Raw genomic sequence first — 288,358 nt, forward strand, 5'->3', positions numbered from 1 at the left:
GGTGCCAAGCACAGATTTCGTCGGCAATGTATCGTGAAATTAGTTTAGTGGCACTATATAATTACGCGCCCTCACTTTTTATAGTCCCTCGGTCGTTGCTCGAGGGTGCCGGCCCCACGGACCGGCCTGTTATGACGAAAATGTCAACCCGGTATGCGACTTGATGAATCGACACTATTTTAAAACATTTTCTCCTCGCTGTTTCTATGATGGCTCTATAACAACAAACAATAGCGTCTACGGGGTTCAGTAACAAAATGAAACACCAACAAACTGAAAGATACATTTCATAGATTTATTATATAAAATCTTAACGCTACATTTTGAATTTTTAACTTAATATAGTAACATGTGAAATTTACAGAGCTATTACATAAGTATAGATAATAGTAATTAGTTTATAATTATTGCGCAAGATATTCCCAAGAAGAGGGAAATCTTTAGTTTATTCACTAGAATACTTAAGTACTGAGTCTTAACTAATACAATAAACGACGAAGCTCAGATAATTCTTACGAATTTATAATCTATTTCGATTTATGTATGTACATTATGATATGAGAGAAGTCTGAAAAATACTTTCATATAATATTTGCAAAACGAAAGCTTATTTAAGCACCTATTAGGCTATATTTATTACTACTTTAGCAGTTATAGCGAAGGGCTCATTGTAAATAATGGTCACATTAGTTTTTATCACTTTTTCTACAATACATACAACAAAATGCAATTTAGCTTTAGTAACTAGGTAGGTACCTTAATGAGCAATCGAATAAATTAATACCCTTAAGTACAATTTATGTTAAGTGAGGATGAACACATATCTTGAAATTATTAAACGCTATACGATTACATGTCATTTTACTTGAATTTGATATCAAAGGACAATAATATTTTTCTATTGACGGAATAGAATACGTAAAATAAATAGCATTAATATAATTTGATGAATATGTATGTATTACTTTTGGAATAAAATGAGTACACTACGAAATTCTGGCAGCGGATGTTTATGGCATTATTCGAAAAAATGTTTAGAAAAAATATATAGAATACTCATATAATTTAGATACTTTTTTTTATATTTGACCGCTGCGAATGTAAATATATTGGTGACAATGAATATTATGTACAAGCTCTTAGGTACAATTGTATGATATGGAATCGAATAACTTGAGTAGGTACTAGTTGATACTTGAGTAATGAGCTAAAACGAGTACAGGATTTTTGTACAAAAATATTCAGAGATACTTTTCTAAAAATGTCTTAAGTTTTCTACTTTGTTTACAATCTATATTTATTTGTAAGTTGAAATAATATCCTATGTTAACTCTCATAAAACTGATTGATTTAGTGATTGGCAGTGTGTTTTGGACTTACCCATTTTTAGATATACTTTTATTACACATTTTTCGAAGTGAATGAACAAAAGAAATTATTTTTCGTATATTAAATTCAAGGATATATCAGTGGGCTATCAGTTTTATGAGAGCGTTTGAAGTCGATGTAATAGTTTCTATGATATTGCTGTGATCATAAATAAAACATTAGCTTGTGCAGTTTTATGTGTATCAGAATACATTGTCTCACAACTTTGTAAATAGTCAGTACTGCCTAGTTTAAACAAAACATCAGTATTAATTTCTATAGCACTATTCGTGATTTAAAAAAAAATAAATGTTGCAGCTATATTAATGAGTGATAATTTTAGTCTTAATAAGTCCACGATCAATACTTAAAAATATATTTCCTAAACGAGTTTCTTATATATCACAGGCTTAAATTATACTCATTACCGTTAGGGACGTGCATACTATACGTGTACACTTATAATAGATACAGTCAAACGAAATTAGGTAACTATTTACACAAATAGGGGAAAAATAATGAGGCGAACCCTCCCACAACCCTCGGAGATTTCAAATTACGACCGCGGTGTACCAACACACGGCAATACGTATCTTTGTATTTGAATCGTTAGTTTACAACAAATAATGTGTCTTGATCCATGAACATTAAATAAAGTCTTTGAGATCAAGAAACATTATCCGACCACACTAAACTTAACTAAACATACTTTGACAGGATTAAAGTTTAGAAAAACATGATAAAATTAAATTTAAATAAAATCTTCGACAAACATTCAAAGTAATACCATCCCATAATCTAACAATTTGTTCTATCACTTAGCCAACGAACAAAGCGTACTTATAATTTCAATTACTAAATATTTTACATTCCATTTACCAACAAAGCAACGCACAACGCTCTTTATATCCTTCCATTTATTTTTCAATAATAAAAGTGTTCGTAAAAATTTCGAGTGTCCAATAATCACCTATTCATGTTCCGCCGAGAGTTTGGAACGCACTGTTATTACTACGAGTCAGATTCACTACACTTTCAATACGTCTTTACAAAAGCTAGAGGGAGTCACATTCGGTCGAATGCACTAAGTCTTGAGCTCAAGATACACAACTATGGAGTCACTATGAGATCGTAATGGAGCGGATGATATTGACGGATTTCCTCACGAGAATATATTGAAGTACTTCAGGCCGGCCGACACGTAAGGTATCGGTATTGCTCCAGCATAATAATTAACGGACTGAAACATGAGATAGGCGATGTTCAGAAGCTATCACACTATTTCGTTTGGATGTGTGTTCTGATTTGAGTCATTTTGTCTTGAGCATTGCTGAAACAAACAAACCAGATTATTATTACCTCAAATAAATAAATATACTATTATATGTGTGTGATAATTTTATTTATTATCAAAGTATGTAAATAGCATAAGTGAAATAATTACCTCTTGCTTTCTTTCCCAAGTTTTCATTGCAGTTTTGTATTTTTCGAATTCATGACACCAATTCGAATATATTTTCTGGTACTCATTACTCTTCTCAGGAGGAGAGCACCTGCAAACAAGATACAATACATTTTAAATCCTGAACCCTCGAACTGCTTAAAAAATATTACCATTTACTATTTAATTCATAATGAAAGTTTACCTGTGCGTATCAACAGTGATGTTGTAGGAGCATAGCAGGGATCCTCCTAGCCAACAATCATATCTCCCAGCATCGGCCTCATTTACTGAAATAATCAGCAAACCATGTTCCGACGTCTCAATGTATTTCTCTGGTTTACTGCAAAAAATAAAAGTCAATATTTAATTTTTACTGTCAAAGATCAAGACGGTTCGAGCGCACTGCAAAGTAATAATTACAGCGGTTTGCAGATTTGATGTTTTTGTTTAAAATTTTAATGAGACGTCCAGCGTTGGGGAATGCTTTCAATATTTTGTGATTAATCTATATCTGAAATGAATCTCTGTTCATTATGAGTCGATTCTAAATAAGGGGTTGCATTACGAAGAGACAGTCTGCGAATAAATTAATGACTGCCTGCAATAAACAGTGATAAATATTCATGTTTTCGCAAACCCTTCGGCGTTTTTATTTGAAGTTAAGATGTTTATGAACGATGGAATATAATAAAAGAATTGACTGTAATGCATAATCGCGGGTCTCACATAAACTAAATAAAATCCGGCAACAAAAGACAAACCGAATTTTCTATGTGAAAAAAAATACTCAATTGAATGGCGCACAAAAGGATTACTTTTTACTTCGTCTATTCCTGTGGGTGGCTTAACAAGTCCGTGGGTGAATAAAACAACGTAAATAAACGCTAATACCGAAGTTTCCCCTTGCATTTTAATTGTTACAGCGGAAGTGCGATAACCGAAGATTTGGGAGCCCTTTAATTAATGTTGTTGCATGCGTGTTCACTTACAGTATTTTCTGTATAACTTTAAAAGCTATCCAAATTGTATTTATCTTCGCGACTGTACGAGTGGAAATTACTTTGCAGGTGTAGGCAATTAAGTTGTGGGGCTTAAAGTGGAGCGTTTAAAGTTTTTGGGCTCAGGGGATGCATTAAACAAGAAATGGTGGTTTATCAGGCAAATATATTAGATTTAGTCGGAGTTTCGGTTCACGGTTTACGCGTTAATTGAAGAGAGCTCGTGAATTTGAACAGAAGTTCGTGGTGGGAAAGTTCGGGGTTACTTAACTTTCGATCGGTTTAAAGTTTAACTCTTATTCGTAGTTAATATAGCGGTATGTCTTAGGTTTGTACGTTATCGAATTATATTCTTTTAAATTTTAATTTATATATGTAATTTTTAGTCTTAAAATAAACCAATCAATTCAAAAGAACGTAATCGAACTGATATATCCTCTTATGTATTTACAAATTCTACTCACTTGAACGTGATCGGATGTCGTCCCTTCTCTCTGGAGTAGTGGTACCACGTGACTGCTCTCGGCTGCAGCACTTCGGGCATCTTGACGAAGCTGCCGAGGTGAAGGCTTTGACCCCACGTCGCTGACACGCTTTTACGAGCGATGGACGAATCGCAAATGTCAGCAGTTTCATTGGCTACGTCTTGTATTAATCTGTATGGGGAAAAGGAGATTTAGAATATATTGCAATGATGATTTCTATGTTATTTTGTGTTTATTTAATTCTTAAAACATATTTTTTAAGTTTGTAAATAAGGAGTGTCTGTATGGTATTACTACACTAAACTTGAGACTTCGTTAGTCGACTACGGCGTAGGCAGCCCCTAGCTTGCGACGTCGTAGGTTGTTGAATTCATTTGACTACTGTATTTTTTACACTACATATTTAATTTATTTTACAAGATGACATGACATAAAATACTCAGCCCTATTTTTTAATCAGGAATTTAACTAGTCATCAAAAATTCAAACTTCAATTTACTACCATAATAAATCTTTGACGATTGCAATTACTTACCCCGGCATATACTCCCTACAGACGCCGGCGTCCCTGTCCCAGCCGCAGTAGGGATCGCGTGCGCATCTCACGCATGCGTCGTAGCGACGAGCGCATAACGCCAGTCGAAGTTGTAGTACTCGCCTATCGGAGGCCGCGTAGAGAGAACCGTGCATGCGGGATATGGCCATCGCCTGGAGGAGATAATTGATATTAATTAAAAAAGTAAGCATTAAATTTTACCTTTAATTTACAGAAACAAAATTCATTTTCAATACTAACTGTTTTAAGAGAGTAATATTTTCATGAAAGAAATACATGCATTATTACTTTCATGAATTATTATTTTTTTACGACTCAAAAAACATAATAAGAAAACTTATACTGTAGGCAAAACTTATTTATATTTAAGTTCATTAAATTGTTTCATATGCATATATGTTACAGCCTTTTTATCGTCCCACTGCTGGGCACAGGCCTCCTCTCACACGGAGAAGGATTGAGCATTAATCACCACGCTTGCTCAATGCGGGTTGGTGGCTCTCTCATATGCATATAATTGCAAAAAAAAACCCAATACCAAACTTGAAAAATGATACATACACAATTAAATGTACACTCGAACACAGATAAAATTATAAAAATTAGTAAGAAATAGACACCCAAACAATTAAAATATATACGATTAAAATACACAAATCATTTGGTTATAAGAAACCAAAAATCATACCTGTATCGGTTCACCGGGAGTGACATCAAAGATATCGAGCAGCGCCGACTGGCTGTCACCGTTGCGATTCCACTGCACTATCTTGTGAATCTTGCCCTCATCTGCAATTAAATTAAATATGTTTTAATTTTCGTACCGAAACTGATATTAAAATCTCGTTTATGAATGAGTGTATTTTGAATTTTAAAAACTGTTAGTGTGTATTGCAGACGTTTGATACCTATGATATATGATCATATGGGCACCGAAGCTTTTTTGCTGTTGACAGCTGTCAATTTTCCATTTAATTTTCTTGTACCCAAAGAGAAAGAAGAGAAAAGAAATTTTGAATTCGATATTTTTTTACACCACAATATTTATTGAAAGTGGCATAATAAAGAAGTTTAGCTAGATATAAGTTATAAATATATTGATGGAGTAAAAATCCTTCGTTCTGTTTAGATGCGATAGGGTCTTATTGTTTAATAAGACCCTATCGCTAAGTTATCCTAAACATGTCAATAAAACTACATACATATTAACACAGCTGACATCTATCAGTTTCGCAACAGTGCTTGTCGAAAACGCTTAATTACCTGAATGTCATTCACGGTACATATACACACATACATAGCTATTTACTTAATTAGCATTATCGCGTACATAAGTGACACGTATCAGGAATTCCGGCTCAAACCGGTTTGGAGATCTATTAGCAACATCTTAGAGGTTGTTTGCGTTAATAGAGATTAATAATATAAGTGTGTGTTAAGTGTAAGTTAATGTATGGGCACGCTTGATTTATGGGGAACGTTGATTATGTCAAGACTTGGGTGAATTATCGCTTAAGCGTTTACACTTTCTTGCTAATAAAATTTTTCTCTCTCTATCATTCTAAAATTATGCGATAACATAATTTAAATACTTACGACTATTAATATACTATTCAATACTCGTCTAATCGCCTCTAAGATGTACTTTAGATAAATTATTGCAATTTAAGCTCGAAGCTTTACGAAGCTTAGTTAGCCATTTTACTTCTCAAACACAGCAGTTTAATAAGTCAAATAAACTGAAAATTCACTGCATGAAAATGAGAGAGCACGTACTTAAAATATGTCAGTCAGTATATATATTAGATAGCGATTTACTCGTGTAGACTCGTAGAAACAATCTATGCTTCAACTATGTTTCAACTAGGCCAATAATACGAACATGAAACGTTCAAACTACTATATTACTTAACTTTATTGCCTCGAAGTTTCTATTACAATTCTTAATAAAGAAGTGCCAACTATCAATTGTACGGAAATCCAGCGGTTTCGTGATCGTCTGCAAAGGTGTGACTCCACAAATGTCAGGAGAACAGAACGTTTCTAACAGCTTGTTCAAACTGTCTGATAAATGGTGGGGACAACTCAAAGTGATGGCCCCAATTAATTCCCCTCCCTACAATAGTCACGAAACGTCCAACCCATTGTTTGTTTATCTAGATTTCAGCTATTCCAAATTGTAAAACTAACTTCAGAACTACGTCTTCTTTTGTCTTGTAGTGGCATTAATATTCTTTTGTTACAAATGATTATAGCGAAATCCTTTACAATGATATTCAATATTTTTATCTAAAATAAATCCAAGTCTGTGTTTACCAGCGACCTCTCTAACCTCTTTGACATTAAACACTATAGGTTCAATAAAACTAGAAAAGGTGTAGCAAATCTTGTGTACATATTCAGCAAAAATCCAGTCGCATTTTCCGAAGGTCAGAAAATAGAGAACAATCTCTGTAAACACAATCGATAGGCACAATCGCAATCGGCACGTGACCACGGCCTGTAAAAGCCTCCATTGTACATAAGGTCACAGTCCCAGCTTCCTTACAAAGCGGCCGAATCAGGAGCGAATTAATATTCGGGCCACGAATCTTAATAGCTAATTGGATTAGAGGCATATAGCGAAATTACCTAACCGTGTTACGTACAATGCTAAGGCTACGTGTCTCAGTGTGTCGCTGTAAGACGGAATGGCTGGGGCCCGTATTATTGTGTTCGTTAAGTTATAGCTGGTGAGCTATAAATCAGTAATTATATCGGGCCCTTGTCGCTAATGAATGTGCTACATTGATTGTGCGAATGTGCTTGCGTGTTGTGTTCCAACTTGATGTTTAGTGTGCCATATTTTGTGTAGTTGATTAGAGCGAAAATAGCGTAGAAACACTAAATGAAATTAATCATCATCAGCTTGAAATAATAGTAGTCAACTGTTGTAATAAATATGCATACCTAGAACATAAAATACTCTACGTAGTTTTATTAAATGCTGCTAGCTAGCTAGTCTTATAACGGAATTAATCATTTTAATTTATGGGGCACATATCATTAGGGGATATTTACGGATAAAACGTTGTGTCCACCACGTTACTCACAACCCTCGACGCCTGAATTTGAAATGTTCTCATCAGCAAGTATAAACTCTTAAAACCCATAGGTAAGCTCATTTGTGTCCGAATATTTATGGGGTTGCAGGACCATCCCTTGAGTTGCGTTATCTGTGATACGTGTATATAAACTTTATTCATTTTAAAATCAAGCGTAAATGTGATGGAAAGTTTGAAAAAGCTTTCCTGAGTAACAGAATAAAATTGTGAAATTACTTTTTTTTCATTATTTGTCATCCATATTGGCATTATTTTGCTAACGAAAGAACTGTACAATTTTAGCTTTTAAATCCATTTGTTTCACACACACAAATGTACCTCAAAAATGTAGGTTGAATAAACTATTATTATTTACCCCAGCTGAATTTTTACTTTATATAGACCTGTAAATAATCTCACTAAAAACTAACCTAACTACATACTGCGCTAGTCCAGCTACACAGACAGAGTCGACACGACAAACGATATTATAATAACGTGCCCTCAGTCGACTCTTACAAGTGGTTTGACACGGCAAACAACCGCTCTCTATGTCACACTCCATTCTCATTTCAATTCTATTCAAAGCTCATATTTTATTTGAATATTTCAGTTCCCATTGTCTATTTGATACGGGTTAATCTGTGATATCGGAATGTTGAATCGAATAGTTTTTTCTTTTTTGGGGATTTGTGGTGTGAAAATCCGAAGTGGCAGTTTTTGAAGTTAATTAAAATATTTGATTTGGCATTTTTTTTTTCTGAATAGAACCATAAGACTATGAATCGTATTTCCATTTTCAAATTAGGTAGATAATAAGGAATACACCGAAAAAGCATTGGAAAAGTGAACCACATATAAAAAGCCAAATTGAACACTCAGCTTTTAAAACTGCTAAATCGACAAGGACCCCTATTTTTGTTCGGATTTGGAATTTCCAGTGGGAATTGAAGAACTAACAATATACTACCCGGCACCCCATTCAGCCAAAGAAAGGATAATAAAGTCGGGCAAGTGTAGCATACGCATTAGTTTTATATTAATGGTAATGCTACATTCAAAGGGAAGGGAATTTGATGGTAAAACAAATCTGGAATTTAAAGTTCAAAAGGATTTTATGCGCTTTTGAGTAGGTAATCTTTATGATATCATTCTTGACTAAAAAATATTGAAGCTGGTGACTTAAAATGGTTTTTAATCTTCTGCACCAGAAATGGATATTATGAAAATATGTATTATTTGAATATTTGATTTCAGATTTTGTCTCAAATTATAATTGGAACACAAACTATTTCGGATAGCATCTCAATAGTAAATCCGCCTAATCCTTTGATCTGAACATTACGTAGTTGACATTTTCGCATAGAATTAGTAGGATTACAGCAATAAGTAACGAGGTGAGACATCGACTGACACCGGGCCATTAACGTCTTGTGCGCAGCGCTCAACAGTGACGGAACCCGCGGTAATTATGTTCCCTGAATATCGTATAAGGAACTCTGTAATTGGGACGTGGTGTCTGAGGAATTCGTGGCACCGATTATTTCTAATCGTAGCTTGTTGTGTGTAAAATCGAGTTTGTGAAGGAGAGGAGCCTTTACAGACAACAAAAAAATATTAGTCTATGTAATAGTAATTGAGAACTTCCTTCCTTTAGATTTTTATTGTCACGTTAATAAAACAAAAATTCATTGAAAAATGTTACCAAAACCTAACTCTTTTAATGTTTTGTTATTTTTTTCGTATAAAGTACTATACGAAGCATGAAATACACTTTTATCTACAGAATACAAAAGACACATCAACTTATTCACTGATAAAACTTACAATGACAATAATCCCGTACTAGAGCGTCTCCACGTTTTGACGCACAAGTATCTTGATGCGATAATAGCTGGTACACGAGAAAGCATTCAACAAACTTGTCTCCAAGCAAATGTGGGGAGGCGGTACAAGGTACCCAACTCAAATCTGTTTACGAGAAACACTGTTACATGTTTTAAGCCCTACCCGTCACACTATCTGGTGTGAAACAGCAATGAGCGGTATATTGGAGAACTAAGTGAGTAAAGACGTAGCGCTTTCAGTTTTCGTGTGGGATTACGGGTAATTAGAAAGGTGGGGCGTGTTTGATGTCATTGAGGCTGTATTATTCTAGTGTTTTATTATGTGGTTGTCGGTATTAGGGCTAATTGATAGGAATTAATGGTTTGTGAAAATATTGAAACTGAAACAAATATATTAATACGACACAATTGTACACCTAATAAATTCTAAAGCAGAACGCTTAATTTATTTCCCAAGTTAATTAACTTGATTGAAGTAATTCATAATATATAACATACGAGTATGTATGGACGATCGCCAATCCGCCGTGCTGGTCTATAAATAAATTTACTTCTAGTGATTAATTCCGATCACGGTCGGGCCGAGCAAAATAATTAAACAATCCCACATTGGACGTGGACGGACGGGTCTGTTCCCCGAAGACCACCCTCGCCTAAACAATAACGAATTTCATAAGGAAACGCCCAGTGAAAATGCCAAACAAGACATCTTGTCCGGAATGTCAAAGAAAACTAGCGAAGCGTGGTTACCGCAACAGTCGCTGCATATAAAACATATTAACCAGACTATGTATATGGTAGGATAACCTCTTTTTCCGTTCATATATTTTTAGCTATTATTTATGTTGAAAAATAATCTATTTTCAAATTAAGATATCAATCTGAACAAGGAAAAAGTAATCCAAGGTAAGACAACTCTTTAATTATCTTTTCATAATATTTTCCTTACGAGCGATCACGGCGTCTCCCGACAGCGGTCTCAAAAGAAATAATCCCGCAATCTAATAAAGATTTCGCTTCGACAGGCCTAAGTGAAAACTTTTTTGCGATCCCCGAACAATATAAGTTTTATTCCTCCAAGTGGTATAAATTCCCAAACACAAAGTAGCTCTAACATCTTTATTGCTTTTCATAAAAAAAGTCCGCGTTTAACGTATAGATTTGCCAGTTAGAGATCGGTCGGGTTCCCCTCATCTCGGCGTTTACACCGTGACGTTTTTTACCTTTTGTATTTTATACATTACACCACCTGCAACTAAATTTACTGCATAATATTTCAGGGTGGCAGTGTATTGTAAATTCCAAGGGGGAGTGTCGCCAAGAGTTTGTTATTGTGTAATTCTTTTCCTGTTTACCTCCAAAACATTTAAAGTATCAAATGATATTCTACTAATCTTTGCTTTACATCCTGTAACTATTAATAAATATTGCAAGAGCATTTCCAAACGTTAAAATATTGATATGAACTGTACCTATTCAGCGTTGGGCCCATTGGTAGCGGCCGAGACCATCGAAACATAGATAGGTATTTCATAGACAGGACAGATAAATTCAGCGATTAGCGGTATGAACGAATTCGGCAAAGACTTTTATCACGAATCGCAATATGTATTTTATAGGTGCCGTAAATCGAGGGACGTGGGTTTTTAACGTTTGCCCGCGACCGCTCTGCTGACTTTTACGAGAATCGTCGCAAGAAATTTTATGTTCATGAATCTTTTAACCCGATTCATTTTTACAATCGGAATCATAATTGGGTCTTATAACTAGGGTGCCAACTTTCAATAATACCCATTCTGAAGTTGTAGTTCCTCCGTAATTTATAAACCTTTCAACAAACAACACATAACCAAAGCACGTTCAATCGATATTTGTTTGATTTCATTTACGAAAACATCAAACAAATAAAAGGTTTAAAAAAGTTATAAGCCACAAAATGTAAATTAAACAAAATAATCCTGTAGTAGATAATCAAAAAAGTTTCAAACTTCAAATACATTTTTTATTTACTCAATAAATACACTTAGTTGAACGAACGATTATTCCAAACACGTTCCAAAGGTGTATTTTTAAAGAAGGCTTTCACGATGGCCGATATTAGGGATGCCACGACCGCTCCACCTCCCAAAACTTTCTCGTTCGTGCACCTTTTGATATTCAATATACTGCGGGACCTTAGCAATCCTTTGATGAGATGTTTTATGCAAAAAACGTTGGGCGTTAGCGGGGCGCGAATAACCGTTCAAAAGTGAACACATTAGTATTCCCAATCTCGTCCGGAACCACGGCCTCCCTCCAGTTTTGGGGGAATAAAAAATCAATGTTTATTCCCGTTCAACGCGATTCGAATGCTAATTATAGGTATAACTAATTGCTTTGTGTTTGTGTGAAGGCATCGTTTTATAAATGGTTCACAAATGTTCAGCGACGGATCCAGATTGATTTTTTCCCTTGTCTGGAATACACGTAATTGAATAATTAATTTATTTTCGATTCGATTGAATTCGATCTCGCCAAAGGACATGAAGATTTCAAAACTTTTTTGTGTTCTGGAAATACCAAACCGTTCCATTCTATCAAGTGATTTAAAACAATTTAAAGAATTTTTCTGTATGCTCGACGTGAAATCAAAATTGAACCATGGCACGAGTTGGGAACCGAGCTACGAAGGCAAGGTGTTGCGAACTATAAATTACTTCGGAAATTCCGTTCCGGCATATCGTACCGCAACTCGGCAATAAATATTGTTCATTTTCGTCCTGTGGGCAATGCACGTCGATGAAGCACGGAGCTATGCCACGTCGGGGATACTTCGCTCGTCGCTGGTGCACTAACTCCTCACGATTGCCGGCACTACGGCAACTTGCTCTACATAAACCCCGCCCGCTTGTCCGCCATACCTCACCTACACCTTAACATATCATTTTGCATGGACCGCATTTCATGTTTATGGCAAAACTTGGACTTCATGCACTTAGGCAAATGGGTTTCCGATACTTATAAGAGCGATATACGCTTTGTATCGCTACATTTTATGCAAGGTAACTTATTTTAGAATTATTACCAACGTTATTCAAGAGGGGTAAATAAGGCTGTTTTGAGGAAATTTATTAGTTTGACTGGGAAATCAAGTCATTCATATTACAAAATTGCCCATAAATAATGTATATTGTTAATGGGATTGGTGAATTTTCGGTTAAGATGTAAATCAATATTTTAACAGCTACCTACTAGCTCATTGTATACGATATCCAGACATGACGTGTTCGTAGTAAAGTTGAATTCTAAAGTGGTTTAATAATCAAATCTAGGTGGTCTGCGAACTAGACAGCATACCCACATATCTGTCGGAATATCAAAGGTTTAGCATTTTGTGAGTCTGAGCTTACATAATTACGTCATCAAATTGCTCTGACGGTACCAGCGGTGGTTCGGCAGTTAAGCCTTCTGTGAATTTTAAATCGTTTTTAATAGCAGCCTCGTACCACAGCACGCGCTGTCAAAGCTGACCCTTACTTTACAATTTGATTTCCCATATTCTGTTTTTTGGGTGCATAGCACTCGCAATAATTTTCGTGAAAACAAACAAACTAACTAACTAAACACAGAAACTTTCCCGTTTTGTATTTTTCAAATACGCAAAATAATTAAGTTTCGAGTTGGTTGTTAATTCCGTCTGTATTCATGCGATACGTTAACATTAATATGTTCGTTTGTTTACAAAGGCGCCCTTGATACTAAAGAGTGTCGGCGTCGACGTCTAACTCGGTGAATTTAATTAACTTCGTTAACTTCTAAATACTCTTAACGTCTTTGATACCTCCGTTCCCTTTCATTGACAAACACGATCCCTGGGTGTGTACACGACAGTCGCTGTCAAACTTTTATCAACCTCGGCGGGGCGTTCAAAAGTTGTCTGGCAACAGTGATTTAGGCGTGATAAAACAAATGGAATGAGGCGAGACGTGGGGCCCGCATTGCGGGAGCATCATACGCTCATTTCTCATTGTCTGCTAGCACCTCGAGCGCCGTTACAACTTTCTGCCAGTGCAGTTTAATGCATATTATAACGCGGTAAGTACTCAAAATGGAGTAAGCGACGAGGCAATATCGCCGTGGTAGACGCGAGCGCACGAGCGCTCTCTTTATTGAAAGAGTAAACTGTCCTTTTTCACGGGACGCCTCGGGCTCTTTGTGACGGAATTTCGTGCAACTTATTTTGCGCTCGAGTGTAAATAATAGTGAACTAAGAGCGCTTCGGATTTCGGACGCTACCCTTTCCTCTGCGGTTTTGAATATACTTACTCTAACGTATATTATGCACTGTGCGACACACTGTTGCATAAAACTATTGCATTGCTGTCTCTTTGTTACCCAAAATGCTGTTCAAAATAATGCTAGCTTTATTAATAGTGCTCGGGAAAACAGTCTTAGTTAGTCTTAGAGCACTGGAACAAAGTTATATTGTGTAGATTAAGTTAGAGTAATTATAATGCTACGTGGCTATGCTACGGTGGGGTGCGTCAAAGGTAACGTTTAAACAATTTAATATTCTACACACAAGCATTTCAAACGCCAACTCAAACGTAGCTTCTTCTTTCTTAAAAGTTGTTCCGTAAACGAACCCCCCCTTCGTTAGATATCTACGTGAGTTTAATCCACTCGGCAGGGTGGTTCGGTCGGGAACGATTTTCGAGAAAATTGGTGAAAATTGCAACAACATAGGCGAAAATTACCACTTGGAGGCGTTGTTTAGAGAACGGCGGTGGTGGGCCGAATTTATGCGGCAATGGAAATGTGACGTTGACTCTCTGCGGTCTACGCCGCACCGCGCGCACATACCCTCGGCTACGACGTAGCACTTGCTACGAAAATGTGGATGGAATAAACGTCGAGATACATTTTTGTGAGTCCGTAGTACCAATTACGATCTTAATTGTTGAGTGTTTTGATAGAAACGAAGTTATAAAAATTTGTCTCGCTTCAAAAACACGTTACAATGTTATTTTAGAGCCTCATTATTCGTTTTAAAATCTACCAACTGAGCTGCGCTATAGATATTTTGATTGTAGCGCAGGGATTTACAAGGTTTAGCGCAAGCTTTTTAGGAGTCAATAAAATTGAAGTACCAAACGCGCTTAAACTATAGAGTTTCGCACGCCATTTTGGTACAAACAATGAACGTATAATCGGTTTTTCATGTTTTGAACTAAATCCCCTGTTTCATGGTATGGAGGGCAACACCGATGGCAGACAGACGTCCAGCCGTCACGGACGAGACGAATTATGGCCTTTGTGCCACTTTCACTCGCCACCACTTTTTAATTTCCCAGTGGAAGGCATTTTTTAATTCGTGAGCTTTTATGAAATTTTATGTCCTGGCGTATCCGTGCACTGATTGTTCGCATTGCTTTGCGTTTCGGAATTCGCTAATTGTTTCAACCATTGGACGTCTACTGTGTCTAACGTTTTATTTTTCAGATCCATAAAAGTGCCATTACTCTTTGTTAACAGGAAGGGAATATGGAATGGTATAAGAACTCTTGTATTTTTAGCTATCAGGTTTTTACATTAGGACGAGTATTTGCATACATGGGATGTTTTATGAGTTCAAACATGTACAGAATTTACGTGTGGTTCGTGGTTATGAATTGGGTCCCCCTTTTTATATCAGTCTAAAAGATTATAATATTTGCTAAGTAGATGTGGTCCCCACTATAGGTAAGGGTGGAGGAGAAACGACGACTTTTCGTGTTAGTATGTATTATTACGAGTAATGGAATTTTCTTTTTATATTTCATAATAATCGTTATTACACTACCAAAGTACATCAAATGCTCTTAACACATATTTACATTGTACCTTCCAAACTATTCTCAACCATGTCCCCTACGCAATAACGTTAATATTCCCTTACTAATAAATAAACAAACAAAAGTACTCACTGGTTCCAGCATAATAGACAGTGTACTCCAGCTGATGCCCCATCATATCGACCTTGACTTTGTCCACCACGAGTCTCGTGAAGAACAGGTCTCGTTTGTAGTATATCGGCTTTTCATTCTCGTGGGACACCGCGCTGTCCATTAGTGGGTGAGATCTGTTGAAGGAACCATTATGCAGTAAGTTATTAAGACTTAGGGCTAAGTTAAATCTTAAAATAATAAACTGGTATTTATATAATAATAAAGGAGTGTCTTGATTTTCTTATAAGGAGTTGTGATTGGGGAGGCGTCACTTTAAATCCCCCAGGTGCGACTGATTTCTCTAAATATTTTTGACTAAAAGCCGATAGTAATAAAATAGTTTTGGGCAGCTGATAAATAAAAGGTACCCTAAGGACCTATAAAAATAGAGTTTGTAATTTGGGATAGTGTTCTTATATAACAAATATGTAATGAATAGCTATTGTTCTTAAGTAAATTGATTCTAAAAACAAGAGACATAACGGCATGTTTTCTGAGCACAATAAGTGTCACAATTGAAACGAATTCTATATTCAGAAATGTGTTTATTCAGAAACAATGCAGCGTGTAAAGGTGTCTAATAAAGGAAAAGTCAACGGAGCGTAACGGCGGAAACATTACAAGCATGTCGATAACAGTAAGGTTGCGACGGCGACAATCGCACGCGACGATAATGTCGCCGTCGCGACTGTCGCACAATACAGCATTTGCTGCGACGCCAACAACAAAATACCATTCATTTAATTAAAACCTCCTCTCGTTATGAATAAAAAATGTTATACTATTTTCAGCAGACTGGTTCAGGTGAAGTGTTAAAATCTCAACGTTTCCACATGAGGATCATGGAAAAGCGGGAAAAAAAATAATTGAACGCTCTCGGGGTGAGAGCGTCGGATAATTAACAGGACGTGTCGCCAGATAAAAGTGCCTGTGGATTTCAATGAGCGTGGAATTCTGGAATCGCTAGAGACCTCGTCCCCGACAGGATCGTGTTTCGCGTTTTTAAGTGACGATTTTCTACTTTGTTTACGTCCGGCGCGCCTGTTACAATAACGACAGTCTCGCCTTTTGTTCTTTTTCCGTATCCGGCTGCTCGGCCGTTTTTTTAAATAAATTAATTCTCTGCTCCGTGCTGGCTCTTTGGAATGAATAAATTCAACAATGCATTGCAAATTCCAATAATGATGTAAGTGTGAGAATGGCTTTGTTTCATTTTATTGACCAATTTATTTCACATTCATCATACTAATAATAAGAAAGGTTAATTAATTAATTAATTTATTTTAATTTAATACTTTATGTACACAGTTACACGCAGAACACAGATACGAAGAAACATGATGTTGTTGTGATAATGTATGTTTCTTCACGCGCAAACGATATTTATTTTTCAACAAGCTTACAAAACGACAACAAACTACTCCTTTCATAAAACAAAAGACACTCACCTTATAAAATTGAGCACCGTATCAGGTAAAGACGAGGTATCATTGACACACGTCCCAGGCCTCGGTTCTGGCACCTTACTGCTGATCACCGGTAACCACGCAGAGCTTGAAGACGCTTGCTCCTTGAATTTCCCTTCGAAAGCCTTCTGTATGTCGCCTATGGTGAACGTGCAGATGGCAGAGCCCATGAGACCGGTGGATGCCGTCGTGAACACGCCGTAGAAACGACTGTCGTCTCCAGGCACTTTATAGATGCTCTCTGGTGGATGGAAAAATATGTTTTATGGATTCATTTGTTTATCTGAATGCATTCTTGTAATATTATTGCTGTAATTAAAAAGTGTCATTTTAAGCCAATGTTATATGTTGAAGTTCTAGATTTTCTTTTACGTGAAAAACGTCGGGTTGGGAAAATTCTCCAAATCAAAATAAAAAAATGTACAGGTATATATATTTCTGTAACCTAACGTAACATTAATATTAGGTTAGGTTATTAATGAGATTTATAACGAAGAATTATAACAATTTTAATATAGATTTACTTAAATAAGGATTATTTCTGTAATTAATACATTAAATTCTTAATGAATTTCGTCCAAAATTAAATTTCTAAATGTAGATTTAGATAGCAGACAAGATAAACTTTGCAATTATTTATTTTATCTTTATGCAAGATTAAACTAGATTTACAAGAAGAGCTTTAATTTCGAAGTTTTATTTTTATAGAATTTATAATCCACTCAGGTGTAAAATATCAAAGAGGGCTATAAAAGTAATTTAAATTTAAATTGAATCTCAAACTATTGGACAAGTAAAGCTAAAATTTATCAAGCGCGCCGTCATGATGTCTAATCCGTTCTTAGTTGTTCAAACTTTAGTGTACTATCAAATTGTTATAATTGTGGGCTCTCAACCTAATATCTATGGTGAAGTTGCAACAGTTTGGCTAACAGTTTGGCCAGTTTATGGTATTATACAAGTTGTTTTTGAACTGCAAATTGTACAAACTATAGTTATTGCAAGGTGCTTTGAGTATTTGTTGTCGGCAAACTAAACACACGTTCGCTCAAGCACACATCCCGATTCTATCTTCGCTCATAGTATTTGAACGTAAATAAGTATTCTATTCGGCTTTGTATAAGGAAAAATCATTGTGTAGATAAGCAATTTTGGGACACAACATTTTACGGCTGACGAAGAATGAACACGAAAGGAATCTTTATAGCCAGAATTCTTTCTATTGTACCTTTGCGGGACCGTATTCGGATCGCACCGATCGCAAACTTTGGCGCGAATCTAATTGCTCGAACAACATGTAAATAACACAGCTAGAGCAAATAGTGAGCACTTGAGTACCTATTACATTCTCATGAGTTATTCAGTGACAGTAGTGGGTCCGCGTGAAAAACCGTGGCACGGCGCGAACCTCCGACGTTAATATTTTATGAACACAGTCTGGGAGGTCCCGTGCCCAAGAGCAGAACGGAATCGGCTAGACTCTTGTAAAATCGTACTATGCACTTTGAATTTGGAACTCAAAATGTTTGCTCGGGACTGACAGTCATTATTAGTGTGCTTTGAATGTAAGGAACGGTAAGTCTCAATTCGACAACGTTCTCAAGTCAAAATGGTTAAGAGATATTTTAACTGCACAAAGTTCGATAGCTCCATTTAATATGTTTTCTTTAGATAGTATTATTTCGGGTTAATCATGACGCGTATCACTTATTGAAGCTCCTTGACAAAACACTGGTTGAAAGACTTGAACGCAAGTCTAAATTAGTAACAAACTTATAATAATAGCTTAAAGTACTCACGTATTTCATTGAAGTAGAAGGGAAACTCTCCAGGTATGCTGCAGTTCAGTCTTGCTTTCAAGTATGTGGCCCAGTTTTGACTGAGTATGTTCTTGCCGCCAGTATCCCTCTTGCAAACTCGCGCTACTCTCGAGTACACCGCTTTCCCGCAGTTGATGTACTCCACAGCAGTTTCACGGAAGAAGAAAAGCACGTAGTCTCCAACGTCGAACGACCCCACAAAGTTTGGCTCTAAAAAAATAACACCAGGTTGATAAACACGAACATAGTCCGAAGAAAATGATTTACAAAGTTCTCATCACTTAAAACTTGAACGTAATTGATATTCGAAAGTAAAGCACTTTGAATTACTCTAGTTTTAAACTTAGGAAGGCACTTTGATATCAGTTTTCATAAATAATAAACATTATGATTCCCATTTAATAGCGAGTTGTCAAGTTAAATTATAATAGGCATGTCGCAGTGTAATAATTTCGTAAAATTATGAATATATTTAGTGTATTCTGGCAAGCGTGCGTTCCCACAATCACTGTTAATACCGCAGTATCAAATTGCTGTTATTCCGTGTGATATGCAATAAATATTAGATGAAGCCGTGGGTGACAATTATGTCACACGGGACGTTTATAGGCAGCATTAATAAGTGCTTATTTGTTGGTCGTATAATGAAAAGGCCACGTGGCGCGGATTACAGAATACGGACGCGCGCCTTACACCCGATATCTCTATTCACATTGTTGAATAATATCATCGGCAGCATACGCTACAATGGCAGTTAACATTAAGCTTAAGATATAGACTTTAATAAGCAGTAAGGTTTCACAACTTTAAAAGTTATTACGCTCATAAATTTGGCTTCATTTAATTAATAGTGGCGATAAACCCTCTTTTGATGCAGTTGATGTACGTGATATTACTAAGAATTATGAATGTCACATAAAATGTAAAAATATTCTAGGTATAATAAAATAGGCGATCAATAGAAGAATTCTATTAAAGTTGAAGTATCCATTTGATGTAATATTCACATAAATGGGAATCGATTTGTAACATATTGTATTATAAAAGAAAGTTCGTCTTTATATTTATTGATTTATCAAAAGTTTTTATGACCCTCTAATAAAGAGTAAATGTTTGCTATTACGCATTTATTTGGTACAAAAACACTTTTTGCCGATAGGGGCAAGAAACGAATTAATTCAGAACGCAACTTAGAAGTAGAATGAATACTAAAAAGGGTTTCATACAAATGAAAATTAAATGAATATAATTATATAACTGTTAGTGGCATACTAGACGAAAACGTTAGTAATAAAGGGTCGAGTGTAATGAACAGAGCAATATTAACGGAAATTACGCAAATTTGTACACAAGCGTAATTTCTATTTCGCTAGTACCGTGCCACACAAATTAACGGCTAAAAGGGTCTGTCCCAATTGTTCCAATAATAATTCCGTATTTAAATCTGAACAATTAAAGTCTTTATTCTAAAAAGGTGTCTGTGTAAATATTTGTTTAGGAATTATTGTTTAAGTTTTCATTGAATTAACGTTATAAGGTAATAATATAATTTATCTCCTAGGCTCAACGTTGTGATTTTTAATTATTCTTTTGCCTTACATTGGGCTGGCTCAGGTTTATAAAGATAGTTAGCTTAATTAGTTTTATAAAACTCATAATTTGCTTTTTCCAATGTCAGCGATAATTTTTATAGAATAAGCAGATTTACGAAAATGTACCGACTTAGTAATTGCACTTTTAATTTTATTTAAACTAGTTAAATCACTAGGTAAGCAAAATGAAAACTGAATTTACTTTATGATTTGATAAGTGGAAAATAAAACATACCTAGTTAAATATTTATATAAAAGATTTTGTAATTTATGTGTTTACACGTATACTCTTGAAACAATAATAATTCAGACACATAAACTTTTAACGTCTCAATCGTTAGGTACATTCACAAAGCCACAAAAAATGAGCAATCAACAAAACTATATTCCAATTAGGAATAGACCACACATGGAACCGCGAGACATCGACGCTCGTTAGAGGCAAAACAGTTTAATTTCGGCTGTTTAATCACAAGCAGGCCAATTCCCGTGTAAATCGCGTAAGCGTCGATAATTGTAACATTTGTCCTTATTATTACCGGCTCGCTTTCAACCTAATGGATACCCGACCATTGTTGGCCAGCAATGATCACGCTCATTTCGATATTGATTTAATTTCGATATCGCTTTTGATTCGGTTGACTGGGTCAGTGTGAATCACTCGACCAGAAAACGTCGATCTGATACTTAGAAGGCACGTTTATATTCGATATAACTCATTAGTTATTAGTCCAGAAATATTAGCCAGCTAGACTACTTAATACCATTTTTATGGTGGTAAAACATTGGCCCAAAAACGTTAAATAGGCACATTGTTATAGAGAAAAACATTTCGTTTACGTTTTATTACGGTGCTTGCCTACAGTCTAGCTTGAAATAAATGTAGAAATAATTAGCCGAATACAACCGAACAACACTAAATTGTAGGTAAACTAGCCCTGAAATTTCATAAAATAGAATGTTATGGTGAAATTGACGTTCTATTAGAAAAACACTTACTGTCAAGCCACTTGGAGTCATATTTCAGGGTCCTCTTGAAGGCAAACTCGCGTCGCCCCGTCGTCAAGTTATGTAGATCCGTCCTGAAGATGACGGTGTCCGCTTTGGTGAACTCCGCATTAGTGCCGGAGTAGAGGGCAGGTAAGCTTCCAGGGTTGCCTCTCTCCACCCACAGAGCCGTGGAGTTGTCAGCAGGGTCGTAGGGACACTTGGCGACGCCCATGCCGATGCCTGGCACGTACTCGTGACGCGGCAGGTGCGTCAAGTTGGACTGTAACAAAGCGACATTATAGTCTTCAACGGCCACTTCCAGCATAATATTTTCTTCAAAATTGCGTACACGTGTTGTTATATGATTGTGAATGCAATCAAAGTAATAACACAGTTTATTGTATTATACGGACTATTTCTGCTTTGCTACTTAATATTGTAAGTTACACTGAAACAGGTGCTTTTATATCATATAGCGCAATAAACTGGAGTTTCACAGTCGGCACAACATTGTTATTAAATCATAACTCTACTTAACCTTACCTATGTAATTTCATTTTGAAAGTGTAATTATTTCGCTACTAATATCCCCTCTGATTTAAACTGCGTATAAAGTACCTATCTCCACAATTGTTTGTGCATAAGGGTGTGCGTTTTGGTAAACACGTTAATTAAAGCTTCAAAACACCCCAATTTCCGAAACACCAAAGTAGGGATGTTTGTAGAGGGTGAATAAAAAGTTTCCAAAAATATTAAAATTTCCACGCGTGAACGTTTCGATTTTATGCGCTGTAGTGTATGCAGGTACATGTGCATCATTGTATAGGTTATGTCATTATTATGACGCCTCGTGCGCATACGTCACTCGGTTATAAATACCGGATCGAGCGGTGGGGAGGCAGTCGTTGTCAGACTGTCGACCTGTGTGGTGGTGCGTTGGCGAGTCGATTAACATAATAAAATGAGCGTACAATACATTGGCGACGAGGATAAAACCGTGAGTGTTTGGACCAACAGTTACCTATTATCTAATTTTTATAATTTTGAACTACCTATTAGTTCTGTGATCCAGAAAAATATTTGATATACAAGGTTATACTAAATAATTTGTCCTATTCATGCCTATACCAAATTAATGTATGCTAAATAAGCTTTGATAACAAGTAACCTCTGACCGATGTTAATAAAGTGCAAAAGGAAAGAAGGAAGGGAAGAGAGTAGAATGACAAAGTATACATAACTTTTATGTTCATGTATGTATCACCCGAATTGCAAACAAATTTTAACCTTTTTACGTAATTCTTTGTTTAAGTTTACCTTGCTACAATTCTAATGGAAGTAGCAATATTTATTGCAGGTGTTAATATTTATCAAATGAGTAATTTATAATACAAAATCATATTAAAAAGTGCAAAAGGAAAGAAGGAAGGGAAGAGAGTAGAATGACAAAGTATACATAACTTTTATGTTCATGTATGTATCACCCGAATTGCAAACAAATTTTAACCTTTTTACGTAATTCTTTGTTTAAGTTTACCTTGCTACAATTCTAATGGAAGTAGCAATATTTATTGCAGGTGTTAATATTTATCAAATGAGTAATTTATAATACAAAATCATTACTTGGTGATCAGTTTACTCATTCTTAAACCTGCATCAAAGTTTATTCAATAATAGGCATTTATTGGAAGCAATATAAAGTTGCTGGTTGTTGAATTGTCGTCAAGACGACTTTAGCAGTGGTGGGATTTCCTAGAGGATATAATACAATAACCTATTTGCCTTATAATCAATTGTGTTTAATAATTGTTGTGCTTGCATGCCAACAAGGCGGAATGTACACGGATCTTATTATGTTGTTTACAATCCTATTTTGTAAGTGCCTGCATTCTAAGCAAATAAAGACCTATTCTATTCCAAAAATCTGCTGGTCATTAAATTGACAGCTTGACGGTTAGCAGTAGTGTATATCTACTGGTCATTAGATTGACAGCTTGGCAGTTGGCAGTAGCGTGTATCTACTGGTCATTAGATTGACAGCTTGACAGTTGGCAGTAGTGTGTATCTACTGGTCATTAAATTGACAGCCTGATTGTTGGCAGTAGTCTATATCTACTGGTCATTGAATTAACAGCTTGATGGTTGGCAGTAGTGTGTATCTACTGGTCATTAAATTGACAGCCTGATTGTTGGCAGTAGTCTATATCTACTGGTCATTGAATTGACAGCTTGATGGTTGGCAGTAGTGTATATCTACTGGTCATTAAATTGACAGCTTGGCAGTTGGCAGTAGTCTATATCTACTGGTCATTAGATTGACAGCTTGACAGTTGGCAGTAGTGTGTATCTACTGGTCATTAAATTGACAGCCTGATTGTTGGCAGTAGTCTATATCTACTGGTCATTGAATTGACAGCTTGATGGTTGGCAGTAGTGTGTATCTACTGGTCATTAAATTGACAGCCTGATTGTTGGCAGTAGTCTATATCTACTGGTCATTGAATTGACAGCTTGATGGTTGGCAGTAGTGTATATCTACTGGTCATTAAATTGACAGCTTGGCAGTTGGCAGTAGTCTATATCTACTGGTCATTAAATTGACAGCTTGACAGTTGGCAGTAGTCTATATCTACTGGTCATTAAATTGACAGCTTGACAGTTAACGGTAGTGAACGTCTACTGGTCATTCAATTGACTGTACACGCATAAATTATCTGGCGATAGTTGTCAACTACTGCAACAACTAAATAGTAAATCTTGATAATTTTTATATTTTCTGTGCCCGGTGATTTGGATCATAAAAAGCTTCCAAACTTAACTTCTCAGAGTCTAGTCAACAACTTATACCTGCTATATTGTTCTGGTACTTAACTAACTTAATTCAAGTGCTTGCAATATAGAGGATATTACAAGAACAAACTGGTGGGTTATATACTCAACGGTTCTACAAATGACAAACATGTGCTAGGTATCTAGTTTAACAAACAGCACATTGAGGGACCGTAGTAGGTTGGCCATGTATGTTGAAGAACTCGCCCAGCTATACTGGTATGTATTCACCTATGCACAACATCCAAGTCCACCAACACCTCTAGTGGGTTGCCTACCCATAATAGTGTTAATTATAACAGTTGCTCAGTCACCCTAGGTATAATTTCAATACTTTTACTTTATTTTGCTGTATTAAAGAGGTTGTTATACAACAGAGATATTCCAGAAGATACAGAACAGTAGAACAGCATACAAGCAGCAATACTAGCTGGAAAATGTGGATCAAAATTTTGGTATCCAATAGATAGAATCTTTGGTAAACATGCTAGCTCACAATTGTAATTTCAGTACTTTAGGTTGATATAAAACTCTTAGATCAAAAGAATATGGAACTAAGCATTGGAGCAATCTGTGATTTATTTGACAATGCTACTTTATCTACCCAACTGCCTCGTTGGTCTAGCTGTCGCAAGCGCGGCTGCTGAGCACGAGGTCTCGGGTTCGATTCCCGGGTCGGGCCTGGAAGTTGGTGATTGATACACCCGTGCATCGGAAAGCACGTAAATGTCGGTCCTGCGCCTGATCTCTTTCCGGTCGTGTCGGATTGCCGTCCCATCGGGTTATGAGAGTGAAGGAACAGTGAGTGCACTTGTGTCTGCGCAAATGCTTGTGCACTATAATATGTCCTGCGCAGTTGGCTAATCCCCTTACGTGAGTACAGCCGCCGTAGCCGATAATCGGCTAGGAGGACATCATCATCATTTACCCAACTGGGCCTTCTCATCTGTGACAAAAAATCTTTTAAGGATGATACCTGGAAGGAGTTCCAATGTAGATATTTACTCTGGGAACTATCTAATGATGATTAGCTCATGGATGATTGTTGCAATCAAGTTCTCAAAAGTTGATGATTGCGTGTGCTTTTAAAACCTTCAAGATTCAGGCTTGAATGAATTTTAATTGGTATCTTAGCCTCTTTTTTATTGATTTACATTGGTGTTTACAAATAGTTTAACAAAGTGGCCCTCATTATAATATTGTTATTTGCAAATTATGTTTTACAGTATTGCAGTACCAATAAGCAGTATAAGTACATTGAGAGTTGTGGAAGAATATGCTTCCATAGGGGCGAATAACATAACCATATATGAACATATATGAAATAGAATCCATTTATTGATCTCAAGTTAATAAATCATCACATTAATATATTCTTGAAGTGCACACCTACTTGTAATATAAAGTTGTGTAATTTCCTCAACCCATCCCATAAGATAAGATCCATATGGGTGGTGGGATGGATATCTATTAACAAAATAATGTCTTGTGTCCATAGCGTTAGGGTTAATAATAATTGATCTTAGAACACCAATCTTAGGTTACCGTAAGACAATTGGACTCGCACGAGAGGTAAAGAACTTTATCACTATTTACATTTATCGACATTTATTACTCTTTTGTGCTAATTAAACTACACAGTTGCGTCGACATTTGGTTAATAATAACTAAAATATTAGAAGGCAGTACTCCTTGATACGGCACGTATTGTGAGGAGGTTTCTGTCTCTGGGACCCTAACCACCGGTACCTTGGACCCTGTGCCCGATATCGGTGGTAACCTATTTTTTTATATTTTTAAATGTTTTTATTTTTATATTTAATATTTAAAAATGTAAATTATATGTTCTAAATAAATAAATGACCACTAAAATATTATTAAGTTCCTAAGTCCTACTGCAAAATATAATCTGAGTAAGTGTTCCTTAAAGTATAGGAAGTAAAATTGCCCTTAGTCACCAAATCGTTTAAAAATTTACTGGGGTGCTGTCCCTATAAAAGATAATAATATTTTTATATTCTGGTTGTCTAACTGAAACAACGTAGATAAAGTCAGCTGCAATAAAGGGTAAGCGCTTTTGAACGAAACTATAAACATACTTATGCAGCCAACTATACTTACATAAAAAAAAAAAAAAATATTACGTTACCTATACGCGGTCATGAAATTGGAAAAGCGTAAAATATTAAAAATGGAAGCAGCACAAAGCTGATCATCAAATTGATGAGGTCAAGTATGACATGAGAGCAGCATAGCTGCTCATGAAATTGAGATATAGAATTAGAATCCCACATTTATCTATGTGTAGACAGATGTTTTAGAAAGGTTAGCGGTTGTTTTGCAAAAGGAAAATTGCATCGACTAGAAAACTGTTTGTGAGCTGCTGTCACCTTGTTGAAAGGAAGAAGAGCATGAGTTGAGGGTCAGGGACTCTTCTATTTTATGGTGATGCAGAATGTCACAGCTTCAAAATATATAGTGCAAAGTTAGTGACACCTGTTAAAGTGCGTTCGTTGCATAATATGGTTCTAATTAGTTAAAATCTGATTCGTAATGTTACTTTACACCTTCGTTATAATCAATATGTAACCATGATACTAAAAAGCTTACCATCAAAGCATAATAATTCTTTGACTACTTAAATTTTTGAAAACCACATTAGGAAAAGCAAACAAACATTACAGAACGCAATGTCCGGTGATAATAGTGTTCTTGGATGCCTAACCGAAATATAAGTATTCCTATCGCACTATTATATGCAGTAAGGTATTCATATGTTGGGTGTTGAATGCTAAGAAGCTTACAGTTTCTTGACTAGATATTGGACATACATTGATGTAGGGTATTTAAAGCCTATATCAGAATTTCAGCGAGTGTACTAGCAGAAACGTGCAAAGTACCAGCGCTGATCAATAGGGTTGAAGACCAGATTGTTTGTTACATTGCTGAGATAATGATAGGCTTTGATATTCCACTCTCAAATTAAAAACTACATATTACCAAAATTAGTTGAGTTAGCATTCTCTTGCTTACAAGGCACACAAAGTACTTAACTCGTACATAGAACTACAATTTAAACCATTAAATTGGTGACAAAATATGTGATCGCCATTAAATTGGAGACAAAGTATGTGGTCACCATTAAATGGGTGACAAAGTATGGAGTCACCATTAAATTGGAGACAAAGTATGTGGTCACCATTAAATGGGTGACAAAGTATGGAGTCACCATTAAATTGGAGACAAAGTATGTGGTCACCATTAAATGGGTGACAAAGTATATGGTCATCATCAAATTGGAAACAGTCCATCTAGGTCACCATTCAATTGGGACGATCTTATGTGATTACTTTCCTCGTACGGCTCGTACGGTTTTGAATGAGTGAAAAGCATTGATGAGGTACCCTAATGCCGATCTTTTACCTTGGAACAATGCATTCTGTATCAGTTTTAAGTGAAGTCGAACCAAGCAAGATGAGTGCTCATTATCTGAAGGTACAGCAATATTTGAGACTTGCTTGATTTCACATGGACTGATTGGCGGGATGTCTGCCAAATGGACGGATCATCTCTAGTGTAGATATAATACAGGGCCGGAACAGCGGCTACAAAACCTGAAGTTAAACTTGCCGGCCTGATATCACTGCTACGAATTTGTCTTGTTGAGCCTGAAGCAGATGCTGGTATGTTACCGTCTGCAAAGGGACGGATTTTTATTTTTGTTTATTTCACAAGGGAAGGGATGTAGTGTCCTGCAGTATCACCGATATCTGTCGTCTCCTTAAATGGAAAGGGAAATGAAATGGAAACGGAACAAAGTAAATCAGTTTGATGGCAGTGTGATCGGGATCTGATAGCGTGGTTTTGTTGTGCTGCAGGTGTTTGATAGATTTTTAAGAAATTACCAAAATATTTATGAGTTTGATTGTTGGACTTTTTGAAACAAGGTTAAAATCAAAACAACAAGGGAGAGATGTAGTGTATGCAGGTACATGTGCATCATTGTATAGGTTATGTCATTATTATGACGCCTCGTGCGCATACGTCACTCGGTTATAAATACCGGATCGAGCGGTGGGGAGGCAGTCGTTGTCAGACTGTCGACCTGTGTGGTGGTGCGTTGGCGAGTCGATTAACATAATAAAATGAGCGTACAATACATGCGCCATTAATCAAAAATATATTTATATCTAAAAAACAAAACGTAACGACCGAATTTATGCGTTTCAAAGTCAGTAACAGCGCAGTGGCCAGTCGGACGCCCCCGGCTCGTCCCCCGTGCAACTCAACAACACATCTGCTATTAATTTTTCCAAAAATTTATGTGCGTTTCGCGCTGAGCGCGATTTATTAACCGAAACTTATTATTTTGAAGGCGGTCGAATTTTTTCGGCGTTGCACGGTGCTCGGGAGAATTCCTCTATTAGTATAATGCGATGGGTGGCGGTACGGTTTTCGAAATTATCATAAAATTACTAAATGTAGCATAAACGTGGGGTGGGCAGCGGCGCCCGTCGTCGTGGATTGAGACTTTATGTAAATTTTAACGACGCTGCGACCATCGGGGCCACCTGTGACCCTCCCCTCCCGCGCTCGCGTCGCCCGCGGCACCTGTCGAAAACCTATGTCGTTTTTATTTCAATAAGCTGAGGATTAAATTAGGCATGCGAAGACGTGCCGGCCCGACCGCCCGGGGGCAAGATTTTCCTCCTTCCTTACTTGTATTCTGACTTTTATCGGAAAACCATTTGTAGCTTAACACGTTATTTAAACCGGACATGCGTAAATCGTGTTTGATAATGTATATAAATTGCCTTTGGCTGGCCTAAGGCTACGTTTAACCCATTTGCTAGTGTCTTGTAGTAATGGTTATGTATGTCGTAAATTATAATATGACACCTTCGCATTCCAAGAATTGCTACAAAATGTCACAAATAACGTCGTGATTAAGTATTGATACTTATCACACGTTCAAAATAGTATCGACTATTGAGGGAAATTCTATTCATTAATTCTATTAGGAGAGGGAAAATATTGTAGAAAACAGTCTGCTACTTTATACTAGTGGTAAGTATATACATTTTTTCAATTACCTCCTTATGTGTTGTTCTTATGTGTGTTCAATTCGTTCACATCGTTCGTTACGAGCACATACGCACTGAGGTCAACGCGCTTTTAAAATTGAAATATAGTATATTTTATGAGTATTCGTGATTAGTTTGGTGTTAAATCGATAGTGTACAATAAAAGCAACAACATAAACTATAAACCAGTTAATAAACCTCAGCACTGTGGTAATTAATACAAATTACAAATAAACAATACAAAACTTTTGTGAATTGTGAGAACATAGAACGATTGGGTGTTAAAACGCGTAAGTGACGGCTAATGCACGGCGCTTAAGACCTTTTGGCCGCGACGTTTACTACGGAGACGAATAATTATTGGCGGTGGTGTGGGTACGTAATACAATTACCATTTACCCAAATACCTACATAGTGTTACATACAATAATATAATGCCGAAGTGCGATATTTGCAACAAAACAATAACAACTAAAAGCCCGGGATTAGAATGCAGCAAATGTGGCAAAATTGTGCATGCAAATATAACATGCAGCGGTCTCACGCAAAAGCAATTAATAGCTATTCGTAACTCTGAAAGTTTGGAATGGAAGTGCAGCGAATGTCACCGTCATTCTCCTGCTAGGAAATCATTTATCGTCCCAGAGGAAGACGACGATGAGGATATACTAACTTCAAAGCCGTCCACCTCAACTAACTTTCCGATAAATATGAACACATTATTGTCTAATATCTCAAACGAGGTTCAAAAAATTGTTCAAAAAGAACTGGAGCCATTACAAGCTTCTATTGAATTTTGCACGGGAAAAATTGATGATTTTGTGGAAGCAATTAAAATGATGAAACAGAAGCTAAAAGAAATGGAAAATAAAAATAACTATCTTTGCAACAAAATCACACACTACGAAACTAAAATCACATCTTTAGAACAACGTTTGAATGAGATAGACCAGGACAAATTGAACAACTGTATTGAAATTACCGGAATACCGTACGTAAAAAATGAAGAACCGCTGCAAATCACAAGTATTATTGCTGAAAAAATGGGAATTGACAAACAAAAGATAAAAAGCGTGAAACGGACTAATACGAACCAGAACATAGGCATTCTACAGGTTGAACTAGGACACCACAGGGACGTGGAATGTTGGACACGCGCCGCCAAGCAAATTAACTTGACATCAGCTGATATATTGTCTGATTCCTATAATGAAGCGCCTACAAAATTATACGTACGGTTCGCGTTATCACAAGTAAATAGAAAACTTATGTGGATGGCTAAACAACAGCTACGACAGGAATATAAATACATTTGGTTCCAAAATGGGAAAGTATTAGTGAAGAAAGGCGAAGTCGACAGTACTGGAAAAGACAAAATCTTTGTGATTAGATGTGAAGAAGACATACGAAATCTTCACAACAAGAAGACGATTAGCTCATAAGATAAACAAGCATAAAAATATTTTTCTTGTATTTAAATTATTATAATGGCTGCCTTTAGTAATATCAGGGAAATCTTTGATTGCATTGATTTACCTACATATATTAGCAAACTACCGAAAAACACAACAAATATAAATGTAGTACATACTAACATACGATCATTAATAAAAAAATTTGATACTCTAGTAGATTGCATAATCTCAGTAAATTCACAAATTGACATGTTAGTTCTCACGGGGGTGGGGATATCTGAACAAATTGTATCAATGTATCAATTAGCAGGATTTGCATTATATAGCATTTTACGTAAAAGTAGGAAAGGTGGTGGGATTATTTTATATGTTAATAATAAGCATAAATTTCAGCTGATAAAGAATAAATCTAGGCACAGTGAATGTATATTAGGTAAATTAACAACGCAGCAAAATCATAATATTCACATCTGTGCAGTGTATAGACCACCAAAAGAAAGCAAACACCTGTTTATTGACGAACTTTACAGTGCAATTAATACTGATGATGTAAAGAAAACTGATCTTATATTGATAGGAGACATTAATATAGATATAAAAACTATAAATAACATAAGCAACCACTATCTAAGTAAACTAGCTGAGAGTGGACTTGAATGTGCGATCTCAGATTTTACACGAATTGAAACAAAAGGCAATATTGTCACAAAAACTTGTATTGACCACATTTTCGTGAGATCATGCATTCATGACCTTTATTCGGCTGCTCTGGGGACTGTCTTAGCAGATCATCGTATGACGATTGTCACTATTGCATCTATACCTAAAGTTAAAGATCCAAAGTTCATTGAGTCTATTAACAACAAGAAATTAACATCACTATTAGAGTGTACTGATTGGGAAATGACAGGTGAGATAAACTGTGCAAATGACATATATAATTACATAAAAAATAATTTTATAAAATGCTACGATGAATGCAAATACTATAAAAAGATAAATAATTCGAGCAAAAGAGATTGTGAAAAATGGGTTAATAATAAAATAAGGATAAGTTGCGCTAAAAGAGACAAAACGTTTATTAAATGGAAAAGTGACCCCGGTAATAAAACACTTAGGTTAGAATACAATAAAATTAGAAACAAGGTTAATAAAACTATATTCAACACAAGAAATAATTATTACAGAAAAGAAATAACTAATAACAAAAATAACCTCAAAAAATTATGGGAAATATTAAATAAACTTACGGGCAAAATAGTAAAGTCTGTAGACGAGGTGATTACGAACGCCTTTTTAAATGGATCCAATAATGAATTGAGTGTCGCTAATGACTTTGCAACGGAATTTGAAAATAGTGTATCTGGTATTGTGCAAGGGTGTGACAGACCCTTGTTGAATAATTTTGAATTTATGAAATCTCAAGATAGATCAATGTTATTTAAAAAAGCTACACCTAATAGAATCATTAAAATCATCAAAAACCTAAATATTAACAAATCAGCTGGTTATGACTCCATAAGAGTACTGGATATCAAAAGAATAGGAGATAAAATTGTAAATGCAATAGTAAAGTTAATTAATGCGAGTGTTCAACAAGGAAAATATCCATCAGATCTAAAAACAGGAATAGTAAGGCCCATTCATAAAAAAGGTAAAATCAATGACTTGTCAAATTATAGACCCATAACGATATTGCCTGTAATAAACAAAATAATAGAGAAATACATATGCGACCAAATACACACCTACTATCGAGAGAACGACATAATTTCCAAGGCACAGTATGGTTTCCAAAGTAAAAAATCTACGGCTCAGCTACTTTCTAATTTTACTGATGAAGTAAACAAGTACTTAAACGACAAACAGCATGTGATACTTGTGTTCATTGATTTCAGCAAGGCCTTTGATACTCTCAGACACAATATCTTACTAAAAACACTCGAAAATTCAGGTATAAGAGGTACATTGCTAGATTGGTGCAAAGAATATCTGCGCAACCGAAGTTATTGCGTGAAAGTTGGTCATAACCTTAGTAGACATGTAAACGTGACAAAAGGAACAGCTCAGGGATCGGTGTCTGGACCGCTTCACTACTTGGCATATGTCAATGACCTTGAAAATGTAATAACACACTGTTCCCTTTATCAATATGCTGATGACACCTGCTTACTTTCCGCTAGCAAAAACCTTAATTTGGCCGTAGATAACTTGCAAAAAGACTTTACCATCATGGCGATGTGGGCCCATGATATGGGACTTGTTCTGAATCCTCAAAAAACCAAAGTTATACATGTACACTCAAGCCATATAAGCAACTGTCGTCCTTTTCGAATAATAGCACATAGTCACGATTGTCTGCATAATAACTTACCGGAATGCCAATGCTCTTCGATAGATCAAGTCCCTTATCATACCTATCTGGGTTTAATTATTGATAACCGATTTAACTGGGGTTACCATGTGGATTCTGTCTGTAACAGGCTACGTGCAATACTCGCAAAGTTTTCAATTATAAAGCGCAAAATACCGTACAGAATCCTACTACAAATGTACACAGCTCTCGCAGAATCAATAATATCATATGGCCTCACAAGTTATGGACGCACATTTAAAACATATCTTGATAAAATATATAATTTGCAAATACGACTGTTGAAACTTGTGGTACCAAGCAGTATAAAAAATAAATACCGAGACAATTATGCAGGGTTGTTTAAGTACTGCAGGGTATTACCTGTACAGGTGCGAGCTGAGTATCTATTCCTCATGGATCACTTTGACAACAAGGACATACAAAATCCAGTGAAATACAACGTAAACACACGTCAAGCCAAATCAAAATTGCTACAAGTGCCACGTAAAAATAATTTTTATGGTAGACGCACCGCTTCGTTCATGATACCTACTATACTCAACCAGATTCCAGTTGACTTTAGAGACTCACTGAACAATAAAAGTATTAAACGTAAACTAAAAGATTATTTAATTGACCTTATCAATACATAATTGTAATGAGCGCGTTGATCCAATCACTGGCCATGGCATGCTAAGACAGACCTTAGAGGTCTAATTGCATGCCTAGTTTAAGGTAAATGTGTAGTTTTATGTGAAAGAAACAAATAAATAAATAAAAAAAAAAAAAAGTGTACAATCGTGAACAAAGTCTAAGGTGTCCCCTTGTATCTTGGCACACAAAACCTTAACGAGTAGAACACACCGCGAACTCTACACCAAACTCTGAAGCTCTTTGCGACATTATTCTCCCTTTCAGCATCGAAGCGCGATCCTAAGTCCAGGATAAACAAGCAAATGGTCCGGGCGGAAGGGCCCGCGGCCTCCCTTCGGTTGAATAAGAAAGTTTGTCTACGAACCCGCAAGCGTCCCTCATTAGGCCTTAGCTTTTGTTTGCCCACCAAATTAGCATCTAGAAGGCTTTTCATTCACAGAATGAAACGTTGACGGTCTAATGATGCGAATTGAAACTTCGGAGGCGAGATTTTGTCTTTGAATTTATGATGGCAATCTATTTTTGTTAAAGATATTACATTTAATGTTCGTCCTAAAGATATTAATGTTTTATTCAACGTAGATAGTGATGTTTACTTCGTGTCTAGACTGTATATTATGTTTATAAGGGTTGTGCATTCGTAGAAATGTTAATATTGCGCTCATTGTATCCTATGACAAACTACTACAATAAACTTTACTGATCCAATCAGAAGATTGTCTGACTCAGTATTACTTGTTGTTGTTTCAATATTGCTCGTTAAGATATCAAAATTGTTTGATTTCTTTGATCTGTAATTGGACAATACTGTGGGTCTGAAAGCTAAACAAATGTAATCTTCCATGTTTTGCGAACTTTATCATTAACCTTTTTTTTAATCTCTTCCTTCAATAATATCGATACTTCAAGTAACTTAATTCAAATAAAACATCGGCAACGACCCATTAAAACTTTTCAGTAGATTGTCAGTTCGTCAATTTTAATGAGGGTTTTCTAAAATGGCGTCCACCAGGTGGCAGCACCGAGTCGTCAGGTCCAGGTAACTGTCAAAGTGCTTATCTTTACTATGAATAGTGAACGATTTTAGTGTTTTTTTTATTTTATAATTAAAGCACTGCATTATTGTTTTACTATTGAGGTTGAGTAAATAAAAAAAAACTAAATCATATTGTGTTAACAAATTTTTCAACAAGCTTTTCCTTAGTACCAGTGACTTTTGCACCCTCTCTCTTAGCTCAATTTTTAGTTCGGAAACCTTATTCTGACCGTAGTCCATAATAAAATCAATAACACTTCCAATATAACAGAATTTCAATAAACAATAAGTTCGGACCCTACAATTCCATACTATTTGACAGCTGTTTGGACCTGACGCATACGAAGCGCCGCCTGGCAGCAGAAAAAGTATCGAAAACCCTCATTGACGTACAACCAAAAACTTAACCGAATTTGATTGTTTTATCCTATAAATATTGCAGAGCTGGCTAACGAGATTCGGTCTTTAATATTGAAATGCTTAATTTTAAAGTCCAACCCTAAAATACCGCTACAAGTACGTCAAACTTTATAGAGATACGATACAGGCGTTTAAAAGTTTACAACGTTTCAAAGTAAAACACGGTATCTAGACAAGAGAATAGTTGGCACCTTCAGGTACACGGTCGCATGATATACGACAATGGCTTCCCGATACAATGTGAATACATACGTTACCTACGCAATATCCTACGGGAAACTTTCGAGACATTCACGAGTTTGTACAGGATAGGTAATGTCTGAATATTTATACAAGAAAGTGGATGTTACTGTGTTTCGGGTTTTTAAATTGCGTGAATAAAATACCGTACTCAAAAGTTGTGGTACTAACGTTCTCACAATAAATATACGTATAATCAACTGATACTTCAGTGTGACCTGATTTTGAAGTGATGTATGCCCCAATCAAGGAAATCTAATAGCACAAATTTAGTTGATTGGGCGATTAACTACGCATATCGAGCCTTACGTAATCATGTAATAAGGGAGGACAAAAGTAATTTCGTTGGTGTAATTACAGAAAAGGGATATTTACGTGATTAAATTGTACTATAGTAAAGTTCCAATTGTCAAACTTACAGCACTATTAATCTAGAAATGTATAGCTACGATAGAAAATGAATATAGAGGAATGAGAACCCCGCAACTCCAGATAATAACTAGTTACGTGTTTAGACAATAATTATACAAGTTTTGAATATGTTACGAGTTGCGACATACATTAGTAAAGTTGTCTTTGTCAGTGCGTGTATTGGAAGGAGTAACTTTCAAACGCATAAGGGATCCCGGGATTGTACGAGATTGTGGGGAGGCAAAGTTTTGACAACCACGTCACTATCAGTTAATAACCTGTGGGGATGATCTGAATTTATAACGACATATTGCTCTTGATATAACAAATGTAAAGCACTTGTACAAATATTAATTTAAACTGACTTGAATCTAAATTGCTTGGAGTAATCTGAATTCGTCTTTTAGGAGCGAGTAGATGAAGTGGGTGTGTTGCTGTAATCTGAACGTTAATGCTTGATTTTGATTTCGTATGTTGAAAATCACATAGGGTAGGTAGTATTATATTACAATAAGCTTACAAAATAGGCACTTGAACAATTTTAGTTCACAATCATTAATTGAAAATGCAATAAAAAGTACCTGTAATTTGAAAAAAAAAACTTTTCGTTAATGTTTTTAAAAATAATAAATTCAAAGACAAAACATAGGCAATGTGCCCAGTCAAAATATCCAAGTGGAACTTGAAGTTTCCTAGCCGCATATTACTCACAGAGACTGAACACATTTCGCAAGCTTGAAATAGAAATAAGCGTAGTTTACGTGAATGGAGGAAAACTTCGGCCTGCCGCATAAGGATGATAGCGGCATGTGCAGATTATTTATTTATTTTAAAGGAAATGTAAGTTACGGGAAATCTGATAAAGAAGAATTCTCTGAAAATGTTTCATCAGTTTTCAAGGTGATGTTGGATGATTGTTTTCTTTACAAATCATTCTTTTGATTTTAAGTTCAACAGTTGTCCATGGATATCTACCATCCCATGTGAAAATCTTGTTCATAATCATCAGTTATTTTAGCTACAATGAACTCATTAGACCGTATAGGTAAGTCATCCTCCGAGCCTTTTTCCCAATCATGTTGGGGTCGGCTTCCAGTCTAACCGGATTCAGCTGAGTACCAGTGCTTTACAAGAAGCGACTGCCTATCTGACCTCCTCAACCCAGTTACCCGGGCAACCCGATACCCCTTGGTTAGACTGGTGTCAGACTTACTGGCTTCTGACTACCCGTAACGACTGCCAAGGATGTTCAATGACAGCCGGGACCTACAGTTTAACGTGCCATCCGAAACACAGCCAATGGTGTCTAAGATATATTTAGAAAGTACATACAGACTTAGAAAAGTTGCATTGGTACTTGCCTGACCTGGGATCGAACCCGCGCCCTCATACTTGAGAGATTGGTCCTTTGGATTTGGTTCGTATAGGTAAGTATAATATAAAAATACAAATTATAACACGCGATAACAAAATAGCAAAACTAACGCAAAGGAACAAAATAGCATTAAAACGTGGAACTTAACAAAGCGACAGACGTAGGCAATCGTAAAGTACACGCGGTATTGGATACTAATTCCGAATGAGATAGCTATTGCACCTGTGCTCTAGTGCGCCGTGTGAAATACGACTATGCCTTTTAGATCAATAAAAAACCTATTCATTTCACGTCATACGAGACAAATATTTGTGAATAATTTATTTTATTATTTCCATATGCAATTTCGGTTAGTCTGAATAAATCCTAAAACACTTTGTCTTGATAACTTACTGCTTTACGAGAAAATATTCCATTAACTTTTATTATAATAGAAAATCCAAGAAAATACGCAGTCAAAGAAACATAAAATTCTAGTAGGACATTATTGTTATTTATAATCACACAGAATGTACTCAGCATTTATGAACCTTGCTTCATTACCGAGTCACAAGTGAATTGCTTTTGATTACAGACATAAAGAAAAATCCTCCTTCTAAGGAACTTGAATTAAATATTCAGACTTAATTCACCGAGGAGTAGTACAGTTAAAGACAGGAACTAAAATTGTACCTGGTAACAGTCCTGAGTAAATAATAAGCAATTTCGTAGAATATCGGCAAGATACAAACATGCCAGTCAAGCGAGACAGTGTGACAGGTTTCAAATAAATTTGCCCCTCGCGTTACGTGGAAGGAAAGACAATAGTTACGAACATTTAATTGACTGAACATACAGTCGAAGGCTTGACGTCACAAATTACAGACTCGGGTAACTCGGTACGTATTAAAAATTTAGGCTCAAAGGACCAGTTCCGTGAAAATCAATTTATCAAACTATGTACGTTGGATTACCAGTGGTAGACTTTACAATTGATTTTGAAATGTATAAAGGTCAGGCATGAAATAAAATGTTGCAATATCTTTTGGCTTTCCTATGTTCAGATTACACATTTTTGCTAAAAATAAATAGGCACAGTAGTGACTGAAGCTTTAACTTTAAGCAGTTCAGCTCACAACACGAAACTTGAAAGTTACTGAGAAATTCCAAAACAGCAGCACACAAGCCGTAACCGTTCATCGTACGCTAATACAAATACACACTTCGAAACTAAGTCAATTTCCACATACAAAATAAGTACACTTAGTTTCAAAGTTGTTTGTATAAAATTTTACGGCCAGCTGCATTCATGTAATGCACAAAAATGGTTATGCGGCGTCGGTGTTCAGCTGAATGCAGCGTTGCATAGATTATAAAGTGATTTTCCGAAGTGCACTCAGCGGTGCGGCGCGGGAGTTGAATTTGCACCATTATTATGCCATAAACATTATTGTATGATGACGCAAAAGCTTGTTGATCTATCGACATGAATAATTATATTACAAAGAGGGAAATGACACTGAACATTTTGATTGCGCTTTATGCGGCGAGGAAGAATAAATAGTTCGTACTTTAATAGTGAATCATGGCATTGTTGGGGTACAGTAATGCAATTCGTGGTAATGGAATGTTGAATACGTACCTTTGTCTTTGTAATTCTTGTGTAGTATAAATATAGGTAGTGTAATTTGAGTATAATAGCAGGTTTGTTCGCGTCGGCAGTGTATGCCTAACACGGGCCCGCCACTTATCAAGCGTCCTAGGCTATTTATTACACACTTTTAGAATCTATTATTCAGTGTGTGGGTTGTTTCGCGATAGTTTCCATCGAGTTTTAAGCTAGCGATATTACACTGTGTTTATGCTTTTATTTTACGGCACACATCGCTGTTATTTAGAGCAATAGAATTTTCTTTGAAGTGAATTTATTTTCACTCTATAAACCCTATTTTAAAGTTTCTTAGTTAATGCGTTTGCTGTAGGTACTAAAGAGTTACTGAATTTTGTAGTTTCACCTCCTTTTAGTTAGATACATACGTGCATGTAACGTAAGGATAGTATTGTTAAACAGTTCTTATTGATAAATCGGTGACACATTATCACACACCATTTAACCAGCCACTCATAATTCCACAACCTGAAAGATTGCCACTGAAAAAAAAAGTGAAAGAAAAAAAAAAGCCTAATCGAGTGGAATCGGAGGCAAAACTTTTTAGATCAACACGAAACCCTTATGATAACTACAGGGATGTGTACAAAAGTTGTAAAGGTCCGTATGAAAACCTCCCCTAGTTTGTGTTCGCGGTAAAGTTTCGAGTAAACAACACTGGAAACTTGGCCCAACTTATTTTAGGACACAAGTTTTGCTAGTTCAGCTTTTATAGGGTATTGCCGTTTTTTATACGGGGACAACTGGGTCTCTCTATTTGTGTTTTAAATTTTGACCTTATTGTACGAAGATGCTTTAATAGTAGGTAATGTTACTTGTATTTTGATACTTTAATGGTTTTTGGTATTAAAATATATGACAAAAAATAAAGTGGTAGCGCTTGATATTTAACTTATTGTACGTAGTAAATACCTGCTTATATAATTTTAGCTAAGCATCCAATAAAGTCCAAATTACATTGACTGTTATCGAGTATTTTAGAGGTTCTTTCAGACCCCTAAATCACAGATACCAAGGTATAGTTGTATACAAAATGTTTATCCCCTTGCGGAAATCGAATTCGTAACCCTTAGCACAAAATATGGTCACTCCTCTGTCGAACCAATTTAACCCGTAACTGCATTCTAATATTTCAGTTATGGGAATTCAACAACAAATAAAGAGTAAGTAAAGATCGCAGACAATTTGCATGAAATAACAGTTTTCAGGAAAACCAATTTTAAATACTCTCTTTTAGAACAGTTTGATAGCACGGAATAAAAGAACAGTGTCTACAAAGCAAGAGTGGAGCAAGTAATTATAAAACCCAATAAATCTAACAACAATAACGTTGGGACCTTATGAGCACAAAGAAAGAGACACAAAGACAATTTAGAACGCCCGGCCCGTTGGCAACACCGGCGTTAAAAGAACAAGTGTGATCAGACGAAAAATAAAAGTACCCGCCGTTTGTTACCTGTTCCGACAATACACCCATTTGTACGTACCTAATAGCAGATTTAAAACACATCGAATTTATCTCGTAAAAAATGCGATAAGCCCAGCTTATTGATTGTGCCCATTTAAAATGAAAACGTGATTCTGTTTTTCGTCACAGTTACCAAATGAGGTGGAAAAATGTAATGTAATCACAATAAAGCTTCTCGTAAAGAGTATTGGATAAATAAACATTAAATTGTGATAAATTTGGACATTTTTCATGGTTTACCAGAATGAGTTTGGGTAACATTATTTGACGTTATTTTTAACATAGAAAATAAGTGACTAGTTCATAATTTATATTAAAAACGTAGACTTTGTACGTTGGTGTAAGAATCGATTTTCAGTGAGCATTTAAAATTATAAATAAAAAATGTGTTTACTAAGCAAGCAACATTCTATTTATTATTACTTATATTTTAAGGATAAAAATACTGATACATAAAACGAAACGTTATCCAAATGCCATAATCCCAATCCCAATTTTCCCCCATAGCCACAATATTGAAAAAAAAAGGCAGCAATACCACTACAAACAAACTACCGCGTCATTTGTTTCCAATACCCGTCCAATCGGCTACAGCTATTTGTAACAGAATAGATATAAATTGGTGGTTGCAGCAAATATGAATCGTTCGGTCGATTTCGCTCATGCGTCTCCGTAAGTCGCATTCGCCCTATCAATCGCGTACATGTGATTTCACTCAATTTTTGAAACTGACGCGCCCTAAGAGGAGGGAAACATTACTCATAGTGCAGATAACGCGCGACTTTGCACTTTGTATTTATTTTATTTATTGCTCTGTGGTAGCGTTGTGTTGTAGTGTAGCTTTCAATTGTTTTTGTTCCCGTATTTTTTTATGTTGGCTGTTATAAGTAAAATATATCTTTAAAATAAAACTGTCAGCCATTTTCTGTCTGAAGGTCCTTGTGAATACAAAATACTAAAAAAAAATAGACCGGAAAAAGTAATCCAATAAATAAACTTCAATGAGCTTCTAACCAATCTAGCAGTTAATTAAATCAATTTCCAAAGGGAATTAATATCCAGTGATATTTAAATGCGCAACTATCTCTGTTTTGACAGTGCTCTGTACAAAAGAGTCCCGACGACTGGGATCAACGCGGTCTCGTGTCCCCTCCCTACGAACGTATAGATGATATATTTTCAATTTTTGGCTTCCTATTAGTGCGAATTTTCGACTTGTATGATTTATTTTCATGGCGGGACGGGGAACAGATAAATGTTCGATAAGTGTTTTTGGTGTTTTGTTTTTAAGTTATGTTATGAAAATTATTGTAAGTTTTAGTTAAGGTCATGGATGTGTAAATATTAATTATTTTAATTAATTCAATTCAAAAGTGTTTATTTTCAATCATTTTATTTATTTTTTATTTAAAATACTTTTTGCACATTGTACAACGGCGGACTTAACGCCTTAGGCGTTCTCTGCCAGTCTACCTTAGGGTGGTGGTGAAATAGAAGTGGTAGGTGCAACACAATTTGAGCATCAGTGGAAGATAATAAAAATATATATTTATGCATATATAAATATAATAAATATAATAAATATATATATATATATATATATATAACTATATATATGTACAACTGTATCCAGGAGAATGTAGGAGAAGATGGTAAGAAAAATGAACTACTGTAATGATTCGGCCAACTTGCCATGGATGTGATTTCGCAGTTTCATTTTAAAAGTGTGTCGACTATTTACCATCCTGACCTCCAGAGGTAGCTCATTCCAAAGAAGAATAGATTTCACAAAGAAGGAAGAGTGAATAATGTCTGAACGGTGAGCAGGGCAGTGAAGAAGACGATTATTAGAGGAGCGGAGATTTTTGTTATGCTGAGAACACACATACTGAAAGTGAGAAGTTAAATAGGAAGGTGAAGACGGGGTATAAAGTATAGAAAAAAGAGTAGTTAATGCCCTCATCACACGTCGTTGTCTTATCGGTAGCCATTTAAGTTGCGCTCGATACGCTGACACATGATCGTACTTGCGAAGATTAAAAACGAATCGAATGCAATTGTTGAGAAGCCGGTCGAGTTTATTGAGCAGATCTGCATTCAGGTCATAGTAGCAAACATCACCATAGTCGATTATAGGAAAGATTAAGGTTTGCATAAGCATTGCTTTTACATGGAACGGGAGCAAGTTTTTGAAGCGATAAAGAAACCGCAGTGTACTAGTGATTTTTTGGCTGACAGCTGCAACTTGTGCTTGCCAATTGAGTGAAGAGTCAAGATGAAGGCCCAAATTCTTCACTGAGCAGCTAAACGGTATATTTATCCCGTCAAATACCAAAGTTGGTAACCCAAGTGCGTCTACTTTACCTAAATTTCTTGAGCTACCAATGATAATAGCTTGGCATTTAACAGGATTGACTGCCACTCCGAACCTGTCAGACCAACTTTTGACTACCAAGTCTTTGTTAATTTTAACAAGCGCAGCTGCCAACTCATTCACTTTTGTGTGACGATACAACTGCAAGTCATCGGCATAGAGATGATACGAACACTGAAGCTCAGGAGTAAGGAAATTTATAAATATGGAGAATAACAGAGGTGAGAGTATGCCGCCTTGAGGAACGCCAGCATTCAAAGAACACCACGCAGATGAATCCTCATCCACCCGAACCGACTGCTGGCGATCATGAAGATAAGAGGAAAACCAGTCTGACGCCTTAGAAGAGACCATAAGATGTGATAGAATAGATAAAAGGATGTCGTGACTGACGGTATTGAACGCATTTGAAAAATCCACGAGTACCAACACTGTGAGATTAGCGTCTTCCATAGCAAATCTAATATCGCCAGTCACTTTGAGGAGGGCAGAAGAAGTGCTGTGGCCCGGCCTAAATCCGGATTGGAAAGGGCTCAGTAGCTCATTGCCGTAGATAAAACGAGCAAATTGCTTATGAGCACAAGCCTCAAGCACTTTGGATAAGAAAGGTAGGATAGAAATTGGACGAAAGTGACTGGGGAGGGTAGGGCTGGAAATTTTGGGAAGAGGACGCACGTAAGCTTTCCGCCAGAGTGAAGGGAAAACTCCAGAGTAGAACGAAAAGTTTACGATATGAGTGATAACAGGAAGGATCGGGACTAGGATATGGACGATCATCTGACGGCTGATGTTATCACACCCCACCGCCTTAGATTTTATGGACAGGATAATCTTTTTGACCTCTTCCTCGTCGACTGGCATAAAATCAAAAGATTTGATATCGGGACGCGTTAGACCATTTATATAATTGAGAGTATCTTGCTTCATTAAATAGTCCAAACGAGAGGAAGAAGAAGTGCAGAAATAACTATTTAAAGCATCAAAACTAATTGTGTTCGGCAGGTCCAAATGTCGCGACTTGCCAATACCCAGAGTTCCAAGAAACTTCCAGATGTCAGCAGAAGACGAAGATGATATATTATTCAATATATGGCGGCGTTTAGCATTACGTATCATCATATTACACCGATTCCTCGCAGTCTTAAACAGAGCCCAGTTTTCATCACTACGGTCTTTTTTAAATTTACGGTACGCACGGTCCCGCCTACGCATTGCTATACGTATGAGTTCAGTCATCCATGGTGCTGGCGGCCGTTTCACTCTGACTCTTTTGACTGGTGCATGGCGATCATATAAAATGTTCACCATGTTATTAAAAATCAAAATTTTATGATCCACATCATCAGAAGTCATTAATGGAGTCCAATCAATGTCTAGCGCATCCTTGAACAACCGCTCAGCATCCATCCTTGCAAAGCAACGCCTATGCAAAATCTTAGGCTTGGGCTTAGGTGGTTTAAGGATATAGGAGAGGAAAATGAGGTCGTGGTGAGAAAAACCAGGTGCAGTATATTGACCGTGACAGGAAATAAGGGAGAGGTTAGACGTCAGAATTAAGTCCAGCCAGGAATCATCACCAATCGTAGACCGGTGAGTAGCCTGAAGAGGTAAAATATGCAAGCTGGATGACTCCAAAACGTGCAAGAGTTTACGGGTACGAGGAGAGTTGGGAGCAAGGAGATTTGTATTAAAATCACCCATGATGATGTAATGAGCATACTCAGAACCTAACGATTCTAAAACCGATTCCAAATCAGTGAAGTAGTCGACAGAGGGGGGGCAATAAACAACACCAACGACGGCTTTCGCTCCTTTAACTGAAACCTCCAAAAAGAGAAATTCAGCACTAGGCAGAGAACTAGAAGAAGTAGCCAAGATCTTATAAGGAAAGTCCGATCGAAGGTATATTGCCACGCCTCCCCCTCTTCTCCCAAGTCGATCATTCCGAATAAGAACGAAGCCAGGAAGAGGGTAAGATGTGGATAAGAGATTTGGTTTGAGCCAGGTCTCGGAAATCAGGACGGCATGCACATTGCTGTTGGAAAAAGTCTCCCATAGTTCACTATAGTGACTAGGAACACTTTGAGCGTTAATATGACACACATTTAACACTTTATCTGTTTGTTTGAATTGATTTCTCAATGTATCCCCAAGTGTATCAGTCAGAGAACAGAAACTACCATCACTATTACTCACATCCAAAGACTCATTAGCAGAATGAAAACAGTCGTCATCAGAAGACATAAATCCTAAATATATAGATAAAAAAATAAATAAAAAAATATAACTATAAAAATAATTAGCAATTTTAAAAACAAAGACAACAACAGAATTTACCTCCACCCGCCAGCTAACACCAATAAATAATTAGAATCAGCAACATAAAACAAAAATAAAACGTAGTTGACATCCATAAGAAATGAAAAACGATACAAAAATAAATAAAAGAAGAATGAAACTATTTCTGGACGAATGGTATTCGATCCGTGCATTGACTGACATTTTTGTAATGTGACAGCTGACAATGACATTTCGACAATTACTACCTGCGATTGTGAAAAGTAAAGTAACCAAGAATAGAAGTTAAGTTATCCAAACGTTAATTAATTCTTAATCTATTTGCGGGTAATTAACAAATTGAAATAGAAATAACAAAGTTACTATAAATTTAACAAAATTTGGTAAGGAAAAAAAAGGATAAAACATTACAAAGAGAAAAATAAATAAAATAAAAACATTAGATTACGAAAATATCAAAATAAACAATGAGTAAGTATAGTAATAATATGATTCATTTCTAATTCTAAAATGTCAGTCACATACCAATAATAGATATGTTTCCAGGTCCTCTCAAGAAGTTATGCAGCATTTGTTTTTGAAGGATACTTCTCCAGGAGAGGCTTTAGCTCATCCATCGACACAATCCTGTGGCGGCTGCCATCCGATGCCTTAATGACTATCACGCCATCCTGTGTCCAACAAGCACGCATACCGAAATGCAGCCGTGCCTTCGCGAAGATGGACTGCCTGGCTTTCGTCAGGAACTCCTTGACTGAGACTTTGGTGCCTCTCAACCTAGTCTTAGCCTTCCAAACAGTTGACTTGACATCCCAAGAAGCAAACCTCACAAGAATGGGCCGTGCATGATCCTTACTAGGACTGCCAAGTCGGTGGGCAACTTTTATGCTGGCTGCTGCTATGTCCTTTAGACCCAATTTGCTGCTGAGGACACCAAGGACCATGGAAGGGCAGTCCTCATTCTCTTCTTCAGGAAGCCCTTGAAAGATCAATGCCTTTCGACGGTGCCTCATCTCCAACCCATCAATGTGCAGCGCACACTCGGCTATCTGCTTCCTGAGTAAACCCAACACGTTGAAGATGAGCTCCCTGAAGGCCCGGAACTCCTCAGCAATTTTAGCGACGGTTTCCTTGGCAGGGCCTGCAGCCTGAATTTGAGCTCCGAGTTGGTCCATCTTCTGACTGAAACTCTCCTCAAGACTTCTCTGTATCGACAGTATTTCTGATAACTGTGACATCTTCCTTATATTGTTTATAGTGACTTTGTAAATATGTTAATATTATTCTATGTGCAAGTGTTGATGGTGATGTGGCAGGTGGTGTTAAGTACTTAATCAGGTTACATTTAAGGCTCCTAATGTAAGTACCCAATAATTAAGTAGTATAATTAAACTTTTACTAAAAATAATTTAAAAAACTGAATTAAATATATTTTTAAAAGGCTCAGAGAATCTGAGATACGTGTCGACTTTTTCTACACCTACCCCAAAAAAAAATCATAATGTAGATCCCACATTCCAAACCTGAATAATAAACTTAAATGGACCCTTATTCAGCCTGATACCATACTACACTAGTACTGGTCTCGGAGCCATTTACAAAAATGATTTTCAATGTGAATCCTATTATAATTCTATCCTCACATTTTTGTATGCACCCATTAGACCCAAACTCTACAGTAACAGAACTGCTATAAAATGTGTGAAGGGTCAAAACGACCGCCAATACATCATAAAATTATATGAAAGTCAAGAGCAGGGAAAGTGAGAGGTGAACAGGCCACACTGAAATTTATTGCGGTCTGCTTTCGATACCTATTGTGGAAAGTTGGCTTTATGAGTTTTAAAAATTATTTTCATGAAAATAACACCACTTATCATACCATCGCGGGGTCTCAAATGGCATCCATTTGGACGGCTCGACGCTGGTCACACTATAAGTGCCTAATAAATAATAAATCTTGAGTGGTCGCAACTCGTTGCGAATTTTATTTTGAATTTCGACTGCGGAAAATTCTTTGAAGTTAAAACTCGTCAGTGGATGGGATCTGAAGGCGTTCGGTTAGAAATTTCTGACGTCGTGAAAATCTTCGTTCACGTTACGGCGTCATTTGGACTCGCTCCCCGTGAAATTTGTCGCGGTTCCTGCTACCGAGGAAGTGCGTTATGTACTGGATGCATCCAGCTGCATGTAGAATGGACGCTTAATACCGTCTCGTTGAGTTTGTCGTCGGTATAAACGAGCGAAATAGAAATTTAAAGAGCATCACTGTACAATGTTAGGAAAATTGCGAGTCTTGGAGAATGCAAAGGATTTGGCTTCATCTAGGTACAGAGAAAGCATAGTCTGAACTCCTCGAGAATACCTTTTAATTTAAATTAAATTCGTTTAGAAATTCAATGTAAAACAATTGCTGGTGACAAGTGAATAATTTATCATTGAATAGTGTCGCTTTTATCTGTAACATAAATAAGTTGGGGACCTGTTGGAGATCTGTTGCGTCGCTGGCTGTTGTCCAAGGCTCATGTCGGGATCAGCTCGAGTGGGGTGGGTCTTTAGATAATAGCTCGCATTTCGTTGCATCGCATGTGGAGAGTGCGCTCCGAGATACCCGTGTTGCCCATGTAATGGAAATCGTCGCATAAAATAGTCGCGTCTCGTTGTTTATTTTACACTTGTCTGCGTTAGAATAGAGATTTTGTTCTCTAGATGTTTGCTGATAGCGTCGCAAAATGTAAGAGCTTGAGCGCTGTTTAAATGTTTATATTAATTAAAACTGTATTTTGATTCAAAATTAATTGTTATTATCTTATAATTTACAACGATTAAAACGGGCCTATACGATATTTCTTTTACTTTTGTTTTTGTGAGACTACACTAAGATACACGTGGAACTAAGTGAACTTTCACGAATATGTATTAAGTATATAATATTATGCTCATGCATAAAAGAGTAAATAAATAAGTAAAACCACATATATTTCCGGGCAGGATAAACCTACTTTCCTTCACCACGGAGGCCGAGAAAAGGTTTATTCTTACCCACGTTAATTCCCAGGTCAGGTAAAGGTTCACTTTTGTTCATATAACATTTTGTTCCCAGAAGGATTAAGATAACGTATATTTTTATACACGTAAACTTGACCATCGATAGTAATAGGTTAAAAGGGTGTAAACGGTAAGTAGGAGAATATTTGACGCTTTTTCCACCCACTGATTCCCAGTAGCAATTAAGTGTGGGATGTAGTAGGAAGTTGTCATAGATTGTCTCCATTATGGACAGTTAAATGAGTGGGAAGGTGGGTTAAGTTTCAAGTTCCAGTTATGGAGGTAACATCGGTACATTATTTTTTTCTCTTCTAAACTCAACAATATTGTGTTTTAAATTCCAACTGTGAAACTCTCCTCTAAGATAAAGTAGAACATTCACAATAAATACGATTTTTTAAGCTTATTAAAATATGAATTACTCACATATAAGACCCAATCCTTCGGGCTGTGTGCGTTGGTCCCGCAGACATAGAGGCGAGACCCATCGCCCATTGGTTGGATTACTCGAACATGGTTCCGACAGTCGAAGTGCTGAAAAAGATAATATAATTTAATACATTATTTTTTTTATATCTGCGGCGAACACAATGTTATTAGTTATGAAATTAGACTTTGTTTGACTTACTAGATTTTTACACAATTAGTGAAAAATGCATTTAAATTGAAAATTAATTAACGATGTATTGATTTTTTTTACTGAGCTATGGGACACAATCAATCAATCACCAATAATTTCGTCCATAATTTAGCTTACAACTGAAATGAACCGATTTAACGCGACGCCGACAAAACATAAAACCTCCATTGTCAGCACGTTGCAAAAATAAACTGTAATGCAAACAATCGGAACCCATCAATGGTGTGCGATGCGCATACCCTACCTCGGGCAAAATTCATTGGAATAATAGTAATTCGAAAGTACGTGGGTGTGTATGAGTATTCACAGCCTGTGATTATGCAAATTTGCCTTCGACATAAATATTAAACGGGGCATTAATATTCCGGACGACAGAAATGCATTGCTCGCTTTACCGGTTAAAACACTGCTATATTGGTCCATTTCAGTTCATTACAGTTCATTAAAGTTCCATTTTTCAATGATTATTTTTTATTTTTAAAAGTGCTATCCTACTTCTCATAATCTAAAGCTAAATAACAAATGTGAAACTGTAAAAAATCCGTAGACTTATGTAAGCACGTAAAACCGTGGATTAAACTGGCACAAAAGTAATTTGATCTACACGGTACTTTGATATACCTACTCATTGCATCTCCTCACGAGTGTAGGCACCAAATGATATCAAAAAATATGAAACACAATATCATGAAATACTGCATGAAATAACAACAAAGAGCCAAAGTTTTGTATCCTGAAACCAGAATCAAAGTGTTTATTTAACAGCAGATTGGTATGTGGTATCCGCGGTCAGTCGTCAAGCTCGAAACTAATTTTCTCTCCGTCAGAACGAAGGCTCACTGGCGCACGGTTATTCTGATAAATTCCCCAATCGAAACACGGTCGCTGAAGTTCTTTAAAATAAAGTCTTTTGTGTCTTTTAAACTGTTTATTTAATTTATTTTTGTTTCATATTTTAGGCTGTGTAGGATTGTTTTAATAACGTTTGATTTAAAAGTTAAACTTTCATGTTGATCGTATCTATTTGATAAAGCGGTAAATAAATAATTGATGAACGTTTTCGACATTTAAAATTATCGAATACTGATAACATTAAAATATTTACTTAACAAAACAATGGTTTTGTTGAATCAAATAACTCATTTGCGAAATTATGAAATTAATGGTTTATTTTATTATCCACATTTTGTTACAATGTAAATTTGAATATTTACCCTGTCTATCAATGGCTGAATTATTCGATAGACGGAATTATTTCAATACATGTCAGTTGAGATATATTCAATGTCGCTAAACAAAGCCTTACTTAACAGAACACTGGAATAAAAGGTTGTACATAAAGACAGCCACCTAACACAATATATCGCGGCTCTTTGTTCGATTGAGCAGAGTTGATAACGAACCATAATTATATTACTTTCTACACACACAATCAGAAAACGTAGTAAAACTCGATTTGGAATAGGCACGTGTAAGTAGTGCTTTGTTTGTTAATAAAAAGTTTTGCCCGGTTTCTTTGGTTCGGCCCGGCGAGGTAACTTTCCAAGAGATTGTTCTAAAGTAATTATCGGATTAATATACTGTGAGCGCTCAGCCGTCGTACTGACGTGAACACAGAACTGTTTTGCACTCAGAAACAATCAGAATTAAGCACGAGAACAATCAAGCTCGCGTCTAAGTTTCTTTTAACGGCACTTAGCCGGTAGCGCTCGCATAACTCCACTCGGAACTAATGCCTTCGATTGGACCATTTCGTTAATTATTCGCCACTTTGTACGTAAGTAGATTTACGGCGGGCTTTCCTCGCGTTTTTCTACCCAAAAGGTTCTCTTCTTGTTTTTCTATAATGGTTTTTATTAGGAATTTAAGAACGCTGATTTGCATTACCAATGCGGAACATTTTATTGCTTTTGCCACGATACTCGTATACAAAGGTCGTAATAAGTTCTTGGAAATTAAAAGAAATGTATTGTAAGTGGGTTTTGTGAACGTACGCCTGAAAGCTGGTTTGGCATAATTCATTTCTCTTTTCTTTTAAGGATTTTCGTTCTTGGTCAACGTGTTTTTATTGCATTACAAGGCGTACTTTTCGTTTGAAAATGAAAGGAAAAGAGAATTTACACAGCAGCAGACAAAGCACTTTACATTTTTTATTTACTAGAGATATTATATCCGTCATTTTCTAAAATCCCGAGTCTCTGATTTACCTAAACCAGTGAATTTTCCTTAATAGCGTCACAAAGAGCGGTGAAGTTAAAACAACAAGGCGAGCGCCGGCCCGGTGGCCGCCTTGAGGAATTTGCCGACGGCATTTTTCCAGCCTTTTTCGTGTTACGACATCGTATTTAGAGAAAAGAAAACTCGCCGACAGCGAGAAACTTTGATTATAGCCTTCACGAGTGGCCGTTCCATTCGCGATCGAGGTGATAGACTCGGGGATATTTCTTTTTTATAGCCCTCTTTGATACTAATAAAACAAATTTACTTTTTTTACATCGGAAGAGTTGGGAGTGGGTACCATGTGGTCTATTGCTTTTCTTCTCACGCTATTGCAGAAGTTTGACCTTTTATTTACGTGCTTTATGTTGCCGCGATATTTTGTTGTAGTATAGTTGCGAATTTGGTTTTGGCAGGTTTTGCCTCTCCCGCCATTACGGTACACCTTTTAGAGTCACAAAGAGGGTTTACTGTTCGCGGTAAGACTTTATACATTTCGCATGAGACAGCCCATTTCTGGTTGCGGGCTTTATGACTCTCTTATTAGATATAAACGTGTCTGAGTGAACCAACAAAGAGTGATAAATATATACGGCACCAAACGCTACATCGTCGCTACTTTTATTACGAAAACGTATAAATAAAAGTGTGGCTGTCGCGAAAACCGAAAAATTGTAATACAGCTAGAGGGCAAATATAAGAGAAACCACTCAAGCGTAACGGTTCGTGTAGAGTGGGTATTATCGAATTAGTGGATGACGCACCGAGGCAAGTCGCAATAATCGCCGTTCCGATCTTCGAGACAGCCTCCGAGCGCCGAGAAATAAAACAAATATTGCTTTTACGTTGCGATTGTAAATCAAAATTAACGGCCTTAATATAGCGAAGCAGAGCATGGCTGTAAGCCCCCCGCTATGAAATATGCTCGCCGCCCGCCGCTCACAGTTAAAAATGGGATTAACCCTTGATGGAAATAGTGCTAGTTGTAAGTAATTTTGCGAGAAATGTGGAAGTTTGAATCTCATTTGTGTCGGATACTTAGCAGTTAATTTACTTAGCACATAATTAACTTACCTCCGATTTCCCTTTAGATACGCATTGTGCTACGTTGCTGGGCTCCAAATTTATTGAATCTCTCTGAAAACAAAAAGGTACGATTAAACTTTCTGAATTTCTAATGTTCCAGCTTACGTAGGATATAATACATATTTACGATGCCTTATAATTTGGAATTATGTTCTTGAACTGCACTCTAAAAGACAATAACTTTGTACTTAATATTTTATGTTAGAACTTACTTCGCAGTGTGATGCGCTGATGTTATTCATATTCAGCCGATACAACCGATCCCTGAAAAAAACATACCATAAGAAAAGCATAAAAGGAATGTTGTAAAACTCTTTTAACTTGGGCTATTTGAATGGAAAAGTTTAGTCAATTTACTGCGGACTAGAGGGGATACATTACAAAGTTGCGTAAAAGTTACCATAACGTTTATATAGAAGAATCGTTTTATAGCTCAAAATGCTGCTGTATTATTCCCCGAACAAAATTAGTTGTCTTCGTGACACACACGATTGACCTATATCACCTCTTTTTATTGGATCACCAGTATGGTTTGACCCTTCTGTTTCCACTGAAAGTTTATGTGGTGGGCTTCGTTTAGTTAAAACTATGAAGTACCAAGGGTCAAGCCTGACTGGTTGATGGTTAACCGTAGTCAAACAAAGGTACAGTTGATACGGTGGCACACTCGTAAAAATAGCTATTTGATTGTATTGGACCGATTGGTTTTTGTTTTGTGCCGAGAAAATGATAGATACGTGTAGATTTGAATTGAGGGATCAAAATAAATCTAATTTGATTTTTTTTATGGAATAATGTATTTTTTATATTAGATTTAACGCCTTAGGTTTGTATCATAGCGTAGCAGGGCTTATTTCTCTCTATTCTATCCGAGATTCAATTCCCGTGAATTTCTAAAGAATAGCTTGTATTTGTAGAAAAGTAGGTAATTGCACCTTTCGCACCTTTTTTATAAAGTTAAAAAGGGTCCGGATGCTCATTGTAGCTAATTTGCGTGACCTATGCCCAGAGGGACTAAATTGTACCTGTGTTTTTTTACTTTAAAGGTCAAACCTGTTACGTTTACGCATGGTGTACATTTTAGTGCTTTTTTTGTATGTGATTTGTTTGTTTAAAGATAATTTACTACTGAGGCTTTTAATCATAAGATCTTAACACACAAAATGACAAACGCACTTATACATAATATTACTTGGGATTAGAAAAAAACTAAAATGTATACTTACATAGCGCCCACATAGAGGGCATCCCTTTTAGAGTCCACGAAGAAGGTTCGGTAGTACAACGTGCCACACGAGAATTCGCGAACATGATCTGAAAAGATAGAAAATTAACGTAAGTATATGAAGTGGCAGGATATTTTAGTAGTTTGTTTGTAAGAAAATAAATATGAATTTTATTATTTTAAAATAAATCGTAGACTTTAAGATTTTAAGTTATAATGAATACCTACATTCATTATAACTTAAAACTTATAGAAAACAGTTTACAATTATAGATTTTTTGGAAATGACTTTTCTTTAACGAAACTTATATTTCAATCATTTTATTCGAAGAAAACCTTAGCTATTCACCTATACGTAACAATATATTTCTTCGTAAATTAATAAAAATGTGCTGAACAATTTCGGTATTCACTCGTCACAATGTACCTGTAATTTGAATGAAACCAGTGAGCAAGAAAAATCAAGCGCAAATACCTTTTCATATTAGTTACATTTAATAAAAAGTCTTATAAGAACACGCTTAAGTAATATTTTTAAACACAAAGAACATCAAAGGGCTATTGAAAAGAGGTCGCGTGTTTACAGATACATCTCGACTATTTGAGATACCTAACATCAAAGGTATATATTGTTGACGGGATTTTTTCCACGTAACTTAAAATATATTTTGAATAATGTGATTTATGACACGTTTCTAATCATGTTTAATTTATTTGTAGTTTTTTTGTGTCCTTACTATAAAACACGCAATTTGAAAAAAAATGGACGCGTTAAAGTTGGCGTCACTTATTTTCGAAAAACACACTTTTGAATGTACTAGCATAGTTTATACTGCCGCGACGCTCTGCCATCTTACTAACTGACATAATATTTTCAGCCGTGCTTTTCACGAGCTGTTTTAAACGAAACTCTTGTCAATACGTAGAACGTTTCTAAAAACTGACATGTCAGTGAAAATCGTTTGGTAGAAAACTTCCGTGTGTTCAAGTATTTTCACCGGGAGGTGTACGTTATACGTCCATGACTTCCTAGAATATATTTTTCACGAAGTCAGCTGTCCTGTCTACTCGGCTATGCAAGTTTTGATCCCCGAACGAACATCGTCGATGGAGCTCGTGTTGTGTTTATTTCGAAATTTTTCACTACACTACCAGTAGCGAATATGAAAACGTAATATACATTGTGGCGTGCGTAGGTAATTATATTATAGAATATTAGATAAAAGAAAGAGTGACAGAATTATTATTAAGGACAAGCACGAGATACTAATACAAAATTCTATTATCCAGACACTCGCAAATACAATACTGAACAAAAAAATATCAAGACAGCCTAGCATACCTTTTAACAAAACCCGATACGCAATTTGAGCATATAGAAACACAAACTGATGTCTACAGAATAATGTAAGTGAAGCTATAAAGACTTGACATTACGTAGATCCGTCGAAATGTAGTTTGAATTGGAAAGGCGACATCGTAGGGAATCGGCAGGTGCGAGAGAATTCAGGAATCAGTATTGCTTGCAGACGAGACGCCGCTGGGACACCATTTGGGTCCTGTTGTTACAGAAATTTGCATATGCTGTGAGATGTAAGTCACCCGTCTGACATTTATTGTTATTTAGTTGACTGCGGATACTGGAATGGTTGACTGAATATTTTTAATTAAAATTGCGTACGATTGGTAAACCATGACAATGACAAACAAGAGAAAATCAAAAGCCATGACTTAAATCAACGTTACTTGTTATCGATTGAATACCGTCTTAAACAGCCAATCTTACAATATTCCCACAAATTAAAAAAAAATCTTCAATCTAAAACAAAGAATATCTTAACATAGTGCTTCCAAGTAATCTTGCACTAGAAACATGACCAATAAAGACGGAGTCAGCTGACTGAACTGGATGCACGTACAGAAATGGTTATAATGGCAGTCTGAACATCTTATAAATGTATTCGTTTTTATAGCCACGTAATACCAGACGTTTCAAGAATATCATCGCCCATTAAATGTAGTTACACTTGCTGTTGGTTTTAAGTTTATGGTGTCGTAATTTTTTATAATATTGAGTGCTAATATTTAAGTTCGATTCTTGAGTTGTCAACGCTGTTTATCCACATTCTATTTGAGTATTTTCTCATATAATCTAGACACACGGTATAGTGTGTCCGCCAAGTTCGAGCAAAAAAAGCGACACACCGGCCGTGGGTTATATTACACGAACCATTTCGGGCCAAATTCGAACACCCTATAACTCAAAATCTATTTTATTTACGCATATCAAATTTCAAGTATCTGTTGAGACCCCCTCACTTATCTAAAATACAAAATTTCATTAATATACCTATTGTAGGTCTTGAGATATTGACGTCAGAAAATCGCTATTTTTACTATACACTCACTGACTGACTGACTGACTGACTGACTCACTCATCAAAAACCTAGACCACTTCCAATGGTCGTATTGACTTGAAATTTGGCATGGAGGTAGGTCTTTATGTCAAGGTAAAGGGAAAAATCTGAAAATGGTCAAGTGTGAGTCGGTTTTAAAATAATGAAGGTGTTTTATACCCCTAAGGAACTAAAACGAACTAAATTTATCTATATTTATATAATATATCTTCGAATAGTCGTACCGATCTGAAATTCGTTACAAAGGTTTGTATTTAGTCAAAGTAAAGTAAAAATCTGAAAACGGCCAAGTGTGAGTCACTTTCGAAAATAACGAATGTGTAACTTTGATCCACAAACATAATATATGATAACATGTCATGTCAGTCAGTTGGTAAATCTAGTTCATTTCTTTGTAAGATGCGTGCATATTAAAAAATCTGAAAGATAGTATAAATGAGTCATTTCCTTAACTAACTTAGTCATATGAAAAAAATAAACTAAACAACCTTACAGAAATAAATGAAATCCCACCCAAAACAAAAATGTGAAAGACTGCCAAGTTCGATAATATGGGAACGCTTCGCCTATAAAAGAAGTGAGATCTGAATAAGTACCAAGTTCCATACACATACCTCAGTTAAAAATAGTTACTTTTTAATGATGTTACTTGGCAAGTTTTAATAGAAAATTAAATACTTGATTCATTGCATTTAGTAGGTTTATAACAAGGTGTGTGAAAACTTGCCAAGTAGCATCATTAAAAAGTAACTATTTTTAACTGAGGTATGTGTATGGAACTTGGTACTTATTCAGATCTCACTTCTTTTATAGGCGAAGCGTTCCCATATTATCGAACTTGGCAGTCTTTCACATTTTTGTTTTGGGTGTCCTGATCTCACATGTCTTGATTCTCACCCTTGGTGTAAAAGAAAAAGAATATCCAGATACATTTCATCACAAAGACTGCGAGCATAAACTACGGGGACCTAAAACGTTACCCTGAGGAACTCCACTAAAAGTTTATTGTCATCCTACGTAGGATCGACTGATGAAAAATGCACTGGCTTTGAATATGTGATTCTTATAGGAGACGCAATGAAAGATAGGACGACAACCGCTGTAGAGGTATGAAATATGTAGAGTTTAGTGTCGAACCGAGAATATTCACGTACAGCCGGAGTTTCAGCGAAGAGATGATCTACACGTTAGCTCACGAAGTCTGTGCTAGTTTGTACAATGTATTATGTTTGTTCAAGATTTTATGTTTTTATTTTAGATCGTTGTAAGGGTTTAAAGATTTTGATACTTGAAAAATGTATCAAAGTTTAAACATGGCTTGCGTCTAGTAACTTTTTAAAGTCTAGAAGAGTTATTGGTATTTAATTGCCCATTTAACTTAACCATCAATATTGAGGTCACTGAAAATCAACGATTTATTAGAGCAATTACAATAACTAGTCGAGGTCGCGGGTAATAAGCAAAACTATAATTAGTGCGGGCCTCACCGTATCAAGATCTTGGTGAGCTAAAACCGACACGCGACTTGTTTGAACGGCAACACGACAACAAACCCAGATCTGATAATAAGAACCAGCCTTTTGTTACTACTAGATTATTTTTTTCTTTAATTAGAGGTTTATTTAATAATACGATATGCTAAATAGTTACTACATTCCTTAATCTTTAGTTATGAGTTTATGAGCTTATCGAAGTGGAATTAAAATAAGCACGCTTTAGAATTTTATGGTCGGTCTTTCTTGAAGCTTATTGTTTGGTTTTCCTTAATTTTTTATTACAATGATTAGGTTTACGAATTTTACGACTGTCGAAATGGTTAGGAAATAATTAAAATGAAATCGCTCATACCTAAGCTTAATAATGGTTAGTTTTTATTGCACATAAAAATCTTTTAAAAATCACTTTAATTATATTGTGCTAACGTTCCTATTTAATATAACAAACCACTATTTGAAAAGCAGTAAAATTTTAATAATTTCCTATTTAGGATTTCTGCGGTTTCGTAGTCTGAACGCGACTTCATAGTGGTAATTGTTTTATCGCATGAGCACCGTTACATTGGTCAGGTGAGGGCGACCGCGGGGGTGAGGCGCGGCGCGGGGAGGGCTGCGACATGCTCCCTCACAGCTGGAACTCTTAGGAAGAAAGTTATAATAAACCCGCGCACGTTTCAAAGATCCTATCACACGACGTTATTTTGGTCAAGGGTAGTTTGAGCAAACAACATGCTTTGTATTTTATGGATACTGTAATTTGTATGGGAAAACACCCCCGTTTTCATTGTATTTAGGCTACTGATACAGTTTAATGTCCTTTATGAACAGGTTTGAAACAATAGAGATAACATTTAGTTCAACATCATAACATACCCGATTTCAATGTTTCGTTATTTGCTTGTTTTCCATAACAATATTCCGTACATTTACAATCAATCAAAACAAATAGCTTGTAAATAACTCATACATCAGTGGTATTAAATCGTGACAATACGTAATAGGGCAGACTTTCGTACGGTAAGCAAAGCGTTCGCCATCGTTTCATTTGATGGATTACATGGCGATTACGGTCGACAGGAAATCCGCGTATTTTTCATTTGGCAATTGTACGGTCTGATATCAAAATATCGTTATACACGGCACCGATTAGATTAACGGCACACAATTGGCTTACATGGAAACTTTGGCCCATTAGCTTTCTGTTATACCTATTCCGTGGATTGGATTAATTCAGAACGCGCCCCGCGGGTGTTTGTTTCGTGTCGTTATCGCTCCTGTCTTTAACAATAACGTGAGCACTTTGTTTGTTTAATATTTTGACATGTTGAATTAAACGATTATTAATGTATGTTTGTTGATACCCGATACGATTACTTGGAAAAATAATATCATATTATGAAAAGGAGTAAACAAAACACTTGTTATATTTTCCAGACAAAACACCTTAATATGATTTGCGAGAATTTTTCGTGCTAACTAAATGGTACTAAGCCCCATGTACAGGGGGAACTAAATGAACTTGCTTAAGATATGATATTTCAGTCACGATCATAGTGGAATACTCCGTTACTGGCGTCGGCAAGTCGAAGTAAGTTAATAGAGTTAATCGCGACACGTGTATAGATAATGTGCCGAATGAATTTTGGATACACGATGTATATAGCAAAGAGAGGGAGAGACAGAAATTAATATGAATGTATAGGTAAGTATATTAGAGTAAACCGCGTGCGTTTATCAGCTTGATTATTGTTTAGGCAGGTTTATTCTCAAAGAGGTTAAGGTAAGAGGTAAGCTTTGATTAGATTTAGTAAAAAAAATCTAGGATTCTAATTCTATTTCATTTTGGTAACATTGGGACAAAAGGTCGTTTAAAAATACAAATTAAAATGTGGCTTGTGTCTGAACAAAATTGTTCAAAGGCATAATTTCAAAAATAACTAGCACAACAACCCTTATCTTTTTAATTAGTTTGATAAAAGTATTATGAAATTAGTTTTACAAATTAAAAAGGCTGTTTATATTACAATCAGTTGTTATAAACTAAAACAATAATGTGTACATACAAAAAAAAATGCTTGGTTTTTTTGACACGTGCGTTTTGAATAACAAAATGATACAGACTACATTAATGATTCTGAAACATTCACAACTATGGAAACCTGTTTTTTCAGTCTTCTATTTTATATATGAGTTAACGAAGACGCTGCAAAAATATAAAACCGAGCCATAACCAACTTTTAATATCGACTACATAAAGCAGGCCATCTTGCCACGCCACTAGCTAGTTTATCCCTTAAAATTTTTAATACGTTATTAAAGTTGAAAATGTATTTAAAATATTAATAACAGTAAACCAACGATGGAGGTCGACAGGGCTGGACTCAGTGGCTATTAAAAGAGTGTCATAAAGTTCGTCCAGTTATCTAGCAGGAGTCGTAATAAAGTATTAACGGGACTTCATTTCGTCTCATCTCTACTTACGAACTTATTTTTGTGAAACAGTCTCAATTTTTTCTTTTGTTTATTTTGCCTGTAGGTACCTTTGTATTACAAGTCGTTGTATTGTAAGTCGTTTAATATTTAAATTTGTTGTTAGCTCGCGATTAAATCAAAGATTAAAAGTAATGAGTTGAGTTATCAAGTTTTTATGACAGCGATTGCCTTTTTTGTTGCGTTTACAAGATAAGCGACATGAATGACAATGAGGTCACGTACTTATAACCCATTTAGCTTTAGACAGAATATTGTACAGTTAATGTAACACTGAGAAGCTTTTAGAATTAGGTAAAGTATATAAACCATTTTTGTGGTTATGGGAAATAATTGTAATGTAAGTTACATAAAATAAACTATCTTGAAAATAAAGCTAAATATTCATAGTAGAAAATATTTATCTTTCAGTAAAATTCGAGCAACAGACCTCATCACATTCTGTTTTATAGCCCCATCCGTTGATTAACAGAAAACACGTAGCATCTAAAAGAGATGCCATCTACAAAATCCTTTACTACAGAAATCTTTTTGTTGAAAAAGGTTCGGAACTTTCGAAACAGGAAAACGACGCAAAATTGTTTTCTAAAAAAGCTAACAATATCGTAAACATTCACCGACTATGTTAGGGAAAACTTTAGTAGTTTAAAAGCGAGCATTATACGCTTTTCGCTTCAAGTATCAAAGTTGTGTGCTGTCGTCACATCGAATTTATACAAAAAGAAGTTGAAAATGATGAAAAACCTACGAGCTCACATTGTTCAATAAAATAAAGGCTTTAAAATTTTTAGAAGGAGGAAAAATTCTGTCATTGTAATCCTTTTACCTTTCGTCGTAGACACGAAAAGGCTCTCCCGATGGTGCGGACTAATTCCGAATGCACCTCCAATCGTAAAAGAAGTCGTAAAGAAGCGAGTCTCCCCTCGAACCGATGCACGGGAATCAGGGAAAAATAGTTGATTTCTTATTGGCTTCCACCCAGACTCAGATTGAAAATTCGCCATAAAGACATTGGGACACGCCTGGCCGGATTAAAGGGGGAAACTAATAAAGAAAACTTTTGCGACACCGTATTTTTACCAAACGCGCACCTAAAACTTCTCAGCCTTTATTAGGTTCGCGTTGGTAATTTAGAAAACGCTCTGCGGTGTTACTGGCGCTTTTTCCTAAAACTGCGATAAAACGGATATCTAGTTTCTATTATAGCTTTGTGGAGTTGATTAAGATTTTTTTTCAATCTACACGAATTTAATATAAGCTTTTATTTCAAAAGAAAACTTATTCACTCTCAGGAACGGACATTTAAAAATGCATTTTAACGTTAGCCGAGTTTTAGCGCATGTATGCATATATCAGATAGCTTTCAGAGTCTGATAAAAATGAATTCGCAGTTGAGAGCAGCAAAAATTATGAAATGCGGCGGCGCGACGACACATAGGATGAAAGTAGTGACACCAGAGACGAGATAATAAAGACAAAACACGGCAATAAACATGTTCTGAAAACATGTCAGCACTTCGAATAGGAAACAAGATAATGTGTTTTTCATTTACATAAATTATCACACGGCGAAACAGCGTCTATTCGAAGCGGGAGACGCTAACCACCTTCCAGGGATGCTTATTTACGCAACGCGTCGGGATCACCCATTGGGATTAATTTACTTGAGGCTTTTAAGGATAAATGAAACCAGCTTCAACTGGAGTAAATTTAATTGTCTTTAATAAAAACTGCCGAGGAGCAAGTCATACTAAAATATACGAAGCATTTAGCTCATTGTGCAATGAAAAAATACGTCAGCTTCAGGGGGAAAGTAGTAAATTTGGCCATGGCGCTGTAGGTACATAATTTCACACACGCCTCGACTCATCGTTTGGCGAAATATTAAGGTGTATAAAATTTTATTACTAACATTACCCCCTTACCCTGTTCTCCGTATAAACATTTTGTGTCGCGTCTCCCCCTCGAGCCGAGCGCGGTGCAACTTTCGCCTTTGCCTTACTTCCCTCTAATGCCACATTTGTGTCTTAATAACGAATGGTATTATGTTACGAACGTTCGTATTGTTTGATTTTCAATCTCTTGAGATTGCAGATTTCCTTTGCTCCGCTAATGGCCCGTGTCGGAGAAATGGAACATTTGAAACACTATATCCGAGGCTGGAGTTTTATTGCGTATTATTTAAACTGCTTATTGATTATTGAGCTCGTGAAACGTTGAATCCGATTCATTTTTAATATCGCCCTGCTTTGTACGCTGAACTGAAAAAAAGTTATTGCATTATGAAGTCAAATGAGATGTTTATTTTCATTGCACTCGATGAAAGCGGCAGTTTAAACAAATTGGCACGAAAGTATTTGCTTTCCCGCGAGCTATTTTCATATTGTCTACAATCCGTGTTCAATTTGCAAGTTATGTGGAAATGCAGTTTAATTTGGCAAGATTAATGATGTATTAAGTAAAGTCAGAATATTGTAACGCGTGTGCAGAGAGCGAGCGCGGTTGGTAGAATCGAGTTGGGTAATCGTCGGCAATCTCGGTGAAGCACGCGCACCGCCCCTACTTTATCTCGGCAGTTCGTCGCGGCATCACGCTGCTTATTGATATCACCGGTGTACTCTATGGATGTCCCAATATTGCTACCTGTTTGTCTTACATCTGCTATATTGACTATCACGGCAGCTTTGTTGGGAATACTTTTTTCTTATTGCTCCTTTCGTAAGAATTCATTGGAACGGGACGCGCTCGGGTACAACTATTGGTTTTATTGTCGTTTGAACGAATAGGGGTTCCTTTCCAATATGTCAACTTGAATCGGTTTGTTTCATACGCCACTGATTTATATCACAGGAATGTACGTATACCTACCGAGTGAATTAAGTGAGAGAAAATATGCTATTTCGTATCCTTTAATAGCAAAACGGTAATGTATTTCCCTTAGTAACATTTTATTTATTCCTAAAGTTGTTTGCTTGTAATTTGTTAGGCACTCGTTTTATATACAGAGAAAATGTTTTCTGAGAATTCAGCGCTGTCGAAAAATAATTTACATAAAATCTTAAGCAAACGCAGTAAATTGGGTAAACTTCAATCATAGGATTCCGAAATCTTCGACTCAGACCTATTTCCCTGGCAGCACTTCAGTAAAAATTAAAACTCCAGAAATAGGTTCCAAATCTGGATATTTATTCAGGGATTTATCGGACCTTCACGCGCAAGAGCAGACAAAACATTGGTGACGTGCTCACACTAAAGGGATTTATAAAAAATAAATATTTTAATGTTAACCGATGATAGCCCCTAGCTTCAGGTAAATCTTTGCACCTTTTCTACGCGCGGTTCACAAGAAATATTCGGGGCTATCCACCGCGTGGAATCCTATTGCAATTTATGCTCATTGAACTGGAAAAAGTATATGGGGAGGCTAAGGTCGGCGCCGATTCTTTTATTGCCACACGAAATCAATAAGAAGCGTGACGCGGCAACTGTTTTCGAGGACCGTTTCGTGTAATAAAACTCATAAAATCATACTCACGTCTGGTCACGTGATCAGTTCGTACTGGGACACGATATAAATCATTGACTTATTGTCTCTTGCGAGCAAGTTCAATCGAATCAGGTCCCGTCGTTCCTAGTATAAACAATTATTCTGAATACATTATTGAAGCATCACTTGGATGCTGTGCAATAAGTCACGAGGTTCCCTAGGGAGGTCGTGGCTACCACTCCTACATGGGAGTAATTGAAAATTGAAATTTGTTTAGGACTGTACCGGACCCGTAATTTGATTTAGGCGACGGTTCTCGCGCAATCGGGAAGCAATAACAATAAATATAACCACTAGAGGTGAATCTCTGCGTTCAATCCCACGTTCAGTGCCTTGTTGCGATTTTGTTACTACATTCAATTGCTACGCGGGTGTCACGTAGGGGAATTAATTTTGTAAAGAGCACTGCTCGAGTGTGAAGAAACCGCCGCATGTATTATTTCTGGTTCACTTGTTTCTTGCACACACCTGATGAAGTTCACAAATTCACATCTATTTCACAAGTAATACCTACATACGTTTCAAAATAATTATGAAATGGACGAACATTTCTGCCTGACAAGTTTTGCTGCTAATCCATAATTTTGGTAATATTTTCATTACCTACAAAAATGTTGCATACATAGGTACACGTCAAGCAAAGTAAACAAAAGTTACGTCCACCTATAAATTGAAGGCTCTATTCCACCCTTACAATCTGCCCTATGCTTTGGGAGTAATTCTTCGCCGAAGACAGCCCAAAGCGCACATAACTCTACCGAATATAATGCATCCCGAACCGAGCTATAAAGTGCATGCTTCAGTGTACCACGTTGTAAATTTATATGCTGGTACTAATATAAGAGGCATTAGGTGCCATAAGCCAGCCCTCCTCAGGAGTATTAAACATTCGAGGCTAGTGTGAAGTTAAAATTGCCAACAGTGTCCCGACCAAAGTTGGGCTAATAGATGGAATTTTATATTGGTTTGAAGTAAGCATGTTTTTATAGGTAAAAGTAAAAGGTCGTAAAAGATATATACACTTACACTAAATATAATCCCATTGTTATAACGTCTGCGAGACCTAGGTGATTTAATAAAATAATTTATAGCGACACATTGACGAATGAATACAATATCGGATTCTATTTTTATCCCACACATAATATGAATGTTAGCCTTTGAATACGGATTCCCTCGTCGAACGTTACCCAGCCGTGAGGCGCACTTTGACAGAAACAAAAGTGTGCGCACGTGAACACCCCATATTGGCAATATCCAAGAAATTTCGCCAATACTACAGAGAGATACTAGCATTATTAGCTAGGGGTTGCTTAGTTCTAAGGCCCCCTCGCTATCACTCACCTATCCGTATCAGTGGCTAGGGGGGCTCGGAGCCTCCACACGACTAATCACAGAGGATGTGGCATAGACGCGCTATGCATATTTATTATTGCCTCCGACGAATTCTCACTGTTTCGTTCGATACGAGCGGAGCGTGGATGTTTTTCATTTGCTCCAGTTATTTATTTAGCGAGGGCCCCAGGTACACGTAAGGGCTTAATGTTTGATGAGCTCAGATTCGACCTCCTTAATTTCTATGCTCATCCACTTCGTATTAGATCGGAGTTCGATCACGTCTTGCGGTTGTTTGTTTTCCACACGAGATAAGTGAATCAAATTCGGTTCGATTAATCGATATAATGAATGATATGTATAGCTACGCGAATTACTCGATGTTTGGAAAATCATCGAGGTATTAGGGAACATGTTCGCAATAGCAATGCTCGCTAATGAATTATGTAGCCGAAATCGGAAAATTTACAGGGCTGCGAGCGAATATGAGCGATATTACGACCGCAACAAACAATTAGCGTCCGAGCGAGGCGAGCGAACACCGGCTTATAAAACACGGTTACACGACCTGCAGTAATTAAAACTTCTCTAGCGAAAAGAAAATCCAATAAAAAATAATTATCTCCGCTATCGTTAACATTGTGATGTGTGAGATGAATACAATTAAGACCAAAAAAGTGTAAGGTGTATTATTTAGAGTGTTGCCCTCGAATTAAATTCCTGACGAATGTTAATGTTTAACCAGGGAATTCTTGTACAGTTTAATAGAGGGAGGTCGGGTTAATTAAATGGGCTGGGGGTTCATTTTCATAAAATTATTTGATCTTAGCCCAACACGCCAAGCCAATTGGTCGCGATTCATTCGCTGGTATGGCAGACTTTAATTTCATTTTTGCGTTGTGAGGATTTTAGTGGAATTGAGGTCTGGAGCCATCATTCGGCTTTATTTGTTGGAAAACTACATAAACACAAGTTTATCGTTGTCTGTCTGCCTTTACTTTTGACTCAGAGGGCGGTTCAGCAAATTGACTAAAGTGCGGTTTCGTGTTAAAGTAATAAACATCTTTTATTATGCAGCGCTTACATCGCAATGCGTCTCGTTATAATTGAATGTGAATGTTCTGCATACTTGTGTCATACGTACCTACTTCATATAGCTTAAATACAATTTTCAAATAATATTCTTTAATACTCTCTTTTATACCCTTATTCAAAGAAAAGATATATAACTTATAATTTGACTATTTAACTACATAATATATTCGTTGCAAGTCTACACACATTGTTATTAAATTTTATCTGCTTGGAAATGTAAATCGTCTAAAACGCTGCCAGATGTTGACATTGAGGGGCAACTGTAATATAACCACGATAAATATGACTCTAAGCATAACCTAAGTAAACATCGAAGATTTATAATCGTGGAGTGCATACGACAGCCTGCATAATTTAATTACTCGCTCACACCCTTGATTAAAATTTTGCAATAACGCATTAGCGCAGTAAGACGCCGAAGGGCGTAGGGCAAGGAAATTAAACGGTCCATAATAATTTTGTTACGCCAGTACCATGATTAAAATCTTACAATTAATTAGGAAAAGTTCGGCGTTCGTATGGGGGATGCTGAAGACATTAATCGCAGGATTTGCCGCGCCTGTGGGTAAAAAACAACGTGATAACGACATGTTGCCGATTCGACTTCGTTGCGGGTCTCGGGACATTATAACAACAACTTTCGGCTGAACATACAACATAAACCAATTGTACATACATTGTGAACGCAAGCACATAAAGATGTCCGACAACCTCCATTCGTGGACCATGTTTGAATATAAATTGGTTTCAGTACCTTTAACTGCTCTCACTATCGACTGAACTAAAGCATCAATTAGCATACAAACGACTGATGCAGTGTTAACACAACAAAACACTTTAGACGATCGTCTACGATGCCCTTCAAGAAATATTGTGAGTTTTGAAGCAACCATATTTAACATAAGTGAATTTGATGGTATACATCCTTACCCTTATCACGACGTGAAAGGAATCATGCAATATTTATATGTTGGGAAAGTTGTTAAGGAAATAGGGTAACCGCGTAACAGACGTTAATCAGGAAGAAGTGTTCGATAACGTTAACGATACGTGGGTAAACAAAGCCAAGATAATATGACCGCCGAGCATTAGACGCGAACGTTCGGGAGTGATCTAATAAAACATTCAACGGCCAAAACGGGGAAAACACAAAATCAGATTGTCTCAAAATCACACGAGTGACAGCGTTACGTGGCGGGCCTCGCATCTATAATTCAAACAGTTCCCGGGGATCGCAGCCGACGTACGGGAATACTTTCCCCCGCACTCAACTAACTTATGGCAATCTATTCTTGTTGACTCGAAACTGCCTACTATTGTTTAGACCTCGCTACGCTGAAGTCAGAAATATCTTGCTGTGAATAAAATAGCGAGACCTGAATCTTTCATTTGATGTTTTCGCGTCTTTCAATGTTCCTCTTTAGACAGTTTAACTTCAACTTTACTTTCGGACAGAAATGCGAGCTCAAACACACGAGCTTTTATTTTAATTTCCTAGAGTTATGTCATTGTCACCGTAATAATGGTAACAGGAAATAGGACTGTGATCCGCTAATGTTTTGAAAGGTCAAACCACAATTGTGACCGAGTTTTTCCTTTAGCTTTTTTGTTATTGTTCAAGATAAGGATCGTATTCGGTAAATGGTGATAAGCCCGTCGTATCAGATTGGAGCGTAATGCCGTAATCAGCGAACAGGGTGTGGGCACAACAACATCACTTTTTATTCCAAAAAATATGAAAAAAGGTTCTGAAATTATTTCCATTACTTACTTACCTATATTTCAGTTTACCATATTTAGAGGGGTTCACGCGTAGAACTATATAAGTACCTACTTATCATCGTGATTACCGGCTATGAGCTTGACACCCTACTTATGTCTATTATAGGGAACTATTGTACCAATCAACAGGCCTTTATAACTAAACGGGGACACTTATGTAGCCGTACAATACCTATAAATTACTATTGTCTTTGAATCTAATTGGTATTAGTCCACTGGAGTATAATTCTCGCAATTACTGTCAAGAATGGATTCACGGCAGAGGTGCTTGTCTGGTGTCGTCAGCCGTCTGTATTTACGCGAACACCACGTTTTTAACTTTATTCTTTATGCAAACGGTGGAAATTAAGGTAATCGCTGGTGATTTACCGAATATAATGACGGTAACGACGAATGTTATTTATAAGTATGAAATTGCTGACTGCTTGAAGGATCTTTTTTTTAAGTTTTTCAGAAGACTAGGCTTACCTGTATTTTGTAATCACTGAAAGACAATTTAAACAAACTCATAATAAATAAGGTTATTTAAAAAAATACACCTATCACTAAAGAAATCTACCAAAGAATTGTCCCATCTTTTATTATATTACTCAGAGCCACATTACATACGTGGTAAGCCTCTTAATTACTAAATTGAGCTCTCCCGTCTGCAGATTACGAGATTGGCAACCGTTCACACTTGAGCAATTATCGGCATCAAACTTTTGCTCCGAAAGGTTTCCTTACCCGCCGCGTTACGGCGAACCGAATGAAAAGTCTGATGCGCAAGCCCTAACTTCAAGAGTTAGTGTTCAAATACTTTTAACGTTTAAATAGTTTAACAACTTTCAATGGAATTAAAATAAGGTAGCAGGTATTTATATATTTTTTTGTGAATTTGAAATTAATGTGGGATGAAAAGATTTTGCTTCTAATTTGATTTTCCTAAAATTTGGAGAGAATTTCAGGACTAAACATAAGTAGGTATTGTTTTGATAAATAAAAGTTGAATGATTCTTCGAAAATAAATTATTTTAATACGGGTACAAACGTAAATTAATTCTATAAATAGTATACTTTGTTACATCTAAAATTAAAAATAAACCATTTTAGATTAAAATAAAGCTAATTTAAAATCAACAAATCTGAAAATTAAATTCAACTACAATCTTAACATTTAAACGACCTTTTGAACAACCCAAATAATGTAATCCTCGGTCAAATTAGGCAAAATGGAGTGCAGCAAATTTCTAATAAAAGGTGCCTTTAATTACGGTGTGGTGAAATCGAAATTGTACTGCGCCATAACATTTCCCATGAGTCGAGGACATTTATCGGCGAATGGTCGAGGATAAAACAATAAAGAATGGTTAACTGCGTTTTAATGTGAACAAGAACACGGCTGGACAATGGCTGGCGATTGGGGCCCGGCCAGTGGTCACTGCAAAATCGTCGCATGCGGCCTATAGAGATGGGCCGATGTCGATTTTTTTCTTTTTTTTTCAATCGCAGCATCGACACAATCATCGGACAAAATATTTGTTGGATTTTAAATATTATTATAATGTCATGTATTTTAATTGGAGTTCAATGTACCTAACGGTAAAATGTTTGCATGAAAGTCAATTTGAATTTCTAGTACTTAACATGAAAAAGCTCTTGCAATAAAATATTGAGTTACATGTAGATAGTTGAAAAAGCTTATTAGTAGCTTGTGTTCCATGAAGTTGCAGAACAGGGAAACCTAATAATAAAATTGAAAAATATCGATAGGTACAGCCCAAAAAAATAATGTAACCACGCACCACTAGTCCGGTTGTAGGTAAGTAATAAACGTACCCGCATAAACCTTTGAATTGCTGACCACGGCATCGAACCTACGCGCCCTTTGTCTGTGTCCGGCCGCAAATTGTTTAAGAAATAAAATAAAATCTAATTTACCGCCTTGCTACGTTTATACGAACCGTTTTACGAGTGCCGCTGACTAGAGTGTATTGTTTATTTTCAATACTTTCGAGTTTTTATTTGTTTCACCCTAATACGCTTAAAGCTATAAAGTTCTGAGAAATAAAACTTATCCTCGTTTTGGTTTTTGACTTTCGAACTCACGAATGATGTTAAAATAAATGCAATTTCAAAAAGTTCGTGACGAAAAAAGTCCCTGAAAATTTATGAATACCCTCTGTCAAGTAGCAGAATAAAGTAAGATGTATAGAGACAGGCCAAACACACTCACCATACTGAACGTATATCTCTTATTTATGTTCATTGCATTCGCACCACTCAGATGGACAATAGAAATTGTGAACATATTTGCAGATAATACAGTTACCGTGACTAGAGGGACGGGGAGTCACAGTGTTCATACAAACAGAAAAGTGTCCCCAGGCAAGCTGCAAAATGTCCCGAAAATACATTAGTCGCATTAGAAACACCATTAAGGGTCGGGCAGGCCGATAACAATTAGGGTGGATCTGAGATCTTAAGGGGAATTAACAGCCCATAGCGCGTTAGCACTGCTTTAAAGAATACTCCACCGCATTTGCGGTATTGTACTTACATTAGGAGTATGCGAAGAGAATTACTAAGATACAAATTCCAGGGAGCTTCCAATTAAATTATGCATACCACCACATGACATTTTCTCTTCATTATAAAAGGAAGACAGCAGAAACACGAAAAACAAATCATAATCATCATAAAAGGTAGATTCATTCATACTAAAGCGAAAAACATAAAAAGTATGAAAAACGAGACATCAACAGCGGCAAGACGTAAAGGAGACGCCAAAAATTCTTCTAACCGCGACGCCGACTTTTACAATATGCATAACTTGTTGAGAGAGTAATCAAAAGACGATATAAAGTGAAGAGGAAGACACGGCGAAAGGCTAAAAATGTAAACCCTCTCTTAGATTTCCTTGAGGCGAGAGCCACGACCCCTCTAGAGAAACTTCCCGTAAGATGGGAAAAATTACCCGGCACGGGAAAACTTTTTTCGATTTGAATTATGATTCCTTATTTTATGCTTCGTCCTCTCACTAAGTTTGTTTTACATTGGACCAGGTCCATTCATTGTCGTATAACGAGTACTAATAATGGCAACGGCAATATAATTATACGCCGGACAAAGCAAGAAAATAATTAGCTTTTTCATTTCACTACAAAGAAAGAGTGAGGTTCAGAAAGTTCTATGAAGATTTGTAATGTTTTCAGTGTTGTATAAAAAAAAAACTTGTGTTAATAAATTAAACCTCAGCTTTGTAGTTCATAAAAGGTTCGTCTCAGAACGAATGACAGTCGAATGACAATTTTGTTAGAATAAAACTTAACGCAGAGTCACCGAAGGATTATTACTTTGAAAAAGTCTTTGACTTTCAACTTTCTGAAGAGTTTGTTGAATAAGTTTTCTATATCACTCTGGGTAATATAATTTGTCAGGCGAGAGGACGGCTTGAGAGATTTTTATTTTGTTGATATAATTATATATTTGGGGCATTATAAGAACAAACAATATTTATAATGTACTTAAAACTACACCGTTATGCTAAAGAAACGTGTTATTTTTCAAAGTTCATAAAGAAAATTAAGGATAATTTTGTGCCTTATTCAGTACATTCTTGCACTATAAAATGCAGAATTTTCAAGTAGCAATAAAAGTATGCACACTATTTGTTTAGTTCACATAAGTAGTGTATAATGCGGGCCGGGCCGTAGGCGCGAGTTCTCTGTCTCACTGAGAAAATATGTAAACTTTTAAATTGTATTTGCATTTCATACAAGCCGGGAAATATTGGCTTCGTGCTTGTGGACCTCCACAAAGACTCATGCTAGATCCACTGGGGATACGGCGCCGCAGGGCTGCATACGCCTCTTAACTAGATACCTGGTACCTATCAAACTTGGATATGTAAATTGGAATTATCTGTTACAACTTTCCAACTGTTCTAAGTGATCGTGTAGGGTCTTCAATGTCTTTTAGAAATAAATGTAGTCTTCCTCACTATCCAAAGATTTAGTCACAAATGATTGATGACTCATTTTCGAGTTGAATAAAATAACCGCGGCTTGAACAATAAATCTAAAGTAAATTCACAGAATGTCTATGTTTTAACAATAAAATATCCCAAACTCTCAATATAAGCCGACACAAATAAATTTTGAACTATAAACAAGCTTTGTTCCGAAATTTTCAAATAAATCTTGCCCGACTAATTTCCTACCTTTTAGGTAAGCATTAAATTCTGTACTTCGAAAGGCTTTTATTCAATATTAATTGTTGAGAAATTACCTGGGGGTCCAAGCCCGAGTTTTGACCTTTCGTTTTGCCCTTTCGCTGACCATAAACGTCGAGGAACAATAAACGACTAAGGAGTGACCCTATCCGAGTACCCTTACTAAGTTCTTGGCCCCGGTCACCCTCGGTGTCCACGACCACCACCCCTGTCAAAGGCCAGTCTGCAGCCCCCAGGGAAATTATTGTCGGGATTTAAAGGGCATTGCTTACGCGAAAGTACAAAAAAACGGTGTACTTATAATAGAAAGTTTTTGTTGCAATAAGTTTTATCTGTTTCGGTCACGTGACCGATATTCATATCGACGTGACATATTGACAGCTCTATTAGCGAGAATGCAATACAAGTGATGAATAAAGATAAACAGTACCTTTTTAATCATGTTTATGTCCATTTATTTGTTATGTTTGTATGTCTTTCTTGAAAACTATTGCATCATATGGAATAATATGTGTAAAATTTTCTTCACTGCAACGGGAAGAAACTTAATATTTCTTTAAAAATACTTACTTCGACGTCACGTCTTACGTACAAAAATATACATGTTTACATTTTTAGTACCCCTTGTTTAAACGTTACTCCCTGCGCTACATGCATTCAGTTTACCAATAATTCGATTCACCCCAAGATGTCAAAATTTGTTTTGGCAGCTTAAGACATTCGCGAAAAACTTTGCATCAAATTTTATTTACATGGACAGGATAAATTCGTCAATCAGGATCAAACGAGCACCCTTACATACGTATGTACCGTACCGTGTCTTCAAAAAGTCCGCTTCCCCATCGGTAAAAGTTTTCCTAAATCATTGTCAGTCCCAATAAAATAAATAGTCCCAATAATATAGTGTCTAACATGCAAGAGTGCAGCGACACACATGAACTGGCTTTAAGAAGGATCTCTGAGCTTGAACATGAGCTAAGCAGAGCCCACAACACTATCACACAGTTGGAGTCTGCAAAGTCCAGTGAGCGGTCTGCGAACACCTGCAGCCTGTTCGATGAGCTTGTTGGTAGTGCATCCGGTTCTTATAGTAATCAGCCTATGATAACAATTGACTTGACCAACGATACTCTAATTAAGAATAAAATCACATGTAATACACACAACAAAATTAAAAAATATTTAAAAATGAGTAAGGTTGTTAAAAAACTTAAGAAAACTTTGAGAAAGTACACAGTTTTTAAATCAAATAATATATTAAGAAGAAAGAACATTAATTTAGTTAAAGACTTAAATAGTTATGAACATCAATTGGACATTTGTAGGACCTTGTATGACAGTGACATCCAACGTTTGCAGGAAGAACTTTGTATTAAAGAAAATTCCATTAAGGACATTTTCCATAAGTATGAAGCTTCACAGCAGGACTTGACAAAGCGTTTGCAGGAGGCCTGTGAGCTGGTTGATTTAGTCATACATAATGCAGAGAAATATGACTTGCTTACAAATATCTCTTGTAACTGTTCTTGCCTCCCAACATCTGAGGCCCACCGTGTGACACCCACAAAAGTGTCACAGTGTGTGCCACCCTCACAAGAGCCCCAGTCTGTCACAACCCTGGCCACTCAATGTGAAGAATCTTCTGACAAGGTTACAAGTGTGAGTGATAGCAGTAATAGCAATATAACATATATTTTTTCAGATAAGTTTGGTCAAGGCATTGGTAGTATTTTCAATCAGTGTTCGCAGCAATATGTTTTAAATCACTGTGTACCTGGTGCCAGTTTTAGTCACTTAGTTCAAAACATTAAGTTGTCTAAGCTTATCCCAGGTTCAACTGTTATATTAATTTATGGTGATAGCTTAGCAGTAACTAAAAAAGACATATTAGACTATGTAAATTTGATAGTAAATTTAAATGAAATTAATTTCATATTATGTGCACTACCTTATTCTTATAGGTTATCGACTGAACAAAGTAGGCACACATTTGATTTGAATATGCTCCTTTATAATAGGACTTTACAACTAGTTAACGCCATTTTATATTTTGACATAAACGAGTATATCTTTGATTTTAAATTGACAGAGTACTCAATGTATTTACCAGCTAGGTGTAGGAGACTCATTGCTAATCTTTTAGCATATATTATACAATCTGACACAGGTATGTCTAATGTATCTAAGGATATTGTTAGTAGTAATACTAACATAATTATTGATTCGCCCAGTAGTTTAAACTATTAGGCGCGACAAAGGATGGGCCTCATTTATTGAATGTTGTACATCAAAATATGCAGGGCTTGTCTGGCAAAGAATTAGAGTTAAGTTTATTCTTGGAGAACCATAATGTTCATGTTCTATGCTTAACTGAACACTGGCTAAAAGAACATGAAGTTTCATTTATTAATAATAATAATTACACTGTGCAAAGTGCGTTTGTAAGAAGGAATGCTATTCGAGGCGGGTCTTTAGTTTTAGTTTCAAACTTGTTAAAATGTAAACAACGCCCTGATTTAGATAATCTTTCTATCGAGCGCACTATTGAGCTGTCTTGCGTGGAACTTGAGCGCTATATTATTGTTTGCGTTTACCGGCCCCCCTTAGGTGACTATAATAAATTCGAATCAGTTTTTGATGATTTACTTAATAAATTAAAATCAAGCACCAAGGGTAAAATTATATGTGGAGATTTTAATGTTAACATTTTGGAAGATTCTCCTTTAACTATAAGACTTTTAAACTTATTCAAGTCGTTTAACCTGGTTAACTTATTTTTTGAACCAACTCGCATTACCGCAACTTCTTCTACATGTTTGGATAACATATTTAGCGACACTGAGGCCTCCAATGATTTAGTCATCAACCATCTCTCGTCTGACCACTGTGGACAAAAAGCTAGTTTTCCCATGTTAGTTCACACTAAGCCACTTAAAATAGAATGCAGACCCTATTCAGCTAGTCGTTGTGTTAGATTTAAAAGTAACGTAACAAAAAATCTGGAACCTTCTGTTCTTGATAACGATGACCCTAACGCCATTTACGGATCTCTATTTGGTGTTATACAGAAAGAGTTCAATTCTACGTTCAAGACCAAAACCTTAAATATTAAAGGTACCTCGGCCAAATTCAACCAATGGGCCACTCCAGGTATTTATAAAAGTAGAGCGAGACTATATGAGTTATACGGTATGAAAACTTGTCAATTTGATGATAATTTTGTAGACTATGTTAGACAATATTCAAAAATATTTAAAAAGGTCTGTAACTTTGCAAAATCAAAGTTTTTAAGTGAATCAATTAAAAACTCCTCAAATAAAATTAAAACAACCTGGAGAATCATAAATAATGAAACTGGCAAGTCAGTGAACAATAGAAATAAGTTGGAAATTAAATTAGATGACAAACTTGTTAGTAATGCGGCTGATGTAGCTAAAGCTTTTAATGAGTTCTTTGCGGATATACCTGTAACCACGACTCGCTCCTTAAACTCATCCTCGACAGACGCTGAACAGCTTATGCGTGCTAGTGTGCCTCAATGTAATTCTTTGTTTAGTTTTGAACACGTTACTCCAATTGATGTACTAAATGTTTTTAAAACTCTTAAATTAAAAAATACGGGTGATTTTTGGGATATTTCGATCAAGCTGTTAGGTAATATAATTGACGTTATTGCTCCCTACCTTGCGATTACATTCAACAAGTGCATTGACACTGGTGTTTTTCCTGACCTCATGAAACACAGTAAAGTCATACCTCTATTTAAATCAGGAAACAAGACGGACATTACTAATTTCAGACCTATTTCCATCTTACCTGCGTTTAGTAAAATTTTTGAAAAGTTGATACTCAAGCAGCTGCTACGATATTTCAATGTAAATAGCCTCCTTCATACAGAACAATATGGCTTTACAAAAGGTCGTTCAACCTCAGATGCTGGTGTTGCCCTTTTAAAACACATTTATAATGCATGGGAAAATTCTCAAAATGCTATTGGGGTCTTCTGTGACCTTTCCAAAGCTTTTGATTGCGTCCATCACGATACACTTTTACGCAAATTACGCTGTTACGGAGTCCAAAACGGAGCTCTAAACGTAATAGAATCTTATCTCCAACATAGATTGCAATGTGTAGATGTAAATGGTGCTAAATCATCGGGCCTTCCAGTTCAGCTAGGTGTGCCACAAGGCTCAATATTAGGTCCATTCTTATTCTTAGTGTACATTAATGATTTACCTTACCACCTCAAAAATATCTGCGATGTTGTATTATTTGCAGATGACACATCTCTTATCTTCAAAGTTGACAGAAATAGAGAGCAATTTGACGACGTAAACAGTGCACTCTCAACAGTTACGCACTGGTTTACAACAAACAATTTAGTACTAAATGCTAAAAAAACAAAATGCATTAAGTTCACTTTGCCTAATGTAAAAAACCTAGGTCCTAATGTTATCCTAAACAACGAGGTTCTTCAAACCGTTGCATCTACCGTGTTTTTGGGTATAACAGTTGATACAAAACTTCAGTGGGGTTCACATATTTCTAGCCTCGCGGGAAGGCTTAGTTCTGCTGCCTATGCCGTCAGAAAAGTTAGACAGTTCACTGACGTCGACACTGCGCGATTAGTGTATTTCAGCTATTTTCACTGCGTCATGTCCTACGGTATTTTGTTGTGGGGCAAAGCCGCTGATATAGAGAATATATTTATTATACAAAAACGTGCTATTCGTGCTATATACAAATTAGGTACCAGAACTTCCCTCAGAGAGTTGTTTAAAGAAATTGGTATTCTCACTGTAGCATCACAGTTCATCTTTGCCAACATTATGTATATCAGACAGAACCTACATTTATATACCAAAAAAAGTGAAGTCCATAGCATTAATACTAGAAATAAGCATAAACTGTGTGTACCCTATCACCGGCTTCATAAAGTGCATGACACATTTCTGGGTTTAGGTATTCGTTTTTATAATAAGCTTCCTTTGACCTTACAAGAACTGCCGTTTAATAAATTCAAAGAACAAATTAAGGCTGTTCTTATAAAAAAGGCATATTACACCATCAATGATTATTTGAATGATAAAAATAGTTGGTCGCCATGATGAACGCAAGACAGCTATATTAGCTATATTATTTAGATAATTTAAATTTCTCCCATTCAATCTCTTGACTCAATGACATTTATTTTATTTTGATTTATTATTTAATTATTATTTTTTAATGTTTTTACATTATTGACAAGATACATTCTTTGTATTAATTTTCTGTTTTGGATTTTAGTAAATAATACTACTTAGCGGGAACTGATAATTTAATCTTGATATTGAGTTGTGTAGCAGTGAGTACGTCATGCTCCCTTAGACGGCACTGCTTGCGGTAGCGTCGGCGGTCGGGTTGCCTCCCTCCCTCAAAAATGTGCGAGGGGGGCGATGGCTGATCCTCGCGTTATGCTCGTGAACGGGTGCTGCTTGTGGTGCCAGGTCGTCTTACTGACTATCTATTAGTTTTTTTGTTTTTATTTGTAAACTCTTTTTATTTTACATATGTTCTGGCTGAGCGGTCTAATTTACTAGTTTACAAAAGAATAGCACATGTAGGTGGGCACTCCCTGATATTCTATTAAGTGTAAATATTTGGAGGCTATAATTTTCTGTTCATCAAACATATTCAATGCTTGAGTTAGTTAAGGTATGTAGGGTGAGTGCTAGCTAGCATGTGGTGTATACATTATTTTTACTGTATTGTCCTCTTTTGTAATATACAAATTAAATTGTATACAAATGTACATATCAAACAATGTTTAAGGTTCTTCTAACCGAACAGACAGACATGTGTTGCTGGGGAGTTTGTTGCGCCACTTCTTCTTCCCAGCAAAAACACATAGGAAGTGGTGAAGGGTGGGCGTTTTGGGGGCTGTCTTTTGTAATTTTTTTTTTGACGTTCGAAAAGTGCTGTTTTGCAGCCAAGTTTGAATAAATGACTTTTGATTTTGATTTTGATTTTGATAAGCAAAATTAAATAAACAGCCCTCGGCGAGATAAAAGGTCTAGACGTCAACTTAGACCGCACTTTTGATGGTGTCGTATTTTAAAAAGTTAGGGGAAAGTTGACACTTGGACGAATTTAAACCTACCATTGTATTAATTATTCAGGGCGGTGCTTTCGTGTTTTAAGGTGCGCTTGCAAGGAGGGTAAGGTAATTTGTTTTTAGAAAAAAGTATACAGAAAAGAATTTTAGGGAAGTTGCACCGAGGCCCGCCGCGCCAACAATAGCCGAGGCGGGAGAAAAGTTTAATAAAATTGTTTTGGAATGCAGCGCGGAACAAGATAAACTCCACCTAGTAGATGTTCTATCGATTGTAGGGTTTATAAAGTTAGTTCAACGAGGAAAATAAAACGCACTACGACTTGCTGCTTTATATTCAGTTTAGTCTGAAGAGTCCTACATCACGTCTTCTGTCACGCTGCATATCCGAGAACTAAGCAAACACAAACAAGACTTTAATAAACTAGGAAGGTCAAATAAAACTCATTCTAAATAGTTCACTTGCAGAATATTAAAATGAAAATTGCTTTCTTATTTCAAACGGAATACTAAAAATATCAAACATAATTAAGCGTACAACTGTGACTGCACGGCGCGTGGTGTGTACACAAAAGAATATTCCTACACCAAACTCATTTGTAGATAGACGGGGGAGGCTTACCGTCCCACCCGGAATACTTTAACTTTTCAATTGTAACTTTTGATGGGTTTTCGAACGTAATAATAATCGCTGTATCGTCGTGATGGGGCGCGCGAATCAACTAACTGTACATACAAAAGAATGCCAATTTTTATGCGGAAAATTGAGTTACATCTCGACTGTATTATTCACCTCCATCCCTAAGTTTGTTGCATTATTTATTGACACTATCTTCAATTTGAGATACTGAATACAAAGTAGTAGCGGGTGCATTTGTTTTTATGTAGGGAATAATAGCGTAGATTTGATTAAATATTGTGCTTCGAAACCATTTGTATGTAAAAGACGTTCTGTAGTGGAGCCCCACTATTATCCGGATCATTTTATTATTGTTGCAGTTTCTATCCCATGAAATCTTTGCTATTTTCTGCGATTTAATTTATCAGAAGAAACCTGGTTATTGCTGCTTGCAAGTTAATCGTCCTTGTTTAGGTTTCAATTTATCTTATACAACTATACCGCCAAAATAAGTCGGTTCAATTATTATAATGTATTAACCAATATATAATTCGTTGGTAACAAGTGCGATTTATTTTGCACCACTGTACACGTTCATTTTACAACCCTACGAAATAGAATCGATGCTCGTTACCATTAATTCTGGCGCGGAGACAAGCCGGTAATATTCAATTCTTAGGCACGCATTTCATGGTAGATAAAACTCATGAATCAGGAGTCCATATGTGAAAGCGAAAGGTGGTTCCAAAAAATCGACTGCTCGAAGGCGAGACGCGATTCGAATTTCCTGCTTGATATGAATCTTCCCTACTCGCTTTAAGGTGATGTATTTTCCTATTTCTTCCCCTCCTTTGATAGGTTATGTCCCACGTGACAACAAGGTAAGACTCCAACAAATGAAGAGCGAAGCGATACAATACAACAGGATATTTAAAGAATTAAATGTACTTTGTGATAAATTCTATAGTTCCTACACATACATATCTGTTTATAGGAACATTTAATTGGCTTCGTAATTCATATCAAGACGATAAAATACAGCAATATCATCGCTCTCGCTTTATCAACGTAGTATATTTCCGATCTGTTCCTCTTTGAGACGTCGCCCGCCTATTTCATAGGGACCCTTCGTTAAATTGATTTTCAATTTGTTTGAAATGTGGTCCGCGGTGCACTGGGCAATAAGGAGGCGGAATAGCGGAAAATTATTTCACTGAACTTACCCTTGATGAGATTTCAACTGAATTAGGAGATATAGATGGGATAGGAAAACATACATTTGATATTCTATATTTTGTTGCAGGGGTAACTGAATATTTGATATCGGGTATTGACTAGATAAATTATAAACTTGATAATCAATTAGCTTTTGAAGATCGACTACGAAGTCATGATTATATTGCTCCCAAAATCTTTTAATTGAATGAACGAAATTTGGAAATGATCCACAGCATGTAACAGTGAGTGAAAACGGTGCTCAGAATCTCAACAAAAGGCATTTAATTGAGCAAACAAACAGCAAAACTAAATCATGAAGGGTCCACAATATGACGTCACCGAAGCTGTTCAAATATTAATCCCAAAATCTCCTGGAGACAATAATAAATTTTCTATTAACTTCTTGTGATGTTACTTTCATTTTATTGTCAAGTGATAGGGATTAATTCGTCTGACTTATAACTGCAATACATTTGCTGTCTTTTGTCGACGGGGGGGAGTATAAAATAAAGCTTTCTTGAGATTATATTAATACGAGAAGGGGCCGGATCAAAATGATCTGGGTCTGGGATGTAAGCCATCTAAGTGGAGATACGTAAGGATGATACTTGCTCTGAAATTTGATACTAAGTCTGTAGGTACAACTGAAAGGTACGTTTGGAAGGTTAACTGGTACATGAAACAAATTATTCTAAGTAAACGGTTGATTTAACATCATCAAGAGCCTAGAATGCGCTAATAATTAAAGGATGCCCAACGAATACTGAGTTATAACAAAGACCAATAACTAACCTTTTGATAATGTATTTTCTATTGCACCAAGTCACCCCTTTAGTAAATTCTTTAATGAACACAAAAAGAAAGTCAATAAAGACGAACTAATAATAGACGCACATCAAAGAGCCGAAAATAGAATTCTGAGATAAGAATAAAATCAATGTCCCTTTGTTTACAACAATGTCATACATAGAATGACAAGCAAAACAGTTATAAGGCGCCCCATGACGTCTGAGGTCTAAGGGATGGCAAGGTGGCCTGATTAATTTCAAATGATATTCGATATGTTTATCTGACGGGCAAAGGTAGGGGGACCCTGACAAATGAGTAGATTTTTATGTCTTGGGGTCGAAGAGTCGCGATTAAACGTCTTCGGTATTAAATTGCTCCGGATTCATTTTGGATCAACAACTGTCATGTTTGGGGTTGGCTTTCATAATTATTAAATATGTTAATTTGTACCTACCTTATTTAAAGGCCTGGGAGAACGTTGTAAAGAATTAATATTTTAAAAATATTTATTGGGTATGTTAAATATATTAATTAGTAGAAAGGCAGTTGGAATAAGCTACCTTCAAATCCAACCTCGCACATCAATTTTGATTTACGATTATTGAACAATTCTGAAATTGATTCCAAGTTATAAATTTCAACAAACATGCTGCTAGACTATTTACCTACAGCAACGAACTAGAAAATAAAAAAAATAAAATGGTATCTTATCATAGACAGCTGCATTGAATTAGCGAATAGGTGCTTAAAGAATAAATATGTGAGATATCTAAACTACTTTAACTTTCACTCATTCAACAGTATTAAAATGTTAAAGTTAACTTAATACCTTGAAGAGCCTCTTTGAAAGTAGATTCAAAATTAATTACACTTGCTTCAATTTGGTTAAGATTATTTAATTTTATGATACTTATTTATTCGCATAGAACAGTTGCAACGAAGTGGGTTCCATTGTTCCCGTCGCGGATAAGTCTCTTGGCTTCTTGTAATTTAACATTTTAGTTGGAAAGCGAGCTTGTCTCCTCACCATCTTTTGTCGTTACGCCGGAACATCTTTATGAATATCTTATTATGAACCTAAATTGAGAAGAAGCTTACCTAGTCCTTATTTGCGTAGCAGCAATTTTTGCTCGGATTTACTCAGCCATTCGCAAACAATTTTAATTGGGTTTTTGTGCCTCTGCAAACTTGTTTTGTCCGTGAAAATTAAAATTTCACAAAATGTATTTTAATATTGTATTCCATTTCAGCACCCACGACCAATTTTCCTTCAAAATTGGCGCCTGTTATATTGTGAAAATTTAATCAGCCTGAGATTTCTTTACATGTCTTAACGTCTTTTATCTGCAACATTGTGTGAATGGCTCATTATCAAGTTCCATGAAAAAGTAAACGTATCACGACCATAATATCCTATTCCACATAAGCACCGTGTAGTCATGGTGACTTTTGTAATGATGGTATGAGGAGGCACCATCAAAAGGCGTCATTACATCGTCTCGCGTATATTACATCATTATTCGCGCAACACGCACTCGCTCACAACTCCGACAATCTAAGATGTTGCTAATGGAAAGAACACGGGACTTTTGATAAATTCGCGCTCGTTTCTCCCCTCGCGTCAAGAGTTTAAAAAGCTTCAATCCCCGGTGTCGTGTATGATGGCACGTGAAACAGGATTGAGTGGAAATGAGCCGTTCTGATAAGAATGCTTTGTGGACCATGTTGCAGACTTCGCGTGATTTTTGACTAGGATATGCAATTCTTGTAGAAACGACATGAGTAACTTTTGGTATAGGTATCTGAGCTCGAGTCTTTAAAAGTCACTACATTTTAAGCAGCGCTAACCCACTTTAAAGCATATCAACTGACTGGTGAAAAGTAGTACAAAGTTTATTTTAAAATTAAAACTTTGGATTTAGCTTAAAAGGTAAGTTCTTTGGCAAATAAAAATAAAAAAAAGATTTCACCATACAACAATTATTCAATTGTAGTTCCGTGAAATCAAAATAAAAGGAGGTATGACCAAAAACGTCACGAGCACGTATTTTATATTGAAACAGCGGAAAAACCGCCGGCAAAGGTTTGTTTACCTTGCGGCAGTGCGATGGCGCTCGCTGCAACATTTGGTGCACCCCATGTATTCCTCAGGGCATTCCGCCCCACTCATTATCCCCGATAGTTATTACTGTCATTTTTCAACTCGTTATTTACTCTGAGGAGAGCTGATAGCACGACATTTGCTCACAAAGACCGAACTTTAAGATTAGGGGTGAAGGATTTTCGGGCTACGAAGGGATTTTCGCGGGCTTATACGAAAATTGAAAATAGCCCTTTAAAGTAAGCATTCGCGTGGTTCCCCAATGTTTAGGCTTTATCTTGATAGCACCAACACAGATTGTTAAAAAGCTATAATCTTGGTGGATAGCATAAAAATATAGTCAGGTCTAAGGGAAAATAATAATTGTTTTTGGGTAATTGAGCTAGCTAGATTCATATATTTTTTCTTATGTTATATTAATATATATAGAATTTTGCCTGTGACTACAGCATAATAATAAAAACATTCTTTGATTATTTTGTATATTTTCTTTATACTTTAGTTACTATTTAAATATCGACATTTGTTTGCTTCCTTAAAACATTGATAAAAAAAGAAAAGTCATATTATAAGTAAACCGCATTTACGTAAAAAATATGATTATAATCGGCGACCAATTTTCTTCCAAAGTTCAAAATTCAGTGCACATTAATTATCCTTAAAAGCTTCCCCGGCTTAACTTTAACGGTGACTTCACTTTGTCAAACATCAATTTACTTTTTGACAATGATCAACGATGAAATGGCCGAACACACAAAAATCTGTCCCATCACTTAATATTTTAGCAGAAAACATTACTTTGCTGTTCAATTTGAAAACTTTAGTACAATTTCACTTGTTTGAATGGTTCGTGTCCATCAACAGGGAACTAATAACTATCATTAAAACAATCTCCGACATTGATGCACGTACATACGTGAAATTGCAGTAACGACGAATAATTCATGGGTTCGTGACAGCAAATACTGGAAAACTAGGAGGAAAACCGAACGCGTCTAGACATAGGAACATCAATAAGTAACGATTACGAGGTAAAAGCGCCTTATTAAACGCCACCCCAGGGCAATATGATAGGGCGAACTTTTATAAAAGGCCATTTATAATGGATTCGCGGCCACACAGGATTAGGTTTGTAAATATTTTATTGGATCAGCTATTGTGGAGTGACTGCCGACTGATTGACAGGACAGGCCCCTTAGGGACCAGACACACTCTATGAGAATTACTACATATTTTAGTTTCGTCCAAATGGCAAATCATAACGATAGGCTGGGTGCGCTAGTTGCGTACAGCGCAGTACGAAATTTTGCAGCGACGCAGAAATACATTCATTTCATTTTTTCATAAAAAAGGCATATTTTATTGCGAGCTTGCGTGACTTATTGCTAACGTACTCCGGCCAATAAAATTCAATATGACTAGTTTTTGTTTTGCTCCAGTTAAATACTTAACTGTTTTTGTATTTTGTTCGAGTCTGGTAAAACGAGATTAATCGTTATTGTACGATTTGGTGAAAATTATTATGAAGAAAATTACTTCAGAATTCAATAAACAATAGATTGTTTTGTGTTTTAATTTGGATTTCTAATATTTAAACGACTGTAGATCAAAATGATATACGAAATTGTCGCATAACCCCGTCATATCGAAGGACTCTCAGGTAACTTGCAAGCCAGCTGTTATCCACTAGACGGGCAACTATTAACTACTTCTTAGTTGCAAAGTGCCTCTAAATTGAACACCTGAATGGCTTTCCCGGCCTTAGCGCAGCGCGGCCCTAAAATGCACGATATTAATCAACATTTAATTCCATATCGTGGGCTAGTGAGTAAAACCGGTGCACGTACGACCACCAAGGGACTCCTAGGAAATGAACTGGCAGCATTAGCTCGCCTGAAACTCACAAGCGTTGCTAAATATGCAAATGAAGACGCGACTCATTTGACGAATTTTAATAGACATTTAAGTGTTAATTATGAAATTAGTACAGTCTTTCATTTGACAGGATTATTGTAGGAATTGTCTGTTGAATTTTACAGAAAAGGGAAGAATTTGCTAGCTAGAATGGTCTAGGTTTGACTGGTTGTAGACACTTTGAGATTGATGAACTCGTTAAAGAGCATAAATAAATTTTATATTTGAATTCAAAATAATAAAGATGTGATTAGGTAGACGATAAACTTATAAAGACGAAGTATAAATACCTACCCAATTTGAAGCGTTACGTGTTAATTTGAAGTCGCAAGATTAGACTGCGTGAGTCCGTCGTAATTCTAGAGGTTTATTTTAATTAAGATCCTCTACTTTAATAAACAAGATTCATTAAAATGTTGGCCTGTCTTAGTTATTATTTCATTACATTACCTTGTGTGGTTGCTTTCGTATTTTTATTTGTAATTGATGTCTTACCTGAAAAGAGAAAAAATGTTAATTAAAAAAATATATCAATCTGGTACCTATAATAAAATTGTTACAACTTTATTGAGACCCAGATTTTATGGGCTCTTAATTAAGAAGCATGTCATTATTTTTTATATCGTCGACGCTGTTTATAAATTATTTTTAATAAATTAATATTTTTTCAAATTCCCAGTTTAATAAGGAGCTCAACATTTTGTAATCAAATTGGCTGGAAAATATTTTTCTATAAAGAAGAGCTTTAAAATCGCGTAACGAAGACAGGCCGCCAGGGCTCGACAGATTTAAATTTACCAGATATGTAAATAGACCATGCTGTGTTGAAAAATTGTTCTAACACAATTTGGGTTAATTGAATTTTTGTTCGTTAAACTCGATGTGAAGCACACCTCCGCTTAATTACCGGCGAGGGTTTGTTAATTTATAACGTCCGACAGACTTAGCGCACTCAAGTCCACGGAGCAGGATAACATCGAAACTCCCTTAAGATTAATTTGCCAAGTAGGTACTCGTGAACTTTAACTCGTTTGCTTCTGACCGAATTCCCAGGCGGCCCTTGAGAGTTTAGAATTAAATTTAATGAAATAAATTTGCGGAATCAGCAGCGGGAAGTTGTGTCTGGGGTAGGTCCGGACGGACATTCGGTGCGGATAGTTGTGGCCGACCGCCCGCCGGACTCCCGGCCCTTTACGTCGCCGTTACGTTTAACTGTTATCGGCACAAACCGAAACTAACAACTAAGATCCTATTAGTAACACCGTTTTATTTGCAAAGTTTTCTAACAAGATTTCTTCTATTGTCGTACAGTAACTATTGTTGAAATGTGAGCATTCGAAGAATGGGCGCCATTTTGAGACAGGTAGCTTGGGAAGCCGTAGTTTGTACAAAACTTTTGGGTTCGTATTTAGGGGGTACAGAGAAGCCGTATCGGATACAAGCGACAAAACATTAACCACCTATGTGCTTACGTATTTAGAATTAACACGTGTCAAAGAAATCGTATGTGGATAAAATGGACTTATCGGTTTACAGTGTTCGGAAACAAAATACAAACGTGGTAAAAAGATTATCGCTGGAAAGTTTTTCTCATTGCTTACATCAACATTTAGGTAAATAGGACCATAGTGCTGTAAGTATATGATTTAAAAATAAGAAGCCGTTTTGCATTTTATCAAAAGTTTCATACTATTTGTATAGTGTCGTAGATTTGACGTATGTTAAAACTGCTGCGGCTGAGACGAACTAGAATATGAGTTCTATTGGTGAAAGTATTCTTAGCATTTCAAACTACATCAAACAATCTGAAAACAGCTTATGAAAAAGCAATTTCTTTCCGTTGTAGACACTCATTAAGTCGTCAGTAGGCAACTGTCGGCGCAATGAGTTACAACTTAAGTGTCAATCCGGGAAGCGGCTGTCGAGTGTCGCCATCGCGGTAAGAGGGAAATTAAAAATTGAAAAACTCGCCGCCATGATGGCAGTGGCGTTAATGGCTGTACATAATAAATAAAGCGGGCCGCTCGTAGGCTTATGTGCGAGTCGAGTGGAGGGTGTGGCCGAGCCGCGCGAATGGGCTCTCTGAGCGACATCTGAGACGGCCGCACGGGCCCTTTGGAGTGCGGATCACTCGCCACGACCTGTTTCATATTGCCCAGCCCGCTGCCTGAGAGCTGCTTCACTTTGATTTAAGAGAAAAAGCCGTTTTGACACTACAGTCCGAGAAACTCTCGTGTGATAAAAAGGTTCTAGGTCAAATGAAAAGCGCGAATGGAAAATGTAGGCTTTGTTTCTTGTGTCAAAATGGCAAAGGTTGCGGCGAATGTGCTGGAGGCTACAACTCGACTTTTAATGAGTTCTTTTATGGGTTCTTTTTTAAGAGATGAAGTCCAGATTCAACTTGCCCTTTTCGCCTTTGAAGTGTTTTTATCTTACATAGGTAAATGAAGTTCGCATCTGACATTCGCATACAACTTTCACATAAAATAGTAACCAAACCATTTTTCAAATATTCCAATTTCACATCGGGACTGTTCCTTTCTAAATATAACAAAGGAATACTTGCCTACCTATAAAGGGATAACTATTGTTCAATCAATCGTAACGACTAACCTAACGATCTTAATGTTCGGGTTTCGATGACGAGAGCCCGCAGCCCGCCAAAACAACTTGCAAACCCCTTTTACGCCGCCATATTGAATTTCTTGTTTCGCGCGTCAGAATGACGTCTGACAGACGGCCATTTTGAAAAAAACTCGAGTGCGGCTTCCTTCCGCATCGGTGGGCCGTCATGAGAACTATCGTGGCGGCGACACCCCTTTCGTTTTACATACATCGGATTCATTGTTTTAGTAGTACATACTATAAACTTTTGTTGTTTGACGTGGCAGCACTAAATCCGACCGGAGCAGAACGCTAGGAAGCCGAGAGTTAGCTGCACCTCCCCTACGCTTTGAAGTCGTTTTTGTTTGTAAGCTTTAGTTGTACCTAAGAAAATGTATGTGGATGGGAACTAGATAGAAGTCTGAATTTATCGAATAAGTTTTAACATGTAGCATTTTTGTTCGTAAGGATTTTGTTCACACAATCATGGCGAAATATTTATTTTCTGCCTTTATGGCTCAAAAAGGTTGAATTCATCAAATTGTAAGATGAACCTAATACATGCATAGGTACTCCCTTCATACCAAGCACAACACACACATTATAAACAAAACAGAAGTCAAAAACTATTATTATAAAACATCATCAAAGATCAAGTGGTAAGTGTAAATTAAAAATTCACCCTCACATTCGTATTTTATTTCAAAACGCATGGAAAACCCTTTAGAAATATTAACTGCGAACTTTTTCAATTTGAAACGCGAACGTGACGAGACATAATTTAGCCAAGTATGTATTTTTGTGTTGTGTAACAAGCCGTCGGAAGCGCGAGAACCGTCATCGTTTCCACTCAGTAGTTACTCCCTCACCCCCAGCCCTTATGTTTTAATTGTTGCCCCTGAGAGGTGGGAGGATCTAAGCTCTCAACTCTTTTATATTTCAAGCGCCATACGATGTTTAGTTTTACATAGTTCTCGAGTGGAGTCTATGTGCAATGCTAGTGGCAGCCATTTTGTTCTCAGTATTACCTAACACTTGTATCTAGGTAATCATTATGTTACGATATAACATGCAACGACATAAAATATAAATCAATAATTAAATTGTCCGTAATATTACCTGTAAGAGCCTGTCACGATTTATGTACGCACATAAAATTTAAAAGCCATCAGTTTTACGTTGCTTAGTAACTTCAAGGGGTAGAAAATGCGTCACCACCTGAGAATTTCGGGGTGAGACCGCAATTTTCAATTTTATGGGGCTTTTTAGAATTTTGGTGTGTCAAAAAATGTACCTTAACATATTTTAAGTAGATTAACACCCAAGGACTTAAGAAAGAGAAAACATCAGCACTAAATAAATCTAGTCACTTAAATGGAATTAAATCCAAGAACAGCAAATGTAACAGTTTACCAAATAAACAAGGGACTTTGTAATCAATTGTAATTACGAATACTGAATACAGATGCTATGGTGTGTAACAAAACAAGCCTGCGAGTATAAAAACATAGGGATGCAACTGCGAAAACACAATCCGGTCAAGATTTGGCGACATTCCGACAAAAAGGGGTCTTATTGTACAACAATGTTTATCGGAGATAATTGATGGGGTAAGTTCCCTTAAAAGAAACGTCTTATTTCTTAGCATTACCAGTATTTAGTTAAAAACTGCCAACTTAACCATTGAATTATATTCTAAACGCTCACCCAGATTAACATATTTCAATTTAGCGACAAAAAAAATGAACCGCCTCTCGTTTCAAAGCAAGTAACTTTGTATTCATACAAGAATAAACTAGATTATCTTGGGCTAAACTAGTTGACCCTAATGCACTCAAGGCACAGCCTAGGATAAGTCAATTTATATTGCAATAGAGTTTAGCTTGCAGCATTTATAAGGTACCACCACTAACTTTGTCACGATTTGAGTCATTATACTTTGAATAAGATTAATGACAGCCAGATAGCTGAGAAAAATCTTTAAAATCTTTCTTACATTTTGATAGGTTCTACTCCTCTTCATAAACCCCATTCATTATTAATAGAAGACTGGTGTGTGTAGCAGTAAAAAGCGGTTTTATCATGAATCTCAGGGCCGTACAGAACCATGAATGACGACTGAAAAACTAACCGACACACTTACAAACCATCAATAAAATGGTCAAATAGGTAATTCAAGACCTATTCCGTAGAAAGGGCTTTAAAAACGACATTAGAAATAGAAAATTATAATAAATTCAACTTCAATCACAAACTATTGACTAGATACGAATTTGGAAGTTGACAGTTGAACAGTTCGGTTATCGACCAGCTAATCCACCCTTCATAGTGGCCCCTGACTACCGTGAGTTTCATTTTCTAGACTGTCATCCTGTTTTTCTATTTATTCAAAATTTATTTTACACGTAGCAATTACATTAAAAATTGCTAAAATTAGGCTGGTTTAAAACTTTACTGCAAAAAAATCGTCATACTTCAAAGTTCAAACTTTGAAATTAAATGGTAAAAAGTATATAAATCTTTTATACTATAACTATTTTCCTCCATTCAAAGCAATAAATAACTAGATCAGATTACTAGAATTTACATTCATTGATATCGATATGAAATATTTACATTAACAACGGCAATTTAGTACTACAGCCAATCTGATGATGGAGAGGGGTATAAATCAAAGATTGGAACGAATACGATGACTCGAGCGAATGAAGATCGAGTGTTACGACCTCGTCTCGTATCTAGCCAAGATTTAGAGACAAAAAAGAGTTTTCCATTTATATCAATTGAAACGAAACTTGCAGAGAAGTGGTCTTGTTTGACTGACTAACTGAAACTTTACTTTCGCAAACTTAATTCTTAAAAATCGATCTTGAAATCCTGAACTGTGAATTAGAATTTCAAAACTTAGGTTTTCGTCTTATTTTATTTTTACTTGAAGTTAAAATTAAAGACTGAAAATCAATGAAAATGTTGTTTGTATTCCGTATGTAATATGTTGTCTTAAACACAAAATTATTCATTAAAGTTTTGGCAACGATTAACCAACAATCTTGACACAAGTACCTAAGTACCAAAATTGTAATTTATTTTAGATACTATAACAGATATAAAGATATATTTTCGTGGTTAGGTGCAACCTTTCAAGTTCCACAAAATAGAATAAATCTTTCAAACATAAAATAATTTATTATTTACTCAACAAAATACTCCGTAAATAAAACCAACATGAAAGGTTTTGATAAATAGGTACATAAGAACTGGGTCAAACAAATTAAATAAACAGAATAAACCCAACTTTCCTCGGTCCTTTTACACCGATGAAACTAGAAGTAGCTAATCAAAGGCAAGGGATTATACAAACAAAGTGTAGGAGCTTCCTTGGCGCAATCACGTCGTCGCCCTCACTCCAATACTGTTTACTTGAACCTCTTTTAGAGAAAACATTGCTTGTCAATACACAGAGCAAACAGTTGCACAAAACAAGGGGCACTCTTGTCTACGGATTGTCGCAGTTTATTTTCGCGGCTATTTTTGTTACTTTGTCACCTTCGGATTCGTTAGTGTATGGTGCTTTTGTTTGTAAGAACAGTTTTCGCTTTTTTATGAAGTGCAAGAAGTGTGCGATTTTAATGATGTTCTTTTTACAAACTATAAATGTTTGTTCACGCACGAAAAAAGTGCAATACCCGAGCACAATTCCCCTCTTAAACTTAGCTATAAGTTGTTATTGAAAATTCTGACGCAGACTACTGAACCAAATAACTTTATACGAGGAACATAAACAAAATAAGGCGATAGTAAAAAGTATTGGACTTAAAATATATGTGAACACAGAACACTATATTCCTCGGAGTCAGTAACAACTGCAAACAAAAAAAGGTCTGGCGACCGCTGCACCCGCAGAACTTTCAGTTCAAAAGTTAACTCTCCATGCCATAAATAAACCTTCGGTTTTGCTGGGATCTACGCCGATTGCAAATTTCGACGCTGTGGTGGAACTGCAAAGTCGCATAAATTACAGTTTCCGACGCTTGCAAAGAGAAAAACAATCGGGAAGGAGCACTTAGCAGCTTGACTAATCGTCGGTCGGTGATGACAGTTTCGGTGAGAGGAATTCGGACGAGGCTTCGACCGCAAGCCAAGTCGCCGGCCCGCCACACTCGCTAATGTGTTTGCCTGTGACAAACTGCTCCGGATAACGAATTAGTGTACTGCCACTATTTGTCTCTGTACAACGCGAATATAGACAAATTGTCACTGAAATCCTAGCCACAAGTACCTGACTGGGTACTTTAAGTACAGAATTTATTTATATAAAGTTTCTCTATATTTATTACTTACTCGGCAACATCGTTTGAACTACCATTAGTTTTACAAACGTCGATAAAATAATTCCACTAACGCCTGACACGTACTACAGACCGACATTAGCTGCTCACGTTCAAATATTAACTACAGCATTTCACGTTCACCTCACGGCGTACTGCGAAAATTGTTACACATGTTTTAAGATATTCCGTACATAGCTTTCCCATGTGATCTAAGGCGCCGCCTCCGCGTAGTTACGGCGCGGTCCCGCCGTACATCTCGCTACACGGGCAGTTCATTTGCTTCACGCCTCATACCCGCAAATAAATCAGCACCCTCGCGCGAACAACACCGATACGGGGAAAATTCTAAGAGTTGCTTAACAGAGAAAGTTTACAAGATATAGGTATCGAAGAATTTGTAGGTTTGTGAATTAGGGTTAGGGTTATGGCTTTTCTAAATATCATTTTTTTTTTCGATTTTTTGCTTATTTTAGTTGCACACCGTAATTGCAATGTTTGGTAAAGTTCACGTTTGTCAATTACTACAACATGTAAAGCCGTTTGCACCTTTGATATTTATTGAATAACTTATTTTCCAAAGCTTACCGCAAAAATTATTGCAAAACAAGACGAATAAGCAAAATTTTTCATACAAGACAATTTTCGGAACACCTGCTCAGAATGTTTTATGCAGTAAAACGTTGGAACTGGTATTCAAAGCGTAAGGATTTTCATCTCGAAACGTGCCTCGCTACACAAACACCAGTCCTTTTAGTTTCAAAAGTGTCTCTGAAACAAATAAGTGCAAAAGAAATGGTCTAGACAAATATTAGCATGAAAATAGTTGTTAGTTGAGAAGAGATAACATTGTAAGCGGGTCTGTTTGTGCTGATTACTGAGCACTCGGGCGCACACGTACAGGGACCGTAAGTCGGTTCTCACACACCATTCGGCCGCAGCACGCCACTCCGCAACTTTCTTTGTTGCTTAACTATTGTTTGGAGTTAAACTTGCTCCTCCGGATACCAAATGGACAGAGCAGACTCTGTGAGAAATTGTTTTGTGTGAGTTTCGAAAAGGAAAACATTTAGCCAGTAGCTTAGGCAAATTGCTTAAACAGAAGGACCAGTTGCGACTGCGAAGTAAGTTGTGGTACTTTCATATTTTAGTTAATGCGACTTTAATTGCTGCTCTCGAGATTTTTCTAAATGGTAAGAGTATTTTCCACTTGTTAAACTTCACCCTTTTCTTTTAGTCTTTCGCATCAAATTACAGTAAGAGACGCTTCTGAAATCATTTCAGTTTTCAAAATGATTGTCAGTTGAGCTTCAAACTTGAAAACAGCTCTAGTCCTCATTGATGGAAGACAAATACTTTCAACATAATTAAGCAGTACTTATAGTCACTTTTCAGATTCCGAGAACAATATACAGTGCAATATTCATGAGTAAGAACACATGATGTCCAAATCCCGAAAAGAAACAACTTGAGCAGACACAAATTGAAAATCTTATAAACACGAGAACGTACCTCTCAATTTTCGCATAATTTATACAAAGTATACAAACAAAAACAAAATTTACAATACAACACGGGGATTACTTGCAATTAAAAGTTTGTTTGCCTAATAACGTCCATATATCACGACAGATTCCGCGGAACATCTGAGTCCCGTCGTACGGTTGTAATGCAAATAGATTTTGGATACTTAGCTTCACCTATATAAATTATACGCTGTCCTAACAATGTAAGCTAGCTCGACATTGTTTGTGTATTAGTTTAGTGGTTTCGACTTAAAAACATAAGTTGTACTGAACAGCAGTTTGTTTTCAGTTGATAAACTTTCAGCTTTTATCTGTTTTTGTAGTTTCTATTTAGAATTCGACTCTTCAGAGATAGTTATACATGTAATTAACCAGTTTCTCAAACATATTATTTAAAAATAATAGGATAATTATGTATCTAAATCAATCATACATTTGCAAAGGTACTACTTACGAAGCCACTTCAAAAAGAAACAAAGTGGAATATTAAAGTTGCCATGTCGAAGAATTTTAAACGGCAAATGACGTAGCATGGGGTGAATTCATTGAAACTACTTATGCAAACGAGGTATAATGGTGATACTGCAATATATGTTTATAGATGCATCATACGTTCATACGTTCAGCCGTATTTTCGACTGTAAACCAAATTATGCTAATTAGCCCGGTCAAAATAGACATAAAAGTAGTGGTCAAATAACAAAAATTCCCACGGAGCTGATTTTTGGTGGAGAGCTAGATTTGATCATTATAAATAAAATACTAAAAGTCCCCATCGATCCCATGTGTGCGTCAAAAGTTATTCGAGATCAAATGTTAAAATTTTTGGTTTTTTGTGTTTTTTTCGAAAACGGTAAGTTTTATCAAAAAAATACATCAGACCAAAATTGTAGATTATAAAATTTTATACAAAAATAGCATTAACAGTTTTCTCCTAAATGTTACCATTCCTGAGATATCGCGCTTCAAAGTATATTCCACACATGACATGCACACATTTCCACGCCACCTGTGAGGTAGTATACTCGGCGCGTTTTTTTTATCGTGGTTTCCCCTGTAGACCTACTCCACTAACTGTCATGACAATTTTAGGATAGTTTAAGGGAATAATTGCCGTCAAGTTCTAATATGATGTCATTATGGATATTAACTATTGGGTTAACTATTATTGTGATTGTTTTAGATTTATCAGATTCATACAAAAACTCGTGGTGGCCTAGTGGGTAAAGAACCAACCTCTCAAGTATGAGTGGGTTCGATTCCAGGTCAGACAAGTACCAATGCAACTTTTCTAAGTTTGTATGTACTTTCTAATCATATCTTGGACACTAATGACTGTGTTTCTGATGGCATGTTAAACTGTAGGTTCTGGCTGTCATTGAACATTCTTGGCAGTCGTTATGGGTAGTCAGAAGCCAGTAAGTCTGACACCAGTCTAACCAAGGGGTATTGTTACCCGGGTTGCCCGGGTAACTGGGTTAAGGGGGTCAGATAGGGCAGTCGCTCCTTGTAAAGGACTGGTACTTAGCTACATCCGGTTAAACTGGAAGCCGACCTCAACATAGTTGGGAAAAGGGCTCGGAGGATGATTTGATACTACAATCATTTTTGCAATTGCAAAAAATAATGTCAGGAGTTTTTCTGGAGCAAGTGGGAGTAAAGTTTTAATAGGGTCCAGATATTATGTATCAATTTCCAACCCCAGTCTTCTGGATAAAAATGGAAATGTCGAAGGAAAATTAGCATGCGATAATTTTCTACACTTTAAAAGCGGATTGTGCGCCACTTCAGCGGTTGAAAAAATTTTGTTCTGTGTTTAGTAATGCAGAACCATGCCTTAGGACTGCAGTACGCTGATATTTAGGATTTGAAAGTGGGCAATCTAGCCTTAAAGACAAGCCACGTGAAGGTAATTCAAAACCCCATATGACCCAAGATAATATCGAGGCTATGCGGCAGTTAATTGTCGCAGACCAACATGTAACATACCGTAACATGGATCCGTGGGCATTACGATTGTTTTACATTCCCCAAAATTAAGTAAAGTCTTCGTGGTAAACGTTTCAGCACACCTGAAAAAGCTGTTGACTCATACAAATCGGCCAATTTGACTACCCCCACTTCAGAATGGAATAAATATTTCAAGAACTGGGTTTAATGCATGCAAAAGTGCATTAAATATTGCGGAGAATTCTCTGAAAAACAATAAATGGAATTACCCTATTAGATTGTCTATACTTATTTCAAACGACAAAACTTAAAGGCAGCCGTCGTACATACGTGACTTGTATGTGCATATCATGTGTAGTGTGACTCTTTGAATCGCGATATCTCAGGAATGGTAAGATTTATGAGAAAACTGTTAATGCCATTCTTGTAGAAAATTTTATAATCTACAATTTTGGTCTGATGTATTTTTTTGATAAAACTTACCGTTTTCGAAAAAAACACAAAAAACCAAACATTTTGACATTTGACCTCGAATAACTTTTGACGCACACATGGGATCGATGGGGACTTTTAGTATTTTATTTATAATGATCAAATCTAGCTCTCCACCAAAAATCAGCTTTGTGGGAATTTTTGTTATTTCAAATGTCTATTTTGACCGGGCTATAATGAACAGTTCGGATGTGGGCGAAAAATCGAGAAGAGATTTTTGTAAAGTGTAAATAAATGCAAATAAGCAAAAAAGTGGTAGTGTGTTCGTTTGTTTCTAGTTTTTGCGGTTGTGTTGTGGTGTGTGGTTTCGTTTATATTACTCTTTAGAAAATAGTGTTTTGAGTATTTTTTAAAGAGTTTCTTTCTTATTTTCTACAAAACATTTGAGAGCGAACAACTAGAGAGCGGACTCAATACGGTATTATACTTGATTGTATTATGATTGACTGCCTCGTTGGTCTAGCTGTCGCTAGTGCGGCTGCTGAGCACGAGGTCTCGGGTTCGATTCCCGAGTCGGGCCGAAATCGCTTTGTGGGTTTTAGAAGACTTTCACAAAGCAGCCCGGAGCCTGGAAGCTGGTGATTGATACACCCGTGCATCGGAGAGCACGTAAATGTCGGTCCTGCGCCTGATCTCTCTCCGGTCGTGTCGGATTACCGTCCCATCGGGCTATGAGAGTTAAGGAATAGTGAGTGCACCTGTGTCTGCGCAAATGCTCGTGCACTATAATATGTCCTGCGTAGTTGGCTAATCTCCTTACATGAGAACAGCCGCCGTAGCCGATAATCGGCTAGGAGGACATCATCATCATCATACTTGATCATCAATGATTTTTATTCCATATTTTTGGCAGTCTACACAAGAACATCAAGACATCTTTTAACAAGCTATAAGATAATGACATCAATGAGTCGTGGTGGCCTAGTGGGTAAAGGACCAACCTCTCAAGTATGAGGGCGCGGGTTCGATCCCAGGTCAGGCAAGTACCAATGCAACTTTTCTAAGTTTGTATGTACTTTCTAAGTATATCTTAGACACCATGGACTGTGTTTCGGATGGCACGTTAAACTGTAGGTCCCGGCTGTCATTGAACATCCTTGGCAGTCGTTACGGGTAGTCAGAAGCCAGTAAGTCTGACACCAGTCTAACCAAGGGGTATCGGGTTGCCCGGGTAACTGGGTTGAGGAGGTCAGATAGGCAGTCGCTTCTTGTAAAACACTGGTACTCAGCTGAATCCGGTTAGACTGGAAGCCGACCCCAACATGATTGGGAAAAGGCTCGGAGGATGATGATGATAATGACATCAATGATTCCTGAACAAAATATCCCAATCTTTTAATTCGAAAACAAGCATTCCGATGACCTTAAATCTGCACAATTAACACCCGCCAACCGGCGAACAAGTTACTCCGCTTACAAGGAAAACCGAAGTCAACCCGAACGAGCTTCGCATAAAAATGTTTTGTTTGTCCTAATTGCTCAAAGTGGCTGCTTAGAGTACTTTCTTGCCAGTCATTGTTTTCGACATCGCTGCGATGTAATACGAATATTTTCGGTTACCACCCCTCTAGGGAATTCGTGACTCTCAAAACTGGTGGCAACGAGCGGATAAGGGATGCCTGTTCTATAGTACGTGCTCTATGTATTTGTTTTGTGTTTACCCATTTTTGTGTGAAACAGAAAATTCATAATTTTATTAAAAATGCCTGGTATAATTTGGCACTTAAGAGTAAGAAACTCAGTCCTGCCATCAGCCCGGAGGTATTTCCCTGATACAAAAATAAATGTAAACAGTAGACTGTATCAGTTGCTTGCGATCTTGGTGCAGTCTACTGAAGGAAATGGAATAAGTAAGAAAGTACTTCAAGACGAGGGGCAAGGTAACTCGAGTACACTACCAGAAGTTTTGAATACTACCTACTTACATTCTGTTACTTTTCATCGGCAAATACTTCGCGAAGTAACATCATTACAACTTACTTCTACGAAAACTTTTTGTATAAGTTTCCTCACTGTATAACCTTAAAGTTCCGACTGTTTCGCCCATTAATCGTATTGAAAATTACGTGACCATAATATAAATTCTAAATACACGAATTACATTGTAATATTAAAGCATTGTAATCTACGACGCAGTTCCTCCGAAAGATATTGTTTCCAAATTGCGAGGATCGATCGTATTTTACTTAGCTGAGCGACATTAATATTTATGCAAGATAAAGTTAGATATAATATTTTACGCGAAATCAAACATTTGTTTTTCGAATTTCGAAAGGCGCGTACAATTTCTTCCAATTAATAATATTTTCATTGTTCAAAGCTGATTTCAATCTGTATAGCGACCTACAGAAACAATCACTCAAACAGGCTGTTCATATTGAATATTAATCGCCATTTTCACTGACGAATTGGAATAACCTGAAAGGCGAGTCGGGAGGCCGCGGCTGGAGGAAATAAATTTGTAATGCAAAGTTAGAAATTTCATCCCTATGTTACCGATAAGTAAACGCTCTTACGTCGAGCCGCTCACAAAGGCAAGAATACGTTTAGCATTTTACTTTACAATTGCTACAGTTACACAAAGAAGCGAGGAACTTGGCTAAAAATAATCCAGTGCGGCCCGAACGATTAAACGTTGAGCCAATAAGGCCTAGGTATTCCGCAATTTATTAGCCTTGCAAATTCGAAGCCGCTTCCCCCTCTATGAAATATAGCTGTGGCCGCAGCAACTTTCCCGCGGCCGACATCGGCGCCCGCTACCAACCGGTATTACACCCCTATTTTAGCTCTAATTAAAAAGCCATCAAAGAGTTTTCAGTCATTAATCATGAAACTGTTAACGCTGAATGCCGACTTCCCTCCAAGTCCAAGCCGAAGAAAAAAGGAGGATTAGGATATTAACAAAATGCCTAAAATATTCAGGGTTAGTGGAGTGGTAAGCCGCTTGTAAAAAAATACTTATCTGTGGTACAGATTTCGCAGGTTTAACGCGAATGAATCTTAAGTTGTTGCCAGCGGTTTAAAGGATTGAGAACCCTTTTTTGGGTATTAGAACAAAAAATACCAGAGATATTTTAAAGCTTCGTAATTGACTGCAGTGGTTGTTTTTTTCTCGTTTTCCTTTCCTTCTTCCGTGGTTTGTCGGATAAATTTTATTTACGTTTAAATATTTGAGCCGTGAGATAAAAGGAAAGTTATTAATAAAAGTGGATTAAAAGGATCAGTTGAATTGAAGATTTTTTTTATTTACCGTTTCTCGATACCTTCACAAAATGAAGGAAATAAAATTTTCTGCTTAGGAACTCGTGTCCTTTCCTGTTAAATAACATCAATATGAAAAAAATTCTTTCATTATTACGAACCTTTGTCAATCGCAATCGATGGGATGGTTACTTTAAATATCTTTGAAATGGAAATCACTTCTATAAAACTGATATATTTTAGATAAACAAGTACTCAATCAGTCATTCAAAAAATTCCTCTCGGTCTCATGTTATTTATAGTCTGAACTGACCAAATTGAGTTCTTAAGAAACTTTAACACAGAATACCAACATTTTAAGATTTTAAATAAGTAAGATTATGTATATTATTTTAAATGCTGCTGGGTGATTTGCAGATCACTTTGTATTTTATTGTTACGTAATTAAAAAAAAAACTGATTTCATGGAATACTAAATAATAAGATCAGTTTTCTTTTGGAGAAGCTTGGTTTACACACCAACTAAAAAACTACTGCTGACTTCAAGATTAGATAGTCATACTTATGTGTTATCCATTAAGAACATATTCCCAGACCATGCAACTCAAAATTAACTCCATATTCAACAATAACACAAAGTTAAACAAGATTAAACGTAAACCAATCATCACAATCTGCAAGTCGGTCGGTTCGTTGAAGTTCCCCGTTCGGCTAGGTTCGGCTGCAATCGCGTTAATTCGGCGCCCGGTCTAACTCGATGACACGCGATTATCTAAACAATCAGCCGGCGGAAACGCGTTGATTTCGACCACCACTGATGAACCGCTCTGTTTGTATAACACGTATATTTGGCTTTAGAAGTGTGTTCGTAATAAATTAATGGTTTTAATCTACGTGGATGCGGATGTTTCGGTTGCGTTTGAAGAGCAATAATGATAAATAACAAGGGTACTTTGGTTCTATTTAAATTATCAGATTGGTATTCAGATTTGAGAAAACTCTAACGCTAAAGCTTATTTAATAATCAAACCTACAGCTCACTCGATAAGAAGAATAAGATTCTTAGACAAAAATTAGTTGATACCCGAACAAAAATAGATTCAGAAATGTCAGTGCGATAACAGAAACCACCATGACACACACTGCAGCGTTTTGGAGATCAATCCCTTTCACTGCGTAGCTTCCCATACAATTTGCAAGAGTCAAATGAGGAATTTGAGACGAGGTAGTTTCCTATGCTCTCTGTACTCTTAATCACTTCGCTTCCAGAACTGAACTCTCTGATGTGCCTATTTTGGAGGTAGGAAATAACAGCAACAAAGAATTTATAAAGTATAACTACGTTCAACCTAAATAACATACTGAAGTAATTAATAGATCATGCATTATGTACAACCTCATACTTAGGAGCGCCCTGCCTGACGATGTACTTTTTTTCAATCGGTTGTACGCTCAATCATATTTCGTTTAACGTGGGTGGACATACGCAGTGTAGCTATAAACGAAAGCTCGTTCCCACAAGATGGATTTGCATCAGCGGTTCTTAACTCGCTCAAGTGACAGATTGAAAACTTCAAATTTCAAACTGATCGAGTTGAAAGGTTTTCAATTAGCCAATCCGTTGAAACAGGAGTCCGACTAGACGTGTGTTCCGGACGCTCCACATGACAAGTATGTACTAGACGATCGTGCGAACACGAGCATATGGACCGATTCGAGAGCCCTTCACCGCCCACTCGATAACTGATTCCGAATCACCGATTGATATCGATTATTTCCGACAAACCGCGAAACAATGACCCTTTTATCACTTTGTGTCACCGAAATCCGTGAGAATTGTTTGTGCTCTCCAGAAACAAAGGTGGTTATTACCCGTATACTCCGAGGAAGATACGTTAACGTTGCGTTTACGACTGACTCATGTTGTGCGATTTCTATCTCGTAGTAAATTATCTCACAAAGTGTGCCGCCTTCTGTTACAGACGGGGAAAAAATGTATGACTCATGCAAAGGCGGAAAATCTTTTATATTCATATGAATTCCCGACATCACTTGAAGAGCTATCTGTAAATAATGTAATCAAGGGTATAGCTGGCCCTGGACAGGTTTCACACAGATCACAAAAATATTGAAATAAAAAACTTTTACCGTTCCTTTTTCATTGCAATATTCACAACAATTCTCAATAAAATTATTTACAAGCTTAACCAAAAAGTCAGCGATCGCAAAATCGTTTCTGAGTAATATTCCGTACATAAAAACTAGTACAAAGCCACAACAAACCAATCCAATAGCGCAGTTTATCGCTACAGTAGCGTGATCCCAAGCCAATTTACGTTAGTTTGGGGGAACAAACTAAAAAAGAATAACAATAAAGTAATATAATTTGGGAAAGTCGGCATTACCTATTGTGGGGTTGGCACTAATTTAATGAAGCCATGGGATATACAGATCTTTGATAAAGACGCCTGTTTTTAATTAAGTTAAAAGTTTCATATTATTATTGTGGTTACCTAAGTGTCGTGATTAATAGCTCCAGTGTGTAGCTCTTAACACTCGGTCTAGGAGACACGAAACGTTCATTCCATTCAACATTTTCATTAAGTCTGTTCCTAATTAAAACTATTTATCGAAGTGAACTCAACTATAATTTACTAGCTCTTGGCTGTTTACCCGCACATACTAGAGGTTTATTAGAAGTTTTATTTCTATTTAAATTAAAAAAGGAGCTACTAATAATTTTTATGTATTCCTATTTTCATAACATTCGTTTGTGTGTTTATGTAGAAAAAGAAGTATTAGATACAACTAACGAACCTTTGAGAGCTCTGGGAATTTTGCGTGTATCCAAAATCAATATAATGCCAGGCTTTACATTATTAGCTTAAAAGAAAATACCTATATTTGCTTATGCAGCAGATATAATTAATTTATATTGGAAATGTCTGCTAAGGGCTGAGGCCTCGTATTTGAATGCTTACAATGCTGTTTTGTGAAATCGAGGCATCGGCAAATGGTTTGCGTAATCGACAATCGCAGTAATGGATATCTGTCGAAAATTATTAGCATTTTTTATACTACAATATCATATAGCTGACTCAAACAATTTTAGTCCAATAAGCAGTTATTGAATAACAAAAGCGTGTTAAAAAAATATATATATTTCGATAACTATTTAGAGATAATTGAATTGTGAGGTAAAATATTGGTTGTATTCAGATTTCTCAGGATCATTGAAATTACTGACCGATCACAATATTGCCTTAAGGTTTTCCTTACGAAACAAATATATCAGGAAACCATTTTTTTTTGTATAAGATTTATGAACATAAAGTTATATAGGTGTAAAAATTTTTTCTTTCTTGCAGTATTAATTCTGATTGAAAACTCATGTTTTTACAGTATACAATTTAAAACTGCAGCAATCCCAAATTAGCCAATAAAACAATCACACAGCAACAATCTGCAAGCAACAACAATAAAAATCACCCTTAATCCAACGGACATAAAACTTAAAATCATAAACGTCATCGAAACATAACTCAACGCTCATGAATGACAATGCTCATGAAGTATGAGAAAAAAACCCAGGCCCGGCGCAAAAGAAATGTAACTCAAAATATAGGTAAAAATAAGTAATTAAATATTACATAGGGGGCATTATCGAAATCAGTGGCTATATGTGTGAAATTGCTATTCGAATTTTAACATCTGCGGTACATTGCTACTCAAGATTTTAGAGGTAACATAATGTATTAGTAAAAGGAACAGCAAACAGATACAGTTGTGGTTTAAGAGTGTACATAATGACATGTTTATAGCAACTTCTCCACTATTCTACCTACTTTTACAAGATAATAGAATAATAGAACTAAAACAGGATATGAATGTACTTTTCATTTTAATAATAACGCTTAAAAGTCATCGATTCTTTATTTCTACCACGGCGAGATCCAAAAATGTTGCGGGATGCGCGAACTGTTCCTCATGTCTAGCCCACCCTAAGTAATGTAAAACGCTCATGACTCGATGACGTGGCGCTGCAGCCTGTACTTCAGTATTGATTTATCTTTTTGGAGAAGCTTATTACTTGCCATATTACTTGTTTGTTGTTTCAGATAGCACTTTAATTAAACTATAAGCCCCAGCTGCTCATGTTACCCCTTTAAAAAATCAAATAGCAATTTCATACATTTAGCCATTGATTTCGATGATGCCTCCTATGCTGTATTTCATTACTTATTACTACCTATAATTTGAGTTACTTTTCGTTTGCGCCGGGCTTGGGTTTTTTTTGAGCATTGTCCTTAGCCAATAAAACAATCACACAGCAACAATCTGCATAAAACAACAATAAAAATCACCCTTAATCCAACGGATATAAAACTTAAAATCATAAACGTCATCGAAACATAACTCAACGCGATTTGATCCTCAGAAGTTTAATTACACGAAACAATCTCGGGACATTTGTTTTTGATTGCACGAATCAAATCTATGTAAACACCGTAAGATCTCGATTGAAACACGGTGCCTCAGGCCAATCACCTGATAAAGGCACTTGATAATTAATTTTCGAACAAACCTTACCTTAGCTGAGTTTCCAAGATTGAAACGTCATGTATTTGACGTGATGGCTCATAAAAATTATAACTTTAGCCCTGTTAAATTAATTAGTTAATTAGCTGGTTTTTCTCATCTTCTTTTTATGAGTTTTTTTTATTTCTTTAAGAACTTTATCTTTTTGGGCCATGCGAAAAATTCATGTCAAGATTTTGTTACGACTTTTTGTTCATTTGTTTTGCCTTTTTGGTATTTTTATATTTCTTAGAAACCTTGAATTACAATAATTTTTTTTTTTTACTACATACCTACATGAGTTGCATTTTCTTAATAATACATTTTATTCTTGTTCAAGCATAGACTTTCAAAATCTATGAACGATTATTTGTCTTTGTTCTTTAGGTAATATTTTTATGCTGAACGTCGGTAAACGTTATTGGATTTTTCTGATAGCTATGGCATTCTCAATAAAATTCCTATATATGACTGTAATTTATTATTCTGAAAGCAATAGGTTTGGCATGTTATATCATTATGTCTATAACTCACAACTGGCATTCTAAACACAATTTGAAAAAAAATTAGGAAATGCAAAAATCGATATGGGAACTTGTATTGTTCGTCCTGGTTCGTCCGAACTGAACATGAATTATTTCGATTATAACAATACAAGTCGACATAACGATACAATCGTGAAAACCAAAATCGTTAATCGTAAACTTTCCTTTTACAATGTCATTAGGGAAATTGGCGTCGTTAATTTATAAATGCCCCCTTTAACTGTTCTGATATCGACAAATTTAAATCGGTAATCCTGCGGTTTGTTTTATAGCATCGATATCGACGATTTATATCGATGATCGTAAACGTACGGTTAATACGGTGAGATCGATGTTTAATTCACGAATCGGATGAATACCGCGCTTTCAAACGATTTCCCCTGTTTTTTACAAATCATGGAATCATTGTGTTTCGTTACTACATTACTGTGTTGCTGGTTTATTGAGTGTTTTTGTTCAGTGAGTTGAATTGGTTTTCCTGTTCATTTCTGTTTCTGTATTTAAAATATATAGTTTATTACTTGCATAATTTTAACTTCTACTATATGCTTAATAACGAACAAAGCTAAATAAAATCTACCTCTCAAATCCTTTGCAAGGGGAAAGCAAACCACCTATATTATTATTAAAACAATATATTTCTTTAACTCAATATTAATCCCTTAACAACACAACCCTGTTTATCGATCTTCGAATCGACAAAAAACGACAAAGAAACCGTCCATTGATTCCTTTCACATGTTTTGATTGGAAGTGTCAATAGGGGCGCGAAGTTCGCGAGTATAAAGTTACAGCTAAAACAAACTAAAGGCGCAATGCTTAAGTGCGAACAGAAAACGAACAAGATCCACGTATCGAATTACCTTTGACGAAAGCGGATTGCATTCGAATAAAAGGAGACTCGATAAAGGAGACGTCGTCCTTTGTATTTATTGTTTGTGACACCGAAACAGTTACTAGGAAACGGTTTTGTTTAACGCAAAGTTTATTGCGTTGACAATTTACAGGAATTTATGAGTAAACATATTTATGAATTTACAAGCATAGTTTTATGCCAATAGCATAACTGAACTCTGCAAAGGAACAATTCAAATGACCGAGGAATTAACGTTGGTGATGAATACATAAGAAAAAAAACAAAAACAAAAAAACTGCAACGGTTATTAAGACAAAAAAACTATGTATTCATTCTAGGCCATATCAATTCTTAAAGTATACGTTACATGACATGATGATATCATATCTAATTGCTAAATGTAGGCCTCTCCTAATAAGCGCCAACCATCCCAGTCTTGGGCAACTCATAATCGACTATCACCTCCTACTTCAAATATCTTCCCACCGTGCAGCAGGATGTCCTATACTCTCAAGCGCAAACAAAGGTAATAAAACGCATAACAATTAAACAAAACAAAACAGAGGAAACAACAAGCCCTTTGTCTATTTAATGTTTTCCAAAGTACATATTTAGAATTGGCACGTGAAATAGGATTTGTAGGCGTCGAAAACAAACAGTGACTTCTAACATTATGGCTGAAACCAAAGCTTAATTAAGACTAGGCACCTCTGCAGAGGAAACTAATTAAACTTATTCCATTATTCGTGCAAACGAAATTTTAAGAGAACGTCCGGGGACAAGCTGCTGCAAGAAAGATTTATTATTATTGCGTTAAAAACGTTTTGTCAGGATCGCTTCTATTACTGCTCTATTAAAATTTAATAATTTCTGTAATTTTATCATCTAGCACGTATAGCAGACGAAAAGGTACGAAGAAAAAATAACAATTTAAAAAGGTACAAGAGTTAATTTGAGTAAGATTAAAAAAAGACGATCTAAATATGCCACTTCAATGAATGATTGCCAAAATCTCTGCTTGCATTTGATAATAAAACCCAAAGGACAGAATTGCAAGTCGCGCGGTTAAATTCCTCCCAATAAGCACCCGAACAAGCCAGTCGCAGAACTTGCTCGAGGTGCAATTTCCAAAAGTATTGATGACTGGAACACAAAGGGGGCGGAGCAGAGATTAAGTAAGTAACTTGCGAGGCTTCAATGTTCGACCATTTGCCGCACAAAGGCTAAAATTTTCCAGACGCGAAGAATTTTGATGCTTTTCGACAACAATGGCGGCATCGGAAGTCAGCAGAGTTTCTGATGAGTGTTTTACGAGTGGAATTTGTGGATTCTCTTCTAGTTGCCACAATTGTTTTAACGTGAACAAAGCGGCCTTAATACTGTTAATGTGGTCTGACTCAAGGTTCCGTCGGGGAACGAGATAAAGTACTGAATGAAATTAAACTTACATTTTCCTGCACTGCATGGTTGGGTATACGATATTAAAAGTATTTTGAGTTTGTTATTGAATTACTGGGTCAAAACATGTTAGGAAACTTTGTTGGATTTTTCTTCATTTATGTCTTTTACTGAAGTTTGCAACGTCCAGAGTTTATTTGCCTTTTAATGTTTCTAAAAGAGTTGTGAATACTGATGTCTATCATTTTAATTTAACTCATAATTACAGATTGCGTATTTTTCAGTTTCTTTAAGATAAAAGTATAAACAAAGGAAGACTGTAATTAATTTAGGTCTATCATGTAATAAATGTTTGTGCATTATATTCCACTTGTTAACAAGATTTGTTAAATGCATGATGGTTTACGTGACAACTGACAACCGTGTAGCTTTTAATAAACTGATTACGTCACAATTGTGACAGATTGTTGTTATTCCAACGTATATGACATTTTTGTATGCACACGAAAATTAAAATAATTTTATTAATTAGTTCGCAATAACGTTTCGCGTAAATTGAACTTATCGATGAAATTACGCTCCGGGCGTAATACAATTATTATTGTTGGACTGCATACCGGAACAAATGTACTGTTACTAATTAGTACGTTTGTTTACTCTTTATCGTTAATTATTAAATATCCTTAAACATAAACATGTTATGCTGCAATAATACATTATTAACCTGTACCTAATAAAAAACACTAAAGATCGAATATAAAATAGAACTTCCCGAAGTATAAGTAGAAGTTTATTTTGAAGTAGAACCTAAGCAAACTATTGCAAATTCTTGTTAGAGGTAATAACGTCAATGGCTTGCCTAAAATGATCTCAATGATATGCGGGGGATTTCGACCCGACATGAATGATAAATGCACCAAACATTCAACCGAATTGACTGCCACACGCTACCCCGTCTATCAGTTCACCTCACAGAATATGCAAGCATAAAACCATTTTATAAAACCCCGACTTTTTCCCATTACTTCACGCAATATTCACTAACAATGGACGCTTTATTTTCATATGAGGTCGCATCGCTATCAGGGCAGTTTCATCGACCAAATGTATCTGAAAATAACCCGTTATATTGTAAAACACCAAATATATTATATGCTAGTGCAATGAATTACTTAACTATGCTTGAAGTGTTAATAGGGGTGTTTAAAATATTTCTGGGAATACATGAAATGTTAAATATATTTTTTTTGTGAAGGCATTAAGGTTCCGATGGCGCCGGAAACATAAATAAAATTAAATATCTTTTGCCATTGACACTCCATTAACCGAAATTCTCTCCTTTAATGCTTGTAATAAATACTGATGTGCGTCACATAAAATATTACATTGAAGCGCTTTTCATAACAGCTCTGAGTTATATTTAACTTGTGCAGTGTCCACAGACAGTCATTTTGCGGGGCAAATGTGAGGGCGAGAAAGAATGCGGTCCGAAGTAACTGTTTGTTTAGCTACAGTTTCTGTTTTATCATATTTAATTGCTATTTTTATACTTTAGTAAATAAACACGTAAACTTCATAAAATCTTTCTGAATAAATAAATATTACAGCAACATTTAAATTGTGCTGAGACAAGATGGTACACAAACACATATTAGCAACAAACCTTGCTCCACAAGGTTGGACATACATAAAGGAGTAAGGTACTCCTTGAACCAACAACACGAGATAAAATGTTCCAATCTATTCCAAATACCTGAACGTTTGATTCCAAAAAGCGGTTTGACGAAGGTAAGCTTCCTTGGAGGGTGCTCAACCCTTTTGTCTCCTGAGAATACAATGGACCATCGCAATGGTTTGAAGATGCGACATGGGACACCCTCATGACTACGTGACTAAATTTTAAGCAAAATGTTTTGTGGCAAACCTATACACGAAATAAGTAATGTCATCTTGTACGTTGTTTGGTGTCGTATGTCAGCGGTATCTCTGGATAGGACAACGAAGAAAATAGAACAAGAAAATGTATCGTTTTACTATCTTATTGTGTTTTGTGTAGTCCTTGGGGTCTTTAAAATGGCCTTCATGTATAACGATGTCAGCTTTGTTATGACATGTTCAGTTCGTATACTTACCCTATTAGACACCCACAGTTATATTGAAAACTCAAATACCAATAACATTTTCATAGCAAAATTCTGTCGTGAATTCGACCACAGACCATCAGAGAAAAACACAATTTGCCAGATTAATTTGCCACGTAATCAAAAAATCTTTATCTTTTCTTATTGCGGTATTACACACTTTTAAACAGTTACAATGATAATTAAGACACGTACGACTTGTTTGTGTAAAGAAAAAGTAAAAAATCAATCTCTTTTTTACTAAACGCTATTATTAAACGCCTCGGTAGCATTGTCAATAGAAGTTGTGATCGAATTAAAAGATAAAAACGCCAGAATGAGTTCCAAGTTAGGAGCTATCAAATGAGTGGTCAGTGAGTCAAAGCGGTCAGGTTGTTCGCCCAAGTTTCGTCTAGTCCGGACGTGGCACCGTCTGCCTCCTTCACTTATTGTGAGATTCTTTTTTACCTTTTTTCGCTTTGCCTGGTTGAGTGCGCTCTTTCTTTCAACTCGGCCTGTGCGTATTTTTTTTTGTTTGTTCGCCACTAGCATGGACATTTGCCTCTCAGACTCATCCAGCTTACTCTTGGATCGTTTTGAGTGTTTCAGTTCATGGTCACTTAAGTTTGAAGCGAGCGAGCTACTTTAGTTAAATATTGTGTGCTTTTGTATTTGCAGTTCGTTCTTATGTTGTTAGTGTTGTTACGACTTTTCTTATGCTTCGTTGATAGAGTAAATAAGGCCTATTCTAAATTCAATATTTCAAAACTAGTAAGTATCAAAGAATCTATTAGAAACTTACTCCCCACTGAAATACATAATATTTCAGAAAGTGAACGCCAACGCGTTTTAATTATTTTTGGACTTATAAAAGGTTCACTTTAATACTAAAATATTATTCGTAGCCAACATCAAAGAAAGTTGTCTAACCTTCCACAAAGTTTCTCCTTATTAATTATTTCGTCCGAAATCTTAGTAGTTTCAGAATTTTCTTTACCCAACTAAAGTGGCTTCGAGTTTCTGTGCAATTAATCATAATAGAGACCGACACAAAATCAAAACATTATTACGAATATAAAGTACTACGATTAATCAAACACAATTTTGCTATTTGCCAAAACCACTTGCACAAATCATTTGGCTGTATATTTTATTTGCAAATGCAAACTCCCCTCGCGGCGTAATGGAAAACGATTGGTGAACTCTGGGGCGTTTGCTACGACTCAAACGTCATCAAAAGTGTCAATCACGGATGTTTTGGAATAGCGAAAACCGATTATCGGGCGTATTAAGTCGGTTATTGTTATCGAGAGAGCCGTCCCGTCCAACCGACCGTGAACCAGATTAGGGACATCATAATATGCCCATATTTTGGCGTCAGCTGCATACGTCGCATGCATGTCTACATTCAATATTTTTTTTGGAATTCTTATTAAATTCTCTACGGTGAAATTGGATCATTATAATATTTCAATAGCTTTACAATTCAGGGGTGCAGATGATATGTTATTACTACATTTCAACATTCAGAGAAAATGTACCAGTAGAATATGTACCTACTAATTTATATATATTATTTTAACTGTACCCGTAGACTATTCAGGTCTGGTGAAAATGCAAAATAAAATTCGGACATTTTTATGTAGGCAGTTTAAATTAAATTCAGTACACGACTTCTTTGCATGTATTTTACAGCAACTAAATATTCACTACACAATTTCGATGAAGTTTTATCAGTTTTTACTCTACCGCTGCATTGCAAAATAATGTAGCATACAATTTTACAGCATAAACGCCCGAACCTATTTAAAAAATGTAGCAAAGCACCACGAGAATGTTTAAAAATATTCTATTTCCAATGTGAAACTGATATCGAATTCTTATTTAAAAGTATTGGAACATGTATGCCGATATTTTTTTGTATTATTGAAATGATTTATGATTTGGGTACATGTAGCAGTTTGAACGAATTTGTGCATCCCTTCATTCCGGTTTGGTATTTTCTTTGGTATTCAAAAACGGGCTCGCTATTGAAGCCACAAACTACATATAATAATAATAAAACAGCCGGAATTAGTAGCGTGCTGGTAATTACAAGGGTTGAAACCTTCAAATGTCCAACGCGGATAAAGGGATGAATAAGTTTGTGATCATTCTTTGGTGGACCATTCAGGCGGCCTGTCATTAGTGGAACCAATGTTTTAGGAAAGTTGTCCGAGCGTGTGCCCGTACATAATGTATAGACAACGCTAAATAATGTCATATAAAAGGGTCACGTTTTGCTAAGTACTTTTTAAACGGTCCAGTTTAATATTTTTGAGTGGACATGTTTCGTTCCGAGGTTTTATTTAAATGGCTGTTTGTATTTATTTTGTTATTTCATTTGAACTGCAATTTCGTTGTGGACATTTTGAATAGTTGAAAGCGTTCTGTTGTTGCGGAAGAATGAGAGAATGGACCATGTTATTCGGACATTACACTCGGGAGGAATAAATAAATGCGGTTCAGTTTAAAGTCTACGTTTCATTAAGTTGTATATAATGATTGTTCATCAGAATTAGTACTCAAAGAGACTTCAGTGTATAGTTGTGCCCAATTAAGAATTTTAGCTCCTATGTGTTTTATATCTACAATCGGTCAAATATCTTGCCCGTACCTTGGATATACGGTTGACAAGGCAAATGCTTCAAACCATACAGGTTCCAAGCAAATTCACTTGTAAATAATTCACATAACATTAGCATTAGCATTAATCTGTATGTCCGACAGTTACACATAAAGTGTTATTCATTAAGTGCAGCAATGGTTAATGATACAAGTTTGGAATTCATTAAGCCCCCAACAAACTGTTTAAGCCCATAATGTTTAATGGAGGCGGTAAATTTAACATTAATATTGCGGTTTAGGATGACCACGTTTCTAACCCGAGCAAAGCCGCAACAGTAATAACAATAATTTCAAATTGTCACCTGTAAACTTACTGATCTAATTTAGTATTTCAGCCAATTATTGGCAATTGGAAATTAATATTGGCAAGTAAAATTCATTTTCTGGACTAACTTTATGAAGACTACATCCCATTTTAAATAATATACTCTATTCTTAAAACGAAAGAAGCATTTAAGCATTTATAAACCTTCTGATGTCCAATTGTTTGCTTAAAGTCTTAATAGGATTAGTTCTGAGTATTTATAATATTTTTAAATACTGCAGTATTAGGTACCCAAAACAAATAAAGAAAAAAACAACCAAGAATTTATGGACTGAAAATGCATAAGTACATCTATAAATATAAAAAGGATTTAAGCAGGTATTTAGCCTGCATAATCTCTTAGTAATTTAATGGTACCCATAAGGTCTTAAACAATGAACATTATGTATCCTCATTGGTTATGGGAATCTCTATGGGTACTTATTAAATTAATATATTGCACCCGTAATAAATTCTATAATAATGCCTGTTTAAGCGGTAACGTACAATTAAATTATTTCGCAATGGTAAGAAAATTGTAAAATATCACACTCAATATAAAGCCTTTAAACTTTTTTGAGTTTTTTATAAGTGTATTTCGTTCCCAATTTGCCATGTTTTTTTTATTATTTAATGTTTGAGATTTACTACTTTCCTCAATCTACCAATACGAAACTTCTAAATAGGACAATATCGAATCCTAACTCACGAGGGAAAATATTAACTACAACTGTATTAAAATCTTCACTCGCGCCGTCACGGGGAGGGCAATGAAACAAAAGGCGACTTTTATCTCTTTCACTCCCTTGTATTTACATGTATTTCCCTCTCACCTGACATCATGTACCCTTGAAAGCTTCTCAAAGTTGTATGTGTTAGTGATAGGAGTACTTGGGACACGTCTGTGTATGTGTGTGTGTGAATTTGAGGATTTTGAGTCATAAATCTCATGATTCACGGTTTTTGACTTAGTCATTACACCTACCTGCCTAATTCTCTCCGGTACAGTCAGAGACACAATTTATAAATGTTGAATTTTAAATACATAGCGTCTTCATTTATACTATCCATTTGATACACATCATTTTTAATGCAGATACTTATTATTTTTTTAACATTAACATAATTTTTTGTCACTAATAGAACATGAAGAATAATGATCGAATCTGTCTGTTGACGGTAACTCAATTGGTGTGATGTAAAAAATCAAACTATTATTTTCTAATAATACATTGATCATACCATCTATCTTTTATAATGATCATTTGAAACACAAAACGTCGTTAAGTTAGAACTTTTTTTACACAAAAAGTTTTTATGTAAATTCTTTATCATTTCCACAAACGGTTCAACGTGGTACTTAAAATATTTGTACTGTAATAAAAAAAACACTTACCTCGCCTGTGTCGCATGTGGTATTTACTCTTGGAAACGGTCCCAGAACAACATGGCTGTTCATAGTAAAAGTTATACGAATTGTCCACTTCTGTAGTCTGTTGCACTGTTTGCGAGTTGACGTGCCAACTCACACCGATGAGGAGTAGGATCGCCCATCTAACGACCACGGCTAAGGCACCCATAGTCCGACTATTCACCTCATACATAGTTCTTTAACCACAACACTAAAACCACCAAAAGTACGTAAAAGTCAACTCCTTAATTCGATGACATTTCGGTCTCTGTAAATAAGATACCTTCCGTAAATCTTTGACCATCAATAAATTTATAACCAACTCCGGCTTATTTCGTCAGGCATTAAAGTTGAAAGGAAACCTTAGATGTATTTTCAAGGCTTTATTACTCATACAGTCAAAGTTTATACCTTTGTAAGCTGATTACGCCTAGCTTTTAGGCCTAAATTCGGCCTGTCTAAGCGACGCGACGGGTGTTGTTAATAAAAGAATAGACGTAAGTACAACTTTAATATCAGTTTTGGTGTAAGTAAAATTAAAATAATTAGTTTCGTGGAAAACAAATTGATCACTTACACTGTAGGTACCCCTACGATGTTATGAATTTCCAATTAATATAGATTAGGCCGAAGTAATTAACTAAACTGCCTATCCCAAATGGTTCGTACCTGGTATTTTTATGATGTTTACCTGTCTCTATCAGCAGGTTGGCATTCTCAAACTAGTTTACACTTTGGTATTGAACAATTTTATTTCAATTTAGAAGAATGGAACCCCAAAAAGCGGAAACATCGCACAGTACGACCATTGCCCTCGTTGTATGCTTTTATAATGATCTTTCTAAGAAACGTTAGTCTATCCACAAATTAATATAAATAAATAATTAAATAATCAGAACATTTTCCATTTTAAAATCCACAAATGTCAATAGAAATCAAATACCAAAAGTACTAACATCACATAGCATCAAATTGCATAAAACCACCATTTGGCCAATTATTGCATCTCATTGTTATACAAACTGCTATAAAAACCCACGATTTATTATTAGATCCCAGAAATAACAAACCAAACCCAATACAGCAACAAATGTCACCCACCGATTGTGCTGAATAAAAAATATAATAAAGCCGATAAAACAAAATTATAGGGAACGAGAAAAATACATAGCGTACGCCTATTTGACAATAAAAATGACAATTTTACTTGTTGAGTTTGCATTAAAAAAGAACCATGTTATGGGGTAGCTTAATGGCGGCAAAGACCATTACACGAGTCGATGGCATTAAGCACACCTATGTAATGGAAACCGCATGGCGATATGCAACAGGGGTATCCACTACCCTTTATTATGGCAACATAGAAAATATTGTGTGTGTTTTGTTTTTAATTGCCACCACGCTAGATATTCGGCCGGCGTTATAGGCCTTTAATTACAAATATATGTTTGCTTGCCAGGGACTCTAAATGGGCTTAGGGACGGAAGATATTAACAATTTATATTTATGTACCATAATCTACTTCAATTTCTTACCATTCTTACCACGAGTCAGATTAGATTCATCGTAAAAATCAAAGTTGCCCAAAAGGTATGTTTAAAAATAGAAATAGGACGACAATACTCAATCAATCCAATCAGTAACCATTAACCCTTTCACTAAATCGAATTCGGAAATATTTCCATCGGTCACACAGAAAGTTAATCCATTACATTATTATCAACGATGATCCGCTATCGCCACAGTTACCCTTGGAGATGATTACCCGAGGACACCACTGAATAAGTAAATAAATGTCTTCTACTAAATTTAACTCGAATCTTTCGCAGCGGTCGTCATGTGACCGATATCTTTCGCTGAATGCGGTCAGGGATCGCTCGTTGAAAGAGTCCAGAGATGAATTAAATAGATAGGGCCCTTCAAAAAAGGGACTATGAAAGGGATAGAGACGTGCCTAGTAAGTTCGGTTTATCCGAACTGGGACATGATACTTAGTTCATCATTTATTCTATAGTTAATATTTAAACGTACTCTAAACGTCTTTGTCGTCGAATAAAAACGCTCGGCCGTTAACACGTTCTCGATATATATTTAGCAGTACGGTTCCTACATATTTGATCGAAATAGATGTAATATCGATACAATTGTGTGGGTATATAAGTCTTGAAATAACAGTGGTTGACAAAATTATATATTTAATCGTACGATAGTAATATAATGGTGATTAGTTCCGCTCTTTGATTACAACAATTTAATTTGAAAATGTAATTTGATCTAAAATTATGGTATAATGATGACATGTACTGTAGTATTCTTGTCCTTCATTATATAGTTTACTTTAAATTCAATAGCATAACGATCAAAAGAATATATTTTATTTATAGAAAATGATATATTATTATCCTTCGTCCTAAATGTACATGATAATGTACCCTCGGTTAGAGCTTGTCATACAGGAGGTTCCAAATTTTGTATTTCGAATGATTAATGATATCGGTTATACTTATCACATCTCTACGGGTTAAACGCCTGAGCGATTTTTGTTCAATTGACAGTAGATCCTTTGCAGTGAATATTTCAAATCTCCCCCATTTTTAAATAACACTTAAAGGGTATCAACGTTAAAACTCATTTCTTATTTTGTTTGTATCCTAGGGGATCAGAACATGCTGTAAGATTCATTTTAAAATGATAGATGGCCTTTAAATCTACTGTGACTGCTTGGTAACAGATCTATGCCCTTTTATTAACATTCGAACATACCACAGAATATCAGGTTTATCTTACTAGAAAATATGACATTCAAAAGGATAATTTTAATTTATGTACCACAACGCGTACAGAAGTAAGCAACGAAGAGGCTTTCGATGACAATCTACACAAACATGTCTCCGGAGATAAAAATTTAAATACAAATATTTAAGTTAACGATCAAGTCGTGCGTTAAATAATTCTACGGAAAAAAAATGGAAGCTTTTGTCGTAATTCGTAGCCCCTCGGCCATCGGAACCGGTTCTATAATGATGTCTTCATTACCAGGTGATTCACTACGACTTCGCTCATGCACGTTGATAGGCGACTTTTTATCTTGTAAATTATTATTCTCTCATTCTCCATCCACATCCTGTATCTGAATTCCATCTTTTTTGTATCAGGACGGTGTTACGCGTTTGTTATTTGTCATCATTATTTTCATTCAACTTTCTTCAGATGTCAGTTTCAAGTATCTTTGATGTTATCTTTTACACAGTTTTAAAAGAATTTCCATAAAACCATTTCACAAATCTAATTAAAACATCTCGACCTTTACGATATTATCTAAAAAATTTAAATTTAATCAAAACTAAACACCGAAATTCCCTAGAAATTTCGGGAAAATATTAAAACGTTGTAATTTTATTACTTGGGTTCATTAAGCGGATTTAATCTCCTTTAATATCTGTCGATCTCGTTTCGCTGTACGATTACACCGTTACTGGCCATTGCACGACAGACTCTGCTCATTATGAGCGAAGAATGTTAAGAAATTTCATCCGACAACCCATTGAGGCAACCCTCCCAATTGTATGAAGGTGTTCCAATTGAATGGTGGGTAGGTGGAATGGGGCACGATTATAATGAAATTTCGCTTCGATAAAGACCAGTGAGCTCCGAAACACAATACTTGATGTTTCCTCCTGAACCCGTATCCATGTCACGTCATTAAGCCTGGTAAAAATATCTGCCGACACATCTTAGTTAAGTAAATTAACATTTGCTCGCTCCACAATTAAAATGGTGTTAATGATTTTGATTTGATGTTGAATTTCGTTAAAAATTTGTTTTATTAAATATAATTTGAACATGGTGATAGTAATTTATTATAGGAATCTGTATGTGTGATTCTTATATGTATTTTATGTGAAAAAGTGTTAGTATCGTGCGTAATTTAAAATAAGTATGTGACAAATGAATGAGTGTAGTTAGGCAAATTATTATCTAACGTGATATGACTCAAGCTTGAGACTTGACCAATAACGGATCATAAAAAAATTTCGTATAACTGGCGTTCATTCATTTGAAGAATTGTTTAACTCGATATTATGAATTAATACTATTACCAAAAAACAATATGACATGCATTTCGAAATAAACGTGTGAAATATTGAATTGTAAATCGAGGGAATCTCATTAACTTCATTACGTTAATAAACAAAACTGTGTCACTATTCATTTTAATGACTTTACTAAAATATTGTATTTAACATACCTCATTACTTAATTTATATTTATTTATTCATTTGTTTATATGCTCTACTATAATTACACACCTAAATATAGGTACTTAATCAAAAATAAATGATTAAGTTATCAAAAAATACATACTATTGCTGTTTTTAAAGTAATTCAGGATAATAAATTGACTATACCCTATCCACGGAAGCAAGAGCTAAAAGGTAAACAAAGAATGACACTTTTTCAAGATGGCGGTATAACCCGACCGATGACAAAATCACAGATACTGCGAACATTTTACACAAAAATGTGACGTTTTGTCATCGGTCGGGTTATACCGCCATCTTGAAAAACTGTCATTCTTTGTTTACCTTTTAGCTCTTGCTTCCGTGGATAGAGTATAGTTAGAAGAGATAGGGTGGCGGACACAGGAAATTTTGCCCTGAATTATTAATATACTTCTGAAACAGCAAATTGTAAGCTTCTTATGAAGGAAGCTTGTATAAATATCGGTTAGCCGATATGAAGCTAAACACAAATAAGCTTTGAGCACGCTGACCAATAGGGTTGTTTCCTAGTATTCAGTCAATTAAAAATTTGTATATGTACCGAATGTTTACAAAACTAGAACCACGATAAGCTATATTATATTAATAATAACTGACCACGTCATTTTTAAATAATTTATGAAATTTAAATTTATCGTCTATTACGTCATGCCCTTGAAAACGGCGAATCGGGTCCGATGTCGTCACTTTACATTGACAATGACAAGTAGTTGACAGTGACAGTCTATGACAGGTATAAACTGAGAATTGATGTGATGTTTTCTTTAGTTTTTATTTGTATTTGAGCGAAAGAAAGTTAGAAAAGAATTATGGAGAAAGGATTTATGAAAGATGATAGTTTTTTTGTGGCTCAATTCTTTGCTAATAACCAAGATGACACAAATATAACCTCAATAACAAACACAAACTTTACATTCCTTTGCACAGTTTTATTTTACCGCGTACACAACTCAAAACATTACAGGTATTTTCTTTTGTGCCCAATGTTTAAAAATAATGTAAATGTTTAAAATGTTTGTTTTTGTATCTATATTATAAGAATGCATTATTAGAATTTAAAAATCAATGACTTCTTTCTAATTAGTTTCTTCTCTTTAGATGTGCAAAGTGTAAAGGAACACATAGTATACTCTGACGTCACAGTCACGTGATCGAGCGTTTTCTGGGCAATGTTTTAAGAAAAATAGAAAAAAATCGAATACATAAAAAGTAAAGAGATTTAAGACGCAAAATCGTAGGAGGGGTGATGTTTAAATTATTTGGAAGCTATTTAAATAGATTTTCGAAAATTGGAAACAACCCTATTAATACGAAGAAAAGTGAGAGATGAGACATTACTTTGGATTCAATCTTTGAAAGGCCTTTTAGATGACTAAAAATCTTAAATTAGGTTCTAGGTTTCATTAGCGGTGTCATTCGTGTCTCGTAGAAACTACTCTATGCACCCAGATAAAAAGTACACCTTTAACTACTACACCTCGTAGTACTAGTAACCTTTCTCGTGAATAGAGCTATTTAAGGTAGAAACATTCTTTCAAATCAAACCAGTCTTTCTTGAGATATGCATGCAAACAATCAAACTAGTTACTCAGATTTATGATATTATTAGGATAAACAAAAGGCTTTTTACAATACTATTTAAAATATGTAACAGGAATTTTAAAAGTCTGTATTGATATTGTTAATTGAAAAAAAAAAACAAAATAAAATGTTTAAATTCGTATTGAGCTTCGTTTTAATTGAACGAATATAATATTCTTCGCAACAATTTATAATAATGGGATAAAAATAATCCATATAAACAGACATACTTTATTATTATTTTCTGCTATTAATATCTAAGTAAGATCAAACCAAAAGAATAATAATACAGTTACCTACCTAATGCTGACGTGAAATCTTAGGTACGTGGCAAATATTAATTTATTCAATTATCCAAAAGGGATCAATAAGACGAGATTATGTTAGGGTCAACACGATAACTTATTAATACAGTTCGGTTACATAAACCTCAATTCTAATTAGTTTCTGTTGTATAAAATCAATTAAATGGTACTAACAGAGCTATCGGATCAGACCGCAACCTCAAGAAATGTTCGTAGACTCAAAGGGATGGACAAACATATCTATAGACCTATACGAACACAAATTAATATCAAATTCCACCATAAGTTGGCTAACTTTGTGCCAAGAAAGCCCTTTCTATTGTATCAGCTGAAGTAGAATTTAACTTGGAAATAGCACATCTGATGTCAAACATTTTTCAACGTCAGCACTATTTTGTATTTGACTGAGATGAATCAATTCTCATCTAAACTTTATACGGCTTTGTATGATACTCAAATATGAAAATGTAAATATGTGTAGTTAAAAAAGCTTTACTCGTTTTAGGATTCAGTCTTAAAAATAATGAAAGGTTAATATTATGTTGGAGTAGTGAATATGAGTAGGTAATTTAAAAAAAAAATGTTGACCAGTGTTTTCTACAAATACATTCTTCAGTAATATAATTTACTCCTCTCACAAAGACTATATAAATAGTATGAATAAAAACAGTTACCGAAATAATATAATAAAACATATAAATATGGTTCCAGTTATATAGTTTCCCAAAAGCGATCCATAAACCTGGTAAAAATGTCAATAGTTTCAATAAATGCTGCGTCCGTCCGACACTCGACTCCACCACTGTATTCTGGACACGTACGAAATTCACGTAAACGTCTGCTTCCCATCTTATTGATACAAATAGAGATATCAATTGTTTAGGACAAGGAGAAACAACAGCGTGGCAATGATAGTAATTCTTTTGACGGTATGTGAGGGGCCTTTACGACCACTTTGATATCTGCGGGCTAAAGTTTACTGTGTTATGGAATGAGATTTTTACGGACTTCGGGACCGTCGTAATGCTATTGACCTCTTTGATGGTGTCGACCCGCCTCTGAACCGTATTTAAGAGGCGATTGGAATGAGCTCTGCTTTCATATTCATTATTGAATCTGTGTTTAGTTCTTTGTTTATGAACCATGATAGTTTTTTTTATCAGTGTCTGATGTGGGTTTCATTGATTGTATGAATCAGGAATAACCAAAACTTTATTTGTATTTTATTCCTATCAAATATTTTGATAGATTAAAGAATATAGAAGAAGTGGTTGGAATTTCATAATGATTATTATAAAAAAAATTATTCTCTATTTAACCGTAGTGACTTTACCCTGACTTTTCCGACCAAATAGATTAGGAAGGAATAAGGCAAAATAGAAATTGAACAGGGTTTTTTTTTTCTACTTATAGTTATAGTTCTAGGTACCTATTATTTTTTCTATTCTGATTGAACTTTACAAAATCACTGGCATTCCAGATCGGAGAATGAAAATTAAACGCCTCATTAATCCTATTTTCAAAAGGTTAAAGTATAAAAAGAGGGCGAAATCTAATTTTAGTGTCTCTTTTTAGGAAGAATGCTTGACCCTTTTAAGTTAGACCCTATCCTAAATACTTAGGTACATGGATAGAGCTGCTATTTTTCTTTCAGTTTTTTTTTTTTTACTGGGCGTATTTTTTATAGTCTGCTTGATATTGTTTATGAAAACTTGTCAATACGACTACGAATAAAAGAGGTAGGTTACTAAGTAATCATTTTTTTAATTCTTGTAGCCAGTTTATCCTCTTTCAAAATTACTCTTCAGCTAGTAGAATATTTGTTAGGGATTATTTATTAAATTGAAAGAGAAAATAAGGATCTAGGAGTAGTGAAATAGGTAGGACCTCAGTGGTTAGGCCACCTTTGGCGGTCTGAAATATAACCTACTGGTTATGGAAGGTTCAATGGGTGTTTAATATTATAGTTGGTGCACTTGCAATTACCTAATTGATTGGTCATTAAGAAGTTTGGAATTTATTTGAAGTTGTAATTAATGGGACAAAAAATAAAAATATTTAAGATGTTTATTTACTTAAAGCAAAGCTTTATTTTCGGTTGAATTAATAATCGGATTTGATGAAAGGTTTTTGACAAAGTTTAGACCCTGACATTGAATTTGGTCCAAAGAAGCATATGCGATTTTGAATGCGTTACTTCTATTTCTCAAATTACATAAAAATGAATTAAGATTAGATGAAATATTTTCAATAACATAAATGCGATATCGGTAGTTGAAAACGGACACTACCGTTATTAGTAGATAATTTCAGACATACCTAAGTAAGTCTACATTTAACTGAACTGAAACCTAGTTATGATTTAACCAGGTTAAAGGCCTGACGATGATTTTGTAAAGGGGATAACCGTTTGTCGGCGTTTACCGGCCGTTTGTGTACACTCAGTTTCTGTGTCTATTTACGTCCTAAGGTTGTTCAACTCGACAGACGCTGGCCAACTAAAATTTTGGTGATGATTACTATAGGTACCTACAGTTAAATGAATAAAATATATTATTCTCTCGTATGCTAAAAATGAAGTTGATGATTCATTTCATTTCAGATCGATCTTTGTGTAAGGTTGTCAATCTCAGCCTTGAATCGAATTTATTTTTTGTCTAACAACCTGTTTGAGATTTGAACAAGTTAAGAAAAAGTTTAAGTTTTTGACTGCATGAATGAATATAGCCCAAACACTTTATATTAATCGTTCTATCAAGGTGATAGTATGTGTTATCTTACTAAAGAAAAAAAATCTAGTGTTTCTCTTTTTTTTTGCACGTAATAGTTCCCAGGTGACAGTTGTCAAAAGAAACTTTTGAATGCCATACAAAATATGCCAGAGTTATTTGGTTGATGCACAATAGCCTATACACGAGAATACGACGACCAACCTCCTCCGTAGTCCGTTGAACCAAACACGTTGCAGTTTCACAGAAAAAATAAACAACACACAATTCAATGACAGTATAATCACTTTAATTAGTCGCAAAATGTTTAACGTCACTAACTAAAATACAGTTCAATAACTTTCAGTCATAATGTATTTAAAAACAAGTTTTTATACTCGTAGATTCACGAAGAAGTTGGACGCGAACGTCCCACACGCGTGCATCAAGCGTGCCGGCCGGCGCAGAACTAGCTCGCTGGTCTCATTCCGTACAAAACTTTTAAGTCATGGAGACGGCAAAGCTATGTCGCGCCTCTACAACTCACGCACACAATCATAGCCGACACCCTATGCACAAACACGAAAGCGAGCTTCCAAGTTCACTAAATAAACGAACACCAACACAAACGTGCACCAACACCGTCTACCCCCTGTTCATGAGACGCCCGAGCGGGACGCGTATATCAACAATGCATTTGGGAACATAAGCGCGAGCGAGAGGTTGATACCGCAACAGATGTATATCATTTTACGCAGGTAAGTATTGAAAATGTTGGTGTGTATGAATGAGACGGCGTACAAATTTAGCTTAGGCAAAGCCGGTTGCGAGCGAATGGGACAGGAACTGTTCAAGTCACCCACTGTACATTCCTTCCTGATACCGGCGCGCCGTCGTACCTTTCGATCGTTCAAGTGGCAGATGAAACTTTTAGGGCTGTCACCTGATCAATTCGCTAAGCGATAAAAAACAGGGAACTTTAATTAGTTATACATAGAGCTTTTGTACTAACAATGTAAAAGTTTTTATTTTTAACATAATAACGGCTCATTAGGGCTCAAAGTACACATTAGATACAGTACTTTTTTAGAGATATTTAATATTAGGTAAAGCCAAAACAAAGTTAAAAATTTAAAACAACCCAGAAATAAACAAGTGTTCAAACAACTCAAGAACAATGGAGCATCTAAAGATAAGCGAAAGAGCTGGAGTCGCAACAAATTTCGCAAGCTTATAAATGATTCAGCAGCGCAGGTAGCATCCTTACGTCAAGATGTCACAAAGTAGCAGGTACTGTAGTAACGTATGCTGCAAAATTTTGTGAATGTTTTTTGCATAAAGCGCCTCCACTACTTTCTTTATTTACAATGAAGACATCTGCTTTTAAATGTGGTTTTTGTACAAGCTCAACCGTATTATTACACAATTTATTTTAATTGGGATCGTATTATATGTAATAGAGGTTGTTATTGCAACCCTTATATTTAATGGTTAGATAAGTTTGACCCGGTTTAAAAATGTTGACACCTGTTATTTTTTTACTGTTATCTATAGCGCAGTTACCCTTTCATTGATGTAATCTTTTATTCAACCATTTCAAAATATTTTATCAAATCATTTTAAACGTAGTGACCATATTTTTTACATTTTGTTTCATCCTAAATTAATTTAATTTAAAATAAATAATATCAGAAGTCTATTAAAAATAATTTTGTTAGACTTCACAGAACCTTAAGCTATTATGAATTATTATCAATTTTATTGACAACTGAAATCTAATATTGCAAACGGAATGCATAGGACTGATTTAAATAAGAAAAAGATCCATGCAGTTTTTATAACAAGCCTTGCTGTTATAAAAACAACTCGCAATTCACATAAAATTAATGTTTTATTGACCCACAAGATAAAAATAAAACATCCGTTAGACATCATAGTTAGACGAAATTAGAATTTTTTGTTTGTTGTCGGTATCGGATTTCCGAAAAAAAAAAACGTGTCCGTGATCGGAGAGCGTCAAGCGAAACACTTCTGCGAAACCGGAGCCATGCGGCGCGGGAGGCGAGCTGACGGTAACGCGCCACGACACCGTATCACAACACACAATCCCTTCCCATGTAGCGAACACACAAATTAGTGTACTATAGTATAATGTTCACGCCCTTTATTTTTATACCTTTGTCAAATTTCACGCGAAATGACAGCACCATACATTCACTCGAGGTATACCATTTCTAGAGCACGTTGCCCGAATACGAAACGAATAAGCCGTTTTTGATATAGGCACATTCTTCTCCCGTCCTGTTCCGTAATCCTAAACAAAATTGACGTGGCGATCGGTTAAAAAACAAAAAATAACACGTGAAATATGACGTGTTTTTGACGGTTTGACACGGGTACGTTAGCGCTACACTTCATTAGCTTTCCGAATACGGAATCCCAACACAACGAGTACTTCAACGGGTATAGAAATTGTGTTGTCAGATACCACGATAATCCGCGTGTTAAGCAAAACCGTTGCTTTCTATTTTCACAAACCTTCATACAAGAATAAACACACAAAGAGACTCTACGATTGCACAGAAAAGACTTATCTGCAGCTGTTTGAGAAGTTTTATAGGCTTTCATTATAATATTTATCTATTACCTACACAACACTTTATTACAAAAAGCAGCTGTAAAACGATAAACCTACATATTATATATGTATAAAAACAATTGGCGATGTTCCTTAATATTGCTTGAAGTGTAGTGCACTTCAAATATCTTATCTCTGAAATTATTTCAACTTCAATAGCTGAACTCCTTAAAACAAATATGTGACAACATTTAGAGCTCAATTGGAGAAAAATATTAAACAGTAAAGTTTCAAGACAGTACACGAGACAGTAAAATGTTCAATTGTTTTGACATAAGGCCTCACACACATTGCACAAATGGAGTGAAAAGAGGGCCTGTGGCTCCATAAGCGCGAAATAATGACGACGCATTGTAGCTTCGCAGGATCAAGTAAGTCGCTATTATTTATTTCTTCGGAGGAGCTTCACAATAGCGTACCACGGCTTTGCTGTCAGCGATACAATAAGCAGCTGTTGTCGGTTTATTTTGTACGAGCTGCAGAGTAAGACGTACGACAGATGACGTAATGTTACCTGCCTTAAAGACACGATAAAAGAAATATGACGTCGCCCTCATCTCTCGACTTGTAGTCCTTCGTGCTTATCCTTTGTGTCGGTCAATATTGTGCCAGAAGGCTAGTCTCGTGTATAAAATATACTACGATGTCATTCACAACATTTTGCTGGGAGCCTTAATAACATTGATGAATGGTGCCTGCAGCTAGTAAGTTGATATCTCCTAGGAAATCACCTTAAAATTCTGCAAGGATAATACTTTGCCATAAAAGAGTTCTATCTATCTAAAGGTACGATCGCATCTCTCACGTGTCCATAAATTTTTACGCGAATTTACCGGCTTCGAGTGGCCAAAAAGCCAGAAATAGTCGACAAGCGGCGGCCAGAATATAATAGCAGCAATAACAAAAGTGAGTCGAGCTAACCATTGATTTGGATTTTACGTTAGTCCGACAAAAAAATAAGTGCCTTTGTGCTGCATCCGCAAAAGTCTGACCAGTGGCTGTCACTCCAAAATGCATGTCGGCCTGTATGGTAAGCCCGTCGGTATTAATACAGGGCGACAGGTGAATACTAAGTGACGTTTTATTGTTGTGTGAGCACTTATCAGCTTTGGTGGTTCACACGACTTCTAAAGCGAATTTTGAGGATTTATAGCAGAAATGCAATTTTGAGAAGTTTTTTAATAATCATTTTCTAGCAGATTTTAGTAAGTAATTTGGGTTGACAAAACTTGTCTTAACCATAAATCAGAGTTGAGTAAAAATTGCACTGATCTTTTTGTAGAAAATCCTAGCGGATTCTCTAACGAGCATTTCTCATTTCTGCAAAATAGCATAAAACTAAAACAAGCTTAAAACGGCACATTATAAAAAGCGATAGCAGCAGTGAAAGTTAGAATTAGGTCACTACTTAATTTAAAACAAACATCGGCTAAACGCTGTTACAACAATTGTTGAACAATTTAACAACGCTGGAGCCAGTTCATCCGTATTTCCTACTTAATAAATGTCTGGTCGAGGAGGCGAGGCAGGCCGCAATGACGCTAACTTGACGTCAAGCTGACGTCGCATCGATCCTGGCTAAAAATGACGCAATTGTACTCGAAGTCTTTTCTGTTAGCAAATGTACAAGACACATATCGGTTTTATTAAAAGCATAAGTGGAGGTTTTTAAAAACGTTCTTCTTTTACTAGTTTATCCCTTAACTGTTTATTGACTCCGTATAGGTAATGCGAAAGTCTATTAACGATTTCTGCATTAGTCCTTGCAAACGAAGGCTTGTAAGCAAACCACTAGTGTAACAACAGTTATCGAAGCAGGTGTTTTAGATACCTACCCCGAAGAGATCCTAATCCCAGATCTTAGTAACTAGCATAGGCTGGGAAATGGATTAGATTGCGAAAATAAAAAAATTATAAGGCATTTAACAAGATATACTCAAGGAAAGAACATGTTAATGAAGAATCAATCAGGTATAACAAGGATCGAATAGAGTCCGCCGTCGCTGAGGGTAATCAATCAGGCGTCAGTGTTATTGTTGTGATTTGTTGCGGCATCGAGTCGACTCCAATCGGCCGGCCCTCCGGTAGCCATTAGTTTGATTAGCTCGTCCGTCCCACGCACGCTGATTGTGCGAACGTTTGGCTTTGATTGATTCCTTCAAATGGCACCGTTTCGAGACTACGCTTTATTCTTGAACGATACATTATTGCTGGCGATACGGAGATATACTTCCAGATTTGTATAAGTCAATGTTCATCGGCGTGTGAAAATAAAGCGATCTTCGGATTGCTTGTGCTAAATCTTCGTTGTTAGAATAATATCGCAAGATGATCATAAGCACTTTGCGAAATTCTAGAAACTGAAACAACATTGTAAGAGCTTTGTTTATAATTCATTAAAATTGTTGTTTAAATCTTAAAGTTTATGAGTAGTCTATAATTGAGCTTAGTTAAATCCAGTTCCTAAATATGCCTATTAATTAACGCTGCTCATTAGTATTCCTGTATTACATTACAATGGAAGTTCTTAAGTATTACATTTACCGGTCTTGTTTGTAGGTGGAAATCCGTCACGATACATATTCTGCTACTGTTGCTAACTTGAATAATTAATCTAACTATACTGAAAGCGTTTGAGAAATAATTATAGCTACCTTCAGAATACTCTAATATATATTAGGTGATGTAATGTAGGAATAAATTAATGTAGGAGTAGTAAATTATCTAGAAACAGGCATGTTTATTTTGATAAAAACTAGGATTTTCCTTGGTGATAGTTGCTAAATATGTAGCGACTATGGAATGGAACGTCTACAAGGTACATTTCTTCTTTTGTTTCTTTCATTTGTAAGAAAAATTTACTGGAAATTAGTTTAAAGATAGACAAAACTTCTAGAAGAACTACTCAAGAGGCCTTCAAAAATAGTAACCAAACATCTGAAAATAGTTACCATACAACATTCAATGTCAATGCTGTGGACGAAATGGACAGAAGCAAAGACGGCAAGAATTGACAAAAACCCGTCGTATAAATGCGGGGTCTAGGTTGTATGAGGCGTACGTCTGAATGACGATTTCATGTTTATTTGCGTCGAAGGGGCTTTCTTACCTGTGACGAGAAAGCATGACTTTGAAGAGGAGCAACATGAATCTTTAACTCGGGTTTGGGCAAACAGTTTTATATTTTATGCCGTGTGTGCTAAGCTTTGTAACAATTTTGCGTGGGCTGCTACTTGAGTTAATTGGCAAATGGAAATAAATGTTTAATGCTAACTTTGGGTGTTGCTCTATTGTTATTTTTGGCAAAAAATTAAGCTTTTTTTCTGAGAATTCATCTGACTTGCTTTTTTCAAATTATGTAGGGGTTGGCAAAAGAAGTAACTAAATCTATCAATGTTTTTTGTGTACTTTAGGGAGTCTTTGCCCAGACAATAGTGTTTACTTCATCATGAAGTTTGCAACAACTAATTCCATAAAACTTCTAATCACGACGGTAACATTTACTTTTGTAAATCACAAAAGTAAATAGGGGGCACTGTTTAATTTTTGCCAAAAGAACTTCGGTGCTAAATTAGTTTCCGTTCAGCTGTATACGTGATCGGATTGTATAATTACATTTTTCCCTTTCGAGGCAGGTTGCGGCCGAGATGCGTATCGTATCGATTCAGAGAGTTTTGCTAAATCGAACTAAGGCCACAACTCACGAAGTGGACTATCAAACTGCAGGAAAAAGGACAAAACAAAATGTATAAAGGAAATTGCTTCCACAAATCCACTCGTATCTTGAACAATAAACGTGGAACGGCCCGCCCTCCCTAATAGCAATGAAATCACGAAACCAAAACTGTCTCCCATGTCGGATACAGTTCGATCTGCGACTTAAGAATTTTATGGACTACCCTTCAATTGTCTCAAATGGCCAGCGATGATAGAGGTCGTGTAACTATTTGTTCGTATTTAAAATGTTGCTCTTTTTGCTTAGTTTGGTGGCGTTTGTTTACGAGGATTGTCAATCTGGTTGTTTACATTACACTCTTTAATAATCTAAAATTTGTGCAAAAACAAACTCTTTAAAATGTGTACATACATTAGACTCTGCAAATAAACTATATAGTCGCATAATATTAAAAAGTTCACGACTTGTCCTTTAATATCGAACTTATTTGTTACTTGGTATTATTATAAACTACACACGTAAGTTGCTCTTAGTTTTAATTATTGAAAAACACTAATAACAACAATAACAGCTACACCAATTCACATAATCTTTGGTCCCAACAAGGTGTACACACAACCACATATTTTTCCGCATTTTATAAGCTCGTTTGTACAGAACAGAACTCGCAATTTATTTTATTTCAAACAAGCGTAATAAAATTTACTTTCTATAACTTTGAACAACATATTATGCCATAGCGAACTTTTCTCTAGTACACTACGTATGTTATTTCCAGTTTAATCCGGTTCCAACTGAATACAAATAATGGAGTCTGCGCTTTATAAAAAAAAACTTTTAAAGGCAATTATATTTCACAAAATGCACGTTTAGTTTATAATGTACCAGCATTATTTTAATTTTGTATTAACGTTGTATCATTTCAAAGTCAAGGATTAAGTAATACAATGTCAACACGTACAAAAAGGTTAGCATATTATGAATAAATATCTAGTGAAAATCCGAAACCTTTTGATCCATTCAGCACGATTAACTGAGTCAATCCATTGTAAAATATTTACGTATTATATTATTACTTAATCACCATATGGCTCTAATCGAGATAACAGTCAGATAAATTAATTAGTCATCTGCATCTAAAAATATTCAAACAAGAAGTATGCTAGCTCTAGAAGTATGTCTGCTTACCTTATTAAAAATATATGAAAACATTCTTATAGTACAAATTGATATACCACATTTCTATTCAAGACATGACCTAAAACCATTTCAACAAGAAAACATTCACCAAGAAATCCCGCCTTTCCTGGATCCTTGTAACATTTCTCCTACATTTTTATAAGGTCCGTGATATCAGTAACGATTGAGTGGCCGTACATAGCCGCTTAGAAAACATCTAGATTCGTGGCCAATATCGTTCAAAGGGTATGAACATCGAAGGCCGAATCTTTGGCCATAGAAAAAATATGTTCTGATCCAATTTTGATGTAATGCCAGCCTGTCATACATTATTTTTGTGTACCTCAAGGCAGCTGTAGGTTAGTTTGTGTAAAAGGTATGTACCGTAGGTAGGCCTAAAGGCTTTTACCTCGGTATTGGAAAAAACCTATCAGTGTGATGTAGGTTTCTTTTTTACTCGTCACGTATAGGCAATTTTCTAATACATATATTTAAACGTCGGTGGCTAAAACTGTCAGTCTTGTACTGTGCCTTGCTTTTTCCTTTAATCGTTTCTCACGGTTGGTAATACAAGGATACCTGCTGTAAGAATGTTTCAATTTAAAATTGTTTCTGCAATTACAAGACATGTGACATTTGCTGTAATTTCAGCAATTACTTGTCACGATGTTAGACAGGCATTAAATAATCTATGACACATACTGCTAAATTAATAGGAAATTTTCAATTAAAAGCAATTAGGTGCTAGCATATTATAGTAGGTATAAATAATTTGAAAATTTTTATTGTCGATTTTTAAAACCTTAAGAATTAGAATGAGATTCTAAAACCCCAACATTTTTGTAAATGTTTTAAAAAACTTTCATTAATTTAAAATAAGTAAGTTAATCAATGGGGTATCTAAAGTCATTAATATTTAATGTCATAGTTACACCTGCGTGATTAAGCCATTTACACAAAACAGTTCTCCTTTATAATTTAACATGACCAATGTATCGAACACGCATCGATATAAATTTTCTATGCTTATCGATTTTATATCAAACGGGGCTGAAGGCGTTCAAATCCTTTTAAAACAGGTAAATTATATTTTACTTGCCCTTGGTGAGTTGGTATCTGAACCATTAAATTATATAATTAGCTAGTGAGTCCCATACCTTAAATCTAAGCTTTGTTAACCGTTAATTGTACTTTATGTGGTACACGGCAATTATTTAGCATTCTAGCTACAGACGGGTAAAGTAGAAGACTAGTAAAAACGAAATTATAGGTATAATGTCCATTTAATTCTTATTCATGATTTACAAGAAAAACTGCCTATCTGCTTTATATAAATGTGAACATTATTTATTTGTTTAATAAATCTGACTTTGATACAGCCATTGAATGCACGTCTAATAATTTCTCAGAAAAATATATTTTTCATATTATACTTTTGATTTTCGCTAGAATATAACAAAGAAAGTCGGTGCCAATCAAGTTATTGGATGTCCAATGAAAGTAATCACAGAAAATACTTTTATGACTTTTAATGTCAAGTATAATACGCAACGCAAAGTCACGTCTTCACGACCTTTTTCGTTTAAATAGATTATATTTAATGCTTCTTAAATTATGAAGAATACTAAGCAAACACTTTTGCCTTTCATTGAAACTATCAAATGAATAGAGGTTTAATGTTTGTATCACTTTTTTAACAATTGTACATAAAGGTACCAAAGGTACATAAATAAGATTGCTAGATATCGAAACGCATAATAAAATATTAAATGATAAACCGTTGTCTGTAAACTTTGTGAAGTTTCTTGAAGTAGAAGTAAAAGATACGAATATCGTAAGGAATTAAGTTGATGGATTTTAATATATTATTTTTCTACTATAACATTTCTAACAATATAAGGAAGAATAAATACATTATAATAATGTAGAAAATTGCCTGTCAGAACCACTACAGGGTGGTCAAAGGATAAAGAAAGAGGTTAGCATGAGAAAAATACAAAATTTCTTATTGCACGCTTAATTAATTTCTAGACTTTGTGAATATTAAACGATACTTTTACCGAGATAAGTGTGCCGCGAACTCAGCTAGTAATTTAACTTGATTAGTTAATTTTATTTAGTTATTTTAAGATAAAACCTGAATAGTTAATAACTTGTAGTGAAGAATTGTAATCTTAGAATAAATTAATTTGAAAAGCGATTGGAGATACCTATTTTCGCTTTTCAGTAGAATATTTTAAACCATAAATAAATTAATTAATTGATCTAGTCTAGAAGCGTATAAGATATGTGAAGTTCAATATTAATGGTTTATTTTTGGTACAGCTTGCAAATAGTTCATTATTTAAGCGATACATCAAAATAAACAAAAGAAATAGGTTTGCAGTTTTCAGTCCAATATTACTGTTTTCGGTAGCAATCGTTGCATGGGTTTTCCGCTTACCTAAGCATAGTCAACGTTTTTACCATTAAACACGAAAACCAAATTATCATTCTATGATTTTCCAGGCCCTCTTTTATGTGATGATGTGATGTAGGTAACACAATAAATATAAAGAGATTTTCACACAGCATTAGGTTCTTGAAATTCATGCACACTTCAACATAACGGAATACAAATTGTCTACGGAGTTAATCGTACGTACGGATTCGATAATCTATTTCACTTGCCTTTCTGTTCAAAGGGAACTTAGTTCCCACTCTAGGAAATTGTTGCCTTACCGTGTCAGAAGTCTGCGAATAACTATGATTATAGTCTAGCCTGAAATATGTTAAACAGGGTTGTATTTAATGAAACGTTTGAGGCAATTGTTTTGGAGTTGATTTCAGAAAGGAACATCTGGTCTTGACGTTCTACAGTCATTTTGAAGCGGGTGTACTATGCCAAATCGAATAACAAATAATCGAATATCAATTGATCGACCACTATAAATCGAAATTCTAAATACTCGAACATTCATAATATCGAATGGTTATTAAATCGAACATTCAATACATCGCGCAGTCTATACATCGAGTGTTCAAAATATCGAATGTTCGTTTGATCGAGCGTTAAATGCATCGTATATGCGATGTATTGAATGTTCGATTTAATAACCATTCGATATTATGAATGTTCGAGTATTTAGAATTTCGATTTATAGTGGTCGATCAATTGATATTCGATTATTTGTTATTCGATTTGGCATAGTACACCCTTTTGAAACACCCACTCGATGTGCTTGGAGTCTACTTTTATTTTAAAGTGATTTATTGCCGTCCTGTTATTTTTTATTGTATGCATTATGCCTTCTGACTACATCAATATTATCTTATTGCATGCAGAACCCAAGGAATTAAATCCTCGGGAATGTCAAGCATTCAGATGTACAGATATAGAAGCCCTTACGACGTATACGCTAGACTAACTCGCATTAATTTCTAGACCAATGAGTCCCTTTATACATGTGCCTAACTGATGTTCCAACTACAGGCATAAACTGCCAAAAGTTTGTCGGCAATGACAAGCCTTCATTCAAAACGAGCTCCTAAGATAGAAGCGACTTTATAAGTGAAATAATTATTCTGTCGCAAATTATAATTAATCCGAGAAGTGAGAAATGATATCCTAAAACAAAAAGCTGACAGTGGTTTTGTTGGACGGGCGAAGTGTCAAAGTTAAATTGAATATTATAGGGAATGATCTCAGGCGGACGAAGTTTCGTCGGGTCGCGCTGAGTAGTTAATCCAATGCCACAATTCACTTCAAGTTATTATGGAACAATTGGCTGTTACTTGCATTGCTTATTCATTGTTAATCGAACGCTCAGACTATTTATGTTATTCTCGTGCACCAGTCCGTCTTCTAAACTGCTCGGTGAATCAGGAACTACAAGTTGCAGTTCAACTGAAAGTACTTTATCTTCAACTTGGTAGAAAGACTTACACTTTAATGATCAGATTCGTCGGGCGTTTTCTTGGCCAATTGCAAAGTTCCGTTTTGTTTGAGAAAATTAGGCAAGGATTTATTGGATACAAAAGTTCCTTCTTGTTTTTGTGAATTTTGTCTAGAGAATTATTCTTCGGTCCTACTTCTTTATAAGACATTTCACCACCTTTTGTTTTCGCTTTTAAGAGAATTGTTGAACCATGTTGAATCTGTAGACTATTTGAGTCGACGTCCAATATTTGTAGTACATGACAATAGAACGCAACAGATATTGGGCGATCTATTGGCAGGCCAGCAAGCTGTCGCCTCTAATAGCTAGGATCGGAGATAAGGTATCTTGAAACCACTCACGTCGCTCTGGGCGGGTTTGGTGCCAACATAAGCCAGTGCTACAGTTGAGTGTTTGCAGTTCAGGAAATCGGTCGGTATAGACCAAATCGTTAAAGTTGCTGGCGTCGTAAATCTACACTGTCCAAAAAAATATCTCTTTCCATTTTACACAACATTATTTTGATACAATGTTGCATCGTCGTGTGTGATCTTTGGCTCTATAAATAAACTTGCATACTTATAAAAATATGCTCTCATTTGATTATTATGTATTCATACTGATCAATACTGTAAAAAAAATAATTGTAGAATTGTTATTTTTAAACGGCAATTTATCTACTAAGCAGAATTCCAGTAAAAATCCCCCTACAATACTATTTAGAAAACAACTCACAAAATTCACACCCACTCACCACGTCTAAAAATAACCCGAAAAATATTAAAAAGCAATCAAACAAAAATGCGAAACAATTCGACAAATCGCTCAGGCAATTTGTGCAGCCGATATAAAAGTTGAATAAGATGTGGTATCATAGATTAAATAATCGACGTCTGATTCTGGAGGCTGGCCACGTCCAATTAGGGTCGAGGTCCCCTGAGAGTACGTGGGATCATATCGTGAGAGCGCTCCTATACGTGTTGTGTTTTGATGTAAGCTTTTAGATTTTTCGTTCGTTATTTAATTTTAAAAATGCTCGCGATGTTTTTGTTGTTGTTTGTCAGATGTTCGGTGTTGTTTTTTTGTTTTTTTTAAAGGCTGTCTCTCCCTTAAGGCCTGCCAGTGTCGTGTGCAAAAAACAGCTGTCAGTGTGAGTGATAGGAACCGTACTTCATGAGACATGACTAGGGAACGCTTGTTTGACTGACCGCAAACCTCTACGTCAATAACACATGACCTTTAAAGGAGCCTAAATATTCGTAACATTTAAAATAGGGACGCTAAATTATCAGCCGTAAATTGTTGGTCTTGTTTCAATATAACATGTCATTATTTGATAGGTCTATTTTCGTACCTAATACATAGTAAAAGTATATTGAGCTCTATTTATAATAACATGGAAATGTAAAATTTTCTATATTGAGGTTTGTTTACTCCTTAATTAAAAACAAGGTAAATGTGAAATAATTTTGGAGCACCGTTATTTCTTCCGAAACCTTTACATATTTATCTTGGAGCCAACTAATGAATACATAAAATTTTGATGCGAACAAAAGAGTCCTTTGCCGTTGACGTCCCCATAAACACGACAAAGTATTTCGAACGTAAAAGTAGGTAACGTGGGTCCCGACTCGAAACCAAATTCAAAGTGACAGGATTACTGGAGCATTTCGAACATTTCGTTCTAGAGAGTAAAGAGCTTTGCTCTCCTTTCCACCGTCACATGCCTACTTGGCTGGCATAAACTGCGCAACAAACTGTTAAGCTTATTGCTACTGTGCTCCAGAATGATATGTACCTACAGTACCTACAGAACGTCTTGTCTAATTATTGCCAACTCATTATTTTTAACTGAATTCAATAGAACCTTTTTATTCCTGTGTAAATTGGTTGGCGTTGTTACTAAAAAATAATTAACGAATGAATTTATGAGGCGTATTTATAGGGACCTATTAGTATTCAACTTTTCGCAACAGGAGGGGTGGCTTACAATTGCGTGCAAAGCTTAAAAATAAACATTAAAATCGTTGCTTACATTTAAAATCATTTAAAAATCAAAGCGGCCAGCATTTGCAGCCCCTCTCGTTACGAAACTCATTACAAGACTCCAAATAAGAAGTCGTAAAGTAACCTTTCTTCAGAGGCCATTACGCTATGCCAAATGATATTTTGTCTCCTTACCTAGGGTCGTTTACATGGGGCGCGCGGGTCTCACTGCAAACACGACCCGAATTTAATCTCTGCACTGCTTTATCTTTGAGCCAATGAGAAGAAAACTTTATTTTGTGCGTAAACAAGGGTAATCGGCTCCTTTTTCCACACAGACGGTTACGCGGCGAATGATATTGAACGGGCAGGTGGCGTTGTCTGGAATACGTTAAGAGATGCCAAAGTAGCCCCTTGTGGACGTGAGGGGGTAAACCACAAATCGAATAAATCGCCTAATGTGGACAGAGACCGCTATTGATTTACGTGATCGTAAATATTAACAGAATTCGCCCCTATTATCGTGGTCAGTTTTGCAGAGAGTACAGTTTTAGAGTAAACAGCATCCAGACCGATTGATCAACGTTTTAAGCACTTGATCAGGAATTGCATAGACATTTCAAATGGATTTTTGTTCATAAATTGTTTGTGCGCGTCAATGAAAAGTTTGGTTTATTTAAAAAAAAATTTCATCATATGTACAAGTATGTACCTACGTACAGTCTTATGAACTAAGCTCATTGTATGAACTGTACCTTAAATACTAAGGAAAAGTAATAAAAGAAAAACAATAGGACAAAAGTCAAAATCAGTACGTACAGTCAACTTGAAAAAAAAACATAAGACGCTCAACGCTCATAATAATACTATTATATCCTATTTCAGGAATACGAGACACAAAAAAATAAATTCATCCAAAGTACATTTCATAAGTCTTCACTAACAACGTGATAATATTACATGAAACAAGGAAAATATCGTGTATCAAGAATCGTACGTATATAGGTAGGTTATTATAATACCTTTTCGTATATTAACCTTATTTGCTATGCTAGCCTGGTAGCACCATAATTGTATCATGGCGAACCCTATGTTATGTGTAGTCGTTATTGCTGACCAGTGACAACTTTATTACTTGTATACTATATAACTATAAAGCATCCTATCTTTTTAACCGATCTCAAAAAAGATATAGCATCTTTTCTTTCCTTTTTACTTTTTGCAATAGTATCTTCTAAGTTTTTCGACGTTTAAAAATGTCGTCAGTTAAATTAAGAAATTAATCCCAGGATTACTAATACAACATATGCACCTCCCATGATTATCAGATTATTATTTTTGAATAAATAACAAATTATTCTAAACGAAGCCATTCTAAAGTGAGATAAACGCCTACATTATCTTACGTAATTTTCACTTAGTAATCTTCTGCTAGCAATCAATGAACATAGGGGTATCTGACGTAAGTTGACCTAATAAGCAGTTTCTGATAAAAGGTTATTCCAACAGAAATACCTAATCTCCTATTTGACCAATAGGTGATAACATAAAGGTCGTATCCAAAAGGTACAATATTTTCATCTTATATTAAGAATTAAGACTAAGTATCTAATAATATATCGGTAGGTCATTTATATTCTCTTTAATACATTGATTTTCTAATAAAATAAAAACATGGCAAAAAAATATATTCACGCAAACATTATTGATTTGAATATTTAAGCAAAACTAACTAAAACCAGGCCTCTGTCACTTGACGTACTTGCGCGCGATAAATGCCTACCGCTCGCTGGGTTACCGGTAGCCCCACGCGGCTCAGGGCTTTCAACAGTCACACGCGCCGCGCGCGCTCCAATATTATTATTTTTATTTGGTGGCATGTTATGCTGTTGGTTTTTATAAGGTTTTTTAAGCTACCTCACAAACTGATGGATTATTTTGAGTTGTGTTGGTTTATATGCGACTATTGTAAGATTTAGTAACATTTTATATGTGTGAACTTATCTAGTAATTCTATTTTTTTTTTAATAAATTAATACTTATCTACTTTATGATTTTAATAACAGAGATCATTAGGTACTTATTTTACTTCAGATACCTACTTAGTTATATGAACTGTATTGTGAGTTCTGTAGCTCAAAACATATCTCGAGTGTAAGTTAACATTACGCGTGTCGCTACGCAGAAACCAATTTTAGGTATGTATCAACACTCGACGGAGTTGTACCATATGAGGCTTGCTACGGCACTTGTGCTCGAAAAATAGTTGGAAACCGTCTTTGATTAGGTAATATTTAGTAATATGTACCCATACTCCATTTTAGTAGGCAATACAATAGTTAACTAAAGAAAAATATTCTTGATATTACTTTTTATTTAAAAACTCAGTTTTAAAAAAGGCTATCTTCAAATAAGCGTAACTTTGTTTTCCTACTTAAATATATATACATTGTAAGAAGCAACCCTAAGCATGGCCACGGTACGGTTGCGGTCACTGAACTGTGCGCTATCGCATTGGAATAACAATCAAGCGCTGGAGCTTTTAAGGTTCATTTTTATAACGCAGCTAGGAATTTGTAGGTAGTTGGGGAACTTGTAGGTGCTTATAACAGTAGGTATGGACTTTTTGTATGGAGTGATTTATCTGTTACGTAGTAACTATTATATAATCTGTGCTAAAACTATAAAGCATTATCAAAAAAGAAATTCAATCACTTTTATTTAAATTGTTTTCTTTACGAAATACCTATGTCTGTCGTGAAAATATAATGTAAAACCACTTACATGGCACGGAGCTAAGTCGATGAAAAATTCACCTCATTTTATAGCTTCGCTTTGATGTAAACAGATGTTTTCACATCGAGGATTTGGGATTAACAAGATTTTTTTCTTTTGTTGCCGGCCAGCATTGAAACGGATGCGATCGCGAGAAGTATTTTGAAAATCGTATCATCGAAACAGACATGAATATGATTATTCAAATATGGTGGGATTTACAGTCTAAATACGAATGTTGGGGAAGGCAGCATGTGAATGTGAATTCGTTGCTTTGTGTCTGTTGAAAGGCCTTTACGTGGAATTGTTTTGTATGAACTATGTTTAACAAACAGAGAGGTAATAAGTAGGTTAAATGTATCAGCATAATTTGAGTAAAACACGTTTTTTTTTTCAGAATGAGGTGCAGTAAGATAAATAATCAACATTTTTTTACAGCAAACGTATTAAGAATGATACATAGGTACTAACCTTAAAAACAAATATTAAAAAAGACACACCAGATAAATAAATGATGATCTGAGATCACTTTTAAATCTATAAAGTTTCATAATTAAAAATCCACAAAATACAAGCATAAGGTTTTAAAACTTGATAAAAACAAAAGTTAGTTCAAAAATAAACAGCGATAAATACTAACTTGTCGCTTAAAAGAAAAACTGTTTGCATATTGATATTTAACCGCTTTATATGCGACGTTATCCATAGACTTTTATGTGATCCCGTTTGAGGCATTTTATTGAATATCGGAAACGTATTTGGGGTTGAAATGAGATCTCACCATATTGTTTTTAGATGCCTCTTTATCTCTTCGTTTTGAAGTTCGACAGTGATTTATTTTGTCTCTCTATGAACCAAATAACAATTCAAAATGGATTCCTTGTCGCTTTGTGCGTCAACGAAATTGGTGTTAGTGACACTCGATTGTCTATTGTCCAGCTAAATGTATTCAAATTGGTTTGTGTTAGCCTTTGATCGTGAAACAGGTGTGAAAGCTAAAAGCGAAAAACAAAAACAATATCACACTTCAAGCTAACTACGGAATTATTTTTATAAATATACAGGTAAATTAAACGGATAATAAAACGGGAATCTTTCACAATGATATTTATATCGGAAAGTTTTTTGAGGAAAATAATATCATTTCATTTTCCCCATAAACTACGACACTTGTTTTAAATCAAAACAAAAATGTTAACTTAGATTTTTCGGAATTACCTCTACATATCCAAATTGAAACTAATTACACCACAAGACATTCTATATGACCTCATTCGGACGGTAATCGTGGTAAAACACACATTTCTCCTAATCTCGGCTAATGAAGTTGCGTAGACGCTTACAACAAATACGAGGGCTGCCTTTTAAGTTGTGTCGTTTGAAATAAGTATAGACAATCCAATAGTTTATTACTGTTTATTGTTTTTTTAAGAATACTTAGGGATATTTCATGTACTTTTGCATACGTTCAAACAAGTTTTTGAAATATTTATTCCATTCCAAAGTAGGGGTAGTCAAAACGGCCTATTTGCAAGCGTCAACAGCTTCTTCAGGTGTGCTGAAAGGTAGACCACGAAGAATTTGCTTAATTTTGGGGAATGTAATAAAATAGTTAGTGCTTAAGTAAGGCCTGTCAGGTGGATAATCCAAAATTTCAACATTTTTGGAATTCGAAAACGTATTTGTTTGGCGGGCGGTGTGCGAACTTACACTGTCATGGTGCAGGATCATTCGACGTCTTGAATTTTTTTTTCTAAATTCGGTGATGATTTGTGGCCAACAAATAGTGGTATACTAGTCAGCGGTAACCGTTTTGCAATATTCTAGTACAATAGTGGCGAGGTGGCCACCCTTTGCCACAAACGAGGCAACCATTTTTTTTTAAAGTGATTCTTGAAGGAATGACTCCGGTCGGTTTTGGCTCGTCTTGGAAGACCCAGACAGTTGACTGCTGCTTGGAATATGGATCGCAAGCATATATCCAAGACTCGTCACCCCTGACTATATCATAGACATGCTTTGACTCTTCTCCGTTAAATCGCTGCGGAGTTTTGCGACACCAACTTACTCGGGCTGTTTGTTGGTCGTCGCTAAGCAAATGGGGTATTCAACGAGAGATCAACTTTTTTACGCCAAGTTCTTCGTGCAGAATTTTTTGGATAGTGGTCCCTGAAATGCCCATGGATGCCTCTATTTCACAGTATGTTACATATCGGTCTGCGAGAATTAGCTGCCGCACGACGTCGATATTATCTTCTGTCATGGCGTTTTTCGGGCGACCTTCACGTGGCTTGTCACTGAGGCTAGAGTGGCCACATTGAAATCCTAAATATTTGCTTTCTACGGTCCTAAGGCATGGTGCTACATTATTAAATACAGAACTAATCTCTTCAAAGCACTAAAGTCGCGACAACCCCTTTTTAAAATTCTAGAAAATTATCGCACGCAAATTTTCTTTAGACATTTCCATTTTTACAACCGACCTGCCACGTTTGAATGGACGATACAATAAAACTATTCGACCAATTTAAAAACATTCTTTTGTTTTAAAATTCTAAATTCAGGAAGATAAAAGTGGCATATATATATTTTTTTTAATAATCGCGCGAAGTTAGCAAACGACAGAACTTAAAAGGCAGCCTTACGTAAGCGAGTCTATTCAGTTGTTATTGTGCGACGGACAACTGGTAACTCGTGTAAAGGACGTTAATCATCGCAGTGACCCCGGGGAGCTGTTCGCAAAGATTCCGACCTTCATTTCCTCACAACATTACTCCATCCAACTTCCAAAGCATCAGACAATAACGTCTCCAACGAAATGATAAAACGTTTTCGTCACTAAGTATATTAACCGAAAAATAAATTCCTTTTTTATATGCGGTTTTAATTTGGAGGGAGATTTATTATTCTTATCTTTTCGCTCATTTTCACTTAAGGGTAAGCTGGACTGCAGGTCGACACTGTGGACGAATTAAAAAAAAGAATTTTATTGTTCCCAGTGTTTGGTAGTAAATTTTAAGTAGTGCATAAATAGGGAGGGAATTTTGGCGCGTAGCCTAAAGGCACGGATCCATTATTACCCATTACATCTTAGTTGTTCCTTACCACTAAACGTGAGATCTGGAACAGCTGTTTTACTTAACACCGTCTTGCCGGTAATACGAATAATTTGAATAAGGAAAAAGATAAAAGAGATTTTGCTTACTATATTCTCTTATGTGGCTAGAAAATTTGAGTTGATGTTGAAACTCTTGCCGTCTTACCACAAAAACTTTTAAACGTCAGTTTATGCCTTGTCTAAAAAAATGACAAATTATGACGTTGACATATGGTTCATTTTGCAGCCAAAATTTTATTAGACAAGTGTAAAACAGGGTTTAAAGTTTTTGTAGTAAGGCCCTTTATGTTTTGGAAGGTACAATAGTAAAAGTACAAAAAATATATCACGTTGTGTATTTACATACTCGTATATCTCTACTCGTGACACATAAAAAATACAGGCCCAAAAATACAACTTTTGGGCAAACAAATAACATAGGTTTATTTTTTATTTTATAAATATAAAATGCAGGCTTGCACATTTATTGGTCAGTTAGTTGCTGCAGTTTTGGTCATGTCATGTCGTCAATCGACCATGGGGCGCGCGTCATTTGTTTTAGTGTCACAAATCGTCCCCCCACCGGCTCGGGAACCCTCGGTAAACAAAACAGAGTGTTTCTAAACAAAAATTGTATATTTTCAAACTGAGGGTAGGTAAAGTTACTGGTACCAACGTTTTTTATGCTTTTAGACTGTTTTTCCTCCGAAAGAACCGCAAAAGATCGTGAATTTGAAGAAAATACAGGTTGTCTCTATTTTTAAACTAAGTATTGCAGAATTTAAATTAGAAACTACATTTTCTCTATGATAGTATTACACTACAAAATATACGCAGTAACAGCTGAACTTTGGATTACGCTTCATAAAATCAACGTCGTCTTTCTCAACCCTAAAGTGTGACTTTGTATTCATATCGAATGTCCAAATTAAGGCGAACAGAAGTGAAGTGGCCATATCTTTTACGCGAACACTCAATATCAACTTAAAACAATGTAAGCAAAATGTGAAAGCGAAGCATGAAATTACCCAGAACAGTACAAATGTAATTAAAGTTAACCGTTAAACTCAGGCATTGTCGTAAAAGTTAAGTAAAAGCCCCACAGAATCTTTGTTAGATTTACGTTTTATGATTCCAAAAAGAAAGGAGGCGAGAACATTTTAATATTGCTAATGATAAAATTAAACTTTTTAAAAAGTTCTAGTCCTAGAAAAATGTACAGATAGAAGAATGATCATTTAATTTTGTGCCATGTCATATTTTAATAAATTTTAACTTGTAAGCTAACTGACATATCATAAGTTTAATTGATGACTTCAAAATCCAATTTAAATAAAAAAAAATGCTGTCATCAATACGAAGAAAATACAAAAGAATATTTTTTCATCATTTAATTTAAAAAAAGAAGTCATAAAATAATAAATGAATTTAAAAATTTGAAAAAAGAACTTCAACACAGTTAACACCCTGTACGCATTTCGGATGCGGACAGCATAAAACGTCGGAACGTGTCCGTATGAGTCCGGCCATTCGTCGGCGACATGTTACCATCTATAGTTTTAATTGGCAGCAGTAGATCTATGCCTGCAGGCACCAGACGTTGTGAGGCAGTGTGGGACAAGTTCATAGTGGATAGATGGCGATGCGTCCGTCATGTTGATGAATTTGCTTTGTTATACTGATTTGGGTCATGTTGTGCGTGGACGTGTAGTCCTGGTTTGTACTGACAGACCTAACTGTCAGTGTTGTAGTGAATAGTAACGTAGGTTGTGATCGATAGTGTATGAATGCCAATCAAGTGTCTGAGAACTTGAGTCTGGGATAGTTTGACTTTATTATGTAGGCTTTAGTGTTTGAAATGTACGAGTTTGTTGGCGTTAGGAAAAGATTTTGGCACAGAAGTGCGATGGTAGCAAGATCGATATTTGTACTTTATTTCTTTCTTTGAATAATATTCCTTAACAAAGTTATGGAACTATCTCAAATAGTTTGAATGATACATACCCATTTTTATATTCGATTTTATTTAATTAGAGGTCAATTGTCATGGTTTGAACTTGGACCATACAATGCGGTTCTGTGCTCGAAATTGGGCGTATTTGATTCGTTTTGTACGGGTCTGTGGGAACAACCGGTACAGCATAGAAGATGAACAAAGCAATCCTTAATGAATTTAGTCGCATATTAATACTATTTAGTCAACAACATCACGTTTGGCTAACAAACCACATTTGACTGCTTTAGATTGGTATATTTTTATGGTATGTATGTGTAATTATTACATTCTATTTAAAAAGTTAGTTTGAAGTCGGAAGAAGTAATCAGTGTAAAACGCTTTTGACTCGCGTTTACAGTGGTCATAACTAAGCAGAAAATTCCACTGAATATAGTGGGAAAAATATAAGGAGGTTTCGGAAAAACTTTTTTGGAACACCCATAATTTTAAAAATTTTAGACATATCTGTAAAACGGAAAACATATTGTAAAGATTCTATAATTAAATATCAAACGCAGTATGAATAAAGGAGGCATTTTAAAAGGACATTCACCTTTTCAATTTGTTGTTTTACGGTAGTAAACTCATTCAGAACCTTAAGAAAAACAAATGACATCGAATTCCTCATGGATTTGCAGCGGAATTGTAACATTGACGCACACAGTCACACAATCATACGTTTGTACAAGTAAAGTTGCACACATCGAAGAGATGTTTGTTTGTGTAAATCAATGAAGAATTTTATGTGCCAACGTTTTTGCGCTTCAGTAATTACCTGAAACACTGCAAAAAGAATGCGTCTTCGTGTTTTATATGCCGACTGCGAGCTCTTAATTGTACCTTCGTTTCGTGACTGGCTTTCTGAGTTGTTTATACGTTGTTTCAGTTATTTAGTTGATTACTCTTACCATTTCATTTATAAATTACGTTCCATGTAAATAAATTCTTTAACAAACTTTTCATAAACAAACGTCCTAATAACACGCAAAATATATTTACTCCGATGTTCATATTTTAGGGTGAGAAATCTGTCACTTACAAACTCTGAATAATAAACTGGATCCCTTGAGTTTTAATTATTGTCGTGATTTACTGTCAGTGAAAACCAAACAACGAAGAACAATTCCGAATCCATTCAATTATTCAAACTTTTAATTAATATTAATAGGAGCTCTCACTTTCAAAAGAAAGAATACTGAAGGCAAAGATAAAAACTCCTTAGAAATCCGCGTTACCCGCAGCTGTGGACTGTAAATTAATGCGAAAACAATAAAGCGTCGTACCGGGACAGTCCGAAAATAGACAGCCGAGAGCTACGAATAAAAATTAATTCCAAATGGTTATTAGTGCCCGCGAACAAAAGTAGGTTGGATGTTGCTGGTGTGGGTGAGCAAGCCCGTAATAAACGTCACGACAAGAGAGATAGGAAATTAAACGAAACTAAAGAGAAGTCACTCGTAGGGGAGAACTTTAGGGGAGACGGTTCACGGCTTTAAGTTAAAAAAAAAAAAAAAAACTAAATTAAGACTGGGTGCCCGATCCTGTTTACCCTCTGTGAGCGACAGGTTAGAACCTCCTTTATTTTTATGTTCATTTCTACTGTTGCAGTTTTACAAATTAGATACGTGTTTGATGAAGCCGCTTCAAATTTTCTTTTAAACATTAGTTTTTCCGTTTCACGCACATGTTATTTTTCAGCTCAGTCTTGGTCTTCGTAAACAAACAGTTTTTGAATAGTAGGAGTCATTTGCACCATTTAACTATAACAATAAACAGCCGTACCTGTACTTGCCGCCCATTGGTTTAATCGGCGATTTGATAAATGAAAATGGTTCAGTTGCCGTTACTGTTAAATTGTGCAACTATCGTTAGTATTCAAGAGTTCTTAAATAATGGCGGAGGCACTTACCTTTAGGCAATGGTTCTATTACAACTTTAACAGCGTGGACGGCTCCCAACCCTATGAGGATCCACACAAAAGCCATGGTGCTTCGAACTGAACGCGTTAGAGCGTCCATCTTCGTTCTACTTCAGCCTATGTGGTGCACATCGCTGGCGTGTCCTATGAAAAGAAAATAAGCATATTGGTATTTAGGACTAACTATGAATGTATATTGAAAAGTATAAGAGGCCTATTTAATACATATTACGTGTATGCTGAGGTTGTAAGTAAGCGTGAGTGCTTTTTAATTGTATTTTTTTTTTGTCAAATCGGGCAATTCCAAGAATATAATTTTCTATAAAATGTGCTTCAGTATTAAAGAAAACTATTTTATATTTTTGCTTTTTTTTTGCAATAAAGTCAAGGATCTATAAAAACACAAAGCAAAAATGTACGCTCTCTTCGAAATATAAAATTTTATATTATTTTGCAAAATAAATTGAATAAGTCACGAACGTGAAATAAAACATTATCGCATCAAAGGCGGTATCAGACGCAGTTCAATGTTATATTGACAAAATCCAATCCAACTCGCAAATCCAATCCTTCAACTTCTGAAGTGAGTTCTCCTAATATCTAGCGCCTTTGCATTTATGAATAATAACTGGAAAAAGTTAAACTCACAAATCCTACTCCATCTGAATATTGTACGATTCGGAAGATAACGCGCCAAAGGAAAGAGGATTCTCTTTTTTTATAAAATACCGCTCGGTGTTTATTCTCCAACGACAAAGTTTGTAAGGTGGATTAAAATTGTTATAAACCTAGATGGAGTTTTATATCTTTGCGGATTTATTACAGAATTTTGCATTCACCTTTGTTTGGTGCGATCCAAATCAATTTGATGTCACAATAGCACGTAAATTAGCTTTTCGAGACTGAATGAGATCTACTGAAATAAGATAGTATAAGATTACGAGCGACTTATTCGAGATCACCCCAATCAGTGTTCATTGATAAGCAAATAAATAGGTATTTATTTTCTGAATCTTCTTACTAATTATTTCTGTGAAGAACCAAAAGTTCTCGATAAAACACGCTTGTCATTCACGGTATTAACGGTGTAAACTGACAAACAATATTAACACAACAGGCCACTTCACTCGACAATAAAACCTGCTTTAATACCGGCCGGTTAACAATGGATCATTTTCCACGTAACGCCATAAAATTGACCCGTGGACAAATCACTTCATAGTTACATACACAGTCAAACGTATCGTTGTTTGCACCCTTTGAAAAGAGACTCACTCATTCACACTATCGTTTTCGGGGAAAAGCAATTCTGTGCGCGTTTTTTATTTGAACGCCGTAAGCCGAATGTAGTGGACGCTTCACGTCTGTTCAGAGATTCGATTAACTGTCACGTCTATCGCTTTTGGGTGACGTATGTATATTTTTTGCTACAGGTGAGACTTAAGGCGTTTTATACATGGAGTTGAGGCAACTTTTTAAAGATTTGTTTATGGTAAAGTTGCTATGAGTGGGCCCATTTAATAAATGAAAAAGTTAGTTGCCAGTTGGCAGTTGCTCTATGTGGAAAGAGCCTAAGATGTGTAAACCTTTTATATCTCAGGTCAGGCAGGTATATGGGATGACGTTTGAAAAAAGTTTTGAAAATAAAGTACAAAATTCAATTTTACAAAAACATTATTTATTGAATTATTCATTGGCATGAAGTTCTTTTACGAAATTATATTTTAGTTAAAAGTTAATAGGTTTAACATAATGCTGAGTAACCAGTTTCATATTTGAAAAATAATTTCAATGTTACATGCAATTCAGTAATCACTAGTCAACATGCAAATCTTATTTTGAAGTTTATGTATTTTAAGGCTACATCTTAGAAAAGTTTTAGAATTTCAATAATGACCATGACTACCTTGCTTATTTGTTACGTAGAGTGAACTTATTGAAGAAGTCAAGAATTAATCCAAACAAAAAGTCGAAAAACAATCACGTTAAATTAGCAGACAATCCCCAGACACTCAAATCAAGTGCAAAAATATTGGCACACTTTATTTAAGACCAACATTTTTACTCGGTCTTAGTACTAAAATATTTGACTTTGTTTTTCTAGTACACAGTCCTGAACAAATAAAAACCTTCTCTAATGAGTTGCTCTAGCAAGTGAGAAATTACTTTTCTTTTTTGTTGTTAGTAGGTATAAATATTTTTTTATGAATTCTCTGGACATACAAATAGGTAAATTATATTTGATTATTGTTAAGTGGCCAGTTCGTTTCATAGATATAATATTACTATATAAACAAGATTGCGTACGCTCAAAATATATATTTACGAAAATGAACTCTATTCTAACGCAATAAGGTACTAAATTGGTTGCATAATACACAGAGGCAAATCCGAGCCGAGAGGGATAGTTCGAACGGAGGCTGTTTGTCTGTTTCTAACACCTTGCCAGCATAAAAAAATGTTGTGATCAAAAGTTTTGTCTTCCCAAAAACAATTGAATCACTTATATTTTTATCTTATTTTAACAATTGTAAGTCAACAAATTAATAACAATCGCATTAATTTATTCGTATTTATTATTAAAACATAAACAACATAAATTTTTATTTTGCTTTTTTTTATTTTCTAGCGGTAACCCTGAACATTCTTGGCGCGTAATCAGCATTTAAAATTTTGTTTATATTTTTTTGTATTAAATCAATTTAAACTATTAAAATGGTGAAAAAGTGTTGCGTTTCTACTTGCAAAAGTGAATCCTATGGTGGTTGCAATATATCGTTCCACAGGTTAGCTAATAATAACATTTTCGTAAACCAAACAACTAGGGTGCCCATGAATTCTTGTAACGAGTCAAAATATGGGTGATGGATTTTAAAACTGTTGTACTATTGTTATAGCTTCCCAAAAAATGAAGAAAGGCGACATAAATGGCTCAGCAGTCTATATATGAAGTAGAAATACAAAAAAAAAACAGTCTTCACTTCGAATCTTCCTGCTTTTATACTGCTAATTTCCGCTAATTATTAAAAGCCTTTATTAGTATCTTAAGGTCACAAACTGCGTAAGTTAAAACTTCAATACTAATCTGTGTTTAATAATCTTAGCAAATTCGGATTTGTCTCACATAGCTTAATCTCATAGTCACCCTATTAGAAAGGGACAGACAGCCTCCGTACTAACTGTTTCACTCGGCTCGTTTTTTGGGTTTATATGCGCAGTCCTGTTTACTAATATTATGTCTATGGTTCGTTTACAAGCAATTAACGATGTCAATATTGATAAATGCTTACTAACCATAATAGCTATATTCTCCATAAAAACCTGGTCATTTATACAAACAATAGTATTCAAAGATCGCTTATTCCTCGCAAAACTGTAACTATAATGGTAGTCTTTAATTACAGTGTTAATATCCCAGTCTAAACAATCAGAGACTCCAGAATCGGTATTATTGCGCACCCCTTTGTGCACGAAACTGAAAGTAAAATTAAGCAAATGCTTAGAGTTGCACATTGTCAACTTTTAGTCGGCCGATAGGTCGTTTGGCCTCATAAATTAGCATGAAGATGAATGGTAGTCCACACTGTACAAGGATCAGCGACCTTAGCATGGCGATTCTATCTCTATTCTACCAAGAAACGACAAAGCTCTTTCTTTCCCACTCGACATGTCTTCTACCCGAGCATGGCGCGAGCTGTAGACTCGCGTTTCTATCAAGAGAAAGACTTTCCATAGCAACGGATAAGTAGCTAGTGATGGGTCGTTCTGCGATGAATTTACGTTTAGTTAGCCAAAAAAATGTGTCAATGCACTATTTTTCACGCATGAACCTATACATAAACTCACGTAACTCAAAGCAACAACAAAACGTATTCATCGAACTTATTTCTTATCTGTGGAACTAAAATGGTTGATGTTTGTTTGTTTACAAAAAACGATTATTGTTGTTGATTTTACATATTAATTTAAGTTGTTGATTTTTAATATTGGTGACTACTGCGGCAAGGAAAAAGTAAGTAGATTTTGTGTATAATAAATAAAGTACTGATTATTCCAATAGTTGTGTGTAATTAATCTAAACGAACAATAATTAATTATCCATACATACGATGAAAAGAACAAAGGAAAATAACATAATAATCTCAATAAATGGTGATTGGTGGCATTGCCTGATGAAAACTTTGCCATGCACAGTTCCATGTGTTCCTCACTGTTATCTTGCTTCCCTATATTATTGCCCGAAGTGTTTTTACTTTCGCCGTTACAAAAACTGTTTATTTACAGCGTACGAAGTCCCATCCAATAAACAGAGAAGATAGTATCGCGATCCATTGAGAAAAGAAGGCCACGACAAAGAAGAATGGGTCAGTATTCAAAAGCTGCTGAAAAATATGGAAAAAGAACGAGTTCTTGGCATACAATGCTGACACGAGAAATATTCTATTAGTAAGTGTCTTTAAATAATATTCATTTACTAGTAATAGTTCCCCAGACTTGTTGGCTTCATTCTAGCAAAACTCTCATGCTTTGTTGTCAAAATATAATTATGGCAATAATAATTATAGTACCTATTTGTTGCTTGTGTGATATAATATAAGCAACAACTCTTAAGATAAAAAATAAAATGAGACAATCATTTACACAGAGGTAAAGGTTTATTTACATAAAATTAAGGCTACAGATAAAGTCATTTATTCAAAATAGGCTGAAAATCAGCAGCAGAAGCGGTGGAACAAACTCCCCAGCAACTCAATTCTGTCTGTATGGTTTGAAGAACTGTTGATATACAAAGATATTCATAATAGTTGCTCTTCTGTGAGTTGCAGCTTATAGTAAGCTACCACTAAGGTCATTAGTGTGTCTCTCTCTCTCTGCCTTTCCTTGGGAAGAAGAGTTGTAGCTTGTAGCATAGGCACCCTGCAAAAAAAAATAACTGTGTGTTTGGTAAAGAGTTTTTACAGTATTATAAAAGAATAACATACTGATACTGATACATTATCAGCATTATTATTGGTGTCATGAGCCAAGACCCTAATGCATAACTAGAATCCCCTGAAAATGAATGATAATTTAATTTTGTGTTTGTGTTTCAGATTACAAAAAAAGGATGCTAAATGACAGCTGGGCCTTCAGTTTACAAATTATAAATTATTGAAATTATATTATTTAATAAAGAATATGAATGTTAAAATCATAATGGTTGTTTATTTAAAATGTAATTTTTTTCTTAGCAGATAAAACTGTCCAATTCTAGAGTCATATAGCCTGCGCAGTTCGTTCTTAATGAGAGAACTATTGAAAATTGATTGTTTATGAACTCTGTCACGATAATTGGCATTTATGTTCAGTATTTTGCACTCAGTATTTACAATCTGAAATAGAGGTCATAACTAATATTAGGTATACTAACCTTGTATTCACTGCAAAAACAAATTGTTTAAAAAATTTGCTAACAGTGGTTAGTAATGTTGTTAATGACCTAAGCAGGACCCGAGCAAAGAACCTGCAACAATTAGGCTTTGTTAAATATTTTTCTTCTGTTTAATCATTTTCTTGCAATGAAGGGCAATACCTACATAATAGACAAAATAATCTTAGAAACAATAATAAATGAAGTGAATAGATTTTTCTATATTTAACTTTAACTTTAACCTTATCTATAAGGATGAAAACTTTGTCATATTTTTGGTTGATAACAATTGGAAAGCACAACGAAATAAAATAGACTGTAGGTACTTACATTGACAAGAACAGGCAGACCCTGAGATATAGGAGACAGATTCCTGGCACAAATACTGCACCATCTCTGCACATTTACGTTTTCGATGTCGAGAGGCCTAACACTCGTACAGCTCGTTCTTTGAGCTTTACACTGATTCTTCTCAGCATAAAAACTGACCACATGACGACGGTAGGACCCCGAAATACTTTGTAAATGCTATTTGAGAACTTAAAATTATAATAATATTCTTGTCTACTCTTGTCTAGGTCCGATGAGATGTAGAGTATTTGACATTTCATATAGAAAGTTATATCTACTCCCAAATGTCAAAAGTAGATAAAATATAGTCGTCATGCTCGAGGCGATAGACACATGTCGATGAAGAAAAGAAACATTTCTCTTCTCGATGTCAAACATCGCCATGCTCGGATCGATAGAAATATTTCTTCAATCTCTCATTTTGTCGATTCTCCGGTAGACAAAAGCTGTTTCTATGGCGGTCATGCTAGGCCCGCAGGTATTTAGAAGTTTGAAAACTTTTTTTACGGGTAATCATCAAATGACGGCTAATGCTATGGGTGCAGCGTGAGAGAAGTATCAGACTCTTACTGACTAAAACCCATCATGTTCCTTCTTAGCCTTCTTTGTTCCAGGGCCGCGATAAATCTTTCGAACAATCCCTCAGTCCACTGACTGAAAACTTTGATTGGGATTAAGATTTTTTTTTTAATAAAAATTGCCAACCATCAGGTCAACTCTCATCCTCTGAGCATTTTCCCAACTGAGTTGGGGTCAGCTTCCAGTCTAACCGGATGCAGCTATGTACCAGTAATTGAACAGTGTTTCAACAGTCGGCCGACTATTTAGTCGACAGTGTGTGTGTGTTACTCGTACAATAGAGCGAGTAATAATAGATGGGTGTTTGTAATTGTGTGCCTTAAGCCGCTGTAATTGCAATGTGCATCATTAGAACGAAAGAATGGGAGAACCGATCTTATGTGTCGTTTCGATAAATTAAGTAAGCTTTTCTTCTATATTGTTTGGAAAATAAAAAGGATACTAGGCTAAGCCTAATCGTATAAGGTTTTATCCCGCCAGACGGTTAAAACCCATGAATGTAATATGAATTTTCTTTAGCGTCAGCCTGGTGAAACATTATTTATTTCTCATGACTAAGTATTTGTATACTTCATGAAATAAATTGTAATGATTCAATATTTTCTGTGAGATAATTAAACACAAGACATAATATATTTAAAAAAAAAACATTACAGAAAATGCAGAAGACGTGTAAAAAAACGACTTATAAACCTACAAAACTGGATCTATGAAATCTTTAATTCCTATCAAATCAAAACACTACAGCGCCATCTATACCATAATGACGGTACTCCATTGGCCCTAAATGAAGTGTCGTTCGTTATTCATTCGCATGTTAAAGGTGCTGGCTATACAAGGAGACATTCTAATTACGGCAGCAGGCGTGGTCGCTCGTCCTCACCTGATTAAGGCATCAAAGATTCCACTGTGAGCCAGTTCGTAATTATTTGGCCTTACCGCGTCGCCTTTATGCGACGAAGAGTTATTCAGTGCAACACTCAATCAACCGAGCCATTATAAAGATATCTCGTTAACAAGCAATTTAACTCTTAATTAAAATCTTTTGATATTAAATCGAGTACAAAATCGCGTAATTTATTCCAATTAGTTTTTGTCAATGGAACAGTGTAAAAATGTTACAGATCTTGTCATCAATGGAATCATTGCCGCAACTTAAACACAAAAAACGCGACACGAATCAAAGATTTAAAACAGAGTAAAAAAGGCACAAAGATAAAACATTAAATATTAATAGCAACTCGTTTTGGCTTGAACGTTCGTCTTAGGTAAACTGTACCGGAGTTTCGTCGTTTGTAGCACCTTGTCCTCTTCAAATCCTATATAATAATGAGACAAGCTTCGGTCTCTTTGAGGAAATTTTTAATGAAACACCCTAGGAAAGTTATAAAAGCCTCGTCTATCTTTTAAAAAGTAATTGAGCCTGGTAGAGAGTCGCTTTTCAAATGATTTGCGGGTTTTGTTTTACAATCATTGCGAAAAGTTGCCAACTTTAAACATTAATTTCGTAATCAGAGACTACGAACAAATATTTTGTTTGAAGTAAAAAGTAGAATTATATTTGCGTCAATACAAAAGCTTGTAATACCTAAATACAAAAGTTATTCTTAAATTAAGTTTTTTTGTTATTTCTCACTTCTAATATACTTAAAAGATAATTCAAATATTAAAAAGCAAATGGAAAATGGATTCATTTCTATTTGTTTCGTTGAAACTGTGTTAATTTACTGTCGCGTTCTTTTTTAGTCCTTCTGTGAATGTTGGAACTACCCCAATTATCTTTAGTCGATTCTAGGAACCGGCATAAAATAATACCTGCATGATACGCTCGTATTTTCAGTTAACGAGATTAGAATAGAAATACTTTTGTAATATCTACTTTTAAAGCAGAGAATACTAACTTCATAAATTATAATTCAAAAACTTTTTTCCGTCCGAAACCTCAGTTGAAATTTAATTTCTCACAACGGGTGCAAGTTTTCGCGCTTGAAATTAACGGAATTAGTGAAATTGCTATTAGGGGGTGTGAAAAAATGTAATTATGTCCTTGGTGGGTCATTAACAATAGTTAGAACGCTCGTGGTACTCGCCGCGAGGCGAAACGAGTTATTGCAGTGTGAATTGCACTTTATAAGTACGGAATTTTAAAACCATTTTCAAAATCTGTTTCGTATACATTTTATTGTTTTATATGCCTTTTTTGTAACTGCTTATTATTATGAATCAACGCTTTGATTTGTTCAAAATTGTCTTTAGATGTAATCCCTACATCTATTAATTTTCCTCGAGATAAGCTAGATGTTCCACTTCAAGAGGTACCTAATTTCAAGTCTTTTGTTAACAGACACAATTGAGATTTGGGAAATTGTAACATAAACAAAACTGGCAATAATTCAAGATAATCAGACTCATGATTTACCATTAAATGCAAGGACGCCGAGTGCCAAGTCCCTTTGTCGGATTATTGACGCCATAAAAGTGGAGCTCTAGCGATAGCCGACAGAACTCCTTATTCTTGGCAAATAATCGAACGACTGCTAACAACCAGATAGTCTGCTGAAAGACAAAAGAATATTTTCTAGCCTATTATCTAAATTATAGGCGGACGAGGAGGAAGACAATGCTAGCTCCCACTCGGCTCCGTCTTATTTTAATTGCGTCGTCCCAAGAGCTGTATTGCGTTTTATGAACGGAATAACACCAGATGTAGGCATCGTGTTATTGTCCTAAGCTTCTTTGTGAGAGCTTAAAATTGTGTTTACTAATTAAATGTAACCTATTGAGCTGGCTAGTTTTACTATGTAAGTATATGTACAAAGGTAGCACGGCGATGTGGGTGCATGAACGTGTTGCCGACGTGGCCCTTTGTACAAAGAAATCCAGTGGGCCTGACGCCGGCAACAAAGTGGTTTCATACATACGGACGTACGCGCACCAAGCAACAGAGAAAATTGAATTACAGCTTCACTTCGAATGAGCAACATCTTTGTTTGGGAGGTAATACCCGAATGTTTAACTGCTTTTGTGTCCTGTCTTTAGCTCCTTACCTTATGTTCAACAATCAATAACCTTATGACTCTTATAAAGTCATGTCAATCGATCAATAATAACACACTGAATTATTATGAAGCACCCAATAAACAAATGAGAAAAACAAAAATATTATATTACATCGTAGCAATAACGTAGCCATTCTTGCAAAAACATATTTTTGCCGTATAAACCAATACAGGAAAAGCTGATAAACGTATCAACGGATTAATATGAAATATTGGCGAAAACCAACATAAGTGAGAGGAAATATTGGCCGTTAGCTTCCTTTGGGAAAATCCGCGCAGCGCCGGTTATGCAACAATGACGAATTATTTTATCCAATGTGGGGTTTGTTCTCATGGTTTTTGTGATAAACAAACACGTGGCAAATACTACCAAATACGGAACGCTTACAAGTGCGAACACTCGCTTATTTTATTTATAGTTTCTGAAATTGAGTATTTGTTGTTTGTTACTTAAGTCTACGTAGTATGTAAGAGTGGGTTGCACCAATTAACTACAACGATAAACAAACCACAGCCCTTAAATTGACGCCAAACGGTAGTATCTACGATTTTACAGCTGTTTTGGTAATTGTCATAGTTACATGGTGCAGCCCACATTTAGAGCAAAACAGCTATAAAAGTCTAACGGCCAGTTTCTTCATCAAAAGTTAAAGTTAAAGTAATGTCTAAAGTAAAAGTAACGATCTTTAACTTTTGATGAAGAAACTGGCTGTAGATAACATAAATCTAGGTAAAAAACATCGAATTTTGTGAGAATTAAGGCCCTTATTAAGATATTACTTTAAACTAATAACAAGAATCTGATCCGTAGCAAAGTTTATTTTAAATATTTAAAATCTCAAAGATTTTGGCGAGCGTGGGCGTAATCAGGCTTCAACCAAATATTCTGAATTTATGCCCCAGATATCCTGTAAATATCTACTTCGAACATTAAATCTGAAAGCTCATTAATAATTTCGTGTACAAACTTAGTTTTCGATACAACTTGTAAATTAAAATCAGGAGTAAAGTTTGGTTAATATATTCATTGTTTATGTAGGTAGTTATCCTAATATTATCTTGTTAATGTAACATGTCGTAAACATAGTTTCAATGTTACATAACCTTCTGGTGTTTTGGTTCTTGTAGAAACCTATTCTTGGAACATGTGAAAAAAAATGTTTTCGTTTTTCTTCATAACATTAAGTCCATCATTATAAACAGCATCTCCCCAACTACAAAACCCTAACACGAACGAAAGCAAATGTCATTCACAAGATTCTCAATAATGCATAAGCAAATGATAATACATCGGTACCCCAGTAACCCATTTTATATCTCTTAAGAGCGCGTCACATAACATGAGCGACGCGTGCGCTTTGTGCCGCGTCTTGAAAGGAACTGAGATATTCATCGGAGTTTTTGTTTTGAATAGCGTTCTGTTTTCGAAAATGACATGATATTTGATATCTTGCAGAAAGTGGTGGTGTGTGTCTACCCTTATATGTATTAAAATTGGAGATTGTAGGCGTGTATAGTATTTGATAGAGACGGACAGAAAATACAGTTATAAGTGTCATCATTTTAGGATATTTGTTCTTATTCTTAAAATATTTCTGTCAATAAATACCCAAGTTGGTTTAATTTATGAGGGTCAATATATTGAAAAAAAAAATCTATTAAGTCTGCAATATTAATTTAATTTATACCCACAAATGGCTCCATATTAACCAGTTGCAGAACCTGTACTTAATTCCTGAGGTTCCTGTTTTTGAATTCGGCTTCCCCATCATCCCCTTGGGTGCTGTAAGAAGCTAAGGGGTTAACCCAGGGAAATGGGTAGCGGTATTTACCTAGAGTAATTCCATGAAATTGTGATCACTAAGTCGCCTAAGTGTGACGATTATGGAAATTTTCCTCGCTAGTCAGATAAGACGTAGAGTAAAATTCATAATTTGTGTTAATAATATTTTTACGTCCCACAAAAACTGAAATAAGTACAAGAAAAACTAAAATCTTTCTTCCTCTATCGACGTATAACATTTTCACAATTCAATTACCATTTAAAATATTCATAGTGTCAATGTTACTTGCAAAATAAACATAAGACGGCGCGAAACAACGTGACAGCTCCAGTTTGCATCTTTGGCAAAACATTGCCATTGCCACGATACCGTCAACTCGCCAACTGCCAGCCTGGCAGATAACAGCATGCCAAGCACAAAAGAAACTGCCCAGATAAAAATGAAACGACATAAAACATCCCAGAAAATTGCACTTCTAATATTTCTGCTTTTTAATTTACTACTCTGTCGCCTCACGTTCCTACCACTTTTTGTTTTCCATTTTCAATTAAAAAATATTCGTTTGGCAATTTAAAATTCCTTATTTTGTAACTCCGCTTATGAAGTCTTGCTATCGACGTTATTTCAATTAGAAATTAATTGAATGTTCTGTCTGAACAGTAATTATTGTGTAATTAGACCGTTAATTAGGCGCAGACTAGACATTATGACCTCAATTATTACTTGTCCTCAATGACTTATTTAAATCTGTCGTACAAATATTTAATATATTTAATATATAATAGTATGTACTTAATGAAATAATCAATTGCTAACCCATACCATTAAGTGTATTAGGTAGTTACCGAGACGGTACAAAAAAAAGTGTAAACCTTGAAAGCTCCGTATCCATGTGAATAAATAATGGATAAGTAATACTTTATTCAAGCAACAGTTGTATTTCAGTGGCAGACAAAACTGACGTACATAGAGATGAGTAGATACATGTAGATCCATAGTAACGCACGGTGAAAATAAGCTGCGAATTTTCACACCCTCGCTTTTAATGGTCTGGTTTGCAATACCGACTGCAGAAAAAATCTACCGCCTAATATCAAAAATATAATTTAAAAAATGGAATATTATATGTTCATTAGGGAAAAATCTTATAAACGTATTTTGGCAAATAGAAAGTAAACTCTGTATGGTTTACAAAGTAGACTTGCGGTAAACTAAGATCTCGCAAATAGCGCAGCAAACGAGTATTCGTAAAAATACGAGCCATCAATATAAAATCCAATCAGTGAAGTAAACATTTTTTTCTGGCTGTACGATCTAATTTCGCGAGCCGCCACCTCCGTCGCCTCTCCACAATCCACAAAGTAGCGAAAGTGGCGCAAAGTGCGCCGCGCAGACAATCCGACCCACCCATTGTTGTCTTTGATTTAGCCACCGCACTGCATCTAACCCACTACGTTCACTGCACGCAAAATAACAATCACATACGCTACGTCATACCTCCTAAACAAAACAAGCTGGTTCCACGCAAAGAGCGCGTCCGTTCATAATCACCCATCCGCACGAAATTAATAAAAGAATCCGAATTCCCGATGGTCCAAAAATCACTCGAGATTAAACGACAAAAACGCGCCGGGACATTTTCATTTCATCACGTCGTTCATATTAACTTAGAGAGCTACCTAAATATGCACGCAATTTTCATCCATTCCATTCCTAATGACTTTCACTGACACGGTGCAAAACCCCTCATTTTACACTTTGACGCGTTCACTTACGCCTAGTCCTGTCGCGATGACATTTTCCAATGGAAGCTAAAATAAAAGGAGTGGGAAAATGAAAGTTTTGTTCCCTCCAAATAAAGTCTAAATTCGAACGGACGGGACCGTCGAGCAGAGTGACTTTTGTCTATTCTGGGTCTTCAAGGATAAAGTATAATTCGTGCCGGAAGAAATACAGCGCAAGTCGACTCTGCTATTATCAAAATGAAACCGTGGTATGTACGCATTACAGATGTAAACAGCTTGGCAATGTGGGATAGTTGTGGTTGGTTTAGTTTGGTAGTTTTCGCTGTCGGATCGTTTTGTCTATCGGTAATATGAGACTCGGTTCGCACCTCTGAACAACAGAGCCTTACCTTTTTTCACACTTTATGAAAATACGTCTCTGTAGAGTAAGTACATATGTGTGCTCGTGGTGTTAAGTTACGCATATTTTGTTTAGCCTTAGCATTAGGAATGTTAATGTTATAAATGAATAAGTAGTATGCTTGTTTAAAAGTTGTCTCAGGCTACACTGGAGTTACACCTTCTACTAAAATATTTTCAAACTTTATGAAAGTCCATCGGCAACTTCAATTTCCCCTACATATTTCTATAAAATAATAATGAAGCTAGTCAGGAATACCTAACGCTGACCAATATTCGACGCGGGCCGTTGCGTGCCAGGCATTCTCCGTCCAAGTATGAAATATGGAGTTGGAGACACACCGGCTTATGTGACTACCTGGCCACTATTATGAGGAAATTCTAAAACTAGCCGTCATAATGCAGTGCAAGAACTTGATACAACCGCTCTTGCAACTATTTTATTTCACGCTGAAAATGTTTCACGCTAGCTGAAATAACAGCGTTAAATGTTCGGAATTTCACGTTTAAAACTAGGCACGATTTTCGTCACGCTTAATTAATTTCAACGTCCAAAATGTATATCTATTTTAGTATATTAAATCACACAACTCGTTCTGAACGAGGCCACTAGATTTTAAGAGGATTACACAGGAGGCTAATTCAAAATTGTAATATGGAATGATGGCCCAATTTTGTCCCCATTTTACGGCAAGGGTGGTTGGTAAAAAGCAGTATCGCCCGAGGTGATGCCTGTCATGTGGGAGATATTCCCCTTTTCCCGGGTTTTCTCTACTTGTTCAACATGCTTTCACACTTTCGGGCATCCGAAACGGTAGGGGAAAAAGTCGGCCTATGAGAAAACTTTATGAATTCAACAAATGTTAGCTGTACTACGAAAATATTTTATTTAGAATTGCTGGTGTTACAACACCAGCAATTCTAAATAAAATATTTTGTGTCTACAAATAACAATGAGAGATTTCGAAATAAGTTAATCCCTTCTTGCACAATACACAGAGTTTAAATATAATGTATGTAAGTCCTCTGATTTATTATTTTTTTAGAATAAATTTAATAAATTATAAAAACAGCACTAACATTGTAAGCTAGCTACATAAAATAACACAACTTCATGATATATGAACCTGTGGCTTTGGGAGATACGTTTGCATTAAATAAAAACATTTTCGTTGCAAACAAACGAAACTAAATAATGTTGCGTATGAAAATAAGGGAATAATATTCTTGCTTTATGTAAAATTGTTACAACAATGTGGTTGATGCGAGCCAAATATTTTTTGCTACGCTCTTGAGAAATCAGACAAGATATACAGTCATGTGCACACAGTGTGAAATAAGGTTTTGTTCGGAAAAAATGTTTTCATATTGCACTGTGAATATTACAGTGTGTTTCGTACAGTATTGTGTGTACTTTATAATCTCTTTTGCCTTTTTTATAGGAAGCTACTCTATTTGTTATGAATATAGTTAACTCAGTAGCGTAAAGTGGAGCATACCTATTTATATACACTGGACTACATGATTACATGTTAAGGCATTTTCAATGCGATTAATGCAATAAACTGAGTAGCATTTCTTTGCAAAATAAAATAAGGAAGGTTTGTTCATTTTGTGTTTATATTTAAGTTAAACTAATAGCAAAACTTATAACAAAAGTATAATCTAACACTAGAGATCATTATAATTGTATTATTTGAAAAAATTAGAAACAACACTATGCGGGTTGATTAATTAATCAAATTAAATTTCTTTGTTATTCAAATATAAACCTAGCTGGTCATTCTCAAGGGGAACATAAATTCAGATGATTGTTAACAAATTCTGTATAATTAATTGAAGTTATATGTTCATTCACTTAAACTACCCATTTTATGTTCGTTACCTAAATGTGACATTTATGTTTCGTAATCGTTAGGTAATCATTGATGTGTCAGACCGTCCATCGCACTATTGTTAAAACTATTTACTAGACTTTGTATTTAATATTCTTAATTATTTGGTTTTTAGTATTTTATATGCTGCCAGTGTGAAGTTTTATATACTACCTACATTAGGTAACTTTGGCACAAGCCAACACAGGTAACATTCAAAATTATTACAGAGCTTATTTTTCATGATAAATACATATGTTACGTGTAATTGTTTTGAAACATGCACAATCCAAAATGAATAGTCCGTTAAAACTATAACTCATCACTGAAAACGTACTCCAAAACAAAACACTGAAACAGAATAGGTCCAAGAATTCAAGTAATCCTATTAATCATCTTTGAAATTCAATACATTGACACGTTAGCGCGCAGAGAGTGGGGTCGGCCGTTATCGACATTCCATGGATTTTATGATGTTTCAGTTTCTATAGACAACCATGGGAGGCGGGATAGTTGGAATATCACTTAGCTATTCGAATATGCAGATCGGCAATCGGTATGCCGTCTCCAATACTGTTGGTTTGTACACTCCGCAGTTTGTTAGCGTTGAAGATACCGTGTTTGTGTAGGTTCTAGCTTGAATTATTCATAATCAACACCAATTGTAACACATTTCGGATGAATATTGCCTGTAATGTAAACCTGTGGTTTATATCTTAGTGGTTATGAAAATTTACACTAACTGTTATCTATAAAAAGTTTGTAAATGTTTATTGATTTAATATTATTATTGTGCCTATTGATCGACATGGCGTGAACCTTGAAGAAAATGAATTGAATTCAGATTTAAGGCCAAACATTCCTATTTCACTGATGTCAATTATTTCAATCATTATTCAGGTAAATTGATGTGTTTTGTGTGTGGTATAATCGTTAGTTAAATTGATTTTGGTTACAATTATTAATACCTGGTCGTGAATAAACAACGTTGTGGCAGGAAACTTGAAATTATATGAAACTGCTTCCATCTGACTATTTGTTTTGAAATTAATATGAACTAAAGTATACTTTGATGTATTTTTTAAATAAAGAATGTTAAAAACTACATAAAATAAAAATAACCCTTTGCATAGTGAGAAATAGTTTTATCGCAATTTTTTTTTTAAGAAAAATCAAAATCCATTCTCCCATGAATGTTTTAAGGGAGTTAGTGGAGGCAAAATCTAATATAATAATATGCAGTTCAAAGGAAATACCGACGAGGAATAGTAATACTTTCGAGTACTTTATGGATTTAACCGTCACATTTTTAAGGCGACAAAACGTGACCGGCATCTGGGAGGGTCCATTGTTCGGTTTCAGCCAGTAGACCAGAATTTTATAAGTTTTTTTTTTCTACATAAAAGCGAATTCACTTATTTGAGTTACTGCTACATAATAAATTCAGGGCGGGGGCTAATAAAAGAAGATAACAATGAACGAAGCCTTCCGTTTGTTGATTAAGTGTCTTGAAAACCAAATAGAGGATAGATAAATGAAAAGATATTTACTTATAGATAAAACGCAGGTATTATTTAAAAAAATGTACTGAGAGATTTCGTAAATTAATTTACGTGCTACATTTTAAAGTGCATCAATTAAAATAAATTGTATCTCACTCTCGAGTTGCTAAAACGATATTATTTTCAAAAGATCACGAATTTAATCTAAAAGGTCTTCAACTGTTGATGACTAAAATATATCTAGTTTTTTCAGTCTGATCTTAATTTTCTATATCGATCTGAGTCTGAATATTCAGTGTCTAGGGCAACGCGGTTTGATAAGTACATAACTTATCCCTTCTAATCCCATTGGGTTTTAATTAAATTAGGCTCTGGAATGTGGCTTCATATTACACTATTTAGATATATTAAACGTTGTGAATAGTTATCGTAATAGAGAGTACTCATTAGGTGAACAAGTGGATTTACTAGTTAAATATTATGTGTAATATTTGTTTCATAAAATTGTAAATATATCCAATTATTTTACAATTGAAATGATTTGATTTTGCTAAAAAGTACATATAGCTTCCTAAACCTAACTTCTCAAATAAAACAAATACGCAAAGGATAACAAAAAATATTATGTAGATAACAAAAAGGCTCAATAAAATCAACTATGCGCTTAACCCTATAACGTCAGCATTACTTTTCAATAAACATTCTGTCTGCATTGGATCGCGTTCCATGAATTGGTATTTAAAACGAGATAGGTTCTTGCGAACGGGCGGCGGTGATCCAATGGCAATCGGCTGCTAATCTTTGTTTAATTTCAATTAACGCTCGCCATCTCCGTTCGTAGCAGTGTCCGCAGGGTTATATATTTTTTTCTTTTACAGTCTGCATGAGGTGCAAATATTAAAATTAAATGGGAAGTTATTGTTATTGCTTGTTTAACATTACCTATGCAGTTTCATGGTATTATTTTTAGTTTTCATTACGCTTGGGTTGTAAAATGCACAACTTAAAGTACATGCACTTTTAAAAGGAACATTTGTGTTCCTATGTTTATTTTATTACATAATTTTAAAGGCAATTGCACAGATAAAAATCCATTAATTTCAATTATTTGTTCAATCTATTATTATCGGAAGAATCTATAAGTTTTGTATTTTATTCTATAAGTTTCAAAACTCTGTTTTTACTACATTCTCCAATCGCCGATTTTACACTAATATAATATAATAGCACTAATTCTGCAAAAACATTCACAATTCAAACACCTGAAACTGCCTTCAGAATATTTTTCCACAGCGAACTACAAGTACACCGCAAGTATCCATTTTCGGCGCCCGGCGAGCTCACGTGTAGCTGCACTGCTAACTATACTAAATTACACCCAAAGCCAGACGGCACGCAATCATCGCACCAGTCTGTTTTACCTCATTAGCCCGATATCGCCCACCATCGGACTTTCAAACGGTCTATCAGAAGTTTTCTTATTAGAAGTTCCCCTATTACGACTTGTCTAGATGTAGAAAATCACGATCGATAAAAATCAAAGAGAAAATTCGTGGTTCGGTATGTGTGAAGTTTTTATGGGCACGTGTTCGGTCGTTCAGTATTAAGAGAAACATGTTGAGCTTGTGTTAGGCTAAGATTGGAAGGAGTATTTTACTTGGATCTCGTAGAATGTTCTGAACCTGAAGAAATCTGATAGAACTTGTTTCAATAAAGTGATTAATTACACAGACTAAATTAGTACAATAATTACTTAAAATGAATATTAATACAATTAATTACAAAACCAATTATTTAATGCTCAACATAGAACTGCGTAGGTTAGTTAGGTAATCAATTTGAAATCACAGTACCACATATAACTGAATTAGAACGCTAAGTTAAATTGATTTCACTTAGTCTTCATTCATTAATGGATGTGACATAAGCTAAGTATATTCCATTGTAACAAGGTCATGTCTAGCCGTATTCTTAGATTAGTACATGAAGTAAATGAACCTTCCCAGCAACGACTTTGTGAGGTTACATTGTAAAGCTTTATAGTACATTACAGCACTTTATATATTCGAGTTTAAAACTCTCCAGATAATAAACTTTAAACAAAATTTTGTTTAAATTTCACAGCAGATAGGCGACGTTTATGCATTTTGTTTTAACGATCACTAAAAATTTGTGAACCGTGAAATAGAAAGCGCTGAAATGATCATCCGTTAATGACAAAATGTTCCTAATTTTGTGATATTCAGGAAATATTGAATCGGCCTTACCTCCCACGTAGTGTCTAGATCATTAATTAAAAGCAAACACGAATGTCTACGTAGGTAAATACCTAGCTAATTTCTATTAATATATCAATTATAATAATGTTGCTTTGGTAATTGAAGGACAGAAGACTGTTTGGATATAATTTTATTCGTTTCATCTGTTCGATTACTTGTTATGGTATTGTTAATTTTCGCTAATTTTAAATTTGGAGACTGGTTTTGGATTAATAATAATAAACTTGTTTATTAATGGCAACTAGGCCCAAACTGTGTTAGTAACAACAAAACTTAGAATTATGTTAGTAAAAGAAATAATGGCAACTAGGCCCAAACTGTGTTAGTAACAATAAAACTTAGAATTATGTTAGTAAAAGAAAAAAGAAAAAGCGACAATATATCAAATCCCACCCAAAACAGAAATGTGAAAGGCTGCCAAGTTCGATAATATGGAAATCCTTCGCCTATAAAAGAAGTGAGATCTGAATAAGTACCAAGTTCCATACACATACCTCAGTTAAAAATAGTTACTTTTTAATGATGTTACTTGGCAAGTTTTCACACACCTTCGTATAAACCTACTAAACGCAATGAATCAAGTATTTAATTTTCTATTAAAAGTTGCCAAGTAACATTATTAAAAAGTAACTATTTTTAACTGAGGTATGTGTATGGAACTTGGTACTTATTCAGATCTCACTTCTTTTATAGGCGAAGGATTTCCATATTATCGAACTTGGCAGCCTTTCACATTTCTGTTTTGGGTGGGATTTCATTTATTTTTGTAAGGTTGTTTATTTTATTTTTTTCTTATGATTAAGTTAGTTAAGGAAATGTCTCATTTATACTATCTTTCAGATTTTTGAATATGCACTATGCTTCTTACAAAGAAATGAACTAGATTAACTAATTGGACTAGATTTACCAACTGACTGACATGACATGTTATCATATATTATGTTCGTGGATCAAAGTTACACATTCGTTATTTTCGAAAGTGACTCACACTTGGCCGTTTTCAGATTTTTACTTTGACTAAATACAAACCTTTGTAACGAATTTCAGATCGGTACGACCATTCGAAGATATATTATATAAATATAGATTTTAGTTCGTTTTAGTTCCTTAGGGGTATAAATTTACATTGGGTATTTTACACCTTCATTATTTTGAAACCGACTCACACTTGGCCATTTTCAGATTTTTCCCTTTACCTTGACATAAAGACCTACCTCCATGCCAAATTTCAAGTCAATACGACCATTGGAAGTGGTCTAGGTTTTTGATGAGTGAGTCAGTGAATCAGTGAATCAGTGAGTCAGTCAGTGAGTGTATAGTAAAAATAGCGATTTTCTGACGTCAATATCTCAAGACCTACAATAGGTATATTAATAAAATTTTGTATTTTAGATAAGTGAGGGGGTCTCAACAGATACTAGAAATTTGAAATGTGTAAATAAAATAGATTTTGAGTTATAGGGGGGTCGAATTTGGCCCGAAATGGTTCGTGTAATATAACCCACGGCCGGTGTGTCGCTTTTTTTGTTCGAACTTGGCGGACACACTGCCGTGTGTCTAGATTACGGTCTTCTGACCAGCACTTTCATTACATGTTCGAACTAGACCGCGCTCTGGACAGTGTGGAATAGATCTTCTTTCTCATTATCGCGTGAAAATCGTCAGTATGCGTAGAGGCAAACATACCTGACGCACTACAGTCCCAACAACATCCTGAAACAGTTATTATACTGCACACGCAGGGCGTCAAGCGATCGTTTAGTATGTCTCATCCACAGGCTGCTCGTGTAGAAGGATTGGCAGTAAGATTTAAATAGTGTAATTTTAACCTCCTTACTACAACGAGCGAACCTGTGAATCAACATGTTGCCACGTACCGCCAACGCCCTGCGTTCCCTGTCAATATCTACTTCGTCTCTGAGATCCGAGGTAAGGAAGTGTCCCAGGTATTTAAATGTATGTACCCTGGCTAACGGTAATCCATTTAAAGTTAAGACCGGATTTTGCGGCACCTTCCCATCTGCCGTCTCAAAAACCAAGTATACACTTTTTTTCACATTGTACACGAGGCCCAGACTATTGGCATATCGCTCACACACACATAACAGCTTCCTGACTGCGCCAGCTGTTGGGCCCAGCAGTACCATGTCGTCTGCGTAACTAAGATTGTTAACGCACACATTGTCAATCCAGCATCCGACACGCATACTGCTAAGCTCAGCAATCAGCCCATTTATATACAGGTTGAAGAGCTTTGGCGAAGATAACCCACCCTATCTCACTCCACACTCCAACCTGTACGCCTCAGACAGAGTATCACCCCAACGAACAAAATTCAGCTGGTTATTATACCAATAACGAAAGACGTTTAAAAGATCACGCGGAAAACCTGCTTCCTTCAACCTCTCCCATAAGACATCATAGGCCACAAGGTCAAAAGCCCTGGAAAGGTCGAGGAAACAGGCATATATGGGGGTACTTCTGTCTGTGTAATATTGGACAGTCTGCTTGAGGCTAAGAATTGCACTTTCTGTAGATAAATTGGGTCTAAACCCAAACTGTGCATCTGCTAAATGTAGGATCTTGTCTAGTTCTTGGTCAAGCAGACTGTCCAATACTTTAGCCACTACGGTGGCAAGCGATATAGGTCTATAGTTAGAAGGATCAGAGATATCCCCAGTTTTATTCTTAATTATGGGAACCACCACTGTTTTCATCATATCTGCAGGCATTAATATTAATGATAGAATTTTTATTTCTTATTGATTTCCACAATGTAAACTTGCTTCATTCTACTGGAACTGTGTAACTAAAAAGAATATTTTTAAGTGTTAATTAAGATACTTAAGGTCAAAAAGCATAAATGTCCTCCTATTTCTTGGGAAGTCGGTTAAAAAGGAGCTTTATTGTTTTCCCTTTCATGATTCAAAGTCCGGACAAAGACGTCTTTATTTGAGTTTTTTCACTATGTTTCTTTCTGTTGAAACTAAAGTGGGTCAGGTAAAAAGTGGAAGCTATTTTCAAGGTCCCGCCGGATAAAGTTGCCGGTGGCTTCGACCTAGAATTTCTAAGCAAATGTAAACTAGTCAGAAAGTACATTTTCTTTTGATACTGTATGTTCATAATTTAAGTATGCTGATCTTGTTAAAGTGATATCTCCCAAAAAAACGGATAGAAAAGAAATACAAACCATGGCTGGTGATTCTAAATAAGTACAGATTTTAGATTTTTTTCTACTAGAAAGTTGAGTAAAGATTGCGTATAAATCTGATACAAGAAAACCTGCACCTAAATCCGAGTCGCCGTCGTCTGTCAAAGCTACACATATCCCCAAATCAGTATCGACAAAGTTTCAACTGAATACTAAGATACTGAAAAGCTAGGGATTAAAGTTGAGCTCAATACTTTAAAGATGGATACAGAGATTGTCTCCATTCATGTCAACGTAAAGATCATAGGTAACAAAACTAATCCTATTACTAGAGATAAGAATCTTAGTCGCGATGTTCATCAAGGGCTAACACTCATAATCTACGTGGATACAGGCACATGTATCGTTAATGTTAGAGGGTAGGGTTCAACGAACATATTAAATCGTTAAGTGTTTTGATAAACACAGACGCGGGGGGATTGCGATGATGCGATTCACAGTTGGGAATTTGGTAAATCATCCTCGATGGGGAAGCACGTACTCTGATTTGAATTGTGAGGTACCCTTATCTAGGTATGAAAAGGGATTATAGTTAGGTTTTATTAAATAGTTTCAGTTTACATTGGCCGTAAAATAACCTTGTTTGCAAACAAAGATTAAAACTCAATTTATAGAGGTAAAACGGGTTTTGTTTTGATATCTGTCGAATTATGTTTGTACATCGCATTTATTTTGATAATATTAATAAATAACAAATAATACGGTAAATACGCTATTCAAATATTGAGTTTAATGCTATTAATAAGAGTTAATATTCAAGCTAAATAAATCTAGGTCCAAATAAAACTGTTGTAATCAGGGCTGAGGAAAGCGGCACTCTGCCTTTACCCGCGTAAAGAATTCGGATAGGCCAACAAAAAAAATTCAATCGCAATATTCATGACTCCTCGATTGTATTCGTGATTTGAATGCAAATTGAAGGAATCTCATTTGAACTGAAAATTATATTGAAGTTGTTGCGCAAACACCGGAGCTCCAGGTTATTTAATTAAATGTGTGAACACTGAATACAGGAAGCAGTTTACATAAAATTAGGCGGTTTTAATGAGCGTTTCGATATTCTAATGGCGAATCTGAAGTGTCGTTGCAGCAGACGGGACGTCCCGAACGTACGGCTTCGCTCCCAAATTAGCTATCAGGCCGGGCGACGACAAAGAGCTGAGGGCTTATCTGGCGGATTTAGATGAACTGAACCCTTGGCGACTATACAAAATAATAGCCGGCTCGATAGCGTCATTGTTTGAGCATGAAATTAAAATTGAACGGGGTTCACACGTGCGCACGGCTGAGATAAGGGGTTGTACCGGCCGGCAATCGATTCGCGACTACCAATGTTTGCCTTGTTCGTTGATTTACTTAAGGGGTTTGCTCTTTTCTTTATTTGATCTAACAACTACTCTTATGCTTTATTCGAAATATTATTGAAGTACTGTTTGTTTAGTTAGGATTTACCAATGAGTAGGTAAACTGAGGGCTACTTGTATGCACTGAGTAGTTTCTCGGTTGTGTGCCTTCTGCTTCAGTTCGAACAATATAAAGTAAACATTAGTCTAAAAATAACAATCCAGCTATAATTAAATATATTTTAATCTTAGCAGGTTTGTTCTTAAATATGTATTATGTTAAGGACCTTGTTTTCTTTTTGTATTGTAAGGGATCGAGACAACTGTGAATTCCTGATTACTCATGGGACGTTGTAGAAACTTTACTGAAATTCACTCACATTCTATTATTGTCAGAGACAGTCTCATAAAAAGGAATAGTTCGTTATACTCTCTGCAAAGGACTGTCAATACGTATTTAAATATAGGTCACGCCGGTCTTACAAGGCCAGTGTCAAGGTCATTATCTTCATATTGTCATTGTTAAAAGGCGATAAAAGAACAAAGCACAAAGCAGCTTTCAATTAGATCTAACGCTACCAGAGTAAAGTACCTAAGAAAGGCAAGTTTACCGGCAAACAACTATCAGCAAAACTAAGTTTACATTAATATAACAAACCACACATAAATAACACGGGCCCTGTATTCATACACTGCAATCACAACAATAATAATCCAACTCGAACATGCAACTGTGTGCATATCAAATCAATTTACAAACAAAGCGCTATGTTGTCTGTTCTAACGTGTCTATCCCAAAATTAGATCTATTAGGGGGATTTAGCCGTCTACCTAAACACATTATGATACATATATTCGATTATTTACCTATTAACGATGGTGTATGCGGTTGGTGCAATTTAATTTATCGATACAGGAACGTATTGTGTGCTTTGCAACTGTTGGGAGCTGAACTAGCCGTTTCTAGTGCGTTTCTGCCAGTATTTGTTCCCCCCTTCGGATATGAGATTGTGCTGATGATTTAATTAATTGAATTTTGGTGTCAATAATGGATTTAGGATTTTGTAGTGTTAGCTATAGAGGTGGAACACTGTTTAGTTGGAATATTGAACGCAGAGGTAAGCAAACATTCGAAATTGAGATAGATGAAAAAGGTACGATAACTACGAGAAGAAACTATGCCGATTGAAAAAATAGTATCACGAGCTTGCACGGCCTGATTGCGAACCCATCGCTTACTGCACTGAAATCTAAAATCCATTTTGCATCGGTCCTTCTTTTTCCACAGACGCATCACTCCATCACTGACGATGCACATACCCTATGTTTTTCTATGCAAACCAGTTATGAAGTTCTAATACTTAACATTGCATTGCAGGCTCAGCATGCGGTTAATAAACCGTCGCTACAAGGGTGCCTCATAATGAAGCCGCTTACATCATCCCCAGTTAGTAATTTTATTTTCCTTAGAGGTAGCTAATCCATTTCCATTTACACGTGTTCAAGTATTTAATAATCAAATAATGCCAAGCAAGAATGTGCCCAATTCTTTTGGCAAGAAGGTTGTAAGTTTAGTGAGCGAGAGATGGTTTGAGGAAAAAATAAAATTAAAAGGGTAAAACCGAACACAAATCATGAACTGTTTATGTAAATCCTTGCTCGGAGCAACAGGATTACACTGGAGCATCTGTGTCTACACTCGCTAATGAGATTAGTGACACCAAGTATAACCTGAACTGCGTCGTTTAACGGTGAGCGTTAAAACTGTCGGAGAGCATTATTTAGTGTTTTAAATGCAAGATGATGGTGTTTAAGAAAATGTCGATGGTAGTTTCATTCATATACGTATAGTATGTATACAATAGAAAAGAACTTGTTTATTATATTGACTGTTTATTAGACAGATTAAATTGTGAGAATAAAAGATAGAGTTTTTGTAAATGAATGAGCATGAATCAAGATTATGCCAGAATAAAAGACTGAAGCATCTATATTGTTAGACGTTTCGTACATAAGAATTTACCTTTCTACGAACCACATAATTTGACCCGAAAGTTGAGCCTGCTACCATCAATCGAGATTGTAGTATTAAGATTATACTATTTCTTTTTTAAATAAGCGGAATTTGAAGTCAAAAAGACTATGATGATGAAACGTAATTTCTCTGTCCATAAATATTTGACAGTTCTCTACAACCCAGACAAACTAGATATCCATTTTAAAAATAACAAAACAAAAGCCGAATCGAAATGTATCTATTTAAAGTCTACGTCGGGCAATCAACCTGCCTCACTAGACATTGATAAATAAAAGGATATCGACAAAACTTCCAAATTTAACATTCATTTTACGTATTGTTTGGCATACGATGCAGACAGCGATTATATTGGAAATGCATCAATATAATGAAAACGAACGGTTTCCATGGGTAATAGTTACCAAGCACGGAAAATTTCTTTGAGTTTACCCCTTGATAATCATCGATATATGTACGGAACCACCTGCATGCAGTTAACGAAGTTGTGCATGTGTGTGTGTAGGTGGACAAGCGTAATAGTTTAGATATCGAACCATAATTGTGTTTGTGCGATTAGGATTACGTGTGGCACAAGCAGGGAGAGAATGTTTGATGTTGGACTGTGATAAGCTTGCAGTATTCGGAGCCAGCAAAATACATAAAAATAGTTTTAAAATGTGTTTTAACGTGACCAGTGTATTTAGAACTCGGAAACAATAATATTTTCAAATAATACCCATTACCTATGTTTTAAAAAGAGTAACCATGGAGTTTCTTCACCGTTCTTCTCCATAGGAAGCTACTTTTGGAATGGTCAACTAGAACTACCTTATTTATAATTTTTGACGTTCATAAGTGCTAGTAAAGGCTTAAATGAAATAAATGGTTTAATTTGATTTGAATACTCAGTTTCTTTCAATAAGGCACTTATTGCCAACACATTTTTTTATTCATAGTGAATTTTCAATAAAACCTCAAGCATGGACATACATATCCTCCGCGTAGACATAGAGCCTTATCTCTATTCCGTCCACACCAGCCGTCTTGAATGTGTGTGTAGCCAAAACACTGCACTATTTATGTCTATGGGCTCGCATGTAAACAGCCCATAACCGCAGACACCGCACACTACCAAAACTAGCCCATTTCTGAGGATTTTATTAAAACAAATAAATTATATGAGGGGAACCAAAGATGATAATGTATGATATGTAAATTGAATGGACCGACGAAAAACTACGTCTTAAAGGAACTAGGAGATTCTTATCTGTATACTTTATTATTTTTGCTTCAGTACATTTTCCTATTTTCTGGTAAAATTGGGAACGTTACCCAATATTAGTATTTATGTACGTTGGAGGTATAAGTCGACATCGTTATTATTTTTATATTCATATCGAGTTTATTTTATAAAGGTTGATGTTTTTGGCCTTGATAGTCTACGTAAGTTATTTTTAAAGGTAAGATATTATCAGTTAGTTAAATATTAGGCAAAGTAAGTAAATATATTTACCTTCACGTAATAGTACCTATTTATACGGTGGATGGACAGTTTGGCCAGTAAATTTGCGGTTATTTGTGGAAAGAGCCTGACCTTACATGTCAGAATTTATTTATCCACTTTGAGAAATAGCCCATGCTTGTGAATGAAAATACAGAAGGCAAGTTTTATCACGACAAAGAAACAAAGACATAAAGATATTCAATTTAGACAATCATTTTAAAGTAGTAGTTGCCGACGAAAAGCTATCTCGACTATTTAATTTTAATCACAAACATGATACACAATATCAATGTTTACGTCCACACTCCCTATTTAAATGGCTCATTCCTTCACCAAACAGGGCCAATCACCACCAAAAACATTATCAAAAGCCATTCAAATCATCGCAATAACATCCCGAACCTACCGTACGACGGATGAACAATGCAATAAAACGGTAACCGGTGATACAGTGGATCCAGTAAAATACAGTTAAAGAAAAATCGCTATTTTAGAAGAAAACTAATCTTACAAGTTTTTTACTTTACTTTGAGAAGTATTCTAGTCTAGTCTATTAATGAAAAAACAGTAAGCATATTTTTTGGAGAATCAAGCACCACACACAGTATTAAATGCCGAAGAAAACAAAAACTATCTTGACTATTTTAAGATTGATCACAATCACAATACCTAATATCAATGTAGAGGTCCACACTCCCTATTTTAATGGCTTATTCCTTCACCACCAAAAACATTATCAAAAGCCATCCAAATCATCGCAATAACATCCCGAACCTACCGTACGACGGATGAACAATGCAATAAAACGGTAACCGGTGATACAGTGGGTACGTGGAACGCAGTCATTAGTTACACGCTATTTAGCAGTTAACGCTAGTATACGCAGTTTTATCAATGCGACATTTATATTGTGTTAATCGTGTTTGGATATTGAACGCGGTGTTGCCAGGCGGGAAACAGAGTTCTGCCGATGTTGGGAGTTTGGCCGCGAACGGTAATTTGAAAAAGGTCATGGTTTAGGGGGGACTTGAATAATTAAGTTCTTGAACAATTACAAAATATAAAAAAAATAAGATCGAAGAAGACCTAGATGCTGGATTTCTTGCCGATTGAAAGGTTGGCCGAGTACGGCGAAGACCTTTGCCCAGCAGCTAGACAGCAAAAGCCAATTAAAAAAAAGATGGAAATGTGAATGTTCAGTAAAAGAATAAAAGAATTATTATTAAAAAAACAAAATACCCGACTGCACACTAAAAAAAAAAGAGTAAAACAAGCCCCACAAAAATATTGATCAATACAACTTTACTGAATATAATTTATAAATATTGATGGAAAGCATCGCAGGCGGGGACCAACAGAGGCTCATTTATAGTCATTTGGGTTGTGCACCATTTAGCAGAATTTTCGTTGGTGGCGGTCAAGGTGGTCCCCGCCTGCGATGCTTTCCATCAATATTTATAAATTATATTCAGTAAAGTTGTATTGATCAATATTATTGTGGGGCTTGTTTTACTCTTTTTTTTTTAGTGTGCAGTCGGGTATTTTGTTTTTTTAATAATAATTCTTTTATTTATAACTTTTTAGCTGTTTTTATTTAACGAAAATGTTGTAGATGTAGAAGACTATGTATATGTAAGTACCATTTTAAATTATTTCGACGACATTTGGCTTTAGATTACGAGTGATGTTACTCCGCAACATAAATTTACCGCCAATGCGACGTTCAAGACGATCAAGACGACGTTCATGCATTTGATCAAGACGACGTGATTGTATCGCCAAAAGAATCGCTTTTTGCTTGCTAACGCATGAGTTGCTTTGCGTTGACGCAGAATTAACATGTTCCCGTGGGAATTTTGAGAAAAAACGTATCCTATATTAATTACTCCCGTGATTGAAATGAATCTAATGATACCGCATACATATTTTTTTAAAGGGAAATTTAGAAAAAATATCCCGTGGGACTTTTAGGATAAAATGTATCCTATGACACTCCCGTAATCAAGACAAATCTAACGATACCTCATACTTCAAAATCCATCAAGCCGTTTAGGCTACAGGAGGTCACAAAGGAACAGACATACATACATACTTACATACTTACATACACTCGAAAAACATTACCCTCCTTCTTTGGCAGTCGGGTAAAAATAGGTACCGTGAAATTTATACCTTCACAAGAAGTGGTAGTTATGTGTGATGAAAATATTTATAATTATTTGTTAATAATTAATACAGAATATGGTACAAACACCAAAAATTGTATCTACTGTAGTATATTTTAAAAAAGGACAATAAATATCTGGCAACACCGGCTAAAGTTGAACTATCGTGGATAAACGGATGGATAGCGTGGCGCTGATAGCTAGTGTTGCAATAATTTACCGAAAACTTTTTACTGTTTGGGGTAAAAGTCATCAGAGAACAATAATATTATGTGGAGGAAAGTTACGGTTGTTTGATTCGAATTTGTTTTGAAACTGTTTGTTTGTATATTACCCTTTTCAATTGAATTTGGTTAGGTAATTCTATTTGATTATCTACTAAATGATAAAACTTCTTTGTATGTAGGTATTTTTAACTACTTACCGATGGGTTCTACAAGTCTATGTAGAACCCATCGAGTAAATTGAAGTACTTATGTAGAGGTAAAATCTATATGTATAAAAGAAAGTCGTGTAGTTACACATTTTATAACTCAAGAATGGCTGAATTGTTTAAGCTGAAAATTAGATAGAGGAGAAGGACATAGGATAGGTTTTGTCGCCATGCGGCTACGGGAAGCAGTTATCTCGGGACGCGGGTGAAACGGCGGGCGGAAATCTAGTACCAATAAATATAAAATATACCACCACGAAAAAAATACAATTCGCTCTTGTATACGCAATACCGAAACTATCGATCACAATCCATACCAGATCGAACATTTTCCCACTAAGGCAAGTGACACACATAAATCTAAAGGTTTTCACCGCACAACTCCGGGTCGCGTTAAGTACACACAATATGAGCGGCCGAGCCATATTTAATCGTTATCAAGCGAACGCGCAGACCTCGTATTCATCGCCGAATGATTTACTCACGGCTTATCCTACCTCAGTAACTGACTTATGGAGTATGAGCGCAGTCGATGAGCTCAGTGTGTTTGCAACTTTTTATTGAATAGTTATTTAAGTTGGTGGATTTAATAATATAGTAGGCTTTTGGATTATTTACATTGCAAGGCTGTAATATGTGTGATAGAAAGCATTGGCTTAGACCTAACTAATGATCACACCTAGACTATAATACTGAAAACGTTAACAACACGTTTTTAAACAGCTACATGTCATCTAAATGATGACCAAAATAACTAATTTATCAAATCAAGCAATGAATACACCTAATAAAATTAAAGCATAAGTTGAAATCTATCGGTTCCCTTCAACTTGCGATCACAACAGCCATGAACCGAAAACAGCTGACAGTCACCGATGGGCCGGCGCTAACTGACGTCACCACGTCAGGATCTCCCCCGACTAAACCGCTCGGCTGGACCGCAGCATTATCTTTGATAAGTCGACTGTCAAAATTTAATCTACATACCTACAATGTGAAGCCACGAATGTGCACCGAACCATACGAATACGAAATGATTTTGCGCATAGGATTTGTTTTATTTTCAGAGACAGGGGTGCGCTCAGCCGCGGCGTCGATAATGGAACCTACCCATTGTTGGTGTTCTGAAAAGCGCCAACTGCCGTATGGACATCAAGCGATTAGAGCTCTTATTGTCTTTGTGGATATGTGTGAACGATTTACTGTAAACTTTTCATCAAAATTGTATTTTTTTATAGTTCTTCATGCTCCAATTGATAATTTTAAATCAGGATTCACGCATTTACACTTCCAATCTCACCTGTAAATACATACAAGTTTTGGGAAAACTGACCTGAATTCGTGTAATCGCATTACAATATTCAGGTGTACAAAATACAAACTGGAAATAAACTCGTTATTGTAACAGCCACTGGCGCACCACAAAATAATTTCATTGATGCAAATCCACTTCAGAAATCAAGTAAGCCTGCTTTAAATCAACGTACGGCACCCTACGCACCGCGCGCCAGCTATGCAAAAACCTGCTCCCGGCATTGATTCCGATGATGTCCGCGGTCGCAGACAGGGTCATTATCATTATCGTGGCGCGCGGAATCCATTAATCACGTTGGTATTCCTGAACCGTACTTCATCACCCTCCCCCCTCACTTGCATCACCCCGCGGTACCCCAAGTACCTGGACGCACTCGTGCATTCACCCTTCTCTTATCAGTTTTGATGTAGACGACAGGACGGAACTTCAGATACGAAAGGAAATGACGTTGATTTTTCACAGATTTCTGTTGCTATTGCCCCGTATTTTCTGAGGGTACTCTTTTTTCGTAATCTGATCATTGTCTGGACGTTTATGGAGTGTTTATTTCATTTTTATGCCTTCAGATATAATTCATTTACCTTTACTCTAAACGTGCCTTTCGTTTAGGCAATAAAAATCGAAAACAAATGATTTGTTATTTTATTAAATAATTTGTTTACTCGCGTAACTTTGCGTCTAATATATGATTCTAACAGAATCTGAATGAAATAAGTAAATCATCAAAAGTCGTCTACATACATATTCTATATTTCATAGACATCGATCTACAAAATTTTATTAGAAGTTGTTGGTAAGATTATTAATTTTGGGGGGATCGAGTCCCCGAGGCGACGTCTGCAAAGCTTTCCTACCCAAGTACCCCCCTGTACTATTTGCTATCTGTCTATTCCACTAATGCGTTGTAACAGGGCATTGATATTCCGCATACAATGCCGTTCATTCGATTCTCGATGAGCCCAGTTATTAAATCAGATGGATAAACAGACACCTGTGTTCCTAGATGGATTTGCATACGCACACATGAACGTCATCATGACATTTGCATAATTACAATGAAACATGAAAACGTATTCGTGATTTGTCACAAAAATGCATCAACAATGATTACTGCCGTATAATACGTTGACGTATTCCGATGTTTTTCCATTTGCCTATTAATTTTCTGATGGGACGCGTGGGGTGGAACCGCCAATTACTTAGTACCTTAATTTGTGGTATTATAAATTCCTTTTCTGCTATTTATGTTCTTTGTCTCTGATAATTGTAATTTATTTTGTGAAACGCACCTTATGATTCACATTTTCTCCTTTTAAATTAAATTCGTCGTTCTATCAATCTCATTAAAATAAACACTTATCCATATAAATAAAATTTTTGGGCTTGAACATTATTTTAATGATTTGTAAAAATTCGTCAGATGTAATAAGTGCAAAGCTGAGCTTAACGACCAGTCTGGAATAATGACGATGCGATGATGAAAATGAGTTTGCAATGATTCATAATAGATTACGTGAGGTATTCACAAAGGGAATCAGGCTTCAGGATTGTCTGAGGGTTGTAGCTAGATTATAAGTTCAACCACATGTATAATACCTACATGACTATATTTATATTTTTTGTAGATCCGAAACCTGTCCTTGAATATGTGTTCTGCGGTAAGAGTAATTAAATTAAGTGTAAATGAGCATTATGCTATTTAAAGATTTTTCTTGATTCTTGATCCTTTACCAGCAAATATATATATAGTTATTTAATAACACTATTTTAGTCCTTTAGAGTTTATTAATCCCAAAAGTATAATCCCACCAAAAACATTAAATGTAAAAAAAAGCCAATCCTCTACGCAATTCCTCCACCGTAAAAAGTTTTGAGATCGCATAGAAGCCAAGTCCTGTTCTACTTTATTTGTAATAATAAATCAATATTTTGTGACTATATCAATAGTTTCGTTAACTTTACAATAATATTGACTTGGCCATGAGCACAATAAACTGCAAATATAATACAGCATATCTTGGAGAGGTGAAAGTCAAACATGAAGTTTAATATCACAGAATTAAATACTTTTAGTTTATTCAATTGTTACTAAATGACCGACAGTCAGTTTCATCCAACATCAATGAACTGCACATGTACTATGGCGCATGTTTAGTCCATGGTGATCTCAAATTCCAATCAGTCCATAATCAGTCCAATCGTAAAATCATGTCCATATAGAAATTATCAACGCACATTATTTCAAGGAGCGACTTTTAACTTGTGCTCATGGCCAAGACAGTATTATTGTAATGTGAACAAAACTATTGATATAGTCACAAAATATTGATTTATTATTACAAATAAAGTAGAACAGGACTTGGCTTCTATGCGATCTCAAAACTTTTTACGGTGGAGGAATTGCGTAGAGGATTGGCTTTTTTTTACATTTAATGTTTTTGGTGGGATCTAATTTATTTTTTGTAGGTCTCTTTCTTCTCTAAGTATATAACAAATTAAATTAACTTACATGCAACTAACTAAATATATAACAAACTAAATATGTACACCTAAAGTAGCACGTAAACAATATTTTTTTTAACCTAAAAAAATTCGAAATTGTCGAATTTTTTAATCGAATAGCTTTTAGAATAAAAGAGATTTATTTCAGAGGTAGATGACGCTATCACATGAAATTATTTGATTTTTTTTTAAGTACTACTTATACTAAGCTATGTAACGAAACCATAGCGCGATTTAGACCAGGACAACGCCATCTATCGAGCGAGCATGCAGTGTTTATCGCACTGCATTAATATGAAAGATTTTATCATTATTCATTTCATTTAAACCTAGCTTTTTTATTCATATGTTGTATATTTAATACATAATAACAATATACCACTACGTAACAATAAAACAAATAGTAACATTTTGTACATAAATAAATAACAAAGTTATCAATGCAGTCAAAATTCATACACAATGTTCTTGAAAAACCGCAAATATAAATTTGTTTCCTATTTTTTTATTAAGTTTTAAAGTTTTTATAATTTTCCCTTTATATGTAGCTAATAACCTACCTTGGTGCCAAATTTGAAGGTTCTAAGTTTGCTAGAAGTACCTTAGACTTTTGATGATCGGTCAGTGAGTCAGTGACAAAATGGTGTAACTTTGATCGCTCATAACTGGTAAACTATTTATTCAAATGTCTTGTAATTTTGAGACTGAGCTTGTTCTAATACTTACTCTTGGTCATCGAAAACCTAAACTCCTAGCTTTGTTCACATGGAAGATACAGGGGACTGAAATAGCCGCGAAACGCTTCGAGAAAAGATGGTACGGCCGTGCCCGCTTTGCTCGAGTCTTGGCTGGGGCACTGCCGTGCCCTCAGATCAAGTGCTTATTTTGAGACTCACTCAACCTAAGCGTCGACGAAGATTAAAAGCTGTCACTAACAGCAACCGAATCATAAACGAGACGTACCTACTGCAAAACACTTAATAGTTTTTGTAGTATCTATATAGCTACTTAAAAGTTTTCTTAATAATTTTCACTACGTTTTCATTCAAGCACGTGAGAATGGCCGCGGCTTGCTCAGATAAGGCTTTTGTACCTCCGCTATCTCGCAAAAGACAATTGCACACATGTACAGACCCACTTATCCTCAATCACATTAATATCTTCAAAGACAATCTATAGAACATAGACAACAATAATACGCCCGTATATTAGCCGGTAATAGCCAGAGATGTCGTAATTGAGTCCAGCCAATTTGATATCGCCATTACATTATAGTGATTTACACGTTTATAATACTATCAGACAGTGTTCGACGTTGATTGGTTCCACTATCACTGTTACAATGTGTTTGCAATACGAATTTGGTTGTGTATTCTAGGAATATCTAAGGGCGATGTGTATTTAAATAGCTCCTAGGAACGGCAATGGCTGTACGCAGGTATGTTCGACACATACTTGATAATGAGGCTTGCTACGGCCATATATCGGGTGTGTCGTACCTAATCACATTAAATCCTATCACATATACTTAATGATATTCAATTTTGACAAAAAGTTTAATACAGCTCCTATGAAGTTGCACAGAGATAGGAATAGAATATTTAAAATTAAAGTTACCCAGTAAAAGTTATCTGACATCAGTTAATTCAATTTCTACACACATGCGTGGAGTCAGTTAAATGTTTAATATTTATGCTTATTACTTATTTAATTAAAATTTCATAAACTCAAATATAGACTTTGATTTAAATATACAATTAATAAAATAATACGTGATGTTATCTGTAAAATGTGCCAGTATTTTATAAATATGTATTCGTATTTAGGTATTTAAAATATAATATGTTGGGTATATTTTACATATAAAACTGTGGAGTACCTATTCTTTTATATCGTGCATAAATGGGACGAAATTCAATATGAAACTGAAATGTATATTTTGCTACTTCAACTGAATTTGAATATAATTGTCTATGTTATTTCAGGACTACATGGTCATTCATCCATTAAAATAAATAAAGTGCTCAAACCTTGAACAAATATTCCATTTCATTTCTTAAATGGCAGGCACATATTCATAAAACCCATTAGACAAAAAGTATTTAAACATTAACATGGCACTATTCAACGAAAAACTAGCTAACTACACATTAAGAAGTTTAATTACGACATTCAATTGGAATTTTAAAATAATTTCATTCATAAACTGCCCCTTTGGGAGTCTGACAAACTCAGTTCCATTTTAACCCTTTGCTTTACCTACCCGTATGCGACTTAATTAAAAATTCAGTAACCGTACTAATATGGCTTATGACAAAATTCAATAGGAGTATGAACTGCTAACCTTAGGGAGTTGTCATACCATCAACTGGTAAATACTAAGTGGCTGCACTTGAATAAATGAATAGAGCACGTAAATATGAATAGGTAACGTCCATACATGAACTGTTTGCTAAGGAAAAAGAAAAGTGATGGGTATTAATTTAGAGAAGCAATTTCAACTAATATCAGTCAATTTTAGTATTAACTATTGGTATCATTTCTTTCCATAAAAACTTTTTCAAACATTTTCCTAAAAATGAATTGGCAAAAGTTTTGTCATAGCTGTACTTTTGGTAACAAGCACTGTTGTCAAACCACAGATATCACAATATACACATATTCCGAGAAAAAATCTCATTTGCAGCCAAGGATTGGAATTGAGCACGAAACGGAGATGGCCACATTGGTCGAGTATCTAATAAGGATGAAAATTGGCGAACTGCGAGCAAACAATTGGAGAACAGAGTTGAAACAAATGATACTCCACTTGATATCATTTACCTGATTTATGTATGAAACACATACACATTAGAGGAAGCATTAGCCCAAATACAAGTTCAAATAGGATAATTTCCGTACACCAAATAAAGGCCGCACTATTTGCTTTTATATTTCAGTGGTAATTATTGTTTATTCTAAGGCTATAGATACATGTTTGTCTGAAAGGGCGAAGTCTGATACCATCTTTAGTTGGGGTGTATTATGTCGATCGCTCGCCGAGGGGAAATCGATACGGCATGAATATTTGAACGCATTATGTGCTGCCCATACTTTTGTCGCGCCGGACCATCGGCTAATTGAAATAGTTTTGTTTATCAACGACCCCTCGTAATGATCGTGATTGAAATATTTTTAGAACGCGCTGTCGTGACTTTCAATGCACGGGTAATTATTCTTACATTCTTAATGCTGTAATTGAACTCCATACATTGTACATTTCCGACCCCTTCTGAACATAAATCAAACTTTTGTAGACAACGATATAATCATACAGTATCGCTTGAAAATTACTTAGGTAGATAAAATGCTGTAATTGATAGGGTAATGATCAATGTAGTGCTTTTCAAGACGCAAAAACATAATAGGATTCTCGTGATTTGTGAGCTTTGTTTCGGGAACTCAAACTATGTAAGTATTTATATTCAGGGGCTAGCTGAAAGTTGGTAAGTAACGCTAAAAACTAAAAGATATTCAAAACCAATTCGGTAAAATCTAAAAGTGCACTTAGTTCATAATTCAACTGCAACAGAAACCAATTATTATCGGCATCTGCTGACGACGTCGCAGTAATATTTTAGCCTACTTTTAATATTTTTAACTCATATTTCCAGGGTTCACAAACAAAAGAAGAGACTCGCGTCGTTTACGCACGCGGCAGTAAATTACGTAACAATTCGAATGGAAAATGAAATGCCTGCTTCCGAACCATTAAGCAATTTGAATTTAACACTCGTCCCTTCATTTTCCTATTACCGCAGAAATTGCGCGATTTACTCGCACAAGCCCTTAGAAGTGGTGTAACAACTGAACGCGAAACCTATTAAGACCGTTACAAGTATTACTTGCAGAAATATTACTCGCGTAATTTCTTTCCGCATAATAGTTTTGCTTGAAAAAACTGTTTCTACTTGTAAGGGTATTTAAATAAAGAATTAGCATTTGTACTCAAATATTTTTTCACTTTCAAAACGTAGGTTCGCAAACACACAAGCACGTTAAGCCGAGTATATTTATCTTGATTTTCAGTCGAATCATTTCTACTTCCAAAATCGTTTAGCAAATCGTTTGCGTCAAAGAGAAATGAAGTGATCGATGTGGAATAAATCAACAGTGAACAAATTAAATACGTGTGGAGAGCAATAGAGCCGTGGATGTGAGCCAATCCGGCGCTTTTTATCGGAACTTCTTCGAGGAAATGAAAAAAAAAAGTGTAAAAGAAATCAACGATATAATGCGCGGAACCGTTCCCGCTTGAATACGCTCAACGCAGATGTTATATTTTACTCTTTGATTTTATTTTCACAAGTCGCGAGGGTGTGAGTTTAATTTATCCATTCGCTCTTTTTTTATTTTTTTGACCAACCATAATAGACGGAAAAATAAAATTTAGTTCCAAATAATTGTAATTATTCTCTAAAATATATTTAGAATTAAAAGCTGAATGAGTTTTTCTGTTAGTATTATCATGCGACGCTACTTATTTCGTCAGTAAGCAGTAGTAATAAAACGGCGCCAAGTGCAGGCACTTATTGGAGTGCCGCGGCGGAGTCTAGTCGGATTAGTATTCCGTGCCCCGACTAGAAGGGGTGGTGAGATCAACTTGCGTTTTTTAATCAAACACATCGCTATCCGTCAATGGGACGCGCCAGTGACTAAAACAAAGCGATAAATTAAGGCAGGAAACGGGAGGCGAACGCTCGCCGCTCGTATTGAAAGATTTACTTCCTCTGTTTAATTGCAATAACGGCTAGGCACGTTGGTATCGTATTTTTCTTTTTACACTCCGCCTCTTATTGCCTTCGGGCCGTTAAATAAATTTATGACGCCCGACAAAGTTCAGCCCACCTCGGCAGCCTCACCGGCCTGAAATTAGGTGGAAATGTGAAACAGAAATAAAAAGCTCGGTCTCAGGTGCATTGTTCACGGCGGCCGGCTAGTGGGATTAGCTCTTGACTCGCGGTTAAATGGCTTGCCCGCTCATAAAAGTTTCTTAACGCTCATAGTTTTGGCCTGCCTTGCCGTTGACTAAAATTTCCCTCTCTAAAAAGTTCGCCGGCCGCTAGTTGCGTTTCACATTACGTGAGCCTATCTGCTTTTGGGATTTTATTATTGTGCCCGAGGTTAGACGCGCCGGACACGGAACTTTGTTATTTACACAGTAAGAGCGCACTCGTAACTTTACTACTACTAACATTTTGTTAAGAAAAAAGTAAAACGGTGAAATTCAATTACATTGTGGCCACCTATTATAATAAACAAAAAGCGAATTTCGGAAACTCACATTAGCGCCAGGCTCCTTTAAAACCTCCGATGTAATCTGAAACAAGGAACAAACACGCCTAAATAACAATAAAATTGTAATAAAAACTTTGTGCACGCAACCGAAATTGTGGAAAATTGACCAAATTATTATTTACGGTTGGAAATTAAAACGAGGCATTATAGAAGATTACTTTCCCCCTCTTTAGAACAACTTGCGTTTGTACTGTAACGAACGTGACTAACGTGTTGTCTTCCCATATTTGGGAACCCCCAATTACCGGAATTTCTTTGTTTACTGACGCATTTGAGTTTAGCCTTTATCGTCTTTATATTCAGTTTATATTCCTTTAATATTCTTTATCATTCTGTTTTATTGCAATTGTAAATTCAAAAAATATTGTACTTTGTAAACCATAATCGCCGAACAAAAATTAACTAAAACGCAACGCCGAATGTTCAAAACCGATGATCATAATTTCCCCGTGCAGGTGTTCTATGTTTAAAGAGCCACATCAAAAGGTAATTTCATCTATCACTTCGTATGTTTGGTTTGCGGTCGCAACGTAGCTTGCCTACTGTAAAACTCACCAGACTAACATTATCGAGCCCATATAAGCGCACGGAAAAGAGCATTTTCACCGATCATTCCGGAGTTTGATAGCAGTCGTGAAGAATAATCACACAGTAAACAACATTGATCAGTGTGTTATATAGCTTAAAATCACATAAACTATGTGATGAGGTAAGTACTGTTGGAACATCGGGCCGATCGTTTTAATAAAATTTCAACGAAACATAAACTTAACAATTTCTTCCAACCAACCAGGCTGTTGTAATTTTTACTATAAGTGAGGTAATCATCTGCTTACGAAAATGGAAGCTCTAATATTTCGCGAACACGTTTAAAGTAAACTGGCAAATGAATTTTAAACAGCACTAAAGTGGGGAAAAGCCGCTGAACAACTAATAAAAATAATGTATTCAGTATAACATTGTTAGTCTACAAAATAGTGTGTTTTCATACATGACGATGGATGGGGTAACGTCCCACCGTTGAAGAGTATCGCCCGTGTTCCCAGGTGACTCGCATCCATGGAGCTTGTCTGTGGGTACTCGCACGTAATATTATCAAGGGGAAATGACGAGTCGGGGGAAAACCTAGAGAATTTCGATAGGATATTAAATTTTGCTCCCTGTATTTCAGTGGTATGAAGATTAAAAAAATATGTATAAACAAGGACTATCATCAGTAACTACTTCCAAATAATTTTTGGTAAAGCAAAACTTGTAAAAAAATTTGGCTAGACAGAATTTTATCTTGTCATATTTTTTGGGTAGATAATAAAGATTAATATTGACTCTTTGTAGGCTTTTTTACCTGAAATATTTCAACCATAATACGTCAAAAAAACCTAACACGTACAAACCTTGGGTCGTCGAATTTTGTTGCAAAATTACCTAATTCGTCGCCGGGTAGGGTTGAAATTAACATTTTGTTGTGGCATTTTATTCTCGTGTAGAAAGTTGGAGTGTTCGGACGTCCGGAACTTTTGCTAATGTCGGAATAATGTTGGCGGGTACCGTCGGCCCTTGGTAATGGAACGGCAAAGTTTTTATTTATATTGTATTGTACTTTGGTTTATATGGTAGCTATGTACTAGTGTAGTGGGAGGTCTATTAAAGTTTCCCTTGGGAGTCATCAGCGTTCAAGGAATTAATGTGTATGAACTTCGTTTTGGAAATGCATTGACTCTTTCACACAATGAGTATTGCGAGTTCACAGGTACACTGAGAATCATTGACGAAATTACATTAACTGTTCGTACCCTAGTGTCAAGTATCTATAATAATATGGGTACTGGACAAAAAAAGATTAATTTTGTAAGCGATGTATGAGAAAGCTAAAGGGGTTGAACCAAACCTCGCCGATCGTTACTGGGAAATCTGAGTGCAATTGTTATAGCAGCGGCCATGTTCGACAATCACGGACACGTAAGATGATATAACTGCTGCGTTCGGCCGTCTTGTAGTGAATGTAGTTTCAGACGAAATAGGTAGGTATGTGGGAACTAACTTCGGTATATAAGCTCAGTTTATAGAAAGGAAAAGTTATTTTCGTAGATGTAAAAAAGGTAACACAGTAAAATTGAAAAAGCATCAAAATTACTGTTTGTCAGACCTACACTTTGCCTAGTAATTCTGTGATAATAATATATTTGAACGATATTTGACATTGCCTTCTAATAAAATAATGTAGTAACGCATAGAGATAGACATCAGATTCTGAACAACAACAATAATCAAACAAAAGATACAAATGAAATTACTGACGAAATACAAAAAAGAACAACATAATGAAAGCTATTTACAGTAGTGTTATGTGATTTCACAAACTGGTTATATCTGAAGAGATGGCAGATATGAGAGTATACCAAGAATCCTGAACACTCGTTAACTGAGTTGTCCCGTGTCGGCGGCGTGTCGTGGACGTGGCCAAACAAAATGTAATTTTCCCCCGAAGCGCCCTCTTACGTGACCCGAGAAAGATATAACGGTTTTATTAAATTATTTCTGCTTTTATAAGTAACTGTTACGGACGTTTAGAAAAAATAACCAGTCTAAAGGCTAAAGAGATTATGGCGACGGCCAACAATTTACCTAATGTTCGTAACACCTGCCGTGGTCCGAGATTTTAAAAGCACTTTACGTTGAGTTCACAGTGTAAATTAATTTGTTTAAGGGCACGTCGGATATTTAATGAAGATAATTCCGCATAATATTGCTATCACATACTCCCTTATGATAACGTGTTTTAAGGCCTTTTGTGGCTATGAATTAAATTTATTTCGCATCGCTGGGTTTTTTGCGCTTTAAATTGAATCTTCTTTTGCTGTAACGACAACCTTTTTAAAGCTCTTGTTGTTATGCCTAAAGTTAGTGTCGCAAGTATCTACTCATTATGTTTTAAAATAAATATCACAATATTACACTGATAAAATAAATAAAAAACAATTGAAATCCCAACTACAACAAAAACTATCCCTATTACAGAAAGCATTTAACAATTTTTCTTGCGAGTTCTTTCTAAGAGCACAATACAAAGACAGCAGGTGTGTGGGCTTAGCTGCAAATCTTCCTAGATCGGTGTGCCACGGAAACACACGAACTCCTTATCAAACTTCCGACGTTATGAAATAAACGTCCGATTTTATTTATGTGCGGAAGAGGGCGCGATGCGAGATTCCGCATCCGATTGCGACACCCGTGCACCCCACTGTAACAGATATTTGGCGCAAAACTGTGCTAAATTATCATTTGGCCGCGATTTGTTTTACTCGTGCCCCATTGCGCGCACCTCGTTCGCTCGCTGTGATTCAATTAAGACCCTTTGTACATCGCTGCGAGAGTTCCACAACTTTGAACAACGTTTTTTGTAATATAACACTGTGTGGCAAAAGTCAAACGATACCAATTATACTTGCATGGACTTTGTTTTTGGCATAAAATTGGGCTTCACTTTGGTTTCATTTTTAATGCATATTTTGTAAGTGATAGTTTACCCATACGTACATTTTGTGAAAACCATTATTATCTCGCTGGATATGACATACAAATACGTTCAAGAAAAAAAAATGCTATAGATTAAAAAGTTTTTAATTTAATTTTTACTATCAGTATTCAGAAGTGTTTTTAAAATTACAGGTTAAGCTTTCCAAGAGAATCTTACATAATAAACCTTAACCACTTAGTCAGTAAATACACTTTAAGTTATATAACACAGCTTGAAGCGTTAAATTTTCTAAGTACAACACCAGTTCCAAGAAAATAAAAGTCGACTCACAAATATAAGTTGTAACAACACAACGATTACCTTTATTACTCTCTTTACGATCCGTTAATGTTCAAAAGACTAGACAGTACTGAAGAATTCTCTCGACTTACAAAAGATAGATAACTTAAGTAAGCGAAAGAACTTCAAGTTTTACTTTAAGACGAAAAGGCTTTGCAATTTTAAGTCAGTAAATGACTTGAATCTGTAACTTGTTCATTATCTTCTTAATTGATTTTTTAGATTTAAATAGGTTTGATAATTTTGGTCAAATATTATATTTCTTAACTTAATTATGTAACCCATATTAAGCAGTATCATCAAAACCATTTAAGAAGATTTATTAAAAATTAATTAATTCGTTCGTTTTAATCTATGACGTAATTTTCATCAACGTAATTTGCCAACAAGCCCAAGATCTTTCGAAAGGCTTGAATCTCTTAAACGGTTGTGTCTTGGACCGTACCTCTTCCTACAGGGCACTCTCACAATCAGAGCTTATGCATAAATTTGAATTTTCAATTAAGGATACTTTGAAGAAAATTTTATTAGACATAAAGTGAAACCTTTGGTCTCTTAAGACGAAATACGAATTAGAGAATAGCGGTGCCATAGAGATAAACACAAATCTTATATTTCCAAAGATTTCCATGAAAATTCTAAGCGTACTTCCCAGTACTTCTTGAGTTATTCCAAATTTTTGTTTCTAAGAACGCGAATAAACAGCGTATTTTTTTGATCTTATATCAAAAGCCATTAATACCATTTCCGGAGAAACATTAAACTTGTAAAAAAATCATACGTACCTAAACAATGTTGAAATAGGTACATACATACATACATAGCTTGCTTTATAGAGACTCACAAAATGTTGTGTAGAATCTTTTAAAAGTCAATTCCATTCCCTTCACTGTGCAGTACAGGGCTGCACCCCAAAACGTCTGAAAGGCGTTCGCGAGATATCTTAAATGAGTTTCGTTATCTTCTGTGAAAGAAAATGGGATTAATAGTTAGCAGAGAGCCCTGAAGACGCTAAAACATCTATTTGAACGTTACTACAAAAACACTTTAGTACTGCGTATTTATTTAGCGAAAATCTTTGTAAGAACTTAATTTTACTGAGTAAAAAATAATCTTTTTCAGTTTTGTCATTTATCACCGAAGTGGTAGAATAAATACCTTCTAAAAACACTTTTTATTTAAAAGAATGTATCTTTGAACGCTGTTAACTTCTTTTCCGAATGTTTGGCACTTCAAGACAGAAGAATAGATAGCTATTGTGGTCGCAATAACAGTGATGGTACATTCAACATTCATGACTTGAGCGGTCACCGGTGGCGGACGAAAACTGCGAGCATCGAGGCTTCATGCAAAAGAACCTAAGTCTATAAAGCGGCCATAAAGGGTCCGCGTACAAAGAATGCAAAGTGAGCTTCGCCGTAAACTGAGCTAACCTCTCCGCGGTGTCCTTTACGATAGATTTATATTCATGACACTATCTCCAACGCGTAAAATTTCGGGCAATGGCGATCCAGAAGCAGGCATATGTAATTTTGTTTGAATAAGTAAAGAGGGGTAAGGAACTAAGGACAAAGGATATTTGATCTTTTCTGTCTCCGCTCGAATACGAATAAATAAAATCGCCTGCGGACTGGTTTATGTGATATTTCATAAATGGATTTTGAAGGATAGTGTGTTATGGGATTATTGATTCCCCCTAGACACCGTCGACGTCTGAAGTACGTTGGTACATTATCTCGGCGGTCTCATGAGATAACCTAATATATCTTATATCCGGATAACTTCGCCTATATGACCATATTTTCCTAACAGCTAGAAAATATACCTACAAAATATACTAGAAATCTCAAGAGATTGTGTTAAGTTTCAATGACTTAATTTAAGTTTGAAACAAGATAAATAGCTGTTTATGAAGGTTGTATCAAAATTAACAATTCCATCTTCGTTTAAGCTTTGCGAGCGCGATATAAATCTGTTGCTTAAGTAATATCTAATCTCATACAATTTGAACGATTATTTTGAAAAAACAATTCCGTTCAGTTTTACGAGTAGTTAGGGGTAGTCGTTTTATGGCAAGCGCATTGGACCTCCTAAGCCAACAAGCAGTTAATCATTCAACGTCGACGACTACATAACGTTTTATTGCTCAGACGTCTGTGAAAAAAGGAAAACAATACGGAGCGACGTAAACGTTGAGACTGGATTTAATTCGGACAGTGTTTTCATAAATATTTATATGCCTGTACGGGCTGAAAATATGTTTAAGAATCTACAATAGCTCCCCGCTCCGGGCGCCGTGTGACAGCTACTCCGAAACATACGGAGCTCCGGAAATAAAAAAAACACACGTACACACGCGGAGCACTTAAAATAAAACCTTACAACGAACTGTAAGCAGCGGTTTATCCTGATGTAATATTTTCCCATTTCGTACTTCAGCTTTGTACTCGCTGTTTACAGCCAGATATGTTTTAAGTGTGTTTGCTTTCATCTCTTGGATTATTTTAGGCTCTTTTAGACTTCGAGGAAGCTGAATCTATTTTAGAGGAAAAATCTAGAGTTAACGTTCTATTTGTCATGGTTAATTCTTAGATTTTATTACGCACAGAAAATATTGAAGGGGAGTAACAGTAAAGTGAGCAAGCCATAAAACAGATTTAATTAGAGATGCAACGCTAATCTCCATTCGCGTCGACCCAGCCAGGAGACGGAAAATTTTATGGCAACAAAAAATGTTAATTCATGTCGCAGATAATACAATTTTACTGTTGATGGAGGACTGAGATGAAATTAGATACTTCAGTAAACATACCTACGAACTGCTACATATTTAAGAGGCCTATTAGCGGTTCTTTTAAATTTTAATGAGAAAACTCTGTATAAAAGTCGTATAAACAGCTATAGAAAGAGTTTCGTTTTCTTTTTGTAATCTTATATAATCCGTTAAGTTAATGAAGTTTGTTACAGTTTGTACATGATTTTAATGTTAAGATTACTTTTTATTTCATCATCAAGTTGCTTTATAAGTAGAAACTTCGTAACGATATCTTCGTAATTAGGAAATGCTTTTTTCTTTTGTTTATATTTTTTAAAGGATTTTCTTTATACTTTTAAGTATTTAATAAATCGATTATCAACTACGTGTACGTACGTTACATAGTTAATTACTATCAGTCCATAATATGTAGTTAGGTGCGATGCAATTAGCCGTCGTTTAGCATTATCCTATTAACCGCTGGATTAAATTTTGTTATTCACAACAACAACAGCGAAAATGAGAGCTGACCACAATTTGCGCGGTGCAAATGAAAATCTTTGCCAAATTGGTTAACCATTAATTTGTAAAACATTATTCTAGAACTACACGAAATTTGAAATTCAGATTTCGTGTCGTAGTGGTATTAGTTTCATGGTTAGTTTATAATGAATAAAACCACTGTTTAACCATAATAACGATTTGTTTGGATTACAGGAGTATAGTTTCCGAGTACTATAAAACGGCAGTTGATTATTTTAAAAATAGATGCCGTAGAATAAAGCCAGTCGTAAAAATTGTTTTTCGACAAAAAAATAGTCAGACTTTAATACTAGAATTTACGATATCCGTTTTCACCTGAAACTAGTCGTTAAATTCAGCATTTAACTGCAGGTTTATGTTCGTAATTTTGACAAAAGGCAATAAAACTTAACCTTAAGTGTCGAATGTCAAACGATATAACCGTCCAAAAACGGTAGAGAAAATAATATTTTATTTTGTGCAGACTTGCTTGAAAAATAATGAGGAAATCATATAAAAAAGCAAGTGTATCTTAATCAAGTTTTCTTCTCTGTTTAGAGATTATAATGAACACACTTTATAAATTATTTTCCGTTTCAAAAACATCACGAGCTTAATTACAATCAAAGCAAACTGTCCTCGTCTTTAATCAAACACGCCGTACCTCTGAATTTCAGCAAGAAATACTATTATTAATTAGAAATCTAACACTAAATATATAACGCCTTAATGAACTCGAAGTCTAAATAACATGGAGGCATCCTTTGTATTAATATAAGCGGTATAACAATATACCGTACACACGTTTGGTACATACCCTTCATTATGTCGCTATAGGTGTGTGTAAATGTTGAGGCTCATAATTAGAGTAAAAGCGTCGCGTCGCTGCGCCGGTGTAGGGCAGCACCTCAAAGAACACTTACAATAGGTAATGTACTTAACGCGGTAGTGCCTAGTATCGTCATTACTTTGAGCCGTCATAGAGAATAACGTTGCTGTGGAGTCGATAATTGTATTCTTGAGTTCGATATTTTGAAGATTGGAGATGGTTTTGGGCATATTTTGGTTAGGTTTTTGGCTTAGACCGGCTTAAATGGTAGGTATATTAGTAGCGTAGTCATGGACTAATTCAAGTATGTGATTGTAAAAATATAATTTTGTGTTTTTAAATTTAAGTCATACAACTAAAACTGTTTTGAGTCGATCTAAAAAGTGTATTGTAAAAGATATTGTGCACGAGTCAAATGTGAAACTTAAAAAACTTGAAGACAAAATCTCCACCAAAAATCTGTGAGTCCAAAATTCGTAATAGCAATATCGTCTCCACGCATCGAAGTGGGTAGCGCCCCTGGCAAGATAAAGTACATTTAGATAAATGGAAGAGAGGCACAACCTTCTGCCGGGTGGGCACTCGGGCTAAACGACAGTCTTAATTTTCCCAAAGTAATAATTAAGAGTGAAGGCTCGTGGGGGCCAACAAACTCTTGCCGAGAAAACTGGCGCTAAATTTTTAAACAAGCCTTAAGTACAAAGTCCGATACGTTCAAAGTTAATTATATTAATAAATAAAATGTTAACGACGCTAGAAGGCGTAGTTTAAGAAGGTTCCATGCTTCACTGTTTTTGCTTTTGAATTAGAAACGATAATGCACATTTTATGCTTCAGTCGATGAAAATGGAAGAAAAAGTTCGAAATCGAAGAAGGGTAAAAATATAAATAATGCAGCACCACTATCAAATAACTTTTTTATTTTGTTTTTTTTTTTCGAGTAAAGTGGGGTTAATTATAAATAAAAATACTAAAATATTTTATAAAGAATTCAGATTTAAAAATGTCCACTGAAAACGTCGATGTGATCATTTAAAAAGAAATAAAGCTGATATCGTACAAAAAGTGCAAATTGAATAAAAATATCAGCAAAAGCTTACGAGGCTTCATTGTTAAAAATATAATTGTTTTTCTGTAGCATTGTGCAATTGAAAGTTTATGCCGCTGATAATTTTATTTTTAATTAAAAATATATGTCAGTGTGTTATTGCTTGCAATTCTGTGTTCGTTTACTTTATTAATTTAAGTTCTTTGAATTATATAAAGTTCATCAAAACCTTTAAAATATAGTTTACAACTTAAGTTTATCTATCCGTATGTCGTATACCGTATGTTATGTTTTGAAGTAGTATTTATAATGGTATCGAACATTCTTAAAATAGATACGTCAAAGTTGAGAGCAAGCGGGAAATGCCACGTGAAATGAATTGGCCCGAAATCCCATCGAAAATAATTACTAATTCACTGTGGACTGAAACTTTTGTGACTGAACTGATGTGTATTTAAAATAAAGTTATTTATATAGATGATAGACAATAAAACTGAATGTGTTTTATAGTTTACAGTTTTATTGTTCTAATAAAATTTGATATGGTTTAGATGTGTCAATCATTCAACATATTGATTTAGGTTGTCTTTAATATATATCTGTTTGATACAGCAATTTATAAGACATGATTCTTTTAATTGAATAATGTCTGTCATGAATTTAAAAAAGGGACTTAAATTTTAATTGAAAAATTACTAAAAACAAGTCTCCCGGGATTTAACTGAGTGAAACAGAAACGTAATTTCCACGGACGATTCCTGTGACAGAAGTTAATAATTATATTAACCTCGAGTATCACGGCTTGAATTAAACAGTTAATTTCTTCGGATATTTTTTGCTTCAAGTCCATTCTAATTAAGTTAGTGATTATAGATACGGTTGCTGTAAGGGGAAAGGAGAAACGCAAAAACTCTGGGACTCGGAACATAATCATTTTACACTCAAACTAACCCGCTCTAACTTGTTTAGTTTCAAAGGGGTCCTATTAATTTTCTAATGAGTTCAGGTAAGATTTAATTCTTCATTAGAATTTCACTTCGAATTTATGTGAAAGGCATTTGAAGGTTGTGCTTAATTTAATTAAGACTTTGTTTATTTTTGTGACTCTTGGGTTTGTTTGGTTTTGAGACTACCTTTGAGCAGATTCATACATAGTAAATATCAGCTATGACTTAATTATCTGCCTGTTTTAGAACGTTTATGCATTTTCAGGTGTGTAATATATTATTATAACTCTAGCATACGCTGAAACTATGAGAAATAATAACACTACGCAACAAAATTTTCCTTTTTTATTGTATCCAAGGTGAAACATATAAATTTCTGCAGATTATCTATCACAGAATCGAAGTCTAGAACACAGGACTGCGCTAGCACGTCTAGTTTTGGAGAAAAATTAATCTGAAAATGCCTTAAAACGCTTTTTTAACGATATTTTTTAAAGCCATTTTTCTAAAAAAAAGTAACTGGATTTGAATTGAGAAGAGCAGTACTAAATGATTCTTTAGTTAGAAAATACGAAAAAAAATTGTGTCTGTAGAAAAATGGCTTTAAATATCGTTAAAAAAGCGTTTTTAGGCATTTTCAGATTGGTTTTTCTCCAAAACTAGACGTGCTAGAGCAGTCCAGTGTTCTAGACTTCGATTCTGTGATAGATAATCTGCAAAAATTTATATGTTTCACCTTGGATACTAAAATGCTGTCGACTAGTGTAATTATAACCCGACTTTTTGTTGAGTTTCCAATCCAGAAAACTAAAGAGTTTTCTTTTAACTTACGAGAAAACAATGATCATTAAAAATCACCACAAAAAAAAAATCTTTATTCCCTTAATTATTAACGCAGCAATTCATCAAACTATAAACCTGATCAAGCAGAACCCACGACCAGTAGATTAGCAATTGTAAACAAGAAGGTGTTCACATTACATTATGAAGTAGCAATACGGTCCCGCCCTGGACATTAGTCAGACGAGCCACTTGGTCTCCATTGATGGCAGCAATTCGCGTTATAGGTAAATAGTGTAAGCGTGACAAGGCGTTTATGGCATGGGTATGGGTACCTGTCATTGGTCCTTTGCAATTCCAGTAGGGATCTATAGTCTTTGTCGGAATATATTTAAGGTGTTGTTTTGGACTTTGGGATTATTTGAGAGTTACCAGTGCAATGGTACATAAAAAGGTTAAGAAGGAATACGGTGAGTTTTAGTCAGGAAGAGTCTGAAGGTCATTTGATATACCCATCAAAAAAAGAAGTTCTTTTAGTAGCTTTAAATAAGTATAATTTGCAAACTGGGAATATAATAATTAACATAAAAATTAAATTCGTGGGTTATTTTTTTACATAACAACAACAAACTGAGTCTAATGAGCTTGCTTGCCAGTTAACTTTATAAATCACAGTTTGTATCGAGACGAAATGAATAACAAATAAAACAATCACAGTATTGTATTTGAATAGGTTTAATCAGGCGTCGGATATGACCAAATGAACCGCGGTTTGGACTGCGTTTATTAAATAAGTTTGCTTTGAACTAATCCAAATGAATAATTACTGTTCGTACGGTTAGTCGTACTTTATTTATAATGTGCTCTGTTTATATGTCAAAATTTTGTGGTGAAAATTAATACTTGGGGGTTTTAATTTACTCGTTGCCATAATGTATTTATTTTTCGGTTAATAAACGCAATTAAAAGGTTTAAACAGTAAAACTATATTTATTCAAAATCTGAATATTGTGGCCTAGAAATTAACACAAATGTTTTTCACAGAGTAATTTATATAAGTAGATAATAAAAAACACTGATCAAATATTAGAACTCTGCTGATAAAAGCTCAACCCCGGCTTTCACATGGTCCAAAAAGGTTAAGGTTACCTAAGTCTAATAAGTCCCACCAAATGTGTACGTTCCCAGAGGAAATATTGTCACATCCCCGTTTATTTATAAATTACTGGACCCCAAAAGTCTTTTCTGCTTGATTAAATAATATGACTCTTTGATCCAAAAATGAATCTGGACAAATCACGATACTGGAGTCAACGGAGCGTGCCGACTCGAATAGGCATTGCGTGTATCGAAGGACTCCCAATAAGGGACGGCGATGCCATCCAATACGATACGAGTATATTAATCTACTACTAATGTGGTGTTCCTTGCCCCCTGGCAGCAACCGGCGACCGAATTAAACTCACTTATATTGATGACGACACTTTGTCTCCGTCCACTGGCCATTCGCTCTGTGTAAGTTTAACGTGTTGTTGCGAATAGATCCGACCTTTTCAAATGGTAAGGACTTCGCTCGTTTAATTCTACGGAAATTCGAATGTAATTTAGAGTGGGGATAATTTACACGGTTTAATTTGTATGGTCTGAGTGGTTTGTTTGGGACTTCGTTCGATCTTCTTAATAGTTTTAGGCTGAAGTATTTAATGTCCCTTTCCTTTGCATGTGTGGGGATATCCCTAAAACTTTAACTAAAGCCGCAAATGACCTCTTTATATAACGTGCTGAAGGATAATTAAACCAGAAAACACTGATATAATCTCGGGAAGAAAAGCATAAAGTTTTTTGCAAGTTGACATTTTTTCTTCGACAATCCGTCTGAAAAGTTCGTTAAGGCGGAAGCGTCTGTGAGTTATTAAACTTTTTAATACTTAATTATGAACGACTCTTATAACCGAGCATGTATTTCTTGGAAGAGGTAGTTAAAAGAAAGTGCCAATATTATTTTTTATGACTAGGCTAATTTGCATTCAGCTACTGAATAACTGTTTGAATCGGTTAAATAGGTATTTCAGGCAATGTTCCGATTAGCCGAAATTCTCGATCACTATTGGCAGAGCATTCGAAAACAGTTCATCAAGACCGGAGTACGAAATTCAAATTAAGACCTTGATACACTATCCGGCTCGTGCACCTCTTTAATGGGGACTGAGGACATGGAGTATGAAACAAATGGAGTGCTAATATTAGATCCTTAAAGACAATATGCAATCGTTTAAGTAATATTTTTAGTAACTTTTGGTGACATGGGTTAATCATATTAGTCTACATAAAAGATTTAACTACGATATAATTATAGTAATTAAAAAAATGAAAATAATTATAATCAAGATTTTGAGATTAACATCTCCGGCTAGTTATAAATATTTATGGCCTTACTAAAATAAAACTTAAACATCTGTTGAACAACTGTCTAAAAAATGTGACTGCAAAACGGACCATATCGACGTCATAATCTGTATTTTTTTAGACAAGTGTTCAACAGACTTAAAAGTTTTTGTGGTATGACGGTTATTACCTTTTGAAGCGTTATCTTCATTTGTCAGTTAGTATAAAACTTGTTTTGGGGCCCATGTGGGAATTTAAATTGACCGCTATCAACGAAATTCTAAGCTCTCCATTACCTAATTCTCCATGTCTACGATGGTAACTATACCAACCCAGTCCCCATTAAAGAGGTGCATGTGTGCGTGACTAATTTCGTACAGTCAGCATATCAGGCTGGATGCCACGTGTTTCGGCTCATAATGTTGTTGTAGTGGTAGAAAAAACATCCGTATTAGAATTTTGGGGTTGTAAACTTTGCAATTTATTCATTCGGAAACGAATGTCCCTTGATTACTACTTCTGCTTTTTTAAAGACACTGGGCAAAAAGTTTGGAATATTATAGTGTGTGTGTGTGTTTACTTAAATTGAGTTCTTATCTGTGTCTTCAACAAAGATCTTAATCCTACTTATATTATAAATGTGAAAGTTTGTGAGAATGTATGGATGTATGTTTGTTATTCAATCACGCAAAAACGGCTGGACCGATTTGATTGAAATTTGGTATGTAGATAGGTAATACCCTGGATTAACACATAGGCTACTTTTTATCAACACACCACGCGGGCGAAGCCGCTGGCGGAAGCTAGTTTAGATATAAAATAATATTAAGATGGCTATCAACTGTATCTATTATAAAAGTTTTGATAACTTAGTTTCTGATGTAATTTTTTTATTAAACCGGCTAATTCAACTTCGTCAAGGCTACACGTATAACTAACCTTCCCGCGCCCTAACATACAATTTCAGTCTACCAAATACAATATGGAACTCCTACGCAACGCTCCTATATTCAGATGGTTTCACTTCGCTTAGTTTAACCTCAAAGCGGCATACGTTTCAATAACACCACGAAAAGCTTTTTATCTGAGTGCAAAGCCATCGATAATGACGGCCACAACTAGAGCTGCCACACTTTCATTAAGTTTTCTAGTCCACAAACGTCGTATTAAATCCTCAGCCCCAAAGCGTATGAAGAGGACGGAAGATAGCTTAGTCAACATGTGTGACAGAGACAAAGCATGTCGCACATCCCCGCACTTGATCCTGTTTATCATACACGGGACTTATTAAAGCGACCAACGCGTGTAGTTGTTTCGCAGTAAAACTTTAAAGTCGATGAAAATACTTGGAGTCGACTTTTGTAAAAAAAATATGTATTAAGATTAGACATACAAGGCAAGAGCACACATGTTTTCAGAATAAGTTACTTTTACGTTTTTTTTTTCAAAACTTATTAAAAATAAATGCCCTAACTAAAAGCAAATTGACTAAATATTAAATTAAACTCTAGCGCTCCAAATGCAAACAAACCTGTAAAAAAATATTTGCACACATGCGATAATTACATTACTGTAGCACACAGTGCGTGCAAACATTATTTTTGCTCCAAATAGAATCGAGTAACAAACAATGCAAGTTCGACTCGTTGCCCTCCAACGTCCGACAGATTGGCGTTCTATTCATATGTAGATTGCAACAAAAAATCCAATAAACAAGACACAGAGCTCTCACATCTCCCCTCCCATCATTATTGAAAAGAATGTTAACAGTGCACCCGGCTTATCCCGGGGTCGTTTTACCAAAAGAGTTAGACTAACGAATGGTCGCCCTACACCGTCATGAGTGACTCTCTCGTTACGCTTGACACTTCAATTCGGATTAAATTCAGTTGCGAATTTAAATCGGCAATAGTATTTGTGAGCCAGACTGTTGAACCAGATACGATTTGAGACTGATTACTTACCTGAGACTTAGATACGGATGGGGTGGCTTTTTTGAAGGGGAAAGATTCAAATATTGTCGGCATATGATGTTGTTAATTTATAACTAACTGATATTACGCCCCGTAAAATAATTTAATTATAATCATAACCGTTTGATACAAATATAAATGTCCCTTATGTATATCACTAAGCTTAGACACCCTGATAATAACGGTTCGGTTTTTCTTTAACAGTATTTTCATTGCAATTTTTCAAAAGAGCCGTGGCATATACCTGCACGCAGGCGACAAAACCTCATATAGTGGTATTCCAAGTATTCACATATTAGCCGATGGCCAGCTACAATTTTTCCACTTCCATGCCGCTTAGCACAACTTCAGAGAGGATTCATATCGCCGCAGCGGATGCGTTTGTTTTGTTCAAATTTATTTTATCAAGTAAACGTTGGTATTCCGCTCAGTGGTCCGGACCTAATATGCAGTAATGCGGCAAAGTAGTACCCTCCGCACCTACCACTGCCGAGTTTGATGCCGACTAATGAGTGAAGTTATTCGCTTAATTATTTTTGTGCAGATTTTAACGGTTTGTTAACCTTTAAATGTGTGCTCTCGTCTGTGGAAGCGCTTAATTTATGTACAGATACAAGAATTTATATTGAAGGGGCTTACTTCTGCAACGCAATCAGTTTGAGTTGCATACTTGTACAAACAGCAGCTGAAGAGATGGAACAACAAACTTTGATGATGCTGCACTTCAACAATAACTCATTCAGCAAGCTTGCTGTCTGCTTAAATACCTTCTTAGGATTTTAATAAACTCGCAACGTGCAGCATATTAATGAATATACTGCTTACTTGTTTTACGACTGTTTCTTTCATTAAAAATACATTTTAAAAAAGCGTTGCAGCAAAAACAAGCTCAAATTGATCGCGAAATAATCGATTCCTTTCAACAGCACCCTCAACCCTTCCACCGCAACATCCATTCCATTTCGTTTTTTGAAAAACCACATTAAGAAAAATGTTCATCGTAAAATGAAAGGGCAATAATAACAAAGTGCAGTACAAATTGCAGAATCACGCGTCGCGTACCATTTCACTCTCTGAGAGCAGTGATTAATCGCGTTTTCATTAGTGTCGCATCCAAAATGACATAGTTATGAATCGCCAGTTCAATCAACTTGGTTTCAATAACAATTTTTCATTCTCGACACACTAATTAAGTGCTTTTCATAAATATTCTGGTAAAATCGCGACAGGTGGCAAAGCGTTCTGAACTCTATAATCTTTGACGTAAGATTGAATTTTTTTTCGGCACCAAGTTTGTAATGGCAGACTTGAAAGCGACATCCTTAGTAACAAGTGTAAAATATTTTCCCCAATCGTTGTACCTGGCGCCCCCTAGGGATATTTCAAGGGTGAATAAGCTCGCATAATGGCAAAGGGTACAATATTTTAAATTTCAATCGCTGCGAGCGGTCCGGTTGCTCCCCGGGCGGCGTAGAACAAAGATTTCACCCGGTGACTTCTGCTAAGTGTTATAATAACTTATTATATCGGGAAATCGTTTGAAATATCGCCGCTGTAATAGGAATTTCTTTTCCGAGAATTGTGTCGAATGTGTTCTTTTACAAATCGTTGTACATTTAAGATTTTATTATATGGCGGGCTTGCTGATATTTTCTCTAATCTAGGTAAAAAATAGTATATAGCAAAAAGATGTTAGGAGTTTCATGTTATTATTTTGCGGGAAAATTTTACAGTTAAATATTAAATTGACATCAACAACGGACGGAATTTTATGGCGAACATTGAGTCCCACATAAATGAAGAAATAAAATACGTAGACAGCTTCGCGGCAATTTATAATTCGGGAGTTCCAAATCGCTTGTAAAAGGTGACTAATAAATATTAACTACGACAAACGCAAGCAATCCATCCGTGTTTCGCTCTCATTCCGAACTCCCCCAGTCCGTTTTTTCAGCGAGATTAATTTTCCGAATCGTTATCAGCGCCTTACGATTGCCGACGCATTTGTTACACTAGAGTTCACCTTTTCAGTGAAATTGCAAATTTTATGCGAAGCGCAGATAAAGTACCTATAATCATTATTATAACTCATAAATTTGATTGAAATTCGGTCACATTCCGAACGGGCGCTTATCGCGTGGTTGCAGTCGACTTGAAAAATACCTCGCCCCTAAATTCGTGATTTGAGAGACGTCGAGTCAACGCTTCCGATCGATTTGCGTTTAGTGCTACAATGAACGTGTTTAATATCGACATTTGCATAACAAATTTGGAAAACGCGACGGATTTTCAGGATCGAGAAAGCGGATCTCAGAGGTTGACAAAAAATGTTTGTATTCTTAGATGTAAGTATAACGATGCTAGAGATAAAAGGAAAATAAAAACGTAAAAATAAATTAAGCAATCCTTGCGATTGAAAACAGTTTTACATCTTTTGTTGTTATAAATATCTAAATCTCTTCGGGGAGAATTTTGTGTTATCAATTTACGTCATGCATATTAAAATTTTATAGCTTATTGTGAGATAAATTGTATCCAATTTTAGATTTGATGAAATTGCAATTTTATGACGAGATCTTTTGATGTAGTGCTTTAATAAAAGTACTTTGATTCAAGTACTTAATACGTTTAAGCGAAAATTGTAATACATAACAATTTTATATTACAACGAAATATATTTAAAAAAGCCATAAATAAATATTTTGTTCAAGTATAAGTCACGGCCTGACATGCAAAGTACTATAATCATAAAAGAAGTTCAGACTTATAATCTTTCAATTAAACACCATATTCCATCTAGTGTCTCAAATTACATTACACACACTAACACACACAAAGTAACATTGTCCCTTCACAATGCTATCACTTATAAGATCTCTTTATCAATTAGAAATCTCTATAATATTTGCGGATGTCTTAGGCGAGAGTGAAGGGTGCGAGATTGCCTGAAGGGTTACAGGGCGACGGTGATACCTTTAATGTACCCTTAGAACAATATGAGCAGAACTTTATCTGAAAATAGCATGTGTAAATTGCAATTTGTACAAAAGGAAACCTAAGAAGATAGGATTTATAGTTATGTAGTGCCAATCTTTAATAATAGGCTGACGTTATTAATTGCATTGCTTCTTTGAAAACTAAATAAATCTGATTATTATTTTAAATACAATTGCATTTTTTGGATAGCTTTATTGGCCCCATAAAGTTAATTATGAAATCTGACTCATTACAACGTAATTGATTTCATACTGCAGTACAAATTCAATTAGCCACAAACGTACGCAATTTATAATTATAGAAATATGTCAAACACATCTCAATTAGCCGCTGAATCAATATAACATTTGCATGTAAATACGTTTTGATAGAACCTACGTGCAATTGAAATGAGAGGCCGATTAAAAATTCACCCTTCATACTTACTTTACCGACAGCTTTCATAATTAGGCGGCTTTAACCACTTTCGCATATTAAATATATAGGTACGTATATATATAGAATATGTAGGTGTAGTTACGCGTTTGTGAAGCGATCGCGGGACGCTGATTAGCAGAATGGGGGATGATTATGATCGATTTTTGGTTTAGCGTTGCTTTTGATGGATTTAAAGGTTAAAGGCTTCTAGAATATGCTCGTATATGTTTAAATATCAGTTATTCTATGACATTTCAGAAAATGTGAAGGGTAATTTTATGAGTGTTTACATAATATATCTGTAGTTTTCAGGAACGTACTCGGTTAAGCTAGAGTCACTGGGGTGATCTTTAAATGACTTGTCTGACGTGTGCAACCACTTCCTTTTAGAAAGATTATTAATAATTTAAGTGATTATAGTTCGGCCATTCAGAGAATGCGTTCCTGACACGTCGCGATTGAACTGACGACGTAATAACATTCATTGATTATTGATATAATAATGTTGTTTTAATGCTCCTCAATTGTTAAAACGGTAAACAACCAGCAAAAATATTTTTATCGTAACTGCAACGCCATTGCAAAGTTACGTCGTCAGTTCAATCGCGACGTGTCAGGAACGCATTCTCTGAATGGCCGAACTATAAACGAGTATCTTGATCCAAAATAATCTAAGAAATGAATACCTCTTAATTCATACGAATGTACCTATCACCAAAAGATCTTACAGACCGTTTTTTCAGCATTATAATTAACACTTAAACGGAGAAGAAGACATCCCATCCGTTTGTTTACTTTATTTTTAGAAGGTCTCAAAGCCCAAGATTTATGAAGAGTTAATCAAAGTTCACCCAAAGATTTTTACCCAAAACAACCAATTAAAGAAATTCTATAAAACAAACATTTTCAAAAGCTCCCAAATTCTTACGAAACCCAAACAAATGCAGGTCTGTACACAAAATATTAACAAACAAAATAAATCGCATTTAGTGAGACAAAGCATTTGTGATTCACCCTGGAAGATCTCGTTAGACTCTTAATGAATCTATTGAGGGCTTGTCGAGCGAGCCGGACGAAAGAACGGAGTGGGGGGTGAAGTTGCGCTAATAATTTGTGTTAGAGGCTCCAGCCTCCATGGCCTGTCGCGAGGTCCTGCGCTAAACTGCTGAGTCTCGAGCCATTGAGCCGTGGAGAAGCCTAATGCCATTTGCTCTTGCTCCAACTTGCACACAGATATAAATAGCAATTGTTTTTGTTAACTGCACTGAAACGTTTGCAGGGTTTTGAATACTGAAGAAGTATTTTAATGTTTTTAGTAAGGTATTTTTCAGTAGGTATATTATGGTGGGATATCACTAAGCTATTGTATGACCGAATGTGATATTTACCTATAGGTATTATAACATAAGCCTAAATCTTAAGAACTTATAAAATCTTAAGAAAATTGCCTCTTATCATCGCAACTACCATTTATAGAGAGGAATGGATATGTACACCACAACCAAGGTTATCATCATTAACACGTTACATGTAAATATGATAACCTCATATTTAGTTCAGAGGCTACCATCTGACCTTTAAACTCCTGAGGGAAATCATATTTAGGAAGTGTTATGTTATTAGTGGACATCCTCATTTTAATTTAATCCTTAAATCGCCTCTTACGAGGCCCATGGGAACGCACAGGGCAGTTTAATTTCAGCCTCAATATCAAACAAACTCATCAAATAAAAGATGAAATACTTTTCCTGCTTTTAAAATGAAAATAAAAAAAAATCTAAAAACCTAATCGTCAAAACCCAGCCATAGACGGCTCATTTCAAAACAAAGCATTTACATTTTACAATCAAGCCTTTTTGATAATCATCTCAATTACGACCGCACCTAAATTTCTTTGTATAATTACGAGCGATGAAGCCGACGATATAAAAAAAAATATAAGCCTTTATTTACATTAACATTTCCATCTTGAAATCCTCGGTAGACAGAATTAGATATCAGGCAAAGCTCCTACAATGTTAGCGGAGATTTTACGTAAAAGCTAGAGCTAAAAGTTCATCGCGTATTTCATTAGGAACTAGAATATTTTCTTATGAACACTCTACGGTGTAATGTTATTAGGGCGCGAATTATATTTAGGTTGAGAGCGGGCGGTGTCGGGCGGTGTCGCGCGGTGTCGGTGCCTCGGTGTAAACTAATTGCATTTAGAGCGATAGAGCTGCGAGACACGGAGCAAGCGATGCTAATGGACGGTATTAATTAATACGGGCGTCTCGTCAAATTTCAACTTAGTGGAGTATCTATTCCGTTAACATTGAGGTTAATGTTTGAAGTACTTGTATTATTTCGATGTAGACTGTAGTAGGATACATAATTACAGAATAATAGGTATACAGAATTTTGCTGGTTAAAAATTGTAATTTTGCATTAAAACAAAACTAAATTGAAAATTAAGACAAATTTTTTTTCCAATAATACCACACAACCTTTTATTTTTTTCATTTTTTAACCGGAAAGAACCAAGTTACCGAAACCTTAAAATTTAATAAAAATAAAGGTTTACACCGCGGAAAATTACTTTTACCCCCCGGAACAAAAATTATCGTACAATTTTACACATCAAACCCCAATGTCGAAGTTCACGGGGCGTCTCATCGATCATCAGCAAGGAGTCAAGACAAAGAGCGGTACGGCGACAATTGAATACTGTTATGGCCCCAACAGATGGCCCATAAACGTCGGAATGTCGAAACTTGGCAGATAGAAGTGAGACAACAACCGGCCGAGCCATCTAAACGGCGTTTAAATAAAAGAAATGACACTCGCTTGGCAAAGGCAACAGCTGACGTTTGTTGTATGGGAGCCCCCCAAAACATATTTATTTTATTCTAATTTGCAGTATTTTTTGTTATAGCGGCATCATAAATACATCATCGGTGAAAATTTCAACTCTCTAACTATGAATATTCATGAGATACAGCCTGGTGACAGACGGACGGACGGACAGAGGAGCGAAAAGATGTTTTTTTTTTTCTTTAATCTAAGGTGCCTCCGTGCCCACAAGTTGTTTTTTTCTTCATAATGTTAATGTTTCATAATTTTAAGTAAGTCTCTATTTTTTTTTGTGAAAAATGTTATATCTTTTAAGTTCTCTAAGTTTTAATTTCCCTTTTTAGTTATAATGGCATTAAAATATTTTTTATATAGATTATAGAAATACTGAAACCTTGAAGTTTTATTAACACTGCTATTGCGTTACTCAATGATACTTCTGTAATTTGGGAAATTTCATTTAACAGGTAACATTTATAAATACACCTAATCAAAAATGATGTTCAAAGATGGCGGCTTGCTTTAGTTCACTTTTCGGCCGCATTTTTATCACCTGTCGGATTATAATACATGCGCCTACGTCAAAAGTACTCAATTGTATTAACTGACAGCTTGCTAATTTAATTTGGCAGGGCGTAAAAACTCATTTTTTAAATATCTTTTTATCCAGGGAATCGTTGTGACCCAAAATTTGATTCTGGAGGGTAGCAATTAGGTAGCAACTCTGGGTGGAAAAAAAACTCAATACTTTTGCGCCGTTTCTTCACACTGGGAAAAGTGACAGCCATCCTGATATCAGAATGGCTGTCACCTTTGGATGCTGAATATCTTCAAAACCACGAGGGTAGCAATTGGTAGCAACTAATGGTAGCTGGTAGCAATTAGGTAGCAACTCTCTATATGTATTTCGAGAGGATCGGAGAATTGTGACGGCGGACCTGACGGTAACCAATATCCTTGAGCTCCGTTGTAGTAACTGCTAGGTATCGTTTAAAGTTTTGTTAAATATAGCTAAAACAACTAGGTATCGTTTGATATACCCACATAGCTTATTTAAGTTATAGTTTAAAAATCATGGTTTGAAAAAAAAATGTCTTTCTTTACGGTAAAATAATTCTTTAAAATAAATACCAGACAGAACTATTCACAAAAAAATACAAAACAATAACCAAAACCGTTTAGCAACAACACACTCTATTTAGCATAAAAAAAGAAAAACATCAAAAAAACAAAACACGACGTAGTGTCAGCAAAATTTTATTATTTATATTTCGCGTCAGTCCGGTTCTTTTATGTAAATACGATTGTGCATGACGCTGAACGCAGCCAACTTTAGTGAAATGAGTTTGTAACGAGTGAGGCTGCATGCCGCATGCGGTGGTTACGTGGACATCGTCACAATAGTTTCGGTCGCATGAAACTTTGTAGTGTTTTATTTTACTGTTTATATTTATTTATCATAAAGGTGGGGCTTGATTTGATTTAATTTTCTGTTTTTCTGGGTTTTTTGTTAAGGAGTAGTGGAGAAAAAATTTGGTTAGATCTTCAAGGAAAAGTATGTTTTAGTTTGAAAGGAAGAAAACAAAATTGCTGTCTTGCTTAATAGTTCCTTAGACAAACTTACCTCTATACTTTTGTGATTGTTGATTGTTCATGACGCTGAACGCAGGCAACTTTAGTGAAATGAGTTTGTAACGAGTGAGGCTGCATGCCGCATGCGGTGGTTACGTGGACATCGTCACAATAGTTTCGGTCGCATGAAAGTTTGTAGTGTTTTATTTTGCTGTTTATATTTGTCTATTATAACTATGGTGGGGTTTAATTTGATGTAAATTGTCTTATTTTTGGGTTTCTTCTTGAGGTCGACGAAGTAAAAATTGGTTAGTTCTTCAAAACGTTGGAATCGTCTTCTTAGTTCCAAACGTTGAAAACAAAATTGCTGTCTTGCTTTAGTACGATAGACAACCTTATAATTTTGTGATTGTTGATTGTCCATGACGCTGAACGCAGGCAACTTTAGTGAAATGAGTTTGTAACGAGTGAGGCTAAAGAAACCAAATTGATGTCTTGCTTTACAGTTAAATAAACAAACTTATACTTTTGTGATTATTGATTGTGCATGACGCTGAACGCAGCCAACTTTAGTGTAATGTAGTCACATTCGATCGATTAAAAAATATCATTAAATTGCTAGTCCTTAAAATACGTCTTCTTCATTCCAAACCATAGCGTAATTAAGCCAGTCTCGAAGAATAAGTTGCTCTACCTTATCGTTATATCCTTTTATTTCGTCTGTCTCACTTAGTACAGAGAAATAGTTTGGCGCATACGTCAAGTAGCTGCAGTGAAGTTGAGCAACTTTCTTGACTTATCTCTTGTCACAATTTATTCACTTACCTTAACTTTGCCAGACTTTGCCTGCCTATAAAGTATAACAATAAGAGAAGGGTTTGTTTAAGTTTTATAGACGAAAAATGAAGGAGTGTATGTTTATTTTAGTAGTTAAAGGGGTAAATTACATTTTACTTTACCAAAATTATAGCGCAAAATACGACGCATTTAATATAAAATTATTGAACAATAACAAATGTAAAGTTCAGTTAAAATTCAATTCACAATGAAATCAAGGCGTGAATAAGTAATTATATAAGTAGGAAACTTTGCACGTTGTAACAATAAAATACCTTCAATTCAATAGATCAGTATTTCGCAAGAATCGAAAGTCGAGTTAATATCTCCTATTATTCCGCAGACGTAACCATAGCATGGCCGACGCCAAAGAGAATGCCGCAGCCTTCGAATTGAAACTGGAATTGCTAACAGAAAGTGCTTGGAGAAACAATGGGCGGGATCTAATTGCGGGGTCCCGGGCGGGTGGGAACGTAAACGGAACTCAACGCACCGCAATCCACGTAGCTCTGACTACGGCGTAGCACCGTAGCACTACCAGATGCCAAAACGTATAGAATGCGATTGCTACGCAGATCTGCTACACGTTCTGTAGACTTGTAGGTGTATGGTATCGTCTGTGTATGATTACTGGACTTGAAGTCCAGTAAATTTGGTTAAGAAACTTAAAAATTTTCTCTGAAATATTGAACAAATATCATCGCTATTAAATTCTGTTGCAATATTCTATTTTATTTCGTTACTTAATTTTGATAAGAGGAATATGAAAGATTGATAGCGGTACATTATTAAAGTATATTGAAAACAAAATTTGATAGTTCTCGCAATAAAAATGAAAATGTTTGCTCCGTATTCGCAATTCACAGTCCATCGCAGTTAGACAAACATGAAATGTACAAATCAAAATTTTAGAATTTGTCGTTATTTGCTAAACAAATAGAAAACATAACATTTTCACCGGTCGTTTGTAATTGGTTTAAAACAAAAAAAAAAGAAGAGAGAACTGTGAGCATTCGTTCGTAGTCCATATGGCCGAGTTTGCGTTTCACTCATTCAATTATGCAAAGCTACCATTTGTTAACAGATTTTAGGGTAATTCGGTGGATGTCGACTCGGGTATGCTAATCAGCTTAGTGTCGGTTATTTATGTGGTACATGCTTACAAACATTTAACGGTATAATGTGGCCGCTCACCGATAACGTTATTTCACGCAATTAATTGCAGAAACACTCAGTACCATATGATTTAAAGCCGTATTAATATTCGGCCGGATTGTTTTTGTTAAACGGTTATTTTGTGTTAATTCAATGCAAATGCCGATAACAGTTGAAAACATTACCGCCGGCTGGCCATGTTTGTGCCTTGATAAATTTCGGGGAAGCCATTCAATGATACGGGATTGAATCCCGGAATGGACTAAAAATAATCATTATGTTTGTTTGGTTCTCACTTTGTATAGTGACAGGAATTCAGATACATAAATCAAAGTTTGAATAGACTCAAAAATGTAATGTCATATTATTGAAAATGACGTTTCATAGTTTTTACATACCTCTTTAACCCTTTATTTGGCACGGATAAATTGTACGTGTAAATTTTGTGGTTTCAGGGGTTTGGTATAGAGTCCCGTAAATCTACAATAGCCCACTGCTGGGAAAACAGGTGTCCGTCACAGCGGACCTTGCCAAATTAATGGTCAGATTCAGAGATAATTCATTATTTATTTTTTTACTATTTGTTTATGGTATAAATAAACATTTAATAGATAAGAAATCGATGAAAATTAAATAAAATCTTTTCAGGATTTATTTTAAATAAGTGTCCGTCACGCCGTACCTTATCAAATAAAGGGTGTGGTATACGAACGTTAATAAAAACTGTGATAAATCAACTCACTCGTATCTAAAGACAAGTCATAAAACATTCAATTGTTTCAAATAATCTTCCAAGTTCAGTTGTAATACTTTAATTATTCAGCCATCAAAATCTGCATACGTAACAGAAAACACTCGTAAATTACTTATCAGTAAGTTCATATCTTCGTTCCTTTTGTGTCGTCTATCTTTTCTGAATGTGAATAAGAGATACTGCTTAATTATTCATTGCAATTTAATTGAAATGTACTTAGTATACAAGAAAAGTATATGTAGCGTAGCTGTGGTGGTCTGGAGAGAAGCATAAATCTCTCAAGTGTGGGTTTGATTCAAGGTCAGGCAATAACTTTTAGAAGTACATATATTTTGGACAACATTAAATGACTAAAGGTGAAGGAAAACATTTTTAGGAAACCTGGACTATAAAGTAATTTGTTTGCATTGAGCACGTGTGTTGATAATGTGCTTAAGCCTTCTCTGTATGAGTGGAGGCCTATGCCGATTAAAAGGTTTGATGAATGATAAGAAAACTGTCGTAGGTAAATAAAACACATGAACACGAATGTAAATCGTGAAAAAGTTATCGTCGTATCGAATTTCACTTTACAAATTGAATGTCAGGTATCGGATTACTAGTATATTGATTGTTGTGGCTTCAAGCTGTTATTGTGTGCACTGTGGTTTCATTGCAGTCACGACAGAGGGCGCTTCCGCGTCGCCTCGTCGCCACAAAAAGTGAGCAATTTACTGATAGTCATCTGACACGAAAATGGTTACGTTTGACATGCCATTTATATTACCATTTGTCAAGCAAACGAACCCTATAGGCTATGGGGGAGTTTTATTAAACAGGTACGCATGAAGATTGGTTTTGTGTTTACTTTTTAATTAATTAGTGAGGTTTAACTTCATTAGGTTCTGTATTTTTGTATTCTGGATTTGTGTACACATAGCACGGTTCCTATTTTTCGTTTATTTGTCTCCTTCATCCATCAACCCCCTCTCAAAACATACTCCTCATTCGTCCATATCAAAAATCCATACAACGACTACTTATTTCCACATAAGTGCTCATTTTTTCCTCGGTGTAAAATTTTCCATAACTAAAATAATAGGTAATTTCTCGAAAAACCCTTCTACTACACAACAGGAACAACAATTTCCTATGCCAATTCGAGAAAGCATGAGTATAGTTAGCTTATTGCGTGTTGGTAATTTCAATTTTTATTTTTTTCCTTTTCCAGGTTTTCCTCAAATTTATGCCTCAGTTAAATTATTACGACTGAAAATGATGCACGTCATTTCACTATTCTAACTTGCTAAAACGTTAGCTTTCATTTATTTCCCAATCTCGCTAAGAAAATGTGTTTGGATATTTTTAATTGTTAAATGATCACCTTTGTTTTTGTTAGTATTTATTAGGACACTTACTTTACGACTCTTTACAGTGAATCTAATATACGTCTATCTTCAACCTAAAAAATACGCATTAACTACATTATTTCATCCAATAACACACGCAACAATTAACTTAAATTAATCCACTTCATTATCGATTGTTTCAGATGTACCTGCCGAGTAATCGATACAGGTAATTAAAACTAATTACGTAACTGTTGTAAAGTGTAACAACTGTTTTGCAGATTGCGCCGGCAGCTATAATTAATGCAGTTCAAGTTATTAGAGAACACGGCTTTACGAGTGCGGCGGACGCCTTAGTAGTATGAAGTACGAACTAATAGCTTAGTGCTGTACTTTGTGAACATGTTTGTTCTGGTTTTACGAGTGTGGACTGGATGGTTTTGATACTTGTAAGATTTATCGGGTATTTTTTTAAAAGTGATCACTGAGTACTGTTTTTTTTTGTTTATTTGATAATTGAACGGTAGGTGGTAGATGAGAGGTAAAAAAAGGGATACAAAAGAATGAAATAAAATAATTAAATGTGCGAGTTGCGACAGGCATATTGTTTTTTTTTTATTTGCAATTAAATTACATTCCTAATTAAACTTTTTGTCGTCAACAAAATTTATTACAGCTCGAAATTTATTTTGAACAACTCGAACGGTCACACTCCGCATTTTATTAAGCGTTTATAATTTTATTAAGGGCGTAGATTAATTTCCTTATACGAGGGAAGTTGAAGAGGGTTTATCGTCCCACGCGTGAAACACTCGCCTTCAACAAAGGGTTAACAAAGGGCCAGTAACTATAGAACTTTTGGGCGACAGTCATGGGACTACTTGATACTTGAAGTCGTCATAAACTTGATTATAATTTCAGTCTTTAAACTTGACAGTGATATAGGGATTTTGATTGATGTGTGCGGTTTTGTGGTAAGAGTTTCAGTCAGGTCTTTGGTAAAGCTAAGATTGGATACTCAAGAACAGTTTATCGGAATCTGTTCAAACCAGGAAATTGATCCAGTTTACGAGTTTCTACATAACGAGCTCTTTCAAAATATGAGTATACTGTCCTACTTACAGACTGATAGCAAACCACTCGCAAGAATCACTTGGATTTGAAAACTTTGCGAGGATTCAATCATGGCGACTGCCAAAAGATGATATCAGTCCGTGCTGCCAAAAAACCCTAGAGTTCTTTAAAGCTCAAGATAGTGCTAACAGGTGTATGATAATATTGACGGAAGTGTATTATCTTAAGATTCTCTGTAGGAAAAGCCGTGAATAGATAATTTTGACCGCTTTACGATACACAGGAACCTCTTTACTCCGTTCCTCAAGGCGTTTTTCTTCTCTGAAGTGCGGGTACACATTTCGCTATAACATTTATTTCTCGTAAAAAAGTTGTTTGCCTTTCTTAATAACAGTTATTCGGCTTATGCTGGTTTCTTTTTTACACGTTTGTATTCACCGTGAAAAGAAAATTCTCGCTTTATGCCAGTGTATTAACATACAAGATCATAAAGGAGAGAAAAACTTATTTTCTCCTTCACGGAAATCCCGGGCGAATTTTTCGTATACAATTTGGCATTATGAATAATCTAATTGTGATGGTTTACGCTGTATATTTTCGTCTATTTATAAGAATAATGTCTGTTGTTATTAAACTTAATTTTTGAACTGATGCATCTTTGTTATTAATTGCATAAAATTTTGTTAATAAAAGTTGCCATTATCATATTCTTTCAAACAAACCTGCCTTTCCCCATAACGTCATATAATTGCGAGCTATTTGCCCGACGTATTAACGAGGACTGTTTTAAAAAGTCCTCAATGCGTACCTATATCATTATGCTTTCATACAAGGCTGTCCATTCATTAAAAAATCGATAGAAATTGATTTATTAAAGAATACCATATGTTTTCACGAAGTAGGCACATATGTATAAATCAAAACGTTATGGCAAACTTTTTCCATTAAAATAATTGTTTGCAGTAAATAATTCCGTGTACAAACGTGAACGTTACATAGAATAGGGTAATGCAGTAGCTGGTACAAATTATCGGCTTACTCGCGTACTAATTTCCATGTACCACAGGCCTGTACTTATAAGCTGTGAAGAGTAGATATATGATTAGCAACTCTAGCCCTCTTTGAACTAGCACTAATTACAATTGAATTACAGCTCAAACTAATTTTCTATCAATTCCTTTTGAGGGTTCCTTTGCCGTCCCAGTTATTAAGACACAAAGCCAGTCGGCGGGGGTTCCTTGCGGGTCGTTCTTGTACGTGCGAATAGATGGTGCGGAAAAGGCTTTATCGATTTTAAACTACCCTTATGTTGCAGTTTGTTAAACTCATATTGTTATTGGCTTTTTAAAGAACGCTCCGTTTCTCCGCTTTATGTTCGTGAAGTTTTATTTTATGTTGTCTTTGTCTGTTTGGTTCAAGGAAATCTTTGAGTGGTATTTTTTTATTCGAATTTTAAATGCTGTGTGAATTCAGTACGGATAAACATAGTATAGACGTTATAAGGTAATTAGACGGCGTTAGTAGCAACAATATAATTCTATGATCATTAATTTGCCTGCCAAGCTTTGTGATTTTAGCAATTAACAGGCCTGTTCGCAGCATTCTACGAATTGTTATTATAGTTTTATCATGAAATAAAAATTTATTTACTGACAGTGAACGTTGAAGAGCTTAAACAGTCATCAACAAGTATAAACAGTTCCCATGCTAAAAAAACATTGAACAGAAAAAAAAACTCTCATGAAAAGTCCATGGAAGTCGTTTGTACAAGCTTCCCTTGGTCCTGAGAGTCGCGTCAGTATTTTTATTTTGAAATATTTTTCGTAGTTTTAAGCAAAGAGCTCCGAAGGCACGATGAGAGGCATTGAGAGCACTAGCTTTACTAAGAGTTCATAATTGCAGAGTAGCTTGTGAAAAATGTTTTTGGATAAACATCGATTCTGATAACTTTTTTTAGCTGAAGTTGTTTATGGAACTTTTGAAATTAGAATTCCAGTAAGTTTTTAACTTTTTCTGAATATTTAATCGCGTCCATTAATTAATTAAAGAAAGCGCTGTTGTGAGTTATATTTCATCATCAGCCTATAGCAGTCCACTGCTGGACATAGGCCTCTCCAAGTGCACGCCACTGAGATCTATTTTCGGCTTCTCGCATCCAGCTCCTGCCAGCCGTCTTGCGCAAGTCATCACTCCACCGTGCCTGAGGACGTCCTACACTACGTTTGCCGAGGCGTGGTCTCTACTCTAGAACTCGTTTACCCCAACGGTTATCGGTTATATTTGCTTATTTTTAATTTAAGTAATGTATGTTTCATAAAGCATGGTTAGATACACAGTACATTAAACATTGTTAGCAGATTAATAATGCCAAAATATGGGCCAAGATATTTTAATATTTCTACATAAAATAATTTTAAATCTGAACAAATCTAAAGAGTTGCAACATCTATTAAAATAAGCGCTCGCATAAAAGAAACAGGCTGCATTCAACGATAACAACGCTTATCGCAACTTTCTACTGTTTATTAACTTCGCTTTGCTATGAGACGTTCAAATTAAACAAGTTTATCTCTCTAGATATTTAACAATAAGCCTCTGAACGTATGAGTAGTAATGAAATAACTGCGTATTTAATTAACGTAGATGAGAAGAGATATTCTTATTAAGAAATAGTTGTGAACGTGATTCATAATTATAAATTAATTGCTGATAATTTGACAGTATGGACTTGGCAATGTCTGTCTTGAAATTTATTTAAGTGTTAGTATACTTGTTGTTGTTCTCCCAAAACTCGATGTCGTTCCGCAACTAAATTCCGAGCGCTAGGTACACGTATTTGTGTCCATACATAGAATTTGTTTACAATATTCGGTGACGGCAAAAAGCTTTGCGCATACTATACCATCCATTTGCAGTGCGTAAGTGGTTTGGATATTTAATATTAGACAGATAATACAAAACCTATTTACTTGTATGTCAAATAAGTACTATACTTATCTATTTTGTAAATCTTAAAAGCCTTCATAAACTATATCTAATCTTCATCAAAACTATAACAATAATGTACTGTTATCACACGCCTCATTACATACGGGCGCACATCTCACGTCGCGCGCAACAAATCGCGGCCAATCGTGACGTCAAAATCCACAATGATGTCCCGTAACAGCCATCGCAACGAGCTTCATATTTAATTATGGCCCCATAACTGACGTGATTGCATTTCCTGCATCTGACGTACCAGTTTATTATTTTGCCAATTTGAAACTATATTAAATTCTTCGAGGTGAAACTGGGGCGTGACTCTAATATGATATTAACATTCGTTTTTAGATTCCGCTAACCGTTTTCGGGTAACGGTTATTGTTTTAGTTTTAATTAATTCGGTTCGGTGTCACAAAAAAGGATTGTTTGTTGAATAGTTTTGTTGTTGTTTTGTTTGGTTTGAATTTGTGTTTGAGCTCTGAATTAAATTACAGTCATATCGCCTAAATATAAACTTTCACCAATTCATGATATCAAACAAAAACTTGAGTTTTCTGTCATATAATAATTATTATTTTTTTAACTTTTTTCTTGCTTTTGAAACTAATTAAACATTATGCCTGTCAATTTCTCATCGTCATTTCGAACCACTTTATTGCAAAGCGCAATTTTAAAGTGTCATATAACTATCTCGATTGCCACCATTAGTCTGCTCTCGATACATTTTTATCATGAAACACATTCCTCTCAAATACGTCTAATGAAAATTCCTCATGACACGCGCACTTCGGAATTGTCGTTCACTTATTAAACACTTTAACCACGTACGAGTTTTATCTTTATTCGCTCTATGAGTTATGTACTGTATGGGTTAGTTATCTATAATAATGGCACCTCTGTCGAGTGGAACAGAACGTCAAACTTTATTTTACTTTACGCATACGTTTAGAGCGTATTGATAAGTTGTAGAGCTTAGACAATTATTTAGATGCAAGTTATAAATTAATAAAAATCATGATTCGCTTAAGGGATACATTTTTTAAGGTTAAATACTGATGTAGTAGCACTCAATCAGTAGCAGTCAAACTGAGTTTTTCAGTCAGACGAAATGTCATGTCATGTCATGAGTTATTGAAACAAAAAGAAACTACTAACCTTACCTACTTAGTGAAGGATAGAATAGAATAGAATAGAATAGGATAGAAACATTTATTTGCCATAAACATGTGTATACATACATACACACGCAGGTGCATGTGTGTATACACATGCAAGGATTTGTATGACATTCCGTCGCTAAGGAGTGACTTAAGTAATCATTAAATGTCTCTGAGTGGGGAGGTAAGTATATAATTTTAAATTAAAGAAATATTATTTCCATGAAAAAAATACCTTTTTATTTGGGCACATGCAATTTTGGTTCCCGGTTGTCATTGGTAGGCAGTTGTTGGTCACTTTACAGAATATCTTATCATGGTGTTCCAGGTAACTCGGTTGAGAAGGTCGGATTAGCAGTCGCCCTTTACAAAACATCGGTACTCAGCCGCGCACTGTGAGACCCTAGGCCTTTGATCGGCCTATAGTTAGAAAAAAGCTAACATATTAACCTATTCCAAGATCATAAAAAAACATTAATACTTACCTTGGATACCATCTATACTCAACTTTCAGAAAGAAATCCGAAGCATTTAAACCTTATCTTATCCATACTCTAAGTTGAAGTGCTTTGAAATTATGACGAAATTCGGTGGAGAACTCTCGACTTCTTCAGGTGCATCGATCGAGTGCTCCTGCTTCCCGCGAAACTTTGCCGATGACCGGATTCAAATATTTTCTACTAAGAGCAGAATCCCCTTGAATCGTTCTTTGAACCAGCCATTAATGTACGCCAAGCTTTTGCAGATTTTTTGGTAAATACTCGCATGGCTCAAAGTAAGATTAATCGGGAACCTTTTGCTAGTGAATGCATACTTCTGTTTAATTAGGGAAATAAGATGCTTGTTTGGAAAATTATTGAAGTTTTTAGTCCACTGCTCAGTGAAAGAGAGTAGTTGACATCATTTGAATGAGCGTAAGACCTAGCTGTTCATTGCTAATTATTTTCAATTGTGATGTATTAGTGGACATCCTATATAAAGTTGTGTTTGAAAGGTACGTAAATTGATACTCAAATTAAAAGTATTATTTATTTAGGGCATATACGATAGTAATAAGTTAAAAGGCTTACTTGTAAACTCTAAATATCATTTGAAGAAACAGAAAGGATCTAAAAGAAACACCCATCTTTGAAACCATTGAAAAGTTACTCATCAAATATACATATATAATCACAAACAATAACTGTGAAACAAACTAAAAACAAAGTGTTCCAAGCTGTAATTTGGTGAAACTCGGCACTGAACACGCAATTAAGTGTTTCAAATAATTACAGGGAACAATTATCAAAGTGGCACCGTTTGTGACTACGTCAGCTGTTGCCTTTGCCAAGCGAGTGTCATTTCTTTTATTAAACGGTTTTATTTAGCTTACCCCGTTTGTTTTATTTATTATTTATTCATTCTTGGGTCAAATTTAGTAATTCAAATTTCACCCTCTTCCTGTCAACCGATTAATCTGAAATTTTGTATACACCTTTAATTCCGATGACAATACAATATAGTAATATCAATAACATTGTAAATCCAATATGGCCGCCGGCACAAAATGGCGGATAACGTAGATTTTATCAATCCCATCAATATGGGTATCAAATGAAAGGGCTCAACAAGCAGAATACAATATACTATAAAAAATTGAAATCCAAGATGGCGGCCGCTACAAAATGGCGGATAACGTAGGTTTTATCAATCCCATCAATATGGGTATCAAATGAAAGTTCTCAACCAGTAGAATACAATGTACTATATAAAATTAAAATCCAAGATGGCGGCCTCTACAAAATGGCGGATAACTTAGGTTTTATAAATCCCATCAACATGGGTATCAAATGAAAGGACTCAACAAGTAGAATACAATTTACTATAAAAAATGAAATCCAAGATGGCGGCCGCTACAAAATGGCGGATAACAATTTTTTATCAATCCCACCAATACGGGTATCAAATGAAAGGGCTTCACAAGTAGAAAACTGTCAGTAACTCCAGCGGGGCCCAACAGGGCCAAGGCCTGCCTGGGCTGCGAGATTGTTCGAAAGAGTTACCGCGGCCCTGGTACATAAAAGGCCTACGACGGAACAAAACGGTTTCTAGTCAAGAGTCTGACACTCCCTCACCGCTGCTGACCCACAGCAGGAGAGGTCATGTGATGATTTTTGGGGTTGTTAAAAAAAAAAGTATCTGGAAGGGCTATGTATTGAGGAATTAGATTGTAATAAATTGTCAGGTAAGAAACCGTGTAATAATGATACACTAAATGAATTAGATAGAATGAGGAATATTCGGTACGCATTTTCATTAAATACAAAAAACTAGAAAATAAAAAATCGGTAAAAAAACTTTTAAGTTAAACGGTTTTATCTTATGTGCACTGAAAACTAGAAAATAAAAAAATAGTTACTTACCTGTCAACCTACGTAGGTGGTCCCGGTCATATTAAACTAAAATAAAAACGTGGGGCCCCTGTGAAATCCTACCTATGGCAAAGCATATCTTTATACTTTGGTAGATCATGAGCTCGGCGTTCGCTGGTGAAGCCGCTACTGCTGATTATTGATTGTCAAAATCTCCAGTTACGATTATAGTAAGTCGATGCAATCCACACCTATTATACCTCTAGAAGAAAGTACTACAGCAATAGTTAATGGGCCCCACGTTTTTATTTTAGTTTAATATGACCGGGACCACCTACGTAGGTTGACAGGTAAGTAACTATTTTTTTATTTTCTAGTTTTCAGTGCACATAAGATAAAACCGTTTAACTTAAAAGTTTTTTTACCGATTTTTTATTTTCTAGTTTTTAGTATTTAATGAAAATGCGTACCGAATATTCCTCATTCTATCTTATTCATTTAGTGTATCATTATTACACGGTCTCTTACCTGACAATTTATTACAATCTAATTCCACAATACATAGCCCTTCCAGATACTTTTTTTTTAACAACCCCAAAAATCATCACATGACCTCTCCTGCTGTGGGTCAGCAGCGGTGAGGGAGTGTCAGACTCTTGACTAGAAACCGTTTTGTTCCGTCGTAGGCCTTTTATGTACCAGGGCCGCGGTAACTCTTTCGAACAATCTCGCAGCCCAGGCAGGCCTTGGCCCTGTTGGGCCCCGCTGGAGTTACTGACAGTTTTCTACTTGTGAAGCCCTTTCATTTGATACCCGTATTGGTGGGATTGATAAAAAATTGTTATCAGCCATTTGGTAGCGGCGGCCATCTTAGATTTCAATTTTGCATAGTAAATTGTATTCTACTTGTTGAGACCTTTCATTTGATACCCATGTTGATGGGATTGATAAAACCTACGTTATCCGCCATTTTATAGCGGCCGCCATCTTGGATTTAATTTTTTATAGTATATTGTATTCTGTTTGTTGAGCCCTTTCATTTGATACCCATATTGATGGGATTGATAAAACCTACGTTATCCGCCATCTTAGATTTCAATTTTGCATAGTAAATCGTATTCTACTTGTTGAGACCTTTCATTTGATACCCATGTTGATGGGATTTATAAAACTTAAGTTATCCGCCATTTTGTAGAGGCCGCCATCTTGGATTTTAATTTTATATAGTACATTGTATTCTACTGGTTGAGAACTTTCATTTGATACCCATATTGATGGGATTGATAAAACCTACGTTATCCGCCATTTTGTAGCGGCCGCCATCTTGGATTTCATTTTTTATAGTAAATTGTATTCTACTTGTTGAGTCCTTTCATTTGATACCCATGTTGATGGGATTTATAAAACCTAAGTTATCCGCCATTTTGTAGAGGCCGCCATCTTGGATTTTAATTTTATATAGTACATTGTATTCTACTGGTTGAGAACTTTCATTTGATACCCATATTAATGGGATTGATAAAACCTACGTTATCCGCCATTTTGTAGCGGCCGCCATCTTGGATTTCAATTTTTTATAGTATATTGTATTCTGCTTGTTGAGCCCTTTCATTTGATACCCATATTGATGGGATTGATAAAATCTACGTTATCCGCCATTTTGTGCCGGCGGCCATATTGGATTTAGAATGTTATTGATATTACTATATTGTATTGTCATCGGAATTAAAGGTGTATACAAAATTTCAGATTAATCGGTTGACAGGAAGAGGGTGAAATTTGAATTACTAAAGTTGACCCAAGAATGAATAAATAATAAATAAAACAAACGGGGTAAGCTAAATAAAACCGTTTAAAAAAAAAAAACATCTTTTCGCTCCTCTGTCCGTCCGTCCGTCTGTCACCAGGCTGTATCTCATGAATATTCATAGTTAGAGAGTTGAAATTTTCACCGATGATGTATTTATGATGCCGCTATAACAAAAAATACTGCAAATTAGAATAAAATAAATATGTTTTGGGGGGCTCCCATACAACAAACGTGATTTTTTTTGCTGATTTGTGCTCGATATCGATAACGCCAGCAGGTAGACGCTTGCAATATTCACAGAATATGAAATGTATTAAAATTATATCATTTTTAACCTCGTTTCATTTTTACACTGAGTTTCCCAAATAAATGAACTCTAATAGCTACTTCTTCTTAATTTGATACTCATATGTGCGCGCCATTTAGTTTTTTTGCATTTAGTAATTTCCTCGATGAAGTGGGATGAAATTATTATTTTTTATGGTTTTGAGGTCGATTTTAAACCTCATTACATTTCTAAACTGAGTTTTTGCATAAATAAATTTTAAAAGGTACATCTTTTTAATTTGCCATGTGTGAAATGCGTGCCATTTTCTTTTTTTGAGTTTAGAAATTTTCGATGAGGTGGGATGAAAAGTTACGTGTTGCACTCGAGTGCAAAGATTTTTCACCTTGTGCTCTTTTGATTCTCTCGCTATCACTCAGGATTCTAATTATTGAAACACTCGCTGCGCTCGTGTTTTAATTTTAGAATCCTTCGCTTGCTCGGTCGTCAAAATTGAGCCCGCGGTTATAAAGCAACTTTGCACTCTTGTATAACCAATAACTATTATTTAATTAGTTATAAGTAATCGAAATCCGTGATCCGTGTTATTTATCAATTTTTTTAAAATATATTAGGCCGTGCGCAATGACTTTTTGTGCACTTTTTGTGACTCTGCTATTTAAGTCATTGTAGCACTGCCATATGTTGTCCCGTCTACAATGAGCCTTGTAGTGGCCCATTTCGCCAAATACGGGTGGAACAAATTCTATTAATGCACTTAAATAATACTGAAACCCATTAAGTATGATTTCATCCGGAGTATCACTCAATTTAAAAATGTCCTCCGATGGCTCAATAATAATAATATCCCGCGGTACAATATGGAATGCTTTCATCCCTTTGCATCGGGAACGACGGCATGCTGTCATATCAACATTGTCGATTAATGAGCTTGCGGCTTCTTGCAAACAAGTAATGGGTGTGTTCGCTACTCGTAAAGCTGAGACTTTTCTACTAACCTTATTCGTCGGGCAAACTAAATTAGTACATGATTGTGTTTCAACTGCACTATGAAAATCGAAATCAACCAAAATTCGATCGAAAATGAATGAAACATTGCACTGGCAATCAATCTCGACAGCAGTTCCTTTTTGGTCCGATTTAAAATAAGTTTGTGCAATTTTTGTTCTGATCTTATAAGCATCAGCACTTTTTTTTAAACACATAGCTTTAATAAGCTGGCAAATTAAGTTATCATTGCTCTGTATATTGTCACGTATAATGGGATTGAGCTCATCTATGTATGCTACGGCTAATATTTGTGCAACCGAATCTAAGGCACAAGTGTTTTTAATAATTGTGAACTTATTACCAGTGCTTAGTCTGCTACCGTTTGACAGTAACATAACAGATTTTAAGGATGGAGTTGGTTTTTTTTTGTTCTTCGGTGCACCTTTTCCTCTCCAGTTCTCTATATTACTAGGAGTATCAGAAAACACCGAATCATTTGTGAATTCCGCAGGTGTCAATTTATTTAAATCTTTTGTACGTGAATATTTCCTTACCGATTTTATAGTTGTATTGTCATTGGGTATATATAAATTACTATTAGCAATTTTTAGCTCGCCCGTGAGATATTGTAAATGCTTTGAAATAAATTCGTCTACACGTAATCTATGAGACTTGGTGGAAATTTGAAACAAAAGCTTTTTTATATTTTTGAAGTAAGATTCAACGTTTGAGGACGTTGATTTAATAACATCAGAATTGTACAAATTTCTCATTACATTTGACCACAGTGGAAACTGCCCCATCAAACGCGAGAGTAGCACTAAGAATCCAGGAAAAAAATATAAATTGTCATGGTTGCCTATATCTTCGTTATGACTAATAATTAATTTTTCGGATTCGATTTTATTATAAAACCAGCGGGGACACCTATCGCCTTTATATATTGCATCGTTCTTCATTTCAGTCTGATCTGTTTTTATATTATGTTGAAATATAGAGTTACTGGAGTCGTCAGTTTTAGCATTTAATTTTTCATTGTCTTGAATAGTTATTTCGGAGTCCTTTGCGCGGAACTGGCTGAGTTCTTTTAAGCGGTTTTTAGCAATTTCGCATCTTGTAGGATTTCCCCTTTTATCCACACCATCATATTCATTTAAAGAAACAGTTATTAAGTCTGACAAAATTTCTTTTGCCTTGACATAGCTATCGCAATCTTTTAATTCTAATAAACATTTTATATAAAAAAATTTTACCCTGGTGTCGGTATGTTTAAAACAAGATAAATTAAACAAAATTTTGACAAAGTGGCTGGTGTCAATGCGTATGAAACATGAATCACTCGTTACAGATTGCTCTAACCTCATGTACGAGTCTTCGACGTATTGAGCGGTAGATGTGAAGTTTGTAAAAGCTCTGACACAGGCACCAATCAATGCTGACGAGTCATCTAAATTAATTTCATTTGGAGCTGGGTTGTGTTTGCTCCACGCTTGTAGCCATTGACAAATTGTGTCCATCGTTTGCGACTCTGATATCATTTGTGAAACTGGTACAGAACTGCTATCTTTTTGTTTCATCATTAAAACGTACAAAAATAAATGTTTCGTTACAATCATATTGTCTTTTGGTCCAAACTTTTTAAAAATACTGCCTGTAGCGTCCACACTTAATTCCAGCCTATTATTTCTCACATACTTATGGCAAAAAGTTTCTTGGAGGGGGGTCCAATAATAAGTATAAAATGGATATAGTGAAATATGCCTAATGGTTTCTTTATAAGGGCTGACGGTAGTCATCATCCATAATGAAATGATGGGATTTTTATCGTAACTGGAACTTTGTTTATCTTCATATTTAATTTGCCTTAAGGCACCAACAGTTGGCAGATGTCAGAGGTCATGGTTTGATTGGCCAGAATGTTACGATATTTGATGGCGGATTGATGTTTAAGATGTTCTGCTATTTTTACACGTTTAATTGGTGATATCTTGATTTTTTTAATGGGGTGATGTATGAAAGAAGTTCTAAAATTGAAAATTGTACAAACACATTTAGCAATCTTGTCAACAGGCCAAGTAATGTCCACTTTAATGGTAGCTTCACATTGTTTGCAGAAACCTTTGCAAGTTATTTTTACGTCACGCATGATGGAATAGTTTTTAAATATCCAGCAGCAAGGCTTCTTGATGGTTTTCCAAATTCCCTCTCGTAGTAAAGGGGCCCACATATGCTTCGGCAAGCGATATTTCTTTTTTATAACTGACCTTGAGTTTTGTGTGACTTTTAAATGTTTTGTCAGGGGCTGCATTTCTTCCCACTGGTACAAATCTATCATGAATTCAAAATTAATAGATTGACCACTTAAATCTTTGGGAGATTTTGGTATTTTGGGAGCATCAGTTTTATCAACATCCACATCAAAAAAATATTTATAATTTTTCTTAACTGAAAGATAAAGGGCTTTTTCCGAAACAGGGCACTTGAGTGACTTTTGAATATCATTATATATTGGCGCAGTTGAAGGAGGAAGTTCCTCTTCACTCGGAAAAAATCGACGATATTTTAAAAAGGCTTCTTTTTGTTGGTCCAGAGTATTAATAAACTTACGTCCACCCGGCATTATTGCAATAACGACAACTCATACAATATTAAATAAAAATTCACAATATTGAATTACAGAATCAATGACAGAATCTTGAAGAAAAATAATTACATTTTCTTTCTTTAAAGACAGGAGTTTAAGGACATAGGGCAAATTTGTATAGTGATGGCCAAAGTCGGTTTATATGATGGTTTCGATATTTACGAATGGGATCGTAAATATCAAAACCATCATATAAACTCTTTTGCAAAAAAAGAGGGCACCTATGCGAAATCTTAGTTTGAAGTACTTTACGTGTATTTCAAAGGATTTTTATGACTATAGTATGTTACTAGCATCAATAGGGTTAGCCAAGCATGCGTGAGAGTGTATTCTAAATTTGAATTTTGTACAATTGCTAAGAAATTGGTTAAACCTTGTATTGGACTAATTGCTGGCAGAAAGTTCGTCGGTGTTTTGAAAAGTTTTTTGAAAAAGAGTGTATATTCGATCGATCATAAGGTTATGCAACGGTTTAAGGTTTCAATAAAATTTGTAAAACGAACAAATTACGAATTATCCAAAATAAAAGCAAAATGAAGGAAATGTGAGTTCGTAAACTGTGTCTGCGACAATGCTTATGCATTCATCATCGCATATATCCAGTCAAACGAGATAATGTGAAACCTCACACACACCAGTCTGCCATCAAATATCGCCACGTTCTAGCCCATAAAACCATCAACTCTGAAAATAAAGTTCCAGTTACAATAGAATCCTATAATTTGGTTTATATTTTAATTTATTGATCCTTCAATGTTTGGTATTTTTTCTAAAAATGATGAAATCTCAGTCTAATGAAAACATTTAATTTCATAGAAATCCGTGTAAAGCTATTCGTTACAAAAAGTAACATATCTCGTAATCCTTCCTCTTCCTCTGTATAATATTAGGGTAGTGTAAACTAAAGTGCAGATTATATTTCTATATGTCACCGGAAAATAACAAGACTCGTAAGTTGATAAATTTTCTAGGTAGTTGATCATTTCTCGGAAAATAATAGACGGAATTTAAAATGTACTATTTAACAAAGGTATGTATTTTAGTAAGTTGATTAATTTACGGCATTTTGCCGTTAAATCATCCGACAAAGGCGATTTGCGATGCTTTTATACCGCTCGCGGCCTTCCCGCTGCCGCCATTACCGGTCTAAACGTAAACAAATTATCTAGTCCGTACTTATTTTTCATTATTTACAGTAGTAAAATTGATCAACTCGCCGATTGTCCAAGAACGCCCATTTTCCTACCAAAATACTTTCTAGAAAACATCCAGTAAGGCCAGTCGTGTAAAAATCATACCCCACTCTACGTAAAACGTGAACTGATTTGGTCACAGTAAAACAATATTGATTTTATTAAAAGATATTTTTATTTCTGTCAGTGACTTAAAATATATCATACCCTGACATGATTTAATAGATTTTTAATTATTTCGTGTTAACAATCGAAGGCTGAGGTAATTATAGTAAATACTTTTTTCATGCATTTCGGGAAATATCATTTAACAGGTAACACTTATAAATACACCTAATCAAAAATGATGTTCAAAGATGGCGGCTTGCTTTAGTTCACTTTTCGGCCGCATTTTTATCACCTGTCGGATTATAATACATGCGCCTACGTCAAAAGTACTCAATTGTATTAACTGACAGCTTGCTAATTTAATTTGGCAGGGCGTAAAAACTCATTTTTTAAATATCTTTTTATCCAGGGAATCGTTGTGACCCAAAATTTGATTCTGGAGGGTAGCAATTAGGTAGCAACTCTGGGTGGAAAAAAAACTCAATACTTTTGCGCCGTTTCTTCACACTGGGAAAAGTGACAGCCATCCTGATATCAGAATGGCTGTCACCTTTGGATGCTGAATATCTTCAAAACCACGAGGGTAGCAATTGGTAGCAACTAATGGTAGCTGGTAGCAATTAGGTAGCAACTCTCTATATGTATTTCGAGAGGATCGGAGAATTGTGACGGCGGACCTGACGGTAACGGATATTGTAACCGACGCGACGCTTAAGTTCTTTAACACTTATCAAGTTATCATACCGGAGTAATGATTACGTGAAAATCTAAAAAATAAAAAGAATCTTCAAAAATAATAAACTAAATACCCCTAACGATATCTAGGAAAACAAAGCCGTCCAGTCAATTTAAACTAGCTAGACCCATTGAATTGCAAATGTGAGGAAATAAAACGATGTTTGGCGTTTTCTGTTTTACTCATTTTCCAAGTTTCAGAACTTGCATGTAATTGCTTAATTCCAGTGTGGCTACGATAAAGTTCCGTCGTGGTACCAACATTCAACAACCTATACAATATTTATAGGCCCGGAGCCAGACAACGGTTGGCTGTTGTAATTGTTTTGTTATTGTGGTAGGTGAGAAGTTATTGTTTACGTCTATGGAGTTTATTTATAGGCTTTACAGGTGTAAGTATCGTCTGTTAGAATTGTATCCTTATTTGTGGATTATTCTTCATAATAGTCGCTTTTTTGGACTTTTTTCTTTGTAAGAGTGGGAATGTATAAATAAAATACACAGAGTTCATTTAAGTTCAAGTTCAAGATTAAATATGATAAAGTTATCTCGAAACTGTATAGGTTCTTCAACAATTAGTACATCAATCTCTATGCTTAATTAATGTAACGTTTAAATTGTAACAATCCTGATAGATTCCAGAGAATTGTAAGAACCGCTATTTTATGTCGAAGGAATTTCATTGATTCGAGAAGTTTCAAAACCAAAATATTAATTTTGCATCCCAACGCAGCTTCGCAAACTTTTTACCACAACACAGCGATATTGAAATTAATTAATTATTATTTCGTGATTGATCGTTTCCTAATTCATTTCAATTGGAACAACTAACAAGAAAGGACCAAATTGTATTAATGATAGCCGACTCCTAACTTTGGAATATCATTTAACTCAATATTAAAGACCGGAGATTTGTCATTTAGTAGTTATTAAGATAAGGTTTAAAGACAAAATTATCTTAAATTTCTCCTTTTTAAGGATTATGAAATAGCAACAGCTGCAAACGAACACGATCCCACAAGTTTTAAACTAAGACTCAAAATATTTTTATTCAATTAAGAGTTTCGAATCGCCAGAAGTTACTTGGAATTTTCAGTTTAAAATGAATTCATGAGAAAGGAATAACTAATTTAAACCGACGACGGGCAAAGTGGAAGTCCGAGGTCCAGAAACTTTGTAGGTGCCGAACGCGACATAAAAACTGCAGTAACGCTTCATTTTTAAAGAGGTAAATTACCAGTAGAAATATCATTCTCATCAAAAGTTTAAAATTATTTATTAATCTTTAAAAGTTCACTAAACGTCCCACCTTGTTCCCAGACTATAAATTGCACGCAAAGCTGTATTTGTACTTAGAAGTGCGGCGACAAGTCTGTTGAAAGCCGACCTTATCCACACAATTACAATTTTTGTAAAAACCTGCAACCTTGTTACGTATTTAATTTTCTAATTGTTACGCTAGGGGGAGCTAATAGCGCACTGGTATTTTTCTGATTATTATCGCGCATTGAAGTATTGCTTTGGGGCTATATAACTGATGAAAGCTCTGGGAAAAACTCATAGTACCTACAATGTAGGCTTGGAAATAACCGTATTGGGTGTATAATCAAGTGATTTTGATAACATAGTTGCGTTTTGTAGGTCTGCTCGCTTTATTATTCGTTATTACGAATGACCTGAAAACCGAAGTACTTGGAAATGAGTAATAAAAGAAAGTCGTGCACAATCACTCTGATTGAATCACTAATACTAGTTAATGAACTCAGTTCAGTAAAGTCTTGAGTAAAAGATGGTCAAGATTAATTGTGGAGTGATTAGCAGATTATAAACAATGAGATCTATTGAGAACTCATATAGGCAGTATATTTATGTTTCTTTTTCACCATCAGGGTTTCTTCCATATACAGAGACAGTGTTATTAGAATACATCAACCCTAATACAGACTAACGTTTAAATAAAAGCTATACTGTTAAAAGTTGGAATTCGTATTCCTTTATAGTTAGAGTTACTGTAAGTAAATATTGGTTTACGTAACAGTACATAGGTATAATTGTTCAGGTATACAGTCAAACCTGGATAAGCGAGAGTTCAAGGGGAAACAATCTCATTCTCGCTTAAAGAGGTTTCTCACTAACCCGATTTTCTCGCTAATGCAGGTAGCGTTTCTTCTCTTATAGAGGTACACAGCAATAACAAACCACAGAATGTACGAATGTAGTAAATATGTAGATACATATATAATATGATAGAATTATGTGCATACACTGAAAAAAGTATTTTACAAAACTAGTTGAGTTAATTCACAAATAACCAAACCTTGATAAAAGACAAACGAATTTCATTTACGTATTGATCAACTGCTTCTGTTACATTTTACAAAAATATTTTTGTTACTTGAGTTGGTTATAAGCTACAAAATTTTATGTTATCCAATACAAAATTCGGTTTCGGCACTTTGCAACATAATATGTTTTGCTATACTCTACACACTTGTGACTTTACAGTTGACCCAACTAAAACTATTTTTTTAACGAATAGTTGCTGTTTTTCAAGTCTGCTATATTAGTTTGTAACCAGCTAAATAGTATTGTTGAGATTTGTTTTGCAAAGTTACTAAAAATAAACAAAAAATTTGGCTGTGATCAACTAATATTGATTATGTTGGTTTTAGAATATTTTTGGTTATCAATAATACAGCAATATAATAGGTGGTGAATAAAGTTATGCTGCGCATAACAAAACGTTTTGGTTGCATCAAACACGGTCACGGAAGTAACCTGTAGAAACCTGTTCTTCTCGTGTTGCGTTGCGAGTAGGTACTTGCGAGGCGAGTGTAGGTCTAGGTAGTGGATGTGTGTCTGTTGTGCAATGTGCATCGTCTATGGCGAGCGGGAAAGCCGGCGTTTTCGATTTTATGCATGAATCATATATCATCAAGCAACGTCAAGAAGATTTCAAGAATGGAGCCGCCGCCGGTAGACGAGGCGGCAGAGAAAACGATCTCGGACTATCTGCGGTCTTGGGGATTGGAAGCTTACATTCCAAAATTTTTGGGTGAGTGTTTTTCACTTCTATTTCTTACATAATTAGGACAATAGGTAGTGTTTCATTCGTTAAATCACTATTTTAAACAGGGCATTTCCCGTTAGATGCACTTTTGCATTCTTCTGATGCGTAGTGCTACTTTTCCGAAAAGTAGAAAAGCAAGCACCATACTACTACACATCAGGGTGTCGCACAAGGCGACTGATGTCAAGGTTTACCGCCTAATAGGTACCTTCGTAGGCCAGGAAACGGCAGGGTAGCAGCGTTTTCTTCCAAACATGGAGATTATGACAGTACTCTGCAGTATTGGAGAACGCATATATGTTCAGCAATGGACTGTTATGAGCTATTGTTTGACTATTTATGCAGGTCTTTTGCTTTCCTAGTGTATGATATTATTAACTGCCTACCTACCACACCCGAAGATGAACCACTGACCCCCGCACCTACATAACCTAGGGCCTGTCCTCTCCCAACCAACTCTTATTTTTATTAAGAAAAGTCCCGTGGTACTAGTAAACAAGCTGACTAACTGACTTAGTGCGGAGATAAAAAGACTAAACTTATCCATATTATTTCAGAAGAATCCATTGATGTGGAGACTCTCCAAATGTTGTCAGAGGCTGACTTGAAAGACTTAGTGCCAATTATTGGACACCGGGCTAAGCTGACGACACAAATCAAACTTTTGACCAATATAATGTCAAATGCTTTTGAGAACACTGTAAGTAATAATAACAATAATTAATACTTAATTAGTCATTTAAATCTACACTAATATTATAAAGCGAAAAGATTTGTATTTCTGTGTGTGTGTGTGTGTGTGTGTGTATGTTTGTAATGAATAAACTCAAAAACTACTGCACCAATTTCAAAAATCCTTTTATAATTAGAAAGCTACATTTACCGTGAGTAACATAGGCTATAGTTTATCTCCATAGTACGGGAACGGGAACTACACGGGTGAAATCACGTGACATTTGCTAGTTAACATTAAAATATTTAATAAAAACATTTATATATGTTATAATTCATGTATGTATGTTAGTAATGATTACTTTTTAATTTCATTACTGTCTCTGTGGTCTAGTGGTTTGGGGCTTTGGCACCTGATCCAGAGGTTGTGGAATTGAATCCCATGGAAAATACTTAGAGCATGAAAGTCATTTTGTGAAGTTGTTCCCAGTTTGATTAGGATAATGCAGGCCGAACCAAATCCAGGGTTGTTGTCTGTCCAATAGGTTATCCTGTGCTTTGGAAGGCATGTTCAGCCATCAGTCCCTGTCACTGTCTCGGACAGTGGTCGTCATATAAAACCATGTTAGAGTTTGATCAGGATATTATTTTATATTTCAGTGTACTAATACTACTCCGGACTCAAACAACCAAATAATGCTGTATACAGTGGAAGATTTGCCAGTTGTACAGACATTACCTGATGAAAAATGGAAATGATCGAATTTTAAATACTATTATAGTGTATGTAGCTAGGTTTGGCTAGTATAGTGTGCTAGCTCTTTGTCTGAATTAATTATAAGTTCCTACTAAAATTAATTGATTTGATACTTAATAAATAAATATAATTGTAAAAAACAAATTTGTTTTTCTTATTCTATCTCAAGTTTGTAACCGAAATGAATACCATAGTAGGTAAGATTTGGGGAAGGATATATCTTGCTAAAACTTCTTATAGGTAGGTAAATGAAAATCTACAAGAATAAAAAAAACACTTCAGGCTGATGCTACAGGGTAGCCCGCGAAATTCAAATTTTCTTACGTTTTTTGCAATTTGCTGGCCAGTGCTAGGTTGTATGTTGTTTAAAATATTGTTCACGATTGTAAGACGTATGTAGTTACAGAACTAATAATCATCAAAAGCATCAGTACAATCCTCCAAGTTCTAAAAGGTCTAGCAAAAAAGATTTTTTCAAGGTCAAAGTCATTGCTAGACCTTTTAGAACGTGGAGGATTGTACTCATGCTTTTGATGATTATTAGTTCTGTAACTACATACGTCTTACAATCGCGAACAATATTTTAATCAACATACAACCTAGCACTGGCCAGCAAATTTCAAAAAAACGTAAGAAAATTTGAATTTCGCGGGCTGATCGGAGCAGTCACTCTAACTAAAAAGTTATGTTACTTTTAACCGAAAAGTTCAGTTACAAATAACAAAATAGTTTGGTTACAATAATATTATAGTGATGTTACTAATAACTGAACCCATGATCAAGTTTTAACCAAACGGATTTGTACGCGCTAACAATAAAACGTGGCTATTTTTACATAACACTTTTGTTTTATAATACACATATTAAGTTATTTATTCTAGAACACTTTGGTACAACGTGAATAATAAATTTGTTAAGAAGTTATCATTTTTGTCGAGCTACTAATAACAGATCTCTAATAACAAAACTGAATTTGTCTAATAAGAACTATAGTTATGTAGTCACTATTTTTATGTAACAGGTTACTCAATTGTTTGTTATTTGTTACTCAAAACTTTTTTCAGTGTATGATATGCACAATATATATTGTGTATATATTTTAAATGCTTACGAAAACAAAACAAAAATTAATACACTATGTAATTTTATTTTATTTAGAAATTATTTACCCTTAAAAAAATCCGTCAATTTCGTTTGGGTTTCTGTTTTAGTATTTCGAATATTGCTAGATCAACTACCGCCGTGTCTTCAAAGTACTGATGGACCGTCTCCAACGCATTTGAAGCTAGCTTCATTGTAATGATCTTTATTTCCGTTTCCGGAATCTGTGCGTTTTGAAATGATGGAGAACTGAACTTTCCTTTGCAATTGATAACTATAGATCCGACAACCAGGATGGTACACAGGCACACGTGTCCGTTCCAAAAGAATGCATTCAATTCACAAAATAGAATAGGTACAATATTGACGAGAAAACAATACAAAAACAATGGTGCCACGAAAGCTAAGAATGAGTCATAAAATTGCAGATGTCTTTGTAAATAAAGCTCGACTGTCGCTTATAGAGGTATAGATAAGTAACAGTCTCACTAACGGAGGTCTGTGAGGGAAAAACGACTCTCTCTTACAGAGGTTTCTGCTTCTCACTAATAGAGTTTTCTCACTTATCCAGTTCTCACTTATCCAGGTTTGACTGTATTTAAATAGTTATGAACGTTTATGAACACTTAGCACTTTATAGGATGTACATACACTGTGGTCCTTAGGGTGTAATGTTACATAGACAAAACGTATGTTCAATGTCATGCAAGGTTTTATGTGACATGAAAAGGTAATACGTTGATAACATTTAATTTAATGAATACGTCGATAATAATTGTAAACGTTAGTTTATTTGAACCAATTACCTACGTATGTATGTCCACTTTCATACGAATTCAGAAAACTCTTTTATGCTGACCTGAACTGAAACTACTAACAGACACTAAACTTAAGATAAAATATGCACACTAGGTATATTAACTCAGTTTTTGTGTTCAGCGCCATCTATGGCAGGGTAAACTAACTGAGTGCGAGCCATGATTCCCAACACAATAGAACTTGGCACAACAGCGCCATTGCACGGAAAAACTGCGAACTAAACCAAACTTTGCAACTCCTCGTGACATAGATGGCGCTGTTCTGAAAATGCGAAAAAGCATTTTCACGATGTTATTGATTGTCCCTTTGATGCTTGTTTCCAAGTTTAATACAAATGATAAGAGTAAAAGCTTATTTCCTAATGGAACTGGCGACAAAATAAGAAAAGGACATCTTCTTTGTTGTATAGAATATTATTTGCTGAGTTTTTCCCGATATAATATCGAATAATGTGAGCGAAATACATTGTATTTTTGGTAATATTGGTACAAACAAATATATTTCCAACCTTTTTATTATTACATACCTTTTGTTTGCTTCCTGTTCATAACAATATATTGCAGGATTGGTAGATAATGTACCGATAAGTAGCCTATTAAATATAACAGTGGTACAGTAAGTCAGTAGCTCGTTTAAATAGGCTGAAATTAACTAATACTTTCCCAACAATTATCTGTAATTACGTAACGAAAACGAAATTACACACGTGTCTTAAATTTTTTCACACATTAATAATTTACACTCTAATAGGGAACAAAGTCACCATATAAATGTGTTTAAGAAAATGACTGTTTCGACGAATTCCTTATATAGGACTCGCAGAACAAAGTACGAGGAATGCTCGTGCTTTACAGGTATCTCAAATAAGCATGTTTGGTCTGTTAGCTTGACTGCAGATTTACCTTGTAACATAAGTTTCTAAGTATAACAATACTACGTTAGCACACAACACAGTTCGGAAACAATTATTATTGTCCAGGCTGTCTGAATGAAAAACTACCTTGGGTTCTGAAAACTTACAAAAAAAAATTTACTCGGGTAATCATACTCGCACTACAAAGATTCACGCTGCTCATTTTCTTCCACACACAAGACAATATAGTCACCAAGAATTCAAGCAAACATGCCATTACTTAACTGCAAAAGGAAAGGCACAATAAGATGACCCAGTTTCGTGAAGAAAAACGGACGAACACAACATTTGCACTTTTTGTCGCCTCCGAGTTACAACACTACGCTGTGGTTTTCTATACGTTAGATAGCATGCAAGCTATGTTGCTAACTTTTTTCTATTTAATCCTAGTGTAGTAGCACATTTGCTGTTACATTGTAGGAGAAATTAACATAAAGATAATGTGACTCTAGTGTGTTGTTTTTTGTCGACCTCTAGTGAAAATACGACGGCGTATTTCTCAGAAGCTTTAAGCAAAGATTTGCGCATGACATAATATGCAGTACTTTGAGAAGGAATTCGCATCAATCGGGTGCAAATATGTACATGTTGAAAAATGCATATGCAGATATGTCTATAGAAACACTATCTAAAAGTTAGTAGGAACAGTATCCGAATTAAAAATGAAACAAACTGAGTAATAGTTATTACCCTTTCTACATCGTGTAGACAATGGCCATTAGATTTGAATATGTTCAGTCGGGGGGATATTACCGAAGGGCATTTTATGACCTAGGTACGCGTAAATAAGTTGATAATATAGGAATTCAATTCAAAGCTTGGACAAAATGACCACAAAATTCTTAATTACAAACATCAATATAGAAACAAAACAAAAGCACACACAAACATAGTTTCATTTTTAGTAACCATACAAATGTAATTTTTTTGCAAGACATACACAAAAGTAATTCTAATTTAATTTTTGAAAAACAAAAATACATGAGTCTTCTAAGTTAAACACTTACAAGCATGGTTCTATGGGCACCATTACACAATTCGTAACCAAGTCTATCATTCATTGATTGACTAGCAAGCACTTAGATAGGCAGCTTCTATTCAAGCAGAGCACTAGGTATTGAAGTGTGGCGATCAGACCTACATATATAGATGCACATACTATGTATTACATAGAAGTATTAGTATATTGTATAGGTACTCCAGAGACTGGATACCTACGGGATTTCGTGGAACGTCTTAAGATGGACTCTATTCTAGAGGGCTGCTTTTGAATTTAGATACAATTACTACTCCCAGAATATTACCTAAACTATTCAATGATTTTCATATTATATTACACGGGATTATATTACTTGAGCGTACATACATATTATGTGTCATTATGAATTTTATAAGATGACGATCAAAGAAAACAATAACTAGTTGTAGATAAAAGTAAATAAAAACATAAATATACCCCCGAGTCAAAAATGTAGTTCCAATCAGACTTTTCAATCCCCAAATGCTCTAGCCATTTAAAAATATCAAATGTTATACTTAATCAAATTACGATCTTCATTCGTCTAATATTTAGCATTGATCCTTATGTCATGGAAATAAGTACTATTTTTCAATATCACAACATGACTATTCTTAACAAAGCCAAATAAGAGCAGACAGACCCAATTTAGCAAACTTATCAAATATTTATAGTGAAATGTATAAGAAATCGGTCAAGGTCAAGATTTGTGATGAAAATACTGGCCTCAGGGATATAGATCATGTTAATATAAGTAGGTATATCTACCTACTAAATTACATCAGTTAGTCAGTACATTTAGTTTAGTCTACATTCTAAAGTAGGTAGGTTATAGTAAAGTTAATTGAATGTCAAATTCTATGATTAGATATGTATATTATATAAATTAATTTATATACTATACTAGCTTCTGCCAGCGGTTTCACCCGCATCCCGTGGGAACTACTTCCCGTACCGGGATAAAAAGTAGCCTATAGCCTTCCTCGATAAATGGGCTATCTAACACTGAAAGAAATTTTCAAATCGGACCAGTAGTTCCTGAGATTAGCGCGTTCAAACAAACAAACAAACTCTTCAGCTTTATAATATTAGTATAGATAGAACGGTTATTTATTCGTTTGCAATTCTAAATGCTTCCAAAATACTCGAATAAATACTTTATTAATATTTAATATTACCACCTATTTTCGCACTGGCCAGCAAATAAGCCATTTAAACAGAGAACGCCTCAATTTTCCCGCAGACATTTATTTCAAAATCAGCACAGCCGTTTGTAAATCGAACGGATCGGTCATATTTCATGCGGCGGGCTATGTGAGTGGACGTCCCCGTGAATTATGACGTCACCAGCCGACCGAGTAGGATGCGACCTGCGACACGTCATTGCATCAGTATTGGGTGCTCTTGTTTCCGATGGACCAATAAATCTATGAAGTTGGCATTTTGTACGTAAAAGGTAGTGATTAGATCAGATTAAAAATGATAAATAACTCTGTAAACCCAAAGCGTAAAACGCTTCCTCAGGATGCTGAATTTAAATAATGAATGACGAAAAGCATCAGTTAGTTATTAGACATAATAATATCGACGTTATGATAACCAACTGTTTTAAAAAGTCCACTCTGCTACATGTACATAAAATGAGGCCTCTTACTTGAATGATGATTTTGTTACCAAGCAAAGTATGATCAATAAGCCAATTTGTAAGCCTAAGAGGCCTAAGAAAACAAATAAAAAGACATTTTATATAGGTTCAATTTCAGCTAAACTTAATTTAAGCTTCATCATAATAAAAAAGAGTGACACAGACATAATAACGGTACTAAAAAGGTAATCATGTTCTAGATTGGAGCTATCACGAGCCCAATGAATCTTGTAATCCATATGGAGTGGAAGACATTTTCGGTTGCCGCTAACGAAGATAGATTAAGCCCACCTGTGCCCGTGAGCTAGAGAGTAGACCAGGCTCAAATACTGGTGAGACAGCTTTGAGTAAACTGTTCTAACTCAATAATCCGTCATTATATAAACTCGCTATTATAAATAGCATAATTATTTCTCTACTAGCTTCCGCCCGCGGCTTCGCCCGCGTAGTGTTCGGTTATATCGCGTTTCCAAGAGAATTCTTCAAAAGTCCTGGATAAAAACTATCCTATGTTCTTTCTCAAGGTCAACTCTATCTCTATACCAAATTTTATAAAAATCTGTTCCATGGTTTAGACGTGAAAGCGTAACAGACAGACAGACAGACAGACAGACAGACTGTAGAGTTAGTTTTGCATTTATAATATTAGTAGGGATGATGAGGGATGATAGATTGCATTAAAATCGATACGGCGACGTAGCGTCTTCGAACAACTTCTTAATTGATCGTCCTTTAGACAAAACTGGGTCAAAATTCGCATGCCAGTCGATGCCTGTAAGATATCGATATTCAGCCGCATCTGCTACAACTTTCAGTCCCAAATTACCGGTAACCGCCTTTGATATTACTTCTGTGAATTCAACGGATCCAAATGAAAAACCTTCTAAAACTTTACAAACTTTCACTTATTCGTATTCACACATACCTTCTGGCTCATAATCTACCAATTTTTGTTCTAACTTCACACCATTTTCGACCAATTTTCGTAAAAAGATGCTTCTTGTGGGTCCCGGAGGAGATGTAAAACAAATTTATAAGAAAAAGTTTTTCGGAAAAAGCCCCGTGCATAAAGAGTGGGTATGAAAAAGAAATCCATGGGAGATTTGAATGGGAAGCTGTTTCCATAAAAGGTCGGAATGTATGTGGCCTTGGTGAAATGTTGTTTTCTTGTATTTGTTTTGAAAATCGTATGTTATCGCTGAATAATTGTGAAACTTGATGTAGACTTATTCGCCTAAAATCCTAATTCAGTGATTGTTATTATCTCAAAACTAATTACAATCAATACAAAATACATATCAACATACGAACTGGCTTTCAATGTTCAGTTCATAGAAAATATTCTACGAGCCCGCAGATATTAAATACTCAACAAAATAACTGCTGTACCGACCAGCTATGGAAACGGTATAGATGTCTCTCACCCTTGACCAATTTTTAGCCTGTTAGCCACAAACTCAAACAAAATTCAGTGCTCGTGGCGCGAACCGACGAGTCCCGTTTGTTTGTTATTTCAAAAAATGCAGTTATAAAGTTAGTAACTTCGAAAACTGACATTTTGTGTCTTATTTTTACGGCTTTTTGAACCTTGTGTTACAATTGAGAGTACGCTAACTGTGTAGGGAGATAAGATATGGAGGAATCTATTCGAACATTAAGTTTCTATTTAGAATTACCAATATTTATGGAATCAGCAGTCGAAAGTTGAGTTCTGATAATTTATAATAACACCATATACACATTATTAGAATCCTTTACTTTTTATACGTTGTCTCCAAGAGTTGCGATTAGGTACATAAGTCTTAATTGGTAAAATACTCAAAGCAACAGCTACGTTCAATTCATATTAATTATATAAAAAAATTGCACCTACTGATCACCCTCTTAGCTTTTACTAACTTTTACTATTAACTATATTAAGTTATAGGTTTTGGTTACAATATTATGTATTTTCCATATATACTAACACATACGTATTATTTCAATTCTTCTCCAAGAATTCTTTCATAACAACTCGTTTGATCTTTTGTGCTTCAAAAGCCAATATGTTTTGTGTAACGTTACATTTTGCAAGGTAACATGCGCACCCAAATGGAGTACACGTTCAACATGACGGATCTCAATAAATATCGTCACATAAACACCGTTATCAATAGACGTTTGAAAACGTTCAATTTTATGTACAGGCCGTGGCTAAGTAGCTTATTCACGGTTGACTTAATTTCAGCAACGTTAAGTGATAAGTACCTAACAAAGGTCAAAAGACATTTGTTTCACGATTGAACATTAAAATATTGTACGCAGCAAATAGATTGCGTGCGCGAATATACCTCAAGCTCAGACGTCAACAGAAAGATCGTCGCATTGAAAATTCCGTAAGAGTACACATTTTCCACACGACTGTACCGTCGAAATCAAATGCCATTACCAAAGGCTTAATCCATTAAACAGTCGACAGAAACAAAATGAAATAATAATTTGTCGTCAGATTCGACGTGCGGGAATATTGAGGTTTGTGTGTAGGTATGTTCGTGCGTCATCAATCACATCCTTCAGTCGCCAGGATCCACAGTGGCAGTACATTAGCTCCTTAATTAAAACTGTGAACAGCTGGCGCAGTGCCATCGCGTCATACATTTCAATTAATTCTTGTCACCAAACAAATTTGGTTGACGACTATTTAATTATTAATCAAAGTTACATTGAAAAATTGTTTTTGCACCATATTGAATTTATTGGTAAACAATAACATTTTGTTTGGTGCGCATATTTGCGTACAATAATTTCACAGGTAAAACTTGTATGTTTGATAAGCAAGCGAACTACCGAGTCTTGTGTAGTTTCGGCTAAGAGGGCTATGTTATTGTTTTACACCAAACATTACAAGAGAATCTGTTCAATACAGATTCGTAAAAATAATTGTGTTTCTACTGATATGTTATTATTACTAAAACTTACGGATAGATTGGTGGTTGGTTTAAATTCTCCCATTTTGTATCGACAAGATTTCAAGGAATACGATTAATATTTGTAGTTACGTAAAGCAAAACTAGGACAGTAGTAATTCCCTTTTCCAGAAAACACTGATCGTAACCACGGCAAGCAGCATACCATTTATTAAATTAATTCAATAATTAAAGAGTTCACGTTAAAAACCAATGTGTTAATGAAAGGATGCTCATAGTTATAGCAAATAGGTTCATTAATATTATATTCAAGTATAATGCTAATTAATGTAAAAACGGGTCCTTTGTGCAGGTAATTCATAGAAGACATAATACCTAATTACGGGAAAAGACAGCAGACCTTTTAAAAACAAAACCTGATATCTTATGATTATCTTGTAAATCGTGCATCTCTACATCGAATAAAAAAAGTATATTAAAAAATCAAGGCTGTCGTGTGCCGATGGCAGTCGTCAAAGTGACAGGCCCTCCAGTCACTATAAGCCACTAATCGCCTTGTCAACCGCAGCTCCAGGACATTGACTTTCAGATCACGTACTTGCAATCTGCATGCCATGACATTGTCAGGGGAACATAAAAAAACTCATTTTTTACATCCCCGAACCGACCAACTAAGCTTTTCGTGCTAAATTCACGGACTCGCTTGCTTTTTTGTGGCAGGTATTAAAGGATTTTAGGTGATAGTTACTACATAAACAAAAAACCCGTTGAATAGATTTTACATGATTTTTTTATAAAATATGACAAGCTTTTGTCACAACAATTAAAACGCTGACCTTACTCCAACCACATTAAACAGGCCACAAATAAAATTACTCACTTTTGCGTAACAACGTTTAACCTTAGTTCGCTTAATTAAGCATATTCAGTGCCCAATCAAGCGCAAATCCAAGCTCCCATTTTCCCTAACGAAAACAAACATATCCTTAGGTATATCAGCAAAACGGTTCGGGGCGCGCGTCACTCGCGTCATAAAGACTAAGCAGTGTTACGTCATGTCACCGAACGAGTACACATGACATGCGGCTCCAGGGGTAATTATCGCGACATATCCTCACGATATTAAAGCCAACGTAAATTTGACATGACTTAAAATTAATCTCGAGACGTGATGCCAAGCCCAATGATGGCTTGCGCTTCGCTAAATTTAATAAAGAGCTACCACTGAAGCCTAGCTCTGCTACCAAGATTGATGTACCCAAGAAATATAGGAAATTAAAAGAGGTGCCAACTCTTCACTTATATTAAAAGATTCGCACTGAACAACATGTTCCTCAAGGTTGAAAGGTAGACGCAACTGACGTGAGCTGATGAACAATGTAATTTCACAACTCAAGATATATTTAGTAGTATTTTTTGACAGTGATTAACGTTTTGCTATCTTTATGAACTGGGAAGTCTACGTGAAAAATGTTTGTTAGAGCTCCGGAAGAGAGAATGTGGCACAAAAGCTTTTTAGGTAAAAATATGCCTTTTAATAAACTGTGTCCAGAAACTTTATTACATTACATAGCTAGCAGGTGGAAATGATGCCTTAACACTAACATTAATATGCCAGCATGTACGAAATGAAAGAGTTTAGGTTTCTGTCTGAAAGTTTCTCTTCGTCTACAAGGGATATTATTTTTATTCCCATACTAGCTTTTGCCCGCGGCTTCGCTCCCGTCAACTGACTTCTCTACTTTACCCTATTTTTTTTTCATAAGAACCTTCTCCTGACAATAACAAACACAACAAAAAAAGAATTAGCCAAATTGGTCCAGGCGTTGTTGAGTTATGCGCTTACCAACACATTTTGCGATTCATTTTTATATTATAGATACATGTAAGTACTATCGGAAAGTTCCTTGATTAAAATAGTGTTTGAATTGTTAGTAACTTTTAAAGGTTAATTGATTATTACCCAGATTTCATAAGGATACATAATTAAGTTGGTACACAGTTATTCGTCACTGTCGCGGGTAACTTTTACCCTTTACACAAGCAAACACCGGTAGTTGGAACTTTATTTTGAAACGGCGACTTCGTGCACTGCGCTATTTTTGGTTACACCGTGTCTGATTTACAACAACCGTTGCTTGTGAGTGACGTTGACAAATGACGTCACAGCCGGTCACGGGCCGTGTGTTTTGCGTCACTTGGTTGCATTCAGAGGCGTCCGTGACGTCACACCGTATCTTCCCTGGCTTGTTTATAGCCGACCCGTATGTTTGAGTTATGGCGTGTTTGTCTCACTCGTGACATCATGGAAGATGAATTTATGAGCAAGAAGAATGCGGGACGCGGAATATTTTATGTGTTTGAGTGGCGGCTGGTGGGTGATAAGAGTTTTTGGGTCGATTCAGCGAGCCCGTGCCGTAATGTTATGAGCACTTTACGCCGACGATATGACGTGTGATCCAAGTTGGACATCTCACATCTTCATAGGCTGTCTCTAGTACGGTCAGTGACGTCTAAGTTCATATATTTTTAATATTGCTACATCTCATGTCATAGAAATTGAATGAAGGTGCCTATAGTTCGGCCATTCAGAGAATGCGTTCCTGACACGTCGCGATTGAACTGACGACGTAACTACATTCATTGATTATTGATATAATAATGTTGTTTTAATGCTCCTCAATTGTTAAAACGGTAAACAACCAGCAAAAATATTTTTATCGTAACTGCAACGCCATTGCAAAGTTACGTCGTCAGTTCAATCGCGACGTGTCAGGAACGCATTCTCTGAATGGCCGAACTATAGCAACTAAGTAGCAACCTGTAGTCAATATTACCCGTTATTGATAGAGAAAAATATAAAATGAAGCCGAGTTAATTTGATCAATGTTCTCTATTTGCCAAATCACTCTGATATACGTGAAATATAAAATACAGCCTGACAAAACATATACCTATTTAAATTAAATTATAGACAATGCATGCTTTTTGTAAAAAAATGTAAAAAGAAACATGTACGAACTTTATAAAACCTTTTCCATCCAAAGGATCATCAATTAAATTATTTTTAAGACCCGTATAAAAGGCACTTTTATTTCAGAGCACTCTCGTAATTGGTGTTTTTTTTGGATTCTGATTGAAGAAAAAGAAAACATTTATTATAAAAACTGTTCCTGTTTTTCTTTTCTGGTTAATATTTCATACTTCACATACCTGTATTATTTAACATAAGAAATAACAACACCATTATTATGATCACAGATCTGGTGCAATACTGATCATTTTGCACTATTTCTCCTTTTTGTTTTAAAGCGGTAAGAAATACAAAGTCACTCAGTAAAAAGCATTAACACTTAATCACTTAGCAAACCTAGACACCAATCAACCCCCAAGAGAAATATTTATCAAGAAATCGTTTATTTTGCACCAATTAAATCAGTTGGCAGACAAAGCAGAACGCACGGTCGCCCGAGACTCATCAACTTACATTAACACGTCGAACTTTTAATGATGATAAATCATGTTTAAACACGTATTCAGAATCGTATTCCTCTCGTGTAATGAGAAGTCTCGTCTTAGCGAGATAATTACTGCTATCATTAATAACGAACAGTCGACGGATGAGAACTGGTATTAATAAGACGTCAAGCGTGACATTAATGTCATAACTCGATGAATTAAGGATTGTAATTACGTGGCATGTGTAGGCTTAAAAATTTGGTGGCACCGTTTTGAGACTGGGTTGACAGATTAGTTTTTTTTTCATATTTTTTTAGTGCTTAAATATCCTATGTTTAGCGTTATTTTTAAACTAACTTTCCAAGTACTTCATCTGTCCTTTTCGTGAACAATCGATGTAAAGAATCATTTATATATATATAAACTTACATTATGTAGTCGAATGTAATTGATAATCTCGGTAAGTACTTAGTCGCAAACTACACTTTGATATAAAATACTTTATTTTGCTATGCTTTACGATAAAATTTGGAAATTTTCTTCTCAGAAGCTTTTTGAGTGCACTTTGCTTACGAATAAAATTACGATGTTCTCCGATTGAAATATTCTTTTCTTTTGAATCCTGATAATTATGATAGAAAACATTTTCAATTTCTACTATATTTTGACAGTGTTATTAGAATAATTCTGTGATCCGTAAATTAAATAACCCTAAAAAAATCTTGTGCTCACCGAGTATTTTCCAAAATATAAGTACAATATATAAATAAATACAAAAAAATATGCTGGTAATGGTCATGCAAACTTTACTTGCTCGTAATGGCTTTGAAACAGGTAATAACAAATAAGCGATCGTCCTTGGAAACTAGGACGTTTATTAATGATTTTTTGTTAATAAAAAAACATGGGTTTACTAACCATGCGCCGCCATGGTTAATGTTCCAATACTCTATATACCTATTCGTAGAAGCAACCTTAGCACGCAAGTTCCTAGACTCAAATATTTTTAATCCATAGATACACTAGTCCCAGATAGGGATCTAATTCTGAATTTACATTGTAATCCTTGTCGAAGTAGCTCAGTTGATTAAGATAAGCCATATACCCCAAGTTATGCTTTCATTCTCAGACCGTACCCAAACTAATTAACTCGGGCGTTAAATTTCCGAACTAATTAGTACAGGTTTAAGCCCACTGCTAATAAAAACGCGTTTCAAATTCATTCGGTACTAAATTAGAAGACTGGGAGGAAATTGAAATGATACTCATTACCTTGGCATCAATAGAACATTTAATTTAAAATATTTCTTGTCTTAAAAGACTTGACATATAAAAGTTTCTTATTTGCTACGCTTTGAGAATAAACAAACTTTTATGCTACACGCCTACGCGGTTTCGTAGCCAACATATGCGTAGCACGGCTATGTTGTACGTGGCGTAGCGTAGCGTGAAGCTACATTTTCAAACTAAGCTACGCTATCGCAAATACATATTACGTCGTGTAGTCACTTATACTGTATCTATTTATGTATAATATTACCATGAAGGGTTGTCAATCTTCCCCATTGCCATTTCCTCAGTCTCAATTTACTTTCCAAGGTAAACAGTGTGAAAACATGCCTTCAAAACCGACAAACACGATCATAAGTAAAAGTATTTTGGTACCAAAATTCTGTGATGTTTGGTGTGGCGCCCGATTTAATGAGATACCGCCATGATAGATTATATCTGAGGCCTTGACATATAACTACGCCAAGGACGAACTGTATATCATACGATATGGCTTTGATTTTTATACGTGTTAAGTCGATAAAAATATCTTATGAAGGTTAAGGTGTCATAACAAATTGCCGTCTCTGGATTATCGGAGCAAAATGACGTAGTCTTTTATTTATAACCAAGCCGTTTCATAATCTTTTTCGTTGAAATTGATAAATTAGGAAGTGAAACCAAGCAATGACAAAAATACATTTTGCAGAAATACTTCAGTCAAACAAACAATGATATAAGATAAGCTTTGAGGATAAAAAAAACATTCGTTAACTAAGAGGTCATTGACAAAAAGTGAGGAAAAGTACTATGAGGTAAATTCAACACAACAATAATAATTACTCGGAAACGGTGGCGGTGATCAAAATTATATCTTTTACATTTGTATGGATGATATTTCCTCAATGAAAGAGGATGTTTAGAAATCCTTAATCTGTCTGAACATCTTCCAAACTTGAATCAATTTAAAATTAAATTTTAGCACACAGATAGTTCAAAGCCGAAGAAAGGATAATTATGTGCTCATTTTTTGGTACGCGGGTGGAACAGAGTATTTAATACTCATGAAAATAATAAATACAAGTTACGCTTCAAGAATGTTTCTAATAGACCATTTTATTGCCCCAAATTATAAAAAATAATTAGTAGGTAACAAAGTAAGATAAATATTTCAAAGTACAGCAAACTGAACAGGTTTCGGATTGAGGTCAGTCCTAGGCCTGGCTGACAGCGTCAGACACAACGGTACACCTTCGTATAATTGCATTGTGGTTTCCCGTTGCAACGTACAACTTCACATGTAGGAGGATACGCGATATAGTCGTGTATGTAACTTAGAACCTCATTGAGAATGTGGCTCGTTTTTGTATTAAGTTTTATTGGAATACATTGAGAATTAATTGTTGCAGTAAAGTAGTATATCCACCAATGTAAAACAAAGGCAAATCATTTTATTTGATTTAGGCATTTACACACACATTTTTGAGCAAGCGTGGTGATTAATGCTCAATCCTTCTCCGTGTGAGAGGAGGCCTGTGCCCAGCAGTGGGACGATAAAAAGGCTGTAACAGAGACAGGCATTTACAAGCAACAAATTATAAATTTCGGTTCTAGTTGCCTATACAAAAATTTGCTTCCTTTAGAGAAGAACAGGCAATAAACTCCATGTTTTTTAGTCCTAGTTAATATTCGTTGGTAGACCACCCAGCGAGGTAAACATATCACGTAGAAAAGTTGATCTTTATCTTATTTTTCGCCTTTCACACTGTCATTGTCGTGGACCTCTGACCATCACAAATTATCTCAGTAAAACCATATCCTGTAATAACAAGACCCGGATTTTGTCTTCTGAATTATGTGATCACGCGTTAAATAAGGTATCAGCCACGGAATATAGAAAGATCCAGTCATTCAAACACAGCTTAACATTGACTCATTTTACCAAAAGCTCGAAATGACTATAATTTTCATTCTGCAAATTTTTGTGCCCCAAAATAAATTAGGTATTTTGGCCACAAAACTATTAGGTTGTCCCCCTAGTATTACATGCATATAGGTCGGTTAACAAATTACGTATAATCTCACTAGAGCACCTATAAACCTAGCATTCAGTTGACGAGAGCTCATAATCGCAATTCATTTATTTCACGCCCGGTCATAATGTTCGCTCGCGTAAAGGTGACGTCAGACAAGCCAGCTTGTTTACATTTTCTTGGCAGAGAGCTACTTTTATTAGTTTAATGTTGCATGGTAATCTGAATAATTATATTTTGGTGTAAATAGGTAGATAAAAAGCCTATGTAAATTTATTATTTTCTCAGTTTTATGTAAAAATGGTTTTAGGCAATAAGTTTTAAATAAGCGTTTTACAAAAAAGTCTCATCATTCTAAAAGCTCAAAAATCTAATCTAAATAAAAAAACATTGTACTAAAGGATAGCAGGCTCTATGCTGAATCTAGTTATGCATGTCAGCATCCCAACGAGCAAATACAGTTTCTATTTTTGTTTACTTCACAAACTGCTACTCAAATCGAATATTTAATTGAATATTGATGTAAAATAAATGTTGCAGTACAATAGGCTGCACCTATGCCCTGATTTTCGTTCTAACGCCGGCACACATATTTGAATGGCCAACAGTTTGTTCCGATTTTGCATATTTGCTCTTTTGATTGTGTACATTGCTAATGGGTAGCCGTAATATGAGGTGCACTATGTATAAACGAACTCAGCAAACTAAGTGAAAGGCCTAACTGAGCAATAATGTGTAACGTCTGCTCAATTACGGAGAACAAGCAGATTAATTTGAAAATTGTCTTAAAGCTATTTCTATTTTTGAACGAAAAGAGGTTTTACGTTTCAACAGTTTTATCTTTATTGAGTTACGAGTATATTTAGAGCGTCTATTTTTGTGCCTAGTTGCTTGTAAAATCTCAATACCTTCTAACTGGCAAAATATAAACAGGTAAATACAATAAAAGTATCCAGACCCAATTCCTTCTGAGAAAAGACGCCTTTGACAAACGCTTTTTGACAAGTTACGGGGACTACAACTTTGCACTACATATTGAGGATTTTTTAAGAAATGTCGCCGTAAAACAAGACCCAATGTAGAAACGCCTTAACGTGCCTTTACAAAACCTGCTTTCAAGGGATCCAGCCACTCGCACTTCCACACAGCACTACTAACATGTTTGTTTGTACGTTTCACACGTAGTGACGTGTCGCGAGAAGTACTGTTGGCGCTTTCAAGTATTAAAGGATCGCTTTTTACAACGTTCGACTGTTTGACGCGAATGTACCCTGTGCTTTGAGTGACGTATAAACAAGATTATAGAATCGATGTTTTGTTGTTTTTGTGTGGTTTGTACTTATTAAGTTTTATTTGATTGATTGCTTTGTTTGATTTAAGTTTTTTCAAATTTTTATACCTACTAACTTAGGAGCCACGTGAGCATCAGAGACATGGAGCGACTTCCTGTCTTCTCTCCTCAATCAGTCACCCAGCCATGGACTGACCACGTCAAGCGTTGCTTACCTAACCTTATGATCGATAAACCTATGCGGCTGTTACATGGCCACGACATTTTTTCTAATTTTCTTTGAATACATCTACTTAAAAACTTTATGTAAATAATGTATTAAAATTATTGCTTCACCCATGTAAACTTTTACATAAAAACATACCTGATTCTTTTGTATTTGGTTCAATTGTTATGTAGATACTATGCACTATGCAGTCCAAAGTTTTAGTACCTAGCTCGCCAGTTACGAGTATTGTATTCAGCTCACCCAATTAACAACTTTCCTTTTGCTCTGGAGTTGTATTGTTTACAACTAGCATCAGTTTTACATGGAAAAGTGTAGTTTTGTGTATCATCATAATCATTCATTACAAGTTGGTGATCATCAGATGAATTATCTACGTATCCGAAATCATAAAATAATGTCTGGTCGCTAATCGCAATTTGGATTGTAACATTTTCTGCTTTAAATGCAACTGCCGATTAAAAAAACGTATTTGCATTTTAAAATAAGGCCTATTTGCTACAAAAGTACATTTACGTACGTAATATTCTCAACAACGTGACGAACACAAGTAGGCTCACATCACATTTTAAGTGCATTAACTGTTTTATAAATAAAGCATCGCATGAAAAAGTGACAAAAGTGGTGCATTTTATCGATATAATTGTAAGGGGGATTATTGAGCGAAGTGACCGGAAAATTCGATAGTACTTTAAGCTGGGCGAACGCGCGAGGCAGCCGCATGAGCGCCAGCGATTTGACGCGCGGAGCGGGCCCCCGCAGCCAGTGAAATTACACTTAACTTGTACACGCTCAAAGCGCCCGATAAAACACTGCCACTGAACTAAAATTATGCTAAATTGAAAACCCTCGTGTTTAGCATCGAGCTTTTAGTGTGAAGCATTCATCGAAATTGTTATTCCGTATTCTGTTACAGGTATTTTTCAATTACAAGTTTGATGGTTATTTGAAGTGCCGCTATCCAATCGTTCTTGTTTGATTTGTCTGGATAATGTGGTTGATATACATCTCTATACAATTTCAGAAATACACGAGGAGATTTTATGATCCTAAAAATATCGGTCAGTTAACTTTAGTAGGTAAGTTGTTAATTGGGTAAAAGAGTTTTCAACCATTTTCGTTAGTTGGAAAATTTATTGGCCAGGAAAGTATTTAATTATTGAACTACAATATTTTCAAATAATTTATTGCGTTTATTGATCTTACGCCAAAACTTTGTAGCAGAAACCCTTCCATTATATGCAAGGTAGCTTCATAACAGATTGCTGACTTAACGTAACTGTGTTCTATTCAATAAAACCTCCTTACAATATCACAGTCTCCTAAGCCCATAGACATAATATTAGTAAACAGGACTGCGCATTTTTAACCAAAAAACGAGCCGAGTGAAACAGTTAGTACGGAGGCCGTCTGTCCCTTTCTAATAGGGTGACTATGAGATTAAGCTATGTGAGACCAATCCGAGTTTGCTAAGATTATTAAACACAGATTGGTATTGAAGTTTTAACTTACGCAGTTTGTGACCTTAAACTACTAATATAGGCTTTTAATAATTAGCGGGAATTATATAGCAGTAATAAAAACGGGAAGATTCGAAGTGCAGACTGATTTTTTTGTATTTTTGCTTCACATATAGACTGCTGAGCCATTTATATCGCCTTTCTACATTTTTTTGGGAAACTATAACAATAGTACAACAGTTTTAAAATCCATCACCCATATTTTGACTCATAACAAGAATTCATGGGCACCCTAGTTGTTTGATTTACGAAAATGTTATTATTAGCTTACCGGTGGAACGATATATTGCAACCACCATAGGATTCACTTTCACAAGTATAAAAGCAACACTTTTTCACCATTTTAATAGTTTGAATTGATTAAATACAAAAAAATATAAACAAAATTTTAAATGCTGATTACGCGCCAAGAATGTTCAGGGTTACCGCTAGAAAATAAAAAAAAGCAAAATAAAAATTTATGTTGTTTATGTTTTAATAATAAATACGAATAAATGAATGCGATTGTTATTAATTTGTTGACTTACAATTGTTAAAATAAGATAAAAATATAAGTGATTCAATTGTTTTTTGGGAAGACAAAACTTTTGATCACAACATTTTTTTATGCTGGCAAGGTGTTAGAAAGAGACAAACAGCCTCCGTTCGAACTATCCCTCTCGGCTCGGATTTGCCTCTGTGTATTATGCAACCAATTTAGTACCTTATTCCGTTATAATAGAGTTCATTTTCGTAAATATATATTTTGAGCGTGCGCAATCTTGTTTAGTAATAATATATCTATGCCTAAGCCTCGCTGCAGCTAAATAAAAAAGCGGTTAGTACAAAATAGTGTCGGTAAAAAGCTGCGATAAAAACCGGTCTGTCGGTAATCGTACGTCTGACAGGTCTCTACGCCCCAGCGCACTGTAACGAGGTTAGCAATTTTCTTTCATTCAACATTATTGCAACACCTACGGACATGAAAAGCGTGTACGATTCACGTCTACTCGTAGGGTAACCATGTTGCATGAATAAGGAAGTTTAGTCTGTTTCAAGATGTTTGCCTCGTAATAATTTTTTATCTGCGTTTCCCCATGATTATGATAATTTGTTTTGTTTCTGTTTCTATAAAATTACTGAGTAAGTTTTGGTAAATATACACCGTAATACCTGCAGGTATCCTATGAGCTGACACCAATTCTGCTTCTTAACGAGAATAACTTACAACAAAATTAAAACTTAACCACTACCTCCATTCCCAAAGACCACTTTCATAAATAGTAATAAAATTTAATCTAATATCTACGCATTCCTTTCAGATAAAGGAGTACGTGGTGCCCCTACGCCGCGTCGCCCTTGCGCGCCCAAGCGTTCGGCGAGCCACTAATTACTGCGTACCATGGTTCCTTCCGCATTTTTCATACAGATCACGGACCTACTCAAGTCGATATCGATTCGCAAGTTCACCCGGGAATAGCTTGAGGTTCCGTCTAAGAATTGGCGGAATGCAGTCCTGGGAATGCCCCCTTTGTCCTCAACGAAAAAGGTTCGCAATTATGTACGAAACTAAACAGTAGTGACGTGAGTGTGTTTTGTTTTGGGAACTACCTTTATTAATCCCAGCATACCTACCTACATACATAATTATTTCTTGTATTTTTAAATACTTGAAATAATTGAAATAAAAAGGTGTTCGATTTTATCGAGAATAATATGATGGCTCAAAATACTCAAAGTTTCAAACCAATATCGGTCTCTTATCACGTTGTAGCCATACAAATTCCAGTCCGAAAAAGAGATACTGCTAGGGTTTCCCTTTGCAGATTTTTGTTCCGAAAACTAGGTAACAGTTATATATATACCTATGGGTTCATAAGTACATTGAATACCTGAAAATATATTCCACACTGCAATAAGTGAATCACTCGAGAACATGACTGGCACTCATACAATACATACGCATTTTAAAGCCAATACCTCGTTTTCTCTTTTCGTTAAATTCAATTATTCCTCAATTCTCTACAGTCAATTACAAGTTTCCATGTTAACTCAATAAAAAATAAATTGAATACTCCTTTGGCCCTTCCATACAAAAAGCCAATTTATTTAAATGTACCAATTTAGCGATTACAAAGCTGAACATTGTTGAAAAGTTCCTTAGAAAATTGAAATGCAGACATACTGTTCGCGGTCGGAACAAACCTATAAAGAAATTTAGGATCGAACAAGTTTTGTACTACGTAATTTAATTTCGAATTAAACTGAATAATGAAAATCTAATTTGTACAAAATTAGTCGTCAACGACCTATCAAATTGTTTGATTATGTTAACAGTGCAACTAATGGGTGATTATATATTTAACTGTGCACAATATCAATGTTAGCCATTGTTTTTCAATAACACAGTACCTACAGAAATGGTAATATTATAAAAGGCGAGATAGTCTACCATCCACAACAATTACTTCGATATTGTAATAGCATAACGAGACAAAAACAGAGTCAATGTTTTATGCACCAAAATTCATGGAAGGAAGGTGTGAAACAAACAGTAAATCAGTGTCGCACTTCAGTCATAGAATATAGGTAGTTGAGTCGTTGTGCGCTCGGCAGTCTAGTCCCCGCTCACGCGTGCCGCAGCTCGTTGTTTTCTTTTTTGCTCTTCAACTTCTCGGGTGCGTATCAACGGCGTCGAGTGTCGGCGGGTGTAAATTGAAACACTTGCAAATTTACCCCATACATTATTCATATCCCAAACACCCTCAGAGCGAGCGACTCTGACAGTTACAGTTGACGCAAACTTCACAAAACTGAAAGCAAAATAAACCTATTCCGTGGCACGGTTCCGCCTTATGTGACCTTGAATTTGAATGAATGCTTTAGCATATTGAATTTAGGTTCCTCTCAATAGGGTCTATTGTTAAATAAATGATAGGGTACGAATAATTGTCTGTGGCTCCGCGAGGCAAATCACACCCTATTCTAGCAGCTTCGTGGCACATAAGTAAAGTGGGTCAACCATTATACGTCTAACAAATGGGTACCCGCCTTAAGTCGGGCTGTGCAATAAGGAGTCGGTTCAGAAACCCACAACCTGCATTATTCTGACCCTAATAAATTTGCCGAGTCAAACAGGCATTGTCAGACAAATGAGTTTGAAGACGCACAGTAAAGATACTTCAGACATAATAGACTACACAAACATACGAGAATATAACACAACTATATTACCTTTATCTTTTCTCGGTATGAGCACGGGCGAGTATTTGAATGCGAGAATAAAATACGCTTTTCTACGGCGAAATATGTGAGAATGTCATCGATTTCCTTTCATACCGTTCTATGTAAGCAAAACTTGATGCAACACAAATTGAATAAAAAAAAAGCCGTTACACTACGTACAATAGGTTATTGTAAGTAACCAATTTAAAAAGAATTAAGTAACGCAAATTATTCATTGAAACCAAACAAATAATTATGTTTAAATAAAATCTAATGTTTATTTGCCATTCGTTCACACTTAAATAAACATTAAATCACTTACTTTCATGAAATACTATTTCAACTCAATTAATAACGTCGATATTCGTGCTTGAGTATAAATAAAAACACAGAAACATGATTTAGGATAACAAATAAAAAATATCCGACCAAAACCTATACAAGCGTAATGTTAATTTACAAAACACATTTTCCTTGGAGAGTTAAACGTAATTTCTTTCTCACCAAGGCGTTTCCTGAAATAAATTACAAGTGTAAAATTCACAACAACAAAAGCGTAACAACAAAAGGCTCGCGGCTCGCAACATCCGGACGACCCTTCCAAACTTAGCAGCCTGATTACGGATTTCCGAGCAAAAAAATAAAGGGAGAAATAATACACAACCATGTTAGAACCCAAGTGTTTTCAAACAAACCACTCTTGTGTTGATAATGCTAAAATGAACAAAAATTTCATCCAATTTGGAAAAAAATATGTCATTATTGTTTATCAATGTTCTCGACGGAACACTTTCGTCTTAGCAAAACGTTTATGTGGAAATCAACGTAGTCGAATAAAGCAGGGTTTGGAGTGTAGTATTTAAGGTAGAGGTGGAAACGAGGGTCTTTAGGGGGAGTTCTCTTTCGCGCGTCACCTCCAGCTACTGTGGGCGTCGGTGCTGGAGGCGGAGGCGAAGAAGGCGATGGAGATCTGGTAGGTGTAAATGGACCCCGACCTTCATACTGCCCCGCAGGCCGTACTTTTCTCCACAAAAACGGCTCCTTGTGTATTCGTCCGTGATGTGTTGCCCTGTGCCTGTTATCCTCTCTTTTCCGAACTGGGTTAGACAGTTCATACATTTCGGCCAACGATAAGTACCAATAGTCGGACCCATCCCCTATTATCGGAAACAACCTCTTATTTGAGAAAGCCGGTCGGTGTTTTCGTACAAACTCATCATATTTCCGCTTCAATCTTCTCATGTATTCGGTATAGTGGATAGATTTTAGTAGTTTTTCGAATTCTGATAATTCTGTTGTAGCGGGCTCTGAATATACTCCGGCACAGACGTAAGTTCTGAGTAAATGATGTAATTTAAAAACAACAAAGGCTAGCCATTGACGCGCTTCCTCTTCTAAAATCCTGAGGTCATCTGCTCGACTTCTGATGCCAAATTCGGCGGCTTCAGCAGCCTTTCGTTCTCCGCGTTCCTTCACAGTGGCCAACCAGCGACGATATGTGCGATAACAGAATTTTGTACGCCTTGAGTAATGTCCGCGCCAGAGTGCCTATAATAAGAAAACAAATAGTGTAACTATAAAGTATCAACTACAGACGATGCTTTTTTTCGGGTATCAATGACCGAATAAAGTAAATATTCTTATGTAATAATTATTTCAGCTGCGCAGATGTGTTTCAGACGAGTACTCAGTACATTTGAGCGGGAAACAAATACTAGTAAGAAATACCTGTATGCTCGTAGCAGCCTTAGCATAGTGTTTCGCGTGCTTAAGGCGCACAGCTCGTCGAAGCGCAGCACGAGTGAATTTTCTAGCCAGATGACTTCTGTACGCTTTCTGTATGATGGTAGCATTCTTTGCTAACCACGCCACATGTTTCCGAACCAAATATCCTCGAGTATAACGGTTTATGACCATCGCAGCCACAAATCTATCATGACGCAGGTTTTCAGCATTAGTGGCTCTTTCCTGTAATTCCGTGTAAAAATCCACTGCCGACGGCAAAAGCCGGTAAACTGTTGCCATTTCAATAACTAATTTTAATTACGTAAATTCTGACTGTTTCTGACACATACCTAAATGATAGGTGACGTTTGCTGTCGTCTAATGTTTTTTTTATGGTATTCAGTGACAATTTTATAACTAACGGCCAATTGAAGCAAGGAGACTTTATTAAGTTTAGTTTTGTTATGGTGCAAAATAAAGTGGTGCAAAAAAAAGTGTCTTGAAAATACCAGATGTACAGTCAGTATATCTATAGGTACACGTTGGAACCTACCCAATATGAATAAAAAGAAGAGCCATATAAAAAAGTACGAGAGGTATGTAGATAACGCGCCGAACTGACAAATAATAGAACACCGAAATTAGCAAGTCTTATATAATTTTAATAATATGAACCTTCTAAGTTATTCAGTCGTAGCTTCCTACCTGCTCCCCTCTCATTTCCGTGCTCACTTAATCATAATGACACTTTTGGTGCCTTTCAAGCCACCGTAATAAGTTCAGATATTTTTTTTATTTGAGCCCTTAAATGAGGCGATGTCTCGGTTGCCCATTTCGTTATGTTCCCCCGAGCAACGATACGAGTTGTTTAGAGAGTCCTCTTTCCCCCTCGGCCCTCGGCACCCAGGCCGTGTGAGACATCATGAATAATTCAACAATCAAATTGGCAAGGTGTGTACGCCTGTTTATTTATTTTCACCCGAAATTTAGTGGTAATTTTCATACCTATGTGTGTTCCCAGAATTGAGTTACTTGGCGGGGACTAAATTAATTTTGACAATGAGTTTACTCTACGTTGCGTTTTGGTAGAAGTCATTTTACTGCTTGTGCTAGAGGAATGTCATTTCCTTTATAATTTCCATGAAAATATTTATGCAGACAAACATAAAACCAGAATTAAAATCTTTGCAAATAATAAATTGCAGTCTAAACAGGTACTTTTGCCATCAAAGTTATTCCGGCCTCTTTAACCCATTTTGTAAGGGAACCATTTCACCTGAAAATTGCAAAAGAAGCCTCGTCTTTACAACTTGTTGTTTTATTTTGTGAAGCTTTCAAAATAAACAGAGTCGGTTTTTGTTTTTAAGTCGTTAACGTCTCTTTTAAAATCAAGGCTCGAGGGAGAGAGAAAGATACTTTAATAATTAATAATAGACCCGCGGTGAGGCTTCTCGACCGAGAAAATAATGACGACGGTGAATTTTTAAGCATTCTAACATTTAACTGGAGATAGTAATCAGACAGGTCAAGTAGTATAAAATTCAGAAGAGATGATTTTTTTATTATTCATTTGCTAGCATGAAAATTGTTTAGGTACCTCAAGGTATTTATTGTTTAGACCCCCTGTATTCATTTAAGTTAACATTTTGACGGCAAATTCTTGTTCACTTGAAATTTCAAACAATACTATCGGAAACCCGTTAACCACAAACCAATTTGCATCTACATTTCTACACCTGAGAACTATTTAGTACACCTACGCTATCGCATCTCATAATACCTACCTACATACATACTTACATATTACACATTAGTAGTACACCATGGCTTATTAGTGTGGGATTGTAATCCCATAAGGGAGTCCGCTAGAGGATTATACATGACCAGAATTGGGGTGAGGTGTTATGACCCACTAGAATTGGTTTTCGATATTTAGAAGTGGTTTCCGCGTAGATGTAATTAAGGGCAATAAATGTCAAATTTATTTGTTTACACAACATTTTTGTACGCCGACCAAATTCATTATGTTTTCTAGGTAAAACCTGTAAGGCCAAAATAGATGTGTTAATATTTTTATGTTTCCATTTATTTTCCTAATACATGTTTGGAATTTAAAAGGGCGTTGGAAAAATACAATTACCTAGAATTTAAAAATACACAAATCCTTCACAAAGTATCGTTCTGCTCGAGAACACAGGGCACATTTATCATCACCCCATAGAGGCTATTAAAACGCTATTAGTGCTTGCTTACGAACAATTTAGTGGCCGCACACGCTTTACAGCAAACATTAAAAACAAATTAAAACGTTCCGATATCGGTAACAATCGATACTCCACTTCTGTTGGTTCAAGTTACACTCAATTGAATAGTTATATCTATCATGGTATTTTTTTAAAAAAAAAAGGTATCGAAATTATCATTTTTTTGTTAAAGGTTCCGGCCGAAACTGTGAAGAGAGACGTAGGGAAAATTATTAGGAAACTAATATTGATAGCTGACGAGTTTGAAAACCTCAAGACCCTACAATATAAGTAGCTAAACATGATTAACAGAAATTATTAAAAGAGTTTTGTGATTCAATAAATAATTATGCTTTTGGTATCGAAAAATAAATTTATATTACACCAAAACTCTCGAAAGCAAATAGCTGACCTAAGCAAAACAATTATTAATCATGCCAGTCATATTTTGATACAAAAAGCCTTAAATAACTCCAAAAGTTTGCGAAACTGTAGTGATTTGCGTGTTCATTTGAAACAAATTACTATTTTATTCGCATTAAACCTGAAAGCACGGAAACAAAACAAAAATACAAAGAAACAAACTTTGCACTGAAGAGTTTGTGAACGAGAGTGGTAGGACTTCAATATTGTAATTATTTCTATTGGGGCCGGGAACTTTTCCAGTAAAAAACTAGGGTAAAAGTATATCGTTACGGGAAGATCTAGATATCAAGGCGATGAGGAACGAAACTAATTAAGTGTGATAATTTAACAATCAATTAAAACGATCTCTTGGAAGGCAGCACTTTGGATTCTCAGAATTGTAAACAAATATAAAGGGGTGCATTCGCATTGATTGAATCTTAAACTAAGTTTGTGTGACGAAATAGATTTCACATTTTTGTAAACAATGTCTGACAAAATAAATAAATAATAATTATACCTATTAGTTTATTTTAATGATTTGTGAAATAAGGAAAAAATACAACGTATGGAATAGAACTATCTTGTGTGCTCAATCATCGCCATTACCTTTGTTCCTTCCAGACAACAGTTTCAAACTAGGTATGTGCCTAAGAACTCTAGGTGGGGCTACAAATTATTTGAATTTATTCCATATCCAGTGAATAAGAAAAAATAATTGACAACTATCACATGCAGTATCGATGTTCCACATGAAACAATATTCGTATTGGCAGCGCGTTTAATTTTTGCTCGCAAATTATGAGTGTCACCGAAATACAGCTATATAATTAAATTGGCAACATTAAACTCCGTGTGTTTGACACTCTGTATTAAGCCAGAAACAATATATTTAAAGCATAATTATTTTATAATTTCATCATTATTGATAAATTGTATTTCATGTCGATGATTAACTAATTTTTCATTTTAGTTAAAATAGTGGTAGATATAACTAGAAAGAGCTCCGTAATTTTTGATAGCTATCATATATTGGTATTAACTTAATAGTTTTTACGAAGCTCACGTTTTTGAAGTTTTTAAAATTCGCATCAGATATTAATATCAAATATTTTTCTGTTTCTTCATTATGTTCCCTAGATGTATGAGACACTATTATTAATTTCAAAAGTCCAAAAATAAACGAGAAAAAATCATCTACGTAAAGCATTCGCCAAAAATGCGTAACTACCAAATTATGTGTAAAAGGTAAGTTCCAACCATTCGGAAAACAAGAAAAAATGTTGTTTCAAACATTTTCTCAACCCCAATCAACAACTCAGGATGCTTGAAATTCCTTTGAAAGGGTTTCCAAAAATTTCGATAGGGCACAAGGCTTGTGAGGCATTCGAGCACATACGTTTACGTAGTTACAGGCAGTAGCTACTCAATCGGTCAGTACAATCACTGATTCCCTTTGATTAAATTCCCGATTCGAACGCTGATTACAACAAATTATAGATGCTTTGTAATTTGTTATTTTCACATACAAAGCGAATTGAAGTCAATTACAATTAATTGAGTCTCGTGAGGTGGAACGGGCTCTGATAAAGGTTTTTAGGTTATTATTCTAGTGAAGTATACCTATAGTCGTAACATTTTTTTAAAGTAATAAGATTTAAGAGATTAATTGTTTTAACTTTAAGCTGTATTGTTAGTTGCTCTGAAATAATGTTTGACTTTTTTAAGGAAACACATGCATATTTTTACCAGCTTACATTGTTAAATTGTTGGGGCTATAAAAATAGTAAAAGTCATATATATATCTTGCAAGTCGTCCTATCAACGATGCATAACCTCCTCCGAACCCAAGTAACAGTATTACAGTCTATCCGATAGTAAAGGTTTCACATCAATCGGATAAGCCGGTATAGGGTTACCCTCTGACAAACAAACATTAGTCTTTGCCGACCATAACAAAGTCTCCTTTCTGCAGTCTTTCTTTTTAGTTTGTTGGGTCCCGTGAGGCTTATCCATCCTGTGATGAGGTTATGATAGGAAAGATTCAAGGTATACCTGGGGCTTTCTTGTTGGATGTCGGAGGATCAATTCCAACGTTAATAATGTTACAGTAAATAGAGTAAATAAAGATATATAAAATAACAAATTGCCCAAGATACAGGTTTTTCCTAGTTTGTGACTAATGATAATTTAATACTGTGATATTTTGGAAAATAAATTCTAAATACGTAACTATTTCGTTTCATCAAAGAATACTTTCTCAACGTACCCCTAATGATAAGCGAAGACAGCGCAACGCACTGCACTAAACGCATTCACAAATTGCAATAGTTCGTAGAGCTCTAAAACGTTTTGCTAATTACAGTAGCAGTGCTCAGAGATGGCGCAATGCAGTGTTTCAAGTAATTTTCACTAATATCCTTAAGACAATGCGAGAGTTAGCCCACTCTACTATCCAGCTAAGATGCTCTGAATTAGCCTTATACCTCCGTGATCATATTAAGCTAACTGCACATACGTTAGTTTACGTACAAATGAACCAAGTTTTAGACGGATGTTCGTTGCGTGATGTTCTTATCGCGAAAACCTTCGTAATTAGAGTTTTAAAAGCCACGGCTGGAATTATAAGTAAGGCTTTAAGTTCGTGTTTATTTGAGGTTTATGCGAGGTAACTTTGTGCTTCCTTACTTAAATGTAAGAAAAAGTTGGGCCATAACATGTCACAATGTTGCGACTTATTCGGCGTTAATCCCTTGAATAATATAAAAAGGCATATCGATGAACTTATTTGACTTTCGTACCCAGCTGTTAAAATCTAGACACACGGCAGTGTGTCCGCCAAGTTCGAGCAAAAAAGCGACACACCGGCCGTGGGTTATATTACACGAACCATTTCGGGCCAAATTCGACCCCACTGTAAATCAAAATCTATTTTATTTACGCATATCAAATTTCTAGTATCTGTTGAGACCCCCTCACTTATCTAAAATACAAAATTTCATTAATATACCTATTGTAGGTCTTGAGATATTGACGTCAGAAAATCGCTATTTTTACTATACACTCACTGACTGATTCACTTATTCACTTATTCACTTATTCACTGACTCACTCATCAAAAACCTAGACCACTTCCAATGGTCGTATTGACTTGAAATTTGGCATGGAGGTAGGTCTTTATGTCAAGGTAAAGGGAAAAATCTGAAAATGGCCAAGTGTGAGTCGGTTTCAAAATAATGAAGGTGTTTTATACCCGGTGTAAATTTATACCCCTAAGGAACTAAAACGAACTAAATTTATCTATATTTATATAATATATCTTCGAAAGGTACAAAGGTTTGTATTTAGTCAAAGTAAAGTAAAAATCTGAAAACGGCCAAGTGTGAATCACTTTCGAAAATAACGAATGTGTAACTTTGATCCACGAACATAATATATGATAACATGTCATGTCAGTCAGTTGGTAAATCTAGTCCATTTAGTTAATCTAGTTCATTTCTTTGTAAGAAACATAGTGCATATTAAAAAATCTAAAAAATAGTATAAATGAGACATTTCTTTAACTAACTTCATCATAAGAAAAAAATAAAATAAACAACCTTACAAAAATAAATGAAATCCCACCCAAAACAAAAATGTGAAAGACTGCCAAGTTCGATAATATGGGAATGCTTCGCCTATAAAAGAAGTGAGATCTGAATAAGTACCAAGTTCCATACACATACCTCAGTTAAAAATAGTTACTTTTTAATGATGATTACTTGGCAAGTTTTAATAGAAAATTAAATACTTGATAATATAATGATATAAATACCCATCATACTAAAACTGTGCGTTCATTAATATGGAAAATGGTAAAGTAAACAAATCAATAATTCAACAAAAAAAGCCAAAGTGAACATATTCTACAAAATCAATCACATACACGAGTTATTTTCAATTCAGGCCAATTTTAATGTCCAAATCATTGAACACATTCATATCACAAATAACCATTTGGCCATTTCTATTTCACTAACATGAACTATTTACGCTAATATAAAATTCCACGCAAACAAATCGGGGTGTAAATGCAAATTCAGTGAAAAGGGCTGGCATTAAATGCAGACTTACACGTAGTGGCCACAAGTACATGTGTAGAAGGATAATCCAATTTCCATAGGGTTTCACTTTGCACTGCGGTGAAATCATAACTAAACTATTGCCTTTACAGCTAACTTCACGTCCATTAGCGAGAGCTCTTATGATATAAATAGGCGTATGCTATAAGTTACTGTACCATGAGAGTTTTCTAATGTAATTTTCCAGCTATAAATTTCCCGCCTACGGTACCTATGTGGGTAAAAATATAGGGTGTTTTGCGTAGGTCGCGCTATCAGGTAACCTTATCAACCGATTTGTTTACATTTTGATAAAAAGGTCATTCGTTTATTAGGTTTACGTTAACGTAGATTGAAGGGAAATACGGAAATGTAATTTTCAAGGTACATAGTGTACGCGTTTATATTTTGCCTAGTTAGTTAAAATACACAATGTTACCTACTGCGGTTTTTTACGAAACACTCTGCACACAAGCTACAACGTTTACCGCACTACTTGAATCTAAGTTATATTTTTATTGTATAGCCCTTCATTTGTGAAAACATACCTGAAACATTTGTTCAACTTCTCACTCAACACACTCCATTTTGGGTTGATACAGGACAATCCCATAGGCACCACATATCATAGCCATAACTAATGGTAATCTATGCTAACACCATGTTAATCGGATTAAAGGAAACGTGAAGGTTAGCGAAGCAGATGGTACTAAATCAGTATTGGTTATGTTGTGGTTAATGCTGTTACGGAAGCTTAGTTATCTACCACATAATACCATCCTAGAGGACTGGCCGACATTGTTTGCTGTACGTAATCCGGTTATGGATTCAGGACTGGCCATCAAAACTTTCCGATTTTCGAGTTTGAGATGATTTTTAATAGGTGTGTGCTAGTTTGAGAGTATGAGTTTTCAACTTACCTATAAATGCTTTGGATGACACTAATATTTATGGTCTAACTAATTAATATAAATGGCCAAATGTGTCAGAGGAATCATGCTGTTATTACATTATTTTTTAAAGACAAAAGTGACTAAAGATAAGCCCTTTTTTCAATGGTAAAATCATCAAACGACTCCTCCCGCTGTGGGTTTGAGGGAGAGTCAAACTTTTACTGACTAAAGCCCTCTAAAATATTAATTTGTTAACTGATTCAACTTAATCCCATTCCTATTTACATCATATTTGATTGATTGATTGATCCATCAAACGTTAGGAAACTCAACATGCTAGTCTAGTGTGTTAGGTATATATTGTATCATAGAACTGAATACAGATATATCAATCGTCATAAAAGTCTGAATGTATGCATGTTGCGTTGTCTAGCACAATGTCAGTACGCCACGTGGCCCCGACATGATGTATTAGCACTAAACTGCATAAAATACACTCCTAGGGTTGCCATGTAGTAGTAGTTTGCGAAAAATCAAGAAGTGTGTTAACGAAGCTTAAAGTTCGTAAAAAATATTCCGCTTGATTAAAAACATATTTAAAGCAGCAATTTATTTTATACAAAATATATTTTTAAATACACCTATTATATAATAAACATTTATTATTTCATCTTCATTGAAGCTGTAATGATCGGTTGAATATGTCGAAACTGTAAATACTGCTGATTAAAGTGACTGCCAATAATGAGTTCACAAAGGATATGAAATTCTTGGTTTTACGTGCTGTTTTCGTGTAATGGCCAAAATATCGTGTATTTGTGATTGAACTCATTCATTTAAATAATGAAACTTCATTTATTTAATCGTATTCTCTAGAAGACTGGATGAATAATTACGACATTTAACCTATTCCAGCTTTGTAACAATTATCTTCATGGTTCTAAAAAAAACAATAAATTAGGTTGTCCTCGCAACAGTAATTCGTATTATGAAAGCGCTGAGGGTTGAATAGAAAGTTCCACATTCTGCCCGGTTCAGCTCCTTTGACCGGGTCACCCCTAAGTTTGTGAACGTGAGCCATATTGCAAAATGTCTCCATGAAAAAAGACCTAAAACTTGGCCCTCTAACTTAATATATACGCTACGGATATTCACTTTTATTTCTTAACGATTAGAATATAAAATGAGTAGTTATAAGTGACATTATAACTTCTTCCAACTGAAATAAAATTCTTTGGCAGAAACTTTGTAATTATCTGCTTGCGTAAAACGAAAGTTTCAACATTTCTTATAAACTTAATGTAAAAGTAGTTTATATGCGCATATTTTTAGTTTTAGTAACTAAGTGTTATGTAAAGTTTTTTAGCATATTTGCTAATGGAAGCGCCATTAACCTCGTTGTGATTATTTATTAGCGTGCTATAAACTAATCTAATTTATATAAAACTGGAATTTTATGCTCCTAGTTCTGATATAAAATGACGAGAAATTCTCTATGAAAGAAACTTGTTTGCAAAAAAAAATACTAATAAGAAAAAACTATAAATAATACAACAATAACACGGCACACATGTTTATCGAGGGTCCATATTGTGTTTTTCATTACACCAAATAAAAGCTGATCCTTACGAGTCAAAGGGAGCGTAACCTTGATAATATAATAAAATAGGAAAGCTTAGTGGAAGCCGATATCTGCAGCTACCGTTATAAATAACTAAGGCACACCTCGGTAACAAGGTCCATTTATGCAGAGTGATGTAATAAACCGTATCTAGTATATTGAATTGAATTTGCCAGTGAGGGCGGTTTATGAGGTGCCGCTCGCATCCAACAGGATGCCGACGCATAAAAATGCCATAATTTTGTATGCAACAGATATGAGCTCGGCTTTACGACTTCTACACTGCTCTGATGTTACTTACGACGTGCAAAATGAGAGGTGCATTAGCGCAAACTGTAAAAACTTTATGCCTCCTACATTATGCGTAAATAAAGACACACAAAGTAGCAGGTACATAAATAAATATCAAAAATGGACGCATAATTTCGAGGTTGGAGTTAATCTAATTTTGAGGGTACTTTTTCCATTATATAAATCTAAATTCGGAAACTTTTTAAGGTGCTAATAAAATTCCATAGCGTTGAGAAGTTGACACCGCCCTGCTCCGAACTCCTGACATCATAACTGGGTTAGAGAAAAATGAAAACTTTCGCAATATGGTCCTGGGCGAAGTTCGCATGCACGAGAGTTGAGTAATAACAGGTCCCAGATAATATATTTGCAAATTTGCTAGTGAAACTCGCTACTTGCTTCACCTTGCTTCAATTTTAAGCTTTAAAGTTAGATTAGAAGATTCTATATGACATACTACACGCAGAGAGTAAACGCTACGTCAGGACGGAGGAGCAACTATGTTACTCAGCGATGATAAATTAAATGAACATGTTTCAAGTATACTATGATGCAGCATGCATTTTTCAAATACATACAAGGCTACGATAGTTTTAATAAAGAGAAAGGAGAAGGAATATCAAATCCACTTAAATAAAAAAAAAATACAGATAAAACGAATCAATTATTCAAACTCCAAATGAAGCCATTCAAACTCCATTCCAAATGTAAGACCACGAATCAAAACGAGGCCAACTAATAGAATCGTAATCACAACACAATATAAATTAAGTCAACACCAGTTCAGATAGCGGAACATTTGTACGTACAATAAGTAGCAACAGTCACGCACATACACAGCTAATACAATTTAACTTGAGAGAATGAAAACCGCTGGAGGAACGTTTCCGTACGCCCGACCGACTAACTCGAGCGCTAACGTTGGATTTACTACTAAAGTTTTACTTAGTGCTTATTTCATGTGCCGCAAAACCTATGCCGCTGTACAGATCCTATAGAATTAAGGCTGTTTTACATTGCGATTTTATTCTTTACCGGCTTCCGCCTGTGGTTTCACCCGCGTCCCGAGATAGCTGCTTCCTGTAGCTGGATTCGTACAAAAATCATATGTCTTTCACGGGTCTAAGCTACCTCCCCTCTAATTTTTAGCGTAGTTGGTCTAACCGTTCACGCGTGATAGCGCGACCAAGGCATATAGGGATTCGTTTTTATGTATAGGTAGGTACAGATATCTTTGTGTAATCTCTCTGAAATCTTGCTGGTGATTCAATGCGGCTCATATTCGAAGCAGCAGTCAGTAACAAACTTGGGAAGTCGTTGAAGCATTACTGCGTCGTCTGCCATACTCAGAACAGGGAGAAGTTGCGCGTTATAATACATACTCGACAATCAAGGCACGATCGCAGGATTGCAAGACTTAGTTACTTTATACTTCTAAAGGGAGTTAATTATTCATAATATCACATGTCTTTGCTTTGAAGGATTAGGGTGATGTTAATATCATTTCCCAGACTTTTATTCCTATAAGTTTTAAGTTTTAGCCAAGCTTAAAATCATGTTATGGATTGCTACTATTTCAAAAACAGCAGTTCGATACAATTTTCTTGACCTGGTATTCGATTTTACTTCCTCACGCTCAGCTGTAGCTCAGGCTAGTCCTAAGTTTTTTGTCAATTCATTTTGATTACCGAATTCATTGGATGGAGGACTAACAGCTAAAAAAAAAAACATTTTTTCTTAATTTTCCCTTCATTGATTACGCAAAAAATTCCTTTTTAAAAAACATACTAATAAAGAACATTCAAAACCTTATGCAATGAACATAAGTTTGAATTCGGCTTGGCAAAATATAAAACCCAATAAATACGTAATCTAAACGTAGCTTTAGAGACGGGGTACGCAGTAAGAGTTACCTTTAATGTTCCCTTTGATACGATAGCTGACGTTTGACATCATCAAAGCTTTCCATTAGGTCTAGTGTGCTAATACGCTATAAGGACTAATGGGCCCCAATTCACTGGAGCGCACACTTGTGTTTGAGTACCGATATGGGCCGAACACCGCTTATCTACGTAATGTACTTGCTATAAGTAAGGTTAGTTTTGGCATTCAAGCCACATTACCCTTTCCTGGATCCAGGAAGACTGGGTTAATAGTACTACGCCTACAGGACGTTTGATCCGATACGATCGGACGCAAGCTTGTCATTTATTAGTTGCTGTGACAACACCTCGATCCAATCACTAGTTTTTCGTATACATAAAATCCTTTATACTGTGGTTCTTGTTAGTGGATACTAGGTCAATCAATACTTAGCTAGATTTTTGGAGTTTTAAAATAAACATTACGAAGTTACGTACAGGGTGGTATAATAAAAACGTGTTAAAAATTCTCCTCTAGATACATAGTTACAGCAAAAATATTTAAAATAAATATTTTAAAATGCTTTTATGATTTCTTTAAAGACAAAGTAAACGATCCATTACTTAATTATGACAAATAAACACTCGTACAGTTTACTTAGTTCAAACAGGCATATCGGATGGCTATGCCTTTTTGATCCCCACCGAAAAGGGAAAGAACTTCTCGTGTATTTTACCAAGGCAAATAGGCCGAATCAAAAGAATTTGAATGGTTTATTTAATTGGCGATTTCCTTTGTAAAAGAACCTGAAGGCACTTGGATTTGAAGATTAAGGCAATAAAGGCAGGTAGGTACTTTTTTGAAAGCCTAAAAGATAGTTTGGATTTTGAATAAAGTTTATTTGATGAGAAATATTTATAAATAGAGCCTATTGTTTTTTTTTTTACAAGTAAAACATTATTACCTAAAAAAATAGTGCTAAATAGAAAAAAAAACTGTTTAAAAATCATGTTATAATATAGCGAACATTACAAAAAAATCCATAGAACGACTAATAAGATTACCTTTTTGAAAGAAAACAAAATAAAATAATTTCAATTTCTTATATTAAATAACTTAGGAGTACATTGTAAGGTATCGCGAGAAAGAATAAAGCGTCTTTGTCAGTCTGGCGTGCCAGCGGGTAGTTTTCCCGTAATTGTGGCATAACTGTAATTGCAGGAAATAAAAACTTTCCCAAAGGAAACACTTGTAGGTGTAGAAAATAAGACGAATCAGTATAAGGAAGCCAATCAAATAAGGAAAAAACTATATTGTTTGAGGAAACTAAGTCACTCGTCCTATAGTGTAGGTAAATAAAGATTTGTGTGATTACCTAAGTTAAAACAATTTGACAGTTTGATCTATTGTTTGTACCTTTTCATGATCCAAAGTTTTTTTTTTAATATTTTCACAAACTTAAATACCAATTATATTTACAAACATAAAATTAACTTCTAATAAACTAAAATTCTACACACTAAAATAAAAACAACATATTCCTATAACCATCATTTTTGAGTCAAAATACTATACTACGAAAAATATTCCAATCTTATTCCGTAGCTTTTGTACAGCTGGCAGAAAACAGATGAACCGCGTAAAAAGTAAAAAACTTTCATCAAACAAAAGCCAACCGACAGCGAAAAGATACAAACAGTTAACAAAAATAAAACTACAGAATTTCATTACCGAAAAAATCGTGTTCGAGTGCGTTAGTACAAAACCGAATATTTAGTGTTCAGCGCTTGTCAATAAAGAATTTTTAATTTATTTTACACAACACAACCGAGCGATTCGCACGTTTCCCAATAAACGAAAAGCTTATTTCTCTCACGCCTGACTTTGAAGCATCCTTCGATTGGAAACTGAAAAATATTGCCGATATTTTCTGACTGAAGAATTTTCGGTTCTATTCAAAAGTATGTGGGCGGTACAAACGGGAGGAAATGAATTTTATTTAGCTCGGTCGGACGTACTCTCACGTGTAAAGACATGTATACATGTATCGAATACAAGCTCGTGTATCTTTTAAAGTATTGATTGCAACTCGTGATGTGAATCATTTATGAACCAAGAAAGTAGTTTCTAAATATACAGTGATCTAACTTTAAAAGTTTGCAATGAAATTATATTTGGTCAAATATACATGATTTTTTGTGAACAAGCATGAGAGAAATACCTAAATACTCCTCATCATCTTTTGTTTCCATTATCATTGAAAAGATATGGAATATTATTTTGAAAATAAGAAAATTGTTTCCTAAAAAACCTTATACTGCCGAACCGAGTGATATATTTAAAAAGCATAACTCATGTTAAATATTTAATCATGTTCAAATAATTCAGTCAGCAAAATCACATAATCCCTAACCCTTCCTCCGTCTAAGTCTTTTAGAAAAACGACGTTTAATCGCAAGCCAATCGACTCGTATCGTATATTTCCAGTAAAGAGTTGTAATGTTTGCCTAGGTAAGGACCGTATGAATGGCCCGCCTTTTTGATGCAAATTTAATGAGGCAGCGTAGGGAAGGCTTTTTAGACTGACCATTACCCGAGACAAGGGCCCGACAGACTGAATACACTGTCCGACGGAGCGCTCTTATCGCTTGCGATTCCAGAACACTATATTTTAAGTGGTTTTTTAAACAGTCGGTGTTGTCGTAGGATTTTGTTCAATTCATCTCTCTTTGGATGGGTTAGATGTGAAAATATTTGTGAACAAGTGACCACCGATTTCATAAATTGAGCACGTTTTACGAATTCGCTTTGCCTTTTTCTTACCAATAGGCATGATGACAGTAATCAAAAAACACTAAAATAATATATTTATTAAATTAATCTTGAAGCTTGGAATATAAAACGCGCATTGTTTTCTTTATTAATAATGTGATTAATATGTATTTTTATAAAATAAAATTACGAAATAAGGCAATCCGCCATGATATCTTGAACACCAATCAGAGCTCGTGACGTCATTTCTCAAAACAACTCGCGCGAAAGCGCGCGAACGTCACATTTCGTTATTGTGAACTTCCACTGCGATCTTTGTTTTTATTTAATTAATTGTGTATAACACGAGTTATGGAGCCCGGATTTATCACGGCAAACAGCGCTAATTTGCCTAGAATTGATATCATAATGCTGGGAGAGTTTTTGGCATCAAATAAAGATTTTTGTTCAGCTGAATTTAGAAATGTTAAAACTTCCATGTAAGTATACTAGTTTAATTAAAAAAAAACTTCCATGTAAGTGTATTAGTTTAATTAAAAAAACTTCTATGTTAGAATCTAGAGAACTATGTAATAACTTACATCAAAGTGATTTTCACAAAAATAAAGTTGTACCCTGGGCAATATTGCTTTTGAATCTCGCCTTGCAAGTTTAAGCCACTTGTTTCGTATTTTTTTATTGTGAGGAACGTACACAAATAACTTATCAGGAGTTGTTTTGGATTTGTTCTTACACTGGGGGACCCCACAACACCTATGCACTTTCGAATTCATATTTAATAACACAAAAAACTTAATTATTGCACGAGCGTTGTTTACTTGCGTCTTGTAATTTCAGTCGTGACGTCACAAGTGACGACATGACACTGACAAGCGTTTTCGCGCCGGATTCAAAGTGGACAGAGAAAAATGCAATTATTTGATAAAAAAACTTCGCATTTTCTTAAAATTAATAATTTTTCATATAAAATAGACGTATACCTACATCATACAAAGGTATTTAAAAATTTGTCATCATGCCTATTGACCTAACGATATGACAAAGAGCTTCTCGGAACTAGTCAGATACCTACTTAAGTCCTTTCAAGACCTTTACCAGGAAAACAAACAAGCTGAAATAAGCGATGTATTTCCTCAATTCCAAACCCACTGGTATAATTATAAGCTTGCCTATAAATTCGTATTACTCACACGCACCAAACCTATTTATTCTAAGTCACTGTGTCAGCTGTGCAATTAATTAAATACACGATTGCGTAAATCAAAGAGTGCTGCAGTCGTATTAAAAACGGGGCATTTAAGACATTTGGAGCAACCCTAACAAGGTCCTTCGCCATTCACAGATGAATGTAAAGGCCCTTTCAAACTTTAACTTGTTCGTTAAAAACATGCAAACGTTCCTTTAACGGTATACAGGGAGAAAATGAGAGCTATTTTATGCGATCAAAAGCGACGTCTCGGTAATAAGGTTGCTACTAAATACTATTAGTAGGATGTATAAAACGGACGGTTAATTGGAGTAGGTATAAGAAAACGAGCAGAAACTGCCTATATTTTATGCAGTACCAGATCTTCAGATATAATTATTATGCTAAGGTTTATTTTGTTAATTACTAGAACCAACGCAGAACCATTTCGAAGTTACGATGTTGTCAGTTGTTTTCAGTGTGAAAGAAATTATACAGGTCCTGAATACACGACAAAATTAAAAATGTCGTTTCATGATATTGTCATTCAAGAAAAACAACGTAGAACGCACGTCTTCAGCAAAGACGAGAAAAGCTTAACATCCCGTGTTTCCTTTCAAAGTCAGCAAAAATTAAGCATAACTGATTCCGTGAGAACGGGAACTACGGTAAAGCGACTTAAAAGTTCTTTTGGGATTCCAGTCTCAGCATTCACAGGGCATCCCGCGAGCACGTATTCTGCATCTTTTTGCGTTGTGACGTATTCATACCGCAAGTGGCATGGGGTTTTGCAGAATCCACGTTGCATGCTCGAGCGTCTCCGAGAAGACGCCGGCGCACCTACCGAACCGCAACTAACAAGCCACACTCGTCACACAAAGACAAGTTTCAGAATAACCCGCTTGCCTTTCAACGTAACAGTGGAATTCGTGAATGGAAACTTTAAGAAGCAGGGTTATCGGTGCGGTTGATACTGCCTTTGTAAAGCTCACGTAATATCGTCTGCGTTCTACGTTTTGCTATTAGCTATCCTGTAAGCATGTGTTTGTTAATTGGATTTCTACTTTATTACCTGCGTGTGAGTACAAAGGGGAATGTTCTAGAATAATATGCAATCTATTTAAACAATTTCGTGTCTTATTTGTGTGTGAATATTTGTAAAAAAAAATAGAACCACATTCGTCCGTCAGTAGCACACTTCTAGAACATCAGACCTTCTCTAAAGCGAAATAGTTTTGCGAAAACCTTTTTATTCAAAGCTAAAGTTCTAGTTGTCATCACAGCAAACATTTCCACTTTCCAACAACAAAAGCATCAAATGTAGATTAATCCTTCCATTCTAACATGTTATTCAGCCGCTAAAGTGATTAACAAAATAACCATTAGAGAGTAGTCTCGTTTCATTAACGTACGGACCGAATGGCGCAAAAAGTGCGACTAAAAAAAGGCAGGTAGACTGTCCTTCACATTTCCTCTCAGGTCTATGGGTATACATATTCATTGTTCATCCACTATACGCCTCCAGACGATGGGTTGCTGTAAAACAACGGGAGCGAATTCTCTTTTAATTACGAGCCTCGGACGTTGCATAGTGCTATGCTTAGAATACTCTTTTGATAACCACTTTCACCGAACGACGCGATCAATTATGAATCTTATTCTTAAAACAACAAGGTCTAGTTTGATAGGAACATCTTGCCAGTCTTGTATGAGTAGGTTTGTATGATTTCGTTCCTGTCTAGATTTTTTGCAAATGTGAGTCGTTTATGGTTTATTCTGTGACTAAATTAAAAATAAATATTACCGCTTGCTTAGATCGATGTATGCAGTGCGTTGCAGTTATAAGGTTGGACCTATTTACCTGGAACAAAAACAATTTTCATTAATATAACAAATAAGTATTCTTATTAAGCAAAACAATAATAGTAGTCTCTAAATTCGGTACAGAGTTATGAAAGGTCATTCAACTAACTTAATATTATTCCGACGTACCTATTATGTAAACAATTTTTCATAACATCCTTTTGCCAAAAATATAACTATTGGGTAGCTAAATACCTAAGAGCTGTACAAAAATCCGCCAGTCGATAAATAAATGATGAAAGGTGAGGGAGATCTGACCGAGACTAATTACTGGGAAAAAAGAAGATGAGGTCTTACCTGCAGTAGCTAGGGGGCTACTCCGCTATACTAAACAGTTTCTGAGGTAATCTAAAATATTACCAAGCTTTAATTTCTAATGTCATGTAAAAATGACAAAGAATGAATGTTTTTATAGGCAAGTTATTAGATTACAATTAATTATTAAGTAGTTTTGTGAATGTCGATGTTTCTTCGTTAAAGAATGAAAGTTGGATGTTGCAAACGTTATATTACTGAAAGGGCTAATATTGACTCTTCCACGGAGGAGAAAAGACTAGGACTCTTCGGACTTATGAGACATGATTATTTTGTACATAACATATTTTCAATCTCAAAATAATACCATTACAATTAGTTATCGAACAGGATCGCAGCTAATTTCAAGTTAATCCATAAATAAAGCTCAAACAGTACCTAATAGATTTTAATTAGTAGGTAAGAATGTAACGTTGCTGGATGCATAATGAAAGAGCGCTCAATAAAGAATAATAAATAGGACTTTTTGTATTGTTTCTGCGTTATTGTTCCGTGAAATTAATTGAATGGAACGGGTACTAGGCTGCAGGATGAACTATAGGGACCAATTATAAACTTTCATACTTTATGATTGCAGTTCGTAGAGTTACGAGCACGAATGTTGCAAGGCAGAATCTTAGGTTCGATTGTTTCTTGAGTGTTCTCAAATTGTTACTGTACGCTTTAGAGTTTTGATACGTGTCTGATTGATACTACCTTTGCTATACTTGCATAAATATACTCGTGAATGCACACATTTGGCTACTATAATTTTCATTCAAATGTGTGACAACATAAACGTCCATTTTTTCTAAATCAACTGTTTACTTTGAAACTTGAAGGTAAAAATTCATAGTAAATACTAAACAGTTGTTTTACGAAAATTAACGGTAATTTTGCTGTTGAAAGGGCTTGAAAGATCAATTTCTAAATTAGTGTCAAATAAATAAAAAAAAAAACAACAGCTTCTCTGCACCATAACTTAAATTCCTATACTAAAACAATGCAGACCAGATTGAAATTCAGCTTAGCTCGAAGCAGGAGTTTGGAGTAAACACAAATGTAATCACCGGCTTGCCGGTAGTTGTGACAACCGACCACCTTGTTTCATTAGTCGTTTTAACCCCCATTATTAAGAGGTTACAACTATTTTAATAGAGTTGCTTCGTCACTCTTGTACGAGTATGCTGTAGTTTGTTAGTTGAGAACACAAGGTTTTTGTTTTAGTAACGTGATTTGATTATGGAATCAATTCGATATGGGTTGTGTGTATGCAGTACACAGATAAAATTTCATATAAATACATGTTATATTTAATCTGTGTACTGCCGCAGCTAGTGTTTCTTTTGTGATGCTCTATGACGAGGACTCAAATAATCAATTGATACTGCTTCAATTTCATATAATTAAATTGAGTCTATCTATAAACCGCTATGCTTCAGCAAGGCGTTGAATTCAAGTCAGATACTGCGAATGTAGGCTTTTTATTTCCGGCTCATTTTTATTTTTAGTTACTCCTTTCATTTACCGTTTTGTTTAATAGGTAACAAACTTCAAGAAAAAATGTAGTGGTTTTGTATAGCGTTAAAACGTTGGTTTCCACTAGACATACGTATCACAGCTTCGTTCCAAACCATATGTTCGTCCTTCCGCAGTATCTCGGATGCAGAGGAAGTACAATTTCTTTCTCAATCCCACTTCATATCCGCTTTACAGTTGACACAAGACTTCGTAGGTGTTTTACCGACGTTGTCGGCGAGAGAAATTCAAAACAGGAGAATAAAACATAAGAAAATTCTTATTGACTTAGATATGATAAGGTAAATAAATGGAAGGAGTATAAAATTATTTTTTTGCGATTGCCTACTTTATGTTCCTATTATGTGGTTATAATAATAACCAAGGCACATTTTGGGGTCTAAATTCAGAATCAAAGTTCAAGTTTAATACACTTATATTTATTGCTGAGAATACATTTCCGGTAGGTATTATATGTACTTGTTCTGCGAAAAGATCTCAAAAATATGCTACAGCTAAAGTTTCAAACACAACAACAAATTATTATAAGCATATTCCCTCTCTATTATAAACTAGTTTCTAAACACACGTACTCAGATTCCGGTCAGTATTACCGCAACGACCTCACTTCTGGACGGGATGAATTTAATTATTTTCGGGTGGCCTCCTAACTCGATCTAAGTGTTCCGCAGGCAATGTGAGCGGTGCCCACCACTTGGGATACGTACGAGGAAAACTAACCCAGTTAACTCAAGTATAAGTATCTGTGTATGTTGGAGTTCTTGGCTTGTACCTGGAGAGGTGATCGAGAAATTAGCGCGGAAAGTTTTTGGTTTAAATGATTTGACACCTATATAATAACGTCAACAGCTACAAAGACACGCATTTCTCGATAAAGAAATAGGAACTAATTAAATCATACCAAATAAAGCTGTAACAAAGTCATTAGTTGAACATAATTAAGTTACAACTGCTATATTAAAAATACATGTAATATTTTATGGAAACAAGCATAAAGATTTTTCACATTCAACAGTTACAAGGTTTAAAAAGTGGATTTAAAGCGATCCCTTTTAAAATATCGGTCATCAATATTAATTGGTTTAGGATTGTACCTACGCGATTGGGCTATAATTGGACAAGCCGTCAGTCAACCTCGATTAATGAGATTCAGGTGATACTAACACAAACATAATAAGATATATTATGTCATTATGTAGAACACATTGATATGCAATAGTTTCACGAATAATTTTACTGTACCTGTATGCACCAGAGAAGAAGACTTAAATAAAATGATCTTATGAAAAGTGAAATAAATGGTTGATTAGATTATATTATCAAAATGTTATTATCAACAATTATATCTACATATTTTGGTGTCCGCAGAATTTTTCAGCATGACATTAATGGTCTTACTACAAAAACTTGAACATGTGTCGAACACTTGTCTAAAAAAAGTGTGGCCGCTTAATGAACCTTGTTACAACGTCATAATCTGACATTTTTTAGACAAAAGTGTTAAACTGACGTTTCAGTTTTTGTGGTATGATGGAAAAAGTTGGAGTTTTAAGTTAGGTACGTACCTACATAATGTTTACTGGTACAATTACTCAAATAATTTACGGGTAGTTAGTCAAGCCAGTTTGGTACACTGGCAGATGAAAGGTCAGGATCATTGGCAACTTTGTTCAGAGCGTGAAAATTTCAGGTTTCCGTTTCTAATTAGGTTGTAAGACAAATACCCGACAGCAGGTGGGACATTTAAAACAGACATGCTCCGATTGGCCCGTCAAGTTACATGCTGTAATTTTAATTATCCATTTCCAAATAAAAAAGGTCAAAAGGTCTCAAAAGTTCTACCCATTTTTACGTCCGCAATTTTTTAATATTTTTGTTTGCTTCTATTTTTTGGTTTGGAATAAAAAAAATATATTCAATAGATTTGTTGCGTTCGATAATTACAGCTTTAATGGTAAATAAATAAATTAGTTTTCATATGAGACAACGAGCATTTACTTTTCAGATTAGTTTTGACAACAATTGTAACTACATTTCAAACAGCTCAACGGTATACTTTCTTACCTCTATCTACCAACAGCGTAATGTGGCCCAAAACCTATATTACAAAATAGAATAGAAACAGTATACCTATGAATAATCCTACATGGTAAGCTTAAGAGAACAAGCTACCGAACCTGTTGAGTTAACTCAGATGTTATTCTTGTTACAACGTAGAAGATGCTCTGACCTATTGTCCTATATGGGGTCTAAACGTTGTGAGATGCAGTGCAATGCGAATATTACTAAGTGTTAGCTTTTCCGAGTAGGTAGTCGTAGTCTTGATTTATTTACAAGAGACAATCGGAAACCAGTGATGTTCTAAAAAGAATTACTAAGAAGTGATGGCAATATTAACGTAAGTTTTATTTCATTGTAAAACTCAAAATCGTTAATTTTTATTTAATTAGTCCTTTTAAAATGTAAATTTTGTTGCCAGAAACTCCGTAAATAGATAGAACGGTAGCTGTTGTTTTCATTCCTTAATCATATTAATGTTATAATTATGCTCCGGTGTAAACCTAGTGACTAATAAGGTACCTATTTGTAACCAGATTATTTGATTAAACCACGCATAACAGTACAAGCGAACAACATCACAATAAAATATAGTTCCACGTCAGTTCTGAATACCTTTTGATGCCAAGGATGTCGGATGAGCTTCACTGCAATACATTAGACGTAAGCCAAGCACTAACTACTTCATTTATTTCCTCTTGTCAGCTATGAACGCCTGGTACTTCCCATCGGTAAAGTCATGATATAATTTATCATTTTTATACATCCTGACTTGGAATGAAGTGTGATAAACTGTTAGCATGCTCTTTGGAGTTTTTATTCAGAGAGTATTTAAAGTTGGTTTATGCGATAAGAAGTTTACTCACTCATATTTATTTAAGAAAATTATACCACTTCTACAGCGAAAATACAACTCAAAATTCGCAATTTAATAGGTATACAAAACAGGCGCAGCATGGACAAGAGCGTCAAACACGTATTTGATTTTAAATAGCATCTGTGCCGGAGTTCGCTGCAACATTGCATCGAAATAGCCGGACGGCACCATGGAGTCCCCGATCTCGTTTCAGATAGCTCCATCAATCTTCTGCAACAGTGTATCGGCTTCCTATTTTAAAAACGAAACGCGAACGAGTTTTGTTAAACCTTTATCGTTTGTGGAAAGCGCTTACGTATCGCCTTCAACTCGGGTAATGTCGGATCCTCACAATTCCATTCGTGGCCGTAGAAAAAAATGCCATTCAAACGATTCAATCACTTTTACAAAAGTTTTACCAGTGGGCTTCAATTGAAAAGTAATCGCCTTTTTTTTTCTAATCGCTTTTCAGCGTGAAACTAATTTTGTAACGCTCCAGTTGTGCTTATTTTCGCAGATTCCGGCAATCATTTTCAGTAAAATATCGGCAACAATTTTTCTTTGTTTCGAAAAAAGTTTGTTAAATCTCGACCAATTCCATTAGTAGTTGTTGTGGAAAGTTTACGAAGCTTTACAATCATTTCGAGTTGGCCCTTATTTGTCCGCGGAATTTTAAAAGCGTGCCGCTTCACTTCGAGAGCAAATAAATACAAAGGGACTATTTGAAAATGTTTCTAATAACGAATAACTCAATCTGGTCCGGGCGGTTCGCTGAGCCACTCAATCAAGCGGATTGAACCGTAGGGTGGTTAAGAGCGAATACGTACCACTTGTAACGAATGTATTGTACTCTTAGTGCTAAAATAAAAAGAACATCAGCAATACTTCCTCCACTGTACCGCAGGAATTGCTCTGATGAACGAGCAATGCGGTTCTAATAGCAATAGCCTTTTTTCCTCTCGTTGCAACCCCGACGTGAGCGCTTTTATAAGAAAAATTCGAATGGTCGGAACGAAACCAATATATTGTGATACAGTTTTTAATTAATGTTATGTTTTCTGAACGTGAATGTGCAGTTCCAATACGCTTAACTGTGATGAGGAAGTTTTAACTTAATGAGAATATGTGGAACTCGTTATCGGAAATTATTTTAAAATTATGCGCATTACAATATTCGCTGGAGCAATATTGTATACTTATTTAAATAGAAATTCCTTACAAATGGGTCGAATGTGGGATATGCTCTGATTAAAAAAATCTGAAATTGATACAAAAAAAACACTGGTTTACATACGTGGTATTGGATCACATAGCGAAAAGTATTAAGGGTAGGTATAAGATATCGAAGAAATAACCACAGACTTCTTTCCCCCTACATATAATGCAATTAAAACCAAATGAAACTCGATGAAACCAACCGCACACTAAACAACTAAAACAAACAAAAAAACAACCAATAAACAAATGAAACCACTCGTTAGTTAAACATCGGAACAACAGCGACGATATAAGTATAAACTGTACCACGTATATCCATTTTGTTCACGTGTTTAATCCGATTGTCTGGCTGCACCGCTCCTATCCAATCAGGGTTTTTATTAACCCTCATTATTATTGATTGCTGCGAAACTGCATAAAGCGTGTACATCACCAAGTAAATATATCGGACAGTCTTTTTCATTGTCGAAGCTTCCATTTTCCATCTGGTCGATGTAAAAGAGCTATTTATTAGATTGTAGAATTAAGATTTTATTAAGTTTTTGCTGGATATTAATAGGGTCACGCGTCACCTGATTTATTAGCCTGAAATGTAACGAAGGTATTGAAAAAGTTTTTCTTTGCATTACTTTTGCGAGCCATTACGAACACCTTAAAAAGATCTTATATTCAGATAAGGCAGTCCTTACATTTACTGCCTCAATTTTCTGATTCTGCTCTTTTAGGGCTTACACATCATCATTTGCACCTCTGAAGCCAAAAAATATCGCACACGTCGCTCACTAACACGCATGCCCAGCGCAATGAGTATGGGACAGCCTTTGACTTGGGGTAGGCCTTTTTTCGGCTGTGCTACAAAGGCTCATACTTCTCAGTGTTGTAACTATTGACTCATAACCAGCAACAGTACGATATCTTCCGAGCAATATTTTGCAGGTGGCATCGGACGCGTTAATCATTCGCACCGGGACCGCAGGCCGGTCGCACACGTAAACAAGTCGCATCACGATCAGATAACCGCATTAGTGCCGCGCGACGTGTCACAAACAGATCGCCCGTATTACCGACACTCTGATATGCGTCACGACTCACGCAGAACACCATTACCGAGAATGGACTAATATTAAGAGTTTAATTTGGGTAGGTATGTACTTACTAGCTTAAATTAGCGGTTTTGCCCGCGACTACACACTTGCAGCAAAAGTAGGTTATAGATATAACCTGACACAGTAAATAGCTCATCTAACATAGAAATAGTTTTACAAAATCAATCAGCAGTTGCTGAGATTAGCACGTTCAACTAACCGGACAAACAAGATCTTCAAAGTAATATTAGTTCAATATCAGTAGTAACCCTACTGATTCTATATCTTGACTGACTAAAATATATCCTCCTGCTTAAAACTTTCAGTAGCTTAAAGTAAGAGCGGTAAAATATATATATGTATATAAATTGGTATTGCTATGCGTAGCTGGGAAAATTGGTCTGAAAAGACAGCTCCCTACAAGGTGATTTTATCAAGGACCTTTGGAGGTCCGGAACCTCAAAAGACATAAAACATTATAGAGGTAGAAAGAAGATGAAAAACTTCCAGATTAAAGATCTTTCTAGAGAGCTTTTACTTAAAACTCTAGAAATAGATCTTCAAACAAAACAATAGACTTGACATCAATCACAAAGATCCTCATCCAATTACAAGTATATTTACAAATAGCTGGAGTCCAAAGTGAAAACAAAAACAAAAATCAATGACAAGCCAGCTTTGTTTAGTAGAAAACGAATTAACGAGAGCGGTTTGACACAAACAAATTGTACGCGTGTTACAGGTGCCTCGTTACTCGAGTCATTACTGTTGATGAACCAACATACACCTTCGATAGCTAGTATATGGCTTCAGTCTTTTATTTTGGATTGAAATGGATGTTTATTTTTAGATGTCTGTATTTAATTGCTGGGTTCTTTTCTCCTTATCGTACTTTCTATTACTAAATGGTCGCTAGGGTTTCTTTTTAATCTGCGACACCATTTTTTTTTTATTACTGAGATGGAACGATGACATTTATAAAAATGGGCATTACACACACAATTAATTAGAAAATCACCGGTTGTGGTTGGTTTGTAGTGATACAAATATTCATATTAGAAAAAGGCACCATGTATTTACAATAAACAAAGTTTCATAATTACTAACTCGCTGAGCAATATCGATACTGTGAGTGGTTTACGATATTACAGCTTCCAAGAAGTGACGTGACTAGATGCCAGTTATCTAGTAAGTACGTCATTGAAATACCTTCGCTCTGTTATTTACATTATTTTATAACAGTAAAATTCATAATTATGGAAAACCAGTTACAAATTAAATCATTTAATTTGTGTAAAATCACGTAATAAATATCCCATTACAAAGAATTATTGTGCGTTATCCCACGTTAGTCCACGAATTTAGTAATTACTCTCCCAAAAATAATGTTTTTATTAGTTTATAAATATTTACAGAGCTTTTAATTATGTGACAAGTGCTCTGAAACATTTTATTAAGTTCTACATTTTCAAAGTTAATGAAAATTTCTCGTAAATTAATTCCACTCACTGAAATTTATTTCTGCTTATAACTTTTTATAATAATAAGATCAAGTAGTACAGACAGACTTTCCTTGGCTTAAGTCTGTAACTTAAAGTTAAACTGGGAATATTCTATTAAGGAGTCAAGCTTGTTCTTGGAGTTCAAGAGAAAGTAGGCTCTTCTATTCTAATATTATTATCTTACAAGAAAAATATAACTTTGAAGCTCACAAAATGTATTACATTTTCTGTCGTATATTCGAAGTTCCAGAATGGAACCAATTGATGTTACGCAAGGATTAGTGACCTAACTAGGCGTTTAATTGTGGTGATACGGCAATCCATTAATTAGATAAATGTGATCAGCTACGTGTACTTAATTACTCCAATAAGATAATTTGTAATATAATGATCTATCAGCGTCAATTGCGGATGTGTCAATAACGTGCCATTCAAGGTGTCGTAATGGGATGAAAGTAACACTCGGATATCGGCTTGTGTTACTAATCAAATATACTTTACCTTATAGATAGGTAATGTTATTAATATCAATATCCATATATTTTTACTAAATATAGTGATTCTAACCTATATACTAATAGTAGATGATTACATGCGGCACAGGCAAAAAAACATTGATCTTTCGAATAAACTTGAGTAATTTGCTTATTTATCTGACTCGTTGTCTTTAAATTATAGGTTACTAGCTGGTGCCCGCGACTTCGTCTGCGCGGGTTTAGTATTTCGAACAATATGTTTACAAATTGTAGCCTATGTGTTATTCTGATGTATAAGCTATATTATTGTAAAGTTTCATTAAAATCCATTCAGTAGTTTTTGCGTGAAAGAGTAACAAACATCCATACATCCATACATACAAACTTTCGCGTTTATAATATTAGTAGGATTGTATCTTCACTATTGGCAAAATTAGTGGCTCTAATGCCCCTCTCAATTCTTTAACGACACTTAAGGTTGTTTGTATGTAGGTGTGTAAACGGTTGTAAAATATCCCTTGCCAACTTAAACCTGAAGGAACTGAAGAAGTCTCTTAATACCATCCTTTTATAAATCTAAACTTACTTTCGGCTTAAATCAACTAATTCCACGTCCTCGCGTCTCCGTCATTTATCATTAAAGTTAATTACGTTGAACGGCTCAGTCCATTCAACTAATTAGTCTCTTCCAAAAAAATCGAGGATAATTGCTAAGAGTGATTGCCAGGATTTTCTTCCTTGGGAGGACACTGGCTGATAAATTACATACCTTGCTATTCGGCCGGTGTTCTTTATTCTTTGTTTGTTCGGAGTAATCAAGAGATATAGGTGAAGCGAGCCGTTTTTGCAAATTAATTTGATGGAACGCGGCAATATTTGAGAAAATAAAGTACAGCCTACATATTGTACCTGATGTTTATCTTAATAAAACTATGTAGGTATACTATACTATATAATATTTATAAAACTGTAATGTAATGATATACCCCCTTACTTATAAAATCTCTAATCACCTTCTAAGCAACATTTTAACTAATCACTACTTGAAAGTCTTAAGTAGTGATTAAATGTTAGTTAAGACATACTTAAGCAACGTTTATAAGTAAGAATTTTCTTAAACAGCCCTTAAGTATTACTTATATTTAATTAACGTTTATAAGTAAGGCTGATAGTGATTTACTCATTGTTCTAAGTGAACGAAATAAGTTTACCGCAAGGCATATTGATTTGAATACCTACGATTATTAAGTCGTCAGAATTCAACATAGGTACGTACATAATTTACCATACATAATATAATAATATGCGGGCAGTCCGCTTCGGGGATGTATAAATACAATCCGGAGTTTGCATTCTAAACATCACGTAATTATTCAATTGTACAGGTAATGGATATGTTCTATACTATGTTTCAATGTACACTAATATGTTTGTTTGTAATTCGATGTTTATGAAGTTATACATTGTCCATACAATACAATTACTACTAGTGATGTTATGAGGCAAAGCTAAAATATTGTTAATAAGTCTAGATGAAATAGCGTAACATTGTTACTCTATTTGTCCACCTTTACCTGTTAAAGTGATTACTCTTCAACCTGAAGATCGCTAATATACACAAATGCAGCAATTTAATCAAGTAAAATGTCTCGCAGAGATTTCAGCAAATCCTATTCCGGGCAAACTATTCCGACGCCAATGAAATGACTTTCGCTCCCGTATCTCGTGCTTGCTTTCCTTAAGACACCAATCCTTGGTCATAGAACGAAATGAAAATTAATGGTGGTCGTGAGTATTTTTTCATGTCGGTTTGAGTACACACCATTAGTTCCGTTTTTGGCGCTGAACCCTCATTTATTATGTAAGTTGGTCGGTAAAATGTTGTACGCAAAAATGCAGATGGTATGGCGAAACGAGCTTATTTCCGACGCAAAGTAAATTAAGTATGTCTTTCACACACATCTCCAGCGTAAGGTAAGCTTTGATGTTCCAGCTACGATAATATATTGAAATAGTTCATTGAAATGAAAAAGGAAAGTCTCTTCTTACCTAATGTATTCGATGAACCGGCCGAGTAAGCTTGTAAAAATACTTAGTTATTTTTAGTCGGTAAAAGTATTATATTTATTTCTTTGTAGAAAGTATTTGAAGTATTGGCTTATTATATACCATCCGAGCTATTTTCGAAATTTTATAAAATAATCTCCAGCACACAACACCGAGAGTCCTTGGAATTTTTCGTGATTTTTCTCTATTTCACCTAATTGGATTGATGGAGCGGACGTCGCGAATCTGTCAGCCGAAGATAATGAACGGCCCGGCAAAATGAACTTTTGTCAAGTTACCCAACTATTCAACGCTAAAGGGCGATAACCGACATTTTCGACGTCGTAAAACACAGGCTATAACTGAACTAATCCTATAAAACTAAGTGAGAACAAGCGTGTAATGTAATCGTAAACTTTATTGCATTGTTGGTGACCACTTAAATAAAATACTCCGACTAAAGTTTTGATATAAACAAAAATTGCATCCCATGCGGTGGTTAATGAAGCGATTTAGATGTCGGGTGTTCTAAGGTAAATAAGGTAGTTAGTGGATGTAGGTTCCGTATCTTGACAGTGATTGGATGAAATTAGAGGATCGTAAACATACGTGATCTGGAGCGTTGTTTGCACATCCTCTCTCTTGAATAGGCCGGCCCGTGGAGCCCTTTCAGGGGTTGATGAAACACAAACTGTGTCACTAGGTACTGCCGAAATTTCGGATGGTGTTTGTAGTTGCAAACGAACTGCCTTGTGTCAGGATAATGGGGTTTCTGAACACGTCTAAGTAAGTTTGTATCTACCCAGATAGTACGCCTACCTAGCTAGATTAAAGATAACCAATTCCAAGTTGAAAGCCTTCGGGTGTAATACCTTCTTTGTGCGGATTCTATATTGAATAAAGGGTTTAATACTAAATAACGTTGGGTGGACATCCTATGATAAAGTCTTATCTGTAAGAAGAGTTCTTTTGAAATATGGGTATTGTGAGATGAGGACTCGCGGCTAAGTAACAGCCATACGGGTCGATCGTCTATAAAGTAAAGCATAGAACATTTTTGGCAGTCGTTTCCCGACAGCCATACAAATCCAGAACGTAAACAATAATTGATAATCATAAGAGTTCAGAAATTCGATCCTTCGAAAGTCCGAAGTTCAAAACATCTCGTACAAGACTGTACTACTAAATTTGATAAGCATGTAACTTGATGTGATGTAACTTCAACAAGTTTGAACAGAAAATCGCAACATATTCCATCAAGTGTTCGAGACGAGGCGAGGTCGTCATCTGAATAGCACACCAATTTCATTTATCATAATTCACCTCTCTAGTAAGGGAACTAGGTAACGTCGGGCACTTCCGCGGCACATGATTTGCATAATAACCGAACTAAGTGTACCATATCTTACTTAGGGCGAATCCAAACCATAAATTCAGTATAATAAGGGCTGTTTTACATAAGCTGAGCGGCCGGATTGCCGCTCTACGTCCGATCAATTCTCACACACAGATTCAAAGACATTTGAACGTATTAGGGGAATGTTAATAGGTAATAGTTGCCGTACAACTGCGTTAGAGGTATTAGTTTAGATTTTGATTTGCGTTCGGAGTGCGCCGTTGAATAGTTAAACATGTTAGATTAAGTTTCATATAGAAATGTGTGATGTGTGGCTGTTCAATACTCGCTGCATTTTGAATAACAGTAACACTTTCGGAAAAGTAAACTACACAATAGTTTCAGCGAAGTAAAATTTACCTATTTTGCAAAAACATACCTTTTCACAATGCTCTTTATGTACCTTACCAAAGGTATAAAATCTGTTCGAGGAACATTAATACAGTGCCTTCATTGTGAAAATAGATTTAAAAGACAATCCGGATAAAGGACCACTAAGGGTCACAATCCTCGCTAGCGAGGGAATAACGTTGGTAAAAAGAGGGAGACTAAATCAACCAATAATAACACAAAAGGAAGAAAATCCTCCCGAATCGCACGGCCCTTCAAACACAACTTAGCACATCGTTTGTCTAAAACTAACTAAGCTCATTTCATATTCACTTTACATTCACGGCAACCCTACTTACAAAAAATGCAAGGCCGATAGTGAAGACGATAGGCAAATACCCACCCCAAATCATGACCTAATATTGGGCAATTTATCACCGACAGACCTTTGTGCCTGTGCCATCAATCTTGAGCTTCCTCCGCACTCAACATTCCAACTAATTATTGTCGATCGCGTCACGACAGTTTGCTTGCGGATTTCAACATTTTTACAACACTTAAATGATGTTTGATGCGCAATTTTAGATAAATTAAACGTTCTTTCAAACGAATAATTAAGTGAATTGGAGGGAGAAGTTGAAAATGTAAACACTAGCAATCCGTCAAGCGGCGATGGTTCTTAATAGACGAAGGGTACAGATCATTTGAACGAAAGGGGAGGGAAATGAAACCATCCATTACAGCCAAGACGGACTACTCGAAGGCAGCTGGTAACGGCAGACGAGAAGATTTCCCACAACACTGGAAATGAGGGAAGCGACCGTTTCCGTGTGTTAATAATGAAACAATACCCACGCATCATACGTTACACCCTTAACCCACAACATAACAATGCACGTTCATTTGTTTTTGTTTTCTCTGTGACGGCTACCCTACATAACACTAATAACGCAATATTTTACAAAGACAAGATCAGATAACGACATAATAATTTTCACGTGTTGCTTGACTAAGCGAACGCCTTTTTCACCGCAAAAGAAAAATATCCAGGTAGATTTATTTACGTACAGGAAGTAACATAGCAACATTAAGTTAATAAAGCATAAAAATATTTTACAGCGACTCATGGAGTGGCATCCACACGCGAGTAGGGAAGAAGGGCCATTTGCTGTATTACATTTACATCATACGCCCGTTAAAGCAGCCAACTGTACAAAATGTTGCATAAAATTCCTTTCTCGTGTCGCGATTGATCTTTTATTTCCTTTCAAATAATGGTTTCCTACAATACCGTGAAGTTTTTTGTTCGCATGCCTCTCAATTTACTCTACTTGAATGTGTACCCAAAATTGTTAAAATACTCATGAGTGCAGTTACAAAATATTTTAGACTTACATTTAAACGTTAATGTTGTACAATGTGAAACGAAAATACAGCAAATTAGTAACAATTTCCAGTTTGAACGACAAAAACCCTTTTTTTGTAAATAACCCGGAACTTTCTAGCTTCAAGCATTCCCTTTTATTCTTCGATAAAGTTGCAAAATAACATAATGTATGCCTGCGACGATACGCACGTACATACATAGAAATGGTTTCCTTTATTTTGTCCCCGATCATAAATTTTCATTATGACGACTAAGTTCATATGCGTATGCCCGATGTGTAAAAAATAACAAGTTCACCATGGCAGAATTTCGCGCAATGAAGAAATATCGTTCAATTTTCACTACAATGGCAAAACTGCATTATTACTGTCACATTGGTTTTATAAAGAGGTTATTTGAGCCCTGAAAATTGTTGATATCGCAACGCAGTACAGTTTTGAAGCAAAGGGAAAAGGTTTAGCAACATAGGAACAGACGTAATATTAAAATACGAAGCGATTGTGTTTGGTTAAGCGAATGGCCGCGGGACGTGCCGGTCACGCAGCTACGAACGTGCTTTGCGGCAGGATTTTTCAAAAGCAATCCGTGGAACAGAACAGCGTCAGCAAACAGCAGCTGACATTGGCTTTGGGCGCCGATATTTACCAAAAACCGAAAACTAGCGTGGATGTGAATGAAACTATTCTCAGTCTCCAATACACCGCTAGCACTTACAGGCGCAAATAAAAATTGAAAAATCCACGCTCGCAAATCCCCAGAGGGTCGCGACTCTCACGTTCCTCACGCAACGATCCCTCCTTCCACAAAGAGCTTGAACAGCGACATTATTTATTTAATTATTTATTTATTAAAGCTCAGCGACAAACTCTCGAAAAATATTCGTCTGCGTAACGGTTACAAATGTGGTGAATAAGTAATGAAGTCATAATACATTCAGGGTTTCGTGTAATGTGTGATAATTATGTATTATTCTGTACTTTTATACTTATTTCGTGTCATAACTTTGTATAAATTACTTTATAAAGAGCTTACTTTCATATGTTAGTAGAAATAGTCTAAACATAACGTTATCTTAGCTGAGCATCCTCCGTTTGGAGGGGTTCGAAGTTCAAACTAATCGTTACCATAGTAACGACCCTAACAATCTCGTAATAGCATAACAAATCACACTTAATTTTATTTACTACCTGCTTCTTGCTTCTATTGCTACTTGCTTTGATAATGACTCAGCTATACTCACTACAAGTTTAATAATGTATCGTATTCTTACAATCTTAAATATTTTACGGAGATGCATCTCATAGGGTGTAAATAAAATTTGAATGGCTACCTAGATGACATTACTCAGTTGCCTTCTGATTGATTTATCTTCAATTAATATTCAAAAGTACATTAACAAGATGAAAAATCTGTTGTGGAAAGTAAATACATATTGCCAAAAAAAAATACAAAGTATCATTCTTCATTGCCTAAAAAATTGCTCGTAACAAACAGGACCATTCAGCCTAAAGAACCTTGTAAATAGAACTAATAAACATGATGGCAACAAAACACGGTAACAAATAACACCTTCTTATTTCTAAGACTAAAATAATAACGGAACAATGTACCAAAATTATTGTTCCATAAATACATGTACAAGAAAGCGCTACACAATGTCTGGAAAATTTTATGGCAATATAAACACTAGCAACAATACTAGGCGCAGATAACAAAACAATATTACCCCTATATTTAACCGCCTACGACAATAATATTTTATCATGGTACACAGTTGGTATAAGACCATTTCTACAACCTTTAACTTAGGCCATTCGTCAGTTTAATGTTCCCACATCCTCCGTGTATCAATTCCAAACTCCTCATTTGCGTCCACCATAAGTTTTGCTTTGCTCCGCACACATTCCTGTTTACTGCATGCAATATTAAGACTAATGGCTAAGAAAACAGGAACTATATTAGCTGAGCTTACGGACTTACTTACTGACCTGTTTATGTTAGCCCCTATATCCTTTCTTACACGTACTACGTTCTTGTTCTTTGTAGTATATGGCTTGCTTACAGAGGCCAGTTTGTTTATTTTCTTTCTAAGTAAAAGTAAATCAGGAAATAGTTAGAACAAGCCATTTCTATATTTCCAAATAAAACATTTTCTGAATATCGTATATTTTCGTATTTTAATTTGGTTTAAGCACTACATACACTTTATTACTACTTTGTAAGAAATATTTCACAGAGTCACATGCATTTCCCAATTAAAGCAAGATAGAATAAACAACCATATTTAGCTGCACATTAGGAAATAACATCACACTAATATTTCGCCGTTATCTATAACGTAAATACTGCCCGTGATACTGCGCGCGCGATCGCTCGATAGATAAAGAATCAGGTCAGCGACCTCCTCGCTTTCCGCCATTTTACCTAATGGGTACAATAAGCTGCGGCTTTTGTATAACTCTGCAACCTGCTCTTTGGTGAACCCGGCTGTTTCAGCGAACGGTGTATTTGTGCCACCGGGATTGACAGAGTTGACGCGAACACCGTGACGGCCCAACTCCACAGCAACGCACTTCGTAAAATGGTCCAAAGCCGCTTTCGATACGCAGTACGGCAAGTAATCCACGTCCTTGATCGGTCGTAAGGCCGCCACGCTCGATACGTTCACTATGTTGCCCTTTGTTTTGATGAGATGTGGCGCCGCTAAACTTGTCAAATGGTACACAGCTCGCACATTAGTTGCCATAGCGCGGTCAAGTAGCTCCACACCTTCTAAAATACTTCCTTTGACACCAACACCGGCATTGTTTACAAGAACGTCGATGCGACCAAAGGTGTCTATTGTGCTTGCTACTATATTCTTCACTTGTTCGTCATTGGACAACTCCGCCTTGATAACCAGAGGTTTAATACCTTTTGTATGTTCACATTGTTTTGCAACTTTGTTCAAAGATTCTTCATTTCTCCCAATTAACACAAGTTTGGCAGACTGCTTGGCGTACAATAGGGCGGCAGCTGCGCCGATGCCGGAACTCGCCCCGGTGATCACGATAACTTTGTTGTCGAAGTCCATCGTCGCCCGCGCCGCGATTGCAACTAACGGTTTTACATTTTTATCTCTCACTTTTAAGCAGCAACTTAGATAAATATCATGACCTTCGACATGTAAATAAAGCTAACTGACGACGCGTCTCAAATCTATGGAAAACTACAAATTAATTAAAATGAAGTTTGGCTGCAATTTGTAATGTAATGTGACATGACATGATGACAGGGTAAGTGTCAGTAATTCGTCAGTAAAACCTACCCGAATCTGTCTTTGCCAATCGAACATAAACATTCCAATATTGTGATAAAGTTAAAAATCTATTGGGGAAATTAGACAAATTGAGGTAGGTCGGTCGATGTCTAGACGTATGTACAGTGTATAAAAACAAACTTTAATTAATAATTATAATTTCAAGTAAGTGTTTGCAGAAACATAATATATACCTGGCGAATCTCGTATCAGAACATTAGCCAGTGGTTATTAAGTGAAGCTAAGCGTGGACTACGTCTGACTTGGCAAAGCGAGAATGGGCCTACGTCCCGTGAGCGGCACGTAATAAAATTTCGCGGTTATGTGGACGC

General features: G+C 35.5%; 6 protein-coding genes and 1 long non-coding RNA gene across 9 annotated transcripts; 2 read left to right on the plus strand and 5 right to left on the minus strand.

The window, feature by feature from the left end:
• Positions 1–281: 281 nt before the first annotated feature.
• LOC124636704 (semaphorin-2A) lies at positions 282–183,420 on the minus strand. 2 transcript variants are annotated; one of them, XM_047172868.1, is made up of 16 exons: positions 183,382–183,420; positions 144,578–144,730; positions 53,441–53,528; positions 52,427–52,478; positions 52,203–52,265; positions 48,698–48,805; positions 21,625–21,895; positions 19,013–19,243; positions 17,196–17,454; positions 15,727–15,881; positions 5,540–5,640; positions 4,831–5,003; positions 4,275–4,466; positions 3,015–3,152; positions 2,813–2,921; positions 282–2,698 (listed from the first exon to the last, which is right to left on the minus strand). In XM_047172868.1, the coding sequence occupies exons 2-16, from the start codon at positions 144,684–144,686 to the stop codon at positions 2,642–2,644; spliced, it is 2,106 nt and encodes a 701-aa protein (XP_047028824.1). In that variant the 5' UTR covers positions 144,687–144,730; positions 183,382–183,420; the 3' UTR covers positions 282–2,641. The 2 variants fall into 2 exon arrangements, with proteins under 2 accessions (XP_047028824.1, XP_047028823.1); XM_047172867.1 differs by lacking the exons at positions 144,578–144,730; positions 183,382–183,420 and adding exons at positions 112,513–112,795; positions 121,630–121,887.
• On the minus strand, positions 45,219–46,677 carry LOC124636705. The gene has a single exon (XM_047172869.1). It carries the CDS (start codon positions 46,459–46,461, stop codon positions 45,784–45,786), a length of 678 nt encoding a protein of 225 aa, XP_047028825.1. The 5' UTR covers positions 46,462–46,677; the 3' UTR covers positions 45,219–45,783.
• Positions 148,559–149,731, plus strand: LOC124636706. Its single transcript, XR_006985143.1, has 3 exons — positions 148,559–148,598; positions 148,871–149,032; positions 149,680–149,731. It is a non-coding gene; the product is annotated as an uncharacterized LOC124636706 (long non-coding RNA).
• LOC124636648 lies at positions 165,263–165,715 on the minus strand. The gene has a single exon (XM_047172809.1). The coding sequence runs from the start codon at positions 165,713–165,715 to the stop codon at positions 165,263–165,265; it is 453 nt and encodes a 150-aa protein (XP_047028765.1).
• A 44,859-nt stretch (positions 183,421–228,279) lies between the features above and the next one.
• Positions 228,280–230,315, plus strand: LOC124636563. Of its 2 annotated transcripts, none has more exons than XM_047172699.1 (3): positions 228,280–228,731; positions 229,307–229,446; positions 230,079–230,315. In XM_047172699.1, the coding sequence occupies exons 1-3, from the start codon at positions 228,596–228,598 to the stop codon at positions 230,175–230,177; spliced, it is 375 nt and encodes a 124-aa protein (XP_047028655.1). In that variant the 5' UTR covers positions 228,280–228,595; the 3' UTR covers positions 230,178–230,315. The 2 variants fall into 2 exon arrangements, with proteins under 2 accessions (XP_047028655.1, XP_047028654.1); XM_047172698.1 differs by having other exon boundaries at positions 228,296–228,731; positions 229,304–229,446.
• A 22,023-nt stretch (positions 230,316–252,338) lies between these two features.
• LOC124636701 (spermatogenesis-associated protein 17-like) lies at positions 252,339–253,604 on the minus strand. Its single transcript, XM_047172863.1, has 2 exons — positions 253,308–253,604; positions 252,339–253,127 (listed from the first exon to the last, which is right to left on the minus strand). The coding sequence occupies exons 1-2, from the start codon at positions 253,602–253,604 to the stop codon at positions 252,339–252,341; spliced, it is 1,086 nt and encodes a 361-aa protein (XP_047028819.1).
• Positions 253,605–286,886: 33,282 nt separating this feature from the next.
• Positions 286,887–287,830, minus strand: LOC124636569 (3-oxoacyl-[acyl-carrier-protein] reductase FabG-like). Its single transcript, XM_047172706.1, has one exon. It carries the CDS (start codon positions 287,799–287,801, stop codon positions 287,037–287,039), a length of 765 nt encoding a protein of 254 aa, XP_047028662.1. The 5' UTR covers positions 287,802–287,830; the 3' UTR covers positions 286,887–287,036.
• Positions 287,831–288,358: the final 528 nt, after the last annotated feature.

Source organism: Helicoverpa zea, chromosome 14 (genome assembly GCF_022581195.2).
Source record: "Helicoverpa zea isolate HzStark_Cry1AcR chromosome 14, ilHelZeax1.1, whole genome shotgun sequence".
Lineage (NCBI taxonomy): Eukaryota > Metazoa > Arthropoda > Insecta > Lepidoptera > Noctuidae > Helicoverpa > Helicoverpa zea.

Bases quoted from the DNA above. Each gene is read 5' to 3' on its own strand.
- LOC124636705 (XM_047172869.1), bottom strand. From the start codon at position 46,461: ATGTCACAGTTATCAGAAATACTGTCGATACAGAGAAGTCTTGAGGAG.
- LOC124636704 (XM_047172867.1), bottom strand. From the start codon at position 112,720: ATGTATGAGGTGAATAGTCGGACTATGGGTGCCTTAGCCGTGGTCGTT. The intron at 52,479-53,440 runs GTAAGTATACAT...TGTTTTTTTCAG, and splicing joins GCCCTCTATGTGGGCGCTAT to GGATCGGTTGTATCGGCTGA. The intron at 17,455-19,012 runs GTGAGTACTTTA...TCCATCCACCAG, and splicing joins CTTCTACTTCAATGAAATAC to AGAGCATCTATAAAGTGCCT.
- LOC124636648 (XM_047172809.1), bottom strand. From the start codon at position 165,715: ATGGTACTGCTGGGCCCAACAGCTGGCGCAGTCAGGAAGCTGTTATGT.
- LOC124636563 (XM_047172698.1), top strand. From the start codon at position 228,596: ATGAATCATATATCATCAAGCAACGTCAAGAAGATTTCAAGAATGGAG. The intron at 228,732-229,303 runs GTGAGTGTTTTT...ATATTATTTCAG, and splicing joins TTACATTCCAAAATTTTTGG to AAGAATCCATTGATGTGGAG. The intron at 229,447-230,078 runs GTAAGTAATAAT...TTTATATTTCAG, and splicing joins CAAATGCTTTTGAGAACACT to TGTACTAATACTACTCCGGA.
- LOC124636701 (XM_047172863.1), bottom strand. From the start codon at position 253,604: ATGGCAACAGTTTACCGGCTTTTGCCGTCGGCAGTGGATTTTTACACG. The intron at 253,128-253,307 runs GTATTTCTTACT...TTCTTATTATAG, and splicing joins AGGCTGCTACGAGCATACAG to GCACTCTGGCGCGGACATTA.
- LOC124636569 (XM_047172706.1), bottom strand. From the start codon at position 287,801: ATGGACTTCGACAACAAAGTTATCGTGATCACCGGGGCGAGTTCCGGC.